Source organism: Haliotis rufescens, unplaced genomic scaffold (assembly GCF_023055435.1).
Source record: "Haliotis rufescens isolate VD_foot unplaced genomic scaffold, xgHalRufe1.0.p SCAF_1, whole genome shotgun sequence".
NCBI classification, from domain to species: Eukaryota; Metazoa; Mollusca; class Gastropoda; order Lepetellida; family Haliotidae; genus Haliotis; species Haliotis rufescens.
Window position 1 is genome coordinate 16208020 of NW_025963779.1, and position 288358 is coordinate 16496377.

At 40.6% G+C, this 288358-nt stretch overlaps 22 protein-coding genes and 1 pseudogene across 29 annotated transcripts; 11 read left to right on the forward strand and 12 right to left on the reverse strand.

The window, feature by feature from the left end:
- Nucleotides 1-11762: 11762 nt before the first annotated feature.
- On the reverse strand, nt 11763-16499 carry LOC124146923 (failed axon connections homolog). The gene is made up of 5 exons (XM_046517492.2): nt 16327-16499; nt 15851-15986; nt 14200-14347; nt 12934-13050; nt 11763-12538 (listed from the first exon to the last, which is right to left on the reverse strand). The coding sequence occupies exons 1-5, from the start codon at nt 16443-16445 to the stop codon at nt 12432-12434; spliced, it is 627 nt and encodes a 208-aa protein (XP_046373448.1). The 5' UTR covers nt 16446-16499; the 3' UTR covers nt 11763-12431.
- Nucleotides 16500-16664: 165 nt separating this feature from the next.
- LOC124149510 lies at nt 16665-25212 on the forward strand. The gene is made up of 4 exons (XM_048391998.1): nt 16665-16755; nt 19463-19607; nt 20793-20936; nt 21618-25212. The coding sequence occupies exons 2-4, from the start codon at nt 19580-19582 to the stop codon at nt 22070-22072; spliced, it is 627 nt and encodes a 208-aa protein (XP_048247955.1). The 5' UTR covers nt 16665-16755; nt 19463-19579; the 3' UTR covers nt 22073-25212.
- LOC124146966 (toll-like receptor 4) lies at nt 25096-26881 on the reverse strand. The gene has a single exon (XM_048391995.1). It carries the CDS (start codon nt 26829-26831, stop codon nt 25803-25805), a length of 1029 nt encoding a protein of 342 aa, XP_048247952.1. The 5' UTR covers nt 26832-26881; the 3' UTR covers nt 25096-25802.
- Nucleotides 26882-38540: 11659 nt separating this feature from the next.
- On the reverse strand, nt 38541-39451 carry LOC125372519 (annotated as a pseudogene).
- A 6788-nt stretch (nt 39452-46239) lies between these two features.
- Nucleotides 46240-51952, reverse strand: LOC125377908 (toll-like receptor 4). The gene is made up of 2 exons (XM_048391994.1): nt 51912-51952; nt 46240-49803 (listed from the first exon to the last, which is right to left on the reverse strand). The coding sequence occupies exons 1-2, from the start codon at nt 51924-51926 to the stop codon at nt 46540-46542; spliced, it is 3279 nt and encodes a 1092-aa protein (XP_048247951.1). The 5' UTR covers nt 51927-51952; the 3' UTR covers nt 46240-46539.
- Nucleotides 51953-54906: 2954 nt separating this feature from the next.
- On the reverse strand, nt 54907-61552 carry LOC124146983 (failed axon connections homolog). The gene is made up of 7 exons (XM_048383575.1): nt 61425-61552; nt 60481-60643; nt 59572-59696; nt 58831-59036; nt 56996-57112; nt 55885-56043; nt 54907-55029 (listed from the first exon to the last, which is right to left on the reverse strand). Exons 1-7 carry the CDS (start codon nt 61550-61552, stop codon nt 54923-54925), a joined length of 1005 nt encoding a protein of 334 aa, XP_048239532.1. The 3' UTR covers nt 54907-54922.
- A 2222-nt stretch (nt 61553-63774) lies between these two features.
- LOC124149491 (failed axon connections homolog) lies at nt 63775-69057 on the reverse strand. Its single transcript, XM_046521119.2, has 6 exons — nt 68878-69057; nt 68402-68537; nt 67306-67502; nt 66343-66542; nt 65052-65168; nt 63775-64653 (listed from the first exon to the last, which is right to left on the reverse strand). Exons 1-6 carry the CDS (start codon nt 68994-68996, stop codon nt 64547-64549), a joined length of 876 nt encoding a protein of 291 aa, XP_046377075.1. The 5' UTR covers nt 68997-69057; the 3' UTR covers nt 63775-64546.
- An 8740-nt stretch (nt 69058-77797) lies between these two features.
- Nucleotides 77798-114003, reverse strand: LOC124149525 (toll-like receptor 4). Its single transcript, XM_046521179.2, has 2 exons — nt 113922-114003; nt 77798-82190 (listed from the first exon to the last, which is right to left on the reverse strand). Exon 2 carries the CDS (start codon nt 80780-80782, stop codon nt 79019-79021), a length of 1764 nt encoding a protein of 587 aa, XP_046377135.2. The 5' UTR covers nt 80783-82190; nt 113922-114003; the 3' UTR covers nt 77798-79018.
- Nucleotides 80832-116146, reverse strand: LOC125371695 (serine-aspartate repeat-containing protein I-like). The gene is made up of 3 exons (XM_048384024.1): nt 116018-116146; nt 81587-82190; nt 80832-80863 (listed from the first exon to the last, which is right to left on the reverse strand). The coding sequence occupies exons 1-3, from the start codon at nt 116144-116146 to the stop codon at nt 80832-80834; spliced, it is 765 nt and encodes a 254-aa protein (XP_048239981.1).
- A 2935-nt stretch (nt 116147-119081) lies between these two features.
- On the reverse strand, nt 119082-132830 carry LOC124149533 (failed axon connections homolog). 2 transcript variants are annotated; one of them, XM_048392018.1, is made up of 6 exons: nt 131335-132585; nt 130885-131017; nt 129888-130084; nt 129253-129452; nt 119529-119629; nt 119082-119222 (listed from the first exon to the last, which is right to left on the reverse strand). In XM_048392018.1, exons 1-6 carry the CDS (start codon nt 131451-131453, stop codon nt 119097-119099), a joined length of 876 nt encoding a protein of 291 aa, XP_048247975.1. In that variant the 5' UTR covers nt 131454-132585; the 3' UTR covers nt 119082-119096. The 2 variants fall into 2 exon arrangements, with proteins under 2 accessions (XP_048247975.1, XP_046377155.2); XM_046521199.2 differs by lacking the exons at nt 119082-119222; nt 119529-119629; nt 131335-132585 and adding exons at nt 126224-126704; nt 127102-127218; nt 132616-132830.
- Nucleotides 132831-140965: 8135 nt separating this feature from the next.
- Nucleotides 140966-147870, forward strand: LOC124149563 (failed axon connections homolog). The gene is made up of 6 exons (XM_046521241.2): nt 140966-141143; nt 141933-142065; nt 142214-142410; nt 142899-143098; nt 146126-146242; nt 147571-147870. Exons 1-6 carry the CDS (start codon nt 141025-141027, stop codon nt 147675-147677), a joined length of 873 nt encoding a protein of 290 aa, XP_046377197.2. The 5' UTR covers nt 140966-141024; the 3' UTR covers nt 147678-147870.
- A 4141-nt stretch (nt 147871-152011) lies between these two features.
- Nucleotides 152012-176521, forward strand: LOC124149540 (failed axon connections homolog). Of its 2 annotated transcripts, none has more exons than XM_048392020.1 (6): nt 152012-152377; nt 153780-153918; nt 154221-154417; nt 155547-155746; nt 157658-157774; nt 176400-176521. In XM_048392020.1, the coding sequence occupies exons 1-6, from the start codon at nt 152259-152261 to the stop codon at nt 176504-176506; spliced, it is 879 nt and encodes a 292-aa protein (XP_048247977.1). In that variant the 5' UTR covers nt 152012-152258; the 3' UTR covers nt 176507-176521. The 2 variants fall into 2 exon arrangements, with proteins under 2 accessions (XP_048247977.1, XP_046377173.1); XM_046521217.2 differs by lacking the exon at nt 176400-176521 and adding an exon at nt 158873-159179 and having other exon boundaries at nt 152015-152377.
- Nucleotides 164255-170998, forward strand: LOC124146995 (failed axon connections homolog). The gene is made up of 6 exons (XM_046517585.2): nt 164255-164435; nt 165107-165245; nt 167249-167445; nt 168146-168345; nt 169007-169123; nt 169805-170998. The coding sequence occupies exons 1-6, from the start codon at nt 164320-164322 to the stop codon at nt 169909-169911; spliced, it is 876 nt and encodes a 291-aa protein (XP_046373541.2). The 5' UTR covers nt 164255-164319; the 3' UTR covers nt 169912-170998.
- Nucleotides 176522-179473: 2952 nt separating the features above from the next.
- LOC124149548 (failed axon connections homolog) lies at nt 179474-186899 on the forward strand. 2 transcript variants are annotated; one of them, XM_046521236.2, is made up of 7 exons: nt 179474-179610; nt 180058-180234; nt 180949-181087; nt 181628-181824; nt 182634-182833; nt 185558-185674; nt 186286-186899. In XM_046521236.2, the coding sequence occupies exons 2-7, from the start codon at nt 180119-180121 to the stop codon at nt 186390-186392; spliced, it is 876 nt and encodes a 291-aa protein (XP_046377192.2). In that variant the 5' UTR covers nt 179474-179610; nt 180058-180118; the 3' UTR covers nt 186393-186899. The 2 variants fall into 2 exon arrangements, with proteins under 2 accessions (XP_046377192.2, XP_046377186.2); XM_046521230.2 differs by having other exon boundaries at nt 179542-179678.
- Nucleotides 186900-193538: 6639 nt separating this feature from the next.
- On the reverse strand, nt 193539-199359 carry LOC124149571. Of its 2 annotated transcripts, none has more exons than XM_048392059.1 (5): nt 199221-199359; nt 196169-196264; nt 195650-195771; nt 195248-195452; nt 193539-194524 (listed from the first exon to the last, which is right to left on the reverse strand). In XM_048392059.1, exons 2-5 carry the CDS (start codon nt 196221-196223, stop codon nt 193938-193940), a joined length of 969 nt encoding a protein of 322 aa, XP_048248016.1. In that variant the 5' UTR covers nt 196224-196264; nt 199221-199359; the 3' UTR covers nt 193539-193937. The 2 variants fall into 2 exon arrangements, with proteins under 2 accessions (XP_048248016.1, XP_046377202.2); XM_046521246.2 differs by lacking the exon at nt 199221-199359 and adding an exon at nt 197578-198106.
- On the forward strand, nt 198416-203586 carry LOC124149577. The gene is made up of 5 exons (XM_046521258.2): nt 198416-198897; nt 199241-199336; nt 199660-199775; nt 200009-200144; nt 201063-203586. Exons 1-5 carry the CDS (start codon nt 198726-198728, stop codon nt 202988-202990), a joined length of 2448 nt encoding a protein of 815 aa, XP_046377214.2. The 5' UTR covers nt 198416-198725; the 3' UTR covers nt 202991-203586.
- Nucleotides 203587-205484: 1898 nt separating this feature from the next.
- LOC124149585 (failed axon connections homolog) lies at nt 205485-216232 on the reverse strand. Of its 2 annotated transcripts, XM_046521271.2 has the most exons (7): nt 216023-216232; nt 214098-214227; nt 212759-212955; nt 209443-209630; nt 208016-208132; nt 206775-206883; nt 205485-206296 (listed from the first exon to the last, which is right to left on the reverse strand). In XM_046521271.2, the coding sequence occupies exons 1-6, from the start codon at nt 216130-216132 to the stop codon at nt 206777-206779; spliced, it is 849 nt and encodes a 282-aa protein (XP_046377227.2). In that variant the 5' UTR covers nt 216133-216232; the 3' UTR covers nt 205485-206296; nt 206775-206776. The 2 variants fall into 2 exon arrangements, with proteins under 2 accessions (XP_046377227.2, XP_048248020.1); XM_048392063.1 differs by having other exon boundaries at nt 205485-206883.
- An 8894-nt stretch (nt 216233-225126) lies between these two features.
- LOC124149611 (failed axon connections homolog) lies at nt 225127-234168 on the forward strand. The gene is made up of 7 exons (XM_046521327.2): nt 225127-225315; nt 226324-226453; nt 227003-227199; nt 229991-230190; nt 231484-231600; nt 232758-232866; nt 233352-234168. The coding sequence occupies exons 1-6, from the start codon at nt 225206-225208 to the stop codon at nt 232862-232864; spliced, it is 861 nt and encodes a 286-aa protein (XP_046377283.2). The 5' UTR covers nt 225127-225205; the 3' UTR covers nt 232865-232866; nt 233352-234168.
- Nucleotides 234169-235441: 1273 nt separating this feature from the next.
- On the reverse strand, nt 235442-240179 carry LOC124149595. The gene is made up of 5 exons (XM_046521282.2): nt 239844-240179; nt 239412-239507; nt 238968-239083; nt 238608-238743; nt 235442-237897 (listed from the first exon to the last, which is right to left on the reverse strand). The coding sequence occupies exons 1-5, from the start codon at nt 240013-240015 to the stop codon at nt 235871-235873; spliced, it is 2547 nt and encodes an 848-aa protein (XP_046377238.2). The 5' UTR covers nt 240016-240179; the 3' UTR covers nt 235442-235870.
- Nucleotides 238632-245129, forward strand: LOC124149601. 3 transcript variants are annotated; one of them, XM_046521304.2, is made up of 5 exons: nt 238632-238766; nt 242402-242497; nt 242919-243028; nt 243200-243404; nt 244113-245129. In XM_046521304.2, the coding sequence occupies exons 2-5, from the start codon at nt 242443-242445 to the stop codon at nt 244697-244699; spliced, it is 957 nt and encodes a 318-aa protein (XP_046377260.2). In that variant the 5' UTR covers nt 238632-238766; nt 242402-242442; the 3' UTR covers nt 244700-245129. The 3 variants fall into 3 exon arrangements, with proteins under 3 accessions (XP_046377260.2, XP_046377252.2, XP_048248035.1); XM_046521296.2 differs by lacking the exon at nt 238632-238766 and adding an exon at nt 240805-241170; XM_048392078.1 differs by lacking the exon at nt 238632-238766 and adding an exon at nt 241217-242314.
- A 7853-nt stretch (nt 245130-252982) lies between these two features.
- Nucleotides 252983-256006, forward strand: LOC124150428 (sporozoite surface protein 2-like). Its single transcript, XM_046522452.2, has 3 exons — nt 252983-253105; nt 254321-255591; nt 255784-256006. The coding sequence occupies exon 2, from the start codon at nt 254330-254332 to the stop codon at nt 255557-255559; it is 1230 nt and encodes a 409-aa protein (XP_046378408.1). The 5' UTR covers nt 252983-253105; nt 254321-254329; the 3' UTR covers nt 255560-255591; nt 255784-256006.
- A 3492-nt stretch (nt 256007-259498) lies between these two features.
- LOC124150432 (sporozoite surface protein 2-like) lies at nt 259499-270666 on the forward strand. Its single transcript, XM_046522466.2, has 3 exons — nt 259499-259657; nt 269194-270268; nt 270490-270666. Exons 1-2 carry the CDS (start codon nt 259556-259558, stop codon nt 270226-270228), a joined length of 1137 nt encoding a protein of 378 aa, XP_046378422.2. The 5' UTR covers nt 259499-259555; the 3' UTR covers nt 270229-270268; nt 270490-270666.
- Nucleotides 270667-274691: 4025 nt separating this feature from the next.
- LOC124150440 (sporozoite surface protein 2-like) lies at nt 274692-277110 on the forward strand. The gene is made up of 2 exons (XM_046522478.2): nt 274692-276614; nt 276913-277110. Exon 1 carries the CDS (start codon nt 274842-274844, stop codon nt 276603-276605), a length of 1764 nt encoding a protein of 587 aa, XP_046378434.2. The 5' UTR covers nt 274692-274841; the 3' UTR covers nt 276606-276614; nt 276913-277110.
- The last annotated feature ends 11248 nt before the right edge of the window (nt 277111-288358 follow it).

A 288358-nucleotide genomic window follows, 5' to 3' on the forward strand; every position in this document is an offset into this window, starting at 1 on the left:
TTAATTAATTACTTCATTATGTCTTCCGGGATAAGCCCTTGTTTGATGAGTATATCCTTCATTGCCATAGATAATCCAATATCCAGAACCATCATTCCGATATCATATCCATTAAAATCTAGCTTGGGAGGTGTGGCTTTAGTAATCATTTAAGCTATACGGGCATAGCCAATGGCCAAGTCGGTGACCACCGCTGAATGATACGTTGCGTTTACCAACATTTTACCGTCTGTAACTGGAGAAGTCATGCTTCTTATAGCATTATATGGGGGCTAACCTCTAATTGAACTTGTTGTTGTATTTGGGGGGACGTTTTCTCTTCTCCAGACTTATAAAAGAACCATACAGCCGCTATACCAGCAACTCCTACTAGTGCTCATGTTTTAATCAGATTAATATTTGAATTATTTATTAATTTCCCTTTCCTCGCAAGTCCTCCCTTTCTTCCTGCGGCTATTTTCAAAGGATTCTTTGTCACTCTAGCTTTTAGTATTTTCTCATTCACATGTTGTGTTTTCTCATTCACATGTGGTGGTTCCTCATTCACTCGTTGTTCCGCAATCTGTTGTTCCTCGTTCACTTGTTGTTGCGTTTTCACAATCTGTTGTGCTGTCACCTGAGTCTCCATTATTATTAAGTGGGCACGTATGTTTAAATTGACAATACCTAGCCGTTATTAAAGCTGTGGTGAACGGAGCTAAGAACATTCCGTATCTATGATAAAACTCACAGCTCACTGCGCTTATAGCGTGTTCGATGAATGGGTCTTTCTCTAGAGATTCGCATAAATACATGCGATGTTCTGCCGGGATAGGGAGAAACGTACTAGCTACGACTGTGTTTAGTTGTAACACAGCTGACCCTATCGTTTTAGTCATGGTAGCTCCCAGTCTAGACTCGTAACGTGAGTACAGTTTTTTAATTTCTTCGTCGGTCATGTTATCAATTTTTTCGATGGTATAATTTTCCCCAAAATATTGGGAACATTTTCCACCGGCTACCAACGCCGCGAGTCTTTCTCTATGTTTATCTAAAGATTTATCTGTAACTTGTTGATCTGCATCAGATTCTTTGAGCATTTGTTCGATGAGTTCGTCGCATTCCATAATGTAATACCTAAGGAGATATTTAAGTCTAACATAATATAATATGGCATATCCAATACATCCCGTAATAATGAACTGTTGTGAAAGAATGATGATTTCGAACCACATTTTATGTCATATTAACCGCTAATGTTCAATTTATCGTAATTTTGCTACATATTGCTATATTTTGCTACAATTTTGCTATAATTTTGTTATATTTGCTATAATTTTGCTACATTTTGCTACATTTTGTTAAGCAATTGCATAAGCAGCTGGTTGATCGGTTTTTAATACGAGTTTACAGTGCTTCGTTGCCGATAACAGTTTTCTGACTTTATCTCGTTCGAGCTTGGTATAAATAACATCATTTTCGCGTAAACATTCCTCGAATGAATCTCGGTCTTTGCAATGAAACAGTGCTACCCATTTGGTTTGCTCTCTGAGATCTTTCAGGACAGAGTTGTATTTTTGAGTATGCCGTCCAGAGAATGCTAAATACGAAAGCATATCTTTCTTTTTTGTGAGTTCTTTACTCGCGCTGCAGTCGTCTATTATGAAAAGGGTTGATTCTCCTTTGTATTTTTCGTGACATACTCGTAAACAGTCTTGTAAACGATCGCCCGGATCGACTCTGTGTACCCCGTCGTCATTCATTACCCAATCTCTCGATAGGTATGTTTTATTAACGCTTATAGTCAGGCACAGAATAATAATATGATCGAAAACTTCCCTATAATGACTTTGTCAAATATCTAGAATAAAAGCTGTTTTTCCACAGCCCGTTTGCCCGCATATGATAGCGCAGTGCAGATGTTTAGGTAAAAGATTATTAATAGATTGCTTGCACGAATCTCCCATTCTGTATATTAAGTTGCGCATCCATAATCACGTACAAATATATGTTTAATTTACCAGCCGTTTCCTGGAGCTTCGTTATCTGTATAGTGACACCCTCGCTAGCATTTTCTATTCTCCTCCCACTGCTGTGTAGTTGTTCATCGTCCGTTGTTCGCATGTCGAGCCATAGCGCGTACTTCGAGGTGAGGTATTCACCCATCAATACACTCCCGAGAGACAGATCTTTCAAGACCGCGATAACTTCCCGGGCTTCGTTTTATAGAAGGAAGTTTTTAAATCTCATCCCACTGGTGATACGCTAGCATTCCTTGGCTATATAGTTGATTAGGAACGCCCTCGATAGTCAATTCTACTTTTGTAATCTTGGGATTGTAGAACTCGGTATTTCTTTTAAATGCATCGGAGGGGTCCTCGAACAACATTAAAATACCCTTCAACGACCTCGTGGGGACGTTTAGATTGATATTCCACATCATATCTTTTTTGTCCCTCATGATCTTTCGGTGTCGCAGCACGCGATCGTACAAAATGGCTAAACTTCCTGTATATTCGGGATCCGTTATCATATCGTACTCCAGCGAGATATTGTCAATGGAATAGCTAGCATCTTCACCACCGGTTCTGATTACTCTACCGTAGTCATTAAAAGTGAGTTCGTATTCTAACCTATCGCCTAGGGATGCTTGATAAAAGGGCATGTGGGAATCTAGTAATTCAAAGTCTAGGGGAATATAGAATCGGTTTCCTAATGCGTCGGCAACGGCCTTATCTTTTACGACGGTACCATCGCCATTTTCAGCACCTACGCGCAGTCTCAATGTGTTCCGATTACAAATACTTTGGTACTGTAAGTTTTCCCGCTCTTTATCCGTTCTCCAGAGATCCATGTAACAATAGTATACATCGCTATCGTCGATACTCAAAACCTCATTACCGCTAATTTTAATGGCGATTTTCTTAAAGATAGCACGACCTATGTTCTGAACGGTCTCCCTGTTAACGTCGTAAATGCTAGTCGGACAGTTCCCGGAACTAACACATCGTGTGCGCCGAGATTAGGAAAGCGAACCAGAAGCGTTTGATTCTGATCGATTGTACTCAGGTTATTAGTTATAGTTACAGACTGACGAATTGCTTTGACCCCTAATGGATCTCGAAGTCTACGTTGTTGGTTTAACTTGCGTCCCTATTGCGAAGACATTGTTATATTGAAATTATATAACCATATGTATAATATAAAAATGACTGATTTTGATCTAGATTATTTCGATAACCCGAATCCAATCGAAGAGGGTACTGATGAAACCAGCTTTAGTGGCACGAATCTTATGGATGAACTTTCACAAGCAGCCGGTGGTGAAAAACCTTTACAATCAACCGTTGATGATTATTACGATACCTTTAAAGATGATGGTCATATTGGTCCTGAGTATTCAAAGTTTACGATAGATAGTAAAGGAATATTGCGACTGCGTGGCTCTCCGGGTATTGACCTTATGCATTCTCGTACTCGTAAGCCCCTAGCCTTAACTACGATAGCTACTAAACACGGTATCAGCACTGTTCGTGATAAATTAGGTTTTGTAGACTGCTCACGACTTTCCGCGAAGACTACTAAGGCTCTTCAATCTACGCGTGATAAACTCGTTAACAACACAGATAATTTGGAAGCTTCCTCGAAGGTGGCCTCGGACAGACTCGAAGAAATCTTGGGTACCTACTACGATAATTCCACGGTCAGTGTATCACCATATTCGGAGTTCAGTATTAGGGAATTACGAGGTCTTGACAAGGCAATGCGAACAATGCGGGGAGAACTCACTAATAATATGGCCCAGATATCCGAAATCGACAAGCATATAGTTTACGAAAAAACAAAACTTGAACAGGCGGGCGATGAGTTCAGTAGACGCCGCGTCGCGGAAAGATTGCGTAACTTAGAAGACGAAAGATGGGCCTGCCTCGAAGCTGCTTCCACTAATAGAGAGGCACTTCGTTCGCAAATCAGTCAAATTCGAGAAACTATCGATCGAGTCCTCAACGATGACACTACACTGGCCGATAAAATTAAAACATTGTTCAGAGAACAGGGAATAACAGTTGCCAGTATTTAAACCGCGTTGGGATTTATTATATCGACTTTGACTCTCGCGTTAACCGGTGGCACAGGTGGTACAGGTGGTGGCGGATCACCGCCTACGTCGGATGGTATAAAAGAGTGGATAAAAAAGCATTTAAAAGCATTAGGTTCAGCACTGCTCGCTGAGAAAGCCGCGGCCGCACTTCCCGGTATAATAGGGAGTGTTATTTCCTGGCTCTTGAATTTATTAGCTAAGACCACCACTTGGCTTAGTCAAAACTTGTGGGCACTGATCGTAGCAATTGCAGGGCTGTTGTACGTATCCGCTAAGAACTATTTAACCAAATCCTGAGTAAACCAAATCATGTGTAAACCAGCCGCGACTCCACCTACTATAAGCGCTGTTTTTTCATCGATATGTTGTTGATTTTTAGCCGCAATATGTGGTGGCACTTGTGGTTGTGTGTCAGTAGATGTTTGTGAAACATGTGGTGTTTGCGGCTTGACTTTTCCCTTTTCGCCTGTGACTGTTTGCGTTATTAATTCGACGTTAATATCTGAATTAATACCTGGTTTTTGTTGATCGGTAGCGATAACAATTTTATTATTATAACCTATCACTTCACCGATCTTAAGTTCCATATCACTCGGAGACATGTATAGTCCCGGCGCATAAACGTAGTCCACTTTGGATTGAGCATACTGTAATACATCTTGAAAACGTTTTATAGACGATGGTATGTCAACTGGTGAATTAATGGCGTCCTCCACGTTTGCAACAAACTGTTTTTCCGCATCAAACGCCGTCCCAATACCGATAATGGACGTTCGTGTTTGCGATTGTGCACCGAGATTTGCCAATACATAAGTTCTTATCGATTCATTAACTCTTACAAATCCTGGGTTGGTAAAATTATTTTCCGTTTTATCATTAAGAAATTCATTCCAAGCGTTTGCGGTATCGTTCATTTGTATAAATTTTGTAACAATATAAATTAACCCACTCTTAAAACTCATAATATCCCCTCTCCAATCGTTACTCGAAAGTTCCCAGCCTTTATACCAATGACTGTTTTTTTTTAAATAATCAAACATTCTTGAGTAAAGTTTGCTGGTACGCATCAACTTAAACATATTAAATGAACCTTTTTTATTAACTTCTTTATTAACTTCTTTAAGTAAATTATTGCTTTCTTCTTTGACGGTTATTTTTTCCTCTGTGTAAGGAACACCTAGACCATGGTTTGCTCCTTTAATACGCCAATCTTTACTCGTAGAAACATTAAATTCCTGACAAATACGTTCATACGCAGACTTATCGTATGGATTATTTGCGGGATTCCACGCTGGATCCAGCGGTAATGGAGCACTAATTTCTTTAAGTATACGTCTAATCTGATAGTACACGTGAAATAATAAAACAGACTTATATAGTTTTAATCCTGGGGCATTAACAGATACGACACATCCCGTTGTGGCACACCATACAGCAAAGTTTAACTGATTCTGCCAAAATTGCATCGGACGGTTAAACCAATCGGCCACCATTGTATCGTTAGTTGCCGTGAAACTGTATTTTTCAAAGATATCGTGGAATTTAACGGTAAACTCAGCACCAGAGGCAGTTACTATAATCTATTGATTAGTAATGTAAGTTGATTTCATATTTAAGTTATGATATAGTATCATTGTATATTTAATATGTATGTTACACTCCCGGGAATAACAAATGGTCAGTCTATTGAACTGCTTCATACTATCGATAACTCGGATGGTCAGCTCGAAGTCGCTCTCTGTGACGTAACGTATTACCCACGGTGGACCAATATAAATACTGTGAAAAGAAATAATGTGATGTTTATACCATGTGAAAACAGTGGTATTAAAAAATACATTACTATACCTGATGTGTATTACAGCGTATGCTCACTCAATGATGAAATTTTTAAGCCTAATGGAATAAGTATCACACAAAATAAGTCGAATGGGACAGTGAAAATATACACTGGCGAAACAGGTATATTTATTGGCGAGAAGAGATGTGCATCCATCTTGATCAAATCAGCACGACGGATAATATTCAACTAGAAAGTCCTTCAACTCTGCTCAGATCTATTACAGTCAAAGATGAAAAATATAATAGCGGTAGAACGGAATCTTTCTCAACATTACAATATAAAAAATTAAAGCGGGGTATTATTTCAGATCTCAAAATTTCTGTATTAGATGTAAAACACCAACCTGTACATATAGGATACTGAAGTGGCTACCTGATGGGTATTACAGCGTATGCTCACTCAATGATGAAATTTTTAAGCCTATTGGAATTAGTCTCACACAAGATGAGTCGAATGGGACAGTGAAAATCAACACTGGAGAAAAAGGTGTACAGATTTTAGGGAACTTATCAGCTACACTTGGATTTGTACGCGGAATTTTAGCAATATACAAGTCAACATTTGATGGAGAGACATTGCCCGATTTAGTTCCCTATAAAGAGTTGTGAATCCATCTTGTTCAAATAAGCACGACCAGAAAGTCCTTCAACTCTGCTCAGATCTATTCCAGTGAAAAATGAAAAATATAATAGCGGTAGAACAGAATCTTTCTCATCATTACAATATAAAAAATTAAAGCGGGGTATTATTTCAGACCTCAAAATTTCTGTATTAGATGTAAAACACCAACCTGTACATATAGGATACTTAAGTGTAACACTCCATATTATAAATAATGGTTGATGCATCAGGCCCTGGAACGCTCAGACAATGTAATACAATTGCGCTTTCCGATCTCGGAGACACAGAAGGATTCGGTAAACCCGGTACCGATGGTAAGTTATACGCTTTACACTTACAGGATAATGTATACAAGCGGAAAGAAGTTACATTCACTGGTAATCTAGAAGATTTAAGCGATGTCGACGTTGTTAGTAAACTCCTTAAGAAAAACACTTCGTACAATCTTACTCGCAATGACGATAAAAAATGGACTATGGTCGAAGCAAACATCGAGTGGCTATTGAATATTGTCATTACCCCACCGTATGTGATGATGGGTAAGGCACATAATTTAACTAAGATAATAAATAGTGGCATCGTACTCGCGGCTTATATCCCATCAAAACGAAAAAGTGTGTTAGTCTCTCCCCTGCCAGAAAACCCAGGTCATATGTTATATAGTCGTCCGGCAATCCAAAACGTTAGTTTAAATTTGGTTACTGAATTCAATGAAATTAAAGTTAACTTCAGTGCAATACCTAATCTTTCTACGTCTTGTTCGGAGATACAGCGGTAGATGCCTTCAAAATATTACCAGGTCTATCGATTAAATGGCTCAAGAAACACGAGCGTCAACGTTGCAGTATCATTCATATCGGAGCATCGCCCGTTGCAACTCTCGAGGGGGTCCAAATTATTAAAATTGGTAGTATTTCTCTTACTAAGATATTCATGCCGTATAATATTCATTTGATAAGGTTGATGTATACTCTCAAAACATTTAAGCAAGACCAATTAAAGACTATTATATGATCGTAATATACACTATGAGTTTATATCCGGCGCTCGATGAGGCATTTGAAAAGATGGATACTGTTGATGGATTTCGATTACATCAAATAAGCGACATAAAACATAGAATAGAGAAGGATAGGGAGTTGAGACTTGGATTGTATAAAAAGTATCACAGAGCCGTGAATGCTCTGGACGGAGTTGACACCGCGCTTGTAGCAGCTGGCATGGGACTCGACGTAGCAGGTATTGGTTTACTATCAACTTTAATTGCCGCGCCTATCGTGCTCGGCATGAAAATAGCCGCTGGAGTCTCGGGACTGGCAGGAATTAATTTCTCATAGGTTACAAAAGAAAGCATTAAAACACGATAGTATTCGGATACTCGCCGAAGCAAAGTTGAACAGCATTGACGATCATATTTCGACAGCAATGGTCGATTGTAAGATATCCGAGGATGAGTTTCGTTTAGTGTTGTCAGAACTCACCAAATACAACGCAATGAAGCAGGATATTCGATCAAAATCTCGTAAGACCAATGGTATTAGCGAAGACGAGAAAAAACAGTTCATAGAACAGGGGAGGCAACAAGCGCGTCAATTATTCTGTGCCAAAACCAAAGATCTGGTTGGAGATTAAAAATAGATTGCTTACTATCGTTAGATCACATTTAGACAAAAGCATACATAAATATATATATAATAATGGAGACAACAATCGAAAAAGCTATTAAATGGAGTGAATTACCACAAGGTTTTTATTATATCAGTGATGTCAAACCAACCAAATACGGTTATCAATTGTTTCTTATCAATTTACAAGAAGAGTGTAATTATATAGTCTGGTCTCCTAGTAAAATGAACGAAGAACTTAATAAAAATGTTGAATATCGCTTTATTGATAAAAATAATAAAGAATATTTTTATTACCATTTAGGCTCATCTAAAGCAATGATTGGCCCCAGGTATTGGTGAGCTAGAGCCAATTTAACTTAATCTCATGACTATCATTGAATCACATAATCATTTTGGCATAAAAAATTCCATCTGTAGTAGCAGTATAGGTATATGAATCCAGCTCCAGTGGAGTAACAACAAGTAACATCTGTTAACGTCTATTGGTATGATACGGCCCCCGGGGGGACGCTCTACCACCAGACCATGGAGGCGGTCGCCGTCTCATGAGGATCGGTGGTTACAATCAAGCTGAAAGTGTCATCGAACAAAGGCGATATGGATGATTTTCATGGAGTCATCCCTTTGCTTTCTTGGATCAGATTCAAATATTTACAGCCACCATGACATTGCTTTAATACTGTAATAAGACCGCGACGTGAAGCAACACACACTCATCTACCTGGTAGGGTATCCTGGCCATCCGGAGGTAGGTCTCCAGCTTCACAGCAAATGGCGTCATTGTGTGGGCATAGGGAGCTCTACCGACCTGATGGAGGATCACTGTGTCTCGGGGATAGTCCTTCCTTGTCTTTCTATTAAATAGATCAATGCATAGCTAGGGGTTGTCTGATACATTGTCAGATCTCATTTTAAGTTGACATCAACTTTAAAACATGCACATTGAACACATCTGTGGTTACTGTTTCAGAGGCCGGTGTGCTTAACACTGTGCTGCCCACAACTTAGCACGATTCGAACATTCATTATACTGATACCAACTGAAATGTTCACTGTATATGCCTGTGTCATGATGTTGTAATCAGAAATGCAGATCACAATGGTAAGAAATGAAAAGCTGTCCGAACTATTACTTGTCAGAGGAGAATATCATAAATATCAGCATCTGAACCTGAAGCTATTGACACACCGAATGCAAACTGGTATCCTTAATCATACAATAAATATAGTCTCTAACAGACTCCAGCATGTGTTTTATGAAACAATCCAATTTCCACCCCCCTTCAGCTCCTCAAGGATTCCCCCTCCCCCAAAATAGAAATGAATATGAAAATGTTCGCTGGACCGCAAAACAAGAGATTGTTCAGCTCAGTCTTCCACAGACATCTTCCCGAGGCAAGAGAGTTAACTGACTATAAAGGTCCAGTTTCCACCCTTGCCGAACTAGGCTGGTATTATGGAGTTACATTTTGGCTGGACTAACAAGTCTATGCATAGTCCAATCCAAATCGCGCAACGAAATCGAAATCCGGTTCGTGAACTGTCGTGCAGATTTCGGTCGAGCGCAGGATTTGCAAAGCATGTGCACCGCCAAATCGTTGTCAGCAGATATTTTCCACATCTTTTCATGTTTTTAATTAAGGTTGTCACGTTATTTGATGCATTTCGCGATGTAAGACCCGTTTTATCACAATATAGATCTTGATTATCGAGCAGATTGCCCTGACTGGGCGCCACCATTTTGTCTGAAGCAAACGCAAGTGATACCAGAGGTAGTATCTGATAGGTCCATAGAAGTTAAGAAGGGAAATAACTGGTAATAGCCACGATCGAACCCAGTAATTCCAGCCTAGTTCGGCAAGGGTGGAAACTTGACTTTTAAAGTCCGTTAACTCTTTTGCCTCGGGAAGATGTCCACAGAGAAATAATATGTATTATGAAGCAGTGGTACCGAATACATATCCTGTCCCTTACGCGTCCTTAACATATCGAAAGGTACTGCATCACTTAAATGAAGATTAATTCCGTTTCTAGTCTTAGGAATAATTAATCATTGATAACCTTTATCAGGCACATCTGATTCATATACTTTGTGTAGAGTTATAATTGAATAGGTATTATGCCAACACAACTACAGCTATAAAAACACCCTGGAACTGAGGTTAATCTGTAATTACTACCTTGTTCCACCGTGTGTGATACACCAGTCCCAGTCGGGCCAAAATGTTTCATTCATACGTTCAAAGTAGGTGCCAGTTTGGGATGTTTGTCTGAGAGAGGAAAGCGAAAAGAAAGAGCATGATCAGTTACTTTTACGAAACAAACAATTTAATTAATTTGTATGTAAATTAGTGCAGAATATTTGTAAACTTCATACATGTAACAATGAACCGTCAACCGATTGAGGGTGAGGTTAAATCATGGCTAGATGCTGAGGTTTCTGAGTCGACTTTCGTTTTACTCATCCTTCTACTTGACACACACGCTGATTCTGTTTCCCATGCTCTAAGGCTCTAGAATAGTCCTCTACGTTATTACAAAGAGGGGCGGTCGGGTAGCCTAGTGGTTAAAGCGTTCGCTCGTCACGCAAAAGCCCCGGGTTCGATTCCCGACATGGGTACAATGTGTGAAGCCCGTTACTGGTGTCCCCCAAACGTGATATTGCTGGAATATCGCTAAAAGCGGCGTAAAACCATACTCACTCACCCACCACAAAGAGCATGCCTGGGGTATGACGTCATCGGTTTTAATTGCATTAAATAAAATCAGAAAAGAAAATGTGTACAAAAACAAATAATTGTTTTAAAGACTCTCGACCATTACCTACACCTGAACACAGTGTGTTAGTGACATAGTATTTCAGTGAGTGGTTTAACGCAGCTTTGAACACTATTGTCAACTGAGACTTTTACGACTTTGGTGAAACCCACCAGCACGGTGCTGACATACCTGGAACCATAATCAGGACGAACCAGGATTCAAACCCACGATCACAGGTTCCTGGCACGCATAAGGGACGTAACTCTGTTCAGCGAATTCCGGCGCCTTAGAATGCACGGCAACCCGTGTTCTGCGTGACCCAACCTTAACCCGGTCTAGTTTGTATGATACTTATTGATGGCGAACAGATTTCATAATCTTCTCATGAATTTCTCACACGCCTGAGGGCGGCAATTCTGCACAGTGTATCGGGTGCCTTAAACAAATGACTGAGCTGTCAATGATCAATGCCCCCGAACGTGCGTGTTAGAGACCCGGGTTCGGTTCCCCAAATGGATGATTAAAATGGCTAAACACCATAGCTGGAAAAATGCTTAAAACGCCTAACTTCCAAATAAGTTATATCTAAACAAATTGTAAATAAAATAGTTTTGTATTTGAAGCTGAAGTTGAGAATATATATATATATACCCCAATTTCAACAAAAAACATGATATATATATATATATATATATATATATATCTATAACACAACAAACTCCACATAATTCATATCATATTTTTTTCATTTATTATTATACCAAACTATAACAATATGAATATTAAAATACATCACATCAGAGGATGAAAGGATTAAAACCCCTAATGATTTCCAATATACATGATATTTAGCATTCGCTACCATTTTCCTCTAATAATAAACTGTTATCATTGGTATCCCCAAGCACCAATACTCAACATGCTCACTGCCATTGTCCATGTGGTCATACACGGTGATTGTTAAAATCACACATCCTATCTACACTCAGACAACATGACAGTATATTTTATTACAATGCCCCCGTTACCTGTTAAGATTCCGGGATAGGATAGGTCTTCAGCAACCCAAACCTTCCGTAAAAGGCCACCATGCTTGTCGTAAAATGCGACTTACGGGATCGAGTGGTCAGGCTCCCTGACTTGGTTGATACAAGTCATCGATCCCAATTGCCAGGATCGATGCTCAGGCTCGATTATTTTACAGACCGCCGTCGTATAGCTGGAATATTGCTGAGTGTGGCGTTAAAACAACAAACAAACAAACAATACCCCCGTATAATTAGTAGTAAAGAGTGAAAAGGGTCCACCACCAAACTTCCTCTTATTGATTCTTACAAAAACAAGAAAAGTTGGGGTATGGGGAAATGTCTCACTTTGAGTGGGGACTTGTGTAAGTAAATGTTAATATATAGCCGTCCTTTAGTAACTCAATATTATGGATCACATCACATGGTTTCATTATTAGGAAACGAACGATCAGTCACTGTGTTATCTCACTTTACTTGGTTGCCTCCCTTGTTCCGCCGTGTGTGATGCACTGGTCCCAGTCAGGCCAGAATGCGTCCTTCATACGTTCACAGTAGCTGGCCAAGTTGGGATATCTATCTAGGGGATAATAAGAGGTTATCAATAACTTTGTTCCACAAAGACCATCACACGTATGTTTTGATGTGAACTTCGAACAGACAATACCAACCAGAGTTTTAAAGCAAAATATATAATAATATCAAAAGGTAAACATTCACTGAACATCGTCTAAGGAGTCCCAAGTTGCTGAATTTCATTCCTCAGTTGTGCCATGATCCCATAACCTGGGTCCGGAGCCTGTTTCGCAGCACCTTACCTTCAGGCTTTCCTCTCACATTAAGCTGACATGTCGTGTTATAACTGGAATGATGTTTACAGCGGCGTAAAACACAACTCACTCACCCTTTCCTAAGGGATACATTCGATCACATACTTATATTAATACCATTGTATACCTGTTGTCTGTGTGTTACCTTTTATGAGATTCTCGTATCCAGATCCATAAAACTGCCAGTATGTCTGCGACAGCATACCGAACACCGAGCAGTCTGCTTCACTGGGCTCATCCCCCATCAGGAACCTCTTCCTCCCTGGTGAACAGAATGTTGCTCCAATAAATAATTGTCCTGGTACCTTCAGCTACGCGATATTGTAAGGGCTGAACATGTATAAGTTATGTAATAAAGGAAAAAATAAAAATGTTAACCTTGTGGGGATTCCCTTCATGACTTCAACGCAACATCGATGACAAAAGGTCCTCAATATTTGTGGCCACTGTGGCTTACAGATTTTTGTCGCAAACTGTTGATGGATTGACCATTTTCACAAACGTGGTCGACGTAGAGTAAAAGTTTGAATATATATTTTTAAGGGATTTCTAAATCAATTTTCCATCCGGTTAGGGGTGATTGGCAAGTTCATGGTATAAACAAAACATTCCTTTGTTTGTTTGTTTGTTGTTTAACGCCGCCCTCTGCAATATTCCAGCTTTCTAACTACGATCAGTAAATATCGAGTCTGGACCAGACAATCCAGTTATTGACACCAGGAGCATCGATCTACGCAAATGTGATACGATGACATGCATCAACCAAGTAAGTGAGCGTGTCGCGTTAGTCGCCTCTTACAACAAGCAATGTTGTCTTTTACGGAAAGCATGGGTTGCTGCAGACCTATTCTAACCCGGGTCAAAAACATCCTAAGCATGACAATATCTCACCCATGAGAATCCCTACCATTCTGGGCCCATGAGCGATTAACTCGCCGAAGGCGAAGCAATTTCCTGCCAGAATTACGTCACCTAGGAGTGCTCGGAGGCTTTGATCGTGGGTTCGAATCCAAGATTTGCTCAGATAATGTTGCTTGGTTTCTCTGCACTATACCCGTGCTCATGGGTGTTACCAAAGTGTATCAATTAAGGCTTTGCCCTCAAAGGAACGCAAGCTGACATAGAGTTGTTTTTTTCTATTTTAAGGCTTAACTCGGCAAAGTTCCACCTATAGACGGCGGTCTATGAATAATCGAATCTGGACCAGACAATCTAGTGGTTGATAGTGCGAGGAATGATCCACGCCGTCAGAGTACGGTGACATACTATCAACCAAGTCACCGAACTTACCACCAGATTCATTTGGACGCCTCTTACGACCTGCATAGGAGACCTATATTGGCAGGAATCTATCCACGACAATATACGCGGTTACTGAAATATTGTTCAAAGAGACGCTTCAACGACGTACCTACAAAGTCGGAGAGAGACTGGATATCCTTGTTCATCATCTCGACTATCTCCTCCTCCGTGTGGCGACCATGTCCCTGATTCCATGTTTGTTTTTTATTATGTCGTCGAATCGTCCACAAAAAGATGTTGAAAGATGCACCCTGCGAAGATCCGGGTTAGAATGAGTTTTCAGCAACCAATGTTTGTCGTGAGGGGCGAATAATGGCAACGGGGGACCAGGCTAGCTGACTTGGTTGATGCATTTCATCGTAATTTATAGGTAAACGGTGCGATGGCCCTTCAAATCAACCAACTCGTCATCCTCAAGAGGCTTCCCGCCTTCAACCCATTAGTGGCCACAGTACTTCACCAGTGATCACTCATAAAGGGGATAAGTGCAGGGAGTCGACACTGTGTTCTGTAAACATCATAGATGTCCCAAAGGAAGCAAATGATATCCGAAGACTGGATGATCTGAAGTGATACGTGACCTTAATGCATGGAATGGAATTCACTATCTGCACATGACACCAGTTTTATAAGGATTGATGTGTTTAGAAATCATCCGTGATGCCAACAGAAAGCACTCCTTCGACATTAAGCTGAGACGCCGTGATATAACTGGCATACTGTTCAAAGTGGCGTTGTTCATTCGCCGAATGCGTACAATGCGTACAATGTGTCCCTAGCAGTCATATGGATGGAATTTGGTTCGTGAATTGTAAAGCCCTCCTCATTTATTCACTCATTAACTAAAACGCGTTGACGTACCAGTTCAGATGTTCCTACATCATGACCTGCATCGCCTGCGCTACCCCTTTGTCAGCGGGACTCAGATGCTTGTTCAGGTCTACCCCAAGCTTCTGGTTGAGGAATTGGATACACAGGTGAAGGTCTCATCCCATGGACGTTCTGTGGAAATGTGACCAGAAATGAAGAACTGTGTGGAGATCACACTAGGAATTATTAATTACAGAACATAATGCAGGATACTGTAAGTAATAGTATATTTCGTCATTCAATCGGGAGAGCGGAAGGTCGTTGTGCGCGTCATTCCAAAAGAAAGTGAACCTGCTTGGCGCTTGGCATTGAGGGGCTAAAAAGAGGACTGATCGGCTCGAAGTCATTAGACTGTGTATGAGTGTGGTATCCATGTTAAACTGCGACAAGGTATCCCAGAGGACTAGCACTATACAACCAGCATTAGTCACACAGACACATACATATTATATATGTACATATAAATATTATAAAAGTGCAATAATCTTGAACGTGAATCCGATTCATTCGACAAAGTGCTTATCTCAAGATTTCCAGAAGAAAAATCCGAAATATGGCTACTCTACAATGTTCTTTACTGACCTGAGGCCCGTTTCACAAAGCGATCGTTCCTCCAGAACTTACTTAAGTATGTGATCGCTTTGTGAAACGGGGCACTGGGCAGTGAGTGAATGTTTGATTTACTCCACATTTGGCTAAAAATACAAATGGATCACGGTGGTAATTAATCTGTCAGGCCAAGTGGTTGATAGTATGAGCAACGACCCAACCACAAGGATACACGCAATCAGCCAGGTCACAATGAAGATTTTAATAAGTTGACAACATTGCATGAGTTACTGTATAGCTACGAGTGTTATGTCAATCGCCCCCAACGTTTGTTCACTGACCTGGTAGGGTATCCTGGCCATCCGGAGGTAGGTCTCCAGCTTCACAGCAAATGGCGTCATGCTGGGGGCAAAGGGACCTCTACCGATCTGATGAAGGATCACTTTATCCCGGGGGTAATCCTTACGCTTCTCCTCTCTACACAGCGAAACAACATCATTACTGCAAATAACCACCCCCATACACCCAATCCCGTCATTTCCTGAACGCACATTACAAATTCAATTTTACTCGCAGGAATTATATCTTCCGTTTTGCTTGTGACATTCTCCCAACGAGAAAAAGACAATGATAACTTAAATTACAGCGTATTATATTTTCAGCACACTTTAGCGGACAGCCACGCCATTCGTCTCCACGATTGGTTAAAACCTCATCAATACCCAGTCAATTGTCATGGGTATCAAATTTATCTCTTCACCGGTTGACTGCGAGTGTATCAACTGCATTAGGTATACTATGAGGGACGAGAACATACTTTAGCGTGAGTATCCTTATGGCCACGAGCGACACGGCGGTTACTGCAGCACCTCCAAAAACATACAGAATTTTCTGTGATGTGTCGAGGTTTCTGAACGTCTCAAGAAAACTCTCCATTCTTGATGAGCCCGCGATACGTCTTCCCTCTCTTCGCGTCAGAGCTCAATGACAATGTGCATGCAAGGGAGGCAACTCCTTAGGGGCGCACGCTTGACTAGGTGCGGAATGTGATGCAAGTTCCTGTGTGTATTTAACACATATATAAGGAAAGGCAATATTATTTGTTATCATATTATTAATTTACTGATTATAAAATTAATTATAATTACAGATTCTAGACGCAGTTTCTCTGTCACGGCGAGAACACCATCAGTTGTGACCCCCTCCCAAACCACACACAGAACAGCAGTACAGGAAACGCTTACACGTGTATGTATTCCGTGTGCGACACACACATAACTTGGAAAGCGCACGTAAAATCCCAAACTCATCATCATCACTGCACTTTTATTGGGACGCGCACGACATAAGCAAACATGCTTACGGTACCAGAAAATTTTTCATGAAACATATCTAGTTTTTAGGATCCTCTTCGGTGGCGAACAGATTTCATAATCTCCCCATGAATCGTTTAGGTTTAGATTTCGAACACGCCTAAGGGAGGCCATTCTGCACAGTGTATTGCGGTACCTTAAACAAATGACTGAGCTATAAATGTTGCCCCCGAGCGTGCACGTGAGAGACCCGGGTTCGATTCCCCACACGGGTGCTTAAAATGGGACAACACGATGGCTGGAATAATGTTTAAAACGCATAAGTTCCCAATCACTTATATCTAATAAAAATGTAAACAGTGAGTGAGATTGAGATTCACTACCAATTTCCTCTTATAATAAACTGTTACCATTGGTATCCCCAAGCACCAATACTCAACATGCTCACTGGGCCATTGTCCATGTGGTCATACGCGGTGATTGTTAACATCACACATCCTATGTACAATCAGACAACATGACGGTATAGTTTATTGCAATACCCCCGTTACCCGTGAAGATTCAGAATTTCAGGATAATGAATTTGAATCCCAGCGTCGCCCTGATCACGACTCCCCTATTGTCAGCACCTTGTCCATGCCTTGTGGCCACAGTAATAAACGTAACTGAAATATTGTCCAAAGCGGCGTAAAAACCAACTCACTCGCTCACCTGGAGGTACATTCTTTTGCTGGGTAGTGTTGTATTTCGTGGATTTTATCATTAACCCCGCCCCACCACATCTAGAGTCAAGTATTAGGTCTTTTGTTGTAATATCTCATTCCGAGGCAAGGCATATCGAAGATTTTCTAAGGCAGAATGGCGTCTTCAGCATTCAAAATGTTTCGTAAGAGCCGGGTAATGATCATCGACTGGCCAACATTTGTTTCCTGACTGACTATAGTCGTTACTCATGCTGTCAACGACGGAACTGCTTTGTTCAGACTATTTACAACCTATTTATAAGCCGTTTTGGAATATTGCCGACAGCGATGTAAAACAACGTTCCGTCACTATCTCTCGCCACACTGGATAGATTCACTCAATGTGTCTATATTGACCCGTGTTCATAATGCGTATGATATTGTTGACTGATGTAAATGATGCGTGCAGCATTGTTGACTGCTGTAAATTAAGCGTTCACTGTTATTGACCACTATATAATGATGCGTGTACTATTGTAGACCACTGTTCATAATGTGTGCACTATTGCTGACCAGTTTCGATAATACGTGTGCTAATGTAGACCCCTTTTCATGATGCATGTGCTATTGCAGACCACTTTTCATTATGCGTGTGCTATTTTGGACCACAGCTCATGATGCGTGTGCTAATGTTGACTGCTGTAAATGATGCGTGTACTATTGCCGACCACTTTTCATATTGCGTGAACTATTGTAGACCACTGTTCATACTGCGTGAACCATTGTAGACCACTGTTCTTGATGCGTGCACTATTGTAGACCACTATTCATAATGCGTGAACTATTGTAGACCACTGTTCTTGATGCGTGCACTATTGTAGACCACTGTTCATAATGCGTGAACTCTTGTAGACCACTGTTCATACTGCGTGAACCATTGTAGACCACTGTTCTTGATGCGTGCACTATTGTAGACCACTGTTCATACAGCGTGAACCACTGTAGACCACTGTTCTTCATGCGTGCACTATTGTAGACCACTTTTCATATTGCGTGAACTATTGTAGACCACTGTTCATACTGCGTGAACCATTGTAGACCACTGTTCTTGATGCGTGCACTATTGTAGACCACTATTCATAATGCGTGAACTATTGTAGACCACTGTTCTTGATGCGTGCACTATTGTAGACCACTGTTCATAATGCGTGAACTCTTGTAGACCACTGTTCATACTGCGTGAACCATTGTAGACCACTGTTCTTGATGCGTGCACTATTGTAGACCACTGTTCATACAGCGTGAACCATTGTAGACCACTGTTCTTAATGCGTGAACTATTGTAGACCACTGTTCATAATGCGTGAACTATTGTAGACCACTGTTCATACTGCGTGAACTATTGTAGACCACTGTTCATACTGCGTGAACCATTGTAGACCACTGTTCTTGATGCGTGAACCATTGTAGACCACTGTTCTTAATGCGTGCACTATTGTAGACCACTGTTCAAAATGCGAGTACTATTGTAGACCACTGTTCATCCTGCGTGAACCATTGTAGACCACTGTTCTTGATGCGTGCACTATTGTAGACTACAGTTCATAATGCGTGAACTATTGTAGACCACTCTTCATCCTGCGTGAACTATTGTAGACCACTGTTAATACTGCGTGAACCATTGTAGACCACTGTTCTTGATGCGTGATCCATGGTAGACCACTGTTCTTAATGCGTGCACTATTGTCGACCACTGTTCAAAATGCGAGTACTATTGTAGACCACTCTTCATCCTGCGTGAACCATTGTAGACCACTGTTCTTGATGCGTGCACTATTGTAGACCACTGTTCATACTGCGAGTACTATTGTAGACCACTGTTCATAATGCGTGTACTATTGCCGACCCCTGTTCATGATGCGAGTGCTATTGCTGACCAATGTCCCCAATGTTACAGCGACAGCACGGAGACGTGGCTGCTGACCACCTCGGGTCAGGACAGCTCCAGGGGGCACCTGGGTGGTCAACATCAACGTGGAATACTTCCAGATGGAAGACCACAGCTCCTGCGCGTATGGCTGACTACCTTGACGTAATTGACGGTGAGCGTCCGCTTTTGTGATCTGTGTTAAGAATCACAAGTTCATGTATTCACTTGTATGAAAAGGAATAACTATTCACAAGGGAAATCGTAACAAGGAGCATATGATTGATTTGATAACTGATAATCGATTATATATGACGTGAAGATCTTTACTATTGTATGTGGCTATGTGCATGGCAAACCAATTGTCGAGATAGAGATAGATGTCAGCAGGGTCAACGGGAAAGACAAACCTGAACTATTATGTCTCTTTCAAACTGCTATATGTCTCTCCTAGGCAATGGGGGCAGTCGGGTAGCCTAGTGGTTGAAGCGTTCGCTCGTCACGACGAAGACCCAGGTTCGATTCCCGACACGGGTACAATGTGTGAAGTCCATTTGTGGTGTTCCCCGACGTGATATTGGTGGAATATTGCTAAAAGCGGCGTAAAACCTCACTCACTCACTAACTCCAAGGCAATGGCTCCCGTGGGGATTCGGAGCGGAGTTGGCCCCTGTAAACGGTGCTGGTCGTAAGATGCGGGTTAATGGATTTCATGGTCATACTGACTTGGTTGATTGCGTTGTTTCGTACCCCGACGACGTGGCTCGTTGCTTATATTTTTTTCCGGTCCAGATTCGATTATCTGGAGGCCGCAGTCATATCGCTAGATATCGTTAAGCAACAAACCAACATTAATAAGTCAAGAACACAAAAATGTTGCATAATTTAAATTTAATTTATTTAGATTTATTCTTACTTCATTAAGCGTATTATAATGTGTATATGGGCTATATTCAGTCAAATTAAACATTACTTCATGTTCATCTGAGGTCAATCCAATAAGTTATCTTGGCCAGCAATGGAATGATTCCAAACTGAAACATTCGTTCAAGTGGCTATCATATGCAACAACACACTCTTCCGTTGGTCCTGAGTCTGTTTGCAAGTTTATCCTTTGCTAGTTTCTTACATATAAAAACGAAAGGTGTTAGCATCATTATTGAGTTCTTTTTAACAGCGTCCTCTCTATGTTCACTATATAGTGAAATTGCGCAACATAAACATCGTCCTCTCTATGCCAACTATACTGTTGAGTTACGCAACATCCGTAAATGAGAGTTTCACGCAATAATTTGTGAGTAGCGAAATAACCCGAGAGGACCCGAGTGGATCCGAGTGACATTGTATGTTTGTTTTGCAGCTAACACAAGTTCTCTGATTGATCGATTATGTGGTGACTTGTCAGCTCCGGATATATCCTTCTCGTCCACAGGACCTGACCTCAAGCTGTACTTCAACAGTGACTACAGTGTCACGTACAAGGGATTTGTCATTAAATACTGGGGTATGTAGAGTGTGCGACACGCGGTGGGGAACCTGTATGTTCCTGTAGCGTCCAGTGGCACTGGGGGTACGGATGACAAAGTCGTTTGGGGCGCCGCAATACGCGTTGTGATGCTGCGACCTCAGAGCGAGCCAGAAACCTTTGCTTGCGTGTTCTGGTAACGTTTCTAGGTTGATCAGCAACCTACCCGTGTTCCCACATTAAACTGTCAAGTCGTGATATGACTGTAACATTGTTCATAGCCTCTGGTTTCAAATGTTTTTAATTTCGTGTTTCTGTTTAATTGTTGTGATTTTTACCATATCGGAAAGAGAACCCTTTCTTCAATTACGTGCAAACGACATTGATATAAAATTCGGATTGGTTACAAGACAAAATAAAAATATATTTACTGCTATGATAAAGGAAATTTACACAATGTAAACTACGTTTATAACAAACACGCTTATAACGAACTGACGGACAAAACGAACTGTTTTGGTCCCGTCCATTTTGCTTTATATACGCTGTATATACGTTGTTTATATGCGCAAAACGAACTTCGGTTATAACGAACTAAAATAAGTGGTCCCTTTACGTTCGTTACCACCGTGGTTTACTGTATGTTGAAATGAGACTCGCGATGATCAGAACGATTTGAAAATAACTTTTGCTGCTAATATAATGTTTTTCGTCCTTCAGCATCTTACAGCAGCTTTGCCGTAGTTACCCAGGCGCCCAAATCTGACCGTAAAGAAACCAACAACAACGTGATTGGTTGGGTACTAGGGGCCTTAGGGGTGATGATAATCATGGGCTTGGTTGTCTATATCGTGTGTCGCCAGAAGTACCAGAAGAAGTCCACATCGAAAAGAATCAACAAGAAAGTATTCATTACAAAGCCCGACGGATCACTGGGACAGGTCTTTAAGACCTCCATAAAAATCAGACCAAGTACTAACCTCAGAGGTAAAGCTGCATCGATGAACCTTCAGTTCCCCAGTGCATCCTCCATATCAGGAGCTGAACCCAAACCTGGTGTCTCCAGGAAGCGCCCCCCTATCGACTCAGCGTCTGTGGGGGGAGATCAAATACCGGCGGCGTTCAGATACGTCGACCAAACGTACCCACCTGGATACGGATCAACTCCGTATTGAGCACCAATGTTAGACATGCCTACACAACGTACCCACCTGAATACGGATCAACTCCGTATTGAGCACCATTGTTAGACATGCCGACCCAACGTACCCACCTTGATGTGGATCAACTCCGTATTGAGCACCAATGTTAGACATGCCGACCCAACGTACCCACCTGGATACGGATCAACTCCGAATTGAGCACCAATGTTAGACACGCCGACCCAACGTACCCACCTGGATGTGGATCAACTCCGTATTGAGCACCAATGTTAGACATGCCGACCCAACGTACCCACCTGGATACGGATCAACTCCGAATTGAGCAGCAATGTTAGACACGCCGACCCAACGTACCCACCCGGATGTGGATCAACTCCGTATTGAACACCAATGTTAGACATGCCGACCCAACGTACCCACCTTGATGTGGATCAACTCCGTATTGAACACCAATGTTAGACATGCCTACCCAACGTACCCACCTGGATACGGATCAACTCCGTATTGAGCACCAATGTTAGACATGGCGACCCAACGTACCCACCTGGATGCAGACCACTTCCCTATTGAGCACCACAGTTTTTGTCACATGTTTTAAGCTATATATCCTTAGAGACGCTCTTAGTTTCGACGTCATGTGCTACTCTTGACACTGAAATGACTAGTATGTAACTGGTCATGAAATATAACGTTTTCATTTTGTATGTATTTTACACATTTGCCTGTATGTGTTGGATTATGAGTAACAATGATTTATACATCATTACAGACATTTCATATTCCTAGTAGATTAAGCAAATAACTTTCAGCGTCAGAATTTATTCCATCCATCTGGGGTAAACACCAGATCTTTATTCCAAACACATATGTCATTCAAATATTTACAAATAGTTGGGGAAATGCGTATATAGTGGCAAATGCTCAAGCGCTGTGCAGTATTATTCCCTTTGGCTGTTAATTTGTATTGATAAACCTGTAAACCACATAAAGAACGCAGATCTTCCATTGAGGTGGATCAAACAGCAGGAATGCCGACATTCAACAATCATTTTGCATTTTACCATGGCGGATCTTAAACCTGACCTTCAAACTTGACAGTAATTGCCTTAACTTATGGAGGTTAATCGGAGGGTCGTTTCCGACACCATGCTTGTGGCGTCCAGTTCGATGTAATTCTTGTTTGTTTTACTTTGATGTTTGGATTTATGTGAAGCACAAGTGATAATACAACAAACTGTTCATGTTATTTATATACCTTCGTGTGTTTATACTTAATTTTTCTCAAAGCAAGGCTTACTGTGATTATCCTGTTTTGGCGTTCCTTATATTCATTTATTGAAAACTACATTGAACCTTTCTGCTACCTTGTATTTGGGTGCTTACATTTCAGTTTATTGTGGCATCTTTTAGGTTACAACTTCCATTGATAAATAAGTTATCAAGAACGTAATTCGTGTCGCCTAACGTTTGTACAGGACCCAAACCCTGAACGCAGTAAGAAGTGCATGCAATGATTTGCGTACGATTCCAGATATGAACTTACTTTGGGTGTATATTTTCTATACACCTACACATATGAAACATTGGATCATCATACGTTATTGTCGTTATTGCAATATAAGCTATGACCGGATGTGCTGAAATTTTCAGAGGTTAATACCTAAGTAAACATTTACTTTTCTAATTTCGATTTTTATTCTCATGGCTTCGAACATTTGGACTATTTTTTTAATGTGCACGGGTTTGAAATATGGGCATTCCCTGTGCTAGGAAACACTTCTGTTTCTAAATTTTCAAATGTTTTAGTGCCTGTGGTGTTTCGCATGTATTTGACTAGTTTTCATATTACCGAATCTAAAACAAGATGATCATATATTTTTACACCATCTCACAAATTCGGGCTCACATTGTCTTAATTTTACACATGCTGATTCAGTTGGCATCAATGCTCCAACAATCTCAATAACCTGAAAGCGCTAAGGGCCTGACTAAGCAAAACACTGTTATGCAAGCTGACACGTTTCCATCTGGTCAATAGCACAAACACTTCCCTTTATCCGGTTGCACGTTCATCAGACACCTCGGCCAAATGATGCATAATTTTCAAGCGTTTGTCAAATGGACCTCGGATTACACCTTCATTTCCAAGCGTGAACACTTGTGGGAAAAATACTGTCCTTTCGTGTGGTGAATAAGCGTTCCATGTCCCCAGTCAGTGCGTTGCGAGAATTGTATTTGGTGTACTGACTTCCAAGAAGATTACTTGGAAGCTGCCAAGAAATAACGAACGTGAAAAGTGGTATGCTTTCCTTTTTATTATGACTGGTAGAAGGCGTTTATCGGTTTTGCAGCATTCATTATCAGGCTGTTGTATTGCCCTTAAAATGATCCACGAGTACAGAATAAGGATCACATTCAGGTGTTTGGAATGGTTGAAAATTAATAAGATACATGACACTATGCAATGCAATGATTGAATCAGTATCTCAGGACGGATTTGTCACATACTGTATTGGCCTTGCATAGAACAGATATGGTTGAAACTGCTCAGTGTCACATATTGATATCACCTTGTTAACATATACTTCATAGCCAAGCTGGACCTAGGTGCCACATGTCATTTTTACCATTGATTTTCTTGTCCAGACTCGAGTATCTACTGTCCCTTATGGTACAAGTATGCATGTAGTTGGGATATTGGTCACTGCAGGGTTGAGCATCACTCACTCACTCTTGTGAAAAGAATTTCTTTATTACAGATGAAAGCAAACGTATTTATTTATCATTCTTAAACAAACGTAAAAATTACAATCATGTTCATAGGTTAAGGCGATAAAAGTAAGCAAGAATCATGTGAAAAATAATAATATATTATTGCTTGCACACATCATTTGAGATGAGATGGTACATCAGACTGGTCTTGTGGCTCAGTTTCTAGCTTTGAAGGCAATGGGTGTTCAGTGAGAATTGCCTAACACATTGATGTACATGTTTATCTCTTTGTACATTTTAGTTTCATGTAAGAATGAAATTAAACCCCTGACAACATGGATATATAATTAAATTTGTTTTTGTTTTTTAATTTTGGATTGAAAAGCCATCTGTAAGTTTCAACCTTTATCTCACTAGAAAAAATAATATAAACGAAATTTGGGTAATTTCAAAAACGTGTGCTAAACACTCCTCTCTCCTACATGTGATATGCCTTACTTAATTCTACAGGAAAAATAACATGGTAACACGCAATAGAAAACACACTATTAGACCTGTGACTCAAATGATATCCGAAAGCTTCAAATGTCTGAAACTCCATATCCTTGACACACCTGTCCTGCAGTCATGAAGATGTACGGTTTAACTGATTCCAGTATAGCAACCGAAGACTATGTACATGTAAGTCGAAACCTCTGTCACAACCTCTTGTGGGCTCAGCATAATGTCACAGAGGAGAAACAAAACGGTAACAATATTAAAACATAGACCTACCATAACACATGCATCGTAAACTTTCGATATATCAGGTTATTATGGAGAAGACAATACGAAGGGGAAGATCAATCCAAGCACAACACACTACAACCTCAACAATAAACCACAACAAAACATTTAAGGAAATGAATGATAAAATGTATCTCCAGGTTTCATTGAAGTAAAATGTAAGAAAGTAGAAAATTTAAAAGGTCAGATCAATTGTGAAACATCTACAATCCCATAGATCATGCTCCTACATCTAAACAACCAACTACACAATACGTACAGCACGTTCAAGATTTTGCCAAAACACCTCCTGACCTTCCCGATCATCTGTGTACTCTACGTAGGAGTCTTGACGCATCAGCTCCACAATATCAGGGGGCAGGTCCCTCACAGGGATATTCTCCAGGACTACCACCAGCAGTGTGTTTCGTCCAGTGTAAATACTCTCCATTTTGGCCATCTCCACTTCGTACTTACACCAGTAGCTCCTCAAGAAATTCCTTGACAGGACGATCACCGTCCTCCTGCTTGATTTCACAGCGTTTAGAATGTTGGCAGCAATAGCTTCCCCCACGAGAAAGTCTCGATGATGGATACATAGCCGAATTCCATGCTGTCCCTCCAATATCTGCCTCATGTCCTCAACAACAAACCCACGGTCCTCGTCAGCATAGGAAATGAAGGCATCAAACTCAAACTGTGTCCCACCCTCTTCTTCCTCCCCAGCAGCAAGGTAACCCCTGTGTTTCATCTGTATGAGATAGTAAAGATACCTCAGTTTCCATCTGAACCTGTACACGATACCTGTTATGCACAAACAGAGAACTAGCATCACAAGACAGAGAACCCCGATAGAAATACCTAGGTAGGAGGAACACTTTTTGTCAAGCTCGAAGATGATTTGATGGATGTCTTTCAAGAATAGTCGTCTGTTGCTGTCATCAAGGCAGCTGATGTCATCAAGATTATGTAATTTCGAAGCATGATCTCTCATCCATTTTAATGAAGTCAAAGTTAAGCAATTGCACTTGAGAGGGTTGTCCTTAAAGTACAGCTGAAAATCCCTACTTACCATGCAACTGACTTGATAACGCAACAGAAGTGGAACTTCGTCAAAGGTGTTTCTTGATAAATTTATAACTGTCATACGAAAATTGTTTATTTCTGTATTCCATGACATCAAATAATTGGAATCAATTCTTATGGTTTTAAGCAGATTTGTGTTCTTGAAGATTAGCTTTGGAAGTGAACTTATCTTATTATTTGATAAGTCGAGATATTCTAGCAAAGGCATTTCACCAAATGTGTCATTCGTCAGGGTATAGCCAAGGAAATTGGAACTGAGGTCAAAATGTTTTAAAGATGGAAAGTATGTAAACACTCCCTCTGCTAGGTATTCACAGAAATTATTAGAAGCATCCAATTTTTCCAGGTGTGTTAGTCCTATGATAGGACCCGTCCACCTGGTAAAATAATTAAATGATATATCTACTTCACGAAGTTTGTTTTCGCCGATTTCGAAACGTACAACTTCATAGGCCATTTTGGAATGACTAACATCAACAAATGTAACATTTGGAGGCACATAAATTGTAACATTGTGTCTGGAAGGTTTGTTATATCCATACAGCTGCAGAAGGTTACGTGAATGAAGGTTTGCGGTATCAAAGAAGGAAACATACGATGCCCCTTGATAGGAAGCATCCAGCCACTCCAAATATGTCAGCATGGACAATTCCATCATGTAAAGACCAAACGAAAGGTGATTATCTCTGATAGATATTCTTCTGAGAGATGTTGGAAGGTTAATCATTATACTTCTATCAATTATTTCTATTCTGTTTCCTTCAATGTACAATTCCTCTAATTTCATATTCTTCAGATATTGAGTATCTTTAGCTGACAACATAGTACTAAGCCCCATTATTCGGCATATTCTGTTCACGTTTAGCACTCTCAGAGACGAGTTCTGCAATCCATACATAGCTTGTCCCATTTTTCGAATTCCTAGGTATCTGTTATGTGACATTTGGAGGTGAATAAGATTCTTTAACACTTCAAAAGATGCTAGTTCAATGTCAACCAACAGACAGTAAGACACATCCAGATTCTGTAAGTGAGGCACATTCTCAAATGTGTCATTCCTCAAGTAACGCGTGTAACATGTCCTAAATTTTCCCCCAAGTGACAGTGACCAGAGCTGCTTAAGACTCTTGCATTTCCTGCCAAAATATAGTTCTTTCGGCCCATCAATGTGTAGTTCTTGTAAAGATACTAAGTCTTCGAATGCACAACCCGGATAAGTATCAGATCCAAATATATTCCCAGTGTGAATGTCTTTCAGCATATAACTGGAATTTGATCTATCTTTGAATACATCTTTTAGATGTTGACGTTCTAATGTTAGGTCTAAACTAGCATCGTAAGGGCGAGATTTATAATTGTTGGTAATAAAGAGCTTTTTAAGTTTTGCCTGATTTGTTAACAGGCCGTCACGATAGATCTCTGGAAATAAATAATTATACTTAAGGTACAAAATCTCAAGGTTTCTTAGTTGTTGAAAGGCATCAAGTTCAATAACTCTCAGACCATTGGAAGATACATCCAATCTGGTAAGATTTGGATAACTGAGAGACCCATTTTCCAAATGATCGATGTTGTTTCCTGAAAGATTTAGCACAGTTATGTTGGGTAACAGATGTAATGGGACCTTGTCTAGTTTCTGATATGAACAATCAGCTATTATTTTTTCTTCAGAAAAAGAACAGCGACACGGCTTACACGGATCTTGACTCGCATCATTACGTGCAGTATGACTTGCATCTTGACTTGAGTCTTGATTTGCCTCCGGACTTGCACCTTGACTTGCCCCATGACTTGCACCTTGACTTGGCTCATGACTTGCACCTTGACTTGGCTCATGACTTGCACCTTGACTTGGCTCATGACTTGCATCCTGACTTGGCTCATGACTTGCACCTTGACTTGCATCGTAACTTGCATCTCGACTGTCAGTTTGGAATGATGCCATAGCAGTCCCTAAGACTGGGTGTACCAGTAGCAGGAGCAGCACAAGAAGGTTCTGGGAATAGCATGTACGTAATTTAATTGTTTGCAAACATTATTCATACACATAAACGTGAAATGTGTAATTGAGGAAACAGGATGTAAAATTATTTGACCAATTTTTGGATGGTTTGACAATGTGTCGAAGTGAGTAAAACAAAAGATTACCCCTTACGTTTTTAGTTTGTATTAACTATACCATGAAACTATTGTGAGTATGTGACACTCGAAGTTTTTGCAGTTCTTTCCTGATGGGCAAACTTTCCAGATTTAGAGCATATGTTTGGAAGCGCTACCTGAACAAAGATTTTATCATGTTACAGGCCGCGTTCGAATCCCTTCATGGGTACAAAATGTGATACCAATATCTGGTGTCCCTAGCCATGATACTCCTGGAATGTCTAAAAGCGGTGTCTCACTCACTCACTCACTCACTCACTCACTCAAAAGAGCCGTATAAAATCAAATCTTACCAAGAATGCATGAGATCCATTTTCATTAACATATTTTGCATAGCGTGAAAAATAGCGTGACTCCCATCAATCTTTTTGCTATATATTGTCCAGTGTACAATACCTCTGAACGGGTCCCAGATTTGTTTCTAGCTTTTTCCGAATTATGCCAAAGTGTGAAACGTCTTAGACTTGTTTCAGTTTCTTCCCACTTAAAGCTGACACATCGGCCGTGATATAACTGAAATATTGTTCAAAGTGACGTTAAACTCACTCACTCACCTGAACGGGCCCCATCGCCAGATCTTGACCTGCTCTATTCAACGTTCTGCATCGTTATGAAATATAAGGAAAACTGACTATCTAACTATTGGGTAATTTGTGACAGTTCACACGACTCTTTCCAAATTGTAGATTAGATTGCAGTTGACACTTTCCTGGCCCATCTCATACACAGTCATAAATCATTAAGAGGAAACTAGTTGTGTGTAGGATAGTGTAAGGAACATTCTCGCAACCTCGATCTTTCGAATCAAGCTTAAAATGCCAAAAGTTCTAGATCCCTTACAGCATTCCATAGTTATGTACACATTACGTACGCTATAAATATATAACACATCAACATAACTATAATTAAGGGAAATATTGACATAAGTAAGTGAGTTAACACCAATGTGAACATTGTTTCAGCTGAATGATGGCGTGTCAGCTTGCTGTGGGTGGTAAGTCATGTGATGCAGTGATGCTGGTTTTAACCGTTTACCACTTTTGGTTAAACCCAAGAGTACAAGGATCTCGCTGACAAGCCAAGAACAATAATCAGGGCGAACCTTGGATTCGATCCCACGGACGACGGTCTATGTGTAGTCCGAACGCACAAGTTAAAGACGATAAATGATTGTGTTTAAATAAGAAGATAATTATCAAATGACCTTTATGGCATGAAGAAAATCAATTCAAATCTCTACCAAAAAGAAAGATTACCGTTCTTTCCCATATTGGCATCTACATGTATGTGCTATAAAATAGGCAATGAACGTACACTGCAGGAAACGACCATCCACAGTATATTTTAAAATATGGCTGTGCTAATTCACGATGTTCCCTATAAGGTTTAGAGCTCATCATCTAGGTTGATCAGGTAAAGTCATGAGTCATTTGTAATATACACTATGTCTTTAGACTCGCCGGCCCTGTTTAGAATCATTTTAATGGTTAATAGTTAATGTCATTTTTTAAAACTACGATCAGTTTGAATGAACATCATCTTGTTCTCGTCGCTATATGGCTGAAATAATGCCGATGCGACGTTAAATTTTGATTTACTGTACACACGATAAATTAGTTGCGCAAGAGGAGTTGTTGCAGTTCTAGGTTGTTTCCTGCGTTGTACTTTAACTGCCCCAACTTATCGCGAGATTGAGAACTTCTCCTACTTAAAACAAAGTGCGGCTAAAATTGTTTCCTTAAGAAATGGACCACCTCGTGGTCTAGTGGTAGAGCGTTCGCCCGGAGAGCGGAAGGTGCGGGGTTCGATCCCCGGAGGCGTCATACCAAAAGACGTTAAAAGATGGTATTTGTTGTTACCCTGTCTGGCGCTCGGCATTAAGGGGCTAAAACAAGGACGGGTCGGCTCGGAGTCAGTATACTGTGTCTGAGTGGGGTATTCATGTTAAAATGCGGCATGGTATCTAGCACTATAACTCGGCATCAGTCCGGACTAGTACAAGCAGCCATACAAACACTAACGTACATGCACGTCGCTATATAAGTGCAATAATCTTGGACGCGACGTTAAACCCCATTTCACCTCACCTCACCTTAAGAAATGTTCTTGTGAAGGGATCATGCAAAACAAATGAAGGATCTGTTCTCATGTTAAACTGATGAAGGCGTTTGATCACATGTACATGTATCTGTTGATTGTGTTGGTTCTGTGTTTGGTATAAATGAAATACTTATGAAAGAAAAGGTAACAAGTGATTTAGCTTTTTGTGATAAGTTCAAATAAATGGCAAATTACTGAAGCAGCATTGGGACAAAGACATGCCAATGTATGCATATCTTACAGAGCAGAAAATTCGTGGCCAGCTCCGGCGACTAGAGTTGTACATGCGCCGTCAACCGGCCGCGGGTAAGCCAACTGCCAACACTCGTCAGGCACCTTTGCATGCAGCCTCAGTTCCAACAGTAGCATACCCGAAATTGTAATTGAACGTTCGCATTATTATCCCTAAATAACCTGATGTAGCTGCCACTGATGACCATAACATGGACATACAAAATGAAATCCCTGATGTCGGCCTCGAAGATTTTGAGTTCTCTCACGATTCCGTCCCCTCTTCTGTCGATGAGTGAGTGAGTGAGTGAGTTTGGTTTAACGCTGCTTTTAACAGTATTCCAGTTATATCACGGCGTTTCAGCTTAATGTAGGAGGAAAGCCCGAAGTGATGCAGGTCTCAGACGTTTACCACTTCGGTGAAACCCACGAGCACGGATATGGTGCTGACAAACCTAGAAACATAATCGGGGCGAACCAGGATTCGAACCCACAATAATAGGTTTCAGGCGTGCCAAAGAGACGCAACTCTGCACAGCGAATCGCAGCGACAACTGGGCCACCCGTGCCCCCGTATTTGTAATGAGTTGTGTTATGACTTAAACAACAATCAGAAAAGTAAGGGAGTTCTTACTTTACTTAGAGATCAATGAGAGCAGGGGTCACCAAGAACAGCACCAATCTGATGATCTGAGTAGTAGACTTGAGTCTGGAATCCGACAGCACTGGCATGATCAGTAAACAACAAGTCCAGTGTAGCAACAAGACAGTGAGTTTGAGAGTGAATTAGTTGAGTGATTTTCCGCACATCAAACAAATCTTCAAGTTTCAGTTTTTCACTCAGATCACAGTTGAAATCCCCAGTAACTAGGACATGTTCACATTCATGCTGCTTGGAGAGGTCCTGAAGTTAGCAAGTGTATGCGACAACCGTGTCTATGACACTTTTGGAGGAACATACACACAAGCAATGCAGAACTTGCCAACAAGAAAGGAAATGTATTCAAAACTGCGAGATGACATTATGTGCCAAGTTTGGTGAAGAAATATTGTACGGTTTTCAAGATCCGCTCCGGAAACGAGGACTACCGCCATTTTCAGTCTCAAAGTCGTTGCCTTGGAAACCCGAAAAATAATATTTTAAATATCCTAAACTATCAAAAAGCACCAGTTCACCAGTAGACCTATCTATGTGCCAAGTTTGGTTAAGATATCTCTCATAGTGTTTTTGTTCTGCTCAGGAAACGAAATGTGATGGACGGACGGACGGACGGACGGACGGACGGCACATATTCCTATATACCCCTCCCAAATCGTCGCGGGGGATAATAATGAGAAAACACCCACCATGGATTCCAGTAAAAGGTGTTGGAAACAGTTGCGGTCTATATCTGGCAACTGTAACCTCAAGGAACCATGGGTAGGGGATTACAATGATACTGTACACAACAAAATAAGGTCACCATTAGTGTGTTTCATTACACCTGATTGACTGAAAAATAATAATAATGTCCAAATCTAATACGGTGATGGTATACGAAACCGGTATTGGAAACTGTTCCCTTGTGTTCAAACACCAATACTTCACTGTTTTCATTCTCTTGTGGATAAAGGGGGTGTTCCGCCCTGGTTGTGCAAAGGTCGAACAATACATCTCCCAAAGAAAGGTGATTTGACGGATCCCCAAAACTATTACTTGTCTGAACACACAATTCAACATATTTACTGGATTTCTTACAGATCTTGCGCCATCGTACTGCGCTTCCAATGCTATTATTTTCATGGAGCAGAAATGAGCTAGAAAGGGATGTTGGGGGTGCAAGCATCAACTGTTGGTTAATAGCATGATCCTTGAAGAGGCTAAAACTTACCACCGTAACATCTCAATGTGCTGGATAGACTACAGAAAAGCTTTATATGATTCTGTACTTCATGAATGGAATCTGAAGAAGTCACTGGAATGCATTGACCTCCCCGAGTGACTACTTGTTTTTGTCAAGTCTTTGATGAATTGCTGGTCAGCTCAACTTGAGATGTTTTCGCAGGGGCAGGTGGTGACTTCGGAACCAATTTCTATTAAAAGAGGAATATTCAGGGATATTCTTTTCGTCCTTTGCTTTTCTGTTTGTCACTTAATCCTTTTTTAAGCATTTTGCAAAGAGGAAGGTCATCATCCTGGACCCCCAAAGCACTGATGCCCAACAACACTTACTCACCTCCTTCACATGGATGGCCTTGAACTTATTGCCAATGAAGAATCCACACTGAAAAAAACAGATTATCCTTGTCGAGTTTCTAATGATATTGGCATGTCCTTTGGGCACGACAAATGCACCATTCTTCATCTGAAACGTGGCTGGGAAGAAGAGAGAGGATTGGTCAGTTTACTTGGGGGAGGAGCTATTGAACCTGAGTAATATATTTAACGTTTGTCACTACATGTGACCCTTTTACGGAATGTTCTAACAGAGCTGGTCTACACCGTTCTTAAAGCACAGTTGTCTCTTAAAGCGCCAACCTATTGCAATCGGTTACAAACTTAAGTAAAATACGGTGTGTCTAATTTACAGTTAAGACAACCTCAACTTTCAAAACATCGTCGGTATATCTTCTGAGAATCTCAAATTTCTTCATAAGCCGTTTTCGTTTGGATTGATGGATCATACCACCGCAGCATGCATATTTCCCTCATGCATGCAGGTGTGTGTGTGGCCGCTTGTACTACTCCGGACTGTTAGTTTAATTGTGCTAGCCTGCTGAAATACCAACCCGCAGGTTAACATGGATACCCCAACCAGACTCATTACACTGACCCATTGCCGACCAGTCCTTGTTTTATCCCATTCATGCCCAGCGCCTGGCAGGGAAGCTTCAAATACCATCTTTAAATATATTTTGGTTTGATGTGTCCAGGGGGTGTAGAGTCATATCAGTCGAATCAAGGTTCGAAAATTAAATGTTGCATGTAGATTCTTACTACTTTAGCTACACCCACCAACATGGATTCTACGATTATGAACAGTAATGTCAACAAGTACGGTCTCTTCATATGTATCTATTCATCAGAGTTGCAATTAAATGTGTGTATGCGGTCCTGGGCATAGCAAAATGTGAAGTTCAGCAGCGGTGGCGGCGGCAGAGAGATGAGTGACATAGAGGACCCTCAGCTTGACTCCCGAGAAGTTTTATGGCTTTGGTCCTGCCGGACGCTGAAACAAAGTTTATAGAACGTATGGCGTCTCCTTGGGCAGGTTACTTGATAAGCCTATATTAACCCTGTAGTGAATTGGTACCCGTTTGGATGAGGTGGGGATGTGAAGTTTAAGACCTTCTGGTCCCTAAAGGCAGCTTGATTAATGCTCCCGTGGGAGCTTTCGCAATCCATGCAATCGGGGCATCCATCTTTTGTAGTCCTTTTTAAAACATATAGGTTCCTGGGGATCGTTTCTACCTCTAATGTCCACGCAATGTAGCTTTAAAAAGAAATGATTATGACCTTATTCCTTTGTTGAAACCACAGAGAGCCTATAACATCTATTTTCTTTCGTGAAATCATATTCATCAATTTATCCTTCCTCAGAACGATTAAATTTAGATTAATTTAAATAATTTCCCCATGGTCTCTTGTAAACTTCCTCATGATTTACTATCCAAATACAACAACGTAAGGGTTTTCCTTATTGTTAAGATGGGCAACACACTTTAAAGGCGGATAACAATGTGTACATTTGAGGGCAAGGGAAATACTACGCTCATGAAAATTGTGTACACAAAAGGATGTAGGGAATAATATTTGTTATTGCTTGGAATACAAACTGTTGGGGAAAAAGAAAGTATACACCCATGTTTGATGGCGGCTAAACATGAAACAAACAAGAAATGGTTACGAAGGTGATATTGGTTTCCTAATTTGGGTATCATGTTTGGGTCCTAATGTCTACAGTGTAAGCGCCTGCTTTAAAAGCCCAGCTAAAGTAACGTTTTGAAAACGTTTGTAATTGTTTTGTCAAATCCAATTTTCAAGTGTATACTTTCTTTTGCAGGGCGCTTTTTGATAAAGATACCTTTAAGTTTGCGTCAGAGGCGAATCCAGGAGGAACGCCTCCGCGGTCTAGTAGACGGAGAGTCTGTCCGGAGTGTGAAAGGTCCGGGGTTAAAAGATGGTACTTGTGCTCATCATTGTGGGGCTAACACAAGGACTGGTCGGCTCTACTCTGTCTTACTGGGGTATTCATGTTAAACTGCGGAAACGTTTCCTAGTGTGCCAGCACAATAAAGTTCAGACTATTACAAGCAACAACAACTTAATACCAGAAATACTCATCTGCATCAATATGTCAATATGATTTGAAATTATTCGGTTCCAGGTTGCTCGCCCTCATTCCCTGGATCTATTGCAAAGGCGCATCGTTTATTTTGGAAAGTTCTTTGTGGAAGATTCGTTGAAATATTAAAAACCTGAAATCAGGGACTGGGTTTCCATACGGAGGAAAAGATAGTCGAGATGATGAACAAGGATATCCAGTCGTTCGCGGACTTTATAGTCTGAAACATATACCTTTATCTAGAGTAGTTAAACGTGACATGCAGGACGTATTTCTACTTCGCTCAATATAAACATATTTTTAGGATGAGAATTCCATGAAAGAGTAAAGAGGAGCAGTTGAATTTTATTTAATTTATTTTATTTATTGATTTGTTTGCAGTATCCATGATGAATGCCTTGAGTGCCATTAATATTTCCAACAGTTCTCTGTAGTTTGATGACTCTCTGGAAATGCTTGAATTCCAGTTGCCCGAGGCCTGGAGACTTCCCCAAATTCCTCTCCAACCGATGTGGGAGGCATATGTGATCATCTGGGAATCGAATGACATTCAACAACTATTCGAATTCAACCTTTTCGTCATCATTATTAAAGGTATTGAAAGTATTGAATCCCAGAATTCTCTCAACCCCAAAGGCGATACGCTAAACGCAGGAAAAAGCTTAGCAGGCGAAACAGTCCCTCCTCCGATTGTTTGTTTGTTGTTGTTGTTTGTCGCCGCACTCAGCAATATTCCAGTGATATGACGGCGGTCTGTAAATAATCGAATCTAGACCAGACAATCCAGTGATTGACATGAGCATCGATCCACGCAATTGGGATAAGTTGACTTACATCAACCAAGTCAGCTAGCCTGACCACCCGTTAGTCGCCTCTTACGGCAAGCATGGGTTGCTGAAGACCTATTCTACCCCGGGTCTTCACGGGTCCCATGCTACTGAGACCCAGTGATCACATACGCTGGCCAAGACACGTTCAGAGACGACTGGTTTGGCATTTGACTGCACACTTGATTCAGTATTTACAAACAGATGTGGTTTGAAAGATTGCATAGGGTAACCCGATGAATAGTTATTGGAACGCGCAGTTTTCTCGTGAAGTGTGTTGCTTAATTTCCTTTTCCGATCTACCGATGTCTTGTTACAGTAACTCAAAATGCTTTTTTTCCATTTCTGTGCACTGTCACTGACCTCACCTCGTGTTCCTATCACTCAAATTGGCCTTTATGGAGAGCACCTTCCTCATTTTGTTGAGAGCGTTTTCCTAAAGAGGTTTTTGCCATACCATGGACTCTCGACTGCCACCTTTCTTAGTGGAAACTGAAAAAATACTGAAATGTCGGACAAGTCGATTTTACGAACGACACCGATTTCTGGGGCAAAAACGGCATCTCATTTGGCGAAAATGACTACTATTTGTCGGGCGAAAACAGCACCTCTACTTTAAATAATTATTTTGTCTTCCACAGTTATTTACGTTTGAATAATGTCAATTTCAATGCTTCATCACATCCTTGTTCACTGGACTGATCCATGAACAACAGAGCATTGTGTCAGCAACTGAGTCAGGGGGAGGTCTCCACCTTTATATACTAGCCACATAAAGAAACTGTCCATAGATATAAGGGCACACCGTCCACATATGAAATATAGGTTTGAACACAGCAATTATTGGAGACATTCAAACTCTCATGCACGTGCCATGCGATATGACGTCATTGATGGGGACCTAAGGACGTGCAATGTGTTACTGCACGTGCATCCTGTGCAGCTGTACACAGCATGTGCAACTCAAAATTCGCTGTCACTTTGGAAAGCATGATCTGTGGTCATTCAAAAATTCAAAACTTCTCAGGCGCAGACACAAGCATATCACAAGCAAATCATGCCAAGATTGACAGCTGCACAGCGTCATGAAGCCATTGGAATGATCCGAGCGGGAATGAGGCATCAAAAGGTGGCAACACATTTCCAATGCCATCGTAACACGATATCGGCATTGGTGAGGCGTTATCAGAACACAAATGACGTTGCCGACCACCCACGTTCAGGACGTCCCCGAGTAACGACGCCAAGACAGGACAGATGGATTCGAGTTACAAATCTCCGACACAGGTTCCAAACGGCAGTAACGACGTCCCAGACAATTCCTGGACTGCGCCGTATCCATCCCAACACTGTCAGGAATCGTTTACGTCATTACGGGATTCGACCACGAAGCCCTGCCATACGTCCCATCCTGACACACCGTCATCGAGTCAACCGTCTAAGATGGTGTCGAAATCATGTTCGCCAACCTCGAATATGGTGGGGAAATGTTGTCTTTACAGATGAATCGAGGTTCAACATTTCCCACAGTGACGGGCGCCAACGTGTCTACCGGCGTTTGGGAGAACGTTATGCACGCAACTGTATTGTGGAGAGGAATCGTTTTTGAGGTGGGATAACAGCACGGCACCGAACCCCTTTGGTGGTTGTTCAGGGCAATCTCACCGGTGTTGGCTACAGAGATCAGATTCTGAGGCTTGTGGTCATTCCTTTCCTTCAACGTCATGGCCCGGGATTGACATTTCAACAGGACAACGCTCATCCTCACACGGCTAGGGTCAAATGGATTTCCTTCACCATAACAATGTCATGTTACTGCCATGGCCTGCAAATTCTCCAGATCTCTCCCCAATAGAGCATGTGTGGGATGAAATGGAGCGCCATCTGCGTCGTCTTCCACATCCTCCAGATAACGTCCGTGACTTGGCACAGGATTTGAGGAGGATATGGCAGGCCATTCCCCAGGCCTTCCATGCCCATTTGGTGGACTCCATGCGTCGCCGATGCACTGCTGTGATTCACGCACAGGGTGGTCATACCCGTTATTGACTTTGTGACTTTGTCGTTTGACCCCCTACTCCATTTTGATCTTCTGACGTCATCGTAACAGATGTTGTTCAGGTCCCGTTGACATTTTCCTATGGTCCGATCATTCAGCTGCTACAGCGTCTGCATCATTTTGTTCTTGCTGTGTTGTATTTCAATCCAGTATATATATTCTCCGTGCACAGTTTCTTTATGTGGCTAGTATATTTCTGCCACAGGTCGAATATCTCATCCTGACGAGATGTGGAGGACTTTCTCACATAGGCCCGGAGTCGGCCCTCCTGAATCAGCCGTGTCTGTAGTGGTAGGAGATTGGTCTCTTGGAAAAGCTCTGGGATGTGTCTGTAGACACTGGGTCTTATCACCCACCTTGTTGTTTATACGCCCGTGGCAACCTGTAACGATTTTATGTATAATAAATAAATAAGCATAATAAATACATAAACATTACATTAGTTTATTTTTATTGTGTGCATTTGTATTTGTTATATTTGATTTAATATTACCTTTAAGAAAGTTGTTGGTCCTGACAGCAATATTGAACAGACCAGGATGGGGGAGAGAAGGTGGAATGAGCGATCCATTGGGTTTGGAAATAATTCGTCAGTTCCCGAAGTTTTCCCTGGGCGGGGACACGGTCCTTTATCTGCGGGAACATTCTGGTGTTGTTGGCTGCCGGCAGGAAGGGGAGTGCCATGATGTTTCTTACAAGTTTGTGGGATTGCATCGTTCTCCATGTAGGCTACCTATAAGTAAACAAGTACTTCTTTTTATTATATTTATGTAAGATATATATAAAATATCTATAAAATTGCTATTTATTTCCTACTTACTAAAATAAAGATCAAATATATAGTTTATGAATTTCTTGACATTTCCGCCAGACTGCCTGAGTGAGGTGGGACAGACATCCATGGATGCGGGCATCTGGAAGGGTTTTACTCAATGCCTCCCATGCTGCTTGTTCAAAAGCCAAGATGCTGGTCTTGACTTGTGGATGGTTGGGGAGAAACTCTACCTCTTGACATTATCACAAACACAACAGGAATCAACTTGATGTTACTGCTGGCACGCACAAAAGTATGAATTGGCAGTAGTTGATGAAACGAACGTTTAAGAATTTTAAACGTTTCGTCCATAAACCACTGACTACTCCCACTGAAGTGCCGGTCAGTTGCAAGCATGAAATTCGCCTTTGTGAATGATGTCACCATGGACGAAGACTTCAGACAAGAAATCCTTGGCAATCTCTCGTTCAGTAACAATTCTCGTTAAAACATTTAATTATATATATTATCTTACAACATTGCGGTTATACTGAGAAGTTATACAACATAATGTAGTTTATTCTGTTTGTAGTAGTAGCAGCAGCAGTACCTCGAAGTCCAATGTCCTCGGCTCTTTTGGGCGCAGCAGTTCGTGCGGTTCGCCATGCGAACAAGGGTTGAGTGGTTTTGGCGTCCGCCAGGCTGATCAGCTTCTTCAACTACACTGGCGTCTGTCTTGTGGCAGTGGCGGTGTTTCCCTTCCTTAAAGGTGTCGTCCAACAGTATGACCGATGCTGGACAGGTGTTGTCGTCTTGTTCCTGACGCTGCAGGTCCATAAAGGTCGGGAATCTGAAGTTTTATACAAAGACGGAATGACAAAATGAAATATGAATACTTACAAGATATAAATATTTTTTTATATATGTATACAATAAAAACCAGTATAAATATATATACCCGAACGACGAACGTGAATCTATAAGAATCCACAACCTTTTTGCCTTGGGGAACAACTTACTAGACACTTTCCTCTAAAAAATACATTCGTCCAATATATGACGTCATCAAGTTGCGAGCCTATATTCGAATCTCCAGAAATCACGTCATGATAGGACAATGGTTTCTCGTGAAATAAACCACGCTTCGATCTTCATTGTTCTTTGCGATTTATCGCGTATCTATCATATATTTGTCAAGAAATGCAGCCTTCTTGTCAGTAAAAGGAAGATTTGTAAATTCAAAATGTTGAGGTACACTGTCAACAGGTATTCTTATGCCATCAGTTATCCAAGTTGAAGTTACAACCACTGGGGAACGCCCATCTCCGTCAATGCTTCCGGATGCAAACAAACCATTGTCAAGGGAAGTAACTCTGTAACAACTATTCACCATGTTTGTCGGTTGTGCTCTCGTCTGCACATTATGGGTTGATCTGTTGTAGAGATTGCTAAATAAGTTACCTTTTCACCCCCGTATTGTCTGCCTCGGTAACTACTGTATCTTGTGGTGGCGGTGTTGTGTGCAGATGAAAAGGCTGAGATGGCCGCATTCCGTGACTGTTCTGGAGCCAAAGGGGAATGCACTTGTGTTGGCGTGCAAAGCGCTGATGAACCGTAACGCCTTTTGGTCAAACTGATCATGTACTGCAACTGATGCATGTTCGTCTTGGATGAACTTGACATATGCCTTCTTTACATTAAATGTTTTTTCCATCTCACCAGCCACCAGGCTGTCACTACCATATATGCCGATTAGTTTCAATGTCTTTTCCACATAACGGGCTGACTTTTTGACATTGAGATAGGTCGATCTGTTGCTTTGATTCCCCTCGATACTTATGGAGTTTTAAGTCCGATTGTAATTTTTGTATCACTATATGGTGTATTTAATCGTCTGCAATTCATCCTGCAAGTCTAAGTTTCCATCGGGAACACGGGTGGCCCAGTCGTCTAAGGCGCCGCGATTCGCTGTGCAGATTTGTTTCCCTTGAGCACGCAAAAAAACTTTGAATGTAAGTTCGAATCCCAGTTCGCCTGATTATGTTTCTAGGTTTGTCATACCCGTGCTTGTGAGTTTCACCGAAGTGGTAAACGTCTGAGACCTGCATGACCTCGGACTTTCCTCCCACATTAAGCTGACACGCCGCGATATAACTGGAAGAGTGTTAAAAGCGTCGTAATAATTAAACTCAACTCACTCACTATTTTTCTATCCGAAGCATCCCACACGATGGATAGGTCGGGGACGCCATCTTGTGCTACTACTTTCAACGTCACCCATGGCCATTGCCGCGTCTGTTAGCGAGTATACACAGAGACAAACTGCTATGTGAAGTCATATCTAGACATCACAGTTGCATCGTGTAATTTTGTCGCATGGCTACGGATTCAGCAAGAACCTGAGGACATTTGATAATGTGGTAACTGTGTCTCGTTTCAAATGCCTCACTTTCTTGTCTTTTTGTAGTGTAATCATGACAAGCAGGTGAATATCCCTGGACTGGACGAGGTCTTAGCACCTCCTGTTTAATAGGTTGAAAAGCCTACAACTGAGGATTGGGTGGCTACCGTGTGGGATCTGCATTATCAGCGTATCTCGATTGGAAGGTTCGCTGTTCATGGCGTCGAAAGCTATTTGTCTGGCCCAATCTCGTATAGGCCGCTGTAATACAGCTGGAATATTGCTGCATGTTTTGTAGTAATGGGCTATCTATATGAAATTATATTATATTAAACATCACATTTGTACCTGATCACATGACCACCTATCAAGCGTATAGAGATACATACAGACTTGCATGTAAAACTAAACCATTTATGTGTCCATACCAAGTACAGTTTTCTATTTTGATTCAAATGAACTCCATTTTTTTTTATAAACTCATTTGTTGCAACCCGTGGGGAATTCTTATTAGAATACAATTAGAATCACAGAAACATGTGTTTGTCTTTGAGGCTGATAAATCAAACAGGTTGATTATTGGTTGATTATGCCTAATCGAACCCCAACGGCGTTGATCATTGCTTACAATATATCACTGGTTTCATCCTGTCGACTCGATTATTCACAGGAATAGTGAGTTGCCCCGCGAGGGTAAAATAATGAGTAATTCATCTTCAGTTGTTTGTTATGAAGCTATGGGCCACTACACAAACAGCGAAAACAATGTAGCCATTGGCGTAAACTAGCCAATCAGCATAAAGCAAATTAATAGTGCTCTGAAAGAATAACAACATGGGAGAACGGATATAGGTCATTCTCACTAAGCATTTACAGAACGTACAGTTATGCGGTAGAAATTCATTCCGATTGACGAGTTAAAAGAGAAATTTACAGTTTATAACGAAACATTTACAAGAGAATAACAAACGGCATGAAGCGATATTAACTTCATACATGACCATTTGTCATCATTTTGTCTTGTCAACGTGGAACTAACGTGAAAAGGACGTCAACAGTTTGTCTGAGGGCTAGACACATACGATAAAGGGAGACAATTTCAGGGAAAGTAACTCTTGTATGGCAATAGTTCCGTCAAAGTGTTACGTTCACTTTGCGTCACAATGAGCGATATGACGCCAAGATGGTGACGTGCCGCGCAGAACGAAAGCCTTGCAAAGCTTGCTTAGTTTTCTTTAGGGGGCCCAACGTCATGTTAGCTTACCAAGATGCCGTGCTTACATGCTGTCAATGCCTGTCATATGTTCGAGTGAAGTATTACAGTGCAAACACACTGCTTGAGCAGAAACAAGGCCATATTTTGTTTACAGTCTGTTGTCGGTGAATCCGTAATTCAGATCGACAACCCACTCAAAACACTCAAAACCCATGCCGTGTCACTCAATATATCAACTAACAAAAAAAAAATCAAAATTCAATTTAACGTGGGTAATTCTACAGGAAACCTAGCTCTACATTGAAAACACAGCATGTTTATCTCCTAATTAATATATGTCAATTTGCAGGTTTGTTTTTCAAGAGAATGAAAAGAACATGGAAGGTTTTTTTTACGCTTAGAAATGCATAGGTCAAAAGGGCTCTAATTAAGTGTCACATAATCATATTATCTTGTTGGGATATGACTTGACTCCCCTATCCCATGGCTATCTTACCACTAAATTGCCTGGTCCAGATTCGATTTATTACAGACCATTATGTTACAAGTATGCATGTAGTTGGCGACCGCAGCGTGAAGCATCACTCAATCACTCTTGTGAAAAAATAAGTTCTTTACTGCAAATGGAAGCAAACATGTTTATTTACAATTCTTAAATACAGTAACAATTAAACTCATGCTCATATGTACATGTAAAGTGGATACATGCAAAAATGGAAAGCCATATATGCGAGAAAATGTGCATATATTAATGCTTGAACATATCGATTAAGATGAGGTGGTACATCAGACTGTTAAAGGTCCCAGCTCTAACCGCAATGTTTTGTACGAGTCTAGTGATATATACATGATTGAACTTTGTTCATTTTAGTTCCATGTAAAGGGGTCGTCACACCATGACGTTCTGGTCAACGTTCTCTGAACATTTCAATCGTTCAATTTTTGAGCGTTCTAGAATGAGGATGACACATCTGGCGTGTGATTTACGTGTGCCTAACGCATGACTAGCGTGTGTCTAAGCGTGTGTTAGTAAAACGTTCCACGAACGTTCTTAAACGTTCTTCAGCGTTTAAAACTAAACGTTGAAGAACGCTGGTCTCAGTGAGAACTTTTGTGCATGTTCAAAACTTTTTTTCCGGACCAGCGTTCTCCGCCGATTCCCGGCGATCACCGACGTTCCCTAGCGTTCACACAACGCTCTTCTGGCGCTATCCCAGCGACCATGGGAGACTACCAACGTTTCCTCAAACGTCATAGAACGCTGACCAGAACGTCATGGTGTGACGGCCCCATAAGACAGCAACTAAATCCCCGACAGCACGGACACATACTTTACATTCTATTGCTATTGAAGAGAGTGATTGGAATGCTATCCATAAGTTCTAGCCATATCTCAGGTGGAAAACTAGTACATGTATAAACGGAGTTTTAGTACTGTCAGAACTTCTGCAAAACACACCTCTCTCCTACGGTGATCAAGGTTAGCTTTGACCGTTTGGTCATACTTCATTAGAACAACAATGTAAAGTCAAAACTTCTGCCACACCCTCATCTGAATTGCCGAGCATAATTCTACATAGGAAATAACACGGTATCACGCAATGGAAAACATACTAAAGAACCTTCTGTGACTGAAATGAAATCCTAAGTGTCTTAAACTCCATCTGCGGGGGCACGGGTGGCCCAGTCGTCTAAGGCGCCGCGATTCGTTGTGCTGAGTTGCGTCCCTTGGACACGCCAGAAACCTATGATTGTGGGTTCGAATCCCGGTTCGCCCCGATTATGTTTCTAGGTTTGTCAGCACCATACCCGTGCTCGTTGGTTTCACCGAAGTGGTAAACGTCTGAGACCTGCATCACTTCGGGCTTTCCTCCCACATTAAGCTGACACGCCGCGATATAACTGGAATACTGTTAAAAGCGGCGTTAAACCAAACTCACTCACTCATTAAACTCCATCTTCGAGACACTGATACCGTCATGATGGTGGACGTTAGGCGAGTATTGGAACTGAGAGACTAAAATGTTTCAACTTTTAAACGACTGAAACTCCATACGCGAGACACACCTGTCCTAGAATCATCAAGATGTACGGTTTAACTGCATTCCAGTACATCAACCGAAAGCTATGTAAGTCATGATCAATACCTCTGTGACAACTTCTTGTTGTGTGCCCAGCATAGTGTTACAGAGGAGAAACAAAGTGGTAACATACGGAAAAATAAACCTATCATTAGACATGCAGATATATCAGGTTATTGTGAAGAAGGGATGATCAATCCAAGCACAACAAACAGCAACCTCAACAAAAATACACAAGGAAATGAATGATAACACCAATATTTTAGTGTATTTTTCAAACAAGTAACTTTTATGCAAGCCCCATGCATGTCACTACCCAAGAATGGGTATAAAAACATGTGCGTTAACGGGATTCAATATGCATTGTTTAGCATCGTGCTGACAACAACCGCTCAGAAAAACAAAAAAAATACGCTATTATTAACGATTACGTAATGCCACGCCTGTCCGAAAATGAGCGTCTGTGAGCCATTGTCATGCTTGAAGCAGGGTCGAGTCAACGTGATGCTGCAAGACAACTTAACGTCCACAGAAACACCATTTGGTGTTTATTGCAACGTTGGCAACAGACGAATGCAGTCAGAGACCATCCCCAGAATGGCAGGCCACGCGTAACCAATAATCGACAAGACAACTGGATTCGAACAACACACCTACGAAATCGATTCCAGCCAACAACAGTGACTGCAAGAAGCATCCCTGGCCTTCGACGATTATCTTCACAAACCGTACGTCGTCGCCTCTGATGTGCAGGGATTGTCGCCAGAAGACCCGCCAGACGTCCCATTTTGACAGGAAACCACCGTCAAGCATGCGCACGTCTACAGTGGTGCAGACAGCGTCTACGCTGAAAGGCCATGCAGTGGGGACAAGTTCTATTCACTGACGAGTCTCGTTTTCACCTCAGCCATAGCGATGGACGGATTCGAGTGTACCGACGTCGAGGTGAACGTTACATCAATCATTGTGTCATGGAAGAAGATCGGTTCGAGGGCGGCAGCGTTATGGTATGGGGTGGGATTACAGGAAGACAGAGGACCCGTTTGATAGTGGTAGAGGGAAATCTCAATGGACAGCGCTACCGCGACGAGATCATCGGCCCTGTTATTCTACCGTGTTTGCGTCGTCATGGCCCAGGCATTACCTTTCAACATGACAACGCCCGGCCTCATATTGCTCGACTTGTTCAGGATTCCCTTCAACAAAACAACGTGAATGTCATCCCTTGGCCTGGCTCCCCTGATCTCTCAGTAATCGAGCACATATGGGATGAGATGGATCGGCGCCTTCTACGTCAACCACGTGTTGCACAGACACTCCATGAACTTCGAAACATGCTCCAGCAGATATGGACAGATATCCCACAGGACTTGCGACGCCTGGTCCATTCCATGAGACGACGATGTGTTGCTTGCATCGCAACCAGAGGTGGACACACGCGCTATTGATTAGTAAATTGACATTTTTGCTTGTTCATGTTTTTTTATGAAATCATGGATTTTCTGAAGTAAGTATGGCAAACTACACCATCTGAAAACTTACAGGAGTCATGTATCTGCTGCAAACCGAAATTGTTTCAGATTTGGTATAAAATATAACTTTGCATTAAATCTTATTCCATGTTACAGGAACTTTTGTTGTTTAGTATATATCTCTGGGTTTCATTGAAGTAAAATGTAAGAAATTAGAAATGTTAAAAAGCCAGATCAATTATGAAACATCTACACTCACATAGATCATGCTCCTACATCTAAACAAGCAACTACACAATACGTACAGCACGTTCAAGATTTTGCCAAAACACCTCCTGACCTTCCCGATCATCCGTGTACTCTACGTAGGAGTCTTGACGCATCAGCTCCACAATATCAGGGGTCAGGTCCTTCACAGGGATGTTCTCTAGGACTACCACCAGCAGTGTGTTTCGTCCAGTGTAGATGCTCTCCATCTTGGCCATCTCCACTTCGTACTTACACCAGTAGCTCCTCAAGAAATTCCTCGACAGGACGATCACCGTCCTCCTGCTGGATTTGACAGCGTTTAGAATGTTGGCAGCAATAGCTTCCCCCACGAGAAAGTCTCGATGATGGATACAGAGCCGAAGGCCATGCTGTCCCTCCAATATCTGCCTCATGTCCTCAACAACAAACCCACGGTCCTCGTCAGCATAGGAAATGAAGGCATCAAACTCAAACTGTGGCCCACCCTCTTCTTCCTCCCGAGCAGCAAGGTAACCCCTGTGTTTCATCCGTATGAGATAGTAAAGATACCTCAGTTTCCATCTGAACCTGTACACGATACCTGTTATGCACAAACAGAGAACTAGCATCACAAGACAGAGAACCCCGATAGAAATACCTAGGTAGGAGGAACACTTTTTGTCAAGCTTGAAGATGATTTGATGGATGTCTTTCAAGAATAGTCGTCTGTTGCTGTCATCACGGCAGCTGAAGTCATCAAGATTATGTAATTTCGAAGCATGATCTCTCATCCATTTCAATGAAGTCAAAGTTAAGCAATTGCACTTGAGAGGGTTGTCATTAAAGTACAGCTGAAAATCCCTACTTACCATACAACTGACTTGATGGCGCAGAAGAGATGGAACTTCGTCAAAGGTGTTTCTTGATAAATTTATAACTGTCATATGAAAATTGTTTATTTCTATATTCCACGACATCAAATAATTGGAACTTAGATTTAGGATTTTAAGCAGATTTGTGTTCTTGAAGATTAGCTTTGGAAGTGAACTTATCTTATTATTTGATAAGTCGAGATATTCTAGAAAAGGTATTTCACCAAATGTGTCATTCGTAAGGGTATAGCCAAGGTAATTGGAACCAATGTCAAGATGTTTTAAAGATGGAAAGTATGTTAACACTCCATCTGCTAGGTATTCACAGAAATTGTTAGAAGCATATAATTTTTCCAGGTGTGTTAGCCCTATGATGGGACCCGTCCAACTGGTAAAATAATTAAATGAAAAATCTGCTTCAATAAGTTTGTTTGGGCCGATTTCGAAACGAATAACTTCAAAAGCCATTTTAGAATGACTTACATCGAGAAATGTAACATTTGGAGGAACATAAAGTGTAATATTGCCACTGAAAGGTATGTGTCTTTTCAGTTGCAGAAGGTTACGTGAATGAAGGCTTGCGGTATCAAAGAAGGAAACATACGATGTACTTTGATGGGAGGCATCCAGCCACTGCAAATTTGTCAGCGTGGACAATACCATCATGTAAAGACCAAACGAAAGGTGATTACCTTTGATAGATATTCCTCTGAGAGATGTTGGAAGGTTAATCATTACATTTCTATCAATTATTTCTATTCTGTTTCCTTGAATGTACAATACCTCTAATTTCGTATTCTTTAGATACTGGATATCTTTAGCTCTCAACTTTGTACTAAGCCCCATTATACGTCCTAATCCGTTTACGATTAGCACTCTCAGAGACGAGTTCTGCAATCCATACATAGCTTGTCCCATTTTTGGAATTCCCAGATATCTGTTATGTGACATTTCGAGGTTACTTAGATTCTTTAGCACTTCAAAAGATGATAGTTCAATGTCAACCAACAGACAGTAAGACAGATCCAGATTCTGTAAGTGAGGCACATTCTCAAATGTGTCATTCCTCAAGCAACGCGTGTAACATGTCCTAAACGGCCCCCCTAGTGATAGTGACCGGAGGTGCTTCAGATTCTTGAATTCCTTGCCAAAATGTAGTGTTTCCGTTCCATCAATGTATAATTCGTGTAATGATACTAAATCTTTGAAAGCACAACCTTGGTAAGAATTGTGTCCAAATGTATTCCCATTGTGATGAATGTCTTTCAGTATGGAACTCGAATTTGTTCTATATTCGAATACACTTTTTTGGTGTCTACATTCTAATGTTGGGTTTACGCTAGCATCGTAAGGGCGAGATTTAACATTTTGGTTAATATAGAGCTTCTTAAGTTTTGTCTGATGTTTAAACAGTCTGTGACGAAAGACCTCTGTTATAGATAAATCATTATTATCAAGGTGTAAAATCTCAAGGTTTTTCAGTTGATGAAACACACCAAGTTCAATATCTTTCAGACCATTGGAAGATATGTTACATATGGTAAGATTTGGATAACTGAGAGATCCATTTTCCAAACGATGGATGTTGTTTCCTAAAAGATTGAGCTCAGTTATGTTGGGTAACAGATTGGATGGGACCTTGTCTAGTTTCCGATACGAACAATCAGCTTTAACCTTCTCTCCACAAAAAGAACAGCGACACGGTTCACACTGATCTTGACTCGCATCTTGACATGTATCTAGCCTTGCATCACTACTTGCATCTCGACTGGCATCTCGACTTGCATCTCGACTTTCATCTCGACTTGCATCATGACTTCCATCTCGACTTGCATTTCGACTTGCATCTCGACTGGGATCTCGACTGGCATCTCGACTTGCATCTCGACTGGCATCACTATTTGCATCTCGACTTGTATCTCGACTTGCATCTTGACTTGCATCTCGACTTGCATCTTGACTTGCATCTTGACTTGCATCAATACTTGCATTTCGACTGGCATTAATACTTGCATCATGACTTCCATCTCGACTTCCATCTCGACTTCCATCTCGACTTGCATCTCGACTTGCATCATGACTTGCAACGTGACTTCCATCTCGACTGGCATCTCGACTGGGATCTCGACTTGCATCTCGACTGGCATCACTATTTGCATCTCGACTTGCATCGTTGCTTGCATCTTGACTTGCATCTCGACTGGCATCTCGACTTGCATCACTACTTCCATCTCGACTGGCATCTCGACTGGCATCACTGCTTGCGTCTCGACTGGCATCACTACTTACGTCTCGACTTGCATCTCGACTCTCATTTCGACTTGCATCTCGACTTGCATCTCGACTTGCATTCCCACCTGCATTTCGACTTGCATCTCGACTTGCAGCTCGGGAGGATGCCATAGCAGGCTCTAAAACAGGGTGTACCAGCAGTAGGAACAGCACCAGATGTTTCTGGAAAAAGCATGTAGGTAATTGTTAGGTTTGCAAACAGTTTCATTCACATAAACGCCATAGGGTTAGGACTAGATTGCCTTGAATAAAAATAGACTGTTCCCGAAAAAACATGATTTGTACTCAGATTTGCGGAAAATGTTGTGGCGTTTTTCACCATGAAAATACATAACAATAGTATCAAATGCGTCTGGAAAGTTTGCAATATCCTATTGATGAGATTACCAAAGATCAAAGCTTCTTTTGCACGTGTTATTTTGTATGAGTAGGAAGCGGCGTGATGAAACGATAACCAAGTGTCAGTCAGTGTCTTTTAAACTCTAGATGCATGGCTGTGTTGTAGTTGACAAGGGAGGATGGAGATGTGAGTTTATGTTGCAGTGTGTATATCAAACTGGCTTAATTATGTCTGGACTAATAAGTAACTTGACGTGATGTGGCAGGTAATGGACCTTCTTGATTGGACACTGTATGGAATTGTGTAATTAAGGATACAGGATGCGAGAGACGCACGCACGCACGCACGCACGCACGCACGCACGCACGCACGCACGCACGCACCCAGTTGCAGTTACCACTTTCCTGTCCCGTGTATACACAGTCCTGAATCATTAAGACGAAAAAGGATATGTATGGCATAATGTAACGGGCCTCTCGACCTCGATCTTTTGAAACAAGCTTAACATGCTAACATGCGAGAATGCGTGAAAGTCCCTGTCAGCATTCCACAGTTATGTACACAGTACGTACCCACTAATCACTCTCACTCACTCCACATTACATGAGCCGTATAAAAGCAATTATCATACAATGGGTAGGTTTCTCGGCAGGAAAAAGCCAAGGATAAAAACGATATCCGTTGGGGTCATATGCGGATTGAGATGGTCAAATGGGGACTACTTTCACTGTTTATAAACAAACATGGCGTCGCCCTCGTCATTCGGCGATTGAGTCAAAATTAATCATCGGTAATCTGGATAAACTACAGGGAAAATCGCGATCATTATCAAAAGAGCAGTCTAATATACTGAAAATCAGTGTCTAATTGTGACGTAGCTAAGGCATTTTATAAGTTTTGGCAACTTTGGAGATGTAAATTGCGAAGCAGTTTTGCGAGGGCACTAGGCCTAGCCAAGCGGGATCAATACCTAGATCTGTGCTTGTAGATCTCTGCGGCTTGAAACCTTCAATTACCACAAATTAAAAAAGCTGGATTTGGCGGAAATATGTTTGAATTGTTACCTTGTTTCATTTTGTCACAGTGTGTACATCTGACTACACTTCTTAACGTTATGACAGGACAGACCGACTGTCAACAACGTCTGAACGTGTCCGTAACGTCTCATAGACCAGGGTAGTTACTCTGGCGGACAGCCCGATGGATTGCCGCGAAAGGCAATTAAAAACAATTGTTGTTTTGCGTATACATGTATGTTGCTTCACCACTGTATAAGAAACAGATTTCAGTTGGAACTATATTGACTACTGTCACTGTCCGACTGACGCATCACTTCCCTGTGACGTAATAAATATTTGTGCGCGCATTCCTGGAAAACTTGCAATGTTTCGGTAATGTTTGTGAGAGAGGGAAAGCGATTTTGAAGCACAGAATTAAAGAATGACATTATATGATAAAGAGGTTATCAGGCTTGTGTGTTTGGGGATGGTAAATATCCTGCAGTAGAAATGAACACTATGTATTTAGCTCGCCAAGGCTTGCTAAATACAATGTTTATTCCTAATGCAAGATATTTACCATCCCCAAACACACTCGCGTGATAACCTCTATATCTTACCAACAAAACATTTCATACGGTAACATAGTTTGCATTGATATTTTGCAATGAAAAAATATAATATAGATTCTATCAATACTTTTGCTATACGTTTTTCGTAATGTGCAGACATGATGATCCCTGTGAACGAGTCCAGATTTGCCCTGATTATCTTTCTAGCTTTTTCAAAACCATGCCCGAGCTGAAAGGTTTTTAACCAAAGTTCTACACATCTACGACCTGCTTTACTTTCCTTTACTTTTCAGTTAAAGCTGACATGCCGTAATGTAACTGAAGTAGTGTTCAAAGTGACGTTCAACTAATCTCACATACCCGAACGTGCTCCATAGCTAAATCGTGACCTGCTCTATTCAACGTTGTGCATCGTTATGAAATATAATGTGAGGAAACTGCATATCTAACCATTGGGAATATGGTAATTTCCTAATTGTAGATTAGATTGCAGTTAACACTTTCCTGTCACGTGTTTTACACAGTTCTGAATCATTAAGAGGATATAGCCGACAACATAGAATATTGATAACATGATTCCTTTGTTGAAATCACAGAGAGTCAAATATCTTCCATAATACAGTCAATCACATTCAACAGCTTATTATTCCGTGGCGGGTTGAAATGTAAATGCTGTAATTAATTTCCTCTTGGTCTGTTGTGAACTTCCTCGTGATTTACTGTCCAAATCAAGCATGGCAACTTCAACAAAAGAGTTTCAGGACAAGGGAAATGTTTCGGTTCCATGCTGCTCTTAATAACCACTCCCTTCATTTACATTAGGGGGCCAGGATAATACGCTCATGCAGTTTGATAAGGGCATTGTATACACACAAGGGCAAGAAGCTATACCCCCATGTTTGATGGTGGCTATTAATGAAAAGACAATTTGAATCCCTAGCTATGGTTTTGTTTGTTTGCTTGTTGTTTAACGCCGCACTCAGCAATATTCCAGCTATATGACGGCGGTCTGTAAATAATCGAGTCTGGACCAGACAATCCAGTGATTTACATCATGAACATCGATCAACGCAACTGGGATCGATGACATGCATCAACCAAGTCAGTGAGCCTGACCACCCGATCCCGTTAGTCGCCTTTTACGACAAGCATAGTCGCCTTTTACGGCAAGCATGGGTTGCTGAAGACCTATTCTATCCCGGATCTTCACGGGTTCCTAGCTATGGTAACGTTTTGATAACGTTTGTAATTGTTTGATGAAATCCAACTTTCAAGTGTGTACTTTCTTTTGTCAAGCAGTTAAGTTTGATGAAGACAGTAAGACAGTCTTGAAGTAAAACAAGTTTGTGTCAGAGTTGAATCGAGGATGTTTGGAAATAGTGTGTAGATAGTGGTGAGAGGGTCTTCTGTTTGTTTGTTTATGTCTGCAACAACCCATGCTTGTCGTAAGAGGTGACTATGCTTGTCGTAAGAGGCGACAAACGGGATCGGGTGGTCAGACTCGCTGACTTGACCATGTATTGCTTACTAATCATTAATAATGTGACCCTACACAGAAAGGTTTCCGCCATGTCTGTGGATTATCAAGGCGATGATGATATTTCAAACAATACAAAAACAAAGAACACGCTGGATGCCGAGTTAAAAGTTTACACCTCAAAGAAATTACCACATATGAACAACAATGTTTACTTCCGTATGACATGCTTTGTTTACATTTCAGCAAGTAAAGTTTTCCGAGCACAGTGTTCGTTTCCACACCTCATTTATTTCGCATGATTTCATCTAGATAATTTGCATTGGTGACAGATTGTCATTTGTATCTTAAATATATGAGGTATTCAGGGATGCATGTATAGCATCTGAGTTTGAAATACACCTGATCGAATAGGCGTCTCATAACCGCCATTTTGTAAACACAATCCAATATGGCGGAACGTACACTTCGGCGTTCGTGTATGCGTATTTTCCAAAACATAAGCGACGTTTCAGAATTATCATACCACTGGTCCCTAATATGCTTTTTTCTGTTTTAATTATTCGAGGTTAATATCCAATATTTTGATTTCTAAACACACAGTAAATAACGCTGTGAATTGTGATTTGGCTAGATTTACAATCTACCTGAATTTCAGAAGTCACTTTCAGTAATTTTGCTTTGCCTAAAATGACAGCAAATGATAACCAGAAGAGGGATTTCAAAACTGTGAAGTGTATTAGTTTGCGTGATGTATTTTGAATTTTATTCGACTTCGAAGTGAGGGTTGAAGAGGATGGACATATGTGTCGCCGTGGCATCCAGGGGGTTTACACTCTAAAAAATGATAACGTTGACATAACAACAGACAATGTAACTGATAATAATAACGAACAAACTCGCAGAGGAGGACGACTTTGTTTCTATGTTATTACCCATATTATGACATGGTCCTGTAGGTTTTGGTTTGGTTTGGGTTGGTTTGTTGTTTTACGCCGCACTCAGCAATATTCCAGCCATATGACGGCGGTCTGTAAATAATCGAGTCTGGACCAGACAGTCCAGTGATTTACATCATGAACATCGATCCACGCAACTGGGATCGATGACATGCATCAACCAAGTCAGCGAGCCTGACCACCCGATCCTGTTAGTCGCCTTTTACGACAAGCATAGTCGCCTTTTACGGCAAGCATGGGTTGCTGAAGACCTATTCTAGCCCGGTGTCTTCACGGGCCTCCTGTAGGTCAACACAGGCGTAGGTGAACATTCGACTGAAGCATGAGCAACTTACAGTCAAAAACGTAGTCCGTCATCATCTGACCTCAGGTCATCACTATGGAGTAGCCAATTACAGGCCTGCATATGTTTTGTACAATGTTTGAAGTCCATTTCTGGTGTCCCCCGCTGTGATATTGCTGGAATATTGCTAAAAGCAGCGTAAAACCATACTCACTCACTCACATATGTTTGATACCAGTTATCTTGAATGGGTTTCTCACCCACAGGTGTGTAAGAAACAATAATCTCATAAACTGTAATACACCGACAACAGGTACACAATGGTATTCATTATATTATATCCCCTAAAGAGTCACTCCGGAAACATATACCTTTATCTGGTTAAGATAAATGTGACTTGCAACACATTCAGCCAGTAGGTTGTGTTTTACAACAAGATATTATTCTAGTTTAACAGAATGGTGAATTACATGAAACACAGGACATTTCTCGTATTTCATTTTGAAAGAAAGTATGAATTTATATCGCTGACAGAAACATTAAGGTGAGAAAAAAATGTTCGGCCCCCTTCGTTTCAGAGACTACATTTGTATGTTATATATTATGCCAACACTTCGTAATACCTTTTGCGACATTAGGGAATCTGCAGTTACTACTTGGTTGCCTCCCTTGTCCCTCCGTGTGTGATGCACTGGTGCCAGTCGGGCCAGAATGAGTCCTTCATACGTTCACAGTAGGCTGCCAGGTTAGAGTATTTGTCTAGGAGGGGAAAACAAAGAGAAAGAGCATGTCCATCAACAGTAAACAATAAACAATGACAGCATCATATCAGATGCAAATTATTTCTGTTCTTCTCCTTTGAACTTCACAAACGCAGGAAAATAATTTGAGAACCGAAATTGAAAATAAAGTTCAATATTTTATAAATATAATTTCAAATGAACGAAATACTTCTCGTCTGGAAAGGAATAAATATACTCAGCAACAAAAGTTAGTGTGACACTACTGTTTTACTGCACATTGCATTAACACTATATGAATTGGGTTCAAATCATTTGTGGTTTGATGGATTAACCTTTCTGCTATACACATACACGGTGGTCGGACATGATATTATTATTAGCAGTATGCGCGCGTCTTGTATTAAAATTGTTGAAGTTGGGAGTGTTAAAGCCAACATTTTATAGCAACGGCAAGCCTTGTGCATAATAATGCTATTCAAATATATTGCATGCCAGAAAAAAACTATAATTCTATTTGAGAGATTTAATAAAACATTAAGATGCCACGCTTTTCGAAAAATTACCTGCGGGGAGGCTGGAACAGACGCCTTTGACGTCGTGTTTTTACTGCCACGCAGCGATCTCTCTGATATTTTTAAACACCTACGTGACAGGCGTTCACATGTTCACCGATGTCGCGATGAATTTCGACATGCGCACGTTACCCAGAAAAAATTATCTATGGATTTGTCATGACGTTTCAACATAACACCAGACCCAGTCTCACAAGAGGCGTTCATCGCCATTGAAAATAAATAACCCGTCCGGTCACTAGACATTTTCCCTGTAGAAATTGAATGACGTCTTCATTGTATTGAACGTTTGCTCGTACCACTGCTCACGCAGGTATTTGGACTGCATTTGTAAAAATCTTCCTCTGAATGTGTTGCCATGGCCCGCCCCGTCAGCAGATCTTTCCTCAATATGGCGGAGGTGGAGGTGGATTTCATGAGGCCCTTGCCTGGCCCTGGACTGACATTCTGCACTTTGACTGCATAGAAGCACACGGAGGCAAACACGATACTGACTTGTGACGTGTCATTTTGGGCTTTCACATCATGCTTTGAGAGGCGAGGTAACACCCTGAATGATGATTTGCCATGTTTTTCTCTTGTGTGCGATTAATCTATTTTTCAAAAATATTTATCGGTCATGTGACTTTGTTTGACCCAAATACAAGGTGAAATTGGGTTTAACGTCGCGTCCAAGATTATTGCACTTATATAGCGACGTGCATGCACGTGTGTGTGTGTGTGTGTGTGTGTGTGTGTGTGTGTGTGTGTGTGTGTGTGTGTGTGTGTGTGTGTGTGTGTGTGTGTGTGTGTGTGTGTGTGTGTGTGTGTGTGTGTGTGTGTGTGTGTGTGTGTGTGTGCTTGCTTGTACTAGTCCGGACTGATGCCGATTTATAGTGCTAGTTCACTGAGATACCATGCCGCAAATATCTAACATGACACTCAGACATACATTGTTTCAGCCCCTTAATGCCGAGCGCTAGACAGGGTAACAACAAGTAACATCTTTATACGTCTTTTGGTATGACGCGGCCGGGTATCGAACCCCGAACCTCCCGCTCTCCGGGCGGACGCTACCACTACCACTAGACCACGGAAGCGGTCTGACGCAAATACAAATTAAAACATCGAGGTACCGTAGCATGTTTCGACAATAGGCCAGTGTACCGAGTAAGGACATTATATGCGCAAATTTTCCATTTCCATTGTTACTTTACCCTTTGTTTATCATAATATAGGCATTGCCACACCATACGTATGTGTTCATGTTTGTACCAAACACCTGGTAGACACGTTTTAGAGTCACGCACATGATGGAGCTAAGAACTACGTGTAAATTCAACAGTTATTTCGGCTGTGTCACGTCATGTCAGCTCGATGAAGGTCAGTTACGGTGCTGAAAAAGATTCATAATCCCATAATCGACGTTACCTTTAATGATGTCCTCATGCCCAGTGCCCAGGAACTGCCAGTAGAACTGTGACAGCTGACCGAACACAGCGCAGTCAGCCTCACAGGGCTCGTCTCCCATCAGGAACTTCTTCGTCCCTGGAACAACCGCATGTGTGGACTGATGAATATGAACACATCAAACAACAGAGAGCGTACAAGATAGGACATTAGCATAAAATCCTTGCAGTATGAGTGACAAAAACGAACGAATAAGTATTTTGATGCATGCAGTAGTACGTCCTGAATGAAAGAATGGAAACTGACGAAAGCAGACTCGTTTGAAAGTAGAATAGTATCATTGTTTTCATTTCAGCTTGAATGCTAATGAAGCTTAAAAGCTGAGAGTCAGAAAACATTAAACTTACGATTATTCCAGCAACTTGACAAAGACTGCCTCTATAATATGCTGTATCACATTTAGCATTACATGGACATGGGTCGTCCACAGTTTAACATTACATGTCAGTTTTGCTGTACACATATATTAATTTCTGCGACAGAGAGAAATTTAAATTATCCTGAAATGTCCATACCGTATGTCTCGCAATGTACACCAAGCTAGTGTGCATGTTAATATATATTTATATGATTTCCTTTGTAAATTGAGACGAGACCTCGTGACAAGCCCGACCCTCCATTCAGTCCACTCCAATATATAATTTTTTAACTCAAGTTTCACTTTTGCGGAAGAAATAATAATTATTAAGAGGCCGAGCTATGACAGCAGTATTTCCGTTATATTATGTCAGCGTAAATGGAAAGAACGCTCGTGGAAGCCATGACTATAATTCATACATTGTGGGACTTTTAGGAATCCATGTGTCAGTCGCCAGTTTGGATTTGCCTCGTAGATATGGTTCTATCCTTTTATACGGAGCGTATAAGTTAGAAACACAGGACCATTTCATTTAGTGATAAACGTCAAAGCGTCCTCGTGCTTAACTATAATAATAATAATAACCGCCGTCATATAGCTGGAATATTGCTGAGTGCGGCGTCAAACAACAAACCAACCAACTTTAACTATAATAGCCACACAATACTCTTTCACACAAAAAATGGGGGTAGAGCGTTTTTTAAAAGGGTTAAAAATGAACCTGTCATATGTAGTGACCTTATAACTTGAAAATCCTCGAACAGGGACAACTGACGCGCCTTTCCTCCTGATTGGCTCTACCCTCACAATGAGAGACAAAGTACGTTTTGAACATGATAAAACACTACTACTGCACATACATAGTGGTTTAAATATGTTTGGGAAAACCCCGCGGTATGAGTGATGGTTGACACCATCTTGCCAGATTTCTTCCCAGGTAATAACATTCAACAAGTGAAAAGACCTTATTTCACCGATCAATAACTGATAAATAATAATCTTGCTTCGAAGTTATGAAAGAACGATGTTAACAAGGATACGTTAGCTTACGGGGGAGGTAATTTGAACAGCGTTGTGACGTCAGCACATTATGACGTAACTCAAAAAGTGTACTTTATTGCAGGATAAAGTACACTCGGCGTTTGATCTGTAAGCGAAGCATCTAAGACGTACCAATACACGCAGATAAAGCCTGGATATCTCAGAATCAGAAGGAGGTAACAGAGTCTGTTCACGAAGGCAGTTACCTCCCCCTGACTGTGGCGGCCTACTCCCTTCCTACAGGGGTCGCTGTGCACATCTCGCCCTATCATCCAGGTTATTAATTTTCACGCCTTGATTGGCAACGCTTTGTCATACACCCACTGGAACACACGAATGCGCACATTTCATCTATATCTATAAATGAATACAATGTATGGGCACAGCTTATGCATACCCATGAAGTCAGACATGGATTGTAGATCCTTCTTAAACATCTCAGTTATCTCCCCTTCTGTGTGTCGCCCCAAGCCTTGAGTCCATGTTTGCTTGTTAAGATGTTGTCGATACATCCACATGGTACATTTGCCGAACTTGAAATTAAATGCACTTGATAAAAATGATTTGTCGTTGTCAAATCTCCATCGGAAGAGGACAAGAAACCTGAAACGAAAGTGTTAATTCAATCAAAGATTTGAGTGAACTTGGCTCCTGTCTTCCTGAACCAATAGGCCTGAACGAAACATGGCGTTTATTAATGCATGACGCATCTTTATGGATATCAACTAATGTATTCATGTTCTTCCAACTTCTTGAATACATGATGGCATGTATGACTTTATGGCATTCACTGGTCCTCGGTATCTGAAGATATCTTAACGCCGCTTTCAACATTATTACACGTACAAAGCAACATGCATGCTCGTGTGTGTGGTTGCTTGTACTTGTATGCTTGTAATGCCGATTTAATAGTGTTAGCCCACTGAGATACCATGTCGCAATCTAACATGAATATCTAACTAAGTCACAGTATACTGACTCCCAGCCGACCAGTCAATGCAACGTTTTCGCGGAAAAAAGATCATACTTCGAAAACGTCAAAGTTTATATAGACAGCGGCAAGGACCGACAAAGCATTCCGACTAGGTTATTTGAACTGTCAGTGCTGCTGAAATATTAACATTCGGACTTTTCTCACCAATACAGATGTTCCTCCGCCATGACCTTCATCGCCTGAGCTACCCCTCTGTCAGCAGGACTCAGATCCCTGTTGAGGTCCACCCCAAGCTTCTGGTTGAGGAAGTTGATACAGTGTTGTGTCCGCTACCTCCTGCCCATTGTACTCCATCCAGGGGAATTTGCCCTTTGATGAAGGCTCCATCCCATGAGCGTTCTGTGAAGGACGTCATAGAGTGAAATGATATAGCACTGAGTACAGTTATCAGCTATTTGCATTTACAGCGGAGAAACAACTCGGTGTATTTCCAGCCGGAACCTGCCATGCTCATCGTATGGCATGGCTTACTGTGTGTCGTTATAATAGTGCACGTCGCTCACTCATTCTCAACACAGCAGTATGAGTGACAAGTACATGGTGTATGTCGATAGAGTAGCTTTGAGACCTACAAAGAGGTGAGGTGGGGTGAAATAGGGTTTAACGTCGCGTCCAAGATTATTGCACTTATTTTGCGACGTGCATGCACGTGTGTGTGGCTGCTTGTACTAGCCTAGACTAATGCCGATTTATAGTGCTTGCTCACTGAGATACTATACCGCAGTTTAACATGAGTACCCCACTCAGACACAGTATACTGACTCCGAGCCGACCAGACTTTGTTTTAGCCCCTTTATGCCGAGCGCCAGACAGAGTAACAATAAGTACCATCTTTTAACGTCTTTTGGTATGACACGGCCTACGGGTGGACGCTCTACCACCAGACCACGGAGGCGGTCGCCGTCTCATAAGGATCGGTGGTTACAATCAAGCTGAAAGTGTCATCGAGCAAAGGCGACATGGAGGATTTTCATGGAGTCAACCCTTTGCTTTCTTGAATCAGATTTAAATATTTACAGCAACCATGACATTGCTTTAATACTGTAAAAAGACCGCGGCGTGAAGCAACACACACTCATCTACCTGGTAGGGTATCCTGGCCATCCGGAGGTAGGTCTCCAGCTTCACAGCAAATGGCGTCATGCTTGGGGCATAGGGAGCTCTACCGACCTGATGAAGGATCACCGTGTCTCGGGGATAGTCCTTCCTTGTCTTTCTATAAAATAGATCAATGAATAGCTAGGGGTTGTCTGATACAGTGTCAGGTCTCATTTTAAGTTGACATCAACTTATATACATGCACACTGAACGCATCCGTGGTTACTGTTTCAGGGACCGGTGTGCTTAACACTGTGCTGCCCACAACTTAGCACGATTCGAACATTCATTATACTGATACCCACTGAAATGTTTACTGTATATGCCTCTGTCATGATGTTGTAATCAGAAATACAGATCATAATGGTAAGAAATGAAAAGCTGTCCAAGCTATTACTTGTCAGAGGAGCATATCATAAATATCAGCATCTGAACCTGGAGGTATTGATTGACACACCCAATGCAAACTGGTATCCTTAATCATACAATAAATATAGTCTCTAACAGACTCCAGCATGTGTTTTATGAAACCATCCCATTTCCACAACCACCCCCACCCACCGCGATGTTAGATCCGTCTTATCACAATATAGATCTTGATTATCGATCAGATCGTCCTGACTGGGCGCCACCAGTTTGTTTGAAGCAATCGCAAGTGATACCAGAGGTAGTATCTGATTGGTCTATAGGAGAAGCTTAGAAGGGACATAATTGGCAATAGCCACTGGTGTCACTACGATCGAACCCAGAATATGCAACGGAACAATTTTCACAAGGCAGATTTATCTTTATGGATATTCTCTGAGGACACCAAAATTAAAAACAACAACATTTAAGCTTGCTGTTTCTGCTAACCTCGTTTGAATTATAAATACTAGTATTCACTGGGAACGACTTACTTGAAAAGCAGTGTCCTCGTGATAGCAACGACCGACACGACAGCTACGACACCACCTCCGACAGCATACAATACTTTAAATTTCTGTGATGCGTCCATGTCGTTTAATGCATCCACGATGGTTTCCATTGCTAGTGATCTGTTTGCTTGCTGTCAAAGTAACTGTGACCTGCGCTGTTGACATGTCGACCTGAATAACTCCCAGCAAGCTACCCGACACTCCTACGATACGTTGAAAAGGGGGCAAGTTATGCTTGACTGGGTTGCCCGTGCAAAAGTTGTTCCTAGGAAATAATGCCCAACCACCAGCGGCTGGGGCTATTCAAGCGCGGATTTTCATTGTGTCCTTATACACATGAACTGAATTGATGGCTTGGCGATGTATTTAGTCAGATGTTATTGTTATTAGACAAAAAGCAGTAGAAGATCACACAATTTCGCAGTTGAACACCCCATGAAACCACGTTTGTTTGTTGTCTAACGCCGCACCAAGCAATATTCCAGCTATATGACCAGTGATTGACATCATGAGCATCGATCCACGCATATGGGATCCGATGATATGCGTCAACAAAGTCAGCGAGCCTGACCACCCCGGTCCTGTTGGTCGCCTCTTAGGACAAACATAGTCACCATTTACACCCCGGATCTTTACGGGTCCTTAACATATCGAACGGTACTGCATCACTAAAAAGAAGATTAATTCCGTTTCTAGTCTTAGGAATAATTGGGCGGTCGGGTAGCCTAGTGGTTAAAGCGTTCGCTCGTCACGCCGAAGCCCGGGGTCGATTCCCGACATGAGTACAATGTGTGAGGCCCATTTCTGGTGTCCCCCGCCGTGATATTGCTGGAATATTGCTAAAAGTAGCGTAAAATCCAACTCACTCACTCACTCACTTAGGAATAATTATTCATTGATAACCTTTATCAGGCACATCTGATTCATATACTTTGTGTAGAGCTATAATTGAATAGGTATTATGCCAACACAACCACAGCTATAAACCCCCCTGGAACTGAGGTGAATCTGTAATTACTACTTGGTTGCCTCCCTTGTTCCACCGGGTGTGATGCACCGGTCCCAGTCGGGCCAAAATGTTTCATTCATACGTTCAAAGTAGGTGCAAGTTTGGGATGTTTGTCTGAGAGAGGAAAGCGAAAAGACAGAGCATGACCAGTTACTTTTACGAAACAAACAATTTAATTAATTTGTATGTGAATTAGTGCAGAATATTTGTAAACTTCATACATGTAACTATGAACCGTCAACTGAATGAGGGTGAGGTTAAATCATGGCTAGATGCTGAGGTTTCTGAGTCGACTTCCGTTTTACTCATCCTTCTACTTGACACGCACACTGATTCTGTTTCCCATGCTCTAATGCTCTAGAATAGTCTTCTACGTTATTACAAAGAGGGGCGGTCGGGTAGTCTAGTTCGCTCGTCACGCCAAAGTCTCGGGTTCGATTACCGACATGGGTACAATGTGTGAAGCCCGTTTCTGGTGTCCCCCAACCGTGATATTGCTGGAATATTGCTAAAAGCGGCGTAAAACCATACTCACTCACCCACCACAAAGAGCATGCCTGGGGTATGACGTCATCGGCTTTAATTGATTTAAATAAAATCAGAAATGAAAATTTATACAAAAACAAATAATTGTTTTAAAGACTTTCGACCATTGCCTACACCTGAACACCGTGTGTTAGTGACATAGTAGTTGAGTGAGTGGTTTAACGCAGCTTTGAACACTATTGTCAACTGAGACGTTTACGACTTCGGTGAAACCAACCAGCACGGTGCTGACAAACCTGGAAACATAATCAGGACGAAGCAGGATTCGAACCCACGATCACAGGTTCCTGGCACGCAAAAGGGACGTAACTATGCTCAGCGAATTCCGGCGCCTTAGAAAGCACGTGTTCTCCAGCCTTAACCCGGCAAACCGTTAATATCGCACGCATAATCGGCGAAACGATACCAAACCGTAAATATCGCACGCATAATCGGCGAAACGATACCAAACAATTTTGCATGAAAGATATCTAGTTTGTATGATACTTATTGGTGGCGAAGAGATTCAATAATCTCGAGACATGGGTTCGATTCCCCCATGGATGATTAAAATGGCTGGAATAATGCTTGAAACGCATAACTTCCAAATCACGTATATCTAAACAAAATGTAAATAAAATAATTTTGTATTTGAAGCTGAAGACGAGAATATACATATATATATATATATATATATATATATATATATATATATATATATATATACACCCCACTTTAAACAAAAACACATATAAAATATAACAACAAACACCACATAATTTATATCATATTGTTTTCATTATTTTATTACACCAAACTATAACAATATGATTATTAAAATACATCACATCAGAGACTGAAAGGATTAAAACCCCTGCAGATTTCAAATATACATGATATTGAGATTCACTTCTCTTTCCTCTAATAGTAAACTGTTACCATTGGTATCCCCAAGCACCAATACTCAACATGCTCACTGGGCCATTGTCCACGTGGTCACACACGGTGATTGTTAACATCACACATCCTATCTACAATCAGACAACATGACAGTATATTATATTACAATATCCCCGTTACCCGTGAAGATTCCGGGATAGAATAGGTTTTCAACAACCCAAACCTTCCGCAAAAGGCCAATATGCTTGTCGTAAATTGCGACTTACGGGATCGAATGGTCAGGCTTCCTGACTTGGTTGATACAAGTCATCGATCCCAATTGCGTGGAACGATGCTCATGATGTCAATCACTGGATTGTCTGGTTCAAACTCGATTATTTTACAGAACGCCGTCGTATAGCTGGAATATTGCTGAGTGCGGCGTTAAAACAACAAACAAACAAACAATACCCTCGTATAATGAGTGGTAAAGAGTGAAATGGGTCCACCACCAAACGTCCTCTTATTGATTCTTACAAAAACAAGAAAAGTTGGGGTGTGGGAAAATTGTCTCACTATGAGTGTAAGTAAATGTAAATACATGGCCGTACTTCAGTAACTCCATATTATGGATCACACAACATGGTTTCATTTTTAGGAAACGAACGATCAGTCACTGTGTTATCTCCCTTTATTTGGTTGCCTCCCTTGTTCCGCCGTGTGTGATGCACTGGTCCCAGTCCGGCCAGAATGCGTCCTTCATACGTTCACAGTAGGCTGCCAAGTTGGGATAATTATCTAGTAGATAACAAGAGGTTATCAAAACTTTGTTCCAAAAAGACCATCACACGTTTCTTTTGATGTGAACTTCGAACAGACAATACCAACCAAAGTTTTAAAGCAAAATTTAAATCAATATCAAAAGGTAAACATTCTCTGAACATCGTCTAAGGAGCCGAAAATCGCTGAATTGCATTCCTGAATTTTGCCATGATCCCATCACCTGGTTCCGGAGCCTGTTTCTCACCACCTTACCCTCAGGCTTTCCTCTCACGTTAAGCGGACAGGCAGGCCGTGATATAACTGGAATGATGTTTACAGCGGCGTAAAACACAACTCACTCACCCTTTCCTAAGGGATACATTCGATCACATACTTATATTAATACCAATGTATACCTGTTCTCTGTGTGTTACCTTTTATGAGATTCTCGTATCCAGATCCATTAAACTGCCAGTATGTCTGCGACAGCATCCCGAACACCGAGCAGTCTGCTTCACCGGGCTCATCCCCCATCAGGAACCTCTTCCTCCCTAGTGCACAGAATGTTGCATCAATGAATAATTGTCCTGGTACCTTCAGCTACGTGATATTGTAAGGCCAGAACATGTATAAACCGCGGCAAATTATGTAATAAAGGGACAAATGTTAACCTGGTGGGGATTCTCTTTATGACTTCCACGCACCATCGATGATAAAAGGTCCTCAATGTTTCTGGCCGCTGTTGTTTAGAGATTTTTGTCCCAAACTGTTGATGGACTGACCATTTTCACAAAGGTGGTCGACGTAGAGTAAAAATTTGAATAAATATTTTTAAGGGATTTCTAAATCAATTGTCCATCCGGTTAGGGGTAATTGGCAAGATCATTGCATAAACAAAACATTCCTTTGTTTGTTTGTTCTTTAACGCCGCCCTCTGCAATATTCGAGCTTGATAACTACAATATGTAAATAATCGATTCTGGACCAGACAAACCAGTGATTGACACCAGGAGCATATTCGCAAATGTGATACGATGACATGCATCAACCAAGTCAGTGAGCGTGACCATCCGATCCCGTTAGTCGCCTCTTACAACAAGCACAGTTGCCTTTTACGGAAAGCATGGGTTCTGCAGACCTATTCTAACCCGGGTAAAAAACATCCTAAACATGAAAATATCTCACCCAAGAGAATCCCTACCATTCTGGAGGCATGCGGAATTAACTCGTCGAAGGCGAAGCAATTTGCTGCAAGAATTTCGTCACCTAGGAGTGCCAGGAGGCTATGATCGTGGGTTCGAATCCAAGATTTGCTCAGATAATTTTGCTTGGTTTCTCTGCACCATACCCGTGCTCATGGGTGTTACCAAAGTGTATCACTTAAGGTTTTCAAAGGAACGCAAGCTGACATAGAGTTTGTTTTGTTTCTATTTTAAGGCTTAACTCGGCAAAGTTCCACCTATAGACGGCGGTCTATGAATAATCCAATCTGGACCAGACAATCTAGTGATTGATAGTGTGAGCATGATCCACGCCGTCGGGTTACGGTGACATACTATCAACCAAGTCACCGAACTTACCACCAGATTCATTTGAACGCCTCTTACGACAAGCATAGGGGACCTATTCTAGCCAGGAATCTATCCACGACAAAGTACGCGGTTACTTTTTCAAAGAGACGCTTCAAGATTGACAAGTAACTATTTATTGGAAGACACGACGTACCTATAAAGTCGGAGAGAGACTGGATATCCTTGTTCATCATCTCGACTATCTCCTCCTCCGTGTGGCGACCCAGTCCCTGATTCCACGTTTGTTTTTTAACATTTCGTCGAATCATCCACAAAATAAACTTCGTGAATTTAAACGTTTCCAAAATAAACGATGCGTCTCTGCTATAGATCCAGCGAATGAGAGCAAGCAACCTGGAATGGAATCATTTCAAATCATATTGACATTATTATATCTGGAACTACTTTGCAATACACACATTCAAAACGTAGTCAGGTGTGGGTGAGTAGGGATGTAACGACGCATCGGCATTATTTCAGTCGACCGGCGTTTTTTGAAAGATGCATCCCGTGAAGATCCGGGTTAGAATGAGTCTTCAGCAACCAATGTTTGTCGTGAGAGGCGAATTACGGGAATGGGGGGCCAGGCTCGCTGACTTGGTTGATGCATGTCATCTTAATTTATAGGTAAACGGTGCGATGACCCTTCAGATCAACCAACTCGTCATCCTCCAGAGGCTTCCCACCTTCAACCCATTAGTGACCACAGTACTTCACCAGTGATCACTCATAAAGGGGATAAGTACAGGGAGTCGACACTGTGTTCTGTAAACATCATAGATGTCCTAAAGGAAGCAAACGTTATCCGAAGACTGGAAGATCTGAAGTAATACGTGACCGAAATACATGGAATGGCAGTCACTTTCTGCACATGACACCAGTTTTATAAGGATTGAGGTGTTTAGAAATCATGCGTGATGCCAAAAGAAAGCACTCCCTCGACATTAAGTTGAGACGCCGTGAAATAACTGGCGTACTGTTCAAAGTGGTGTTACACTCACTTTCACTCCCCACATGCTTACAATGTGTCCCTAGCAGTGATAGGGATGGAATTTGGTTCGTGAGTTGTAAATCTCTCCACATTCATTCACCCATTTACTAAAACGCGTTGACGTACCAGTACAGATGTTCCTCCGTCATGACCTGCATCGCCTGCGCTACCCCTTTGTCAGCGGGACTCAGATGCTTGTTCAGGTCTACCCCAAGCTTCTGGTTGAGGAATTGGATACACAGCGTAGAGTCCCCCATCGGTTGTCCATTGTATTCAATCCAGGGGACCTTGCCCTTAGGTGACGGTCTCATCCCATGGACGTTCTGTGAAAATGTGACCAGAAATGAGGAACTGTGTGGAGATCAAACGGGGACAAGTGAGTGAGTGAGTTTGGTTTTAACGCCGCTTTAAACAGTATTCCAGTTATATCGCGGCGTGTCAGCTTACTGTGGGAGGAAAGCCCGAAGTGATGTAGGTCCCAGACGTTTACCACGTCGGTGAAACCCACGAGCACGGGTATGGTGCTGACAAACCTAGAAACATAATCGGGGCGAACCGGGATTCGAACCCACAATCATAGGTTTCTGGCGTGCCCAAGGGACGCAACTCTGCACAGCGAATCGCGGCGCCTTAGACGACTGGGCCACCCGTGCCCGCCAAACGGGGACTAATTATTATATGTGTGAATTACAGAACATGATACAGGATACTCTAAGTAATGAGTATGTTTCGCCATTCAATCGGGAGAGCGGAAGGTCGTTGTGCACGTCCCTCCAAAAGAAGTTAAAAGATGGCACCTGTTGTTCGACATTAAGGGGCTAAAACAAGGACTGATCGGCTCGAAGTCATTAGACTGTGTATGAGTGTGGTATCCATGTTAAACTGTGACAAGGAATCCCGGAGGGCTAGCACTATACAGCCAGCATTAGTCATACAGACACATACATATTATATATGTACATATTATAGAAGTGCAATAATCTTGAACGTGAATCCGATTCATTCGACAAGGTGATTATCTCAAGATTTCCAAAAGAGAAATCCGAAATATGGTTTCTCTTCAATGTTCTTTACTGACCGATAGTATGAGCAACGACCCAACCACAAGGATACACGCAATCAGCCAGGTCACAATGACGATTATCATTAGTTGAGAACATTGCATGAGTTACTGTATAACTACGAGTGTTATGTCAATCGCACCCAACGTGGGTTCGCCTACCTGGTAGGGTATCCTGGCCATCCGGAGGTAGGTCTCAAGCTTCACAGCAAATGGCGTCATGCTTGGGGCATAGGGACCTCTGCCGATCTGATGAAGGATCACTGTATCTCGGGGGTAGTCCTTACGCTTCTCCTCTCTATACAGCGAAACAACATCATTACTGCAAATAACCACCCCTATTCACCCAATCCCGTCATTTCCTGAAGATACATCACAAAATCAATTTTACTTGCGGGAAATCTTCCGTTTGCGACATAGTTGAGGTTTCCCAAAGAGAAAAAGACACAATGATAACTTAAATTACAGAGTATTATATTTTCAGCACTCTTTAACGGACAGCCACGCCATTCGTCTCCACGAATGGTTAAAACCTCATCAATACCCAGTCAATTGTCATGGGTATCAAATTTATCTCTTCACCGGTTGACTGCGAGTGTATCAACTGCATTAGGTATCTGTGAGGGACGAGAACATACTTTAGCGTGAGTTTCCTTATGGCGACGAGCGACACGGCGGTTACTGCAGCACCTCCAAAAACATACAGAATTTTCTGTGATGTGTCGAGGTTTCTGAACGTCTCAAGAAAACTCTCCATTCTTGACGAGCCGGCGATACGTCTACCCTCTCTTCTCGTCAGAGCTCAATGACAATGTGCATGCAAGGGAGGCGACTCCTGAGAGGCAACAAGCTTGACTGGGTGCGGAATGTGATGCAAGTTCCTGTGTGTATTTCACACACACACACACACACACATATACATATATATATATATATATATATATATATATATATATATATAAGGAAAGGCAATATTATTTGTTATCATATTATTAATTTATTGATTATAAAATTAATTATAATTACAGATTCTAGACGCAGTTTCTCAGTCAGGGCGAGAACACCATCAGTTGTGACCTCCTCCCAAACCACACACACAACAGGAAACGTTTACACGTGTATGTATTCCGTGTGCGACACACGCATAACTTGGAAAGCGCACGTAAAATCCCCAACTCATCATCACCATTGCACGTATAATGGGACGCACACGACATAAGGAAACGAACTTACGGTACCAAACAATTTTTCATGAAATATAACTAGTTTTTAGGATGCTCTTCGGTGGCGAATAGATTTCATAATCTCCCCATGAATCGTTTAGGTTTAGATTTCGAACACGCCTAAGGGAGGGAATTCTGCACAGTGTATTGCGGTACTTTAAACAAATGACTGAGCTATAAATGTTGCCCCCGAGCGTGCGTGTGAGAGACCCGGGTTCGATTCACCACACGGGTGCTTTAAATGGGTAAACACCATGGCTGGAATAATGCTTAAAACGCATAAGTTCCCAATCACTTATATCTAATAAAAATGTAAATAGTGAGTGAGTTAAGATTTTTGTCACATCGCCAATATTTCAGCCATATCGTGACTAAATCAAGTTGTACATTAATAATACATAACTATAGACATTAAAATCTGTCGACAAAGGACAGTAAAACCTCTAGACTATCACAGATGTAGATTTAAAACTAGCATATCATCATAAAATTTTAACAATTCATAACAGTACAAGGTAAAAATGGGCTATTGATCACCAAAAACCAAAGGTAGGTCACATACTAGGTACCATGGGGACTTACGATACTTCTGCTACCTACATGGTAAACCAGCAGTTTTTACACCATCGCTCTGGCAAAAATGTAAATAAAATGATTTTGTATTCGAAGCTGAAGCTATAACCAAGGTGCCAGTTCCCCTCAAGGACATACCCCACTTTAAACCCCCCCCAAAATGATATATAATAACAAACACCATAAAATCAATATCATGGGTTTTATTTATTATTATATTATACCAAACTATAAAAATATGAATATTATAAACACATCACATCAGAGAATGAAAGGATTATAACCCCTAAAGATTTCCAAAATACATGATATTGAGATTCACTACCAATTTCCTCTTATAATAAACTGTTACCATTGGTATCCCCAAGCACCAATACATAACATGCTCCCTTGGCCATTGTCCACGTGGTCATACACGGTGATTGTTCAAATCACACATTTGATCTACAATCAGACAACATGACGGTAACATGTCCCATTTTAATTCTGGAAACCCAAAAGTCCAGAAACTCTACGGTCTTTTCCCAGTCTCGGTCAAAGGTATTTACTAAAATAAGCATGCTGTTTTCATGGGAACATACTAAGGAAGAAAAGGCGTGCCCATGGCCGAAGATTGGCCCATGGGCGAGAATATTTTCCTTTACTTAAAACTCATGTTTTTGGTTCGCAAATACTTAACTTGTATTCCATCAAGTATCATGACACAAAATCTAACTCATTTTCACGATTTCAACGATTTTATAGCGATACTGAAATAGTTCGCCCATGGGTGAGAAAAAGGTTTGGCCCATGGGCGAGAATATTTTCCATTACACAAAACTTAGGTGTTTGTTTCGCAAATATATTTTAATGCATTCCTTTACGTATCATGATACAAAATTTTGGCTTGGCCCATGGGCGAGCATATTTTCCTTTGCTCAACAGTTTTAGTTTCGCAAGTACATTAAGGGATTATAAGCATGACACATGATTCAACTCATTTTAACTTAATTCAACTAATTTTTGGCGTTATTAAAATATTTCGCCCATCATGTGAAACACACTTTGTATTATATCATTACATTACTACTTTAAAAAGGGCCTTTGATTGGGCCAAGACATATTTAATTCGGTTTTATGGTCCATGCGGTCTTACAGTTGATTTTATTAGTCTATAAATCTTATGTCTAGTACATATTTTCACACACAGGACTGTTACCTGATATAAGGAGAACTATTGTAGACCACTGTTCTTGATGCGTGTACTATTATAGACCACAGTTCACAATGCAATGTCCCCACTGTTACAGCGACAGCACGGAGACGTGGCTGCTGACCACCTCGGGTCAGGCGGCTCCAGGGGCACCTGGCCTGGGTGGTCAACATTAACGTGGAATACTTCCAGATGGAAGACCACAGCTCCTGTGCGTATGACTACCTCGACGTCATTGACGGTGAGCGTCCGCTTCTGTGTTCTGTGTTAAGAATCACAAGTTCATGTATTCACTCGTATGAAAACGAATAACTATTCACAAGGGAAATCGTAACTAGGAGCATATAATTGATTTGATAACTGATAATCGATAATCAATTATATATGATGTGAAGATCTTTACTATTGTATATGGAGATAGATGTCCGCTGGGTCAACGGGAAAGACAAACCTGACCTATTATTTCTCTTTCAAACTGCTATATGCCTTGGTTGATTGCGTGGTATCGTACCCCGACGACGTGGCTCGTTGCTAAAACAATTTCCGGTCCAGATTCGATTATCTGAAGGCCTCAGTCATATCGCTGGATATCGTTTAACAACAAACAAACATTACTAAGTAAAGAACATAAAAATGTTGCATAATTTAAACTTAATTTATTTAAATATATTCTCATTTCATTAAGCGTGCTATAAAGTCTATAGGGGCTATATTCAGTCAAATTAAACGTCACTTCATGTTCACCTGAGGTCAATCCAATAAGTTATTTTGGCCAGCAATGGAATGATTCCACACTGAAACCTTCGTTCACGTTGCTATCATATGCAACAACACACTCTTCCGTTGGTCCTGAACCTGTTTGAAAGTTTATCCTTTGCTAGTTTCTTACATATAAAAACGAAATGTATTAGCATCATTATTAAGTTCTTTTTAACAACGTCCTCTCTAAGTTAACTATGCAGTTATATTACGCAACATAAACATCTCCTCATCTATACGAACTATGCAGTTATATTACGCATCATACACATTGTCCTTTCTATGTTAAGTATATAGTTATATTACGCATCATAAACATCGTCCTCTCTATGCTAAGTATACAGTTATATTACGCATCATAAACATCGTCCTCTCTATGCTAGGTATACAGTTATATTACGCATCATTAACATCGTCCTCTCTATGCTAAGTATACAGTTATATTACGCATTATAAACATCGTCCTCTCTATGCTAAGTATACAGTTATATTACGCATCATAAACATCGTCCTCTCTATGCTAATAACGCATCATAATCATCGTCCTCTCAATGTTAAGTATACAGTTATATTACGCATCATAAACATCGTCCCCTCGATGCTAATTACGCATCATAAACATCGTCCTCTCTATGTTAAGTATACAGTTATATTATGCATCATAAACATCGTCCTCTCTATGCTAATTACGCATCATAAACAGCGTCCTCTCAATGTTAAGTATACAGTTATATTACGCATCATAAACATCGTCCCCTCGATGCTAATTACGCATCATAAACATCGTCCTCTCTATGTTAAGTATACAGTTATATTATGCATCATAAACATCGTCCCCTCTATTCTAATTACGCATCATAAACATCGTCCTCTCTATGCTAAGTATACAGTTATATTACGCAACATATACAACGTCCTTTCTATGCTAAGTATACAGTTATATTACGAATCATAAACATCGTCCTCTCTATGTTAACTATACAGTGAAGTTACGCATCATAAACATCGCCCTCTCTATGTTAAGTAAACAGTTATATCACGCATCATAAACATCGTCCCATCCATACGTACTATACTGTGAAGTTACACAACATCTGTAAATGGGAGTTTCATGCAATACTTTGTAAATAGCGAAATAACCCAAGAGGCCCCGAGTGGATCCGAGTGACATTGTATGTTTGTTTTGCAGCTAACACAAGTTCTCTCGTTGATCGATTATGTGGTGACTTGTCAGCTCCGGACATATCCTTCTCGTCCACAGGACCTGACCTCAAGTTATACTTCAACAGTGACTACAGCGTCACGTACAAGGGATTTGTCATTAAATACTGGGGTATGTAGAGTGTACGACACGCTGTGGGGAACCTGTATGTTCCTGTAGCGCCCAGTGGCACTGGGGGTACGGATGACCCAGTCGTTTGGGGCGCCGCAATACGCATTGTGATGCTGCGAGCCAGAAACCTTTGCTTGCGTGTTCTGGTAACGTTTCTGGGTTGGTCAGCAACCTACCCGTCCCGTGTTCCCACATTAATTTGTCAAGTCGTGATATGACTGTAACATTGTTCATAGCCTCTGGTTTCGAATTTATTAATTTCTCGTCTCGGTTTAATTGTGATTTTTATCATACCGGAAAGAGAACCCTTTCCTCAATAACGTGCAAACTTGACATTGATATAAAATTCGGATTGGTTACAAGACAAAATGAAAATATATTTACTGCTATGATAAAGGAAATTAACATACTGTAAACTACGTTTATAACAAACACGCTTATAACGAACTGACGGATATTACGAACTGTTTTTGGTCCCGTCCATTTTATTTTATATACACTGTATATATGTTGTTTATATGCGCATAACGAACTTCGGTTATAACGAACTAAATTTAGTGGTCGCTCTACGTTCGTTACAACAGTAGTTTACTGTATGTTGAAATGAGACTCGCGATGATCAGAACGATTTGAAAATATTTTGTTGTTGCTAATATAATGTTTTTCGTCCTTCAGCATCTTACAGCAGCTTTGCCGTAGTTACCCAGGCGCCCAAATCTGACCGTAAAGAAACCAACAACAACGTGATTGGTTGGGTACTAGGGGCCTTAGGGGTGATGATAATCATCGGCTTGGTTGTCTATATCGTGTGTGGCCGGAAGTACCAGAAGAAGTCCACAGCGAAAAGAATCACCAAGAAAGTATTCATTACAAAGCCCGACGGATCACTGGGACCGGTCTTCAAGACCTCAATAAAAATCAGACCAAGTACTGACCTCAGAGGTAAAGCTGCATCGATGAACATTCAGTTCCCCAGTGCATCCTCCATATCAGGAGCTGAACCCAAACCTGGTGTCTCCAGGAAGCGCCCCCCTATCGACTCAGCGTCTGTGGGGGGAGTTAATATACCGACGGCGTTCAGATACGTCGACCCAACGTACCCACCTGGATACGGATCAACTCCGTATTGAGCACCAATGTTAGACATGCCGACCCAACGTACCCACCTGGATACGGATCAACTCCGTATTGAGCACCAATGTTAGACATGCCGACCCAACGTACCAACCTTGATGTGGATCAACTCCGTATTGAGCACCAATGTTAGACATGCCGACCCAACGTACCCACCTTGATGTGGATCAACTCCGTATTGAGCACCAATGTAAGACATGCCGACCCAACGTACACACCTGAATACGGATCAACTCCGTATTGAGCACCAATTTTAGACATGCCGACCCAACGTACCCACCCGGATACGGATCAACTCCGTATTGAGCACCAATGTTAGACATGCCGACCCAACGTACCCACCTGGATGTGGATCAACTCCGTATTGAGCACCAATGTTAGACACGCCGACCCAACGTACCCACCTGGATGCACTTCACTATTGAGCACCACAGTTTTTGTCACATGTTTTAAGCTATATATCCTTGGAGACGCTCTTAGTATCGACGTCATGTGCTACTCCTGACACTGAAATGACTAGTGTGTAACTGGTTATGAAATATAACGTTTTAATTTTGTATGTATTTTACCCATTTGCCTGTATGTGTTGGATTATGAGTAACAATGATTTATACATCATTACAGACATTTCATATTCTTAGTAGATTAAGCAAATACCTTTCAGCGTCAGAATTTATTCCATCCATCTGGGGTAAACCCCAGATCTTTATTCCAAACACATATGTCATTCAAATATTTACAAATATTTGAGGCAATGCTTATATAGTGGCAAATGCTCAAGCGCTGTGCAGTATTATTCCCTTTGGCTGTTACTTGGTCTTGATAAACCTGTAAACCACATATAGAACGCAGATCTTCCATTCAGGTGGATCACACAGAAGGAATGCCGACATTCAACAATCATTTTGCATTTTACCATGACGCATCTTAAACCTGACCTTCAAACTTGACAGCAGTTGCCTTAACTTATGGAGGTTAACCGGAGGGTCTTTCCGACACCATACTTGTGGCGTCCAATTCGATGTAATTCTTGTTTGTTTTACTTTGATGTTTGGATTTATGTGAAACACAAGGGACAATACAACAAACTGTTCATGTTATTTAAATAACCTTCGTGGGTTTAACTTAATTATTCTCAAAGCAAGGCTTACTGTGATTATCCTGTTTTGGCGTTCCTTATATTTATTTATTGAAAACTACATTGAACCTTTCTGCTACCTTGTATTTGGGTGCTTACATTTCAGTTTATTGTGGCATTATTTGAGTTACAACTTCCATTGATAAATTAGTTATCAAGAACGTAATTCGTGTCGCCTAACGTTTGTACAGGACCCAAACCATGAACACAGTAAGAAGTGCATGCAATGATCTGCGTATGATTGCAGATGTGAACTTACTTTGGGTGTATATTTTCTATACACCTACACATATGAAACATTTGATCATCATCCGTCATTGTCGTTATTGCCATATAAGCTATGACCGGATGTGCTGAACTTTTCAGAGGTTAATACCTAAGTAAACATTTACTTTTCCATTTTACATTTTTTATTCTCATGGCTTCGAACATTTGGACTATTTTTTTAATGTGCAAGGGTTTGAAAAATGGGCATTCTCTGTGCTAGGAAACACTTCTCTTTGTAAATTTTCAAATGTTTTAGTGCCTGTGGTTTTTCGTATGTATTTGAATAGTTTTCATATTACCGAATCTAAAACAAGGTGATCATATATTTTTCCACCATCTGACAAATTCGGGCTCACATATTGTCTTAATTTTACACATGTTGATTCAGTTGGCATCAATGCTCCAACAATCTCAATAACCTAAAAGCGCCAAGGGCCTGACTAAGTAAAACACTGTTATGCAAGCTGACATTTTTCCATCTGGTCAATGGCATATACACTTCCCTTTATCCGGTCGCACGTTCATCAGACACCTCGGCCAAACGATGCATATTTTTCACGCGTTTGTCAAATAGACCTCGGATTACACCTTCATTTACAAGCGTGAATACTTATGGGAAATACTGTCCTTTCGTGTGGTGAATAAGCGTTCCATGTCCCCAGTCAATGCGTTGCGAGAATTGCATTTGGTGTACTGACTTCCAAGAAGATTACTTGGAAGCTGCCAAGAAATCATGAAAGTGAAAACTGGTACGCTTTCCTTTTTATTATGACTGGTAGAAGGCGTTTATCGGTTTTGCAGCATTCATTATCAGGCTGTTGTATTGCCCTTAAATGATCCACGAGTACAGAATAAGGATCACATTCAGGTGTTTGGAATGGATGAACATTCATAAGATACATGACACTTTGCAATGCAATGATTAAATCAGTATCTCAGGACGGATTTGTCACATACTGTATTGGCCATGCATAGAACAAATATGGTTGAAACTGCTCAGTGTCAAATATTGATAACTCCTTGTTAACATATACTTCATAGCCAAGCTGGACCTAGGTGCCACATGTCATTTTTACCATTGAATTTCTTGTCCAGACTCGAGTATCTACTGTCCCTTATGGTACAAGTATGCATGTTGTTGGGATATTGGTCACTGCAGTGTTGAGTATCACTCACTCACTCTTGTGGAAAGAATTTCTTTACTTCAGTTGAAAGCAAACATATTTATTTATCATTCTTTAACAAACGTAAAAATTACAATCATGTTCATAGATACAGTCGATAAAACTAAGCAAGAATCATGTGAACAATAGGAATATATTTAAGGATTGACTGTGTAATTGTTTCCGTTCATTGAGATATGAATCGAAAAACCAATGTGCAAACCCTATGAATCCGCGTAGCGGATTCTTACAAAAGTTTGCACATTGGTTTTTCGAATCATACCTCAATGAAACGAAAAAAATACACAGTCAATGCTTATAATTAAATACGACAGCATAAAACATGTTTTATCTACAATAGTTAAACCAAAAACAGTTGTATATATCAAAACAGAAAAAATTGACGAGATTGATAAACATTCCAGTTGTAGGAATACATACTGTGGGGTGACATGAATCAGGTGATTGTTTAATTTATGCACATAAATTGACACGCCTACACTGTCAGTAGCCAATCAACGGAGAGCAGGATCAAAACAATGTTCATTGGACCTGTCACTTAAGACAAGACAGTCAGACTGTAACGAACTTGAAGAGACATGTCCGGGAGAAGGCGGCTGTTTCAAATTACATGGCCAGTTACCGCCAGATTCAAACATTACTTCCCTGATTATGGTAAAACACAGTTGGAAAAATGCTAGTTAGAAAGGAAACCCGAAGACATAAAAGTTGAACCGAGGCGAGCAGAAAAAAACCAGGCGAGCGAGCCTGCATGTTTGCTTTTTCATTCATTCTCGGCCTTCGGTTTCAAAGGTTTGTTTGGACAATGAATATGCATGAAAGTCGCTAAATGTCCTGTGCCTGACGATACACGTGAGCAGAAAGGGAATTCCCTCGGCTGTAATATAGGGATTCCCCGAACTTTCGATGTAATAAAAGTAGTGCGCCTCGATGGGCGTGGCTTAATTTTTTACATTCATTGGGAATGAATGCAATAACACGTGACCAATTCAGCTAATCAGAATACAGGAATTTCAATGAACACAACGAAAATTTAATTATTATTGCTTGAACATATCATTTGAGATGAAATGGTACATCAGACTGGTCTTGTGGCTTTGAAGGCAATGGGTGTTCAGTGAGAATTGCCTAACACATTGATGTACATGTTTATCTCTTTGTACATTAAAGCTTCATGTAAGAATGTAATTAAACCCCTGACAACATGGATATATAATTAAATTGGTTTTGTTATTTAATTTTGGATTGAAAAGCCATCTGTAAGTTTCAACCTTTATCTCACTGGACAAAAATAATATAAACGAAACTTGGGTAATTTCAAAAACTTGTGCTTAACACTCCTCTCTCCTACAGATCAAAGTTACAGTTGAGTGCATGCCAAAACATCAGTAGAACGATAATGTAAAGTCAAACATCTCTGCCACACCCTCATGTGATATGCCCTACATAATTCTACAGGAAAAATAATAAGGTAACACGCAATAGAAAACACACTATTAGACCTTCTGTGACTCACATGAGATCTGAAAGCTTCAAACGTCTGAAACTCCATATCCTTGACACACCTGTCCCGCAGTCATGAAGATGTACAGTTTAACTGCATTCCAGTATAGCAACCGAAGAATATGTAAGTCGAAACCTCTGTCACAACCTCTTGTGTGCTCAGCATAATGTTACAGAGGAGAAACAAAACGGTAACAATATGAAAACTTAGACCTACCATAACACATGCATGGTAAACTTTCGATATATCAGGTTATTATTGAGAAGACAATATGAAGGGGAAGATCAATCCAAGCACAACAAACTGCAACCTCAACAATAAACCACAACAACACATTTAAGGAAATGAATGATAAAATGTATCTCCAGGTATCATTGAAGTAAAATGTAAGAAAGTAGAAAATTTAAAAGGTCAGATCAATTGTGAAACATCTACAATCCCACAGATCATGCTCCTACATCTAAACAGCCAACTACACAATATGTAGAGCACGTTCAAGATTTTGCCAAAATACCTCCTGACCTTCCCGATCATCTGTGTACTCTACGTAGGAGTCTTGACGCATCAGCTCCACAATAGCAGGGGTCAGGTCCTTCACAGGGATATTCTCCAGGACTACCACCAGCAGTGTGTTTCGTCCAGTGTAAATACTCTCCATTTTCGCCATCTCCACTTCATACTTACACCAGTAGCTCCTCAAGAAGTTCGTTGACAGGACGATCACGGTCTTCCTGCTGGATTTCACAGCGTTTAGGATGTTGGCAGCAATAGCTTCCCCCACGAGAAAGTCTCGATGATGGATACAGAGCCGAAGGCCATGCTGTCCCTCCAATATCTGCCTCATGTTCTCAACAACAAACCCACGGTCTTCGTCAGCGTATGAAATGAAGGCATCAAACTCAAACTGTGGCCCGCCCTCTTCTTCCTCCCCAGCGGCAAGATAACCCCTGTGTTTCATCCGTATGAGATAGTAAAGATACCTCAGTTTCCATCTGAACCTGTACACGATACCTGTTATGCACAAACAGAGAACTAGCATCACAAGACAGAGAACCCCGATAGAAATACCTAGGTAGGAGGTACACTTTTTGTCAAGCTCGAAGATGATTTGATGGATGTCTTTCAAGAATAGTCGTCTGTTTCTGTCATCAAGGCAGCTGATGCCATCAAGATTATGTAATTTCGAAGCATGATCTCTCATCCATTTCAATGAAGTCAAAGTTAAGCAATTGCACTTGAGAGGGTTGTCATTAAAGTACAGCTGAAAATCCCTACTTACCATGCAACTGACCTGATAACGCAACAGAAGTGGAACTTCGTCAAAGGTGTTTCTTGATAAATTTATTACTGTCATATGAAAATTGTTTATTTCTGTATTCCATGACAACAAATAATTTGAATCAATTCTTATGGTTTTAAGCTGACTTGTGTTCTTGAAGATTAGCTTTGGAAGTGAACTTATCTTATTATTTGATAAGTCGAGATATTCTAACAAAGGCATTGCACCAAATGTGTCATTCGTCAGGGTATAGCCAAGGTAATTGGAACTGATATCAAGATTTTTTAAAGATGGAAAGTATGTAAACACTCCTTCTGCTAGGTATTCACAGAAATTATTAGAAGCATCTAATTTTTCCAGGTGTGTTAGCCCTATGATAGGACCCATCCACCTGGTAAAATAATTAAATGATAAATCTGCTTCACGAAGTTTGTTTGGGCCGATTTCGAAACGTATAACTTCATAGGCCATTTTGGAATGACTTACATCGATAAATGTAACATTTGGAGGCACATAAATTGTAACATTGTGACTGGAAGGTTTGTAATATCCATACAGCTGCAGAAGGTGACGTGAATGAAGGCTTGCGGTATCAAAGAAGGAAACATACGATGTCCCTTGATAGGCAGTATCCAGCCACTCCAAATTTGTCAGCATGGACAATTCCATCATGTAAAGACCAAACGAAAGGTGATTATCTCTGATAGATATTCTTCTGAGAGATGTTGGAAGGTTAATCATTATATTTCTATCAATTATTTCTATTCTGTTTCCTTCAATGTACAATTCCTCTAATTTCATATTCTTCAGATATTGAGTATCTTTAGCTGTCAACATAGTACTAAGCCCCATTATTCGGCATATTTTGTTTACGTTTAGCACTCTCAGAGAGGAGTTCTGCAATCCATACATAGCTTGTCCCATTTTTGGAATTCCTAGGTATCTGTTATGTAACATTTGGAGGTTACTAAGATTCTTTAACACTTCAAAAGATGCTAGTTCAATGTCAACCAACAGGCAGAAAGACACATCCAGATTCTGCAAGTGAGGCACATTCTCAAATGAGTCATTCCTCAAGCAACGCGTGTAACATGTCCTAAACTCGCCCCCCAAGTGATAGTGACCGTAGGTGCTTCAGATTCTTGAATTCCTTGCCAAAATATAGTTCTTCCGGTCCATCAATGTATAATTCTTCTAATGATACTAAATCTTTGAAAGCACAACCTTGGTAAGAATTGTGTCCAAATGTATTCCCAATATGATGAATGTCTTTCAGAATGAAACTGGAATTTGTTCTATATTCGAATACACTTTTTGGGTGTCTACATTCTAATGTTAGGTTTACGCTAGCATCGTAAGGGCGAGATTTAACATTTTGGTTAATATAGAGCTTCTTAAGTTTTGTCTGATGTTTAAACAGTCTGTGACGAAAGACCTCTGTTATTATCAAATCATTATTATCAAGGTGCAAAATCTCAAGGTTTCTTAGTTGTTGAAAGGCATCAAGTTCAATATGTTTCAGTCTATTTGAAGATATACTACATATGGTAAGATTTGGATAACTGAGAGATCTATTTTCCAAACGATGGATGTTGTTTCCTAAAAGATTGAGCTCAGTTATGTTGGGTAACAGATGTGATGGGACCTTGTCTAGTTTCCGATACGAACAATCAGCTTTAACCTTCTCTCCACAAAAAGAACAGCGACACGGTTCACACCTATCTTGACTCGCATCTTGACATGTATCTCGTCTTGCATCACTTTTGGCATCTCGACTTGCATCTCGACTGACATCTCGGCTCGCATCATGACTTCCATCTCGACTGGCATCTCGACTTGCATCACTAATGGCATCTCGACTTGCATCTCGACTGGTATCTCGACTTGCATCTCGAATTGCCTCTCGACTTGCATCACTAATGGCATTTCGACTGGCATCTCGACTGGCATCTCGACTTGCATCGTTAATGGCATCTCGACTTGCATCTCGACTTGCATCTCGACTTGCATCACTACTGGCATCACGACTTGCATCCTGACTGGCATCTCGACTTGCATCTCGACTTGCATCACTAATGGCATCTCGACTTGCATCTCGACTTGCATCTCGACTTCCATCTCGACTGGCATCTCGACTTGCATCACTACTTGCATCTTGACTTGCATCTCGACTTCCACCTCGACTTCCATCTCGACTTGCATCACTAATGGCATCTCGACTTGCATCACTACTGGCATGTCGACTTGCAACTTGACTTGCATTTCGACTCGCATCATTACTTGCATCTCGTCGCGCAGCTTGGGAGGATGCCATAGCAGGCTCTAAAACAGGGTGTACCAGCAGTAGGAACAGCACCAGATGTTTCTGGAAAAAGCATGTACGTAATTGTAAGGTTTGCAAACAGTTTTCATACACATAAACTTCATGGGGTTAGGACTAGATTGCCTTGAATAAAAATAGACTGTTCCCGAAAAAACATGATTTGTACTCAGATTTGCTGAAAATGTTGTGGCGTTTTTTCACAATGAAAATGCATAACAATAGTATCAACTGCGTCTTCAAAGTTGTGCGATATCGTATTAATGAAATTAACAAAGATCAAAGCTACTTTTGCACGTCTTATTTTGTATGAGTAGGAAGCGGCGTGATGAAACGATAACCAAGTGTCAGTCAGTGTCCTTTAAACTCTAGATGCATGGCTGTGTTGTAGTTGACAAGGGAGGATGGAGATGTGAGTTTATCTTGCAGTGTGTATATCAAACTGGCTTAATTATGTCTGGACTAATAAGAACACGTCCCATTTTAATTCTGGAAACCCAAAAGACCAGAAACTCTACGGTCTTTGCCCAGTCTAGGTCAAAGGTATTTACAAAATTAAACATGCTGTTTTCATGGGAACATAACAAGGAAAAAAAATGAAAAAAGAATTGTTCAAAAACTCAATATTTACACTATGTCGCCCATGACACAAAATTTAACTCTTTTGAACTTAATTCAACGATTTTATAGCGATATTGCAATATTTCGCCCATGGGCGAGAATATGTTCCTTTACTTAAAACTCATGTTTTTGTTTCGCAAATACATAAATTTATCTATTTCAAGTATCATGACACAAAATTTTACTCATTTAAACTTAATTCAACTATTTTATTTTATTCTGTACTAATTACCTAGTGACGCACGTAACAACGACTGTCAATCTGTCTGCTACAGCTACCATACCATCATCCTTGTCACAACTGGCATATCAACGGCTTATTCAAAATATTAATTGTAGAAACGTCGTTGAGAGACTAACGTATGTCGTATACAGTCCTCATATTTGATTTTTTTTAAAGTAAATACGTCAACGGGGAATTCAACTGGATGTTACCTTCCTTATATCAGCTAACGGTCCTGTTTGTGAAAATATGTACTAGACATAACATTTAAAGACTAGTTAAATCAATTGTAAATATGTCTTGATATCAACTCTTGTGTATTAGATGATGGTAATGACCTGACATGGTTTAACGTTAGATTAGGAGAGAGAAACATTAAAGTGTTTTATAATACTTGGGGACATGAGCAATAAGTTGTAGCAACATAAACATGCATGGAATGGAATAGGGAAAATGGTGAAAACAAATTGAAATAGCTTTTAATAAAACATTATTGTAATAAATAACTTGCAAAAGCGGTGCCCAAAATTGTTTGACCGTGTTATGTGTGTTGCAGACTGACGACTAGCAAGTACTAGCTGTACGCATGGTTCGATATACAAATTCAGATATACAACCGGTATAAAACTGAGAACTGAGATGCCAAGTATAACCTGCATTCACACACGGAAGCAATATACTTGGGTGTATGCCCTCTCCTCTGAAAAATGTATCACTAAAGTATTTGCATTGTAATAAATATAGTAATAATAAAACAGATATGATTTTCAGTTATTTTACACCTTTGATTGATACGGATTACGTACATGTAGTCTAGTCACTGTCTCTAATGTATCTGCTTGTTAGAAATTTCAATGTCCTGTTAGAGCACTGTTCCTAAAATAAGGCAGTTTCTTTTGTGGGGTATAAATAGTTGATTCGTCTTGTCACGCCTTCATTTTTTTGATCGAATGATTTCCACGAAGAATTCCGGCAGAGAGTTCTGTATTTTATTTTATACATGTATTGTTAATTGTAGAAGATGCTTACATCACTGTATCTCAGAACGCAAAACTGATAACATTCAAACATGTAATTAGTACACAGTTAATTGTTACATATAATTTCCTGCATATTCCTTTTTGAACAAAAAGCCTACATGTAGCCTATCAACGCAGTCCAGAACAAGGCTATGCGATTTTTCATAGGATTGAGAAAGTTTGCTCCGAATAATGCTGTATCTGGAGACATGGGGTGGATTCCCCCAATAGTAAGACAATGGGAAACTATCTCAAAGTTCTACAAACGTTGCAGCTCCATTCTACAACATAGATTTACAAGAAAAGTATTTGTGTGGGCCAATAAACACGCACTAAACAACAAGAGGAACTGGAACTTCCGAGTACACACGAAGTATAAACAATTAGGTCTATCTGTTTTTACCTCCACAAATAACACGTATCACTATCGTCAAATTGGAGGTAAAGTGAGAGATACTGTATTTCAACGCTTCAAGGAGGAATGGAAAATTTCAGTGAGTCAAGTGAACAGTCGAAGCGGTAACGGAGGCAACAAGCTACGACTATATAATCAGCTGAAGAACGAATATAATGTTGCTTATTTTAATCAGATTCCTATGTCAAAGCCTAACAGACGCTCTCTAGCTGTATTCAGATGTGGTGTAGCCCCAATACGAGTGGAGACTGGGCGATATACAAACCTACTTTTCAACGAGAGAGTGTGCTTTTATTGTGATACGTGTGTGGAAGACGAAGTCCATGTTCTATTACACTGCCCAACTTATAATGACGTTCGACAGGTTTTATTAGATAAATGTAATGAAGTGTGGTGTGGTTTTAAAGATGAATGTGATATTGTGAAAGTTTGTTTTATCCTGGCCAGTCCCAGTGTTGTAACGCTTAGTGCCAAAACCTGCAAGGCAATTTTACAGCTGCGTAGTTATATTTTATATAAAGCCTAATATATTTTTTAATTTGCATATATGTTGTACAGAATTTTATCTTCGATAATGTTTTTAAACTATGCTTATACTACTTCTAGTAGTTTGTCTCTCATAACTCCAATAGGAGTGGCTCATTTTATTTTATTTAATGTTATTTTTATAGCATTTTATATGAAAATTGAGGCGAGACATAAAATAAACTATCTGTCTGTCTGTATACTGAAATCGGTGTCCCCTGTTAAAAGGGTATTAGTGCAGTCAGCCATGGTAAATGGAGAGACAATAATAAGACGAGTAATTAGTGTCTGTTGCAGAATATGCGGTAAAAGTGTAGTCATTTATACATATACACATTACACATATACAGATGAAAAACACGATCTGATACAGTGCAAGAACAAACTAAGATACGGTTTCTATTAAAAATAATTATAATATTATGGGTTTAATTAGGAGATAAACATACTGTGTTTTCAATGTGGAGCTAGGTTACCTGTAGATTTAACCCCGCTAAATTAATTTTGGAACCGAACGCGCAGCGTCAGGTTTCAAATGTTAAATTTAGTGCGGTTAAATCTACAGGTAACCTAGCTCTACATTGAAAACACAGTATGTTTATCTCCATTCTACCATGACTAAATAAAACGCGAACTCTTTGGTGTTAGCAAATATACTGAGTGAAGCGGCATGGGTTGAGTTCAGTGTTTTGAGTGGGTTATCGATCTGAATTATGGAATCACCGAACAAAATATGGTGCTGTATAAACTCAAGCAGTTCGTGTACACCGTAACACTACACTCGAACATATGACAGGCATTGAAAGCATATAAGCACGGCAACTTGGTAAGCTAACATGAGGTGGGCATCCCTAAAGTAAACAAAGCAAGCTTTGCAAGGCTTTCGCTCTATCTCGCGCGTCACCATTATGACGTCATATCACTCATTGTGACGCAAAAGATATGACGTCACAGTCATATATAGAAAAGCGCCAAAATTTCAAGCTCTCTGTTGTCTCCAAAACGTAAATACATTCCCTTTGTTGATTTCTGTCGTGTTTTTCTGCACGAAATGTATTGCCACACATCCTTTGAATATTGTAGTAACCGCATCTGTGCATTTTGTAACCTGTAATTGTCGATATAGTTATTTAAATATGCCTACCGACAATGACTGAAAATAGTACTATTCTATGAATATTAGCTTCCGCGGTGATGCGGCCCTCAAACCAGCTGTTTCAATCAGAGGGGGTTTATTGTGATTTAATAGCCTCCAATCAGAATCGAGTAAATTCCAAATTTATGGTAGAATTAGCATTTTTAATTTTTCAGGTCAACACGGTTGAGATACAGCATCGGCATACTCAACAGGAGTTGTTTTCTGACGGTCGTAAATTCATTGTTTGACTGAGCACACTTGTGTCGAGGTTGGGATATTTTCTTCTCTTTGTTGGCAGCTTGCCATCGCCCTGAATTTTGAGAAAGGTCTCAGCATGGGACTGTTAATTTCTTCTTAATGATGTCAACAAGCTTACAAACTTGTAGATGTTGGGGCGGTTAGGACCAAACTTTTTTCAGCTCAGAGTGCCACTCTTCCCAGTGTTAGTGGTCCTGGAACCAATAGTGTGAAACAGGTTCTGCACAATACGTCCATCAGATTCTACTGTTCAGCAACATTGTCACTGAATTTCAGAACTCTGTCATGATCAAGGATTTCGAAGGTGAACGAGGGAAAAGGCAGACGCACGTGGATTTACTCTCAGGTTATTATTGTCAGGAGTTCACATTTTGGGGCATTTTATATACTAATTGAACACAGTTCACCTGCACATGTCCACTTTAGTGAGACAGACTGTAACCAAAAATGCAATGAGCTGTAGCTCCCAATCCCTTAAAACAACGACAACAACAACCAGGGTGAGGGCACAGTAAGGTTAAACCGTGTCCACAAGACAATCTCAGGTTGCTAACGCCATATCTCCCATCAAGTCAGCTCTATTTTCCAGCGCATAATTATTTTTTAACATTTTGAATAAAAGGAATTAAAAAAATCATATTCAACAAACCTACACATTACCAAATACAAAACTTTATAACCCTTTCTAGACTTCGTTCCAATTAACCTGGATCATTCAACTCGCTCGCGAAGGTCGTATACGACTTTAAAGTAAATACATCTACAGTGTACAAGTAACTTTTAACTGTATCATATATACTCATGATAAGCAATTATTTTCGTTCCTAATTCGAATGAGCACATTCTGGGGCTAAATCTGCAAAAGGACACAAAATATTTCTTTGTACAATGCAAACGATACAAACGTAGCGGCTGATAATAGATAATAGACTTAACAATCTGCAATATATCATTTGTTCTCGTTCAATCTGTTGTACATATTGAAGTGATTGTAATGTTTCAAGGAGTACTAAAATGTTGTGGTATTATGAATGAATTTAGAATATCAATAGCGAAAAACAGTCACCATATGGGATGTACATGTATAACTTGTCTTCCAGCACCACGGTTGTGCCGAGGCCCATGGTCCTAAAACTAATCGGTCCCATAAAAGGAGCAACAATCCCGCTGTACTTGCTATGGTTCACTCCCAATTGTCAGACGACCTAATCATCGGGCGGACCAGTCAAGTGTGACCAGTGTACCTGCCTGGTCTTACCTCCTAATTACTTACTTACTTACTTACTTACTTACTTACTTTGGAGATTTAACGTGCGCTTTCCGACTGATGCGTATTTCGCACACGGGCCCGGCCAGGCCATTTAATGTGTTTCCGAAAGGGGCGAAGGTGGTTTGTGCAACCCTAAGAGGGGGCTTTAGGGGTTGCTTATATATAATTTGGGAATTTGTAGATTTGGAATAGATGCCGATGGGGTTGGGGAGGAGAACTAAGGGAGCTGGGTATGGTGGATGTTTGTTTGTTTATGTGATTTTGATTTGGTAGGTTATTATGTTTTTAGATGCGTTTTATTAGTTCCGTTTTTATTTTAGAATACGCCTAAGGCCTTGAAGTTTTCTAGTTTATTTTGTGGGTTTAGTATTGCTTCTAGAGTGAGAGCCTTGTTTAGATTGAGGGTGGTTTGTAATGCGGTTCGATGTGTGAGGTAGTGTGTGCAGTGGATGAGTGCGTGTTCTGGGGTTTCTAGTTGTTTGCAGTGTGGGCAGTTACCTGTAGTGTGTTTTTTTTATTTTTTTTAGGTGGTTATTTAGGTTGGTGTGTCCTGTTTGGAGTTTAGTGATTACTCTGTCGATTTTTTTTTGATGGATGGAGAATTTTTGGTTTGGTTAGTGGTTTGCTGAGCACTTTTTTGATTTGGCTATTTGAGTTTAGATTTAGGTTATGCCATTTTTGTGATTTTCTGCTTGTTTACACTTTTAATTTCTGATTTTGAGATGGGTAAGTTTAAGCTTATTTCTGGGATTTTGAGGGATAGTTTAGCTGCTTTATCGGCGTTTTCATTACCGTATATTCCTACGTGGGCGGGTATCCACAAGAAGGTTATTTGTTTGCCTGCCTTAGTTAGGTCGTTGGAGGGCTTGCAGTCCACTTAGGGAGTCGGTAAGAAAAAGGATTTTTTTTAGGTTTTTGGATGCTTGATTATGGAGGGCTGAGGCCATGCCCATTAGTTCTGCCGTTAATATTGATTGGTTGTTTGGGAGTCGGAAGGATTGTGTGGTTTTAGTTGGTTGTGTGGTATGGACTCCGAAACCCGTGTGTTTGGAGGTCGGGTCTGAGGATCCGTCCGTGTAAATGTGACACCAATTTGGCCAATTTTCGTGTATGTATGCTAGTGTGGTAGTTTTAGCTATGTTTGGGTCGGTTTGTTTATTTATTTGGCTAGCTAGTGTTGTGTCTATTTTGGGTATTTTAAGTTTAGGGGTGAAGATATTTGCTTGTTTGCAGTTTTGTTTAAGATTTTTAATTTGGTGTTCATTTAGGTACTTTGTTATTCTTTGGGATATTGGGGTAAGTAAGGGGTGTTTACGAGCTAGAGCTTGGTTTTTAGGGCTAGTATCTTTGGAGGCTCCCCAGTTAGAGCCAGTTAGGCATCTTAGGGTGTTTAGGTCTTTACCGCATTTAGTTGTTAGGTTTTGGATGTGAGCATCCCAGGTGAGATGTTCATCGAAAATAAGTCCTAAGAATTTGGTTTGTTTTTGAAATTTGATTGTTTGATTGTTTAGCTGGAGGATTGGGGAGGCGGGTTTCATGTTTTTATATTTGAATACTATTCCGGTTGTTTTTTCTGAGTTAAGGGAGAAGCCCCATTTGTCAGCCCATTGTTGTATTTTATTAAGAGATTTTTGGAGTAAATTTTTGGCCATTTTCATGCTTTTAGTGCGGATCCAGATGGCTCCATCATCCGCGAATTTTGATGTGTTTACTTTAGGGGATAGGCCCTCGAATAGATCGTTTATCATTATATTGAAGAGGGTGGGGCTGAGGATACTGCCCTGTGGAGTGCCATTTTCTAGGGGACATTGGTCCGATAGAGTTTGGTCTATACCCACGGTTATTTTACGATTGTTTAGGAAGTCCTGGATGTAGTTTATTATCTGACCTTTGAGTCCTATTTTTAGGTTTTTGTATTAGCCCATCGTGCCATACCATGTCGAAAGCTTTAGAGAAGTCTAAGAAGATGCCTGTGGTATATTGTTTATTTAGTTGTCCTGTCTTAATATCTTGTTCTAGTCGGGCGAGGTTATCTAGGGTTGAGCGGCCAGGAGTGAAACCGCTTTGATCTGGGTTTATGATGTTATTTTGGGTAAAGTAATGTTGTAATCTATTTTTAGCCATTGATTCCATTACTTTACATAAGTTTGAAGTTAGGGATATTGGTCTATATGAGTTAGCTTGATTAGCTGGTTTATTAGGTTTTAGGGATTGGTATGACAAGGGCCTGTTTCCAGGGATTAGGAACCTGTCCGTTTAGGTAGATGAGATTGAATAGTTTGAGTAGTGCCTGGAGTAGTTTTAGGGGGAGTTTTTTAATTATTTGGTAAGAGGTTAGGTCTAATCCTGGAGCTGTGCCCTTTTTCCTGTTTTGGATTACGTAGAGGAGCTCCTCCATTGTGTAGGGTTGATTTATTTCTAGATTGTTATTGTTTGATTCTCTTGTGGGTTTGTTTTCTGTTTTAAGTTTATCTTGGAATTTTTGGCTGAAGTTGGTGTTACTGCTAACGGCCGAAAAGTGGTTGGCGAGATTATTTGCTTTTTGGGCGGGGTTGGTTGAGTTGTTAATGTTAGGGTTTTTTTATGTCGTTTTAAGCCTCTAATGGCGTGGATTTTGCGCCAGACCGTTCTGGCATCTGTACGGTTATTTATACGTTCGCATAATTTTTTCCAGTCTCTACTTTTGGCTATTTGGACTAGTTTTTGAACCTGGTGGTTTAGTTCGTTGGCTATGTTTAAATATTTGTAGTCGCGTTTTGCTTTATTGAAGGCTGATTTACGTTTTCGTCTAGTCTGTTCTATTTCCTCATTCCACCATGGTACCGTCGGTTTGCCTGTTTTAGATGTTTTGAAGGGGATGGAGGTTTTGGCTGCGTTTATTATATAGTCTGTTAGGTTTTTACAATAGGTTTCTGGATCCTTATTTTCTATTTCGTTTAAGTTAGCTTCGTTACAGATATCTTGGAATTGGTCCCAGTTAGCTTTATTGTAATGGAATTTTGGTTCTTGGTTTTCTGTTTGGATTGGTACGTTTGTATTTCCTATGTTTATGTTGATGGGGAAGTGGTCACTACCTAGCGGGACGTCGTGCACTTCCCATTGAGTGCTTTGGGCTAGATCTGCGGTGCATATGGTTAGGTCGATAGCTGACATTTTTTGGTTTATCTTATCGTACCTCGTGGGTTGGTTGCTATTAAGGAGTACTAGGTCGTTTGTTTCTATCCATTCGGAGATTAATTTGCCATGATTATCTATTTTATCATCTATGCTCCATGTAGGATGGTGAGCGTTAAAGTCTCCTAGGAAGATAGTAGATTTATTGCTTATTTGGAGTAGTTTGTTTAGATCCTCAGGTTGGACTTTTTGTTCCGCCCAGTGGTAAATATTTATGATGTTTATGTTTCGGTTATTTAATGTGATTTTAATGCCGTTGGCTTCTAGGTTTGGCGTGTCTATTTTTATTTCTTCGTAATTTATATCTTCCCTGATAAATATGATTAGTCCTCCTGCGGCTCTTCTTGTTTTCGGTTTAGCTCTGTCAGTTCTAACTGAGTTGTAGTAAGGTAGTGTGAATTTGGATTTTTTGAGAATTTGGTTTCCTGTATACAAGCAATGTGAGGGCCTTTATTTAGTTTAAATTCAGTTTTTAGTTCATGGCCGTGGGAGGTGAGTCCGTTGGCGTTCCACTGAAAAATATTTAGTCCTTCCATTATTGGTTTCGGGTGATTGGTGATTTATTTATTTATTTATTTTTTATTCGGTGAGTTCTTTTAGATGGAGGTTAAAGAGGAGGAAGGGAAGTTCGGTTAATTTTAGATTGAAAGCTACTTTGTGGAAGGATTTCATACTAGCTTTTGGTGAGTTTTGACTATGCATGTATGCTAGGAGTAAGGTGAGGTTATTTAGGTTTGGGATATTGGCTGGTTGGGGAGTTTGATTTGTTTTAGTTGGAGTAGTGTATATTGTTTCGTCAGTAGTGGAGAAATCTTCGTCATCGGTTGGATTAGGTTTAGCTGATTCAGTTTCCAATTTCTAATTACTGAGCTGTCCAATACTGTCATACTGTGGGCAGAGTAAGCTACTCAAACTCGTTGAGTAATAGAGACTATGATTGTGTTTGTAAGTTGCGTTTGATCTGTGTCGGGTTGCAGTTGTTTTTTAGTCAAGACCAGGGGTAGTTTTTTCAATGAAACCTTTTAACCGTTGAGTTTGTTCTGCATTCATTTCATTAAATACATTGTTAGGTAGAATAATAACACGTTATATAGATTAAACGTCTCCCTAACCTGAGTACAATCTCACATGTACTCTAAGTACCGTACTATATTACTTTGAGGAGACGTTGAGTAGGCATTATATGCTGTCGGAATGATTTTACGCAAATCCCTGCGTCAATGGACCCGTGAACGTCCGGGACAGAACAGATCTTCAACAACCCATTCTTAGCGTAAAAGGGCGACAGTGCTTGTCGTAAGAGGCGACTACCGGGATCGGGTGGTCAGGTTCGCTGACCTGGTTGATGCATGTCACCGTATCCCAATTGCGTGGATCGATGCACATGATGTCAATCACTGGATTGTCTGGTCCAGACTCGATTATTTACAGACCGCCGTCATATAGCTGAAATGTTGCTAAGTGCGTCGTTAAACAGCTAACCAAGCAAACACAACTTTGAGGAATTCACAACAATCACTATGACGAGGTATGCATATCTTGCAATCAACCTGAATCCAGTTACTGGAATGTCAAACCCGGGCTTGGTTAAAACAACAATTGCAGTTAGAAACACAACATGTTGTAGATCTCCTGTAGTCAAGAGATGCAATAGCGAGGCAGCAATGTCAATTTATGGGGGACAGACAACTACTCGAACATATATAAACAGAGCAGCCAAAGATAAAAATGAAATCATATCATGTATGAAAATAGAAATCATATCAACACAAAAAGAGAAAGTGTATGAGTACTAAAACTTGCAATAGATATGTGTACCCTGCGTACACACATGAGTCCCATTCGACAGTCTACAACAAATTTGGGTACCCCTTGTGTTCAGGCAATTTATTTAATTCAATAATTTTGTATTAAAATCCTTTTCAATTTGTTTCCACCATTTTCCCTATTCCATTCCATGCATGTTTATGTTGCTACATCTTATTGCTCATGTTCCCAAGTATTATAAAACACTTTCTATATGTCTCCTTCCTAATCTAACGTTAAAACATTTCAGGTCATTACCATCATCTAATACACAAAAGATGATACCAAGACATATTTAATTCGGTTTTATGGTCTATGCGGTCTTACAATTGATTTTATTAGTCTTTAAATCTTATGTCTAGTACATATTTTTACAAACAGGGCTGTTAGCTGATATTAGGAAGGTAACATCCAGTTGAATATCCCGTTGACGTATTTACTTTTTTTTATCAAATATGAGGACTGTATACGACATACGTTAGTCACTTAACGACGTGCGTCACTAGGTAATTAGTACAGAATTGACCTTGTTGATTGTTACTATACTTTGAGGATTTCTGTGGCCAGCAGGGGCGGACGTAATTCAAACTCCTTCCACACTGACACCGCGTCAAATATATTTGTGTACCGATTACATAACTCTTACGGACAGGGTGGGATGGTAGTTCACCGGACGACAATGTGTATATTGGGCGGCTCCTTTGATATCTCCTCCAAACATACTTTTATTGAATGACCCACGATGATACACATCTCGTTGAATATGTCATGGTACTAATTCATCTTTCATAAACCCTTTTTGTCTTTGTGCTTAATATATCCACATATCAACGAAAATATGTAATACATGTATCCACAAAAAAATATACATATACAGGCTAGGTATTTGCCCACAGCAACACCTGCATGACTGTTTATTCACGCGTGGTGTGGTAGATCGTAATAGACCGAGAGCAGGTATTGTAGAATCACCTGTAAATAATGCCAGTTAATTAATAATTGGTTAACCGTGGTCTATAAAGATTTCGACAAAGGGCGCATGTTAATTAATTTCTTCAGCCTAAACAAACAGACAAAAAGAACGGCAGAGCTCATCGGATATCGTCATTTGGAAATACCCCAGATGGTTATAGTTTAATGATAAAAAAGAATATCCACGCAGTGAAAGCATATTCGGATTTCGGATTGCGTCGATAATACGATTACTACTCAATTGTTGTCATCCACGTTTTCTGGTATAACCCTACACTTGTGTATTTGTCGTCATTCACTTGATGCTCAGTTAATGAATTTATTCCAGGTACAATTAGTGGTAGCACCACGTAGATTACCTGACAAAGGTTCCCATTTGGCATTTATTGTGTTTATTCAATCTAAATCCAGGTTTGAAGTGAGGTGAAATGTGTATTATGTAATATGCACGTGGCAGCCCAGCAAGAGGTCACTAGTAAATCAACGGATCGTTCCTAGACATCAAAGGATTAACAGAAAATACGTTGATTGATTAATCACTGTTATCTTGCACAGTGGATATGTCAAAAGGGAGTGTTTACATGTCTAGGTTTACTAAAACAAAGGGAATACACTCACATCATGGCGTGAAGTGTCGATGTAAAAACAACATACTTTGTTCAAAGGGTTAACTAGTAATACGTTGATTGATTGCTCATTGTTATCTTTCACTCAATGGATTTTTTAGGAACCGTCACTGCAAACACGAAAACGTCGTTTTTTTCCGTATATGGTCATTGGACGGAAAAACGACTAAAAATTCATTAAAATTGATTAATTGGTGAGCGTCTAGAAAGTGTGCAGAAAAGGGTCAATTTTTAAAGCGTAAAATGGACGGAAAAACGATGCTTTTTTGCTCCGCCTTGTACACCTGTTAATGGCCAATCAGCTGGCGCTGGTCCCCCGACGCACGTGATTCCTAAGGCTTCCTTTCGAAAGCTTTAGGTTTCGTATTTCTGGCATGCCTTGCTCCAGTATCTGTCGCAAGCAGTGCAGCGAGATTTGCTGATAAGCCAGTTTTAGGATATGTAACATGTTAATGGAATTCAGGTACGCGCCAAGAAGTCAAACCAAACAATGTTACCAAGTTTATTGTGGTAACATATCCCTCGGCTAGGAACAGTTACCCCTATCGAATAATGGGTTGTGTTTCATTTGGTTATAATAATAACTATTTTTTTAATGTGAACTTTACAAGATATACGGCTAGGACGAGAGGTCGGTCACATGACGTTCTTCACGTGACTGTATTCTTGAAATGGCGTAAACACTGACTACTTCCACATTCCTGGGGAACACCCTTGGCATTCCCTGGTACGAATTCATACAGAAGCGTGGTTGCATGCCCGTTTAAGGATACCCTCGCTACAACCTATCCCAGAGAAAAAACAAACGAAAAAAACATCCAAACTATCGTAGTGACAATCCACAGGAATCTATGAATTTACCTTAGTATCTATTTGACACATCTTTACAATCACCTTTCAACGATCGGCCAATTGATCAGTGATGACAAAGGCTTGAAATAGCCACAGGTTAATTAACAACTTCGGAAATATCTCCCGTCACGTTTATCGTGTCGGCCATTTTGACGTATTGTACTTGATGTAAATGTATTACGACGCTCTGTCATTGTAATTGACTTACTGAGGTAATTCTCATCTAATGAGGATATTGTTTGGAATATATTTCTTGTAAAAATACTTAAACATGGGGGGGGGGGGGGGGACTATTTTATTCCGGGATGGCCTATTAAAGTAAGCAGTAAGTCAAGGCACCATGCGTGTATATGATCTGTTATAATATGTGTTTAAATTACGGTTTATGGCGTTAATAAAATACACTGACGCACTATTCAAATCAATTTGATAATTGAATATGCTTTCTTTTACATATTACATAACAGCACTGCACAACATTTGAACAGTTACAGTAACACACTACGGTAATCGCATTAAACACCATTTTCAACTGTACAGTATTTCAGTTATATCACGGTGTACAGACTGATGTAGGATTAAAATCCGAATTGGTTCAGGCCATCCAACGGGTGTTCGGGAAAAGGTGAGCGTAACCTGCCACACAAGTGGCACCCGTCACAAACACATGCAAGGACAAGTCTGTTGTTCACCTGAACAAAGCACGGAAACACACAGTGATGCCCGTCCTCACTTTTACCGAGCATGTAAATTATATTGTCCGTCAAAAACATGGACGAGTATAAACAATATGTTCATTCACGTAATACATGTCATACATTTTGACAAAATGTATTGACTCGGAGCATTATTGTTAATCACAGCGTATAGACTCGACATGCAGTTGAACTCATCACCCATCCCATTATTGATAATCCTTCTTGAAAATCTATGAAATCAGAAGCTGCAACACTTTATCTTTTAATTGGCATGTCAGACTTCTATTTCATAACTCAGTTTTATTTGCACGGATCACGGAAGGGACATTGTCGCGTTGTTGCATTGACGCCCTTACAAAAACAAGCAAAACGTGTCAAAAATAACAAAAGCGCGACAACTGGCCATTTGTCGTATTGTCGCTCTTTGAATAATCCTTTTCTTTATTTTACAAAAGGGCGACGATGCCGTAACGAGACATTTTCAAGGTCAAAATATGTCTCGTTGTCGCATTGTCGCCCAATCACAAATGTGTATAAAAGGTGTAAAGTTTAGTTAATGTTACAGTTAGGAAGCGGTAACCAAGTTATATCTGTCGTAGAAGTTCAACCTGATACATGTAAGTCTTGAAATGAAAACACAAGTCCGTCCGCGAGTCCATAACGTTTTATTGTGAGCTCTTCTCTAAAAGTGCTTAGTGTTCGACTCCCAGTTCCAAACACGTAGTACCTCATCAACAATCCACATGCTTCTAGTGCAGTGGTCTTCCGGAAGATCTTACTCTTGACCGTATTAGACAACTGACGAGTGCACGCCTGACCTGTGACCTTGTTGCAACCCTCATGAGGTGTTTGCCGAAGGGAGAGGGGTAGGAAATGTGTGCTCCAGTCCAGGGCAGAGCTCGCGACACACTGTATACTGAAAGTTGTATACAGTATATTGCAGTTGATATACTGTATACTGCATGTGATACTTATTAGGGGAAATGTTACAACTTTCAAGATTCAAGATTCAATTTGCATTTATTTCATATACAACAGACCGCCGTCATATATCACTGGAATACTGCTGAGAGAGGCGTTAAAACAATTTGTTTTCATAATGGAGCGCTGCAGTCATTTAAAATAGAACCGTAAACATATGTAGTACCAACCAACTCACTCTGTTTCGAATAATCAGCAGAAAATATATTATTAACCAGGTCTTTGGGAAGAGATATCAGATTTTTATAAGCAGTCACACAGGGATGATAAAGGACCCCTCGCTGATTAGGTTCTTGTCTACTTAAGAGCAGAGTTGGCCATGTTAGATGATATAACCAAAATCCAGGAGCTCCGGCGGGGGGCAATCTGGTCTTGTTAGTGTATGGTATGAGCTGTGGCGTTGACCCAAGAGAATAATGTAAAAAATGAGACCAACTCAAATCTATAACGATTGGGAAAGTCTAGATTTCAGCCCTAGCCTGAAATTAAGAATTGGTCTCGTCTCCATTTTAATTGTATTATGTTCATTTTGTAGACATGGATGGACCAACCAGGAGAGAAATTGATGGAATATTAATATCACATGTTACCACTGATCCAGTTAAATTCATCACACAATAATATATTAGTATTGACATTACGGCATTTGATTACAAGGGCATGATCATGTACATGTTCACTGTAGTAATGTACACACTAGTCAACTTGATTATAATAAAGTTTATTTTGTGTGGATAGGTTATGGGTGAGGTGGATTATGTTGTTAATGAGATCGGGCCGGGTTTTGGAGTGTTTGTTTTTAATTTGGGTGAGTGCGCTAAGGGAGTCCGAGATAATTAGAAAGTTGTTTTTATTTATTGTTTTGGTGGAGTGGACGGCTGTGAGAATGGCTAGCAGTTCAGCTGTGTTGTTATTGGAGTGGTTAAGGTAGTGGAAGTTAGTGGAGATTGGTGGGATGTGGTCTATATGTATGCCTATGCCTGAGACATGGTCCAAATAGCCAAAAGTAGAGACTGGAAAAAATTCTGCGAAGGGATAACTAACCGTACAGATGCCAGAATGGTCTGGCGCAAAATCCACGCCTTCAGAGGCTTAAAACGACATTAAAAAAACCTAAAATTGACAACTCAACCAACCCCACCCAAAAAGCAAATAATCTCGCCAACCACTTTTTGGCCGTTAGCAGTAACACCAACTTCAGTAAAAAATTCCAAGATAAACTTAAAACAGAAAACAAACCCACAAAAGAACCAGACAATAACAATCTAGAAATAAATCAACCCTACACAATGGAGGAGCTCCTCTACGTAATCCAAAACAGGAAAAAGGGCACAGCCCCAGGATTAGACCTAACTTCTTACCAAATAATTAAAAAACTCCCCCTAAAACTACTCCAGGCACTACTCAAACTATACAATCTCATCTACCTAAACGGACAGGTTCCTAATCCCTGGAAACAGGCCCTAGTCATACCAATCCCTAAACCTAATAAACCAGCTAATCAAGCTAACTCATATAGACCAATATCCCTAACTTCAAACTTATGTAAAGTAATGGAATCAATGGCTAAAAATAGATTACAACATTACTTAACCCAAAATAACATCATAAACCCAGATCAAAGCGGTTTTACTCCTGGCCGCTCAACCCTAGATAACCTCGCCCGACTAGAACAAGATATTAAGACAGGACAACTACATAAACAATATACCACAGACATCTTCTTAGACTTCTCTAAAGCTTTCGACATGGTATGGCACGATGGGCTAATACAAAAACTTAAAAAAATAGGACTCAAAGGTCAGATAATAAACTACATCCAGGACTTCCTAAACAATCGTAAAATAACCGTGCGTATAGACCAAACTCTATCGGACCAATGTCCCCTAGAAAATGGTACTCCACAGGGCAGTATCCTAAGCCCCACCCTCTTCAATATAATTATAAACGATCTATTCGAGGGCCTATCCCCTAAAGTAAACACATCAAAATTCGCGGATGATGGAGCCATCTGGATCCGCACTAAAAGCATGAAAATGGCCAAAAATTTACTCCAAAAATCTCTTAATAAAATACAACAATGGGCTGACAAATGGGGCTTCTCCCTTAACTCAGAAAAAACAACCGGAATAGTATTCAAACATAAAAACATGAAACCCGCCTCCCCAATCCTCCAGCTAAACAATCAAACAATCAAATTTCAAAAACAAACCAAATTCTTAGGACTTATTTTCGATGAACATCTCACCTGGGATGCTCACATCCAAAACCTAACAACTAAATGCAGTAAAGACCTAAACACACTAAGATGCCTAACTGGCTCTAACTGGGGAGCATCCAAAGATACCCTCCTCTCTCTCTACATATCACTAATTAGATCAAAACTAGACTACGGCTGCGCCATATACAACACCCTAAACAACTCTCTATCTAAAAAACTTGACTCAATACAATATCAGGCTCTCAAACTAATTACACGCACCCAACATGGCACCTCCTACACCTCACTTCAGGCCTTAACAGGAGAAATGCCACTAAGTCTACGCAGGGAAGAGCTAAGCTTAAATTTCTGGGCCGCGTCCCAATCAAACCCTCTCATCCAAAACTTAATAAACCAAAACATCAGCCCCAAAAACCAAGCTCTAGCTCGTAAACACCTCTTACTTACCCCAATATCTCAAAGAATAACAAACTACCTAAATGAACACCAAATTAAAAATCTTAAACAAAACTGCAAACAATCAAATATCTTCACCCCTAAACTTAAAATACCCAAAATAGACACAACACTAGCTAGCCAAATAAATAAACAAACCGACCCAAACATAGCTAAAACTACCACACTAGCATACATACACGAAAATTGGCCAAATTGGTGTCACATTTACACGGACGGATCCTCAGATCCGACCTCCAAACACAGGTTCGGAGTCCATACCACACAACCAACTAAAACCACACGATCCTTCCGACTCCCAAACAACCAATCAATATTCACGGCAGAACTAATGGGCATGGCCTCAGCCCTCCATAACCCAAGAATCCAAAAAACACAAAAATATCCTAATACTTACCGACTCCCTAAGTGGACTGCAAGCCCTCCAAAAAAAAAATACCAAAAACCGACCTAAATTAATAAATCAAATACTTAAAAGCTCCAACGACCTAACTAAGGCAGGCAAACAAATAACCTTCTTGTGGATACCGGCCCACGTAGGAATATACGGTAACGAAAACGCCGATAAAGCAGCTAAACTATCCCTCAAAATCCCAGAAATAAGTTTAAAATTACCCATCTCAAAATCAGAAATTAGAAGTGTAAACAAGCAAAAACTCACAAAAAAATGGCATAACCTAAAGTTAAACTCAAATAGCCAAATCAAAAAAGTGCTCAGCAAACCACTAACCAAACCAAAAATTCTCCATCCATCCAAAAAAATCGACAGAGTAATCACTAAACTCCAAACAGGACACACCAACCTAAATAACCACCTAAAATTTTTTTACAAAACACACTACAGGTAACTGCCCACACTGCAAACAACCAGAAACCCCAGAACACGCACTCATCCACTGCACACACTACCTCACACATCGAACCGCATTACAAACCACCCTCAATCTAAACAAGGCTCTAACTCTAGAAGCAATACTAAACCCACAAAATAAACTAGAAAACTTCAAGGCCTTAGGCGTATTCTTAATAAAAACGGAACTAATAAAACGCATCTTAAAACACAATAACCTACCAAATCAAAATCACATAAACAAACAAACATCCACCATACCTAGCTCCCTTAGTTTTCCTCCCCAATCCCATCGGCATCTATTCCAAATCTCAAAATTCCCAAATTCTATATAAGCAACCCCTATAACCCCCCTCTTGGGTTGCACAGACCACCTTCGCCCCTTTCGGAAACACATTAAATGGCCTGGCTGGGCCCGTGTGCGAAATACGCATCAGTCGGAAAGCGCACGTTAAATCTCCCAAGTAAGTAAGTAAGACATGGTTATTGTTTTGTGAGGCGTCTGTGTAGATGTGTGTATGTGTGGGCCAGCCCGATTTGATATGTGTAAGTGCAAGTTTTGTTTGTTCTAGTTTTGTGAGTTTGGCTTGGGAATGGAAGAGTGTGTGTATGGATGTGTCTACTTCGGGTGTGGGGAGGTCTAGGATAAAGTGGGTAGGGGGAGGGGTGTGGGTAATCGTGTTGAGTTTGTGAGTTTGGATAAGATGGTTCAGGTGGTGCACATATGGTACTAAGTTGGGGTGTTGTTTGAATTTGTGTGCTGTGTATCTGTTAATGTTGGCGTATTTATTTTTGATTGTGTTGAAGATAGGGTTGTGTTGGGCCCCAGCCCAGTAGTTGAGAATGGTTTGGTTAATCATGTGGGTGATGGAGAGAATGTTGGTCATTAGTAGAAGTGTAATGTGGGGGGTACCAGTCCTGGTGCCAGTGGCAAATTTTAGGGCTTTGTATTGAGTAGATTTAAGTTCATTGTAGTTATGGGTTGAGATGCCGCTAAGGACCTGAGCGGCATAGTCTATTTTTGGTTGAATTAAGGTTTTGTATATACTAAGAAGGGTTTGTTTGTCAGATCCCCAGTTGTTGCCTTTGATTGATCTCATTAAGTTTAAATCTTTTTCGCACGAGGCCAAGACCTTTTACGCCAAGAATGGGTTGTTGAAGATCTTCACGGGTCCATTGAATGCAGGGATTTGTGTCATTCAGACAGCATACAATGCCAACTCAAAAATTATACTCAGTGTCTCCGCAAAGTAATATAGTACGGTACTTAGAGTACATGTGAGATTATACTCAGATTAGGGAGATGTTTAATCCATGTAACGTGTTATTATTCTACCTAACAATGTATTTAATGAAATGAATGCAAAACAAACTCAACGGCTAAAAGGTTTCATTGAAAAAACTACCTCTAGTCTTGACTAATAAAACAACTGCAACCCGACACAGATTAAACGCAACTTACAAACACAATCATAATCTGGTTAGTCTGTATCACTCAACGAGGCCGCTTACTCTGCCCACAGTATGACAGTATTGGGCACCTCAGTAATTAGGAGGTAAAACCAGGCAGGTACGCTGGTCACACTTGACTGGTCTGACTGATGGATAGGCCGTCTGACAATTGGGAGTGAACCATAGCAAGTGGTATCTACGAAACTATTTGCTTCTTTTATGGGACCGATTAGTTTTATGACCATGGGCCTCGGCACAAGCGTGGTGTTGGAAGACAAGTTATACATGTACATCCGATATGTTGACTGTTTTTCGCTATTCATATTCTAAATACATTCATAATACCACAACATTTTAGTACTCCTTGAAACTTTACAATCACTTCAATATGTACAATAGATTGAACGAGAACACTTCATATATTGCAGATTATTAAATTATTGTCTCTATTATCAGCCGCTACATTTGTATCGTTTGCATTGTACACAGAAATATTTTATCTGTCCTTTTGCAGATTTAGCCCCAGAATGTGCTCATTCGAATTAGGAACGAAAATAATTGCTTATCATGAGTATATATGATACAGTTAAAAGTTACTTGTACACTGTAGACGTATTCACTTTGAAGTCGCATACGACCTTCGCGAGCGAGTTGAATGATCCAGGTTAATTGGAACGAAGTCTAGATAGGGTTATAAAGTTTTGTATTTGGTAACGTGTAGGTTTGTTAAATATGATTTTTTGTAAATTCGTTTTATTTCAATATGTAAAAACATAACTATGCGCTTAAAAACAGAGCTGACTTGATGGGAGATAGCCACCTCAGATTGTCTGTTGGACACGGTTTAACCTTACCGTGTCCTCACCCTGGTTGTTGTATAAAGCTGTTTTATGTATGTACAGGAGTGAGACGTTAATAAACTATTGTCTGTCTGTCTGTTACCGTTGTTATAAGGGATTAAGAGCATTTTGGGTTACAGTCTGTATCATTAAAGTGGACATGTGCAGGTGAACTCTGTTCAATTAGTATATGAAATGCCCCAAAATGTGAACTCCAGACAATAATAACCTGAGGGTAAATCCACGTGCGTCTGCCTTTCCCCTCGTTCACCTTCGAAATCCTTGATTATTATATCATGCCAGAGTTCTGAAATTCAATGACAATGTTGCTGAACAGTAGAATCTGATAGACGTATTGTGCAGAACCTGTTTGACACTATGGGTTCCAGGACCACTAACACTCTGAGCTGAAAAAGTTTGGTCCTAACCGCACCCAACATCTACAAGTTTGTAAGCTTGTAGACATCATTAAGAAGTAATTAATAGTCCCATGCTGAGACCTTTCTCAAAATTCAGGCCGGTGGCATGCTGCCAACAAAAAGAAGAAAATATCGCAACCCCGACACGAGTGTGCTCAGTCAAACAATGAACTTACGACCGGCAGAAAACAACTCCAGTTGAGTATGCCGATGCTGTATCTCAGCCGTGTTGGCCTGAAAATTTAAACATGCTAATTAAATCCAAAATCGTATGATTATTTTTAATAGAAACCGTATCTTAATTTGTTCTTGCGCTGCATCATATCGTGTATTTCATCTGTATATGTGTAATGTGTATATGTATCAATGACTACACTTATACCGCATATTCTGCAAGAGACTATAATTAATCACCTTATTATTGTCTCTCCATTTACCATGGCTGACTGCACTAATACCCTTTTAACAGTGGACACCGATATCAGTATACATGTAGGCTTTTTGTTCAAAAAGGAATATGCCGGAAATTATATGTAACAATTAACTGTGTACTAATTACATGTTTGAATGTTATCAGTTTTACGTTCTGAGATACAATGATGTAAGCATCTTTTACAATTAACAATACATGTATATAATAAAATACAAAACTCTCTGCCATAATTTTTTGTGGAAATCATTCGATCAAGTAAAAATGACTGCGTGACAAGACAAATCAACTATTTATACCCCATAAAAGAAACTGCCGTATTTTAGGAACAGTGCTATAACAAGACTTTTGAAATTTCTAACAAGCAGATACATTAGAGACAGTGACTAGACTACAGGTACGTAATCCGTATCAATCAAAGGTGTAAAAAGACTGAAAATCATATCTGTCGGAGACCTACCAAATTACCAAGTTTTATCATTACTATATTTATTACAATGCAAATACTTTAGTGAAACATTTTTTAGAGGAGAGGGCATACACACAAGTATATTGCTTCCGTGTGTGAATGCAGGTTGTACTTGGTATCTCAGTTCTCAGTTTCATACCGGTTGTATAACTGAATTTCTATATGGAACCATGCGTACAGCATGCCAATTACTTGCTATTCGTCAGTTTACAACAAACATAACACGGTCAAACAATTTTAGGCACCGCTTTTGCAAGTTATTTATTACAATAATGTTTTATTAAAATTTATTTCAATTTGTTTTCACCATTTTCCCTATTGACAGTCGTTATTACATGCGTCACTAGGTAATTAGTACGGATTGACCTTGTTTATTGTTACTATACTTTGAGGATTTCTGTGGCCAGTGGCGGACGTATTTCAAACTCCTTCCACACTGACACCGCATCAAATATATTTGTGTACCGATTACATTACTCTTACGGACAGGGTGGGATGGTAGTTCACCGGACGACACTGTGTATATTGGGCGGCTCCTTTGATATCTCCCCCAAACATACTTTTATTGAATGACCCATTAAACGATGATACACATCTCGTTGAATATGTCAAGGTACTAATTCATCTTTCATAAACCTTTTTTTGTCTTTGTGCTTAATATATCCACATATCAACGAAAATATGTAATACATGTATCCACAAAAAATATACATATACAGGCTAGGTATTTGCCCACAGCAACACCTGCATAACTGTTTATTCACGCATGGTGTGGTAGATTGTAATTGACCGACAGCAAGAATTGTAGAATCACCTGTAAATAAGGCCGACACTGTAATTAGATACAACGTACTGTCAACGTGCATGTTGACGGGGAATTAGCTCTTGGGGGAATAAAGGACAAAATCGACATCACTGTCCCGGAACGCTTTATGCACAACATGTAAACAATAAACAATAATTGCACAATGAGCGGAATACCTGCTCTGACAACACAAACACAGCAATGAGCAGACTTTCCAGCTCAGGCGTACAAGAGGTGAGCGGAGCTCCAGCTCACCTCAGGGCGTTTCCTACGAGCAGCATATCCTGCTCGAGGTCGTCCCTATGCCAGCACTCGGAATACCAAGCCTGACTAACACCGTAGTAACTGTGTAATGGTAGCACATATATAGTAATGAACAACAATGGACAGACAAAGAGACAACGACGTTGCTTTGGACATATGGGCGTGATTAACAAACACAGTTCATGGGATGATCACTTAGGGCAATAAATGCCATACTATAAAAAGCAGTAGTTAAAGGGAAGTGATATGGTAGTCCAAGCTGACTGACAGTCAAAATACAATGAAATGTTGGTGAGGATTAACAACGGGGATTAGCGCCTAAAACGTAATGACAATTAAGTTATGGAGACATGGCTACAGGGTAAATTGCCCTTGAAGTCAAATGAACTGCAGACAATGGTAGTCATAAATCAGTCGCTATGACAACTTCCCTGTCAACGCGTATGTTGACGGGGAAATTAGCTCAGATTGAAGACGAAGAATACGTTGAGTCCAAACTTCTTTAGTCGGCAATAATACAAACAAATACAATTACTAATAGAAATATGTCGAGCGGAGATTCCAACTCAACAACTACAAGTGAAGTCCAGCAAACAGGCGTATCCTACTCGCGGCTGTACATACAGGTGCTGTCGGAATACCAGACTAACTAACAGTAAAGATGTAAACATATATATACACTATAGGACAACAATAGACAGACAAAGAGACAATGGCGTTGCCCTGGCCATAGGGCTTATGGATGTGAATACAGACACGGCCGGGGGAAAATGGATTGAGGCTATAAATGTCATAATGTGAAATGCTGTGTTTGACAATGGTTCAACTGACCGCTGTTACGCATGGATTACATCATGTTGAATAGTCCAGATTTCCTAAACGATATGTTCTCAGTACTGTACATAAGGGATGTTGTTCAGAAGCTACAATTCTTTAACTTTGCGTTGTCCAGAGTGCAGTTAAGTCACTCTGTGACAGTACTAATGAGAATTATCATAAGAAGGCTGTTGTTTTTTTCTGAACTGTTACCATTTTCATACCAAAAGTGACAATGCAGTTAAAAGTTGCTTTAGTGTCACAATATTCACTCACGTTTCCCTCAATCGCATTGAAACATAATTCCCACTGGTCAGTTCGAAACCGCATGTAATTAAATAATTATTTCGAGATTTCGTTAGAATACCTAGTGTCACGTTATTGCCCAGTGTGATGTATCAACGGGACATAAAATGGGAAATGAAATAGAAACTAACTAAAATTTAATGTTGTGGAAAATAACTCCAATGAATTGGAGTACACGCACATGAATTCGTATGATAAACTGTCAAAACGTTTTGAGAGGTAAGGCCGGGTTCATTAAAGATCGCTACAGTATGTAAAACAGGTGAAATTTGTAGAACTTCTTTAAAGGAAACATCCAACCAAATGCCCTTTTTAAATAGTAATGTAATGATATAATATAAAGTATATTTCACATGATACAATATACTTTGCAAACAGTTAGTTGATGCTTTAAAGGGACTGACGAAAACATGGGCGAAATGTTTTAATAACGCCGTAAAATAGTTGAATTAAGTAAAAATGAGTTAAATTTTGTATCATGATACTTCAATGAATACATTTAATGTATTTGCGAAACAAAATCATGAGTTATAAGTAAAGGAACATATTCTCGCCCATGGGCCTGCCCATGGGCCAAACCTTTTTCTCGCCCATGGGCGAAATATTTCAATATCGCTATAAAATAGTTGAATTAACTTAAAATGAGTTAAATCTTGTGTCATGATACTTGAATAAATACATTTTCCCCCATTTTCTTCCTTGGTATGTTCCCATGAAAACAGCATGTTTAATTTTGTAAATACCTATAACCGAGACTAGGCAAAGACCGTAGAGTTTCTGGACTTTTGGGTTTCCAGAATTAAAATGGGACGTGTTAATTTTTATTATAGTGTAGCGCGGCATCAACGATTACTTTATGATATCCTCACTTGTCATCGATGTATTGACATCGAACAATGGACGACAATTCGAAATTCTTATAAATAGCTTCAATAGGGACAGCGCCGGTGTCAGTACAATTTTCCTAGTTAAAATATGTCTCTACAAAATATAATCTGAAGCAGACAAGAACAATATTTTTTTATTAATGCTTACTTTCATGGATAGAATTGAGGCAATCTAGGCTTGCCAAATCGTTCTAGACTTGAGCTCGATTCCTTTTAAATTTATTCTCTATGGTCTGGGAGACGAACGGGCGTCAGTATCGCATGGAGAACTGGGACAGCCTTAATCAATGTAATCGGATATATTGTGGAGTTTCGGTTTGGGGCTGTTTGCTGAATAGAACAAGGGCTCACGAACAAGGGCACAATGTAGAGATTAAATCATTACCACCTCTCTTTATATCAGATATGTTATTGTGATTTAAAATCTCTTTTGGATAATTGCGAGTTATGTATACTCTGTATTCTTTCGTCATGGTAGCATATATATTTTCTATGTTGCTTTTTGAATTATCCACAAATAATGATAACTACAATGTAAACCTCTCTTTGGAGATATACAATAATACTACTGAAGGGCATATCTGAAAAATGGGACTTATCGACAAAAATTTCTTTCTTAAATACTACCCGTTACAGGCATTCAAATCATTATATTATACTTTGTACAGTTTAATAAATAATGGCAAATTGTGTATCTTTCTACATTTTGAATGAATTATAATTTCTGCAATAAAACCTTAGCATCAGATAGTGATATAAACGAATATGATCTATACTGTGATAAATGAATTATCAATTTCGTATTATGAATTAGATAAACAGAAATATGATAGTAAAACAAATTATTTTAATCTGTTCGTGTGAGTAGGTAACGAGAGATCTAGGCAACTCATTAACGTATCCATTTGTGAAAAATGAAATATTAAAAGTTTAGGGGGTTGAACATGTACATTGAATGACAGGGAAGAAAGCAACACAAGAATTAAATTATGAATCAAATTATGTTATAAATATAACAGAATATATAGAAATATAAGTTTAATTTCTCATTGTTGGAAGGTGTTTAATAATAGTTTTGTTTGTTTGTTGTTTAACGCCGCACTCAGCAATATACCAGCTATATGACGGCGGTTTGTAAATAATCCAGTCTGGGCCAGACAATCCATTTATTGACATCAAGAGCACCGATCTACGCAATTGGGATACGATGACATGCATCAACCAAGTCAGCGAGCCTGACCACCCGATTACGCTAGTCGCCTTAGTACAAGCATGGGTTGTTGAAGGCCTATTCTAACCCGGATCTTCACGGGTATTTTTTCAATAATAAGGTACAATGAAATTCTGTATATGTCCATAATAAGTGTGTATAAGTAAATGGATAATATATCCATACACGCCAATTAAATGGCTGCATATGGTTCTTTGATTAACTCTTTTACAAGTCTATATTTCAAGACATGTATTTGATATTCATAATAACTCCACAATAGCAACACAATGGCGACAAAACGGTACCAGCATCACAGATATCTATATAATTACCTTTAAGTTAAATCATGTATCTAAATAGTAAATTAGAAGGATTAAAAATATACACTTCCGACATGTTTCTGGGTTTTTTTCGTTTGGAGAGAGGAGTAGTGACAGTAGTGACTGGTATCTGATGGGTGCAAACGGGTGTCGAGTGGCTGTCTCAGATAGCTCTAATTTCATAGCTCTAAAGATCATGACGGCGATACAGACCGTGATGCAGTTTGTCTCACAGTCCCTGAACCAAATTATTTTCCCTTCCGCCCAGGCCTTACTGCAATGCTATAGCCCCAAATGAATCAAGCCTAGACGTTCAACGGGTTCAGGCTGAAATTTCCATCTCACTTGGGATCCTTTTAAGTTTAAATACATACTAGCCACATAAAGAAACTGTGCACGGAGAAAATATATTCTGGATTGAAATACAACACAGCAAGAACAAAATGATGCAGACGCTGTAGCAGCTGAATGATCGGACCATAAGAAAATGTCAACGGGACCTGAACAACATCTGTTACGATGACGTCAGAAGATCAAAATGGAGTAGGGGGTCAAACGACAAAGTCACAAAGTCAATAACGGGTATGACCACCCTGTGCGTGAATCACAGCAGTGCATCGGCGACGCATGGAGTCCACTAAATGGGCATGGAGGCCTGGGGAATGGCCTGCCATATCCTCTTCAAATCCTGTGCCAAGTCACGGACGTTATCTGGAGGATATGGAAGACGACGCAGACGGCGCTCCATTTCATCCCACACATGCTCTATTGGGGAGAGATCTGGAGAAATTTCAGGCCATGGCAGTAACATGACATTGTTATGGTGAAGGAAATCCATTGCGACCCTCGCCGTGTGAGGACGAGCGTTGTCCTGTTGAAATGTCAATCCCGGGCCATGACGTTGAAGGAAAGGAATGACCACAAGCCTCAGAATCTGATCTCTGTAGCCAACACCGGTGAGATTGCCCTGAACAACCACCAAAGGGGTTCGGTGCCGTGCTGTTATCCCACCCCAAATCATCACAGAGCCACCTCCAAAACGATTCCTCTCCACAATACAGTTGCGTGCATAACGTTCTTCCAAACGCCGGTAGACACGTTGGCGCCCGTCACTGTGGGACATGTTGAACCTCGATTCATCTGTAAAGACAACATTTCTCCACCATATTCGAGGTTGGCGAACATGATTTCGACACCATCTTAGACGGTCGACTCGATGACGGTGTGTCAGGATGGGACGTATGGCAGGGCGTCGTGGTCGAATCCCGTAATGACGTAAACGATTCCTCACAGTGTTTGGATGGATACGGCGCAGTCCAGGAATTGTCTTGGCGTCGTTACTCGGGGACGTCCTGAACGTGGGTGGTCGGCAACGTCATTTGTGTTCTGATAACGCCTCACCAATGCCAATATCGTGTTACGATGGCATTGGAAATGTGTTGCCACCTGTTGTTGCCTCATTCCCGCTCGGATCATTCCAATGGCTTCATGACGCTGTGCAGCTGTCAATCTTGGCATGATTTGCTTGTGATATGCTTGTGTCTGCGCCTGAGAAGTTTTGAATTTTTGAATGACCACAGATCATGCTTTCCAAAGTGACAGCGAATTTTGAGTTGCACATGCTGTGTACAGCTGCACAGGATGCACGTGCAGTAACACATTGCACGTCCATAGGCCCCCATCAATGACGTCATATCGCATGACACGTGCTTGAACGTTTGAATGTCTCCAATAATTGCTGTGTTCAAACCTATATTTCATATATGGACGGTGTGCCCTTATATCTATATTTTCTCCGTGCACAGTTTCTTTATGTGGCTAGTATAGTTTCTCGTTTTAACCAAAATAATGACATTGTATTTTCGGAGACTAAGCGTTTGTCTAACCGTGAAGTACAACTATCCAAAAGATCCCATGCATGTCTATATTTCTTCAGACAACCTCTCCATGTTCCTATCTATATGTATCAAAAGACAAATGAATTAAATATTACAGCACTGGGCCCCGTTCCACAAAGCGATCTTAGCGCTAAGTCGGTCGTAACTCCCATTCTTTAACACTGACTTACGACAGTCGTAGCGCTAAGATCGCTTTGTGGAACGGGTCCCTGGTGAATAGGTTATATGCGCATGTAAGCGTTGATCTACAATATCCTTTGCGCAAAATACATTATGGGATATATTCCATATGTAGCTAGCTTGTACCCTGCCCTACGAGGGTGTTCTGTACAATAAAACATTCTTGATTCTTGATTCTATATACTGATGAATTAACGTAGTAATACTACGCAAATATATGCCCAGATGTATACATAAGTTTCATCTCGTGATCTTTATTCGTGCTTTTAGCTCTTTTTCTACATTAGATTATGGGTTGTTACATCACACCAGAAAGCCAGGTCCAAATTCAAGTCATAATTTCATGGTCCGTCTTGTATGTTGGAAACCAATATCGCAACATGGCTGAATATTGCTAAACGTGGTATTTACCCGATTACTCACATAATTATTCCATTTTCTTCGTGCACGTTCGACAATCATCTACGATCACTATCTATAAGGAGGTATATCTATATTCATCCAAATGTACATACATATATGTCCACATACATATGTATTAAGCAAGTCCCACATTCTTCCTTAAAAGATAAATGCTAAGCATTTCTTCTGTATGTATTTTTATGTAAAAATCGTTTTTATGACTACAGTGATTTTTGCAAGGCTACTTTCATAAATGTCATGACACATTTGAGGCCAGGGTTCTTCTATACTCGCATTAATGTGCTGACTTATTATTGCGTTAATTTCATGATTTACAGTATTCATGAAGAACATTTCACGTGGGACCAACAGAAATATGACTATCGACTATTTTTTTTATATTTAGCTAGCTCAAACGATCTATTGGTTTGATTTATTGTTATGGTATCCACAAAATAAGTAGGATCCGTTTTTTTCGTTTTTGTTGTTCTTTGTGTAACGCTGCACGTAGCAATATTCCAGTTATATGACGGTTGTCTGTAAATAATCGAGTCTGGACCAGGCAATCCAGTGATTGATATCAGAGACACGTGACATCGAATAAGTTTCTTTGTACAGCTGCAGACGAGTGGGATATTGTTCCTTTGTGTGGATGTTCACGGATACATTCCTCGAACAAGGAAGCTGCCTAAAATTTTTTACACATAAATTTGGTAGGTTGTAATTATGGTATTTGCATTTTGTTTTCCTTCATTCGCTGTAGCATTGAACCGATTCGATCTTGTTCCTCTACGTCTTGGTTGGGAAATTCTTCAGATTGACTAAAATTGATTAAGACGATCAAAAGGGCCTAAAAACATCACAACAGATTATTATGTAGGATTAGAAGCCAAACAACATAGAAATGTACTTTTCAACGTAACATTTTCAGTCTCTTGGTGATAACATTAAACATCAAAATGTTTGGAATTCGTTATCATAATAATACAGATGGAAATGTTTTTCAGTCACTTTGTAACATAACTGAATATTTAGGCGGTTAATAAATTTGAAAATGTTACACATTTTGACAGTAAAAAAATATACACACTATAAAAAAGCAATGCTCAGGTGAAATATTTACTTTGTGTTGCAAGTCAAAATAGTGTAAACGAAAATTACCAAGCAAGTGACTTATCAAAATTTCGTCACCATTACCGATGCTACCCGCAAAGATACCTACATTTCCTTATTATCTCGAAAACTGTATTTTATTTTGTTGATCAATGTGACCATACGCCCTTATTACTACCCATAAAAGTGACTAATGCGCTTACGAATGGCGCAGCAGAGGTCGCGAAATAGTCTACATTTCTGCTATACATCCGGGTACTCACTGGGAAAAAAACAATAACAAAGGCAACAACCAGTCCCGGGGAATTGCGTTAGATCAGTGCCCCTTTGAGTTAAAATGAGTTAAATTTTGTGTCATGATACTTGAAAGAAATACACTTATGTATTTGCGAAAACAAAAACATGGGTTTTGAGTAAAGGAAAATATTCTCGCCCATGGGCGAAATATTTCAATATCGCTATAAAATCGTAGAATTAAGTTAAAATGAGTTACGTTTATGTCATGATACTTGAAAGATATACATATATGTATTTGCGAAACAAAAGAACATGGGTTTTGAGTAAAGGAAAATATTCTCGCCCATGGGCCAAACCCTTTTTTCGCCTATGGGCGAAATATTTCAATATCGCTATAAAATCGTTGAATTAAGTTAGAATGAGTTAAATTTTGTGTCATGATACTTGAAATAAATACACTTATGTATTTGCGAAACAAAAACATGGGTTTTGAGTAAAGGAAAATATTCTCGCCCATGGGCCAAACCTTTTTCTCGCCCATTGGCCATAATATTTCAATATCGCTATAAAATCGTTGAATTAAGTTAAAATGAGTTAAATTTTGTGTCATGGGCGACATAGTGTAAATATTGAGTTTTTGAACAATTGTTTTTTCATTTTTTCTTCCTTGGTATGTTCCCATGAAAACAGCATGTTTAATTTTGTAAATACCTTTGACTGAGACTGGGCAAAAACCGTAGAGTTTCTGGACTTTTGGGTTTCCAGAATTAAAATGGGACGTGTTTAAGTAACTTGACGAGATGTGGCAGGTAATGGACCCTCTTGATTGGGCACATTATGAAATTGTGTAATTAAGGATACAGGATGCGAGAGTCGCACGCACGCACTCAGTTTCAGTTAACACTTTCCTGTCCCGTGTTATACACAGTCCAAAAACAATTGTTGTTTTGCGTATACATGTATGTTGCTTCACCACTGTATAAGAAACAGATTTCAGTTGGAACTATATTGACTACTGTCACTGTCCGACTGACACATCACTTCCCTGTGACGTAATAAATATTTATGCGCGCATTCCTGGAAAACTTGCAATGTTTCGGTAATGTTTGTGAGAGAGGGAAAGCACAGAGATTTTGAAGCACAGAATTAAAGAATGACATTATATGATAAAAAGGTTATCACGCTTGTGTGTTTGGGGATGGTAAATATCCTGCATTAGGAATAAACACTATGTAATTAGCTCGCCAAGGCTCGCTAAATACAATGTTTATTCCTAATGCAAGATATTTACCATCCCCAAATACACTCGCGTGATAACCTCTATATCTTACCAACAAAACATTTCATACGGTAACATAGTTTGCATTGATATTTTGCAATGAAAAATATAATATGGATTCCATCAATACTTTTGCTATACGTTTTCGTAATGTGCAGACATGATGATCCCTGTGAACGAGTCCAGATTTGCCCTCATTATCTTTCTATCTATTTCAAAACCATGCCCGAGCTGAAAGGTTTTTAACCACATCTACGACCTGCTTCACTTGTCAGTTAAAGCTGACATGCCGTAATGTAACTTAAACATTGTTCAAAGTGACGTGCAACTTAACTCACTTACCCGAACGTGCTCCATAGCCAAATCGTGACCTGCTCTATTGAACGGTGTGCATCGTTATGAAATTTAAGATGAGGAAACTGCATATCTAACCATCACAGAGAGTCAAATATCCTCAATAATACAGTCAATCACATTCAACAGCTTATCTTTCCGAGGCGGGTTGAACTGTGAATGCTGTAATTAATTTCCTCTTGGTCTGTTGTAAACTTCCTCGTGATTTACTGTCCAAATCCAAATCCAACTTCAACAAAAGAGTTTCAGGACAAGGGCACTGTTTCGGTTCCATGCTGCTCTTAATAACCACTCCCTTCATTTACATTTGGGGGCCAGGATAATACGCTCATGCAATTTGATAAGGGCATTGTATACACACAAGGACACTATGTGTCATACTGTTGGCAACATAAACTGTCGGGCAAAAGAAGCTATACCCCGATGTTTGATGGTGGCTATTAATGAAAAGACAATTTGTATCCCTAGCTGTGGTTTTGTTTGTTTGTTTGTTGTTTAACGCCGCACCCAGCAATATTCCAGCTATATGACGGCGGTCTGTAAATAATCGAGTCTGGACCAGACAATCCAGTGATTTACATCATGAACATCGATCCACGCAATTGGGATCGATGACATGCATTAACCAAGTCAGCGAGCCTGACCACCCGATCCCGTTAGTCGCCTTTTACCACAAGCATAGTCGCCTTTTACGGCATTTGTGTATTGAAAAGTATTACCAGCGATAATCATCCGTATAGTTTGTCAATAAACTTTCAACTGATTCCAGGTTGCTTGCACTCATTCGCTAGATCTATAGTTCAGACGAATCTTATATTTTGAAAACGTTCAAATTGACGAAGTATATTTTGAGGATTATTCGACGAACATTGAAAAGCAAACAATCCTGGAATCAGGCACTGGTTCTCCAAACGGAGGAGGAGATAGTCTCTAACTTCATAAATAACTAGAGAATCTACTTTTGAACATTATTGAACATACATTCAGTTACCGCGTGCGTTGTCCTTGGAGAATCCTGGCTGGAATAGGTCCCCTATGCTGACCGTAACAGGCGACCAAATTGATCGGGCGGTCAGGTTCGGTGACTTGTTTGATTGTGTGTCATCGTACCCCGACGGGGTTACTCACACTATCAGTCACTGGATTGTCTAGTGCAAACTCGATTATTTACACACCGCCGTCTTACAGCTGGAATGCGGTGTGCGATGTTAAACATCAAACAAAAAAAACACAGTGTCAGCTTTCTTCATATAGGAAGAAAACACGAAGTCTTGTGATCGTTTTACACTTTCGTGATACTAATGAGCAGGGGCATGGTGCAGAGAAACCAAGCAGCATAATTAGAGCAAATATAGGATTCGAACCCATCATCATAGACTTCTGGCATGCTAAGCAAGACGCAATTCTGCACAGCACATTATACTGCGCCTTAGGCGACTGGATCCCTATGGCCTCAGAGTGGTATAGTAGTAGTCATATTGTCATATTTCGGAGTATTTCGTACTTAAAGATAAGCAGGTAAACAAAGTAAGCGCATTAACCTTTCAACTTGCCAATCACCCCAAACCGGATGGACAATTGATTTAGAAATCCCTTAAAAATACAAATTAAAACTTTCTATCAATATCTATCACCCTTTTGAAAAGTGTGAGTGGCCCTACAGTTTGGGAAAATAATCTGTACGCCATCAAAGAGTATTTGTTGTCAGTTATATTCTCTTTATCGTCGGCGGTAGAAAGAAATCGTAATGAGAATCCTCGAGCTCATTAAGCGAACGTTTCTATTATACAAATCTGTCGACAAAGGACAGTAAAAACACAAGACTATCACAGATGTAGATTTAAAACTAGCATATCAGTAGTTGTGTGCAGCGGTTTGGGACCGCTCCTGGCTTCTGATTGGTCGAGAGGGTCACGTGACCTCTGTGACGTCACTTCCGGTCACGTGACATGCGCATGCGCGCGCATCCAAGATAGCGGCACATCCGTTTCCGGTGACGTGCGCCTCGAAGGTGACGTCACATTCGTTTCCGGTGGCGCGCGTCTCCAAGATGGCTGCACATCCGTTTCCGGTGGCGCGCGCACCTCCAAGATGGCGTCGCCTCCGTTTCCGGTGGTGCGTGCACCTCCAAGAGGGCGTCGCATCCGTTTCTGGGGAAGAGGGGTGGGGAAAATCCCAGAGGAACGGTCGTACAAGGTGAACAAGGTCGACATGGTTGTTGTTCTTTTGTTGTTCTAAAAATAGAAATAGAAAAGGCGTTGGTGGTGAAGGGAGGGAGGAGGAGGAGGAGGAGGAGGGAGGAGAAGGGATTCATTCTTTGTTTTGTTTTGTTTTGGTGGGTGTGTGGCGATGGCATGTGGAGATGATAGCTCACTGAGACGAGCTTATCATACACAGTCGACGACTCTGCCACTTTGTTGCTAGGTTGTCGTCATATCGGCGAAGGATCTTGCAACAACATTCCACAAATCATGTCATCGGGTATGGTGATGTGATTGTAAACTTTGAGGTGTAAGGTTTCGTTCCACAAGGCGATCGTGTATTGTAGCCCACTATGGCAGTCGTTCGTCTAAGTTAAAAGTCGGTGAGTGGCGATCACCTTAGCGCTACGATCATGGTGTGGAATTCTAAAGGTGTTGGCTGAATTCTAAAGGTGAATCGACAGACACAGACATGAACGTGATGTAGATATCTAGGTATATGCCTACGTACTGTCATTCGTGTCTCCATGCAAACATGGTGCCACGCGTGACTACAAACACACGTTTATCCATAGGATGATGACGTTGTCACTCGTTCATTTATACCGAGGTGCTGACACTCGTGTATGTTGACATGCGTACTGTCACGCGTGATGTACTTCATGTCTTCAAACACACATGCTGTACTACGTCTCTCCATGTAAACGTGATGTACTTCATGTCTTCATGCAAAACGTAGTGTCATGTGTGTGTCTTCAAAAAGACATTGATCCATAGGATGATGACGTTGTCACTCGTTTATTTATACCGAGGTGCTGGCACTCGTGTATGTTTACATGCGTACTGTCACGTGTGTCTCCATGCAAACGTCATGTACTTCGTGTTGCCATGCAAACGTGGTGTCACGCGTGACTACAAACACATGTTTATCCATAGGATGATGACGTTGTCATTCGTTCATCCACGCCGAGGAGTTGGCACTCGATATGTCTACATGTCTGTTACCATTTGTGTTTCCATGCAAACGTCATGTACTACGTGTTTCCATGCAAACGTGGTGCCATGCGTGACTACAAACAGACGTTTATCCATAGGATTATTATTTATACTGAGGAGTTGGCACTCGTGTATGTTTGCATGTGTACTGTCACACGTGTCTTCAAACAGACGTGGTGTACTTCATGTCTTCAAACACACATGCTGTACTACGTGTCTTCATGTAAACGTGATGTACTTCATGTCTTCATGCAAAACGTAGTGTCATGTGTGTGTCTTCAAAAAGACATTGATCCGTAGGATGATGACGTTGTCACTCGTTCATTTGTACCGAGGTGCTGGCACTCGTGTATGTTGACATGTGTACTGTCACGCGTGTCTTCATGTACACGTACTGTCATTCGTGTCTCCATGCAAACATGGTGCCACGCGTGACGACAAACACACGTTTATCCAAACAGACGTGGTGTATTTCATGTCTTCAAACACACATGCTGTACTACGTGTCTCCATGCAAACGTGATGTACCAAGTCTCTCCATGTAAACGTGGTGCCACGCGTGTCTTCAAACATTTATCCATAGCTAGGATGATGACGTTGTCACTCACTCATCCCTGCTGAGGAGTTGGTACTCGTGTATGTCTACATGTGTACTGTCATGCGTGTCTTCATTAAACGTGATGTACTTCGTGTCTCCATGCAAACGTGGTGTCATGCGTGTCTCCATGCAAAACGTTGTGCCACGCGTGACTACAAACACACGTTACTATAGAAGTATAGATCGATACACATGCGTGACGTTTGCTAACGTGATGTACTTCGTGTCGTGATGCGAACGTGTCTCCATCCAAACGTGGTGTCATGCGTGTCTTCAAACAGTTGTGTTTACGTTGTGGTAACGTTGGGGATGTTACGTCCATATAACGTTATTCTGTGGACTCCCATTTACGTTGTCACAACGTCATGGCCTAACGTTGTGTTACGTCATATTCACGTCGTACCAACGTTGTGATGACGTTGTATTTTACGTTGTGGGAACGTTGTCTTTTAAAGTTGAGGGAACGTTGTATTTGACGTTGTGGTAATGTTGTATTTTACGTTGTGGCAATGTTATAATAATGCGTCCCTGCAACGTTATTCTGTGTACTACCATGGACGTTGTAACAACGACGTGAAATAACTTTGTGTTACAAGGATGAAATACGTTGTGACCATTCCCCAATAAAATGTTGTAAAAACAACCCAAAAACATGTTCCGGAAATGTTTTAGAATATGCTTTAGTCACGTGAATGTGTATGATTCGAGATACCTTTTACCAATGTTTTAAAACCAGGGAGTCGAATAGCCAAGTTAACAGTTAGATCGTGTTTTGCTGACAATGTTCAAAATGTAAAACTGGTAACTAGATACATATGACTATAACAAAGTCAGACACCATTACCCTTCAGGCTTGTACTGCAGGAAACAAAATAAGAAAGGCAGACATTGTAAGGGGTTCACAATATGATATTTTCTGGGGAGGGTCGGGTCCTGGAATTTTATCGAAAATTCTTGACAAAAATAATTACGGTTCAGACTGGTGAAAAAAATGACATAGATCTAGTTGCAAGGTGCTTATCTTCAGGCTCATAGAGTTAAATAAAATCATATATCTGCTTTTGTAGCTGTGAGCGAAAACATATGTAATCTCCATAGAAAAGTTCCAGGTCCCCACCTCCTTGAATATTAAATGGTCGGTCTCTAATCAAGTCCATATAGTATACTACAACTTTCAGTCATGCGATGTCACCATTCAACAGGCCAGGCTCGCTGACTCGGTTGATACATGTCATCGATCCCAATTGCTTGGATCGATGCTCATGATGTCAATCACTGGATTGTCTGGTCCAGACTCGATTATTTTACAGGCCGCCGTCATATAGCTTGAATATTGCGACGTTAAACAACAAACAAACAAAACACCATTCAACAAAGAACTCCAAGACTTATTTGTGTTGACATTTTAATATTTTTAGATAATTGAAAATGTATACACTTTTCGAAATTATTAAACGCCAGAATCTTCTTTCTTTGGTGTTCACTTACACTTCCCTGAAATACAAACATTTTAATAAATCTCGAGCAGGTATTTGAAAGATACTATATGACGAGAAACATTCATTTAGAGATAAGGCTTTATCAATATTCAAACAATAATGTATAATGCAAGTGTCTGATGGAAACAAATTTTAACATTCATTCAGAGACATCAAGAATCAGGTTGAATGCGAAACGTGGTAGAGAATACATTTATATAAATAGATCTACATTTTTAGCATTCATTTAAAGCAAAAAAACAAACAAACCAATTAACACGGATATAGACAATGGAATGTAACTGTTAACAACTGTACTTACGTTAACATAATTCACAGCCCAGGGTTTATTTGGTGTGTTCCTAAATGATTCAACATTCTTGATTTTATCTCCTGGAATGGTCGTGTAACATTTCCCCCTTGCTGCAACGAAAATATAAAAAAAAGTCAAAACTAGAACTATATTTAATAAGCATACATTTAGATCTATAGTCTATCCAAAAAGATAACATACATTGTTTAATTGCCTAAAGTTTAGGAAAAACTGTAAATCTAAATTCCCCATGTATAACGTCCGATCGAAAATATCTCAGGCTACAGCTATAGATCTAAGTAACAAAATTATGAGTACCATCATAAAAAAAACCTGATGTAGTTTGGTTTCCATATACACCGTTCTGATAAACCGGTCGGGCAAACCAGTGATTGTTATAGTGAGCCACGTCTCACAATCTCTGTCAGAGAACAATGAGTCGGAGGAGTCGACACACAATCATGTTAGTACAAACATGGTTTGTTGGGGACCTTTTCTTAACCGGAATCCAAACGAGAACAGATATATCAGACTGGCACTGTAGTTTATTACGACTCACATCTTCATCGCAGCGCTGTTTATATAGATCTAGCTACAGTACGATTTTGTAGCCTTTATTGACCTTTTTCACACTTCGCTACTTCAGGTTTGAAAGCGAGACTTGGAGAGCAGAAGGTGAAGGCTGGATAGCACATGAAACACATGGAGATGTCAACAAGGCACGCAATCCGGACAAACTGTGACAATTTAACCATCCCGGTACATTTATCGTAAGTATTGAAGATTATTCTTATTGACAAACTATTCTAATGTTATCTGGTCTCCTTACCGATAAAAGTTTGAATCTGGCCGTTCTGTTGTGATTTCAATTTAAAATATTCATGACCACCTGGTAACTCCCAGTGCAGTTTGTGGTAGCTGAACAGACTTAATACAAATGCTACTGAAATCTTGTAAAGAATAATTCATTGTTTACACACCATTAAGCCAAACTATTTATTGTGAGTTTAAATAACTTTGCTTTATGTATTTGAAGTCGAAATATAGACCTTTTGACCATATCTAGATATATGTCAGAAACTAACTAAATTGATATGTTGATATAATGTATCAAATTGTAACCTACTTAGAATTTACAATCGTAACAAATCAAAAGTTTGCATCAGTTGCGTATTTGATGTAAATTGTAATGGACTCAAATGCATTCAATAAAATATTAGACCTCTCGATCTACTTGTGCTGTTGTGATTGTGAACAGTTGTTATTTTGATTGTCAATGTTGACAGATTAGATAGCATGAGGTGTAATATTTCAACTGAATTATTACATAAAGGGTGTGTAAATATTTAAAGAAAAGTACAGTTTGATCTGCAATTTTGGTAACAATTAATATTTCTACCAAAATGATATTTACTTTACTGTACTAATTTAATCATGTCATGAAATGAACAAAAACCCAACTAATAATGTCCAGTAAATGTTCAATCTACATGTGATCTTTATATAATTTACAGAAACAGATAACTCTTTAACAGTTTGTATTCAAATATTTCAAATGCATAAATTGATATTGACATTACTAAAAACCTAAAGTATAAAAAGAATTATTATTAATTCCCATGCGTATTGCAATCATAACTCATTAATTCCCTTTGTTTAATTGTGAAACCCATCTGGTTTTATGTCAACAAACATGTTTTGAAACTTTTAAAACAAAAAGATTTCTTTTGTGCAAGCAATTGCCATGTATTATTGATTATTAATCATATCAATTTATATATAAGAATATAGTTGTGCTTACTGTGTCATTTTGCAATAATTATATTGTTATGATGTAATATTTTACTATTGTTCACAATCTTTAGAACTTTAGTTTATTTCAATCAAGTCAAGTGGTGTGATCATTTTGATATTTTTTTATAATTCAATCAAAACGAGAAAAATAAAAAAATATAAATACATAAATACAGAGAAGAAATTTGTTTTCCTTGTCAAATAACGATGGTAGCATGAATTTATCTCATGCTCCTTGTATGCATGCTCCTTGTGAAAATTCATCCCATTTCTTCTTCGAATGTACCTTATATGATGATTTTAGGGAGACATTACTGACAGCTATCGATAATCATGGAGGACAAGAAACTCTACATAGTATTCTTTTTGGTGATCCAAACTTAGATGTTTTCCTGAATACAAAAATATTCTTGTCTGTACACAAATTTATAGAAACGACTAACAGATTCAGTAGCTAGCATATTATTGTTTCCAAACTGTTATTCATTAATATTGTTAAATCTATATTCAACACTAAAATGTATAATATTAGGATATGTATGAGATGCACACTGTCTTCACTTTCCAGCACATTGTACATATCCTTCATATGAGCACTGTATATATATTGCGCACTATGTTTCCACAATGGGAAGCTTCAACTGTAAATTGTTCATTTTCATTATGCAATATTATGTATAACTGTATATAGGGAGAAGGCGGTAATAAGTGCTGCCCTTTGTCTTTTTGGACAATAAAATATGTTTAATAATATTTCATCTTGTGATCTGACAAAGTTAATATTTTCAAGTCAAGATATGAACTTTAGTAAACCACATGAAGGAATAAAACATTGCATTTGACAAAATAAATTCAAGTCTTATATTTTCTTTGTGATCTTCACGACCTTACTCAGAAAACCATAGTGTCAATGAGGCAGACTGACTGTAGGTGTGACAAAACGTGATATTTCACCTGATTTTCACTCTAGCGAAAGTATGTTTTCAACATGGTTAGACTTAACAAAGTATTTCATGATTAAATACATACCGGTAATGCAAATATCAAAACGTGTTTCATTAAAACAAGAGTGAATTTCTGTGTGACATTGATATAAAGAGCTTTAGTACACTGTCATTAAATTGATGCATCTGTTGAGTTTACTGTTTACAAAGAATATTCTGTTTGAGTTTTCGACATATCAGATGAATTGATGCCTTCAAGATTGTTCTTCAGTAGCATGTAATGTTAAACACTGTGATTAAATTTCCTTAAACTTCTCTATTTCAGAAGAATGTTGTTTTCTAAATAAGCAATATTTTGAGAGAAGGTGAATATGCATTGTTTATAAAAAAATGTTATTGAAGTTGGAATATTATTACAATATTATAGAATTATTCATTTCAGGCCAGCGAGTCAACACAATGAAGTACTAGTATCCGGTGACGGATGTCTGGAGGAGCTTTCTGCTGACAGTAACACAATGGTTACAATGTGCGTCCTGTCAAAGGACAAGGAAGTTAAAAGCCATAATCATTTAATCAACAAATGTGCTTCCTGTCATATTTCACTTAAATAGGACGAGGAAGTGAAAAGCCTTATTCACTCACAAATCAACATGGCCAATATTTATCGGACACTGAAAAAGCACATTGTACCATTTGTTTACAAGCAAGAACATTATTTTCTCCTGGAATTTAATTAGGTGCTTTTGACTGACAAAGACACCCAGTCCATGTTAGGTTTTGAAAACTTATATTGTGAGAAATAAAGATATGAAAATTTTGGTTTGTTTTTCTTTGTTAAATATGGGAAATCCAGATTGTTCCATCCACATCATTTGTACCGATACATATATTTCATCTTGGGTCAACTGCAGCATATTATATTAGATACAGAGGATACCATTTTTTGTTTGTTTAAAATGTCCATCAGTGAAATGCACAACATGCTGTCTGTTCCCTATGAGCTGATGAGACTCTCACTGCATGGAGCTATGCTCTCCAAGCCTCGTTTTCGATCCAATATGGCGAAAAAGGTGTGAAAAAGGTCAATAGACAGCACCAACAACCAGATGATCCACATTTAGGCTACTTCAGTCAGTGCTAATTAGGCCTTTTCGGAAACAACAAATATGTTTCTGTCTCTTCCCGAAAATACAATTTTTCATAACATCATTGAGCGCTTTAGACTAGGGCTATACATTATAACTAGCAGCCTACAGAGAGTCGATCTGAAAATACTTCCATTGTTTTGATTCCCTCTCTTCGCTGTATAATAGAAGTCTAATCAACCTTTCCCATGGCCTGAATGAGCCACATTGTTTCACAAAAATCAAAGTCCGAAGATTAGTACATTTTAACTTTAAAAAGAAATGATTTCAGAAATAACAAGGAAGAAATGGCGATAACTGTCAGTGGTCAGTAGGCGATGCATAAGTTAGGCCTATTTACAGACCTATACGCTTACGATCAAAACCCGAACACATTATGACGGCCACAAAACGCAAAAAATACGCGCCAATTGTTTTTAACTGTAATATTGCTTGTGACAACATTTAGTAGAGATGGTAGATCTACAAGTGGTTTCCTAAACATCATTTACAAAAAGTGTTGTAATGTCCAAAGCACAACGTTATCACAACTTTAATTTGCAACGTTGTTGTTACGTTGTGGAATAACATTACAATGTAACGTAATACTAACGTTGTCATAGAGATACGCAATTACGTTCTGGAAATTTTAGTATTAAGAGATGAAAATTCAAATGCCAAATATAAAGAAAGGTAATGCATTACTGCATTGGTATTCTGACAAGTTCATGTTGATTTTGATACAGCAGTTCTATTCCTTTATGACTATCGAGAAGCAAACTCTATAACGTTTCACCGACGTTTCAGAAACGTAGTTACAAAACGTTATGTGATGTCCGATGCACAACGTTTTAACAACGTGAATGTGCAACGTTGTTATAACGTTGTGAAATAACGTTGCACGTTGACGTTATAATAATGTTGTGACAACGTTATATCACGACGTTACCAATCCACAACCTTTCCACAACGTTGTGACAACGTCGTGTGTTAGCTGGGTACTGATCGATAGACATACATGGTGTTTGATTCCTGTCTCCAGGCACACGTGATGCCACTCGTGTACACCACCATACATACAAACATATTTTGAAACATGGTGTCACGCATAGGCTTGTACCTCCATGAGGACTGGGGAGGGTGTGGGTTCTTTGTTTGGGTTTGAGGGTCGTCAAAGCAAAGGATGAAAAGAGTTCTTTCGGGAGAGATTGGTGACCCTGAAAAGGGCCGTTGGAAAACAAACTGGAAACAAGCTGGACAAGGGTTGTCTCCTTGATTACATTACTTTCCTTGATCTCGATACTAGATAATAATACGGACTACCCCAACAGTCGGGTATGTCAATTCCGCGTTGAATAGTTTATTGTAATGATGCCATAGCCTCAGACTTGTTCTTAAACCAGTGTGGGCTCTGCGATAGGATCGTCTCTGATTCACCCTGTGGGTAGCCCACTATTGTCCACGAATAGACTTTCCTCCTCCGCCGGCATTGTTGACTGTTGGTCTGGCACGTCAGACAGCTGCATCGAGACGACATTGTTCAGTGCTCGGACTGTGACGGTGTGCGCGGCTTCGCTCTTGTTTTGTAGGAGAGGCACTGAAACCCTGCTTCCTGATTGGTCGAAAACGCAGCACGCTGATTGGTTCGTTCCGGCGCCTGGTCTGAGTTTCGGGTCTTATTTTTTCCAAACCGGAAAGACCCTTGTGATGGATGTACAGTCAGTCTGTCTTACAGTGGTGTACACCCTTCCCGCCTTCCTCCCTCCCTGAATCCCTCCTCCTCCCTCCTCCCTCTTCCCTCCCTTCACCACCACCGCCTTTTCTATTTCTATTTTTAGAACAACCATGTCGATCTTGTTCACCTTGTACGACCGTTTCTCTGGGTTTTTCCCCCATCCCTCCTCCCCAGAAAAGGATGCGACGCCCTCTTGGAGGTGCACGCACCACCGGAAACGGATGTGACGTCATCTTGGAGGCGTACGCCACCGGAAACGGATGTGTCGCCATCTTGGTCCCATCGTGCCCTGCGCGCATGCGCAGGTCACGTCACTGGAAGTGACGTCACAGACGTCACGTGACCCTCTCGACCAATCAGAAGCCAAGAGTTGTCCCAAACCGCTGCACACTACTCATATCATCATACAATTTTAACAATTCAGTACACAATAAAACTGGGCTATTGATCACCAGTAACCAAAGGTAGGTCACGTTACTAGGTACCATGGGGACTTACGATACTTCTGCCACCAACATGGTAACCCAGCAGGTTTTACACCATCGCTCTGGCAGAAATGTAAATAAAATTTTGTATTCGAAGCTGAAGTGGAAAGCATAACCAAAGGTGCTAGTTCCTCTCTAGGACATACCCCACTTTAAACCATAAAAATGATATATAACAACAAACACCATATAATCTATATCATGGGTTTTATTTATTATTATAGTTTACCAAACTATAACAATATGAATATTAAAATACATCACATCAGAGAATGAAAGGATTAAAACCCTAAAGATTTCCAATTTACATGATATTGAGATTCACTTCAACTTTCCTCTAATAATAAACTGTTACTATTGGTATCCCCAAGCACCAATACTCAACATGCTCACTGGGCCATTGTCCATGTGGTCATACACGGTGAATGTTAAAATCACACATCCTATCTACAATCAGACAGCAAGACGGTATAGTTAATTACAATACCCCCGTTATTATAATATTCCGAGGTAGAATAGGTCTTCAGCAACCCAAATTTGCCATAACAGGCCACTATGCTTGTCGTGAAAGCGACTTACGGGATCGGGTGGTCAGGCTCCCTGACTTGGTTGATACATGTCATCGATCCCAATTGCGTGTATCGATGCTCATGATGTCATGATCACTGGATTGTCTGGTCCAGACTCGATTATTTTACAGACCGCCGTCGTAAAGTTGGAATATTGCTGAGTGCGGCGTTAAAACAACAAACAAACAAACAATACCCCGTATAATTACTAGTAAAGAGTGAAAAGGGTCCACCACCAAACTTCCTCTTATTAATTCTTACAAAAACAAGAAAAGTTGGGGTGTGGGGAAATGTCTCACTTTGAGTGGGGACTTGTGTAATTAAATGTAAATATATCGCCGTACTTCAGTAACTCCATATTATGGATCACATCACATGGTTTTATTTTTAGGAAACGAACGATCAGTCACTATGTTATCTCCCTTTACTTGGTTGCCTCCCTTGTTCCGCCGTGTGTGATGCACTGGTCCCATTTAGGCCAGAATGCGTCCTTCATACGTTCACAGTAGGTGGCCAAGTTGGGATATTTTTCTGGGGGATAACAAGAGGTTATTAAAACTTTGTTCAACAAAGACCATCACACGTTTGTTTTGATGTGAACTTCGAACAGACAATACCAACCAGAGTTTTAAAGCAAAATTTAAAAAATATCAAAAGGTAAACATTCACTAAACATCGTCTAAGGAGCCGCAAATCGCTGAATTACATTCCTCAGTTGTGCCATGATCGCATAACCTGGTCCCGGAGCCTGTTTCTCACCACCTTACCCTCAGGCTTTCCTCTCACGTTAAGCGGACAGGCAGGCCGTGATATAACTGGAATGATGTTTACAGCGGCGAAAAACACAACTCACTCACCCTTTCCTAAGGGATACATTCGATCACATACTTATATTAATACCATTGTATACCTGTTGTCTGTGTTTTACCTTTTATGAGATTCTCGTATCCAGATCCATTAAACTGCCAGTATGTCTGCGACAGCACACCGAACACCGAGCAGTCTGCTTCACTGGGCTCATCCCCCATCAGAAACCTCTTCCTCCCTGGTGAACAGAATGTTGCCTCAATGAATAATTGACCTGGTACGTTTAGCTACGTGAGATTGTACACCAACACAAATACGTATAAACCATGGCTAATTATGTTATAATGTGAAGGGAAATACATATAATTGAAACGTTAGCCTAATAAGGATTACGATTATGATCTCTGATGCGTGAAATTGTGTGGGCAGAACATGTATAAACCGTGGCAAGGTATATAAAAAGGAAAACAATATAAATGTCAACGTCGTGGGGATTACCTTTATAACTTCCAAGCATCATCGTTGGTTTACATATTCTTGTCCCAAACTGTTGATAGACTGACCATTTTCACAAACGTGGTTGACATACAATGTAAAGTAAAAGTTAAAATATGTATTTCCAAGGGATTAAAAAAGACATTGTCCATCCGGTTTGAGGTGATTGGCAAGTTCAAGGCATTAACTTAACTCCTTATTATGTTTATTTATTTTGAGTACAAAAGATTCTTTTCTTTGTTTGTTTGTTGTTTAACGCAGCACTCTGTTTTATTCTAGCTATATGACGGCGGTCTGTAAATAATCGAGTCTGGACCAGACAATCCAGTGACTGACATCATGAGAATCGATCCACGCAATTGGGATCGATGACATGCATCAACCAAGTCAGCGAGCCTGACCACCTGATCCCGTTAGTCGCCTTTTACGACAAGCATAGTCGCCTTTTACGGCAAGTATGGGTTGCTGAAGACCTATTCTAACTAGGAGCATCGATCTTCACAATTGGGATACTATGACATGCATCAACCAAGGGAGCCTGACCACGATCCCATTAGTGGCTTCTTACAACAAACAATGTTGCCTTTTACGAAAAGCATGGGTTGCTGGAGATCTATTCTAACCCAGATTTTAAAGGGGAAAAACAATCCTAAACATGACAATATTTCTTCCAAGAGAATCTTTCAATTCCATTCTGGGGCCATGAGAGATCCAGTCGTCCAAGGCGAAACAATTTCCTGTCTAGAATTACGTCCCTTACGAGTGCCAGGAGGCTGTGATCGTGGGTTCGATTCTATGATTTGCTCAGATAATGTTGTGTGGTTTCATTGCACACCCATGCTCATGGGTGTCACCAAAGTGGTTAACGTGTATCAAAGGAAAGTATAGCTTTCAAAGCAAGCTGACACTGGGTTTGTTTTGCTTCTGTTTTAAGCCTAACTCGGCAGAATTCCTGCTATAGACGGTGGTCTGCGAACAATCGAATCTGGACCAGACAATCTAGTTATTGATAGTGTAAGCAATGATCCACGCCGTCGGGGTACTACTATCAACCAAGTCACCGAACCTGACCACCAGATTCATTTGGCCGCCTCTTACGACCAGCATAGGGGACCTATTCTAGCCAGGAATCTACCCACGACAATGTACGCTGTTACTAGAATATTGTTCAAAAAGACGCTTCTAGATTATCTTCCCGAGGCAAGAGAGTTCACTGACTTTGAAAGTCCAGTTTCCACCCTTGTCGAACAAGGCTGGAATTCCTGGGCTCGATCGTAGCGCAACCAGTGGCTATTACCAGTTATGTCCCTTCTAAGCCTCTCCCATGGACCAATCAGATTCCACCTCTCGTTTCACTTTCATTTGCTTCAAACAAAAAAGGCAGCGCCAAGTCAGGACGATCTGATCGATAATCAAGATCTATATTGTGATAAAACGGGTCCTACATCGCGAAATGCATCAAATCACGTGAGCGCCTTGATTAAAAACATGAAAAGATTTGGAAAATATCTGTTGACAACGAGTTTGCGGTGCACATGCTTTGCAAATCCTGCACTCGACCGAAATCTGCATGACAGTTTACGAACCGGATTTCGATTTCGTTGCGCGATTTTGATTAGACTATGCATAGACTCGTTAGTCCAGCCAAATTGTAACTCCATAATACCAGCCTAGTTCGGAAAGGATGGAAACTGGACTTTTATAGTCAATTTACTCACTTGCCTCAGGAAGACGTTCTAGATTGACAAGTAACTATTTATTGGAAGACACGACGTACCTATAAAGTCGGAGAGAGACTGGATATCCTTGTTCATCATCTCGACTATCTCCTCTTCCGTGTGGCGACCCAGTCCCTGATTCCACGCTTGTTTTTTAACATTTCGTCGAACCATCCACACAATAAACTTCCTTAATTTAAACTTTTCCAAAATAAACTCTGCGTTTCTGCTATACACCCAGCGAATGAGAGCAAGGAACCTGGAATGGAATAATTTCAAATCATATTGACGGATGGTTATTTCTGGAATGACTTTGCAATACACATATTCAAAACTGAGTCAGATGTTAGTGAGACAGAATGTAACGATACATCGCCATTATTTCAGCCAGGTGTTGTTTGAAAGATGCACCCCGTGAAGATCCGGGTTAAAAATTCTTCAGTAACCAATGTATGCCGTGAGAGTCGGGTGGTCAGGCTCGCTGACTTGGTTGATGCAGATCATCGTAATTTGTAGGTAAACGGTGCGATGACCCTTCACGCCAACGAGCTGGTCATCCTTTAGAGGCTACCCACCTTCAACAGTACTTCACCAGTGACCACTCACAAAAGGGATAAGTACGTGGCTGGAATAGAGCAGCATGAGGTGTTGAGCGCTCACTCATTCACTGATTTACTAAAAGGTGTTGACGTACCAGCACAGATGTTCCTCCGTCATGACCTGCATCGCCTGCGCTATTCCTTTGTCAGCGGGACTCAGATGCTTGTTCAGGTCTACCCCAAGCTTCTGGTTGAGGAATTGGATACACAGTGTAGAGTCCCCTATCGGTTGTCCATTGTACTCAATCCAGGGGAATTTGCCCTTAGGTGAATGCTTCATCCCAAAGACGTTCTGTGGAAATGTGACCAGAAATGAGGAACTGTGTGGAGATCAAACTGGGACTAATTATAATATATGTGAATTACGGAACATGATACAGGGCACTCTAAGTAACAGTATGTTTCTTCATTCAATCGGGAGAGCGGAAGATCGTTGTGCACGTCCCTCCAAAAGAAGTTAAAAGAAGTTAAAAGACGGTACCTGTTGTTACCCTGTCTTGCGCTCGGCATTAAGGGGCTAAAACAAGGACTGGTCGGCTCGAAGTCATTTGACTGTGTATGAGTGTGGTATCCGTGTTAAACTGTGACAAGGTATCCCAGGGGGCTAAGCACTATACAACCAGAATCAGTCATACAGACACATACATATTATATATGTACATATTATAGAAGTGCAATAATCTTGAACGTAAACCCGATTCATTCGACAAGGTGCTTATCTCAAGACTTCCTGAAAAAAATCCGGAATATAGTTTCTCTACAATATTCTTTACTGACCTGAGGCCCGTTTCACAAAGCGATCGTTCCTTCAGAACTAACTTAAGTCTGTGATCGCTTTGTGCAACGGGGCACTGGGCAGTGGGCGAATGCATGATTTACTCCACATTTGGCAAAAATACACATGGATCATGGCAGTAATTAATCTGTCAGGCCAGGTGGTTGATAGCATGAGCAACGACCCAACCATCAGGACACACGCACAAACAACCAGGTCACAAGTACAATGAAGATTCTAATTAGTTGACAACATTGCATGAGTTACTGTATAATTACGACTGCTATGCCAATCGCCCCCTACGTGAGTTCGCTGACCTGGTAGGGTATCCTGGCCATCCGGAGGTAGGTCTCCAGCTTCACAACAAATGGGCTCACGCTGGGGGCATAGGGACCTCTACTAGGCTGATGAAGGATCACTGTATCTCGGGGATAGTCCTCACGCTTCTCTCTATACAGCGAAACAACAACATTACTGCAAATGTCCACCCCTTTACAAAATCAATTTTACTTGCGGGAAATATATCTTCCGTCTTGCATGTGACATAGTTAAGGACTCACAACGTGAAAAAGACACAATGGGAACTTAAATTACAGCGTATTATATTTTCAGCACACTTTAACGGACAACCACGCCATTCGTCTCCACGAATGGTTAAAACCTCATCAATACCCAGTCAATTATCATGGGTATCAAATTTATCTCTTCACCGGTTGATTGCGAGTTTATCAACTGCACCAGGTGTCCTATGAGGGACGAGAACATACTTTAGCGTGAGTTTCCTTATGGCGACGAGCGACACGACAGTAACTGCTGCACCGCCGACACCATACAGAATTGTCTGTGATGTGTCGAGGTTTCTAAACGTCTCAAGAAAACTCTCCATTCTTGACGAGCCGGCGATACGTCTTCCTTGTCTATGCGTCACAGGTCAATGACAATGTGCATGAAGGGAGGCAACTCCTGACTGGCATCAAGCTTGACTGGGTGCGGAATGTTTTCAAGTTACTATGTGTATTGCAAACATATTACCTCACCCCGTCACAAGGAAAGTCAATATTTTTTGTGATCATATTAGTAATTTATTGATTATAAAATGAAATATAATTATAGATTCTAGATTCTTCTGTCTTGCTGAGGACAACAACAACATTATCCCCTCCAAACCACCTTTTTAAAGTTTGAACAAAGGTTTCAGCTCCTCTTTACTACCTTCTATCAGGCGCAAAATATGACGAATTACTGACCACATCCATATCACAAAAATATTAAAGATTCAAAATGTACATTGTATATGACGTATCACTTTCACATACAATTCAGGATAACGCAAACACGTGTTATGAGACGCGCACATCATAAGCAAGCATGTAAACAATATATGATGACAGTAGGAGGTACATAAAGGATGTCCTTTGTATGAATGGATGGTACTATTGTTGCAGTCATCAATAGAACTACACGTGTTGACACTTAGTCCGGACACTCAGTTATCCAACTTGTACTGTTTAAACGCACACACTTCACACATACTAATATAAGTATTCAACGAATATGAGACGAATAATCTTGTGACAATATGTATGGTTTTTATTGTGCAAAACGAAGGAGCTACAACCTATGCAGTATTAATGCATTCGTACATGTACATGTAATCTGCAAAACGACCCTTACCAGGAATATATAGGAGTCGGTTAATTCACGAATCTAAAATATGTCGATATATAAGTCGGTTGTTTCACGACCTCGAATTCTGTCTCAGCCCTCGGTCCTACTTATTGACCTATGACCTATCGTGAACCGTTACTGCAAGTCATCATGTCCTTTTATACCATAAAAAACCCGATCTATTTCATATAAAAAAAGCCTTGGGCAAGCAGCCCTAACAATTCGTCACAATAACCATGGAGGGGAGGGTCCCCCTGGGAGAGGATCAGCCCTTGATAACTATGACTATATGCGACAGTTTTTCTAGGGGTATCAAATTCCTCGTTCACCGGTTATAAGTGCAGGTGTTCTGAATGCTATTTTTAAAGGTTATCACATACTTGAACAGCAGCTTCCTCATGACGATTGCCGTTACGACAGCTGCTACTACACCTCCGACTGTATATACAATTTTCTGTGTTCCGTCCAAATCCCCAAACGTCTCAACAAGTCTCTCCATCGTTGCTGAATCGGCGATGGGTCTGTTCATGCAACCAACATAAACACACCGGCCTGAATAACTCCGAGCATGCTCTTTCTGATCAGCCAGTGTCGACGCTCGTCGCGCCGAGAAGGGAAGTAAATCTTCTCTCAGAGAGAAAACAGTATTCAAGTTGGTTGGTTGTTTTGTTGTTTAACGCCGCACTCAGTATTATTCCAGCTATACGACGGCGGTCTGTAAATAATCGAGTCCATAAATAAATAAACCAGACAATCCAGTGATTAATATCATGAACATCGATCCCCGCAATTGGGAAAGTATTCAAGTATCGTCATAAGTGAGGTGAAATGGGTTTAACGTCGCGTCCAAGATTATTGCACTTATATAGGGAAGTGTATGCACGTGTGTGCGTGGCTGCTTGTACTAGTACGGACTGATGCCGATTTATAGTGCTAGCTCACTAAGATACCATGCCGCAGTTTAATCGAATATCCCACTCAGACACAGAATACTGACTCCGAGCCGACCGGTACTTGTTTTAGCCCCTTAATGCCGAGCGACAGACAGGGTAACAACAAGTACCATTTTTAACGTTTTTTGGTATGACGCGGCCGGGGATCGAACGGGCAGACGCTCTACCACTAGACCACGGAGGCGGTCAGTATTGTCATATGTCAGTTCTATGTAATTCATATCATGAGACGGCCCCTCTAACGCTCTGTCCTTTCCCCTACCATAGAACGTGCAGTGCATGCGTGCTTGCGCTGTGCCTTCCACGGTTTGTCCCCCCCTACGTGTCATGTACACATTTCTATACAAAATTACATGATAGTTTCTTAAAGAACTTTATCCGTCATGGGTCCTAAAATAAACAAAATTGCGATTGTGTTGGGTACAGGGTATTCATGGTCAAGTACCGTATTGATGTTTCATACACTTTTCTGGATTTCGAGTTATTTTGCAATTCATCGTTCTCATTTGGAGTCAAACGGACTGTAGGGGAAATGACAGAGCGTTAGAGGGGCCGTCTCATGATAATTTGAGTCGCAATCTGACTCGCTCATGCCATAGATCTCGTCGTCGGAACTGCTGGTGCCTGAACCGACTGACACTATTATAGGTTGGACTGTTGCTGGCCGCAGTCCTTCTCGTGACCAATAACGTGGCTCTATCTTGTCAACGACTGTGGCCACACAACGCCTCCATGTTTCTACTGTTACCCGACAAAGGGATTCCTTTACGAGTTGTTCAACGTCTCGTAATTTGAACGTTGTGTTCGATCGTCCAACGTCACTCTTGACGATGCCCCAAACCAACTCGATTGGATTCAGGTCGCAGTGATAATGTGGCAGTCTTAAGACAGCGTGACCCTGACCCTTGATGTAACTGTCAACTTTATACACGGGGTCAGGTTTCATAGTTTTGATGATTTCATAGAGCTGTGGTTTCGTCGCTCGAGAAGGAAAGGTAATGTTCCTCCGTTGCAGCCAAGTAACCATGTCTCCTTTACGGTTATTAGAGGTTGGAGTCTTGCTTTCTGGATCCTGCACACTATGATACGGTGCACTGTCCATGACAATGAGAGACTTGGTAGGCAAAGCAGGGACTAATTTATCTTTCACCCACTCCAGAAATATATTGCCGTTCATTTTTGTGTGGTAGTCCCTGTTCGTCTTTGGCCTTGGCTCTAAAGACGAGGTCACAGTCTGGGAGAAAACCCTGACTAGCAGAACCAACATGGAGAACTATGAGTCTTTCACCCTTTCCCATTGGTAACTTTCTACCAGACTCATTACAGTCACCACTGGGTACCCACTGACTGCTGGCTGTGTGTGACGCATTTACCAATGTCTCCTCTAAGAAGACGGGCTCATATCCTTCTTCACATTTCTGCTTGATGGTACGAAGGTAATGATTTCGGAGACGAACAATGTCAGACCGTTCACACAACACAGCTCTATTTTCTCCAGTTATCTTTTTGTATTTGTAACAAAATATATGCAACAGCTGCCATAGTTTGTAATCTGCAAATGGTTGAAAGACCCACGTCACTCTATGAATGGTTGATAGGACCACCTTACCCGTTGATGTTTCAGAGGTCCAAGGCCCCCCTCACTCTATGAATGGTTGATAGGGCCACCTAACTCGTTGATGTTTCACAGGCCCACCTTACTCATGGAAAGGTTGATAGGCCCCCCTCACTCTATGAATGGTTGATAGGGCCACCTTACTCGTTGATGTTTCAGAGGTCCACCTTACTCGTGGAAAGGTTGATAGGCCCACCTCACTCTATGAATGGTTGATAGGCCCACCTCACTTGCCGAGTGGTTTATAGGCCCATCTCACTCCATGAATGGTTCATAGGCCCACCTCACTCTATGAATGGTTGATAGGCCCACCTTACTCGTTGTAGGCGCATCTCACTCTACTAATACAAGTGGCTCTAGAAATATAATATTATGGTTGATGATAACATAAAATGGATAGTCTACTTCTTTGTTACAATTACAACGTCTTTTGGTTTTTAACACCGTCATCAAGAAAGTGATTAATATTTGTAGCGACGCTTGGTGTAGATTCTAACAGCGTGTACAATCGGTAGCTTGTACTTTCATTGCAAAAGAATATTCCTGACTGGATTGTTCACTTACTCACTCAGCTTCTGGGCTAATGGCGACACGCTGGGAGCATAGGAACCTCTACCGATCTGATAAAGGATTACTGTATCCTCGGAGAGGATCGGCGAAAGGTAAAAGGTCATTTTGTATGACGTGCCGTTATCATTTCATTCTTCTCCAATTTCAGCTTCTCCCAATTCCTGTACGGACCCCGTTGCCGTCCCCTTCGCCCTCTCCATGCCTGGGTTGGTTTTGTATCTGGGCAGGGGGCAAGGGCGGCCCAGTCGTCTAAGGTGCCGCGATATGCTGTGCAGAGTTACGTCCCTTGGGCACGCCAGAAACCTATGATTGTGGGTTCGAATCCCGGGTCGCCCCGATTATGTTTCTAGGTTTGTCAGCACCATACCCGTGCTCGTGGGTTTCACCGAAGTGCTAAACGTCTGAGACCTGCATCACTTCGGGCTTTCCTCCAACATTAAGCTGACACGCCGTGATATAACTGGAATACTGTTAAAAGCGTTAGTGAGTGAGTGAGTGTTGTTTTACGCCACTTTTAGCAATATTCCAGCAATATCAAGGCGGGGGACACCAGAAATAGGCTTCACACATTGTACTCATGTCGGGAATCGAACCCGGGTCTCCGGCGTGACGAGCGAACGCTTTAATCACTAGGCTACCCGACCGCCCCTTTGACTCATTAGGATAGACAATGCGATCGAGTTCATGTCTGTGCACAAAGCTGTTATCATTTGAATCAGTACAGTTAAATATATACTATTTCAAAAAAGAAACGCATAGGTGTTTCTGAATTTAAGAATATCCTCTGATCAAAGAATATGTCAACTGAATCGATCAAATATGTTATATATCTGTTAACAAGGAGACTTCTATGCAAATCTGTATTTTAAAAAAACACCAAAACGCAAAACGTTGTGTTTGATAAGACGTTTTAATATTTCTGAAAACACATCACCAAAACGAAACCAAACTCATTTTGCACGTGCAAATTGGGCCATGAGTTGCATGCTGTGTCTGTCTATAAAATGCCATGTCGCATTCGAAATGTGAAATCAGTTTTGAAGAGTTTCACGACGGAATCATTATGCCACGTCTAGATGCTGCGACTCGCAATATCGCCCTTTGAAGACTAGGGGCTGGTGAGTCGCAATCTTCAGTTGCAAGACGTCTAAATGTAAGCCAGAGTACGATTTCTCGACTCACAACACGCTACAACCTTACGGGTACCACAAACGACCGTCCACGCACCGGAAGACCTCGAGTCACCACAGCAGCTCAGGATCGCTACATCCGGGTCCTCCAATTACGCGATCGTACTGTTACAGCTGAGTGCACAGCGGCCAGGGTGCCTGGACTTCGAAGGATATCGGGGCAAACAGTAAGGAACAGACTGAGAGAGGTTGGACTGAGTGCCCGCAGACCCTACTTCGGGAACGTGTTACGACGTCAGCATCGCGTCCAACGTCTCCGCTGGTGCAATAACATGTCGGCCTGGAATTTACGAAACTGGAGGCGCATATGGTTCAGCGATGAATCTAGGTTTCTTCTACAGAGACGGGATGGACGAAACAGAGTTAACAGACGGGTCCATGAACGTTATGCTCCTAACTGTGTACGTCAAGTGGACAGATTCGGTGGAGGAAGTGTCTTGATGTGGGCGGCGATATCCTACAACAACCATACTAATCTTATCCATGTCCAAGGAAACCTGAAGGCTGTGCGCCATAGGGACAATATTCTTCAGCAACACCTTCTCCCAGTCATTGACGTCCGACGGGAGTTATTCCAGCAAGACAACGCCAGGTCACATTCAGCACGTGTCACCATGGAGTATCTGGCAAATAACAACATTCCTGTGCTCCCCTGGCCATCTCGTTCCCCGGATCTCAAACCAATAGGACATCTTTGGGATGAACTTGATCGGCGTCTACCTCAGCCTGTACGTCAACCTCAAACTCTTCAAGTGTTAGCTACGTTTCTTCAGCAGGAGTGGAGGAGAATCCCTCAACCAGTTATACAGCGTCTGATCCAGTCCATGACGAGGCGGGTCCGAACTGTTATACTCCACGTGGTGGACATAACAGGTACTGACACTTCTGTTGACGCTGAACAAAATCATGACTGTTTAGTCTGTGGAGATCATTATGATCGTATACCCACTTGGTTCTGCCATGTGCACGTCAAATTTCATGCTCCTGGGTATGTTTGTTGAATAGTTATACACGTTTGAATTAAAACTTTCTCTCTTCAGATTTCTGTCTTATGCGTTTCTTTTTTTGGAATAGTATAGATACCGCTACACGTACATGGGCTATCGAGTCAGAATTTATCAGTGATCTTGACATTGGATATTTTAGACACAATTTTATGGATAACAACTTCTTTAATACTGTAAAATTTCAGCCGTCAACTTCCAAGTAATGCCTATCAAACAATGTATTGGCTATTTTGTATTAAAATAACCATTTCTTTTGTAACGTTATTATTTTTAAAATAACTAAAATTAAAAAAAAGCTATTACATGAACATGTGTGCGCAGTCTGGCCTTAAAGCAGCAATAAAAGCAAAAAAAACTGACAAACTCAGCCAGCTCCTTTTCCGAGTATAGGAAGCTAAATACACAGACCCAAGTTCCGCATCAAATGTCTATTGCTTGAAAATATATGCGGTCACATTCAGCATAAGTCATCATGTTAAAAAAACTCAGCAATGAATATAGAAAAAAACAAGGTCAATTTCAATTATTGGATGGATGTACATTTAAAAAACCTAAAGATCTTACACAAAATCATCCAATCACAGCTGCCAGATGATTCAATCTGCTCTGAAGGCTCTAAAAAACTACGACTGATTCTGATTTGGTGTAGCAGTTATGTCACCGTCTAAAATACAGGTTCAGTTGGAATCTTCTCATTTAATATATTAATCGCACATTTCATGATAAATTACAACGTTTAGAAACCATTTGTCACGATAGGATTTAAGAATAACATTAAATGACAAAGGGCCATATCAGGAGAACATGCCTGCCTGGGTATACAGTGTTTTTTTGTGTGTGTTTTTTGCGTTGTACAAGAAGTTCTGCATGAGCCTTGCCGTATGCGGCCACGCCTTCTATTACACAACAATTGTGAAACCTTATTCCTGCTTTTGGTCACCGAATACCTTTAGTTGTATTCATGCGACTTTTTTAAGATTGATTTTTTATTGATTTTGTTTTCAAAATAGTGGAAAACATTTGTTGGTGTGCTTTCTTTTCGACATTATTTTAATGGTAACAAATAGCAATACCTTAGAGGTAAGTATTAAATGTTGAAGTGAAAGTACGGAAATCACACGTTCCAAAATCGGCTTTCAAACACTGTGTCATATCAAACACTGTATGGGGCCATGTGAATGCACAGATAACGATTTGCGATACAACACCGCACAATGGATACGTTTTTACATCTCAAACTTACAAAATTCACAGTCCTACTAAAAGCTAAACAGCATTGTGATAATCGTTTACTGGTTTCTGGTTGGCAAGACGTTGTCTCTTCTACCTATCAGTGGCATGGTTTTAGGTTTCGAAACTTCTTCTTGGTTGGAATCAAACTACCTGGATTGTGATCGCAGTATTACTCTGCTCAACCTGCAGGGTCTCAATGAATGTGTACAGATTTGGAAGCCACCCCTCGAGATGATGTGTTGGCGTCGACCCACTGCTCAATGACAAAGTTGTCTTTGGTGTTAATGGGGGTTGGGCATCCTCTTTTGGGAACATTTCCAATGAATGGAAATTTGACGTGCTGTCTTAATCCTGATCCTGTATCCGGCCAGAATAAAGTGCCGATCCCTCTTAGAATTGGGATAAACTGTAAACCAACCTGCGCATTTGCCACAGTGTCTGTAATCCTATTTATAGCCCAAATCGTTTTAAATGATTAATTTGTTCACTCACTCATTGATATATAGTAGAACATTGATATAAGAACTACAAGGGACCAGAGAAATCAGTTCGTTATATCCGTTGTTCGTTATATACGTTTTAGGTCAGAAACGTGCGCCATCTTGGATAAAACAAAACACAATAAGACGTAATTGCAGCATTGACTTGTATTAGCAGTGATCACTTTATAGTATTCAAATGATCACATTTCATAACATTCATTTGATAACATTAAATTCATAATATTTTTAGAACATTGTTTATCAAGTACATGTAAGCATACTTAACGTTTTACGATTTACTCTACGGGGAGATGTGTAGTCCGTGATTTTGTGTTTGCCTCGTTTTGCTGATTTGCTTCGTGAAACTGCATCGTTGAGATCATTCGTCACCTCTCGCCCATTTCCGTAACCTGCAAGAAGACGTTGTTGTTGTTGCATTAGGTGTTTAAGAGGTCGCCTTCTGCCTAGGCAATTTCGGCTGACCTGTCCCTCTTTGGGACTCCTGTGTGTTAGAAGGGTTCACATATCTATGGTGAGTTCGGTGTTCACATAATTTCTGTTTTTGATTTGATATGATTTCTATTTTCTTATATTGATAGGATTTCATTTTTATCCTTGGCTGCTCTGTTTATATACGTTCGAGCAGCTGTCCATCTCTCAGAAATAGAGTTAGTTTGGCCTTCGCTATTGCATCTCTTGGCTTCAGGAGATCCATGACAGATAGCGGATCTAACGGCAATTCTTGTTTTTACCTAGCCCGGGCTCGGGCATGGTCTTGACATTCTAGTAACACGTGGTCAATATTTGAAAAATGAGTAATTGCTATAAAAACACCGGATTACCGTAGTTTAGATTAGCGCCCGTGCTGTTTAAACAGAGGAGAGGAGAGGAGATTTACTAGAGAGTCGTTTTGTAAAAATAAAATACAGTTGGATGTTTAAACACAGGAGAAGAGATGATCAGTTTCTTAATTGAACAAACAATTAGTTTCTTAGTTGATATGGGTTATGATACCGATGGGTTTAGAGGAGAGTCGTTTCTTAAGAATACATACAGTATGTATTTGAGGGTATATATAAAGAGTGCAACTTATTTATCTATGTGGTGTCACATATACACGGACGGATCTTCAGATCCGACCTCCAAACACACAGGTTTCGGAGTCCATACCACAAAACCAACTAAAACCACACAATCCTCCCGACTCCCAAACAACCAATCAATATTCACGGCAGAACTAAATGGCATGTAAGTTTGAATAAATTACTACTGTAATTACGGTATACGCATTTCTGTGTTTTTCTTGTAATTTGAGAGTCCCGGTACAGCAATACCCCGTGTTTACTGTAGCGTGACCAGTCTTACTGTAGCTTCACGAAAGCGAAGGGGATTTTAGAGTTCATTATGGCTAGGTTTCGCTCTCCCGGACCAGAACCTTTGTGATTAACTATGCCCTTAAATATTCAAATCAAAGTTGCTATGTTGACATTACCTGCCCTTTAAAACTAAAAGAAATTTGACGATAGCTGACCTCATAAAACCAAATTGGCGAGAGCGACTGACAACACGTCTGACCTCGCCGACAGTCGCAAGCGGTCTCAAATCCAAGCCTCACTACGCTCAACACTTATTCCCCTTTTTAACTTGAATTGTTCATAATATTGCTGGGTGTTATTCAGGCCGCCCTAGCACAGATCAGTTCACCGTAACACACACAGGAGGCAAACAGGTCACCAGCAATGGAAACTCTCAAGGATGCCTTCACCGACATGGACACATCACAGAAAGTATTGTATGCTGTCGGAGGCGTTGTCGTAGCCGTCGTATCGGTCGTCGCCCTGAGGAAACTATTTTTCAAGTAAGTTATCACGAATGAACAGTCAGTCTGGAACGCTGAGTTGATAGTAAAAAAAACAGCCATTTTGGTATCCTTAAACAAAATATTCAGTAGGCTAAAGCTGCATTTATGTTTAATGTTAAGGAGCTCTATATGTAACCGTGCATGCTTAATTATCAATGCATATTTGGTTTGAAAACAATCTAGGAGCTAATATCTTCTTTAACGTTTGGGATCAAGAATTTGATTTTCTTTTATCCTCGGTTTTTTCTCCAAACAAACGGGGTCACGGGTGGCCCAGAGGCCCATTTAAGGTGTGGCAATTCGCTGTGCAGACTCGTGCTCGTGGAGTCAAATCCCGGTTCGCCCCGATTATGTTTCTTGGTTTGTCAGCACCAAACCGGCGCACGTGGGTTTCACCAAAGTACTAAACGTCTTAGACTTGCATCACTTAGAGCTTTCCTCAAACATTGAGCTGACAGCCGTGATATAACTGGAATACTTTTCAAAGCGGCGTTAAACCAAGACTATCACTCACTCACTCACCGAAACAAAAAGAAATGCTGGTGAGGCCATGCAAATTAAATGGATGAGTATAGGATTGCATTTTTAATAAAATACCATAGCGCCTAGCATATGTACAATTAGAGAAACTAGACTGCATTCTTTTTGTGGACCAATAGCTTCACGTTCTTAAACTATAGTGTTGCTGTTCAAATATCTGGTAGATATCGACAAAGACGTGTAAATGTAAATGTTTTGAACATTCAAACAACCAGCTGTACATTGATCTATTATGATATTGTACAGAGAGGTAAAGAAGGACTATCCCCGAGACACGGTGATCCTCCGTCAGATCGGTAGAGCTCCCTATGCCCCCAGCTTGACGCCATTTGCTGTGAAGCTGGAGACCTACCTCCGGATGGCCAGGATACCCTACCAGGTAGGCGAATGAGTGTTGTTTCACGCCGCAGTTAGCAATATTCGAGTAATGTCACTGCAGCCTGTACATACTCTAATCTGGTCCATGAAAGCAAGTGGTTGACATCATGACATCAGCAACATCTTCTGCTTTGTTACCTTTCACACAGAACGTCCATGGGATGGAGCCTTCATCAAAGGGCAAATTCCCCTGGATGGAGTACAATGGACAGGAGGTAGCGGACACGACACTGTGTATCAACTTCCTCAACCAGAAGCTGGGGGTGGACCTCAACAGGAATCTGAGTCCTGCTGACAGAGGTGTAGCTCAGGCGATGCAGGTCATGGTGGAGGAACATCTGTACTGGTAAGTGCTATTCATTTCTAATCTGTCCTTCCATCGTACACGAAGGCCCATGAAGCAAAGACTTTGCAAGCCTTTTGCGTATTTTCATACCTTTGCCGATCCCAGCAGTGGTAACGACGCTAAAACCAATGGTGCAAAACAGAGGATCATATAATCAGGGTAAATCTGAGACTCGAACCCATATTAGGCAGATCCTACTGCACATCGGATTATTGCGCCTCTGTCCACAAAGTCTGTACATGTACCTCTTTATCAAAATGTACCCTTCTCTTAAGAACCACACACACGCGCGCGCGCGCGCACGCACGCACACAGACGCACACACGCACACGAACACAAACACGCAAACACACGCACACACGTACATATACGTCACTACATGGGTGAAATAGTCCCATTACCGTCTCTAAGATTAGCTACCTTCAATTATTATAAATCTTTTACTTGCATCTATCTGTACCCGTGAATGAATAACACTATCGTTTCAGGTTCCTTGTCCTCTTCCGATGGCAATATGACAACGACAAATCTTTCATTATGGATGCATTTAAAATAGGGAAGTTTATCTTCTGGATGTTTCGACGACAACTTAAAAAGCAGACATGGAGTCAAGGCTTGGGGCGACACACAGAAGAGGAAATAACGGAGATGTTTAAGAAGGATCTACAATCTCTGTCCGACTTCATAGGTATACAGGTGCCTTAAGTTCACCTGCAATGTATACACTTTATAGATATCAGTTAAATTTTTTTAGGTGTTTTTGTATGTTCCGATGGGTGTATGCTAATAATAAATCGTTGCCAATCAAGGTTTGAAGATAATTGATTCGCGCAGCGTTGATTGGAGGCAGGGGATAGATCCCCAGTGTCAGAGAAGGTAACTGCCTTCATGAACTGAGATATCTGGGCAAAATCGGAGTTTATTGATAGTAAACTGATAAAAGGTTGAAACAATAAAATTAACAATTGCAGATCGGGACTCATCCTCGGCTTCTTTCGTATAACGTTCCTGTATATCCACTGCATGTATACTTCATTGTGTTCCTGCATATCCACTGCATGTTTACTTCATGTGTTCCTGGATATCCACTCCATGTTTACTTCATTGTGTTCCTGCATATCCACTCCATGTTTACTTCATGTGTTTCTGGATATCCACTCCATGTTTACTTCATTGTGTTCCTGGATATCCACTCCATGATTACTTCATTGTGTTCCTGGATATCCATTGCATGCTTGCTTCATTGTGTTCCTGGATATCCATTGCATGCTTGCTTCATTGTGTTCCTGGATATCCACTGCATGTTTACTTCATTGTGTTTCTGGATATCCACTGCATGTTTACTTCATTGTGTTCCTGGATATCCGTTCCATGTTTGCTTCATGTGTTCCTGGATATCCACTGCATGTTTACTTCATTGTGTTTCTGGATATCCACTGCATGTTTACTTCATTGTGTTCCTGGATATCCATTGCATGTTTGCTTCATTGTGTTCCTGGATATCCACTGCATGATTCCTTCATTGTGTTTCTGGATATCCACTGCATGTTTACTTCATTGTGTTCCTGGATATCCTATGCATGCTTGGTTCATTGTGTTCCTGGATATCCATTGCATGTTTACTTCATTGTGTTCCTGGATATCCATTGCATGCTTGGTTCATTGTGTTCCTGGATATCCACTGCATGTTTGCTTCATGTTTACTTCATTGTGTTCCTGGATAATCATCGCATGTTTACTTCATTGTGTTCCTGGATCCACTTCATGTTTACTTCATTGTGTTCCTGGATATCCATTGCATGCTTCCTTCATTGTGTTCCTGGATATCCATTGCATGCTTGGTTCATTGTATTCCTGGATATCCACTGCATGTTTGCTTCATGTTTACTTCATTGTGTTCCTGGATAATCATCGCATGTTTACTTCATTGTGTTCCTGGATATCCATTGCATGCTTCCTTCATTGTGTTCCTGGATATCCATTGCATGCTTGGTTCATTGTATTCCTGGATATCCATTGCATGCTTGGTTCATTGTATTCCTGGATATCCATTGCATGCTTGCTTCATTGTGTTCCTGGATATCCATTGCATGTTTGCTTCATGTTTACTTCATTGTGTTTCTGGATATCCATTGCATGTTTACTTCATTGTGTTCCTGGATATCCATTGCATGTTTACTTCATTGTGTTCCTGGATATCCACTCCATGTTTACTTCATGTTTACTTCATTGTGTTCCTGGATAATCATCGCATGTTTACTTCATTGTGTTCCTGGATATCCACTTCATGTTTACTTCATTGTGTTCCTGGATGTCCATTGCATGTTTGCTTCATGTTTACTTCATTGTGTTTCTGGATATCCATTGCATGTTTACTTCATTATGTTCCTGGATATCCATTGCATGTTTACTTCATTGTGTTCCTGGGTATCCATTGCATGTTTACTTCATTGTGTTTCTGGATATCTACTGCATGTTACCTTGCGTGTTCCACTTTAGCTCATTTTTGTGCACTGGCACACGATCGATGCCATCTTCTCTTGCCTGAATTCTGACATCACCAATCTTTGTCCATTGAGTGGTATATGATTAGGGTCGGTTGGGTAGTTTAGTGGTTAGGCCTTGCTCTCCACGCCTGAAGCCCTTGTTCGATTTCCTTCTTCGATTCAATGAAGGGCGTTGGGGTAGCCTAGTGGTTAAAGCGTTCGCTTGTCGCGCCGAAAACCTGGGTTCGATTCCCCACATGGATACATATGGCTGAAAACCATTTCTCGTGTCCCCTGCCGTGATATTGCTGGAATATTGCTAAAAGCGGCGTCAAATCAGACTCACTCACTCATTCGATGCAATGCGTGAAGCACATGCTGTCCCCGTTGAGATATACTTTGATGTGATCCGATTACCCAAACTACCTCATAAAGATATGTCCCGCCTTATGAGAGCTAGGCAAATTGTTATATTGTCTACTTAATCAATTGCAAGAGTTTCAGGAAATATTTAGGTTTTGGTTTTTACCAGAATCTTAACAATGAGGTTTTCACGGGGATGTGTCTTGCAATTGTCGTCGTTTAACACACCGAAAGAAGTACCAGTAGTTGTAACATGAAACAACTTCAGATAAATAACTTCACCTTTATGTGATAATTGTCTGAATAACAAATATATATACATGGATAATAACAATCTAAACACAGTAGTGATAGTTGCGGGATAAACGTGCATGGACATTTAGAAAAGAGATTAAGTTCCTTTCTGTAAGAGAATCAGTTTAAGACGTCCCCTCTTAACTTCACTTTTTTACATTATATTTAATGACTATACAAAGTGTGACTGGTGTCCTTGCTAGTATGAACTGATCAAATCCATCACTTGTTTAAATACCAGAAATAAGATACCATTTTACTTACATGTTAGATTAATATTGTGGTTTATGTTTTTGAATACATATATAATCAATATGAAAAGAAAACAATGGTACGTTTATGCTTTTATACTGAATTAAAGCGAAAAAAATATTATTTGACCATTCCTCCATTAGAAGCCGAGCTGAATCGGCACCACTTCATTTATCCAAATAATTATTCATTAGTTTTCTGATATTATTTATGTTCCAATGACCACCACGACACGCGAGAGTTCATACGTTTGCTCTATTTCGTACCGGTACCTGTCCTGTGTTTTGCTTTGTTTCAATGCACTCATGCGGTTGTTTCAGGGACGAAGAAGTTCCTGATGGGGAACGAGCCCTGTGAGGCTGACTGCGCGGTGTTCGGTCAGCTGTCACAGGCCTACTGGCAGTTCATAGGAACTGGGCACGATACCATCATTAAGGGCAAGTACCTTCAGATGCATCATCAATACTTCACGGGTTTGAAAACGTAAAGTTCCTCCTTCACCCGTGAATATATACGGCCGATTTGCGATGTGGTGGTAACGTGTGTCTCTGTAATTGAGAACTCACGAGAACAAGTTGATTCCGAGTGTTGATTCTCTATAAGTTTGATAAATTACCTTGTCAAGTGCATGAACTTACATGACAGACAGCCGATTTGCGATGTAGTGGTAACGTGTATCTCAGTTGTTGAGAAATCATGAGAATAGATTGATTCCGCGAGTTGTATCTCTATAAGTTTGATAAATTACCTTGTCAAGTGCATGAACTTACATGACATACAGCCGATTTGCGATGTAGTGGTAACGTGTATCTCAGTTGTTGAGAAATCATGAGAACAGATTGATTCCGCGAGTTGTATCTCTATAAATTTGATAAATTACCTTGTCAAGTGCATGAACCTACATGACATACAGCCGATTTGCGATGTAGTGGTAACGTGTATCTCAGTTGTTGAGAAATCATGAGAATAGATTGATTCCGGGAGTTGGGTCTACTTCCGGAATCAACATAGTGGTTTCTCTGATTCAAACCGTGTTATAGCTGAAACACAGTTTTTCTTTTAGTTTGCATATTTAACTTATCAAGTGCATAAACTCTGTGAGAATCCTACAATTGCCTGACGTGGAAGCAATACGTGGAGAAGATGGGCTGCAACGCCATTGTACATGTTGCCAGAGAAATGCTGCTGTTTTGGGGATCTGGTTGCTCTTTGGTCCGAGCACCCGCTAATTAAGGTATCGCTTGATTCGTTGGTTAAAATTAGCCCCCACGCTGAAAATCGGCGGTATGTATTTGTGGGTGATGGAGAAACGTATAGTTAAAAGGGACCTATGCAGTTTGCCGATGCTTTAGATGTAGACAAGTTTATGTCACAACCACCTTACAGATACAGGTAGCATTCTGTCAATGCATGCACTATACTGTTCTGCCGAAACAATGCTGTACCAATCTCTACATATTGCAGAATACTGATTACAAAATCTAATTTATTGTAGCGATCCGAGAAGATCCAGGTTGGAATAGGTCTTCAGTTCTTTATGCCCTTACTAGGCATTCACCTGACGAAGGAGCAAGAAGTAGCTCTGGAACGTCTTTAAGAAAAATATAAAAAGTTGTTATCTATAAAAAAGAGTAATGTATTCAATTTCCTGAATGCCCTTATCCGCATAGGTAAGTTCGAATTATCCAATTTACACATGGATTAATGTTATCATTTGTTGTTTTATAGTGGTTGATTGTGAACTTTCCCTATTTTGTCCCCGTAGACAAATACCCCAACCTTGCCGCCTACTGTGAACGTATGAAGGACACATTCTGGCCCGACTGGGACCAGTGCATCACACACGGTGGAACAAGGGAGGCAACCAAGTAGTAACTGTTCCACAGAGCTTTAATGGTTGTGTTGGCATAATATGTATTACGTATTAGCTGTACACAAGGTATATAATTGTATGTCTGTTTGTTTGTTTGTTGTTTAACGCCACACTCAGCAATATTCCAACTGTATGACAGCGGTCTGTAAATAATGGAGTCTGGACCAGACAATCCAGTGATTGACAACATGAGCATCGATCCACGTAATTGGGATCGATGATATGCATCAACCAAGTCAGCGAGCCTGACCAACCTATCCTGTTAGTCGCCTCTTACGACAAGCATAGTCGCCTTTTACGGCAACCATGGGTTGCTGAAGACCTTTTCTACCACGGATCTTCACGGGCCTCAAGGTATATATGAATCAGACTTGACTGACAATAATGGTTGTCCACTCGTTTATCATTTGAACTTGCATTTGCAATGTCTATGAACTCCATATTGCTTCGTTTCAAATAAAATTTGTTCTTTGTCATGTTATTCGTGTTTGCTGAAAACCACAGTGAGCTATGGTTTTGTCGTGTCATTGACTATTATCCTGTTCAGTACCGCACGCTGCAATACCTCAGCGGCTGGTTAATGAATCGAATAAGGACCAGATATATACCAGTGAATGATATTATGAGTAACGTACTGTGCCATCAGAGTAAGTTAACAACAAGAATCATAGTTCACCCGATCCATTAATCGACTCGTACAACAAACACAGACCGCTGGGGACCTTAAATCTCTACAGGAGCATAGGGTTTTGAATGTCCAGTTATCTGACCTGGCAAAGTTATTTGTTTGTTGTGAATATACGTTTGGTATATCTATATTTTGGTATTCTGAATTTCGGCATTGAACCATTGTTACATTATCTTAGGCTACCCCTTTACCTTTACGCCATCTATTGTCCATGGTGGCCCAGTCATCTAAGACGCCGCCATTCGATTTGCTGAGTTACGTCCCTTGGACACGCCATGGATAACCCTTTCATTATCTAAGGTCTATTACGTTCACTCTATTAGTATTGTCCGTGGTGGGAACAGTTCGCCCAGGCATCTAAGGCGACGCAATTCGATATACAAAGGTGCGTCGCTTGGGCACTCCATAAACCTATGATCATGGTGTTTAATTCCGGTTCGCCCCGATTATGTTTCTTTGTTTATCAGCATCATACCCGTGCTCGTGGGCCCAACTCTATCTACGATGCTGCCTGCTGCTAATGGTTGACTGAACCACTTTATGAATGGTTGATATAGGCTCACCATAAGCTTGCTCGCTCAATTGTTGATTCGCTGATTGTGGAGGATTTCGTCGAATTAATGGGTGATGAAACATTGGTCTACCACTATGCTTACGAGTCAAAACGTCAATCCATGGAATGGTACCATTCCACTTCTCCGGCACCAAAGAAATTCAAGTCTCTCAAGAGCAGTAAAGAAGTTATGGCCACTGTATTATGATGATTTGCTTCATTGCCTGAGAGATTCTATCAAAGAAAAGCGGCGATGAATACGGACTGCTGGAGTTCTACATGACGATGCCTCTTCTCACAGCTCTCGACTTGCAAAGGCTGCTGACAATGGGGGCTCGAAGAACTTCCTCACGCTCCATACTCGACAGACCTGGCTCCAAGAGATTTTCTACCTGCTTCCTAAACTGAAAGAACACCTTCTTGAAAAGTTCTTTGACGACAACGAAAGACCTCAAAGATACCGTGAATGGGTTTTCATGGTGGCTTCAAAAAACGTCACTATCAACATGAGAGGTGTATTGAAGAGCAAGGAGATCATGTTGAAAATTAAAATTAAAAAAAACTGTTGGTTTTGTTTGTTAGGCTTAGAACTTTTTTACCAGCCCTCGTATTTATTTGATAGTAAGATTGTGTGGTAAATAATGTATTAAAAGCATTTTCTTGGAATGATTATGTAGTCAAACGCCATCCAATTTCAACACGTACCCTATGAAACATCACAGAAAAAGAGAGGAGTTTTCAAGTAAGTGGCTCTAAAATAATGAGATGGTAAATATGATTATGTTACGTGTCGACTCTCAAATTGAAACCATATGTTAATCAAGAAATGTGTACGTAAAATAACTTAATGTGGAACCAACAAGTGCTATACAATCAACAAATGTATAACAAAATTCACTGAGTTTACTAATCAATATGAATTACAGTACGGCATATACAATGACAGTAAATAAAGGAGTGGTTGTATTAAATTGAATGGCAAAAATTATTTTGATGGCAGTGGTCAGTATCAAATAGCAAAATACGGTGGTGATAGCAAATATCGGTAATAATAATATATATTCACCCAGTGGTGTCAGCGGTCAAGCTTCAAAGATGGGCTGGGCAGGGAATCAGGGATGATGAGTGATCCTGACATGAAAGCTGATTCCAAAGCGATGATTAAATGCGTGAGAGATACGTCAACACGCTATTGTCCCTGCATATACAACCTAACAAGCTACAGAAAATTTCTATATCATGCCCTCACCACATAGAACATTTCAGAAATTTCGTAACATACTATCAGCGTCCGCGGAATGCCTGACCGGAAGTTTACAAACCACACCAGCATCTAGATATAGTAACTTCCTGACGACTGATCACTGTTAAAAACACAATGCAATGAGCGTCTACCGAATCCCAACAGAAACAATGCAACACAGTGACAATTTTTGTTAAACAATAATACAGTGCCATATAACAATGAATGAATAGTCAACTTCATTATTACAATTGTAACGACGGTTAGTTTCTTACACCGTCATTAAGAAAGTGATGTCATAAGTGTAGCGACGCTTACTGTAGATTCTAACAGCGTCATCAAGTAAGTAATGCAATAATTGAAGCGACGTTTGGTGTAGAAACAAACAGACTCACAAGTGACGTTCTAATTGTTGCAGAATTTTGCGTAGATTCTAACAGTGTCTACAATCCTGCTTTGATGGCTTGTTCTTTGATTGCCAAAGATTTTCCTAGTTCTATTACTCACTCACTCACTCACTGTATTGCGGGGATAGTCATTCGCTTTCTCCATCTGGAATATTGCCATAGGGTCCTCAATAAAGCAACCATTATTTAAGCATTACTATGAATTTTGACCAGATCAAACCTAATTAGGTTCAGTTATTAAGCACCTACATTTTCACAAACGAAACTTTCATTATTTGAGCTTAAGTTAGATGTACAAAAAAATGATTTTACATGTCGATGATATTAATGATATCAATTATGCGGTAGTTTCCTCAACAACGTACACAGCCATGACGAAAAGGGAGAGATTTAATCGTTAATACCAGTGAGTGATTTTGACTTAATGCTGTTTTGAACAGCATTTCAGTGATACCATGACGGGGTTTGGAAAGGCCAAAGTGATGCAGGTCTTAGATGTTTACCACTTTGGTGATACCCAAGGTATAGTGCTGACAACCCTAGAAACATGATCTAGGTGAATGTGGGATTTGACTCTTCGATCAAAGGTTTCTGGCACGTATAATTAAGAGACACAACTCTGCACAGCGAAGTGCAACGCCTTGGACAACAGTCACCCGTGCTCTCTGGTCAATATTATTACCTAGAATTTCATATGAAAATGCGATAACCTATGAGAAAGCCTTTTATATACATTGTAATTGGGACGGAATCCTTGTGTTGAAAGCGGCGTAGACTGACTTTATTCCTCATAATACACATACCTTGTTCATCTGGTTATACATTTATAACAAATGTTATATTTGGGATAACACTTTCTTAGTAAAGTACAGATTCTAGTACTTTTATGGGTTGAGTCCCGTCCGGGATTCGAACCCACACTTGCCAGAGTGAGGCACCTAATCGCCAGCACACAAAGTCAGCGATCTAACCCACTCAGCCACCCAGGCTTCCACAGAAATGAAAGTTCGACAACTGGTAGTCTAGATAACGTACTTTGAGCACCCCTCAGACAAGCGTAAATTGGCACGGCTCCCATGGCCGTGTAACATTTGTTACATTTGACCACTTTCTAAATGGAATTGTGTATTCATGGTTATACATTGATGTCAAAGCGAATGATTTCCCTGGTAACGGAACGGGGTTTCACATTAAGTCCAGTTATTTTTCACATTTCAAATTATAAGTAAATAAGTAAATTTCTTGGTGATATAATATAATCCTGTTAAACTAAAACGAACGAAATTTGACGATATCTGACCCCTCACAATAAATAGGTGAGAGCGACTCACTGTCAACACGTCTGACCTCGCCGACAAGCTGAAACCCGTGTTTTACTTCGCTCAACACTTACTCCCCTTTTCAACGTGATTCATGCTGTGATCGGGTTGCTTGTTGGTAGTTATTTAGGTCGCCCTTTGAACACAGCTCGGTTCACAGTGAGATTCACAGTCAGCACACAGATCCCCGTCAATGGAAACTCTCGAGCATTCCTTCAACGGCTGTGAACGATATCACGTGATCAAACCAGGTCAAGCATTACTATCCCCTTTTTCACCGTGACGTAAAAGTACCCGGTAGCTGTGTGGTAGTTATTTAGGCCAACCTGCTGAGGTAGAGCTGTGGACAGTCAATTACAGATCACCAGCAATGGAGACCATCGTAGATGCCTTTAACGACCTGGACACATCACAGAAAGTGTTGTATGCTGTCGGAGGTGTTGTCGTAGCTGTCGTGTCCGTCGTCGCTTTCAGGAAACTGTTTTTCAAGTAAGTTATCATGTGCGAAAACCCAGTCAAGAGAGAAGAGTTTTGTTGTCAGTAAAACCGGTGAAACAGTTATTTTGGTCTCCGTAGAAAATATCCAGTAGGATAAAGCTGCCTTTGTGTTTAATGTTAAGGAGTTCTATATATAACAGTGTATGTTGAATTATCAATGTTTTTTAGCTGATATCTTGTTTAACTTTTGGGATCGAGCGCTTGATTTTCTGGGGCGCTTGGTCGGTGGAGGAGGTTAGAGTACCTGGGATTTTGTTTAGAACAATTCGTTCCCAAAACAAACTTGGGATTGAATCATTTCCCCCCAAAACAAAAGGGAATGACGTGCAAGTCACAGGAACTCGATGATAGCGTGTATAACATAATATATTCGTATAGAAAAGAATCACACCCCTCTATATACATAGAGTCTCTATATATATAGATGGGTGTGATTGTTTTTCAATATACGAATATATTGTTATACACGCTATCATCGAGTTCCTGTGACCATGATATAGCTGGAATACTGTTCACAGCGGCGTAAAACCCAACCCAATCACTAACCGAAACAAAATGAAATGCTGAAGAAGCCATGAAAATGAAGTATGAGAGTGAGTGAGCGAGTTGGGTTTAACGCCGCTTTTAACAGTATTTCCAGTTATATCGCGGCGTGTCAGCTTAATGTGGGAGGAAAGCCCGAAATGATGCAGGTCTCAGACGTTTACCACTTCGGTGAAACCCACGAGCACGGGTATGATGCTGACAAACCTAGAAACATAATCGGGGCGACCCGGGATTCGAACCCACAATCATAGGTTTCTGGCGTGCCCAAGGTACGCAACTCTGCACAGCGAATTGCGGCGCCTTAGACATTGGGCCACCCGTGCCCCTTATATGCGAGTGAGATTGCCTTTTCAATAAAATACTCTGGCGTCTGAAAGAGACTCCATTCGTTCAATCAAAAACTATCAGACTACAATCCATGTGTGACAGATAACTTGACGCTCATACACTATAGTGCTACTTTAAAATGTTCCAGGACGTACAGACAAAGAGGCGTAAATGTAACTGTTTTTGTCCCTGACAAGGAATAGTTTATGCGGCTGCTATTTTCATTATTTTTCATTGTGCTCATGAAACTGTTTGTTTTGTTCCGTCATGTTGGTTGGTTGGTTTGTTGTTTTACGCCGCACTCAGCAATATTCCAGCAATATGACGGCGGTCTGTAAATAATCGAGTCTGAACCAGACAACCCAGTGATTGACATCATGAACATCGATCCACGCAATTGGGATCGATGACATGTATCAGCCAAGTCAGCGAGCCTGACCACCCGATCCCGTCACTGATATCTGACTACTTTGAAAACACAGCCACCAGTTTTACGTTGATCTGTTATGATGTTGTACAGAAAGACAAAGGCAAAGAAGGAGTATCCCCGAGATACAGTCATCCTTTATCAGATCGGTAGAGGTCATTTTGCCCCCAGCATGACGCCATTTGCTGTGAAGCTAGAGACCTACCTCCGGATGGCCAGGATACCCTACCAGGTAGGTGAGTGAGTGAGTGAGTGAGTGTTGTTTCCTGCGACATTTTGTTTTTAATTTGGCATCCCTTTGGGACATATATCGAACAGTTTCCCATACAGTGAGCCTTCATCAAACGGCAAATTCCCCTGGATTAAGTACAATGGGCAGGGGGTAGCGAAGTCAAGCAATATCTCCGAGTTGGTTGCCTAGATCTGATGAACAAATATATTCTGCAGTAAAAATAGCAAGGTATTTCAGTTTGTCAACAAATAGCTACAAACTTCTAATAGCGTTAGTGTTTCATTCAATGTCAATCTACACAGAACGTCCATGGGATGCAGCGTTCATCAAAGGGCAAATTTCCCTGGATTGAGTACAATGGACAGGAGGTAGCTGACTCGACACTGTGTATCAACTTCCTCAACCAGAAGCTGGGGGTGGACCTCAACAGGGATCTGAGTCCTGCTGACAGAGGGGTAGCTCAGGCGATGCAGGTCATGGTGGAGGAACATCTGTACTGGTGAGAAACAGTCATTTATAGCTGTTCGGTTCACCGTAAACGAAGCAAGTCCAATGAAGCAAAAACTTTGCAAGCCTTTGGATAATCCTATCTACTGTGTTTGCAAGAGCACAGTCATCACAGTGGCCTTTAGTTATTTTCACGTTTCATTATAAACTTTGATATTAGGAATAACATTACATGGGCCTTTTTGTATTTTCATACCAATGGTGACTCTTAAACCAATGGTGCAAAACCGAGGGTCATAATCAGGGCGAATCTGGGATTCGAACCCACAATAGGCGGATCTTACTGCACACTGAATTACGGCGCCTCACTCCACAGTAAATACCTTTATTTAAATGCAGACTTGGCCGCCTCCGCGGCCGTAGTCCAGTAGTAGAGCGTCCGCCAGGAGTGCAGAAGGTCGGAGGTTCGATCCCCGGCGGAGTCAGCAAACTGTGTCTGAGTGGGGTATTCATATTTATCTGCGACATGGTATCTAAATGGGATAGCACTAAAAAATGGCATTAGTCCGGACTAGAGCACGCACGCACGCACGCACACGCACACACACACACACACACACACACACACACACACACACACACACACACGCTACATAAGTGCAATCATCTTGGACGCGACGGTAAACCTCATTTCACTTCACCTCACCAACATGCACCCTTCTCTGAGAACCGCATATGTTGTGTAGTCGCACAGGCGAGATTTCTTATTAATATGAAAAGGGATTTCTTGGTTTTCTTGATATACGGATAGCGGAAGGTAGGTGGATCGATCCCCTTACCGCGTCTGCCAAAATACGTAAATGTATATATGGTCCTTGTTGTTACCATGCCTGGTGTTCGGCTTCAGGTGAATAAGACAAAGACATGTCAGCTTGGAGTTAAACTGAGGCATGGCATATCAGTGGTCAAACTGTATAAAACCGTCACAGTTCCTGACGAGTACAAGCAGCCAAACACACACGCGTGCATATACGTCGCTAGATTATGAGTGAAATAGTCTTGAAGGCGACGTGAAACACGCGTTTACTTACATCAACTTTCTAGGAATACCTACATGAAATGTCTGTATTAGTTTACTTACATCTACCTGTATCCATGCACGAAAAACACTATCGTTTCAGGTTCCTTGTCCTCTTCCGATGGATATATGACAACGACAAATCTTTGTTATTAAATACATTTAAAATTGGGAAGTTTGTCTTCTGGATGATTCGACGACAAGTTAAAAAGCAGACATGGAGTCAAGGTTTAGGCCGACACACAGAAGGGGAGATAACTGAGATGTTTAAGAAGGATCTACAATGTCTGTCCGACTTCATAGGTATGCAGAAATTACACTATATACATTTTATAGATTTCAGTTAAATAGTTTAAGGTGTCTTTGTATGTTCCGATGGGTTTATTATAATGATAAATTGTTGCTGATCAAAGGTGTGCTTAGCGCCGCCTGGAGGCAGGTAACAGGTCGACACAATCAGGAGGAGGTAACTGCCTTCATGAACAGACAGAGCCAGGCTATATGGGGGTTCATTGGTATGTAAACTGATACAAAGTAGAAACAATGAATGGGACAATTCTCAGGACCGCGACCGTGGTCTGGAAGAAGAGCGTGCTCCCGTAGCGCGTAACAGCGGGGGTGTTCGATCGACAATCTCATTAGAATCAGATCTTAGTTCTCGCTGCCGCTAAACAAAGATCTGAGGACAACTCATAACGGGTCACGTCAGACCGAACTTTCGCTAACTCTGACCGACCAATGGAATTACTGACAAGAAGTCGACATTAGCCAATCAGAAGGCAGCCTTCTCGTGCTTTACGGCACTGATTTCAAACGCTTCGAAACATATTTTGACAAATTTTCGCTTAAAAAATTGAAACCTGAACAAAAGAACATTCTCGATTGGCTAATATATGGTCTAGATTGTATAGATTCAGTCGTTAAGCCCGTAACTATATTGGGGTTGCATGATTAGAAATAACATTCCGACTGTCACTTTCATGATCTGGTAAGCGACGCTCTGATTGGTCGGATGAAAGGTCATTCTGACGTGACCCCTAATGAGGTGTCCTCAGATCTTTGTTTAGCGGTAGCGAGAACTAAGATCTGATTTTAATGAGATTGTTCGATCGGCCGCGTCATACCAAAAGACGTTAAAAGATGGTTTTTGTTGTTACGCTGCCTGGCGCTCGGCATTAAGGGGCAAAAACAAGGACTGCTTGGAAGTTGGTTCGTAGTCAGTTTCCTATGTCTGAGTGGGGTATTCATGTTAAACTGCGGTGTGGAATCTCAGTGTGATAGCACTATAAAAACGGCATCAGTCTAGAGTAGTACAAGCAGCCACACATACACACACACGTGCATGCACGTCGCGATTTAAGTGCAATAATCTTAAACGCGACTTTTAACCCCATTTCGCCTCAACATCCGATTGGCTACTGAGTCATTTTCGATTTCTCTCGTCAATTGTTCCTGGATTTTCACTGCATACTGTATGCTCACCAGTAAATTGGTTTTGTGTACAGGCAAATGTTAAATGCCTTCTTCTCTTATCCGGAGCGTGTACATTAAACCTCATATAATGAGGGGCGGTAGGGTAGTTTAGTGGTTAAGCCATCATCCTCGTGATCAAACCTAAGGCCCTGGTTCGGTTCATTTCCTCAATACAATACGTAAAACCCATGCAACCCATGCAACCCATGCCCCCTATTATACTGAAGTAAAGCGAATCAAATGATTTGACACTTCCTACATTTTGACACCGAGCTCGCTATAGGCACCACTTCATTTCTCCATATAATTAGTTTTCTGACGGGGGCACGGGTGGCCCAGTCGTCTTAGGCGCCGCGATTCGCTGTGCAGAGTTGCGTCCCTTGGGCACGCCAGAAACCTATGATTGTGGGTTCGAATCCCGGTTCGCCCCGATTATGTTTCTAGGTTTGTCAGCACCATACCCGTGCTCGTGGGTTTCACCGAAGTGGTAAACGTCTGATCATGAGACCTGCATGCGGCTTTCCTCCCATACCCGACCCGACTTATAAACGTCAGTTTCGCGGCCATATGACCGGCCTCTCATCCGGTGGAAAAGCCGTATATGGTGTAAACTTCACATTAAACAAAATATGTTGCAATGACCGTCACGACACGCAAGACTTGTACTTTTTTCCTACTGTGTACCTGTAATGTGTTTTGCTTTGTTTTAATTTACTCAATGTACACATGCGGTTGTTTCAGGGAAGAAAAGGTTCCTGATGGGGGACGAGCCCTGTGAGACTGACTGCGCTGTGTTCGGTCAGCTGTCACAGGTCTACTGGCAGTTCCCGGGAACTGGGCACGAGGATATCATTAAGGGCAAGTACCTTTATCCTTTTTACCTGCATCAACGATACTTCACGAGTTCCTTCGTACCCCATGACGACATAAGGACGATTTGCGTTGTAGTGGCGTGTGTCTATATAATGGAGAAATCATGAGAATAGATTGATTCCGGGAGTTGGTTCCACTTATACCATGATATAGGTTAAACATATAGTTTCTCTATAAGTTTGTATGATTACCTAGTCAAATGAGCCCTGCTCCGTGCATGCACTTTGCGCGAACCCTACCATTGCCTGATGTGGCATCAATAGTAGAGAAGATGGACGGCAAAGGCACTGTACATGTTACCCGAAAAATATTACTGTTTTTGTGATGTAGTCTTAGCGCTCATTGCACTGAGCTAATTTCCTCGCCTCTAAACCAAGTCCTGTCTTGATTTGTTGGTTAAAATACTACTCTGAAAATCGACAGTATGTATTTATTGGTGATGGAGGAACGTATAGTGAAAACAGAACCTATGCAGTTCGTCAACGCTTTAGATGCAGATAAGTTTCCCTTATCATCTTGTTATAGATAGCATTATGTCAGTGCGTGCACTATAGTGTTCTGCTGCAATTAAGTTGCACAAGTCTCACACCATTGCAGGGTACTGATAACATAGTATGCATAACGTACTCCTACCTTTTTGTCATCACATCTGCATTTACATACGTGTTGTCGTCAGAGTTGTTTAGATTATATCTTTTATATTGTAGCGTATCTAACATCTAATGAGTGCATAAAAGTGAAGTCCCTCAGAGTGTGGCAGCGATTCTCATATATTGTCTGCTGTTAAAATATCCATACATGTATAACAGACAAGATATATTTCTCTCCAGTACATTAATAATTTCATGTTGATTCAATTATATGAAAACACGGACTATATAAGTACATGCAAAATACGTCCTTGTCTCCCGTCAATACAACTGTAACATGTGATACTATTATCAGTTCTCAATTGAATTCCTTGAACACTTTTATTTGCAAAAATTAGTTCGAAATATAAATAATCCTATTTACATATGAATTCATGTTATCATATCTTGCTTAAAAGTTGTAAATTGTGAACTTTCCCCTTTTCTTCCGCAGACAAACACCCCAATTTGGCCGCCTACTGTGAACGTATGAAGGACGCATTCTGGCCCGACTGGGACCAGTGCATCACACACGGCGGAACAAGGAAGGCAACCAAGTAGTAACTGTTCCAGAGAGCTTTAATGGTTGTGTTGGCATAATATGTATTGCGTCATTAAATTATTCACACAAAGTATATGAATCAGACTTGACGGCCAATAACGGTTGTCATCTCATGTATCATTCCGAAACTGGATTTGAACTTGCATTTGCAATGTCTATGAAATCCATGTTGCTTCGTTAAATAAAGTGTGTTCTTATTCATGTTATTCGTGTTTGTTAAAAGCCACAGTGAGCTGTGGTGTTGTCGGACCTTTGACTATTTTTCTGTTCAACGCTTCACGCTGCAATTCTCCAGTTGTATGACGGCGACTGGTTAATGAATCGAGTAAGGATATACCAGTGAATAATATTATGAGTAACGTCCTGTGCCATAGGCGTACGTTAACAAGCATCCATTAGTCGACTCGTATGACAAACATGGGCTGCTTGGGAGGTTTTATTAGCCTGAATCCCTGCGATTGTATTGCGTTTTGAATGTCATGTTATCTGACCTGGCAAAGTGATACATTTGGTACGTTGAATTTCTGTTACATTATCTCAGGCAACCCCATTACTTTTACTGCATCTATTGTCTGTGGTGGGCCAGGGTGGCCCAGTCATCTAAGACGCCGTCATGTGCTGAGTTACCTCCCTTGGACACGCCATGCATAACCCTATGATCGGGGGTTTGAATCCCGGTTTGTCCCGGTTATGTTTCCAGGTTTGCCAGCACTATACGCGTGCTCGTGGGCCCAAGTCGATCTATGGTGGGGTCTCGTGCTAATGTTTGACTGGACCAACAAACTCTGTGTATGCCACGCTCAGCAATATTCCAGCTATATGACGGCGATCTGTAAATAATCCAGTCTTTGCTTTTGTCACAACCACCTTACAGATACAGGTAGCATTCTGTCAATTGCATGCACTATACTGTTCTGCTGAAAAAATGCTGTACTACTCTCTCCATATTGCAGATTACTAATAATTTCATGCGCTCAATGTACTCCTACCTGTTGGCATCACATCTGTATTTACATACGTATTGACGTTGGGATTGTGTATCTTATATCAAATTTTAAATTTTGGCATTCTGTCATCTTATGCATGATAAAAATTAACTTCATCAGGGTTGAGTCTGGCAAACAATTCTCATTTATTGCCGCCTGTTGTTAACATATCCATACATGTAAAGACTAGATGTATTACTCTCAAGTAGATTGAAAAGTTTTCAGGTTCATGTGGAGTCAATGATTATGTGTGTCTGTGACACAAAAATATGTTAACTAACCTACATTATTGACATTAAGATTACAATGTCCCCATATCTGTTGACATAAGTTCAAGCTTCAATTATCTAATTTACATATGAATTAATGTCATCATTTGTTCTTTAATATTGGTTGATTGTGAACTGTCCCTCTTTCCTGTCGACAAATACCCCAACCTGGCCGCCAACCGTGAACGTGTGAAGGACACATTGTGGCCCGACTGGGACCAGTGCATCACACACGGTTGAACAATGGAGGCAACCAAGTAGTAACTATTCCAGAGAGCTTTAATAGTTGTATTGGCATAATATGTATAATGTCATGAAATAAAGTTCTACATAAAGTATTGGGATCAGACATGATTTACAATAATGGTTGTCAACTCGTTGTATGGACATGTATGTGCAGTAGCTATGATCTACTACGGTTGTGAAGTGAATTCAATATTTTCTAATTGGTACCAAAAAGCGGATTGTGTCTTATTGTGTCGGGGTTGAGGGAGGAGTGCCAGAGGGTAGCAACTTAGACTGGGAGAATACTTATTTTCGCTTTACTTTATGACATCCAAGTTCAGTCTCTGAAACGTAGAATTTTATTCTATCTTACAACACATGTTGTCATGCCACCAAGCATGTCCTGCGAAGTTAAACATGACATGTTAAGGAGGAGATGCGTATTGGTAGTAACACGAAGTCCGGGGCCATACTGAACAATTTCATCCTGTAAATCATGTGAGGTAGGCGGGTAGTAACACGAAGTCCAAGGCCATACTGAACAATTTCATCCTGTAAATCATGTCAGGTAGGTGGGTAGTAACACGAAGTCCAAGTCCATACTGAACAATAACATCCTGTAAATCATGTGAGGTAGTAATGCGAAGTATGTCCAAGGCCATACTGAACAATAACATCCTGTTAATCATGTGAGGTAGGTGGGTAGTAACGCGAAGTATGTCCAAGGTCATACTGAACAATAACATCCTGTAAATCATGTGAGGTAGTAATGCGAAGTATGTCCAAGGTCATACTGAACAATAACATCCTGTTAATCATGTGAGGTAGGTGGGTAGTATCGCGAAGTATGTCCAAGGTCATACTGAACAATAACATCCTGTAAATCATGTGAGGTAGTAATGCGAAGTATGTCCAAGATCATACTGAACAATAACATCCTGTAAATCATGCGAGGAAGGCGGGTAGTAACACGAAGTCCAAGTCCATACTGAACAATAACATCCTGTAAATCATGTGAGGAAGGCGGGTAGTAACACGAAGTCCAAGGCCATACTGAACAATAACATCCTGTAAATCATGTGAGGTAGGCGGGTAGTAACGCGAAGTATGCCCAAGGCCATACTGAACAATAACATCCTGTAAATCATGTGAGGTAGGCGGGTAGTAACACGAAGTCCAAGTCCATACTGAACAATAACATCCTGTAAATCATGTGAGGTAGTAATGCGAAGTATGTCCAAGGCCATACTGAACAATAACATCCTGTTAATCATGTGAGGTAGGTGGGTAGTAACGCGAAGTATGTCCAAGGTCATACTGAACAATAACATCCTGTAAATCATGTGAGGTAGTAATGCGAAGTATGTCCAAGGCCATACTGAACAATAACATCCTGTTAATCATGTGAGGTAGGTGGGTAGTAACGCGAAGTATGTCCAAGGCCATACTGAACAATAACATCCTGTAAATCATGTGAGGTAGTAATGCGAAGTATGTCCAAGGTCATACTGAACAATAACATCCTGTAAATCATGCGAGGAAGGCGGGTAGTAACACGAAGTCCAAGACCATACTGAACAATTTCATCCTGTAAATCATGTGAGGTAGGTGGGTAGTAACACGAAGTCCAAGGCCATACTGAACAATTTCATCCTGTAAATCATGTCAGGTAGGCGGGTAGTAACACGAAGTCCAAGTCCATACTGAACAATAACATCCTGTAAATCATGTGAGGTAGGTGGGTAGTAACGCGAAGTATGTCCAAGGCCATACTGAACAATAACATCCTGTAAATCATGTGAGGTAGGCGGGTAGTAACGCGAAGTATGTCCAAGGCCATACTGAACAATAACATCCTGTAAATCATGTGAAGTAGGCGGGTAGTAACACGAAGTCCAAGTCCATACTGAACAATAACATCCTGTAAATCATGTGAGGTAGTAATGCGAAGTATATCCAAGGCCATACTGAACAATAACATCCTGTTAATCATGTGAGGTAGGTGGGTAGTAACGCGAAGTATGTCCAAGGTCATACTGAACAATAACATCCTGTAAATCATGTGAGGTAGTAATGCGAAGTATGTCCAAGGTCATACTGAACAATAACATCCTGTAAATCATGCGAGGAAGGCGGGTAGTAACACGAAGTCCAAGTCCATACTGAACAATAACATCCTGTAAATCATGTGAGGTAGGCGAGTAGTAACGCGAAGTATGTCCAAGGCCATACTGAACAATAACATCCTGTAAATCATGTGAGGTAGGCGGGTAGTAACGCGAAGTATGTCCAAGGCCATACTGAACAATAACATCCTGTTAATCATGTGAGGTAGGTGGGTAGTAACGCGAAGTATGTCCAAGGTCATACTGAACAATAACATCCTGTCAATCATGCGAGGTAGGTGGGTAGTAACGCTGCGACTCGTCACGCCGCTGACCAAGGTTCGATTCTACACATTGATACCATGTGTGGAGCCCATTCTTGTGTCCCCTGCTGTCAATATTGAATACTGCTTAAAGCGGCTTTAAACATACTCATTCATTAGCTGGATGTTCATGTCAATAATGTACATTGTTTGTGGCTCAGAAAAGGGACAAAGAAAGGCCATTACTCGTAATAGCCACTGGTGGCGCTTCGATCGTGCCTGGAAAGTCCAGCCTAGTTCGGCCAGGGTTGAAACTGGACTTTTCTGGATAGGGCTTGACGTTACGTTTTGCTCTTCAGTACTGCTTTTGTGACTGAACATCATACTATTTCCTTATATTTAAAACAAATGCGAATAAAATATGTTACCAATAACACTATATCAAATTGTAAAGATTTACTATTTCTCTATCTTGTGCGATAAACACTGAGAATATAACGGGTGGCCCAGTCGTCTAAGGCGCCGCGATTCGCTGTGGAGAGTTGCGTCACTTGGACACGCCAGAAACCTATGATTATGGGTTCGAATCCCGGTTCGCCCCGATTATGTGTCTAGGTTTGTCAGCACCATACCCGTACTCGTGGGTTTCACCGAAGTAGTAAACGTCTGAAACCTGCATCACTTCGGGCTTTCCTCCCACATTAAGCTGACACGCCGCGATATAACTGGAATACTGTTAAAAGCGGCGTTAAACCCAACTCACTCACTCACTGTATAAGTCAGTTATGGCACCAGATGTTCACGTAAAGGGTAGAAATCGCTGCTCTCGCAGTTGGCACCAAACCATTTTCACCTCCTCATAGACCTACCTTTAAGCATAGAACATGCCGTGAGGCGGGTGTCATAGTGAAAAATTGCATCCAGCGATGCCTTCTAATAATAATAAAGTACGGCAAATATCGCCCAGACTTCAAGTCCCCGATACAGTGTATGCTGTTTGAGGACATAATGTCCGCCAAGGACGCACAATTATCTTGAATTTCCAGGGTAGAACATTGCAATCCAGGAACCGCTGTCTTACTTTACTTCGAACAATTATCGTATGCATATCCTGGTTTTAACACTGCATTAAATCGCAAATTGTGCCTAACGACCAGCTGGATTTCGGAGTACAGCAAGCTAAAGACATCAACCATAGTTCTGCAACTAATCTTGAAAGTATTTGTGGTCTCATTTAGCATAAATAACATAAATCTTACAAACTATCACCTAGTCACAGCTGCCAGCTTTCTCACTGCATACACTGTACATCAACTGATCCTGATTTGGTGTAGTGTGACCAACACGCCCAGTATTACATCGCTCAACACTCAGATCCCTGTTCAACAAGACCTAGACCTGTCGGTAACCTTGATGGTTGTTATCTGGGTCTATGCTTATTGACAGCGCACTGCACAGTGACTTGCACATTAGGCTAACAGATCACCAGCAATGGAGACTCTCATGGATGCCTTTAACGACCTGGACACATCACAGAAAGTATATGCTGTCGGAGGCGTTGTGGTAGCTGTCGTGTCGGTCGTCGCTCTCAGGAAACTGTTTTTCAAGTAAGTTGTCACGTATGAAAAGTTGGTCAACAGAACTTACTTGATAATGTCACCAGTGACACGGCGATGCTGGTATTCTTAGCCAATATGCAGTAGGATAGACCTGCGTTTGTGTTTAATGTTAAGGAGCTCGATATTTAATTGTGCATGCTCAATTATCAATGCTTGTTTAGTTTGAAAACTTCGTTGAGCGGGGGAAAACAACAAAAAGATAATTATGCTTGAGAGGGCATACGCGTGAGACGGGAAAGAAGGGGGATGGATGATTAATTTAACAAATTGCTCTGTCATCTGTAAGAGACTTCATTTGTATGAATAACAATATCAGATTACTTTCCACGTGTCAACAATGAGCGTCACGTTCATACACTGTAGTGCTGCCATCAAGTGTTCAATGTTAATGTTTTTGAACGATCGGAAACATCGTAATTAGAATCAACATTGTGGCTGCTTTTCGAATCAGTTTAATGGAATGCATGATCATTTTAGGTGTCGAATTATGCTAAGAACAGTTAGCACAACGGCCTTAAAATGTTCAACAATGAACATAAATTTATAAACTGTATGTCGTATACTGACCACATCGATATACTTAAAGCTTGTTTTAAAGTTTATGTCTACGACATCTGACAGCTACCACCTGTACATTGATCTATTATTACATTGCTTAGTGAGACAAAAGCAAAGAAGGAGTATCCCCGAGATACAGTGATCCTTCATCAGATCGGTAGAGGTCCCTATGCCCCGAGCATGACGCCTTTTGCTGTGAAGCTGGAGACCTACCTCCGGATGGCCAGGATACCCTACCAGGTTGGTGAGTGAGTGAGTGAGTGAGTGAGTGTTGTTTCATACCGCAGTGAGCAATATTCAAGTATTGACACCGCGGACTGTACATGATCTAATATGTTCCAGGAAAGCAAGTGGTTGACTTCATGAGCAGCGATTCGTGTCCTCGCTGCATAATGACCGATTTGGTTTCATTACCCACGTGGTGAAGATAGAGGTAGTAAGATACTAAATCTGTACGTCACACGTGTGTCGTACAAGGCTGATCTAGTTTTATTTGTTTTGATTGGATAACCAACCTCGACCTCTGTCACAGGGAACTACTGTTTTCATTTGTTTTAAATCACGATACGTCATTCACTTTCACAAAACTTTACGAGACAGAACTGAAGGAATTTCATGAAAACGAAACATTTACACTTTATTAAGCCAAATAAGATAGTCTATCTAAATTCTATAGTCATTCTATATTAGTTATGCATAGAGGTACTTCAGACATTGTATAATCGAGCTCTATCCATTTGCAATGTACTGCTACCGATCGATAGATTTAGGGTTCCTGTGAGAGTGACACACAACCACTTTCGCGACTTTCAATTTGATTTACCGTGACTAGCGCGGTGACATGAAGTCAATTTAAACTATCTGGACAGCTATCTACTGGATGCTCCGGTTGTGCCATCAGTATCCCCTACGAAGCGTATTTTGTGGTGCTGTTCGGGAGGGTTGTTCATGAATGAACGTACAGACTGCTCGATCAGATCACTAAAAGTGAACATTTCAGATACACATCATTCGAAAACTCCGTGGATGTGTGCTTGGCTTGGCCCCAAACATCCCAAATGGGATTAATAACAAACCCTCTCTCTATAGCCTAAAACCCCTGTGAGTAGATCACGGTCGTCTTTTCGTATTCCGATGGTGACCTTGCCCTTCGTTCGAAGCTGTCACTGACATGCAAGCTGACTTGAGCTTGTTGATTTTAGCGTCATCAGCATAGTGTCCCACAGTCAACATGAATGTCTTTAGAGTACACTCTGATTTCCCTCTTCCAACATTGACCTGAAAGAACATACATTCACCTGATAGATCAAGGAAACCGAACCATTTTGATTGAAAAGCCGGGACCCCAGCGGTGCGATTGACCGATTGTTGGTCCGATATTCAAAGCGCTGCGCTAATTTGACTTTTTAAATTTTCTCATATATGTCCTGAGCACAATAAACAATGCGCTTGAATTACCATAAGTTGACGACGTTCTTAAAGAAGGATCTTGAGCGTCGGTGTTGTTAATGCTTATACAAAGAATTGGCAACGATTGCCATACTAATATTTGGGCATATATCAATTATTTTATGCGCAACCAGTTTCAATTTGGTCTGATAACGAACGATAGTTATTTTGTATTTTCACTTAAATAGTAATAAATACATATCTAACGTGGGTAATAAATACAATACCACAACCATTCCCGTCAGATACCATTTTTACGAAACTCGTGAACTTTCTATGGTCAGATACCATAGAAAGTCAACTCGTTTCGTAAAACTGATGTCTAACGAGAATGAGTGTAGTATTCCCTATAGATCACACATTCTAGCCATACCCATATATCGGCTTTTACGATAATCATGAGGCACTGTGAGCCTTACTCATCAAAACATGCACGGTTTCTATCTTGGCATTCCTATGGTATTTCACATTTGATCTGTAATCTTCCACACAGAACGTCCATGGGTTTACTGTGGCATCTAAAGGCAATGTGCCCTGGATGGAGTGGACAGGAGGTGGCAGACTCGTTGTCAGATCAAAATGCATAAAATTCAAATGTTGAGTTATCTCAGTAGAGATTAAACATGACAGTCCGTACACAGATCAGTTACCGGTAAGTTAAGCTTCTATTACGTTTATATTATATATTTTCAAGGAGTGAAAACGAGCCCGACGGAAAGGTTGTTTATTTGCAATCCGAGATCCTTTAATTCATATTTAAACATCTCAATCCTACATTGAGTCATCCTTCACAGAACGTCCATGGCAGGCAGCGTTCATCCAAGGGCAAATTCCCCTGGATGGAGTACAATGGGCAGGGGGTAGCAGACTCGGACCTGTGCGTCAAATTCCTCAACCAGAAGCTGGGGATGGACCTCAACAGGGATCTGAATCCTGCTGACAGAGGTGTAGCTCAGGCAATGCAGGTCATGGCGGAGGAACACCTGTACTGGTGAGAAACAGGCAGTCATTTAGTCCTATTCAGCTCTGATCTGTCTGTCCATCGTAAACGAAATCACAAACCCTTGAAGCAAACACACAGCAAGCCTTTGAATAACCCCATCTACAGTGTCTCCAAGAGACTCATCACTGTTCATCACTGCAGCCTTTAGTTATGTTCATGCAATTTGATATTGGGAATAACATTTCATGTTTTCCCGTATTTTCTACTTTTGCTGAGTCCAGCAATGGTAACGCTAAAAACAATGGTGCAAAACCAAGGATCCTAATCAGGTCGAATCTGGGATTCGAACCCACAAAAAGCGGATCTCCTGAACATCGAATTATGGCGCCTTACTCAACAGTATACCGCTATTCACATGTACCACCCGGAGAGCGGAATGTCGATGGTTCGATCCCCTGACCGCGTCATACAGAAATACGTTAATAGATATTAAGACTGGAGTTGGCATGTCGGTCGTCAAACAGTAAACAACCGCTACCAGCCCTGACTAGTACAAGGAGCTACACACGCGGACAGACACACGAATATATACGTCCATATATAACGTAAATAGTCTTGAATGCGACGTTAAACACGAGGTCACCTCACATCACCATCTCTGAGATTAGCTACGTGCAATTTCAAAATTACTTTACCAGCATCTACGATATACCTGTATCTATATGAATGAAAAACACTATCGTTTCAGGATCCTTCGCCTCTTCCGATGGCAATATGACAACGATAAATCTCTGTTAGTGAATGCATTTAAATTTGGGAAATTTATCATTTGGATGGTTCGACGAAAGGCTAAAAAGGACATATGGAGTCAAGGCTTGGGTCGACACTCAGAAGGGGAGGTAACTGAGATGTTTAAGAAGGATCTACAATCTCTGTCCGACTTCATAGGTATGCAGAAGCTCCTACAATGTATACAGTATATAGATTTCAGTTCCACATTTTTCAGGTGCCTTTGTATTATAAGGTGGGTGTATTAAAATGATATTCATTTATAATCCAAGGTTTGAAATTTGACAAAACTAATAGGTTAATTGGCGAGCAGAGCTGCATGGAGGCAGAGAATAGGTCGCCACAGTCCATCTTCCCGCGGCAAAGGTGTTGACTGACTTTCTTATAAAGTCACAGACACAGAAGATGCCACAGTCAGGAACAAGATATCCTCGCTATATGGGAGTATGTAAACTGATGCAGGGTAGAAACAAAACGGGACAATTCCTGATAGGCGCCTGACTAAGTGTGCCTTACATAATGATATGACTTCCTTCTTCGATACAATGTGTAAAAGTCCATGGTATTCCGCGCTGATGTATGGCTTGACAGGGCTTGATTAACCCAACATAGCTAAATATATGTTATGCCTTCTGGGAGCTAGGCTTATTGGGGTTTTTTGTATACTCAATCAATTGCGAGAGTTTAAGATAGTATTTAGATTTCGTGTTGACAGTGAGGTCCCAACGGGGATATGTCTTGCAATTATTCTTTTTGGTACCTGTCCTGTGGTTTGCTTTGTTTCAATACATTCATCAGTCCACACATGCGGTTGTTCCAGGGACGAAGAAGTTCCTGATGGGGGACGAGCCCTGTGAAACTGACTGTGCGGTGTTCGGTCAGCTGTCACAGTTCTACTGGCAGTTCATAGGAACTGGGCACGATACCATCATTAAGGGCAAGTACCTTTAGATACATCACCAATACTTCACGTGAAGATCCGGGATAGAATAGGTCTTCAGCAACCCATACTTGCCGTAAAAGGCGACTATGCTTGTCGTAAGAGGCGACTAACGGGATCGGGTGGTCAGGCTCGCTGATTTGGTTGGTTCACGTCATCATGTCCCAATTACGTGGATCGATGCTCATAATATCAATCACTGGATTGTCTGGTCCAGACTCGATAATTGCAGCCTGTTGTAAACATATCCATACATGTATAACAGACGGGATGTGTTTCTCTTCAGTGCATTGAAGTTTAATTTAATTAATTTCATGTTGATTCAATGATAATAAAAACTGTGACAACAAAATAAATCCAACAACCTGCATATTATAGCATTTAGATTTTGAACGTCCTGGTGTCCCGTTATTCCAAATTTAACATGCGATATTATGTATTCTATTTCAGGTCTAAACTTCATCTCCTGAATGCTCTTATCTATTGGAATAGATTCGATTGGTTGATTGGTTGATTATGAACTTTCCTCTTTCCCCCGTAGACATATAAGATGTGATATTTGGTATTCAACTTACCTGAATGCTTTTGAATGAAAATTATCTAATTTACATATGAATTATTGTTATCATTTGTTGTTGAATATTGATATATTTTTAAACGTTCCTTTTTTTCTCCTAGACAAATACCCCAACCTGGCCGCCTACTGTGAACGTATGAAAGACTCATTCTGGTCCGACTGGGACCAGTGCATCACACACGGTGGGACAAGGGAGGCTACCAAGTAGTAACCGGAGATCCCCTCTCTTATGGGGGAGTGATGGAGGGTGGCAGCTTTGACTGAGAGAATACTTTTTCGCTTTTTGGGACACTGCTTTATGACGTATAAAACACCTAATACATATTTTTGTATTGCAAAACATTTTGTAAGCCAGCAAGCATGTCCAGCGAAGTTCAACATAGGATGTGAAGGATGAGATGCGTATTGGTTTTAACACTAAGTATGTACAGGGACTTCCATTACGATGAGATCACATGAGGTAGACGGGTTGTAAGGCTGTGACTCCAGTGGTCGCTGACCAAGGTCCGATTACATACATTGATACAAATTATTGTGTTCCCCGCTGTCAATATTGAATATTGTTCAAAGCGGCCTTAAACATATACACTCATTCATCCGCTCGATTTTCGTGGCATGTCAATAATGTACATTGTGTGTGTCTCTGATATAAGTATTGCTTCGTTTAAAATATAATGTGTTCTTTGTCATCGGATTCCTGTTTGTTGAAACCCACAGTGAGTTAGAGTGTTGTAGGGTCATTTGCGTTGCTGTTGTTGAATGCATGTGATTGCTTCCGTCAATCTAACTTGAGAATCCAACTTACGGCTGTCGATACGACCGCGAGGCAATACTCTTGTCGGGTCGCGCGCTCGACATTGTTTGAATAACAGATCTGACTTATTTACTTGTACTTGAGGCAGGAACAAGTATCTATAGCCCACGCTTGTTAGAACACCAACAACTATATTGAGAGACAGAGAGACAGAGAGAGAGAGACAGAGGTCTATATGTACCCTTCTCTGAGAACCGCATCCGTTGTGTATTGGATAGAGCATATACCCGGAGAGCGGAAGGTCCAAAATAACGTTAAGAAATGGTACTTAGTGTTACCCTGATTAGCACTCGGCATTAAGAGGATAAAAGAAAGACTGGTCTGCTCGGAATGACTCTGACTGTATCACAAGTATCAAATCAGGACTGATACCAGCAGCCACAAATACACATGCATGCACGCGGGCTTGTGATCGAAATATGTCGAACGCGTCATTAAGGTGAGGTGAAATGGGGTTAACGTCACATCCAAGATTATTTCTCTTATATAGCGATGTGCATGCACGTGTGTGTGTGTGTGTGTGTGGGTGGGGGGGGGGGGGGGGGGGGGGGGGGGGTGTTTGTACTAGTCCGGACTGATTTATAGTGCTAACCCACTGAGATGCCATACCGCAGTTTAACATGAATACCCAACTCAGACACAGTATACTGACTCCGAGTTGACCAGTCCTTGTTTAAGCCCCTTAATGCCGAGCGCCAGACAAGGTAACATCAAGTACCATCTTTTAACGTCTTCAGGTATGACGCGGCCGGGGATCGAACCCCGGACCTTCCACTCTCCGGGCGGACGCTAGACCACGGAGGCGGTCGAACGCGACATTAATCCCCATTTCACCTTACACCACCATCTGCAAGATTAGCTGCGTATATCTACACTACAATTTCTTTCATCTTTTACTGGGAACTTCATGTATTCGTAAATAAATAACACTGTCATTTCAGGATTGTCGTCATCAACCGATGGCAATTTGACAACGACAAATCTTTTATAATTAATTCACTTAAAATAGGAAGATTTACCACTTCGATGTTTAAACGAAAGTATAAAAACCAACCATGGAATCAGGGTTTGGGCCGACACACAGAAGGGGAGATAACTATGATGTTTAAGAAGGATCTACAATCCCTCTCCGACTTTATAGGTATGCAGATGTTTTAAGTATACGTGCAATTAATACGTTTTATAGATTCATTTAAGTTTATTTCAGTTACACTGGTATGCTCCAATAGGCGTATATGATAATGATAAATCATTGCCAGTCAAAGGTTTGAAAATTAAAAAATTGTTTAGATTTGAAACTTTATGTTTCTTTTATATTTAGCCTTGACAGGTTATTGATAGAAGATTCTGGTTCAAAGGGAGATACTGTCACTGCAGTGTAATGAGATAGTAAGGTAGGATTTGTAATTGTATCATGACAGTTCTGGGTGTAAATATCTGTTAATCGTAGACTATATATAACTATATAACTTAATGTATATCATGGTTTATCATCACTGACTTCCAATGCAATACAGACAAGTGGAAATCCGTAAGAGAAATGAAAATAGCGTATTTCTGATGTTCAGTTTGTTATCCACTTTCATCCAATTTCCGAAGCATTAATATAACAGTGATGGGGATGTCTAGATCTGTACTCATTCATTGTTAATAATCAAATCCAATATTAACCAACTCTCATCTGAGTAGATGCAGACAATGACCTCCTGCGTCACCAAGGATAGATTTGTCAGCGGCAAATTCGCAGAAATCGCATGATGTAAACTGACGTCCAAAAGAAACTTTACCAGTGTTTGAAATCACTCTTGCTCAAAAACAACAAAACATACATGCATGAAGTAAAGTGTATTGAGAAGATCAATATATCAACATAATCAACACTGAAAATGACAATCATACCGCGACCGAGAATGACGTTCAGAGCCCCCCAAAGTTGGGTGTGGTACAAAACTCGAGCTTTCAGAATCATGGACAATAGGTAGAGTACATATTAAACAATCGCTCACTATCAATAACAAGTCATTAGTAGCGTGTGTGATCACCAAATGCCTCAATACACGCAAAAACTCTTCGATGATCAGAAAAAGTCAGTCGTCTGATGAGGTCATGTGGGATTTGACGCCATTCTTCTTGGAGGGTCAAGATCAGTTCTTGCCGGTTTGCTGGAAAGTGTGGTCGTTGTCGAACACGACGATCCATCAAGTCCCAGAGGTGTTCTATGGGGGACATGTCGGGTGAGCGTGCAGGCCACGGCAGGGCGTTGACGTTGTTGGCTGCGAGGAAGTTTGTGACAATTCTGGCTGTATGGGCTCTAGCATTGTCATGCTGATAAATGACACCACGTGGCTGCTGTTGGAGTAATGGTAGGACAACTGGACGAAGAATGTTATCCATGTAACGCTGAGCTGTCGAGTTTCCGTCAACGATGGCCAGCGGTGTCCTTTCCTGCCCACAGATCCCTCCCCACACCATGACACTCCCTCCAACATATGGTACGACCTCCTGCACGCAACACGCCGCCGTTCGTTCACCCCTTCGGCGTTAAACACGTTGTCTTCCATCAGCCCGAAACATACAGAATCGACTTTCGTCAGTGAAGACAACCCCCTGCCAGTCACGTCGTTGCCTATGTCGTACAGTCCGGGCCCATCTCAATCGCAGACGACTATGTTGCGCTGTCAATAGCTGTCCTCTGTATGGTCTAAAAGCCCTGATTCCATGAGCCCTGAGTCTCCTGGCCACTGTCTGTCGACTAACCCTGTGACCTAAGGCATTTGTCGCCGATGACGTCACTGTCAGGAAGCGATTTCGGAGGTGCAAGGTACGCAAGTACCGGTCATCATGGGGCGTGGTCACCCTGGGTCTGCCTGTTCTTGACCTGTCGGCGGTCCGCCCTGTCTGTCTGTAACGTTGCATCAAGTTGGTAACGGCAACACGGGAGCAACCGAAGGTTCGTGCAATATGGGCGTGGGTGGCTCCTATCTCTACCATACCCAAGGCTCGTTCACGTTGTTCGACTGTGAGTCGTGGCATTTCTTTTGTGTTTTTTTTTATCACTGTGGATGTCTGCCTTGCCGTTGCAATCGTTTTATACCCTTACCCGCACGTGCATTTGCAGTTGTCCGTGGTGCACATGTTTTTCACTTTTTCGCGTGTTATCTCGCCAACATGTAACAGACGATTAACATTTTCTTCATACACTATTGTTGTATTTAGGTTATGTGTTTTAGATAGACTGTATCGAAAAAAGATTTATACTTTGTCTGAAATTTATATTTTCAGTTGGTAAAGTTTCTTTTGGACGTCAGTTTACATGTCGGCTGTATGGACTTTTTCAATACTTTCTTGACATGTCATTCCCAATATTTTAGATGTATGTTATAATATAGGTGAAATTTAAGAGACAAATAGTTGGCACGCACAAAAAACGGGTATGTGGAGTAGGTTGTAGTTTTCACCGATTTACCAAGAATATAGTTCATGTTTCATGAAAATAAATAAATATTTCGAGCGATGATACCACCATTCCGAAAAACAATACATTGGCTTGTTACTTCAAGGAACTTCAGACAAGGATATACAAGTAACACAATCAAGTTGTCGCTGTAGGAAAATCACAATTTTTGAAAATGTCATAACATCATCTGCCAATAAAAGGATCATCAAATCTTGAATACTTTGCGTCCTTTGCTTTATGAATTGATCAAATCCATCATTTGTTGCCGTTAAATCAAACTTAAGATCACACGTTGCTTACATGTTAACAATACTAGTATATGCAATTAACATGTACAAATATTATTGAGTGAGTGAGTGAGTTTGGTTTTACGCCGCTTTTAGCAATATTCCAGCAATATCACGGCGGGGGACACCAGAAATGGGCTTCACACATTGTACCCATGTCGGGATTCGAACCCGGGTCTTCGGCGTGACGAGCGAACGCTTTAACCACTAGGCTACCCGACCGCCCCTAAATATTATTGAGGTTCTTATAGGTAATGTTAAAGATAAGCTTGTGGCAGGTGACAGTGGCAATTGAAATACGTCATCTTTGTTTCGTTGATTTTCGGAACATAATCAAAATGAAAAGAATATGATAAGTTTATGCTTTTATAGTGAAGTGAAAACTTTAATCAATTTAACCATTCCTCCACTGCACACGGTACCACTTCATTTGTCGAAATACATAATTAGTTTTCAGACTGTACGTATATTGCAATGTCCACCACAACAAGCAAAACATAATACTTTTTCTTTATCTTGAGTTCCTGTGTTTCCATTTGTTTCAATATACATGTACTCATCAGTATACACATGCGGTTGTTTCATGGACGAAACGTTTCCTGATGGGGGACGAGCCCTGTGAGGCTGACTGCGCAGTGTTCGGTCTTCTGTCATATTTCTACTGGCATTTCATGGGCACCAGGCATGAGAACAGTTTTAAGGGCAAGTACCTTTAGATGCATCGTCAGTACTTCAAGAAATTGAAAATATTACGTTCCTCTGTCACCCGTGAAAACACACTGCCGATTTACGATGAAGCAGTGACGTATAGTTTTAGTTCACTACCAATGTCAGATGAGCTCTACTCCGCTCATGAACCTCAGTGAACCCTACCAATTTCGAAGCAATGTTTAGAGCAGGTGAGCGGTAAAAGCATGGTACATGTTGCGTGAGACATATTGCTGTTTTTGCAATGTCATCTTAGCGCTCGTTGGTCTGTGCACTCAACTTTCTTCTCGCTTGAACCAGGCTGTGTCATGATTCGTATGTTTAAATTAGCGACTACCACGTCAATCGACAGTCTGTTTTAACGGGTGACGGGGAAACCTATAGTGTATACAATGCCTGTGCAGTATTGACGATGCTTTAGCTATGAGTTCTTATGTAACTTTCTTTTTAAAGGTAGCAATATATCACATTTTGTGCACACAGGTGCGTCTTGTATCAACATCGATTAAGGACCGACCACTTGATATTTCCTGACCGGGTGTGTGGCGAGAGGTTTGAGGGGTTGCCGATATTTTGAAAAAAGATTTTAAATGGTGTGTCCCTCAGTTTACAGTACACAGTAAGATGGTTTCTTCCTTCGTTTATGTCATACCAATCTTATTATAGACAGCACCCTGTCAATGCATGTGTAGTCATGCAATGTGCAGCACCAATCTCATGGCATTTCAGGATACTAGCAACATAATATTCACAATGTACTGCTACCCTCTTGTCACCACATCTGCATTAACATAAGCGTTGTGCATGCACGTGTGTGTGTGTATGTGTGACTGCTTGTACTAGTCCGGATGTCCGTTGTGCATGCACGTGTGTGTGTGTATGTGTGACTGCTTGTACTAGTCCGGACTGATGCCTATTTATAGTGCTAGCTCACTGAGATATCATGCCGCAGTTTAACATGAATACCCCACTCAGACACAGTATACTGACTCCGAGCCGACCATTCCTTGTTTTAGCCCCCTAATGCCGAGCGCCAGACAGGGTCACAACAAGTACCATCTTTTAACGTCTTTTGGTATGACGCGTTCGGGGATCGAACCCCGGACCTTCCGCTCTCCGGGCGGACGCTCTACCACTAGGTCCGGAGGCGGTTTAAATATTTTAGATTGTGATATAACTGTCATCGTATGCACGCAGCTGTGTGATCGTCATTAGTGACTTCTCATTAATTGTAGCTTGTTTTCAACACATCATAAACGTTGATAACAGTATTAATTCACCTTCCAATCTCAAGATATTTCAACTATTAGATGTGATATTTGGTATTCTATTTCAGTTCTCAATTTAATGTTCTGAATGTTCTACACATAGTTTGCGTATGTTATAGTTTGTTGTTAATTATTGGTTGATTATAACCTTTTCCCCCGTAGACAAATACCCCAACCTGGCCGCCTACTGTGAACATATGAAGGAAACATTCTGGCCCGACTGGGACCAGTGCATCACACACGGGGGAACAAGGGAGGCAACCAAGTAGTGACTACAGATTCCGTCCTTTTCCAAGCGGGTTTAGCTTCATATGATGTGTTGCTATGATACCTATTCAAACAAAGCCAAATAGAACGTATATGGATCATACGTGACTGATAATGATTATCAACTTGTTTAATGACCCCTTCGAGTCGAACTCAACTTCACAGGCATTATTGCACAAAGCCCTGTTGCACAAAACGATCGCTACACTGAGACTATTGTAACTACTGTACTTTATCATAGACACAATGATTGTAGCGCTAAGCACACTGAGTGCAATGAGGTCCCGAGTAAAACTGAAAGTATAAATTATATAACATATTTTCCTCCAAACAATCGCGCGTACAGATAAGATTTCATGAGTTTAGTTTAATTAAACTGAACTATCTGTCGGGGTTGGATGTAGTATGTACCCAACAAATATGTTTACCAGCAGGAGCTTTAAACACGTGTATTCTATGCATTTGCCACATGCATTTCAACTTTCCATGCCTCTCCTCACAAGTGGGTCGGTCGGGTAGCCTAGTGGTTAAAGCGTTCGCTCGTCACGCCGAAGACCCGGGTTCGATTTCCGACATGGGTACAATGTGTGAAGCCCATTTCTGGTGTCCCCCGCCGTGATATTGCTGGAATATTGCTAAAAGCAGCGTAAAACCATACTCACTCACTCTCCTCACAAGTTGTTTCGCTTTTGGATTTCACAATCCTAGTAAGTAATATTCGTTAACTCGCATAGCGATGATGTATTATGATAATACACTGTTCCTTGTGCATATGTGTGAATGAATGAGTATTGTGTAACAGTATTTCAGTTATATCACTTTACGTCAGCTTAATGTGGGAGGAAAGTCCGAAGTGGTTCAGGTCTAGAAAATTAAACCTTGTATGAAATTATGAATGGGGTCATGGTGCTGGTAAAATATATAACCTGGAACCATATCAGGGCGAACATGGGATTCGAACCAACGATCACATTGATGCTTTATTTGTGTTCCCCTTCTGATATAGGATTGCGGTAAAAGCTTTGATGATAATCCATACTCGCCTATCCAGAAATATGGTCGATTTATGTCTGTAACATGCATCGTGTGTGTTCATGACATATATAAATTTATTTAAAATATAATGATTTGGTTTTCAACATACGTCAAAGGGGGCATTGAGACAATAGAGTGTGATCTTTTAAGTAACTATCGCTGAGTTTAGTATAAACATATTTGTTTGAAATATTTCTTAGATGTCCAAAATTCCACCCCCACCCTCACCTTACGTACGTTTACATGTACATAAGCAATTCCTAATTATTAGAATACTATGTATTTGATGTTTTCCATAGGTTTCCAAGTAAAGGTTGTATAATTAAATATTTTTTAGAATACTATGTATTTAAGCGTTTCCTTGTGTTTCCAAGTAAAATTACCGCGAAAGATGTCCCAGTATATATATGCTTTGCTATGCTCTTGTAGCATCCTGGAATATACTGAGATTTCATGAATATGTCAAGCTTCAAACAGTTTAGAGTAAACAAAACTAAACATACTGACGAAGTTCACCTTTTCACTCTATGCACTACTGCCTTATCATCAGAATTAGAGGCGATGGGAAGCCATGTGGTTAAAGCATTCGCTCGTCACGCCGACGACACGGGTTCGATTCCCCACATGGGTCTAATGTGTGAAGCTCTTTTCTGGTGTCCAGCGGTGTTATATTGCTGGAATATTGCTAAAAGCGGCATAAAACCATGCTCACTCACTTGAAAGCTTATATGGGAGTAGGGCAAAAGGGGACTCTACTTGCATATGCAATGTAGAGTGAGCTGCTGACATTTATTGAAAAGGGTTTAGATTGCATTTATTACTTGTATTCATGTCATGTTTTCATACTTGTGTTTATATCGTCTCCAGAAATAGAGACTTGAAACAGAGCTGCAACTTGTTTCCTGGCAAATGTGTAAATTTAGCCCAGTTGAAAAAGGGCATGTAAAAGATTTCTTCAAGTTGCACCTATAAAGGCAGTCGTCACAGGTATATGTGACACCAGTGTTGCAGATATTATGTTGAAAGAAATTGTATCAATTGTTCGAATTTGTTGACGTGACAAACATTTTAAAAACAATCATCCGTTTTAATGCATTTTTCTGGAGTTATTAATCTTGTATACACAAGTAAATAGGTTGATTACAAACATGCCAATTAGGAAAGCGTGCGTCATGTGTTCGATACGAATAAAAGCACACACGTAAAACTGCAGTAATGATTTGTCAAACCACGCCTTGTTATCATTAAACTGTGACTCAAATGACCTAAGTTCAATCTTCAAGTATTTATTCCATTTTGCAAATGGCGACAGAGCCTCCTGTTCGACTAAATCATGCGGAGATTGCATGGGATGATGGAAAATATCGCTTTCTCGCTTTCTTACATTCTCGCTTTTTCACTTTCATGTTTTCTCGCTCTATCGCTTTCCCGACCTATCGCTATCTTGCTCTATCGCTTTTCTGCTATATCGCTTTATCTGTATCGCAGTCTTATATTATCGCTTTCTCGCTCTATCACATTCTCGCTTTCTCGTATTGCTTTCTCGCTCTATTGCTTTCTCGCTCTGTCGCTTTCTTGCTATATCACTTTCTCACTCTATCGCTTTGTCGTCTCATTTCATCGCTTTCTCGCTCTATCACATTCTCGCTTTTGTCGTATTGCTGTATCGCTTTCTCGCTTTCTTACTTCCTCGCTCTATCGCTTTCTCGCTCTATCACTTTCATGCTTTCTTGCTCTATCGTTTTCTCGCTCTATTGCTCTTTGTCTCGTGTTATCATTTTCCTGTCTCGTTATCGCTTTATCGTTTTCTCACGGCCGTAATTAACAGCGAGAAAGCGATGTCCCCTCTCGGCCACCACAGGAAATATGGTATATATAGTCATGTAATAAAAGAATGGACTCTGTGCCCCCCTTAGTTACAGGTAGAGCAGAAAACGTTATCGGTTTGTTGTGCAAGACAGGTCTACTTCCATAGACCGGGTGACAAATATCACGTATAGCCTCACTTCACACGCAGTCCCGGGTCACGGTGCCCTAACAGGAGAGGACTCTTTCAACGCCGTCCTGCGAGGTAAATGTGCTTGTCTGACCGGTGTTCGCCGAAATTATACCCTATGCTATACAGCCCATATGCTGCAGGTAATGATTCTATAATATTGGAGCTAAATTGGGATTCCAAGTTAGTGTAGATTACCAGTAATCTAAGCTTGTCATGAGAGGAGACTAAGTTGATCGGACGGTCAAGCTCAGTGACTGGGTTGATATAATTTTCAAGCGTGGATCGATGTTTATGATAATAATCACTGGATTGTCTTGTCCAGACTCGATTATTTGCAGACCGCCGTCATATAGCTGTACCATTGCTGAGTGCGGCGTTAAACAGCCAACAAACAAAACACATGTCTTTCTGCACACTCTCTACAACTGATTTTGATTTGGTGTTCTAGAAACTACAAACCAAGTATTACTTCTGCTTAACAGTTATTACCCTTTTCAACATGGTCTGGGTGTTACTCAGGTCAACCCGATAACAGCGCACTGCACAGTGACTTGCACATTAGGCTAGCAGATCACCAGCAATGGAGACTCTCGTGGATGCCTTCAACGACCTGGACACATCACAGAAAGTATATGCTGTCGGAGGCGTTGTGGTAGCTGTAGGGTCGGTCGTCGCTCTCAGGAAACTGTTTTTCAAGTAAGTTGTGTCGTATGAAATGTCTTCATTTGCACGATCAAAGATATTCGTGTGCCAACTAACAGCTTCACGTTCCTAAGCTTGAGTGATGATTTTTATGTGTTCCAGGAAGGACAGACGAAGAGGTGTGAATGTAAATAATTTAGCATCTGCAAACAGAAGTTTTGGCTGTTAATTGCATTATGCACAGAGAAATATACACTATACAGCGCAATCACCATAAACATAGTGACCGCCTCCGTGGTCTAGTGGTAGAGCGTCCGCCCGGAGAGCGGAAGGTCCGGGGTTCGATCCCCGAACGCGTCATACCAAAAGACGTTAAAAGATGGTACTTGTTGTTACCCTGTCTGGCGCTCGGCATTAAGGGGCTAAAACAAGGACTGGTCGGCTGGGAGTCAGTATACTGTGTCTGAGTGGGGTATTCATGTTAAACTGCGGCATGATATCTCAGTGAGCTCGCACTATAAATCGGCATCAGTCCGGACTAGTACAAGCAGCCACACAAACACACATACGTACATGCCGTCGCTATATAAGTGCAATAATCTTGGACGCGACGTTAAACCCCATTTCACCTCACCTCACCATAAACATAGTAACTGATTGTCTAATTGACCTTACCAACATGCTGTTTTAAGGTTTATGTCAACGACATCTGACAATTTCGAAAATACAATCACCAGCTATATATTGATCCGTTATGATATTGTACAGAGAGGCAAAAGCAAAGAAGAACTATCCCCGAGATACAGTGATCTTTCATCAGATCGGTAGAGGTCTCTATGCCCCAAGCTTGTCGCCATTTGTTATGAAGCTTGAGACCTATCTCCGGATGGCCAAAATACCCTACCAGGTAGGAGAGTGTGTGAGTGAATGAGCGTTGTTTCAATCCGCAGTCTGCATTAATCCATGTATGTCCTGGAAGTTAAACTATTGACTACAGGTGCAAGAATTCACGTCCCCGTTGCACAATAACATAGTTTAAGCTAACTGACAAATTATAGCAATAACCACGAATTGCATTTTACAAAAATCACGAGGAACTTTGAGTCTAACCCCTCGACAAAATGCCCATTTCCCTTCCTTGATCTCTTACAATCCATGCCAGGTACCACTAAAAGATAATTAAGAGCTATACAGTAATGCAAATTATTTTGTACTGGTTCTACATTTGATCTGTGATCTTCCACACCGAACGTCAATGAGATGCATATGTCATCTAGACGCATGGTCCCCTCTCTAGTAACATTTGCATTGGTTCGTTCGTTGCAAATGTCTTCACAATCCTAGCCTGACGATACCAAAATTTCAATAAACTGCATCGAATCCAGTATATCATACACGTTATGTCATACATGATGATTTTTAATTTGCTTTGTGGTCTTTCACTCAGAACGTCCATGGGTTGGTGCCATCATCAAAGGGCAAATTCCCCTGGATGGAGTACAATGGGCAGGAGGTAGCGGACACAACACTGTGTATCAACTTCCTCAACGAGAAGCTGGGGGTGGACCTCAACAGGAATCTGAGTCCTGCTGACAGAGGTGTAGCTCAGGCAATGCAGGTCATGGCGGAAGAACATCTGTTCTGGTGAAAAGACATTTAGTGCTCTTCCGTAAACGAAACCACAAGGCCCATGAGGCAAACACTTTGCAAGCCTTTGAATAATCCTATCTGCAGTATCTCCAAAAGGTTTATACAATTCTGTTCGAATTCTGATAATGCTCATCCCAGCAGCTTTAGTTAAGTCGAAGATGCCAGTGTCTACATACATGGATCACTATAAAATTTAATATGAGGAAAATAAGTTCATATTTTTTGCGTATGTTAATAGTTTTGACCAGTCTAGCAACGGTGACGCTGAAATCAAATGATGGAAAAATCCAAGGATCATAATCAGGGCAAATCGGGGATTCGAAACCACAATGGGTGGATCCTACTGCTATAAGATGGCACTTATAGGTGGATCCTACTGCTATAAGATGGCACTTATGGGTGGATCCTACTGCTATAAGATGGCACTTATAGGTGGATCCTACTGCTACAAGATGGCACTTATAGGTGGATCCTACTGCTATAAGGTGGTACTTGTTACCCTGCTTGACGCTCGGCATAAAGGGTATAAAACAAAGACTGGTCTGTTAAGAGTTCATATACTGTGTGTGGGTGTTCATGTTAAAATGTGGCATGATATACCAAGTTTCATATAAGGACTCGTACTAGCACACACGTGTGCCTGCACATTCCTATGTGATCTAAATATCTTGAACGCGACGTTAAACCCCAGTTCACCGCACATGACCTTCTCTAAGATTATCTACGTGTATCTACATATACAATTTCTATTTTATTTTACTGAAAATTTAAGCATACGTGTTTGGATAACACTATCGTTTCAGGTTTATCGTTCTCTTCCGATGGCAATTTGACAACGACAAATCTTTGATATTAAAGACATTTAAGTTCGGGAGATTTGCGACGTGGATGGTTGGACGAAATCTCAAAAACCAACTATGGAATCAGGGTTTGGGCCGACACACAGAAGCGGAGATAACTTGGATGTTTAAGAAGGATCTACAATCCCTCTCCGACTTCATAGGTATGCAGATGCTTGACGTATATGTGCAATTAATACGTTTTATAGGTTCATTTAAGTCTATTTCAGTTAAATTGGTATGCTCCAATAGGCGTATATGGTAATGATAAATCATTGCCAGTCAGAGGTTTGAAAATTAAAAAATTGTTTAGATTTAGTACTTTATATTTCTTCTTGTATTTAATCTTGACAGTGGGGAGCGCAAGGCGATGTGCCTTGCAACTGTCGTTTGACTTACCTGGTATATTTAGATCTCTAAACTACCACACCATTTGTAACAAACAGTAGGTACCAGTAGTTTGTTTAAAAAATAACTTCATATATTAACAGTCTGAATCGCATGCATATACACGCCGTTTAAAATAATTTAAATAAAATAAATGATTCAAATTGCGATGTATACTAGCAGTGTATTTAGTAGTATGGCCACTACCTCCCGATTCTCCACTGTGTAATAACCAAACTTTTGGATTCGAAACCACAATGGGTGGATCCTACTGCTACAAGATGGCACTTATAGGTGGATCCTACTGCTATAAGGTGGTACTTGTTACCCTGCTTGACGCTTGGCATAAAGGGTATAAAACAAAGACTGGTCTGTTAAGAGTTCATATACTGTGTGTGGGTGTTCATGTTAAAATGTGGCATGATATACCAAGTTTCATATAAGGACTCGTACTAGCACACACGTGTGCCTGCACATTCCTATGTGATCTAAATATCTTGAACGCGACGTGTAATAACCAAACTTTTGGAAAGTATGAATCTTCAGATATTACCATTCCAGAATGATTTTATCCTCAAAGATAATTTTAGAACAGAAATGACTCCTCTTTCCTGAAAGATATTTTTTTGTCAAGAAAGAGTCAATAAGGATGCAAAAGTTAATTCTAATCGCAGATCGTTTTCAATTTATGTTCGAATTTTGTGTACTATGTACATTTAGCAAATGGGGAGCGTGAACTATAGGTCTGTCAGGGTGATTAATAAGGTAGAAAGAGTGACTGTGTAGTGGAGACTGTACGTGACATAACATATATGATGTTGATTCTGCGGAATCAGTGAAGAAGCCAGTAGATGCTCACAAACATAAACAATCCAAACGGTTTGACAAGGATAGTGTTCTAACTTCATAGATTTTCGAAAGGCATTCGGACAGTGAGACGAGGGGCTTTTTCATGGGAAATAGTCAATTCTATTTGAATAAGAGGTAAACTTTATAGAAATGTCGGAATTATCAGGTCTTGATGTGAACAGAATAAACCTGGAGTGGATGTATTAAGGAGGTATGTAGACTAACCAACAAGGAAAAATGGTCCCATAAATCTCAATTGCTCGATATCGTACAACATATTCAAATTATTATCAAATAGAAAATGGACATATATCAGCATTTAAGCCTTATTTACAAGTCATTTATTTACTCGGACCTAATTATGCAATTTTGAGTGAATATTGGCGATAGCCACTGCATATTAGTACCCCAAAGAAGGTTATACATATTGGCTTAAACTTGCTTTGTTGTCAGGCCAAAGATATGTAAAGCTAAGCAATAATATGTTGCACTACTATGATGAGTGCGGTAAGCTTAATTGGGTTTCACATGTAAAACAACTTTTTTGTACACATGGTTTTATGATAGTGTGGCCCAGTCAAGATGAGGAAAACAGAAGCCAATTTATTTATAAATAAATTTACTTAAAGATTGAGCGTTAAATTTATAGCAGAATGGTATGCTAGAATCAACAACAGCCCCAAAACGTCGAAGTCACAGACAATTCAAAACTATTATTTAAACTGAATTATACTTAACTACTTTAGACTTGCAGAAATATAAGTCTATATGTCATATACATTAGATGTGGTTTATTACCCCTAGAAATTGAAAAGGGCAGAACTGAAATTATACCGGTTGAAGAAAGAGTCTGTAAACTAATTCATTCAAACCAAGTGGAATGAGAAAAAAGTTAGAATGTGTAATTGCGAAGAATTTGTCAATACTTTCTTAATATTTCATTCCCCATATTTCAAATGCAAATTATTATGTAGGTGAAATTTTAAGAGTCAAACATTTTGGGCGTAGAAAACGGGTAAATGTTTATACTGTTGAAATTGATTACAAATTTGAATAGGGGCCTTTTCCAGCTTGAGTGGAACGATATGTCCACGTCTTTGTCCACTTCAACGTCTATGAAAAAGTAACATTTGTAGTAGGTTGTAGTTTTTACCGGTTCACCAAGAATAGTCCATGCTTCATGTCGAGCGATGATACATACCACCTTTCCGAAAAATAATTACATTTATTTTCCAAATTTACTTCAAGTCTACACTTCTTACAAAGGATGTAACACAATCTCGTTGTCGCTGTTGGCCTATCACAGAATATTAAAATGTCACAATATCGTCTGTCAATTAAAGGAGCATCAAATCTTAATACTTTGTGTCCTTTGCTATTACGAATTGATCAAATCCATCCTTTTCCGTCGTTTTATTAGAAACATGATCACATGTTACATACATGTAACCAATATAAGTATATGCAATTAAAACATGTTGTGGGAGGTGGCAGTGGCAATTTAATTAAGTCATCTTTGTGTTGTTGTTTTCGGGAATATAATCAATATCAAAAGAAAACAAGAGAGAATTGTGTACTTTTGCTTTATTTTGTACTTTTCCTGTGTTTCCATTTGTTTCAATATATCAAGTCCACATGTTGGATTGTTCCAGGGACGAAGAAGTTCCTGATGGGGGACGAGCCCTGTGAGACGGACTGCACAGTGTTCGGTCAGCTGTCATATATCTACTGGCAGTTCATGGGCACCAGGCATGAGAACATCATTAAGGGCAAGTACCTTCAGATGCATCCTCAGTACTAACGGGGTTTGAAAACATAACGGTCTTCCTTCACTTGATATTTACAATGGAGGGGTGTTTGGGGCATTGCTTAGAGTTTGAACAAGATATTAAATGGTATGTCCTTTAGTGTACAGTGCACATTAAAAAGTTTTCGTCCTTTGTTTATGTCACAACAATCTCATTATAGATAGCATTATGTCAATGCAGGCGTTACTGTGTACTGCTGCAAATGTGCTGTACAAATCTCATGACATTGCAAGATACTGATAACATGCACAATGTACAGCTACGTTTTTGTTGGGCATACAGTTCTCATTAATTGTAACCTGCTGTTAACACATATACGTATATAACAGACGAGATGTTAACCCTTATATCAGGCCCAAGTTTTCAAATTCATGTTGATTTCAATGATGATAAAGAAAACGTCTTAGTCTCACGACATTTTAACCACAAGATAAAATATTTTGTATTCAATTTCAGTTTTCAAGTCATTTACCTGAATGTTCTTTACCCGTTTTAAGTTACTTAATTCGCAAATAAATTCATGTTATAATTTGTTGTTAAATATTGGTTGATTATAACCTTTTCCAATGCAGACAAATACCCCAACCTTGCCGCCTACTGTGAACGTATGAAGGACGCATTCTGGCCCGACTGGGACCAGTGCATCACACACGGTGGAACAAGGGAGGCAACAAAGTAATAACTGCAAATACCGTTTTCTTCCAAGGAGCTTTAGCTTTTAATTATTATTATGTTCGGGTTTAGCTTCATATGTTTTTTGCTATGATATCTATTCAAACATAGCTCAATACAAAGTACATGAATCAGACGTGACTGTAATGGTTATCAACTCGATTAATTCATCCTTTCGACTAGAACTGAACTTCGCTGGCATATTTTGTGCCTCGACCCTGGTGCACAGAACGACCTTAACACTTAGACTACTCTAACTTCACTTACTTAATCCCAGACTCATGATGATTGTAGCGATAAGTACACTTAGTGCAATGAGGTCCTGACTAAAAATGAACTGTATAAATAATATAAAACATTTCCCCAAACATTATCGTTCGTACAGATAGGGAGGGGGGCACGGGTGGCCCAGTCGTCTAAGGCGCCGCGATTCGCTGTGCAGAGTTGCGTCCCTTTGGCACGCCAGAAACCTATGATTGTGGGTTCGAATCCTGGTTCGCCCCAATTATGTTTCTAGGTTTGTCAGAACCATACCCGTGCTCGTGGGTTTCACCGAAGTGGTAAACGTCTGAGACCTGCATCACTTCGGGCTTTCCTCCCACATTAAGCTGACACGCCGTGATATAACTGGAATAATGTTAAAAGCGGCGTTAAACCCAACTCACTCATTCACTTGTACAGATATAGTTTCATGTGAAGTTAAAGTTATGTTTAATTAAACTGAACCATGCGTCAGGGTAGGAGGTATTATGTACCAAGCATATATATCTACCAGAAGGGGCATGAATTCCGTCACTTCATGCATTCCATCTTTTCGTACTTCTCCTTACAAGTTGTTTCACTTTTAGATTTCATATTCCTAGTAAGTTATATCCATTAACTGAAGCGATGATTTATTATGATAATAGACTGCTCCGTTTGGATATGTGTGCGTGAATGAGTATGGTGTAAAGATGCTTAGAACAATATTTTAACTACATCACTGTGCGTCAGTTAATGTGGGAGAAAAGACCGAAGAGATGCAGCCGAGGGAACTCTACAACTATAATGAAATTAATCTTAATAATCTGAGATTCGAACCCACGATCACAGCGATGCGTTATTTGGGTTCCCCGCTGCTATATGGGATAGTGTTAAAAAGTTTGATCTATACTCACTCACCTTCTCATGTGGCCGAATAATGTCACATTGTGTCCATGAAGTATATATGTTGTTTGTTTAAAATATACTGCTTTGATTTTCAACTTATGTGTTCTTTGTTACGTTACTCCTGTTTGTGAGCTATAGGGGACTTTCAGACAATAGAGTGCGATCTTTCAATAACTGGCGAAATCAGTATGAACAAATGTCTTGGGTATCCAAAAATCTACCAAACAGATGTCACCACAGTACGTTTTGCAGTACGGTTACTATAGCTATCAACTCTGCCGTGATATGTATATGTACGTTGAAGCAATACACAATTATTAGAATACTATGCATTTGGTGTTTCCATATGTTTTCAAGTAAAGTTTGTATTACCGCAAAAGATGTCCTTACAGTGTTATATTGTCATCCGATTCACTGGCATAACTGCTTGCATACGACGCTACTTCCAGATAATAACACAAGCAAGACAAAAGAAAATGACACGCGTCACAAATGGAATTAATTCCAGGGCCCACTTGCACAAAGCGATCTTAGCGCTAAGATGATCGTAACTCCCATACGTTAACATAGGCTTACAATAGTCGTAGCGCTAAGATCGCTTTGTGCAAGTGGGCCCAGGTCACTAACAGAAGTGAGAAAAACAACTCAAACTTTTAAAAATTAATCAATACAAAAAGGCCACAAGACACACATGAACAGAAGGTACGGATACAGCTGCAGATACAAAACGGATACACAACATAGTGATATATAGATAAAGAACCAAACGTTATAAACATATAACTAATACATATTAACTAGATATATCCAACGTTCGAATTCCGGACCGATTCCTGGTGTCTCAGTACCATACCAGTGTTCGTGTGTTTTACTACAGTGCGTCAAAACGAGCCTTTTTCTCACATTTATCTTATATGCAATGTTATAAATAAATCAATGTTTAAATTGGGTTCACCCTACTTCACTTACGCCTTGACACAAGACCTAAATACCAAGAACCAAAGTGGTGTCAACGGAATTCCAGGATGTTTATAACCGCAAGAAAGACACTTCCGATTTGGAATTAAGTCTTGGTCAGGCAGAGAATGATGACTATTGTCCTCCGTTTTCAGTGTGTAATGGAACAAACAACTAAATTGTAACAGATATCTTGAAACAACTTTCAAGTGACCATCTTCCTTAAAGTTGGTCAGCATTTCAGTTATATAACAGCGTGTCAGCTTGTAGAACTCCAAGTCAAGCAGGGCTTGGAGGTTTACTGCTTTTGAGAAGACGGACGAGTAGGGGTATAGTGCTGCCAGTACCTGTGCCCTAAATTAGACTTCATGTCTGGTGGCTATAAACATGGGTGGGGTCCTGCAGAACGTTGGTTGTGATCATTGGATTCCATTGGCACAACACAATTTGTTGGTTAGTTTACGTGTGAATGAAATTGTACAAAATATAGCATGAAGCAAAATACGGACGCAGCTTTATCACCAGCACTATTACACAGTACACTGATGTGCAGTTTGTGGAGCTAGGTACACATCGTGACACAATAGAAAAACTACAATACCATGACCAGATGGGCCGGAAAAATACACATCATGGCCACATGGGCCGGAAGATCCCATGTTGTAACATACACCGCCATCCTCTGTGGTTTGGTACACTACATGAGGCGCAGTTAGTACGTCGAGGTTCAATTTACATCCAGTTTATGAATGTTTATAAGAAACTTGTCATGCCTTCACCACTTCATGCCACTTCGCTCTCCCATGTCAAGCTGAGTTTATACTTCTGTAGACCAAGATTCAACTCCACTGACCTTGCAACTGCTCTCCAGTGAGCCCAGTAGATCAGACCGGAGTCGAATAGCCATATCTTTGTCAAAATGAGCTGTTACAATACATTATTCGAAGATACTTTGCATGTGCAACAAAATTCCATCTGACCCATGTACAAAGTAGCGCATGTGGTATTCCCTGTTTTACGACATACATACATGTACTGGCTCCCATCTTGAATGAGTGTGTTGCAGCTTTTATGTGGATGTTTAGGAAATGTAAGGTTTTCCTGAGTACTGCAGAGAACTGATATTTGGTGACAGGTTTACCATTTAAATGGATGAATAACTGGCCTGGTTGGGCGGAGCCTAAAGACAGATTGTGGACAGCTGGGATTGTCAGTGTTGTGCCGTTGCTATGTTGATCATTCCTCGAAAAACGAATTTTGACGAACATTGGTTGTGCAATGATACCAACATCTGACAATTCCAAAGTCCTGTTCTTATTCATCTTTGACACTGGCGCTATCTCACCAATCTGTAAGAATAAAAAATATGCCAAGTTAAACATGGCGACAAGTGAACAGCTTTGTAACCGATGCACACAGTCTGGAGGGCACTAGGCAGTCTCTTAAACATGTCAGTTGGGTTTCTATTGTCGGTTTTCTATTGTATTTCTGTATCCATGTATGAATTTGTCAGTAGGACCAGACCAGCTAATAATTTTGTGATGATAATTGACGCAGAAGCGAGAAAGACTTACTGTGCGTTCATAGACCTAATGGCTGGCTTTGTTTCTGTGTATCGGAATGGCTTTTATTCAAGCTGTGGACTGGAGGTGTTAATGGTAGAACCTATAAGTTAATCAGATATATGTTTGAATCTGTGAAATCATGTCTGTCTTTGGAAAATGGGTATACTGAGTTGTTCTTATCGGGTGTTCGACAGGGTTATCAAATGTCGCCATTTTTGTTTTCATATTGTTCCAGAGTGGTTTTCCGCCGAAGATCCATGGTATCACGTTAAATGCTCTTGAGATTTTCATATTTGCTGACGACATTATTATGTCACAGTTGTAGGTGCACAAAGGTGTCTTGCTAAGTTTTATTCTTATTGCAATAAATGGAAGTTAAAAATCAATATTAATAAAAGTAAGGTTATTATGTTCAGAAATAGTGGCCACTTGAGGAAATATCGAAAGGTTACGATTGGAGATTCTGTTCGCAAGGTCGTAACTAGTTATTAATATCTGGGAGTACAACTGTCTTGCTCTGGCTCTATTAATTTAACTCAGCAAACGTTAGCTCAGCAGTCATCTGAGTTATTCGAATACTTCAGTCTTCTTTGAAACTCTCCACTCTAGCCCCAGATGTCTGTTTTCATACATTTCAAAGGTTTTGCTGTACTGTCCCAGGCAGCTGAAGTATGGGGGTTTCATCCCTCTCCTCATATATATCAATTGGGGTCGACGACATGCATCAACCACGTCAGCGAGTCTGACCACACGATCCCGTCAGTCGCCTCTTACGACAAGCATAGTCGCCTTTTACGGCAAGCATTGGTTGCTGAAGACCTATTCTACCCCGGATCTTAGCGGGTCAGGTCGAAAAGTAGCACGTCTCGCCTATCGACCCTACGTCTTACTTTCTGACCCACCTTCCCTCTTGTCACTGCTATCACCGAAACACGATCGATTTCATGGCTACACAAAGCTGTTATCATTTGAAATGGTACAGTTAAATATAGATACCGCTTTACATACACATATCCTCAGCAAAGCAGTCATTACAATTCGATAACGGTATATTATTTTTCACTAGACTAGACTATTTTGACTAGATAGTTTTCTAAGGGTATCAAATTCCTCCTTTACCGGTTATACGTGTTGTTGCCTTGATAGCCTGGGCTTACCACATACTTGAATAGGAGTTTCTCGGTGCACAATGCCGGTTGTCGTGTGTAAACACACCGACCTGAATATCGCCAAACATGCACACTCAGATAACATATGTGTCATCCAACAACAAAAGAAGCATGTGAATCTATTTGTGACGATATTCGTGTACATGCAGATCATGATATACATGTTCGAGCAGATCAGCCTGCATGAGCCCTCGCCAACAGACGCTTTCAGTGACAGTGACGGTTCTCATTTTAAACTGATTTACTCAAATGTTTGTGTTTTGAAATAAAGATTACTTATTCCTGAATTTTCTACTACATATTCTACTATATGAAACCCAATATGCATAAAATGAATTAAATTTTACTTTTCAATAATTCACGATTAGGAACATTGAGAAAACTGTCCAAATTCTGTAAAATCATCGTTCAGTTCAGATAAGGCTATGTCGACGTGTCGCTCTTACACTGTGAGCACAATGCAAGTTTTAACATGTGTCGGGTTTATTTAAGTGACTGTCTGTGTTCGTTATTTAACGCCGCACATTGCACTATTCCAGCTCTGTGACGGCGGGCTATTCATAATAAGAGTCTGGACAAGCGAAGCCAGTGATAAGGTATTATCATCAACGACCCACGCCGTTGGGGTGCGTTGACACGCTACCAACCAATTACCCGAGCCTGACCAACCGATCCATTGAGGAGTCATCTCTTGTGACCTATTGAAGTTCCTGGAGACCAAATCTTTGGTCCCGTTGGTCGATGCTTAATACAAGCATAGTCGCCATTTACGGCAAGCATGGGCTGATGAAAACCTATTCTACCCCGGATCTTCACGGGTCCCTTATAGAACCTCGAAACAGAACCGTGTCGACTGAATACCAGGACGTTTAGCCCTAACAAGACTGTTTTCCATCTGGAATTAAGACTGGGTCAGACAGAGAATGTTACTATTGCCCCATGTTGTTGGTGTTTAATGATGACAAAAATATCCTTTTTAAAACTTTCCAGTGCCAATCCTCCCAAACGTAAGCGCGTTGGTTTTACGCCGTTTGGGTGAGTATTGGAGTTATATCACGGCAGGGCAGAATAATGGGGGTGAAGCCCGAAACCACATACGTCCTAACGTTCACCACTCCTGTGAAAACCTACGAGCTGTAGTACAGTGCCGATAGTGTCTTACAGTGTCTGGGTTATTTTCAAACAAGTTTAGCATTTGCAGGTAATTTTACAGCCTCAGAAATGAAGTTCAATTTCTACATCTTTGCGCAATTGTACAGACGAATGTTTACCCCGTACCGGACACAATTCTCGCACCATGGTCATTTTTGAGAACCCATTAGGGAACCCTGATAGAGGATAGAACTGTGATGTTCTTTGGAATTACAGATTTTCTATAAATAACTCGGCATTTTATTGGTCGCCGGTACAACTTTTAATCTGTTCGTCCTTTCGTTCTTTCAGTCAAGCATGCACGTGCAGTTATAGAATGAAAACGAGAGTAGAGGTGATTTGCATATTGAAAAATGGCAACGAAAAACATTAATTGTAGACAATTTTTAGATTAAATAATGTCGTTCTGTGTAGATATGTGTGAGTGAGTGTGTAACGCCGTTTCGGTCAGCATTTCAGTTATCTCTGTGTATCAGTCTCGTGTGGGAGGAAACCCCGAAGTGATGCAGGTCCTATAAATTTTACCACTTTGGTGAAACAAAACAGCACGTGTAAGGTGCTTACAAACCCAAGAAACATAATCAGGGTCAGCTTAATGTGTGAGGAAAGCCCGAAGTGATGCAGGTCTTAGACGTTTACCACTTCGGTGAAACCCACGAGCACGCGTATGGTGCTGACAAACCTAGAAACATAATCGGGGCGAACCGGGATTCGAAACAACAATCATAGGTTTCTGGCGTGCCCAAGGGACGCAACTCTGCTGGAATTGGGACCCACGATCACACAGATGCTTTAATAAACTATACGCGCTCACTCACCCACATGTTCCAATTGCATGTATGATATGCCCTGTTTAAAATATAATGACGCCGTGATATAACTGGAATACTGTTAAAAGCGGCGTTAAACCCAACTCACCCACTTAAAATATAATGCTTTGGATTTCAATATATTTGTTTATTTTTATGTGATTCCTGTATATGAGCTTTAGGGGACATTAAGAATATGACCTGTTGCGTACCTCTCGCGGAATTTACTGTGATCATAAGTTTGATGTGTTTCTAAGACGTCAGACAATCCACCACCATCAATCCATGTCCACGTGGACTGTTACACAAAGCATGAACCCTCCACGTGTGTGGAGAAAAAGTACAAAGTAACTTGGTTTACAATAAATACATTTATTTCAGCTCTTGGAAAACAAAATTCAAGTAATTCAAATAACAAACAACATAACAGTATCAGCAAAAGCATATATATATGACACAATACTTAATGAAATCATGAATGTTGTATTTACAAAAAGTATATTCCACTACTGTTATCATAGCGACAACATCTTAGTCATGTGTACATGTACGTTCAAGCATCACATAATTATTAGGACACTATGTCATGCGCCACTGCTCAATCAATAAGAATCAATATTTAAATATAGGCAATGTCCGACAAAAAATATATTGAACTATGGACATTTTATAGTCCGTGAATTATATTACGCATTCAAATTGCAATCAAATAGTATGCTGCACATGTCCGTCTCTTTCAAATATCAGCTGTCTACATCTTGGGCGCCTCGTCCTCATCATCAAGCGTGATGACGTCGTCAGTGGCCTTGACGTTGCGCATTTCTTCTACGCAGGCTTCCATTGGCTCATCAGCCTCATTGTGACGGCGGCAGCGTCTGCGAGGGCACTGTGCCTGACCATGACCTTCACCTCGAGGGTGACCCCTGAATCGACCTCTGCCGCCCTCTCTAGGGTCACCTCGTCCATCTTCCCATCCGGCAAAACCCATGTCGTTCCATGGTTCCATTTCACTGAAGTGTTCCCCTCGCCTCTTGCAACCTCCACGACCACAACGACCACCACGTCTCCCCCATCCTCTTCGTTTCCAACAACCTTCACCCCAGGCATAAGGATGCGTTCCCATCATGCCCCAGAACTGCATTGGGCCACCTGCAAACATACCAGGGTGGCCGAGAAATGGCGGGGGCATGTCCTCATCCGAGGATCCGAAGATTCCATCCTCTTCGGTCTGGGAGTCTTCAACATGGTGTCGATCGTGATTATGACATTTTCGGCTTCCCTTCTTTCCTCTGCCACACTTTCTCGCTCCTCTTTGGCCATCTGTCTTCATTTCTGTATCTGTCAAATACAAAAACAAGAATAGGGTCAAACCATACAGACCAAGGTAGAAGACACAACCATCATGTATATGGGTTTACGCAATATCGCGGAGGGTGACACCAGAAATGGGCTTTGGACATTTGACCCATGTTGGGAACTGAATCAGGGACTTTGGTTTGACGAGCGAATGCTGTACCTGAACCGACAAGCCTACTCCGCCGCTACCCATTGGGAGTAACACAAAACCTTTAGTCAGTACTAGTTACGATTATTCTGAAGACATGGCTCACTGGACCACTGCCACGTAGCACTGATGAACTAATTTGTCTGACCGTCAAGATTGCATTGTTCTTACATTGCACGGACGTCGAACAATGGTACTTTGGCCCATGCAGGGTACACATACACGATCATCTCGCCAACCTCGGTTATATCAAAACAGGGAAGAGGCGGTGGGATAGCCTACTGGTTAAAGCGACGGCTCGCCGTGTCAAAGAACTGGGTACCAAATGGGCAAAATGATTAACGCCCATGTTGGTGTCTCTTGCTATGGTGTAGCGACATAACTGTCTTTACCAAAGTGGCAACCCATACTCAATCACTTCACACTCGGTCTACCTTGTCCCTCCAACTGTAGGAGACGGAAACTCAATCCACAGATAACATGGATCAACTTGTTTGTGTAAAGTGGACATTAGTGATTGTATGTTGTTGTAAGTGAGAGTGAGATAGGATACCTACCATTACCATCAGCAGTGCCCTCTCTGACCTCAGGTGCATCTTCCGTAGTTTTCGCTTGGGCGTCATTATCTGCTGTGTTGTCGGACTCTTCACCGGGAGTGGCCTCCCCTTCAGTCCTTGACTCATGGCACTGATTCTTCTTCTTCCAGCGTTTCATGCGCTTCATCCATCGGTGAAAGTGAGGAGGGGCCATTCCTTCCATTGGCTGCAAAATTGTGTGTAAATTGATCACATCCCGTGAGAAGGGTGCATGTTGAATAAATACAGGTACACGAGAAGATGGCACGGTGACTTCGGTCAAAATGATACTTCGCGGGTGTTTATTCGAGAGGTATTCAATTTATGTTTAGGATTAGTCATGATTAATAACTAAAGGATTAGTCATGATTAATAGCAACTCACCATTCTGCCTGCACCTCGCATGCCACCCATTCTGCCCCACCCTCGGCCCCACCCTCGGCCCCACCCCTGCATCCTCGGGTCAAAGTCCCATTCATCCTCCTCGGATACGGCAGGAGAGACATCTGGCAAAAAAAGATCATTCATCAAAAGATTAGTTTGATATGGCAGTACTTTGACTCATTCTTCAAAGTATTACTATTGCCTATCATCATTATTATCATCATCAACAACAACAAAAACAATACCAAAATCACCACAGTCATCAACAGTATCAAAGTAAAAAGAAATATCTGATCAACGTTTAAGCTGGGGCACGTACTGAATACAGAGACACTGAAGCCCCCATACAATCTCTACATACACATACGTTATTTAGTTGTACGCGAGTCTGTTGATTGTATTGATCATAAATATCAATACACAAGATCAGTTGCAGATGTCCCAGGCCGCCATTACCATCAGCAGTAAATCACGACTGTGTATTATATTTATATTGAACAGAAAAATGTTCGTTTGTACCTCGGATGTAGATTCTGAGGACGGAATCCTTGACGGAAGAGAGGGCCTCATCCATCTCCTGTTCCGTGGAGCACGTCACAAAGTCGCCTTCACCATCTGAAACAATAGCTCGCTTTCGTTAGCTTACGTGTTAATAATGAACGTGAACTTTGAGTACGAATAAGGAACAGAAACTGCACACACATGCTGCGACAACTGTCGCGAACTCGAAAGACAAGTGAGATGGTTAAAAATAGAATAAAAATAAAACGGTCGACTGACTACCCAGAAATGATATTAACTGAGACATTGTCTGACGCTTTATACAGTGAAACCCCGTTAGTCTGGAAAACAAGCATTCCGGAGGATTTGGGATTAGAATGTGTACACATATTCAAAGGAGATAACTCATGGACTTGTTAATCCTACAATGGCGAAAACACGAGGAATGGAACCATTCGGATGAACGGGGCTTTGTCGACGTATACATCACACATGCATATCTATGTTATTGAAAACATAATCATGGGGAGAATAATTTACGCATATATTTTCAAACCCATTTTCGTTACGCTAATTATTTCTGAAATATCAATTTAATGGTTTGTAAAGCATGTTTGTGATAGTAAGAGGACTAACTAACTCCTTCGTCGGGCAGTTAATGGAAGACCTCGGGCTTCTGCAAATGATAATGCCCTGAAAAATAGCGTTACCCTTATAGTATCAATACAGGAATTAAAATGTCTTTAAAAAAGTACAGAGAGTGAGTGAGTAATGTTTAACGAAACGGTATAAACAATATTCCCGATACATGAAACGGTCGGTAAATAATCGGGTCTGGACCAGACTAACAAGTTGTTGATATTATGAACACCCAACTCAGTAGGGGTAGATGACTTGAAAGAACCAAGTTGACCATTTAAAGGTATCATTAGGATACCGGAATAACAATCGCTTTGAACATTATACTGAATATGTGAGTGAATGTTGTTTCCCAACGCAATGAGTCGTCCCAAAGCATTATGGTTCAGTGTAGACTCAATGAAATACAGTAAAACCAACCCTGATATACTTCATAAATACATTCATGTCCAGTGACTGTTTTTTGTTTGTTAGTTGTTTAACGCCGCACTCAGCAATACTCCATCTATGGCGGCGGCCTGTACATAATCGAGTTTGGACCAGACAACCAGTGATCAATATTGTGAACAAAGCGCCACGCAATCGGGGTATGATAACAATCAATCAGTAAAGTTATCGATCCTGACCACCCGATTCATTCAGTTGCCTCTTACGACCAGCATACGCTGCCTAGGGTTATATTCTAACCCTGAATCCATCAGCAACTCTATACTGTTCATTATAATCATAGATGTTGTTATTATGAACACGATTAACACAAATACTTTCAAATAAACAGAAAAACTCACCTTTCCAGTACATGTTGAATGTCCCCGCCTCTAGTTGTTTGAACACCTGGGTCACCTTGTCGTGGACGAAGGTGTGTGTAGGGGCGGCGTCCTTAGGACCAGGGAAACGCCGGACCTCGGGTCTTCCTCTCCCCTCATGCTCATAAAACACTTTGACAACCACAGACTGCATCGTGTTGTTCGGGCTGATTCTCAGTGACGATAAGTTTCAACAGGTGTTTGAATGTGAAATATCTTTTCAGCAGACGATAGAACTTCGATAGGCTTCTTTTTGTCTTGATTTCACGTCAGCAGGTAGCGGTAGAGTCGCTTGATTCTGTCAGCAAACCCAAACCCGGGCTTTTATACCCCATGTATGTTGTAATTTCTGGAAATAGAATCGAACGTTCGAAAACGTTCCGAGAATGAGCTGGCACGTTTCAGACCGGTTGCATCAGGATCACGAGCGTCGATGAGTCATGGTAACGTGGATAGGACTTTCCGCGACACCTACGCATCGAAAACGACAGTGACGTCACAATTTTGGCTGAGTGCCAAGTAAATCAACTGGTCGTGGTATCCAACTGCCTTGTTATAAAAAGCAATTAAAACATTATCCGAGACAGATAAATGTGTGTTAATCAATCTGTTGACGCACCAGCATTATTTCAAACGTTTGCATTTAATGAACGTACATGTGTGTTGCTTTAAATGTGCATATATCTTCATGTAGATTTAAGTTGAGTGTTGGCTCAGAGCCAAGGAATGTGAACTGGTCCGGCCCAAGAACCATTCGGAACGGAGCTCGCACGTCACGTGACTTTGTCAATCGACCCGGGTCCCGTGATTCTCACGCAACCGGTCCGAAATAGTTTGAGACGGCCCGAAACCGGTCCGGAGAACGTTTCAGAACGGTTTGATTCTATTAATAGTAATTGACATCACACATTTTCTGGTATATAAACCCCTAGTTTTACTGACAGAATCACTCCTCCGGCACGCTCTATACAGCTATACTGAAGTTACTACGCCAGCTGCTGAACAAAGACTCAATTGTCGTCTGCTAAAGAAATAAGACCGGTCTGAATAGCGAATACAGATTGCTACACTTGAGAATCCTTCAGTTCTCCCACTGCTGTACGACATTTCCTGTCCAGAGAAATCCCAAGATGCAATCCTTGGTGATAAAGATGATTTATGAGCGGCAGGGCAACGCGACTCCTGAGATCCGACGTTTCCCTGTCCCCGATAACGCCGCCCTCAGTTACACCTTCATCAACGAGAAGGTGATGCAAGTGTTTCCACACCTTGATGCGGACACATTCACACTGGGCTGGACAGGTATACCTTTTCCTCTTTATTACATAAATATACAACGTGGTCGTTGGACTAAGTTCGAAAAATAACGACTACTTTAAGGATTAATTCGTAAAATATATACCTTTTTAACGTATGTCCAATTGGTCATTGGTTGGATGTATTTCGTCGTGTCATTACTGACATATGTTAATATATATTGGAGTATTTTCTACTTAATGTTTAAATAAAACGCTTTGTAATCATCGCCATGAAAAACATGCAAATATTGTTTTCTTATATGTCCAATTTAGTTTTGTTATTGTGTGATGATTTTAAGAGACAGTAGAACATTCTTAAAAACATACTGGTCGTATTTTCTTAACAGATGAAGATGGAGATTCAATAACTTTCTCCTCAGAGGAAGAGCTCAAAGAAGCTCTTAGCAGTGCCAATGATTCCGTTATGAAAATCGTCGTCAGAGGTGAGATGATTTCCTATTAACATAAAGAGCACAAAATCGATTTATATATTGCCTAGTGTGTTCAATTAATAGCTTCTAAGGAATCTTCGTTTTACTGTTTAATGTAAACTGTTCTTTAAAAAAAACTTGATATGTTCAAGTAACAATGAAATGATGTCGGTGTGCGACTTCGTCTCTGAGCCTTCACGTTGAATAAGATAAATGCATAGATTATGTGAGCGGCAAAACGAACTAGCCCGTCTGCGCAGGGCCACATACCGAGAGTGTACACAGTGTGACCTGAATAGTGTCCCTGTATTGAGACTTGTTTCTGTGCCTGACAGAGCACGACGTGACAAATAGAGCTGAAGGAGTTACCTCCCTTGACGCTAATACTTGGCGCAGATCTCGTGTGTTTGGGAAAGGAGCAGATGCTGGAGGATACAGAATGATGGAGACGGTAAGTTCAGATATTTCTTTTGTAGTTAATAACCATATACTATTTTAGAAAAATGTTTTCTTGGCTTAATAAGCTCAACTATAAATCCTTTGCCATAAACAGGTCTGAACATAAATTTTATAGATCTTTCTCGTTCTGTTCATATACTTCGTATAATGTCAGTACTAAATTAACCCTAAATGTCATATAGAGTTTTTATTCAAAATTAATCCATGACGTCGTTCTTCTTGTAGAAGGACGTTCAACCCCGTCACTCCAGACGTCTGATGAGAATGGCCAGGAAGATTCCACAACAGGGACGGGAAGATGCTGGCCAAGTCGATGCCAATCCAACCCTTGTTGATGGACAAGTCACGAGAAACTACAGCAGTAAGTCATCTCCCAAGTTATGAATATTATTATAAAATTAGTTGTTTGATAGGCAATTATTGTAAAATGAATTGTTTCATAGGCAATTATTGTAAAATAATATTGTTTGATAGGCAATTATTGTAAAATGAACTGTTTGATAGGCTATTATTGTAAAATGAATTGTTTGACAGGCAATTATTGTAAAATAATATTGTATGATAGGCAATTATTGTAAAATGAATTGTTTGACAGGCAATTATTGTAAAATGAATTGTTTGATAGGCAATTATTGTAAAATGAATTGTTTGATAGCCAATTATTGTAAAATGAATTGTTTGATAGGCAATTATTGTAAAATAATATTGTATAATAGGCAATTATTGTAAAATTAATTGTTTGACAGGCAATTATTGTAAAATGAATTGTTTGATAGGCAATTATTGTCAAATGAATTGTTTGATAGGCAATTATTGTAAAATGAATTGTTTGATAGGCAATTATTGAAAAATAAATTCTTTGATAGACAATTTTTGTAAAATGAATTGTTAGATAGGCAATTATTATAAAAATGAATTGTTTGATAGGCAATTATTGTAAAATGAATTATGAGATAGGCAATTATTGTAAAATGACGAAAGAAGTTGTAAACGCGTTCTGTTGTCGGTGTCATTGATATCAATTTAGGATTGGTCATGTGGCGTTTCATATTTACGTGTATTTTCAAAATAGAAATGTATGATGGCTGAACTACGTCATTTTCGATGGCATTTAATATTACTGATGATAAAACAGTGGTCAACTTACCAGGCAGAAAAACATGATGTCTGACGTCTGAAATTAGATAATACATGTTTTCCAGATTGTCCTGTTAAAGTAAGCTGCCATCTTGTTCCCCTGACTTCAGATGTACAGTCAGTCACATGTTATTTATTTCAGATGCAGGCGGATCCAGACGAGAGTTCTGTAGAAATGGTCGCCGATGGCAGTTGCAAGCATCCTGTGGGCACAATGGTGCTGGAGCTGGCCCTGTGACTGGCTGGCGTCATCGTCGACGTCAGCACATGTCAAACCCTACAGCCGATGAAGATACAGCTACGGAGCAGGGGACCCCAACGAGAGTCTGTGGGAGGCGACGCCAGAGAGAACTGGGCGGGCTCTGTCAGCGTGATGGGGCTGAAAGCGATGGTACATCTCCAAGGCCACGTTGGTGGAGGCGGGTGATGCAAGAAGAACGTCCCTGCCCGCAGAAGGAGAATGTCATTGATGGTACGTCTCCTTCGAATTCCTGTGGGCAACGTTGGAGAAGGCGGGTGATACAAAAAGATGGTCGCCTCCAGCGTGACGAGACTACCGGGAAATGTGGAAGACCTTGGAGAAGGCGGATGATGACAGGACTCGAGTATCAGCGTGGTGATTCAACAGGAGACGATCTCTGTTTGAACCCACATTGGAGATCAATGCAAGCAGGCCGGGCTTCAAGATACGCCATGGGTACTGAAGGTGTCACTATGCCTCTCTGGTATTATGGATGTCATGGAGCCAGGAAATCCTTCCCTGTTGGCTGCAGAGGATTTCAAGAATCCTGTAGTGATCGCGCTGGTCAAGACGGACCAGGTAGACGCACCATGGGCCACCATGAGGTCAGTGGGAAAAGGTGGCGTCGTACAAATGAGCCTCGTTTTGGAAGATGGTCCAGGCGAGATAGTAAGACTGAAGATGAACATTACATCAATAGCCACTGCACTGATAGCAGCTTTGCCAGCTGTCAGCGTCGTCGTGTTCGTTGCACGGGTGTCTCGGGAAACACGCCTGGATGTAAGTGTTCGAATGAGGAAAGCTGTCTGAACAAACGAGACGTAAAGAATCTCCATAGATTTGAGAGTTGTCCTAAACGTCGCGTGAGATTAAGCGATGATGTGTCAGAGTCACACGATAAGAACACCAATGGCAGAGTGGAAACAACCCGTGGAAACAAATGGCAGAGAGCATTCGGACCTCACATCAGACGATGCATCCGTCGCCAGGGGAGGACGATGGAGGGAAGAGCCAACAGGGAAATCTCAGAAGATGTGATGCGTGGTCAAATGAATGACGTGATGCCAACATGCAATGAAGCGGGCTGTGACATGCAGAGAGGCAAAATGTGCAGGAGCCACAGAAGAGGACCAACGTTCAGAACTCGTCGTCTTCGTATTGTAAGACGCATGCGTCGCTTGCGATACCTTCAAGGCCTTAAGGGATTTTATAAACACCCATATCCAAGAATGCACGGACACAGAAGAAGACCGGTCTTGAAGACCTGCCGTCGTGGTCTTTGTCTTCATCTGAGTGGAACTGGAGCTAAAGTTGGAAGAGTATATGGATTTGGAGGTAAACGAGGTGGCTGCCACATTGGAATAGGCCAGCATCTGGCAGAGACAATCAACCGTCAAGTTACTTCATGTTATGCGTCAAACTCTCACAAATTTAAAATGGGTGACAATGGAACAAACTGCAGAAATCATGAGAGGAAGAGTATTCATCACGTCATGGGCAGATCCTGGGGTCGTCAAAAGGCTTATCCTGGAGGGTCTGGAAAGGATGAAGGGGGATTGGCCTGTCAGATGAAGCACGCCTGTGACGGCCCTGAAGATGTTGGGACACAAACCCCTTTTAAGCTCACTTTCCATGAAATGAAGAGACTGTGCCTGATGAGAAGAATCCTTCAAAAGGAAAGAAAAAGGCAGTTCCGTATAAGACAGCTATTTGCCAGCCGCTGTGGACAAGGACAGTTGTCAAAGAGACCTGTGATGAAGGCGTGGGGAGGCAAGGCAAGCACCTGTACCCACGGTGGCGATAGGGTGTTGAGAATGGCCTATTTGTAAGACACTAAAAAGCTTGCTACTATCCGTTGCAGAATGTAGTTACATACTGATGAAATCCTTGTCGATGACAGATGATTTTAGATGCTGAGGAATCTATGGGAAGTATATGTTGTCCATTATATACGGTTTTGGTTACATTAAATACATAATTTATGTTGTCCATTATTTACGGGTTCGGTTACTATTTTATATGTTGTCCATTACATACGGTTTTGGTTACATTAAATATATAATTTATGTTGTCCATTATATACGGGGTTGGCTAAGTTGTTTTCTTTCTGTACAGTGTGTGTGAAAAATGTGAACTTGGTGCTATCATGTAATATACAAATGATCATTTTGAATAAGAGTTATTTCGTCCCATTTGTTTCCGCTAGTTTTACATATTAATGAAATTATCTAACGTCTTGTCATTTTGTGTTTCATATAAGTTAGTGATTATGATAATACAGATGCATATGGGTCAAGATATTATGTTTTTGACAGGTTTTTTATCATCTGTGTTCAGAATTAATACATACAGGTTAGGTTGGTTGAAACATAATTTTTGTAATAGGAACGTATTTGTGTTCATGTTATTAAAATGTTGGACGTTTCATATAGTATAATTTTACTTATTTCTGAGCTGAGCATATTTCTGGAGTCTCAGCTGCACTCAGCAATGATGGCCTATATATACTACTCAAAATATGTTAAAGAATATCCGATGTTTTCATATGACTATAGTTAGTCTGTCATGGCTGGCGGGTACTCCAACACACAGCCTTCCATTTGTGGGTGTTCTTTAACTTAGTTTGAGTCGTTTAAATGAAGCACTAATGAAATAGGGGAGCCAAGGTTCATTTTGATATTCGGCAAAAGTGTCAACAAAGACATTTTACTTAGTTGTACGCGTTGTTGCTTTCGTCACAGTCAAACTAGTGGTTGAAAGCATGAGCCAAGAGCCACGCCGTAAGGCCATGGTGGCACACCACCGGCCAGATGAAACATTTTGCAATCACCTGATCCTCATTTTCGACTATTGTGATTAGCATGGTGAGCTGAGGATCTATTCTGACCCATAATCCAAGTAAGGGACCTGCCGCATTGACACACATGAACGAGTTTTACAAATGCATGCGATCAACTATACAGTTATATCACTACAGCCTTTACATACATGAGTCTAGAGTTAGTGAGTGAGCTGGGGTAAACGCCATTGTGAACAATGTTTCAGGGTTTTTTAGAGTGTCGCCACTGTTGAACTAATGTTGGAAGAGGACCAATAAGATGCAGACCCTAGATGTACTTTGGGGAAACCCAAGTGTACGGGTGTGGAAAGTCTGGAATCAAACCCACGATCATCGGATCATAGCATGTTTTAGGAAAGCACAGCCCTGCTCGGTCACCAGAAGAACTGCTGAGCCAACCATCCTCTCTGTCGGATTGCAGTGGCACACAATCAGTGAGGTTACAAGTTGTAACAAAGACTTCCGGAACATAAGAATGATTATGTCCTTGGCTTGTACAATGAAAGACGGTGGGTTAGTCTGGTGGTTCAAGCGTTCTCTCGTCACACCGAAGGCCCGGTTTCGATTCCTCACAAGGGTACATTGTGTGAAGCCCATTTCTGCTGACGTCCTCCACTGTGCTATTGCTGGAATAGTGTTGACAACGGCGTAAAACCACACTCACTTACACTCACTCACTCACTTACTCACAAGATGTCGTACACAAGTCACGAAGGTAGAGATCAGGTTAAATGTAGCAGGTATTTGCGGTACGTTTGTGGGGATGTGTGCGTCGGGATGGGCGTTTGAGGGGAGCCAATGTTCATTGTACTCAGGAGATTATCTAAATAAACGTATTAATTTAAAATTAATACATACAGGTTAGGTTGGTTGAAACATTATTATTGTAACAGCAGCGTATTTTTGTTCATGTTATTAAAATGTTGTGAAGTGTCATAACGTATAATTTTACTTATTTCTGAGCTGAACATTTTTTTTCTGGAGTCTCACCTGCACTCAGCAATGATACCTTATGTATACTACTCAAAATATGTTAAAGAATATCCGATGTTTACATATGACTATAGTTAATCTGTCATGGCTGGCGTGTACTCCAACACACAGCCTTCCATTTGTGGGTGTTCTTTAACTTAGTTTGAGTCGTATAAATGGAACGTGGACGTGGGTCGGGGTGGGTGTTCGAGGTGAGCAAAGGGGATGTACGCGTCGGGATGGGTGTTTGAGGGGAGCCAATGTTCATTGTACTCAGGAGATTACCTGACTGACTGAGTATGGTTTTACGCCGATTTTAGCAATATTCCAGCAATATCACGGCGGGGGACACCAGAAATGGGCCTCACACATTGTACCCATGTCGGGAATCGAACCCGGGTCTTCGGCGTGACGAGCGAACGCTTTAACCACTAGGCTACCCGACCGCCCCAGGAGATTACCTAAATAAACGTATTCGTGTATGTACATCGAGATTTACACCAACCAATCAGTATCATGAAATTACTTTAATCAACATGCACATGACAAAGTATACAAGCAGGTACATATAAGCATCTAGCTACATCGCATTCTGTGGTAAAATCAGAACTTCACATATTAAAAATACAGCATAAACACTACATTATTATGAACTTTTCTATTGATGAAGAAATAACAACGTCAAAAGCGTTATCAAAAATGATTTTGAAACCAATTATATGCCTCTAGTTAATCACACGCGTTAAAAGCGTTATCGAAAAAGATGTTTCAATGATTTTGAAAACAATTATATGCCTCAAAAAGTCCTAAGTCACTTATTAGGAACAAAAGTAGAACACTTGTTTTTTAATGTGACAACAACAATAAATCATCAAACAAAAATATCTACTACGCATGTTCAGATTCAAAACCTATTATACCTCATTTATTTCAGATTCTAGAGCAGAATCGATGCTCATGATGTTAATCATTGGATTGTTTGTTTGTTTGTTACGACAAGCATTGTCTCTTTTTACGGCAAGCATGGGCTGTTGAAAAACTAACCCATTCTAACCCGAATCTTCAGGGTAAATATATTGCCGAGTGCTGCGTTAAACAACAAACAAACAAACAAAAGGAGAAACATTATTGCATGCGTTTTCATAATCATTTGGCAATAGCGCTACACCTTATCACAAAATGTATCGTCGATATGAGCAGTGTTTCGGTTACAATAACGACCTTGCGTGTCAGCTTGATGTGGGAGGAAAACCCGAAGTGATGCAGGTTTTGGACGTTTACCACTTTGGAGGGACCGAGGATCACGGGTGTGGTGCTGACAAACCTAGAAACAGAATCAGGGTCAACCTAAGAATCAAACCCATGATCACAGATTTCAGGCACGGCATAGATGACGAGACCACCCATGCCTCCTGTCACAAAATTTACATATAGTATTAGGTCAGTAATACTATTTGTCAGGGCAGATGATTTTTAATTCAATTCAATTATGGGTATTGAATTCAAGGCCAATGGCCAACATACAGTTTTAACACACAAAAACTGAAAAGGCAAAGGAAGTACAGCTGTAAATTGGCAATTTGTCTCTTTTTTTATAAAAATAATAATACTTTTTACAGAATTTCATTAATTTCATACAACAGTTGTTCGCTTTTCACACATCAGATTCGAAAATGATTCGAAAGTACCGTTATCCAATATTTCTTTTGGGTTTCTTTCATAGCTCTTTATACAATGGACAAATGTTCATGAAACCTGATCTATTAGGTTCGGGCCAGAAGTACATGTTTTCCTTGCTGTACCGTTATTTCGTGGCTTTGGCAGTGAATCCTCTTGTCGTACAGTCGTCCCAGTCCGGCCAATACACCGCCTTCATCCTTTCACAGTAGGCGGCCAGGGATGGAAACTTGTCTGAAATTGAAACGTGTGTCAGTTGGATAAAAAGGAAGCCATCGATCGACACCCAAAGGTTGTAACGCTTAGGTACACGTGGCCTACATACACGCATGTATGTCATAACGGAATTCCGTTTCTGCAAGATATACCATCTTAAAACTACCAAAATATCATCTTGACTGAAAGCATTTCGCAAATCAAGGACTTCCGGGTGGGAGAATCTATGACCCAAACAATATCAAAGAATGCCTCGTTGTGGGAATTTGGCAACACTTAGCATGAGCTACCTTTAACACGCTTTGATCAGTCAGCTTCGTGAGAAAAGAATGCTCAAAGTGATGATCTCTTTGTGACCTTACGGATCAACAGAAGATCACGTCGAAATGAAATATACCATCGACCATCTGAAATTCGGCACCGGATTAGTTGAATATAGTTATTTCAGTTATATGACGGTGTCTCAACTTAATATTGGAGGAGGGCCAAAGAGGTCTTAGACGTTTGATTGAGATGCGTTGGCCTTGAAAATGCTAAGTCTCTTTTTATATAATAAAACGTAACTTTTTCGTAAGGACTATTGTCTTTATGTCTTTTTTAATATCCTTCACGTCATCGTGACACGCAACCAACCAAGTGACAGAGCTTGACCATCTACACACTCTAAGTCAGTTCTTCCGACCAGCATTGACTGCTTGGGACCAATAACCAATTTAGTCTCCTAGTACGACAAGCATACAAGAAGGTTACAAGGGACCTACTGTTTTCCGGAATCCCTAAGGAAGTAACATTGCTAATTATTTTCAAATTATATTATTTTATACCGAGAAAAAAATGAAAGAAACAGATTTGTGGATTGTTTCTCTGAACAATAAGTCAAAAAATTACTTTCGTTCCTATGTTTTGTTTGTTTGCTTGTTGTTTAACGCCGCACTCGTTTTAATCGAGTCTGGGCCAGACAATCCAGTGATTGACATCATGAGCATCGATCCAAGCGATTGGGATACGATGACACGCATCAACCACATCAGCGAGCCTGACCACTCGATCCCGGATCTTCCTATGCTAATCTACATATTCATTCTTGTAGCTAAATTGAAAATCTTTACCAAACGGGTTTGGGTCGTTGAGTGGTAATCAAAAGTACAACCTTTGAGTATGGTCTCCAGTTCGTTTCCCACCGCATGCCAGTGTAACTGACTAAGCTGACCAAACACAGCACAATCTGCCTCACATGGTTTGTCGCCCATCAAGAATTTCTTCTGTCCTGAAACATGAAAGTCGATACACAGTGAAAGGTTCACATACAGTGAAACCGCGACAATCCGGACGGTTCAGTTCCGAAGGAAATCGTCTGGATTAATACTTTTTCGGATTAACGAGTGGGAGCGGAGTAGTGTCGTTATGGTTACTCATGGACGTGCATATATTAGATTGTCCGGAATGCGAGGTTTTCGGAAAAACGCAGTCCGGATTAATGAGGTTTCCATATATATCTCATCTCTGGCAATTACTCCTAAAGGGGCAAACGGCTCTGACCAATTGGCATCCTCAGCTGTTGCTTCAAGGCCTTAAAGAGCTTCTGTGTTTGTCTCTTACTTGATGTATTTTAATTTAGCACTACATGCGGGCAATATCTGATCACACAAGGAATTAATTACACTGGTCAGACGGGGGCCGACATTGAGAAACATATGGCAATGATGGATGGGGTGCGGCGGGGTACCACGCCCTCTTCCCCTCCCTTTGACTTGGACATAGTGTGCCTCCACCCTTTTCCAAACCACTGAACCCGCCACTGAGTTCATCTTTAACTAAACCAGACTCCCTTTCGGAAATAGAATCGCATAAGAATGGAAACATCACATGGGAATTCAAGTTCATCTAATTGTGATCGCACGGACAAATGTTCATTCGGTGAGTGAAAGTGGTGGTTATACCATGTTAATGTGTTGATGTTACAGTGTTCATCAGGTTGTGTTGATTTGTTGCGTTTAGGAGCAAGAGAATTGGGGTCAAAGTTTACTTCTAGCATCACTTTAGCGAGTAGTAGGCCACCATACAGTTGTACTCCGTTCCAACCCTTAATCCGGACAATTTACTGTCGGGGACATCAAGACACAAACATAATCAAGGGGACATCACTCGTACCCAAATACGAGTGCTAAAATACTTTTTTTTTGGCCTCTCATCCAGGAATTTGCCCATCCTTTTATAGATGTCAAGCATAACAGTTTAAAACATTACCATAGCGGCCTTGTTTAAAAATGGATGTGAAGTTGGTGAGCGGTTTTAGAGACACCATTGCTTGAATCACACAAACCACCTTCAGCTTCATAAACCCAGACAGTTCTGAGAAACGCTAGAAATACCGAATCACACAATTGAAGGCGAAAACTATGTGTACTGTATGTCAATGTCATAATGAAATTCCTCCAATGAGAGCCCAAATTAAATATTTTGCCAACGACACATATTTAGCAAACAACTTATGTTATCATATACCTGTTCTGAGATCGGAAACAAACACAATGTAAACAAAGTAGGGGAAATAAAGAGACAAAGATCATTACGAACCTAAGATATCTGATACAGCCTGAAGATCACGCTCCAGAAAGAGAGCAACCTCCTCTTTGGTGTGCCGCCCTATCCCTACAGTGTGCAAGGTAGCACGAACTTTTCTCTTGAAGATCCACAACAACAGTTTACTAGCTCTAATTACTGCAACCTCGGGATCATACACGTAACGAAACATGGCGTGACACCTGAAAATGTAGACATTGAGACAAACAAAATATCAACCTTGACTGTTCAATATATAGTTCCATTCTATGGAGATTAATACACACTGGACACATTCGCCGTCCCGGAAGAGACATCAACAGCTCCATCTCTCTTGTCCCTAACCAAGCCCAGAAATTCTCTCGTTCATGGGCTTGTTATCAACAACCAATGCCTCTCCTGAACGCGAGTTCGTCATAGGTCATCATTCAGAATCGCAGCCGTAAGAGCTAGATGTACTTTACTCGAATCTAAAGGCCTTTACATACTTGAGCTATTAGCTTGAAAAAAACATTCCTGAGTTTTAAGAGGGGTGCTTCTTTGCTCGAAGACGTTCCTGGTTGTATTTGTGACTGCAAACAACGAGGCGAGTCGAGTGAGGGTGATATCACAGCTGGTTCCAAGCACGACAGAACGGTGTAATTTGACTGGACGGCTATATTTAGCATGATTCAAAACGAAGTCATGGTGGCGAATGGGCCCAGGTTATATATATTATTAATTTATAATAATTTCATATTTTGAAGTTTACACTGTTTCTTTCATGCTGATTGGCTGAATGGGTAGTCACGTGATCTGATGTTTGGAGTTCACACACCTGTGAACGGACAGAAAACGTTCGCACGATGTGAACAATTTTTTGTGAAATTGATCGTGTGAACTTTTGCCGGAACTACTTTCCGGGGTTTCCCCGAATTCTCGATCGGTGTTTACGATCAACGTAATGTTCTATGTTCTTTTTAATCTCTGCATTTATTAGCTATATAATTAATTTAATATGTTTGCTTGGTCTTGTAACATTTCATCTGACTTATAAATAAATAAATGCTTTTGTTCTGGTGTTTAATGTCGTCTAGCTGCTAGATGAAACAAAATGGATTGTCCCTACGGTGATGTGGATATGGAATGGCGATCTTTCAATACCAATAACGCACGTGAAGAAAATGAATTCTGTAAAATTGATTAGGTGAACGAAATTGATTTATTGAGTGATATTGACTTTGGTGCCTTGTTTTTGGAAATGACAGGAATCTAGCACCAATGAAAACAATGTTGTACCCTGCTCAGGTGTGGCTGCTGACAAAGATCAAAGCGACTGCTCCTGATCAATCCCATACCAAAACCCGATTCACTATCGTATCGGGAAACAAAATCTAAGATTTTGAGAAACCATAAAACATAAAAAAGGTAAGTAAAGAAACTTAAATTTGATATTAAAAAAATTGCCTACCTGTTTTACCGATTGGTCATCGAAGTCGAGAAAATATCCGTAGACGGAATTAGAAACCTACTATTCCGGTTTCTGAGTTGGCCGACCTTCTCCGTGCATTCTAGGCCGAGAAACGGTGGCACAAATGAGGAGAGATGGGGCACAGTAATGAAGCTGGCATCAGGTCATACAGTCGGTCCATCTCAGGTGACAAGAAACACCAGCTAAGCAACGTATTACAGCACACACGACAAATCCAAAGCTCCAAATATAACACAGTCCGTTCAATCCCCACCAGTCCATTCCACATCGTCCGAGTTGGTTTGCGATTATCCAAACACAAGCAACACATTCATAAATCGTTGATATTCCCAATTTGCTAGTGCCATAAGAGGGTTCACGCGTCGGGGTGTTTTTCATAACTGCTCCCTAAACTTCATTTTCAACAGCAGTAAGTATAAATTCCACCCTCATGCTCCCGTTCGGCTCGAAATGCCCCTCTTAACAAACTTATGTGACGTCATATATAAACCCGCGCTTGAAGGTTGACATCGCCTCGGTGCATCGAGGTCACGTTTATATTTTTGTTCGCCATCAAATAACCTATTTTTAAGATTTGATTTATCACAAATATTGTTTGTTAATTTGTTCAGAGAATGAAAATATGTTGACATATTCCTAGATTATATTGTATATATTCAAAGAACTATTTTTCTTTGCGTAAGTGAGTATGAGACAAAATAACAATGTTGCAATGTTCTTCGGCGAAACCAGAGGACTTCAAATTTCAGCAAACATTGATACGATATTATACGGCGAGACCAGTAAACTACAAAGTATGAAATTATAAGAATTGAACGTCAGTTTGGATGGGTTCATTTGATGAACGATTTAAAAGCGCTGGTTTTAACTGTGTGAAACTCCGAGCTTGCGAGTTCAAACTGACGTTCAATTCTTTAATAAAATGGAGACATAACACACAGGATACGAGTGAGTGAGTGAGTACGGTTTTACGCCGCTTTTAGCAATATTCCAGCAATATCACGGCGGGGGACACCAGAAATGGGCTTCACACGTTGTACGTATGTCGGGAATCGAACCCAGGTCTTCGGCGTGACGAGCGTAGGCTTTAACCACTAGGCTACCCGACCGCCCCACATTGGATATGAGGTTGTGATGATGAATGTAATACGCGCAGCATCTCCGTTGAATCAATGGTGGCCCATTCGTTCATCGAGTTTTGTCTCTCTTTGTTTGGTTGGTTGTTGTCAAACGCCGCAAACAATATTCCAACTGTATGACGGCGGTCTGTAATTAATCGAGTCTGGACAATGCAATCCAGTGATTGACATCATATGCATCGATCCACGAAATTGGGATAGGATGACGTGCATCAACCAAGTCAGCAAGCCTGACCACCCGATTCCGTTAGCATAGTCGCCTCTTACGGCAAGCATGGGTTGCTGAAGACCTATTCTATCCCGGATCTTCACGGGTCTTGAAAGGTACCAGCGTCCATATAATCATGGGGTTGAATCCCCGATTCGCCCTGATTATGATTCTTGGTTTGTCAACACCCTACCCGTGACAGTGGATTTCACAAAAGTGATAAACCTGCATTACTTTGTGATTCCCACCAACATTGAGCTGACACGCCATCATATGACTTAAACACTGTCGCATCCGTGCCTTCATCACTGTAAGGGGTTGTCGGGTAGCCTAGTGGTTAAAGCGTTCGCTCGTCACGCCGACGATCAGGGTTCGAATCCCGACAAGGGTACAATATGTGAAGCCCATTTCTGGTGTCCCCCGCCGTGATATTGCTTGAATATTGCTAAAAGCGGCGTAAAACCAAACTCACTCACTCACTAATTCATCACTGGATCTCCCTGGTCCACTTACAAGAGGGCATGTTCATCCATCGTGACCCTCACGGTCAAGGCCACGGCTCTCTCAAATGGCGTTAGATGATTGTTCAAATTTATGCTGAACTTCTTGTTCAGGAAGTCAATGCATATGTCGGAGTCGGCTACAACTTCTCCGTTGTATTCGATCCAAGGCAATTTACCTTTTGGAGATGGAGTCCATCCATGACTAACCTAGAATACAAGATATTGTAGTGACTGGCTGATTAAACTACAATGTTAGGTAGATCTTAGAGACTTGTGTGGTATCACATTTGAACAGATTTCACCCTCACAATGACAGTTATCAAACCTGTTTACTTAATACATACATACGTACCTACATACATACCTGCATACATACCTACATACCTACCTGCATACCTACCTACCTACCTACCTACATACATACATACATACACACACACACACACACACACACACACACACACACACACACACACACACACACACACACACACACACACACACACACATACATACATACTTACATACATACATGATACATACATACATACATACATACATGCATGCATACCTACCTTCCTACATACCTGCATATATACCTACATACATACCTGCATACCTACCTACCTACCCACCTGCATGCATGCATGCATACATACATACATACATACATACATAAATACATACATACATACATACATACATACATACATACATACATACATACATACATACATACATACATACAGGTCTAAAGGGTCTTATTTATCGACCATATACTTTTTTAATACTGAATATCTGGGTGTCGTTTGTAATTGATATGTACAAAGGTAAAAAAAATGTTCCTCGGGTATTTCTTTTATGAAAAGAAATTATTTGTTCCCAAAACTGATCGAATAAAATAATTTGTCTTCAGGTTTTACAAAAATTAAAAAGTGGTTCACTGCACATGTTTTGAAAATTAATGTGTGGTGGGAAAACAATCAGATGGCTCCTCCTTTCAGAGAAAGAGTTGAGTGAAAATATGTCTCAAACAAACATTCCTTTAACTGTTAATGATTTTTGTCATCTTTAAAACTCTCCGTAAGTTTCGTCAGTGTTTCGTCACAACACCGATCGCGATATAATAAGTTTCACTGTCAAGCACTGGGCTCATGTCCAGATAAACGAGCACCTAGACGCTAAAAGCGCTATAAAAGCGCTAAACTTGCTTCGAGAACCAACAGTGGAACTAGTTTACTCTTTTCATATACTCACTCATGCATGCGCAATCATAATTCGTCTCACATGTAAGCATCTTATGATATTCATTTAAGCTAGCCCTGCAGTGCGCCTTTGGAATTGCTCACCTGATAAGGTATTTTGGCCATCCTGAGGTAGGTCTCAAGTTTGACGATAAACGGAGATAAGCTTGGGGCGTAGGGTCCCCTCCCTATCTGGTGGAGAATGACAGTGTCACGGGGGTAGGTCGTCTTTTTTCTGAAACAGCAATAAACATCGTACGATATCATGTACAATCAATATTTGGTCTTTAAATCAATAAATAAATTTCGAATATTCAATACAATGTGTGTGTGCGTGCGTGCGTTTGTTTGGGTGTGTGCGTAATATTTATGTCTACATTCAAGTACATGGAATTATGTAAAATAATAGATTTGTGTCTGACTCACCCTTTATGGTCAAAACAAAATGGACTTTTGAACACACTCAGTACCTCTGACGTTTATTTAACATACTACATAACTTATCCCTGTGTTAATTTGTCATGCTCAATGACATCTAAATGTAGGTACTTCAAGATTACGTTTTACAGCAATACGTCATTAATTTATGTGACACTGACACCAGACCGGCCTGGGTTCAACTTTGCTACACTTATCGGACCAGGGTGCAACTTAGTTTTGTTAGGCGCAACTTGCTTTTCGTGTCAACATGCAACTGGTCCAAGTGAAATCAAATTCCTTAACTCTAGCCCTGGCTTGTAAGAGGTGACTAAATGGACCGATCGGTCAGGCTCCCTGATGCATGTCATCGCAACCCAAATGCGATGCTCATGATGTCAATCACTAGATTGTCTGGCCCAGACCCGATGGACTATTGCTGACTGTGGTGTTAAACAAGGTATGCATCGAACTCCGCGTTATTTATTTTAAACAGTTTCTGGCATCCGTTAATATTTCATTCGTTTCAATATATATATATATATATATATATATATATATATATATATATATATATACGGTAACCTAAATATTCATCCAACTTCGAGATACTCATAAGGAGCTTTCAGACCTTGATAATTATAACTCCGCTTTGAAAAGCACATATCTTCCAATCAATATTATTCAAATACCGGCGTCACATAGCTATGATATTGCTGAAAGTAGTGTTAGACAACAAATAAAACACACAAACAGGTGTGTGGTGCTTACAACTCAAGGGTAATTTTCAGTTAACTTAGCATTTGAAAACACGGCCAGCGAATACTGGTAGCTCTGGGACACAGCTCTGCACAACCTACTGTGCCACCATGAACGTGCGCCTTCTCCTCACGAACAGGTCGTCATTTGACGTGCGATTTATGTGGAATGGCGAGCATGATCTCGATGTGACCTCGCTGTTGATTCGTTAAATTACTGGCAGAAGTATCGACACGTGTGGATCTTAAAATTATATTTAGTAAATATATGTTTGAACACAGCAATATGTATTCATTGTTCTCTATGCTGCTGTTTTTAACATATTTCATGGAATTCGTGTCTGACCAAACTGCACCGCCCACCGCCACTTAGTTGTTCCTTGCAATGTAGAAATATGTTTATTATTTTTTTAACTCTCCCCTACGGGCTGACATATTTTTAGTGACTTTCCCCTGATTCCCCTGACCACACACTAATATATGACAAGTACAAGACTCTCAGCATAGTACACCAGGGCAGAGAGCATACAATATGGTCTCTGACCAGGGTCCTCGGATGATGTGCTGCAGTCGTACAAAGTATTTTATGGGCGTTTCGTCAGTTCAACGATAACCATAGCGTTGTTGTACTTCAGAGGCAAACAACCTCGCTTCGCACTGCGTATTATTAACCGTTTCAACAGGGTAGAGGTCGAGATGACAGAGCTAAGCAGCCACATCCCTACTGATGACCCACCCGCCCCGCATGTTCACCAAGCATGACTGAGCTCACTATAATGAATAGTGATATTAATGTCAACAGTGAATAGACACTATATATAGCTGCTCATCATAAAGCTGTACAAAAAGTCATACCTAGGCCATAGTTTCTTGACGATGACAACTGATACAGCAACAGCTGTGACGCCACCTGCGACACAAAACAGTCGTTGATGCAAATCAAAGCCGCTCAGTAATCCGTTCATGATGCACTGTTTTAACTCGGAGTGTGCAAGTCACTCTCTCATTCATCGGCGCCTCAAGCTAAGGGAGAAAAGTGGTCAGGCTGGTTACCTGGGTATGCTGCGCTGGCGCAACACTGACAACCAAGCTCCTCACAGCGATTGTCCGTTCGCAGAGCTCGCTATACTATCGCGATGTTACCGAGAGTGTAACGAAGATGTCACGCGCTGGGAAGGAGTTTGCACTGATCCCATTCGTGACCAACACGCGTTATTCCGGAACAAGCGAATAGCGAGGTTACGGAAAGAGGCGAGTTGTGACGAATGCACTGACCCATGGAATGACTGCACAATGGCCTCCTCCATTGGACAAAAAAACATGGCGGACACGACATGTATTTACTATATTTCGAAAGTGGTCGTCACATCTGTGAAATCAAAAGAATGACACACACCCCATTTTCAACAGTGATATGGGGATTAATATTTCTTGTCAGCTCACTGTTGTCACGAAATCGTACACAAAATATATGGAATTAAACGACCACGTCAATGAAATACCGTTAGCATCTTTATTTTAGCAAATGTGATAAAGCAAATGTCGCCGATTATGCCCCGTTTTTCTCCCATTGAAAAATGATGGATTTAGAGGAATTATTGTACGTCCAGTATAAATTACTATAAAATACAAACACTTATTTAATGATAGGGTCTGTCATTGGTTCTGATATTTGGCCTTGGATTTTATTCATATGAAAAGCTTTTTATTTCGCATTTGTTTTCTTATTACACAATGAAATTAATCTTAAATAGATCTAATTATTTTGGAAAAAATAATTGATTACTTCCAGTCTAGTGATTTATTAACTCTGTGTGTGCTTGCAAAAATGTCGGGTCTAAATAGCAAAATGATAAAGAATATATTCATGATTTTTAATTAATTTGGTACAGTGGCATACACATTCATGTGTATTTTATATGATGCTGCTACGGGTAAAACATTCCGATTTAAGTATATCAAAACTGTTTCAACCCAATTTTACCCTGCGATCCTTTGCTCTAACTACCTTAAGGGCTCACACAACGTTTTGTTCTCCTTTCCTGCACGATCGGCTCTGCCACATGCCCCTGGAGATGAACGAAAGTCAATCTTTCGTGAAGAGGGGCGGTTGGGTAGCCTAGTGGTTAAAGCGTTCGCTCGTCACGCCGAAGACCCGGGTTCGATTCCCGACATGGGTACAATGTGTGAAGCCCATTTCTGGTGTCCCCCGCCGTGATATTGCTGGAATATTGCTAAAAGCGGCGTAAAACAATACTCACTCACTCACTTTCGTGAAGAACGTAATGGCGGAGATTCAAAATGTGACCCGCCCAGAAAACACAAGTCGTCTCCCTTAGCACGATGTGATCTAGTGATGGACACTCAAGAGTGAGTGAGTGAGTATGGTTTTACGCCGCTTTTAGCAATATTCCAGCAATATCACGGCGGGGGACACCAGAAATGGGCTTCACACATTGTACCCATGTCGGGAATCGAACCCAGGTCTTCGGCGTGACGACCAAACGCTTTAACTACTAGGCTACCCGACCGCCCCTGGACACTCAAGAAAGAGACCTCTCACAGAACAAGTTCTCAATGATTCACATAAAAAGGTGAAAGAGATGACGAACTTCTCGATTTTATGCCTCGTATGTTTGACACTGTGAAATCCGAGATCTCGAATTTGAATCAGTCTTTCGTCCATCGGATGGACAGCTTAGAAAGGCGATTAGAAATACTGTCAGAGAAGATTGCTTCCTTAATCAGTAGCACGGTTAAGGTTGAAATGGACAATATTAGATCAGAATTTAAATCAAACTTAATACAGTTTGAAGACAGATTGGCAAAAATTGAAACAAGCTACGTTAGTGTTGTAGTGGTACCTTTTAGATCACGAAAATAGTAATTTTCGTAAAAATACAACAAAATACAGCTATGTACTAGTATATGTGAAACTTTCTTGCGTGGAAATAATGTACTTCATTTAGATAACTAGTGGGTTGGTAACATCAGAAAAAGTATTAACAAATTAGCTAAGCGCGGCTCTGGCGGGGTTGGCGTGTTTTTGCATGATCGATTGCTCAATATGTACAATGTGTCAATCATAGATGAAATGTATGACGATACGTTGTGTTTGAAACTGACATGCAAATCAGAGAGCACATTAGCCGCATGCAGCACGCTCTGTTTGTGTGTAACTTACCTGTCTCCAGAGAAATCGAAAAGGTCACATGACCAAGAAGCTTATTTCACTCGTCTTTTATCATAGGTCTATGAATATCAAAATTCCACACAGCTGCTTTTAGACACCATAGAAAAAAACAGAGTGAAATCTGTTTGATGAAAGGGATGCTAATGGTGCTTATCAGTCGTTTCTTGACCAAATAAAGTTAAATTTGAATAATATTGTTTGAAAGAAATATACTTTTCAAAGCGGAGTTATAATTATCAAGGTCTGCAAGCTCCTTATGATTATTACGAAGTCGGATGAAATAAATATGTATATAATATGTACATAAATAAATAAATATGTGTACATATATATAGTTGAAATGAATTAAATAATAATATTTAACGGATGTCAGAAACCGTTTAAAATAAATAACGCGTACTTTTCAAAGCTTTCTTATAATTATCAAGGTCTGAAAGCTCCTTAAGATTATCACGAAGTCAGATGAATACATATATATATATATATATATATATATATATATATATATATATATATATATATATATATATATATATATATTTATATAGGTGAGATATATATCAGTTTAAACGAATGAAATATTTAGTATTTAACGGATGTCAGAAACTTTTTAAAATACATAACGTGGAGTTCGGTGCCTGTTTGTTTAATACCATAGTCAGCAATAGTCCAGCTATATGACGGCGGTCTTTCAGTAATCGGGCCTGGGCTAGACAATCTAGTGATTGACATCATGAGCATCGCATTTGGGTTGCGATGACATGCATCAGGGAGCCTGACCGATTGGTCCATTTAGTCACCTCTTACAAGCCAGGGCTCGAGTTAAGGAATTTTATTTCACTTGGACCAGTTGCATGTTGACACGAAAAGCAAGTTGCGCCAAACAAAACATAGTTGCACCCTGGTCCCATAAGTGTAGCAAAGTTGAACCCAGGCCGGTCTGGTGTCAGTGTCACATAAATTAATGACGTATTGCTGTAAAACGTAATCTTGAAGCACCTACAGTTAGATGTCATTGAGCATGACAAATTAACACAGGGATCGATGGGGTTGGTTGTCGGACTGTATCATAGTTCTGCTTGTGTTTGTTTGTTTGTTGTTTAAAGCAGCACTCAGCAATGTTGTACCCCTGAAGTCCCAGGTTAGAATAGTTTTTCAACAACCCATGCTTGCCGTAAAATGAGACAATGCTTGTAACAAAAAAACAAGTGATCTAGATCTAGATCTTTCAAAATCATTTTCGATAATGCTTTTGTCGTTGTTATTTCTTTATCAATAGAAACGTTCATAATATTGTAGTGTTTATGCTAGTTTTTTAATATGTGAAATTCTGATTTTACCGCAGAATGCGATGTAGCCAGATGCTTATATGTACCTGCTTGTATACTTTGTCATGTGCATGTTGATTAAAGTAATTTCATGATACTGATTGGTTGGTGTAAATCTCGATGTACATACACGAATCCGTCTATTTAGGTAATCTGCTGAGTACAATGAACATTGGCTCCCCTCAAACACCCATCCCGACGCACACATCCCCACAAACGTACCGCAAATACCTACTGCATTTAACCTGATCTCTACCTCCGTGACTTGTGTACGACATCTTGTGAGTAAGTGAGTGAGTGAGTGTGAGTGAGTGTGGTTTTACGCCGTTGTTAACACTATTCCAGCAATAGCACGGTGGAGGACGTCAGCAGAAATGGGCTTCACACAATGTACCCTTGTGAGGAATCGAAACCGGGCCTTCGGTGTGACGAGAGAACGCTTGAATCACCAGACTAACCCACCGTCCTTCATTGTACAAGCCAAGGACATAATTATTCTTATGTTACCACCTCTGGGATTCCGGAAGTCTTTGTTACAACTTGTAACCTCACTGATTGTGTGTGCCACTGTAATCCGACAGAGAGGATGGTTGGCTCAGCAGTTCTTCTGGTGGCCGGGCAGGGCTGTGCTTTCCTAAAACATGCTATGATCCGATGATCGTGGGTTTGAATTCCAGACTTTCCACACCCGTACACTTGGGTTTCCCCAAAGTACATCTAGGGTCTGAATCTCATTGGTCCTCTTCCAACATTAGGTCAACAGTGGCGACACTCTAAAAAACCCTGAAACATTGTTCACAGTGGCGTTAACCCCAGCTCACTCACTAACTCCAGACTCATGTATGTTAAGGCTGTAGTGATATAACTGTATAGTTGATCGCATGCATTTGTAAAACTCGTTCATGTGTGTCAATGCGGCAGGTCCCTTACTGGGATTATGGGTCAGAATAGATCATCAGCTCCCCATGCTAATCACAATAGTCGAAAATGAGGATCAGGTGATTACACATCCCCTTTGCTCACCTCAAACAAACACCCTACGGCGTGGCTCTTGGCTCATGCTATCAACCACTAGTTTGACTGTGACGTAAGCAACAACGCGTACAACTAAGTAAAATTCCTTTGTTGACACTAATTTGACACTAAAAATAAAACTTGGCGCCCCCATTTCATTAAGGCTCCATTTATACGACTCAAACTAAGTTAAAGAACACCAACATATGAAAGGCTGTGTGTTGAAGTACCCGCCAGCCATGACAGATTAACTATAGTCATATGAAAACATCGGATATTCTTTAACATATTTTGAGTAGTATACATAAGCTATCATTGCTGAGTGCAGCTGAGACTCCAGAAAAATGTTCAGCTCAGAAATAAGTAAAATTATACGTTATGACGCTTCACTACATTTTAATAGTGAGTGAGTGAGTTGGGTTTAACGCCGCTTTTAACACTCAGTATTCCAGTTATATCGCGGCGTGTCAGCTTAATGTGGGAGGAAAGCCCGATGTGATGCAGGTCTCAGACGTTTATCACTTCGGTGAAACCCACGAGCACGGGTATGGTGCTGACAAACCTAGAAACAAAATCGGGGCGAACCGGGATTCGAACCCACAATCATAGGTTTCTGGCGTGTCCAAGGGACGCAACTCTGCACAGCGAATCGCGGCGCCTTAGACGACTGGGCCACCCGTGCCCCCTACAACATTTTAATAACATGAACAAAAATACGCTGCTATTACAATAATAATGTTTCAACCAACCTAACCTGTATGTATTAATTTTAAACACAGATGATTAAAAACCTGTCAAAAACATAATATCTTGACACATATGCATCTGTATTATGACAATCTCTAACTTATATGAAACACATGTAAAAAGACGTTAGATAATTTCGTTATGTCAAACAAGCGGAAACAAATTCGACGATCCTTGAAAATAACATGATAGCACCTAGTTCACATTTTTCACACATACTGTACAGAAAGACAATAACTTAATCAACCCAGATATAAAGGAAAGTGAGCCTCAAAGGCGTTTGTGCCCCAATATCTTCAGGGCCGTCACAGGCGTGCTTCATCTGACAGGTCAATCTCCCTTCATCCTTTCCAGAGAAGGTGTTCACCCTTCTGCCAAACCCTCTAGGACAAGCCATTTGACGACCCAAGGATCTGCTAATGACACGACGAATACCCTCCCTATTATAGTTTGTGCTATTGTCTCCCATGATGAATTTGTCAGGGTTTGAAGCATAACATGATGTGACTTGATTGTTGATTGCCTCTACCACAGGCTTGCTCATTCCAAAGTGGTTGTCACCTCGGTGACCTCCAAATCCATATATTCTTCCGACTTTGGTTCCAGTTTCACGCAGATGAAGACGAAGACCACGGCGACAGGTCTTCAAGACAGGTCTTCTCCTGTGTCCGTGCATTCTTGGACATGGGTGTTTGTGAAATCTGTTAAGGCCTTGGAGGTATCGCAAGCGACGCACGCGTCTTATAGTACGTCGACGATGAATTCTAAACGTAGGTCCTCTTCTGTGGCTTCTGCACATTTTGCCTCTCTGCATGTCACAGCCCGCTTCATTGCATTTTGGCATCACTTCATTAATTTGACCACGCACTCAATACTTTTGGTTATTTCCGAGGTACATAGAAAGGGACTTCCTGGGAAACCTGTCGAATTCAAAATTTGAAGCTTCATCTTCCGAGGTTTCCCTGTTGTCTCTTCCCTCCATCGTCCTCGACTGGCGACGTCGAATGTGGGGTCCGAATACTCTCTGCCATTTGTTTCCATGCGTGGCTCTGTCATTGCTGTTCTTATCGTGTGACTCTGACACATCATCGCTTAATCTCACGCGACGGTTAGGACAACTCTAATATCTATGGAGATTCTTTACATCACGTTTGTTAAGACATCATCCCTCATTCGAACGCTAACATCCAGGCATGTTTCCCGAGACATTCGTGCAACGTACACGACGACGCTGACAGCTGGCAAAGCTGTTATCAGCGCAGTGGCTCTTGGTGTAATGTTCATCTTCAGTCTTATTATCTCGCCTGGACCATCCTCCAAAACAAGGCTCATTTGTACGACGCCACCTTTTCCCACTGACCGCATGGTGGCCCATGGTGCGTCTACCTGGTCCCTCTTGACCAGCTCGATCACTACAGGATGCTTGAAATCCTCTGCAGCCAGCAAGGAAGGATTTCCTGGCTCCATGACATCCATAATACCAGAGAGGCATAGTGACACCTTCAGTACCCCTGGCGTATCTTGAAGCCCGGCCTGCTTGAATTGATCACAAATGTGGGTTCAAACAGAGATCGTCTTGTGAGGAATTACTACACTGATGCTCGAGACCTGTCATCATCCGCCTTCTCCAAGGTCTTCCACATTTCCTGGTAGTCTCATCACGCTTGAAGCGACCATCTTTTTGTATCACCCGTCTTCTCCAACGTTGCCCACAGGAATTCGAAGGAGACGTACCATCACTGACATTCTCCTTCTGCAGGCAGTGACGTTCAACTTGCATCACTCGCCTTCCCCTACGTCCCCTACAATCGCTACCTGGAGACGTACAATCGCTTTCAGCCCCATCACGCTGACAGAGCCCGCCCAGTTCTCTCAGGCGTCGCGTCCCACAGACTCTCGTTGGGGTCACATGCTCCGTAGCTGTATCTTCATCAGCTGTAGGGTTTGACCTGTGCCGACGACGACGATGACGCCAGCCGGGCATGATGATTGACACATTGTACAAAAACACGCCAACCCCGCCAGAGCCGCGCTTAGCTAATTTGTTAATACTTTTTCTGATGTTACCAAACCACTTGTAGTTATCTAAATGAAGTACATTATTCCCACGCAAGAAAGTTTCACATATACTAGTATATAGCTGTATTTTGTTATATTTTTACGAAAATTACTATTTTCGTGATCTAAAAGGTACCACTACAACACTAACGTAGCTTGTTTCAATTTTTGCCAATCTGTCTTCAAACTGTATTAAGTTTGATTTAAATTCTGATCTAATATTGTCCATTTCAACCTCAACCGTGCTACTGATTAAGGAAGCAGTCTTCTCTGACAATGATATTTCTAATCGCCTCTCTAAGCTGTCCATCCGATGGACGAAAGACTGATTCAAACTCGCGATCTCGGATTTCACAGTGTCAAACATGCGACGCATTAAATCGAGAAGTTCGTCATCTCTTCTCACCTTTTATGTGAATCATTGAAACCTTGTTCTGTGAGAGGTCTCTTTCTTGAGTGTCCATCACAGGATCACATCGTGCTAAGGGAGACGACTTGTGTTGTCTGGGCGGGTCACATTTTGAATCTCCGCCATTACGTTCTTCACGAAAGATTGACTTTCGTTCATCTCCAGGGCCACGTGGCAGAGCCGATCGTGCAGGAAAGGAGAACAAAACGTTGTGTGAGCCTTAAGAGCAAAGTATCGCAGGGTAAAATTGGGTTAAAACATTTTTGATATACTTAAATCGGAATGTTTTACCCGTAGCAGCATCATATAAAATGCACATGAATGTGTATGCCACTGTACCAAATAAATTAAAAATCAAGAACATATTCTTTATCATTATGCTATTTAGACCCGATATTTTTACAAGCACACACATAGTTAATAAATCACTAGACTGGAAGTAATCAATTATCTTTTCCAAAATTATTAGATCTATTTATGATTAATTTCATTGTGTAATAAGAAAACAAATGCCAAATAAATAGCTTTTCATATGAATAAAATCCAAGGCCAAATATCAGAACCAATGACAGATCCTATTATTAGATACCATTATTACGGAACAAAAGTGTGTTTTTTTATAGTTATTTATACTGGACATACAATAATTCCTCTAAATCCATCATTTTACAATGGGAGAAAACGGGACATAATCGGCGACATTTGCGTTATCAGATTTGCTAAAATAAACATGCTAACGGTATTTCATTGACGTGGTCGTTTAATTCCATATATCATGTGTACGATTTCGTGACAATAGTGAGCTGACACGAAATATTAATCCCCCCACACTGTTGAAAATCGGATGTGTGTCATTGTTTACATTTCACAGATGTGACGGCCACTATGGAGTCTCGAAACAGCTTAAATAATGTTTTCCTTCACCAAAAGTAGCAATGGACGTTATTCTCATTGCAACAGCATTGATGAAAATGCTAAGAAATTTTTTGACCTCCCGTTCTAGCGTATTTCTATAGTAAATACATGTTGTGTCCGCCATGTTTGTTTGTCTAGTGGAGGCGGCCATTGTGCAGTCATTGCATGGGTCAGTGCATTCGTCACAACTCGCCTCTTTCCGTAATCTCGCTATTCGGCTTGTTCCGGAATAACATGGGTTGGTCACGAATGGGGGGTCAGTGTTGCGCCAGCGCAGCATACCCGGGTAACCAGGCTGACGACTTATCTCCCTTTGCTTGAGGCGCCGATGAATCAGAGAGTGACTTGCACACTCCGAGTTAAAACAGTGCACCATGAACGGATTCCTGAGCGGCTTCGATTTGCATAAACGACTGTTTTGTGTCGCAGGTGGCGTCACAGCTGTTGCTGTATCAGTTGTCATCGTCAAGAAACTATGGCCTAGGTATGACTTTTTGTACAGCTTTATGATGAGCAGCTATATATAGAGTCTTTTCGCTGTTGACATTAATATCACTATTCATTATAGTGTGCTCAGTCATGCTTGTTGAACATGGCGGTTGGGTGGGCAGGAGGGATGTGGCTGCTTAGCTCTGTGATCTCGACCCCCACCCTGTTGTAACGGTTATATAATACGTAGCATGGGCGTATACAGCTGCTTTTTTTAAGGGGGGGGGGGGGGGGGGGGGGTCGAACTGACGAAACGCCCATAAAATACTTTGTACGACTTAAGCACATCACCCGAGCATCCTGGTCGAGACCATATGATATTGTCTCTGCCCTAGTGTACTATGCTGAGAGGTGTCTTAGACTTGACATATATTAGTGTGTGGTCAGGGAATAAGGGGAAAGTCACTAGAAATAAACTACGGGACACAATTTGCGACTGGTGATGTATTATAGGGGCGGAAGGGCCGTTTGGGTTGGGGTCTGTATCATGTTTCGCAGACACCACCCCCATTTTATGTAATATGTTTACACCCCCCTGAAAAAACAATAACATGTTAACATGCCCCCGTTCCCAAACTAAAACGCACGCACGCACGCACGCACGCACGCACACACGCACGCACACACACGCACACAGACATTGTATTGAATATTCGAAATTTATTTACGGGGCACGGGTGCCGCGATTCGCTGTGCAGAGTTGCGTCCCTTGGGCACGCTAGAAACCTATGATTGTGGGTTCGAATCCCGGTTCACCCCGATTATTTTCTAGGTTTGTCAGCACCATACTCATGCTCGTCGGTTTCACCGAACTGGTAAACGTCTGAGACCTGCATCTCTTCGGGCTTTCCTCCCACACGAAGCTGACACGCCGTGATATAACTGGAACACTGTTAAAAGCGGCGTTAAACCCAACTCACTCACTCACTCGAAATTTATTTATTGATTTAAAGACCAAATATCCATTGTACATGATATCATACGATGTTTATTGCTGTTTCAGAAAGAAGACGACCTACCCCCGTGACACTGTCATTCTCCACCAGATAGGGAGGGGACCCTACGCCCCAAGTTTATCTCCGTATATCGTCAAACTTGAGACATACCTCAGGATGGCAAAAATACCTTATCAGGTGAGCAATTCCAAAGGCACACTGCAGGGCTAGCTTAAATGAATATCATAAGATGCTTACATGTGAGACAAATGATGATTGCGCATGCGTGAGTGAAGATTTGAAAAGAGTAAACTAGTTCCACTGTTGGTTCTCCAAGCAAGTTTAGCGCATTTAGCTTTTAGCGTTTAGGTGCTCGTTTATCTGGACATGAGCCCAGTGCTTGACGGTGAAACTTATTATATCGGTGTTGTATCGGAGCTTTACTGACGAAACTAACGGAGAGTTTTAAAGATGAAAAGAATCATTAACAGTTGAAGGGGTGTTTGTTTGAGACATATATTGTTTTCCCTACACACCATAATTTTCAAAACATCAACGATGTGCAGTGAACCACTTTTTTATGTATGTATGTATGTATGTATGTATGTATGTATGTATGTATGTATGTATGTATGTATGTGTGTAGGTAGGTGTGAAATCTGTTCAAATGTGGTACCACACAAGTCTCTAAGATCTACCAAACATTGTAGTTTAATCAGCCAGTCACTACAATATCTTGTATTCTAGGTTAGTCATGGAATGACTCCATCTCCGAAAGGAAAATGGCCTTGGATCGAATACAACGGGGAAGTTGTGGCCGACTCTGAACTATGCATTGACTTCCTGAACAAGAAGTTCAGCATAAATTTGAACAATCATCTAACGCCATTTGAGAGAGCCGTGGCCTTGACCGCGAGGATCACGATGGAGGAACATGCCATCTTGTAAGTGGACCAGGGAGATCCAGTGATGAATGAGTGAGTGAGTGAGTTTGGTTTTACGTCGCTTTTAGCAATATTCCAGCAATATCACGCGTTAACCACTAGGCTACCCGACCACCCCTTACAGTGATGAAGGCACGGATGCGACAGTGTTTAAGTCATATGACGGCGTGTCAGCTCAATGTTGGTGGAAATCACAAAGTAATGCAGGTTTATCACTTTTGTGAAATCCATTGTCACAAACCAAGAATCATCAGGGCGAATCTGGGATTTGACCCCATGATTATATGGAAGCTGGTACCTTTCAAGACCCGTGGAGATCCGGGGTAGAATAGGTCTTCAGAAACCCATGCTTGCGCGTAAGAGGCGACTATGCTTTCCGAATCGGGTGGTCAGGCTCGCTGACTTGGTTGATGCATGTTATTTCATCCCAATTGCGTGGATCGATGCATATGATGTCAATCACTGGATTGTATTGTCCAGACTCGATTAATTACAGACCGCCGTCATACAGTTGGAATACTGTTGAATGCGGCTTTAGAAAACAACCAAACAAACAAATAGAGAGAAAACTCGATGAACGAATGGACCACCCTTGCTTCAACTAAGATGCAGTTTAGAACACCTACAAGTATTACATTCATCATCACAACCTCGTATCCAATGTGGGGCGGTCGGGTAGCCTAGTGGTTAAAGCCTACGCTCGTCACGCCGAAGACCTGGGTTCGATTCCCGACATGGGTACAACGTGTGAAGCCCATTTCTGGTATCCCCCGCCGTGATATTGCTGGAATATTGCTAAAAGCGGCGTAAAACCTCACTCACTCACTCACTCGTATCCAGTGTGTTATGTCTCCATTTTATTTAAGAATTGAACGTCAGTTTGAACTCGCAAGCTCGGAGTTTCACACAGTTTAACCAGCGCTTTTAAATCGTTCATCAAATGAACCCATCCAAACTGACGTTCAATTCTTATAATTTCATATTTTGTAGTTTACTGGTCTCGCCGAATAATATCGTATCAATGTTTGCTTTTATTTGAAGTCCTCTGGTTTCGCCGAAGAACATTGCAACAATGTTATTTTGTCGGTATTTGCCGGCTCTCGGTCACATACGTTTCCCCACGCATACTCAGTTACGCAAAGAAAAATAGTTCTTTGAATATATACAATATAACCTAAAAATATGTCAACATAATTTCATTCTCTGAACAAATTAACAAACAATATTTGTGATAAATCAAATCTTAAAAATAGGTTACATGAAAGTGAACAAAAATATAAACATGACCTCGATGCACCGAGGCGATGTCAACCTTCAAGCGCGGGTTTATATATGACGTCACATAAGTTTGTAAAGAGGTGCATTTCGAGTCAAACGGGAGCATGAGGATGAATTTATACTTACTGCTGTTGAAAATGAAGTTTAGGGAGCAGTTATGGAAAACACCCCGACGCGTGAACCCTCTTATGGCACTAGCAAATTTGGAATATCACCGATTTATGAATGTGTTGCTTGTGTTTGGATAATCGCAAACCAACTCGGACGATGTGGAATGGACTGGTGGGGATTGAACGGAGTGCTCTGAAACTGGTGTGTTTTGTGTTAATTTTAAACAGGGTTAATCAGGGTGTGTTATATTTGGAGTTTTGGATTTGTCGTGTGTGCTGTAATACTTTGCTTAGCTGGTGTTTCTTGTCACCTGAGATGGACCGACTGTATGACCTGATGCCAGCTTCATTACTGTGCCCCGTCACTCCTCATTTGTGCCACCGCTTCTCGGCCTAGAATGCACGGAGAAGGTCGGCCAACTCAGAAACCGGAATAGTAGGTTTCTAATTCCGTCTACGGATATTTTCTCGACTCCGATGACCAATCGGTAAAACAGGTAGGCAAGTTGTTTTTTTTGTTTTTTTAATTTAAGTTTCTTTACTTACCTTTTTATGTTTTATGGTTTCTCAAAATCTTAGACTTTCTTTCCCGATACGTTAGTGAATCGGGTTTGGGTTTTGGATTGATCAGGAGCAGTCGCTTTGATCTTTGTCAGCGGCCACACCTGAGCAGGGTACAACATTGTTTTCATTGGTGCTAGATTCCTGTCATTTCCGAAAACAAGACACCAAAGTCAATATCGCTCAATAAATCAATTTCGTTCACCTAATCAATTTTACAGAATTCATTTTCTTCACGTGCGTTATTGGTATTGCAAGATCGCCATTCCATATCCACATCACCGTAGGGACAATCCATTTGGAACCAAAGCATTTATTTATTTATAAGTCAGATGAAATGTTACAAGACCAGGCAAACATACTAAATTAATTATATTGCTAATAAATGCAGGGATTAAAAAGAACATAGGAAATTACGTTGATCGTAAACACCGATCGAGAATTCGGGGAAACCCCGGAAAGTAGTTCACAGTCACAAATACAACCAGGAACGTCTTCGAGCAAAGAAGCACCCCTCTTAAAACTCAGGAATGTTTTTTTCAAGCTAATAGCTCAAGTATGTAAAGGCCTTTAGATTCGAGTAAAGTACATCTAGCTCTTACGGCTGCGATTCTGAATGATGACCTATGAAGAGCTCGCGTTCAGGAGAGGCATTGGTTGTTGATAACAAGTCCATGAACGCGAGAATTTCTAGGACAAGAGAGATGGAGCTGTTGATGTCACTTCCGGGACGGCGAATGTGTCCAGAGTGTATAAATATCAATAGAATGGAACTATATATATATATATATACTATACAGTCAAGGTTGATATTTTGTTTGCCTCAATGTCTACATTTTCAGGTGTCACGCCATGTTTCGTTACGTGTATGATCCCGAGGTTGCAGTCATTAGAAAGGCCTTCAATATCGGTAAACTGTTGTTGTGGATCTACAAGAGAAAAGCTCGTGCTGCCTTGTACACTGCAGGGATAGGGCGGCACACCAAAGAGGAGGTTGCTCTCTTTCTGGAGCGTGATCTTCAGGCTGTATCAGATATCTTAGGTTCGTAATGATCTTTGTCTCTTTATTTCCCCTACTTTGTTTACCTTGTGTTTGTTTCCGATCTCAGAACAGGTATATGATAACATAAGTTGTTTGCTAAATATGTGTCGTTGGCAAAATATTTAATTTTGGAGGAATTTCATTATGACATTCGACATACAGTACACATAGTTTTCGCCTTCAATTGTGTGATTCGGTATTTCTAGCGTTTCTCAGAACTGTCTGGGTTTATGAAGCTGAAGGTGGTTTGTGTGATTCAAGCAATGGTGTCTCTAAAACCGCTCACCAACTTCACATCCATTTTTAAACAAGGCCGCTATGGTAATGTTTTTAACTGGTATGCTTGTCATTTATAAAAGGATGGGCAAATTATTGGATGAGAGGCCAAAAAAAGTATTTTAGCACTCGTATTTGAGCAGGAGTGATGTCCCCTTGATTATATTTATGTATTGATGTCCCCGACAGTAAATCGTCCGGATTAAGGGTTGGTACGGAGTACAACTGTATGGTGGCCTCACTACTCGCTAAAGTCATGCTTGAAGTAAACTTTGACCCCAATTCTCTTGTTCCTAAACGCAACAAATCAACACAACCTGATGAACACTGTAACATCAACACATTAACATGGTATAACCACCTCTTTCACTCACCGAATGAACATTTGTCCTTGTGATCAAAACTTGAATTCTCATGTGATGTTTCCATTCTTATGCGATTCTATTTCCGAAAGGGAGTCTGGTTTAGTTAAAGATAAACTCAGAGGCGGGTTCAGTGGTTTGGGAAAGGGTGGAGGCACACTATGTCCAAGTCAAAGGGAGGGGAAGAGGGCGTGGTACCCCGCCGCACCCCATCCATCATTGCCACATGTTTCTCAATGTCGGCTCCCGTCTGACCAGTGTAATTAATTCCTTGTGTGATCAGATATTGCCCACATGTAGTGCTAGATTAAAATACATCAAGTAAGAGACAAACACAGAAGCTCTTTAATGCCTTGAATCATAATGCCTGAGGATGCCAAATGGTCAGAGCCGTTTGCCCCTTAAGGAGTTATTTCCAGAGATGAGATATATATGGAACCCTTATTAATCCGGACTGCGTTTTTCCGAAAACCCCGCAATCCGGACAACCTTTTTTATGAACGTCTATGAGTAATCATAATGACACTACTCCGCTCCCACTCGTTAATCCGAAAAAGTATTAATCCAGACGATTTCCTTCGGAACTGAACCGTCCGGATTGTCGCGGTTTCACTGTATGTGAACCTTTCACTGTGTATCGACTTTCATGTTTCAGGACAGAAGAAATTCTTGATGGGCGACAAACCATGTGAGGCAGATTGTGCTGTGTTTGGTCAGCTTAGTCAGTTACACTGGCATGCCGTTGGAAACGAACTGGAGACCATACTCAAAGGTTGTACTTTTGATTACCACTCAACGACCCAAACCCGTTTGGTAAAGATTTTCAATTTAGCTACAAGAATGCCAGCAGATATGTAGATTAGCATAGGAAGATCCGGGATCGGGTGGTCAGGCTCGCTGACCTGATTAGTGCGTGTCATCGTATCCCAATCGCTTGGATCGATGCTCATGATGTCAATCACTGGATTGTCTGGCCCAGACTCGATTAAAACGAGTGCGGCGTTAAACAACAAGCAAACAAACAAAACATAGGAACGAAATTATTTTTTTCACTTATTGTTCAGAGAAACCATCCACAAATCTGTTTCTTTCATTTTTTCTCTCTGGCTATTCTTGAAAGAGATAACATTTGAAAATAATTAGCAATGTTACTTCCTTAGGGATTCCGGAAAACATTAGGTCCCTTGTAACCTTCTTGTATGCTTGTCGTACTAGGAGACTAAACGGGTTATTGGTCCGAAGCAGTCAATGCTGGTCGGAAGAACTGACTTAGTGTGTAGATGGTCAAGCTCTGTGACTTGGTTGGTTGCGTGTCACGATGACGTGAAGGATATTTAAAAAGACATAAAGACAATAGTCCTAATTAAAATTACGTTAAAAGCTGTCTTACGAAAAAGTTACGTTTTATTATAAAAAAGAGACTTAGCATTTTCAAGGCCAACGCATCTCAAGCAAACGTCTAAGACCTCTTTGGTCCTCCTCCAATATTAAGTTGAGACACCGTCATATAACTGAAATAACTATATTCAACTAATCCGCTGCCGAATTTCAGATGGTCGATGGTATATTTCATTTCGACGTGATCTTCTGTTGATCCGTAAGGTCACAAAAAGATCATCACTTTGAGCATTCTTTTCTCTCGAAGCTGACTGATCAAAGCGTGTTAAAGTTGGCTCATGCCAAATTCCCACAACAAGGCATTCTTTGATATTGTTTGGGTCATAGATTCTTCCACCCGGAAGTCCTTGATTTGCGAAATGCTTTCAATCAAGATGATATTTTGGTAGTTTTAAGATGGTATATCTTGCAGAAACGGAATTCCGTAATGACACATGCGTGTATGTAGGCCACGTGTACCAAAGCGTTACAACCTTTGGGTGTCGATCAATGGCTTCCTATATATCCAACTGACACACGTTTCAATTTCAGACAAGTTTCCATCCCTGGCCGCCTACTGTGAAAGGGTGAAGGCGGCGTATTGGCCGGACTGGGACGACTGTACGACAAGAGGATTCACTGCCAAAGCCACGAAATAACGGTACAGCAAGGAAAACATGTACTTCTGGCCCGAACCTAATAGATCAGGTTTCATAAACATTTGTCCATTGTATAAAGAGCTATGAAAGAAACCCAAAAGAAATATTGGATAACGGTACTTTCGAATCATTTTCGAATCCGATGTGTGAAAAGCGAACAACTGTTGTAGAAAACTTAATGAAATTCTGTAAAAAAAGTATTATTATTTTTATAAAATTAGAGACAAATTGCTCATTTACAGCTGTACTTCCTTTGCCTTTTCATGTTTTTTTGTGTGTTAAAACTGTATGTTGGTCAGTGGCCTTGAATACAATACTCATAATTGAATTAAATTAAAAATCATCTGCTCCGACAAATAGTATTACTGACCTAATACTCTAATGAAGATTTTGTGACAGGAGGCATGAGTGGTCTCGTCATCTATGGTGTGCCTGACATCTGTGATCATGGGTTTGATTCTTAGGTTTACCCTGATTCTGTTTCTAGATTTGTCAGCACCACACCCGTGATCCTCGGTCCCTCCAAAGTGGTAAACGTCTAAGACCTGCACCACTTCGGATTTTCCTCCCACATCAAGCTGACACGCAAGGTGGTTATTGTAACCGAAACACTGCCCATATCGGCGATACATTTTGTGATAAAGTGTTGCGCTATTGCCAAATGATTATGAAAAGGCATGCAATTGTTTCTCCTCTTGTTTGTTTGTTTGTTTGTTGTTTAACGCAGCACTCGGCAATATATTTACCCTGAAGATTCGGGTTGGAATGGGTTAGTTTTTCAACAGCCCATGCTTGCCGTAAAAAGAGACAATGCTTGTCGTAACAAACAAACAAACAATCCAATGATTAACATCATGAGCATCGATTCTGCTCTAGAATCTGAAATAAATGATGTATAATAGGCTTTATATCTGAACATGCGCAGTAGATATTTTTGTTTGATGATTTATTGTTGTTGTCACATAAAAAACCAAGTGTTCTACTTTTGTTCCTAATAAGTGATTTAGGACTTTTTGAGGCATATAATTGTTTTCAAAATCATTGAAACATCTTTTTCGATAACGCTTTCAACGCCTGTGATTAACTAGAGGCATATAATTGGTTTCAAAATCATTTTCGATAACGCTTTTGACGTTGTTATTTCTTCATCAATAGAAAAATTCATAATAATGTAGTGTTTATGCTATGTTTTTAATATGTGAAGTTCTGATTTTACGGCAGAATGGGATGTAGCCAGATGCTTATATGTACCTGCTTGTATCCTTTGTCATGTGCATGTTGATTAAAGTAATTTCACGCAAATACCTACTACGTTTACCCGATGTCTACCTTCGTGACTTGTGTACGACATCTTGTGAGTAAGTGAGTGAGTGAGTGTGAGTGAGTGTGGTTTAACGCCGTTGTCAACACTATTCCAGCAATAGCACGGTGGAGGACGTCAGCAGAAATGGGCTTCACACAATGTACCCTTGTGAGGAATCGAAACCGGGCCTTCGGTGTGACGAGAGAACGCTTGAACCACCAGACTAACCCACCGTCCTTCATTGTACAAGCCAAGGACATAATTATTCTAATGTTACAACCTCTGGGATTCCAACTTGTAACCTCACTGATTGTGTGTGTCACTGCAATCCGACAGAGAGGATGGTTGGCTCAGCAGTTCTTCTGGTGACCGGGCAGGGCTGTGCTTTCCTTAAACATGCTATGATCCGATGATCGTGGGTTTGAATTCCAGACTTTCCACACCCGTACACTTGGGTTTCCCCAAAGTACATCTAGGGTCTGCATCTCATTGGTCCTCTTCCAACATTAGGTCAACAGTGGCGACACTCTAAAAAACCCTGAAACATTGTTCACAGTGGCGTTAACCCCAGCTCACTCACTAACTCCAGACTCATGTATGTAATGGCTGTCGTGAAATAACTGTATAGTTGATCGCATGCATTTGTAAAACTCGCTCATGTGTGTCAATGCGGTAGGTCCCTTACTTTGATTATGGGTCAGAATAGATCATCAGCTCCCAATGGTAATCACAATAGTCGAAAATGGGGATTAGGTGATTACAAAATGTTTCACCTGGCCGGTTAAGTGTCATCATGACCCTCCGGCGTGGCTTCCAGCTCATACTATCAACCACTAGTTTGACTGTGACGTAAACAACAACGGGAACAACTAAGTAAAATTTCTATGTTGACACTCATTTGCTGAATATCAAAATGAAACTTGGCTCCCCTATTTCATTAGTGCTTCATTTATACGACTCAAACTAAGGTAAAGAACACCCACAAAGGGAAGGCTGTGTGTTGGAGTACACGCCAGCCATGACAGATTAACGATAGTCATATGAAAACATCGGATATTCTTTAACATATTTTGAGTAGTATATATAGGCCATCATTGCTGAGTGCTGCTGAGACTCCAGAAAAATGCTCAGCTCAGAAAGAAATAAAGTTATACGTTATGACACTTCACAAAATTTTAATAACATGAACAAAAATACTTTCCTATTACAAAAATTACGTTTCGACCAACCTAACCTGTATGTATAAATTCTAAACACAGATGATAAAAGGCCTGTCAAAAACATAATATCTTGACACATATGCATCTGTATTATCATAATCACTAACTTATATGAAACACATAATGACAAGACGTTAGATAATTTCATTAATATGTAAAACTAGCGGAAACAAATGGGACGAAATAACTCTTATTCAAAATGTTCCTTGGTATATTACATGGTAGCACCAAGTTCACATTTTTCACACATACTGTACAGAAAGAAAACAACTTAACCAATCCCGTATATAATGGACAACATAAATTATATATTTAATGTAACCAAAACCGTATGCAGTGGATAACATATAAAATAGTAACCAAACCCGTAAATAATGGACAACATAAACTTTCCATAGATTCCTCAGCATCTGAAATCATCTGTCATCGACAAGGATTTCATAGTATGTAACTACATTCTGCAACGGATAGTTAGCAAGTGCCTTACAAATAGGCCATTCTCAACACCCTATCGCCACCGTGGGTACAGGTGCTTGCCTTGCCTCCCCACGCCTTCATCACAGGTCTTTTTGACCACTGTCCTTGTCCACAGCGGCTGGCAAATAGCTGTCTTATGCGGAACTGCCTTTTTCTTTCCTTCTGAAGGATTCTTCTCATCAGACACAGTCTCTTCATTTCATGGAAAGTGAGCTTAAAAGGGGTGTGTGTCCCAACATCTTCAGGGCCGTCACAGGCGTGCTTCATCTGACAGGTCAATCCCTCTTCATCCTTTCCAGAGAAGATGTGCACCCGTCTGCCAAACCCTCCAGGACAAGCCATTTGACGACCCCAGGATCTGCCCATGACGCAACGAATACTCTTCCTCTCATTATTTCTGCAGCTTGTTCTATTCTCACCCATGTTAAATTTGTCAGGGTTTGAAGCATAACATGATGTAACTTGACGGTTGATTGTCTCTCTCAGATGCTGGCCCATTCCAATGTGGTAGGCACCTCTTTTACCTCCAAATCCATATATTCTTCCAACTTTAGGTCCAGTTCCACGCAGATGAAGACGAAGACCACGGCGGCAGGTCTTCAAGACAGGTCTTCTTCTGTGTCCGTGCATTCTTGGACATGGGTGTTTATGAAATCTGTTAAGGCCTTGAAGGTATCGCAAGCGACGCATGCGTCTTACAGTACGAAGACGATGAATTCTGAACGTAGGTCCTCTTCTATGGCTCCTGCACATTTTGCCTCTCTGCATGTCACAGCCCGCTTCATTGCAATTTGGTATCACTTCATTAATTTGACGACGCATCCCATGCCTTCGGTTATTTCCGAGGTATATTGAAAGGGTCTTCCTGGGAAACCTGTTGAACTCCCAGTTTGAAGCTTCATCTTCCGTGGTTTCCCTGTTGGCTCTTCCCTCCATCGTCCTCCACTGGCGACGTATGCATCGTCTGATGTGGGGTCCGAATGCTCTCTGCCATTTGTTTCTATGCGTTGTTTCCACTCTGTCATTGGTGTTCTTATCGAGTGACTCTGACACATCATTGCTAAACCTCACGCGACGTTTAGGACAACTCTCAATTCTATGGAGATTCTTTACGTCACGTTTGTTCAGACATCTTCCCTCATTCGAACGCTTACATCCAGGCATGTTTCCCGAGACACTCGTGCAACGAACACGACGACGCTGACAGCTGGCAAAGCTGTTATCAGCGCAGTGGCTATTGGTGTAATGTTCATCTTCAGTTTTATCATCTCGCCTGGACCATCTTCCAAAACAAGGCTCATTTGTACGACGCCACCTTTTCCCACTGACCTCATGGTGGCCCATGGTGCGTCTACCTGGTCCGTCTTGACCAGCGCGATCACTACAGGATGCTTGAAATCCTCTGCAGCCAACAGGGAAGGATTTCCTGGCTCCATGACATCCATAATACCAGAGAGGCATAGTGACACTTTCAGTACCCCTGGCGTATCTTGAAGCCCGGCCTGCTTGCATTGATCTCCAATGTGGGTTCAAACAGAGATCGTCTTCTTTGGTATCACTACACTGATGCTCGAGTCCTGTCGTCATCCGCCTTATCCAAGGTCTTCCACATTTCCTGGTAGTCTCATCACGCTGGAGGCGACCATCTTTTTGTATCACCCGCCTTCTCCAACGTTGCCCACAGGAATTCGAAGGAGACGTACCATCATTAACATTCTCCTTCTGCGGGCAGGGACGTTCTTCTTGCATCACCCGCCTTCTCCATCGTGCCCCCGGAGACGTACTATCACTTTCAGCCCCATCACGCTGACAGAGCCCGCCCAGTTCTCTCTGGCGTCGCGTCCCCCAGACTTTCGTTGGGGTCACCTGCTCCGTAGCTGTATCTTCATCGGCTGTAGGGTTTGACATGTGCTGACGTCGACGATGACGCCAGCCGGTCACAGTGCAAGCTTCAGCACCGTTGTGCCCACAAGATGCTTGCAACTGCCATCGGCGACCATTTCTACAGAACTCTCGTCTGGATCCGCCTGCATCTGAAATACATAACATGTGACTGACTGTACAACTGAAGTCAGGAAAACAAGATGGCAGCTTACTTGAACAGGTCAATCTGGAAAACATGTATTATCCAATTTCAGACTTCAGAAATCATGTTTTTCTGCCTGGTAAGTTGACCACCGTTTTATCATCAGTAATATTAAATGCCATCGAAAATGACGTAGTTCAGCCATCATACATTTCTATTTTGAAAATACACGTCAATATAAAACGCCACATGACCAATCCGACAACAGAACTCGTTTACAACTCCTTTCGTCAATTTACAATGATTGCTTATCTAACAATTCTTTTACAATAATTGCCTATCAAACAATTCATTTTACAATAATTGCCTATCTAACAATTCATTTTACAATAATTGCCTGTCTAACAATTCTTTTACAATAGTTGCCTATCAAACAATTCATTTGACAATAATTACCTATCTAACAATTTATTTTACAATAATTGCCTATCAAACAGTTCGTTTTACAATAATTGCCTATCAAACAATTAATTTTACAATAATTGCCTATCAAACAATTCATTTTACAATAATTGCCTATCAAGCAATTCATTTTACAATAATTGCCTATTAAACAATTCATTTTACAATAATTGCCTATCAAACAATTTTTTTTACAATAATTGCCTATCAAACAATTCATTTTACAATAATGTATAAACTTGGGAGATGACTTACTGCTGTAGTTTCCCCTGACTTGTCCATCAGCAAGGGATGTCATGGCATCGACGTCGCCATCATCTTCCCGTCCCTGTTGTGGGATCTTCCTGGCCATTCTCATCAGACGTCTGAAGTGACGGGGTTGAACGTCCTTCTACAAGAAGAACGACGTCTAGGGTTAATTTTAATAATAACTCTGTATGACATTTAGGGTTAATTTAGTACTGACATACAAGTATATGAACAGAACGAGAAAGATCTATAAAATGTTCAGACCTGTTGATGTCAAAGGATTAATAGTTGAGCTTATTCAGCCAAGAAAACGTTTTTCTAAAATGGTATATGGTCATTAACTACAAAAGAAATATCTGAACTTACCGTCTCCATCATTCTGTGTCCTCCAGCGTCTGCTCCTTTATCAAAAACACGAGATCTGCGCCAAGTATTAGCGTCAAGGGAAGTAACTCCTTCGGCTCTGTTTGTCACGTCGTGCTCTGTCAGGCACAGAAACAAAGTCTCAATACAGGGACACTATTCAGGTCACACTGTGTACACACGTTTTCGGTATGTGGCCCTGTGCAGACGGGCTAGTTCGTTTTGCCGCTCGCATAATCTACGCATTTATCTTATTCACCGTAAAAGCTCAGAGGCCATATCGCACCCCGACATCATTTCATAGTTACTTGAACATATCAAATTCTTTTTAAAGAACAATTTACATTGAACAGTAAAACGGATATTCCTCAGAAGCTAGTAATTGAACACACTAGGCAATATATAAATCTATTTTGTACTCTTTATGTTAATTGGAAATTATCTCACCTCTGACGGCGATTTTCATAACGGAATCATTGGCACTGCTAAGAGCTTCTTTGAGCTCTTCCTCTGAGGAGAAAGTTATTGAATCTCCATCTTCATCTGTTAAGAAAAAACAACCAGTATGTTTTAAAGCATGTACTACTGTCTGTCTGTCTGTTTTATTTTTCAATTCATGTGTAAGAAAATATTTGCATGTTTTCATGGCGATGATAACAAAGCGGTTCACAACGTTTTTTTTAAACATTAAGTAGAAAATAAGCCAATATATATTAACATATGTCAGTAATGACACGACGAAATACATCCAACCAATGACCAATTGGACATACGTTAAAAAGGTATATATTTTACGAATTATTCCTTAAAGTAGTTATTTTTCGCACTTAGTCCAACGACCTCGTTGTATATTCATGTAGTAATAAGGGAAAAGTATACCTGTCCAGCACAGTTTGAATGTGTCCGCATCAAGGTGTGGAAACACTTGCATCACCTTCTCGTTGATGAAGGTGTAACTAAGGGCGGCGTTATCGGGAACAGGGAAACGTCGGACCTCAGGAGTCGCGTTGCCCTGTGGCTCATAAATCATCTTTATCACCAAGGATTGCATCTTGGGATTTCTCTGGACAGGAAATGTCGTACAGCAGTGGGAGAACTGAAGGATTCTCACGTGTAGCAATCTGTATTCGCTATTTAGACCGGTCTTATTTCTTTAGCAGACGACAATTGAGTCTTTGTTCAGCAGCTGCCGTAGTAACTTCAGTATAGCTGTATAGAGCGTGCCGGCGGAGTGATTTTGTCAGTAAAACTAGGGGTTTATATACCAGAAAATGAGTGATGTCAATTACTATTAATAGAATCAAACCGTTCTGAAACGTTCTCGTGACCGGTTTAGGGCCGTCTCAAACTATTTCGGACCGGTTGCGTGAGAATCACGGGACCCGGGTCGATTGACAAAGTCACGTGACGTGTGAGCTCCGTTCCGAATGGTTCTTGGGCCGGACCAGTTCACATTCCTTGGCTCGGAGCCAACACTCAACTTAAATCTACATGAAGTTATATACACAGCTAAAGCAACATACATGAACGTTCATTAAATGCAAACGTTTGAAATAATGCTTGTGCGTCAACAGATTGATTAACACGCCTTTAACTGTCTCGGGTTAGGTTTTAATTGATATTTATAACAAGGCAGTTGTACATCACAACCGGTTGATTTACTTGACACTCAGCCAAGATTGTGACGTCACGTGCACTGTCGTTTTTGATGCGTAGGTGTCGCGGAAAGTACTATCCACGTGACCATGACTCATCGACGCTCGTGATCCTGATGCAACCGGTCTGAAACGTGCCAGCTCCGTTCTCGGAACGTTTTCGAACGTTCGATTCTATTTCCAGAAATTACAACATACATCGGGTATAAAAGCCCGGGTTTGGGTTTGCTGACAGAATCAAGCGACTCTACCGCTACCTGCTGACGTGAAATCAAGACAAAAAGAAGCCTATAGAAGTTCTATCGTCTGCTGAAAAGATATTCCACATTCAAACAACTGTTGAAACTTATCGTCACTGAGAATCAGCCCGAACAACACGATGCAGTCTGTGGTTGTCAAAGTGTTTTATGAGCGCGAGGGGAGAGGAAGACCCGAGGTCCGGCGTTTCCCTGGTCCCAAGGACGCCGCCCCTACACACACCTTCGTCCACGACAAGGTGACCCAGGTGTTCAAACAACTAGAGGCGGGGACATTCAACATGTACTGGAAAGGTGAGTTTTTCTTTTTATTTGAAAGTATTTGTGTTAATCGTGTTCATAATAACAACATCTATGATTATAATGAACAGTATAGAGTTACTGATGGATTCAGGGTTAGAATATAACCTTAGGCAGCGTATGCTGGTCGTAAGAGGCAACTGAATGAATCGGGTGGTCGGGATCGGCGACTTCACTGATTGATTGTTATCATACCCCGACGGCGTAGAGCATTGCTCACAATAGTGATCACTGGTTGTCTGGTCCAAACTCGATGATGTACAGGCCGCCGCCATAGCTGGAGTATTGCTGAGTGCGGCGTTAGATATCAAACAGTCACTGAACATGAATGTATTTATGAAGTATATCAGGGTTGGTTTCACTGTATTTCATTGAGTCTACACTGAACCATAATGCTTTGGGACGACTCATTGCGTTGTGAAACAACATTCACTCACATATTCAGTATAATGTTCAAAGCGATTGTTATTCCTGTATCCTAATGATACCTTTAAAAGGTCAACTTGGATCTTTGCGTGTCATGTACCCCTACGGAGTGGGGTGTTCATGATATCAATCACTTGTTAGTCTTGTCCAGACCCGATTTTTCACCGAAACCTTCATGTATCGGCAATATTCAATTTGTTTCTACTGCGCCGTTAAACATTACTCACGCACCCTCTGTACCTTTCAAATAGACTTAAAGTCATGTATTGATACTAAATAGTTCAAACATTCTCTTTTCATAGTGTATATAATTTTAAAAACATTTAATCGATATTTCATCAATAATTAGCGTAATGAAAATGGGTTTGAAAATATTGGCGTAAATTATTCTGCCCAGGACTATCTATTAAATGACGTAGATATACATGTTGGACGTATATGACAAAGCCCCGTTCATCCGCACGGTTCCATTCCTTGTAGTATCACAATTGTCGGATTAACATGTCATTGAAGTTACATCCTTTGAATATGTGTACACGTAATCCCCGATCTTCCGGAATACGGTTTTCCAGACTAACGGGGTTTCACTGTATAAAGCGTCAGACAATGTCAAAGTTAATATCATTTCTGGATAGTCAGTCAGCCGTCAGATTTTAATTCTATTTTTAACCATCTCACTTGTCTTTCGAGTTCGCGACAGTTGTCGCAGCATGTGTGTGTAGTTTCTGTTGCTTATTCGTACTCAAAGTTCACGTTCATTATAAACACGTAAGCTAACATAAGCGAGCTATTGTTTCAGATGGTGAAGGCGACTTTGTGACGTGCTCCACGGAACAGGAGATGGACGAGGCCCTCTCTTCCGTCAAGGATTCCGTCCTCAGAATCTACATCCGAGGTACAAACGAACATTTTCTGTTCAATATAAATATAATACACAGTCGTGATTTACTGCTGATGGCAATCGCAGCCTGGGATACATTCAAATTATCTTGATATATTGATATTTATGATCAATACAATCAACAGACTCGCTTGGATAGAGCGTACAAATGAATAACGTTGTGTATGTAGAGATTGTATCGGGGCTTCAGTAGCTCTTTATTCAGTTCTACGTGCCCCAGCTTAAACGTTGACCAGATATTTCTTTTTACTTTGATACTGTTGACGACTGTGGTGATTGTGTGATTGTTGTTGTTGATGATGATAATGATCATGATGGGCATTAGTAGTCCTTTGCAGAATGAGTCAGATGTATATTTTAAGATTCAAGTACTGCCATATCAAACTAATCTTTTGATGAATGATCTTTTTGCCAGATGTCTCTCCTGCCGTATCCGAGGAGGATGAATGGGACTTTGACCGGAGGATGCAGGGGTGGGGCCGAGGGTGGGGCAGGATTGGTGGCAAGCGAGGTGCAGGCAGAATGGTGAGTTGCTAGTAATCATGACTAATTAAAAAGATAGCTCGAATACCTCTCGAAAAAAACCCTCGAAGTATCATTTTGACCGAAGTCACCGTACCATCTTCTCGTGTACCTTTATTTATTCAATATGCGCTCTTCTCATGGTATTTGATCAATTTACACATTATTTTGTAGCCAATGGAAGGAATGGCCCCTCCTCACTTTCTCCGATGGATGAAGCGCATGAAACGCTGGAAGAAGAAGAATCAGTGCCATGAGTTAAGGACTGAAGGGGAGGCCACTCCCGGTGAAGAGTCCGACAAAACAGCAGATGGTGGCGCCCAAGCGGAAACTACGAACGATGCACCTGAGGTCACAGAGGGCACATCTGATAGTAATGGTAGGTATCCTATCACACTCTCTTACAACAACATACAATCACTAATGTCCACTTTACACAAACAAGTTGATCCATGTGTGTCTGTGGTCCGTCTCCTACAGTTGGAGGGACAAGGTAGACCGAGTGTGAAGTGATTGAGTGTGGGTTTTTTGCCACTTTGGTAAAGACAGTTATGTCACTACACCATAGCAAGAGACACCAACATGGGTGTTGGTCATTTTGCCCATTTAGTACCCTGTTCTTTGACATGGCGAGCAGTTGCTTTAACCAGTAGGCTATCCCACTGCCTATTCCCTGTTTGGATATAACCGAGGTTGGCGAGATGATCGTGCACGTGTCCCCTGCATGGGTCTTAGTACCATTGTCCGACGTCCGTTCACAGTAATGTTGACGGTCAGGCAAATTAGTTCATCAGTGCTACATGGTCGTGGTCCAGTGAGCCATGTCTTCAAAAAAATCGTTTCATTTAGTACTGACTAAAGGTTTTGTGTTACTCCCAATGGGTAGCGGCGGAGTAGGCTTGTGGGTTCAGGTACAGCATTCGCCCGTCAAGCCAAGTCCCAGATTCAGTTCCCAACATGGGTCAAATGTCCAAAGCCCATTTCTGGTGTCACCCTCGTGATATTGCGTAAATCCATATACATGATGGTTGTGTCTTCTACCTTGGCCAGTATTGTTTGACCGTGTTCTTGTACTTGTATTTGACAGATACAGAAATGAAGGCAGATGGCCAAAGAGGAGCGAGAAAGTGTGGCAAAGGAAAGAAGGGAAGCCGAAAATGTCATAATCACGATCAACACCATGTTGAAGACCCCCAGACCAAAGAGGATGGAATCTTCGGATCCTCGGATGAGGACATGCCTCCGCCATTTCTCGGCCACCCTGGTATGTTTGCAGGTGGCCCAATGCAGTTCTGGGGCATGATGGGAACGCATCCTTATGCCTGGGGTGAAGGTTGTTGGAAACGAAGAGGATGGGGGAGACGTGGTGGTCGTGGTGGTCGTGGAGGCTGCAAGAGGAGGGGGGAACACTTCAGTGAGACGGAACCTTGGAACGACATGGGTTTTGCCGGATGGGAAGATGGACGAGGTGACCCAAGAGAGGGCGACAGAGGTCGATTCAGGGGTCACCCTCGAGGTGAAGGTCATGGTCAGGCACAGTGTCCTCGCAGACGCTGCCGCCGTCACAATGAGGCTGATGAGCCAATGGAAGCCTGCATAGAAGAAATGCGCAACGTCAAGGCCACTGACGACGTCATCACGCTTGATGTTGGGGACGAGGCGCCCAAGATGTAGACAGCTGAAGCTTGAAAGAGACGGACATGTGCAGCATATCATTTGGTTGCAATTTGAATATCTAAGACCCTGTCATGAAGAACTATGTTTATAATTCCTTCAATCAGACACGGACTACGAAAAGTCCATAGTTCAATATATTTTGTACAGGACATAGCTTATATTAAAATATTGATTCTGATGAATTTATCAGTGGTGCATAACAAAGTATTCTCATTATGTGTTGCTTGAACGTAAATGTACATATGACCATGACTTTGATGTTGTCGCTATGGCAACTGTACTGCAATATACTTTTTGTAAATACAACATTCATGGTTTCATTCAGTATTGTGTCATATATGTGCTTTTACTGATACTGTTATTTTGTTTGTTATTTGAATTAATTTTTTTCCAAGAGATGAATAAAATGTGTATATTGTAAAACATATACATTATTTTGTACTTGTTCACCACACACATGGAGAGTTCATGCTGTAACAGTCCACGTAGAAATGGACTGATGGTGGTGGATTGTCTGACGTCTTAGAAACATATCAAACTTATGTTCTCAGTAAATGCAGAGTTACGCTACAGATCACATTCTAATGTCCCCTAAAGCTCATACAAAGGAATCACATAAAACATATATATATATTAAACAGGGCATTATATTTTAAACAGGGCATACCATACATACCTCATGGACGCACACAGTCCACATTAATGACATGACATGCAAGTCGAGCATATGAGTGGGTGAGTGACTACGTATGGTTTATCAAAGCTTAAACAATATCACATCACATCATTTATTTCTCAAAAAAGAACCACCCACGGTGGTACAGGAGAAAAAAGTTAAACATGATAATAATTCATATTAAACAAGATGTTGGTTATACTGTACAAATATTTGGAGATAAACGTTTTGCTTGAACATTTGTACGAACATTTAAACAGAAACCCTAACATAAGCAAACACATATACACAGTTACACTCAAAGGTACCTCTATGCTGTCTGTAAAAGGAACGTATCTACAACTAACACATGTACATCATCAATGCTGCAAGGTGTCGTGTACACTGTACGGTTCTCTATCACCTGTGAATACAGGCTGTTGATTTGCGGTGTAGTCACTCATTTTAACCACGTATAAGGGCACAGCCTGGTTCAAGCGAGAAGGAAACTTAGTGAGGGAACGGTAAACCACAATTCAGAGTTTCGAGTTGGTTATTATCTTTCTTAACTTTCATATAATATGTTGATTTGCGGTGTAGTCATTCATTTTAACCAAGTATCAAGGCACAGCCTGGTTCAAGCGAGAAGGAAATTTAGTGAGGGAAAGATAAGCCACAATTCCGAGTTCTTACCTTTAATCAAATATTCTGTACACGTCTTTAGATCTCACCTCAAACCACCCACATTTCTAGCGGCTGTGACCTCAAAGTGTATCTCTAATCAACAGTAAACAAGCGACCTTTTCACGACACATCGGACTGCGTAACATAAATCGTCATTGCCATTCAAACTTAGTATATTGTGTGACTTACAATTCTTCAAAAACAACATGCAAAACGTAATAAACGTGTTGTTGCATTTAATTAATCAAATTTATCAAAATTAACAATTGTGTCAGTCAACAAAGGCGAGTGCGAGAATGTCATTTGAAGTGGGTCACACGTGTTGACGTACGGCGGCTCAGTAAGTTTTCAAACATTAGCATTGACATTGCCAGACATGCACACCTTCACTGAGTGGATATATATTTGATCAAGTTGCAGTTAATTATTCGGAACCAGTTTCCAGAATTATGCGACTTCTCTTCGCAAGTTTAACTTTGGTTGTCAGCGGAAGTGGCGTTGTTGATGGGAATGTGGATTGTACTACCGTACACTGGACCAGCAAAACATTGTCTGCATCGGAGTTGACATCATCAGAGTGCGAGAATGGGGAGGAAGTGACAGACATGTCAGCTGACTTGAGGATTTTGTTACATGAATTTGTTTTTGACGGTATGATCTTACAAGTCACATCAGTGCTTGACAAAATATTTCTTGCTGGAAAGTTTACGTCCAGATAAAATTGCGCTAGCGCTACACTGACCCAGGCAATGACTGCACAATGGCGGCTCGCGACCTGTATTTACTATAGCAAAACGCTAGAACGGTTGTTTTAATTTTGTTTTCTTCGCATTTTCATTACTGCTGTTGCAATGTATTCGTCACGGGAATATCGTCCATTGTGACTTTAAGTGAAGGGAAACATTATTTAAGCTGTTTCGAGACTCCAAAGTGGTCGTCACATCGGTGACATGTAAACAATGACACACACACCATTTTCAACAGTGATATGGGGGTTAATAGTTCGTGTCAGCTCACTGTTGTCACGAAATCGTACACATAATGCATGGAATTAAACGACCATGTCAATGACATACCGTTAGCATCTTTATTTTAGCAAATTTGATTACGCAAATGTCGCCGATTATGCCCCCTTTTCTCCCATTGTAAAATGGTGGTTTAGCGGAGTTATTGAACGCCCAGTATAAATAACTATAAAACAAACATTTTTGATGCGTAATAATGATATTTAATTATAGGGTCTGTCATTGGTTCCGATATTTGGCCTCTGGATTTTATTTACATGAAAAGCCGTTTATTTGGCATTTGTTTTCTTATTACACAATCAAATAAATCATAAATACTCGTAGATCTTATAATAAAATAATTGATTAATTTCAATCTAGTGTTTCTTAACCATGTGTGTGCTTGTAAAATGTCAGGACTAAATGGCATAATAATAATAAAGAATATGTTCCTAATTTTTAAATAATTTGCTACAGTGGCATACACATCCATGTGTATTCTATATGATACAATATAACCACTGGGGGATCCATTTACAGAACAAGATAAAGAAGTGTGCATACCATTGTTATTGAAAAATAGTTATGATTATAATCATCATGTAAGATGAAATATCGGTGTACGAAATTATCTGCAAATAGATTACTCAATAAAAAAGTTACATTAGTGTTCAGGCATAGGGAAAAAAATAATATGATCATGATGGTTATATATAACATTAAAAGTGCACAGAAAGTGTAATATTTCGGGATGAAAGCTTGAGACACATGTGTACTTTCAACTATTTATTTGTGAACTGTTGAATTAAGGGTGGTGATTACCAACAGAACATGTCTTGATTATGCGTACTACATTTTTTGTGGCTTAAAGGCTGTATCAAAGCATATACTGAAATCATTTAGAGCATGATAATATGTAATATATGATGTCATCATATATTCAGCCAGTGGGTAAAATAATGCATTTGAATCTGTTTGCTTCACACTCTTATGCTTTAACAGTTCTGCTCCCAACACACAATCAGTGATTTTCCTTTGAATTCAGGAAAATTTGTACTGAACCCATTGACCAATTTTGCATCGTAATTTACGTACTAACAAGTTCCAAAACTGATTATATTAATTTTTGTTATTGCTTTTATTCAGGACATTATGTTCATCAGCTATGCATGTTTTTAGATTGTTCAATTTGTAGTGAAAAACACTACATGGAATTTTCTCAGATGTCTGATTGTTGAAACCCCTTTGGAGTTAATGTAGATGAGTCAATAGATACATTTTAAATTACAATTATCTTTAATTTGCTTGAAGGTTATGGTTATTTGTTTCTTACATGTGTGGTCCTTAGAATGCATTATTTGAATTTTGATAATAAATAATATGCATCATAATAACTTGGTGACCACCCCACCTCCCCCACCCGAAATATACCCACCCTCTTTCTTTTCATGTTAAGAGTGATCTTCATTTGTCATGCTGAGTTGATGGAAAAAACATGTACGGCGCCGTTAAATATTGTTTGAAAATAAATAGTCAGAAAGCCCTATCACTTGGGGCTGGAGTTCGTCAAGGATGCATCTTCAGTCTGCTATTATTTATTGTTATAAATGCATTGGTAACATAATTGTATACATCTTGTAGTCATGTCATATAATAACCTTTTTTATCATATATCATAAAATGTATCCGTTCATAAAACATCAATAAATTCAGTGTTTATGCGTGCAACAGTTGCGAGTATCACAAGTTGCCGACCGAAACCAATAGCTTCATCTTGCCGTCCATTTTCGTGACGTGTTCTTGTTTTCATTTTGTACACAAAACCTTCCGTGTCCGTTTCGCCTTTACACCTGTCCCCAGTTAACATCTAGCTCCATAATTCAAATTGCATAATGCATTTTTACCTTGTTTGGAAGAAATTGTCAAGGGAAAGCTTGCCTAGCAGACGAGCAGATGACGTACTAAGGGACGTAACTCCAATTTCTTATCACCCGGACTGATATCAATCGCCCATTCAAAATGCATCGACAAACCATATCAGCCGTCAGGGGGTGTAACACGGGTCTGGTTCTTACACCACCTGTAATATAACTGTCTCTATGTCGGCTCTATCGCACATGCAAAATGGCTAATATCATTGTTAGGTATTTGATTAAATACACTAAATGAACAAAATGATCGTCTGCATTTTCATCCTATTGGGGGAGTAAGGTCATGTAATGATGCCTATTGCTCGTGAGATGTCCTGTAACATTTGGAGCAGCCACTTCACCGCCATTTCCCTCAAAGCTCCCAGTCTGACAACATTACTCCGGTGAACAACTGACTTGCCTTGGCATGTGTTTGTGACTTGTTCCACTGGTGGGGCGGGACACTCCCACCTTTTCGCGAACACCTGGTATCATCAGTATTTGATTGAGATTCATAAACACATGGAATAGTCGAATCGTACAATCGACTCTGCTTTCAGCACAGATGTATTATGAATATGGTTTTGTCGCTTTTATTTCCATACCTTGACCTTAATCAAGACAACTTCCCATTCAACATACATTCAAGTTTCAGCATTGTACAAACAAAAAGTGCAACAGGTGCAGCTGACAATGAATGATGCAAGCAGGTTTCACAATAACGTCAAGGGGCGGTCGGGTAGCCTAGTGGTTAAAGCGTTAGCTCGTCACGCCGAAGACCCGGGTTCGATTCCCGACATGGGTACAATGTGTGAAGCCCATTTCTAGTTTTCCCTGCCGTGATATTGCTGGAATATTGCTAAAAGCGGCGTAAAACCTAACTCACTCACTCACTCACTCACTCACAATAACGTCAAAGTAGTATTTGTTTAGAAAAATGTAAATATATAGTTACATGCTTGTAGAAAAATTCATGCATATGGAGCAATGACAAAACCAACGATTTCAAAAACCTGAAAGATGACATTGAACTTTCACTAATCTTATCCCAAACCTTTTTAAACAAGGGTCCCGCCCTAGAGAAAGTATATACGAAGTTTCATGGCATACACACATGTAAGATTATACAGGTATGACATCCATGAATAATAATCATCATTTGCACTACATCATTTCAGGTATTGGGATCTCGAAATATGTGTTGTATTCTAATTGAAGCCGTGAATAGAGAGTCGATGTATGCTTCGGGCCAAACCGTAGATTAAACAACTGCCGTCAGTGATATATACGTCTGGCGGTCATTGCTGTGCAGTGTCATCTCATTCTTTGTTAGAGAATTAGTGACCCGAGTATTTCATTCTCTTGTGATTCAATGGCACACTTTTAATGTTTTGACTTGAATGTCATCTCATTTATGTTTGCTGTCTCATTCATTGTTGAAAATAGTTCGGTGACTATGATTGTCAAACATTAGAGGGATTATCGATTATCGATTATTGGGGGTGGGGAGGCAGGGGGATTTTTTATAGGAAACATTATTCCTTGTGAAAGTTAACTTGAATAAGAATGAATAATCTTATTTACCCCGACCCCCACCCCCCACCCCTATAAAAAAGGTTAACTACGGCCTTGATTGTACCTAAAGTCTACACCGTCCGCACCCTCATATACCTCGTATGATATATGTGTAACCCACGTATGCCGTGGTTCACTGCCAGAGTGTAAATATAGTTCTGTCTTGTTCTGTTATGTTCCGTTCTGAGAATAGCAGAACCAGTAAACAAAAACCGTGGGTGCAAGATGCCAGACTGAGATTCTTTGATTTGTAAGGACCGCTCCCGTGCTCGTGGCTATCACCTGCATCACTTCGGACTTTTCTCCAGTATCAAACTGGCTCGTCGTAATATAGACTGTTCAAATCGGTGGGCGAATCCACAGACATTGGCTTTAATGTCATTTGTTTGTTTTGATTTATTTAGAAACATACATGTAAACAACAATATGTCAAAAATAGACACATAGAGGAAGATGACACACGAAAACACATCGGAAAAAACCCGTTCGTTGCGCCCAATCTCGACGAAGACGAGTTTTATGACATGCACCCATGATGGATTGGTGACTACATAATGCCCGAGGCTGCGGCTAGGCTACAACACCCTTACCTGTTCGAGAAATGCTTGTGACAAAATAATTAATGCGTAGAATGAACTACTTTCAGTACAGAGTGCCAATGATCTCGCTCGGAAACATATTGTTGAATTGTATATAAATATCCTCGGCGACTAAAACAGGAAAGATATATGAGCCGTCGGATGTTATTATCTAATGTCCACAGGAAATATACAACGTCTCTATCATGGTATTGCAAACATTAAACCGATTGTACATTTTCAGTGTGAGACATTCGTATGTATGTTTTTAATTCGTAAAAGTGTTTTACAAGGTGATCGACTACTTGACCCCGAAGACATGACGTACACTGATAGGAGCGCTAAAAGATGAAAAGGCATATTTTTATTTAATCGTTTTTTTAATGTCAACTGTCTTCATTGACCGATCTGAGTACGAGTTCACAGCAATAACAGATTAACGTCACAATGCTTGCATGCTTCTACACATGTATCGAAATATTTTCACAAAATGGTTCAATAACTCAAATGGCTGAGGTTCGTATGTATATTGTTCAAGCAAATTGTGTATGTTTTGTAAACACGATGTTATGGTCAATTTTATTCTAATTTGACATCCAGTATCTAGATAAAGCAAATGTAAATCGTTGGAGATCAGATCTGATAGTATATGTACTTGAATGAACAATTTTGACAATGAAGAGTGTGGTCCAATCGAAATTGATGTCAAATATCGAAAATAACTCGCAAGATACTTTTCTGATTAGCAAGATACTTTAAGCCTCAAAGGATGCATCCATGCCGCATAAGATACGTTAAAGACCTGTACGTTCAAGCTTCATGAGATACGTTCAATCTCTGAAACTCTAGGTACAATATGTTCAAGCTGTATAAGATACCACTAAGCTTATAGAATGCACTCGAACTTCATGCAATTCGTTCAAGCTTCATAACATACGTACAAGCCTCATGAGATATGTCTAAATTTCAAAATATGCATCCAAGCTGCACACAGATACATTCAAGCTTCACTAGGAGCAAGGTACATATATAAATGCGCAATATATGCAGCTTTGCATTTTGTTTGTTTGTTGTTTAGTGCCGCACTCAGCAATATTCCAGCTTTATGTCGGCGGTCTGTAAATAATCGAGTCTGGATCAGATCATTCAGTGATTGACATCATGATCATCGATCCACGTAATGGATACCGATGACATGCATCAACCAAGTCAGCGAGTCTGACCACCCGATCCCGTTAGTCGCCTTTTACGACAAGCATAGTCGCCTCTTACGACAAGCATGGGTTGCTGAAGACCTATTCTTCCCCCATTCCCTCGCGGAGTATCGGATACTCTAAGTTGCACATCCGGGTGCTTCATGTATGATCCACGTACCAAATAATAACAGGACTGTAGCCCAATTCAGTTGGACAGTTTCTATTAGCTTTTTCACAGTCTTCACAATATTCTCGGCCAAATAATGAATGAGTCATACATTAGGATATTTTCAGTTCCTTAATGGCATGCCACGAAAAATAAGTCACGGGATCACGTCAATTATGGAAGTAGCTTTAAAAACTTAATGGGTGTGTGCATAATCTTTCATGGGTCCGTTATTCTTGACACAATGACTTTGTGTGTTAAACTTTAACATGAAGTACCTGCATAAGAACAATGTAAAATATAATATAAATCTAAATTGGGAGAATGATGCTTTAAAACGCTATGCTTTACGATCTATATAAATACAATACATGCCATCTGCTTTCTCTAAGTATATTTTTTTTAAATATTTAAAAAACAGCAATTCATAATTGTTGTCACTTCATCGCGTCCATTCATTAAAAATGAATCGATCACTTCTGTTAAAAACATCAGCAGTAAAGTTGTGTGATTCATGAAGATTAGTGACTGTTTAAAGTCGAAACTTATCTTAGTGTTGTTCATTGAGGCCAGCGACAACCCCGGCTACGAGAAGTCATCGCAGGATAGTCATAAGACCCCACAGAGCCATTTTCGTGAGTATTTGGAATCTATTACACTGGACTTGAAGAAATGTGGACCGTTACTTACTTGTACATGCCAAACTGATTGTTGTATATGGCATTTACAAGCCTAAACGTGTATTTACACATATTTATGTAGATATACATTATATATATTTTGTTCAAAATGAACAACCTTGTTAATTTAAAAGGTAATACTAGGATATCTAGAGAATTGTGTGACGATAAAAGAAAAGTGAGTTATACACATGCTGCTGCATAGCATCATTATATTTTCACGTGACTGTTTTTAATATAAAATATTTTGAATATGCTATGTCTGATATCGTGACATTATGACAATATGCACAGTTTTAAATGTACACCGTACAATGCATGGCTTATTGTACCATTTTGACAACACTGGTAGTATTTGATGATAAAACATATTGTTATCAGACGGATGATTATGCTTAACAATATTCTTGAAATTTAGAGTGTACAATAAGGAGTTACAGTGTTACAATAATGTTACGGTGTTGTAATTGTCGTGGATGGGAGTCCTTCAAATCCAATGCGAAAATGAACACGTTCAGTGGGAAGTGAAGGTGAACTGCCTCACAAACACAATCGGCATCCTATTTGCCCAGACCAGTACAGGAAACTGAGCTCAGGAGGTTGTGATACTGATTGGAAGGTTCTGGTTGATTTAATAGAATAGTTTCCAAAATAAAGATGGATTATAATCAGTTATGCTTCTGTAAATATAAGCGACAAACCTCATTTCGTCATCATAAGAAATCTCTAGAGTCCATTCTACGACTATAAATGTATAAATCAGCATGTGTTTATCAACCACTGCCTAACAGTGATGATACCAGGTGTTCGCGAAAAGGGCAGCCTATCTTGGTGGTACATTTGCTGGACCACGCAATATACCTCTCATTATACCTCCTCTTGAAAAGAATCCATAAATCCCTGATAATTGAACATATGTTTTCTTATCTTGGAAGTTCAAATAATCCAAAAAGAAATTACAATGTATAAAGTGCTTGGTGAAATAGCCTATTACCTTTCTATAGGGATGTCCAAGCAAGAGAAGCATTCTAGTTATCACAACAAGTGTCTAGATAAGTGGGTTTCGACTGTACATACTAAAAGTAGTTTTGCACTGATCAACACAAACCATTAGTCTAAACATTTTCACATTACGTACGGCAGCAAAACATTCCTTGTTTGTAATTTCAGACTGTGAAAATGGGATTGATGGGTTTTCGGTTCTTGTTGGCAATGCTAACAACAGCTGCAGTTGCTGACGCATATCAACCAAAAGGGAAGGGTTATAGCATTCCACGGGTTCACCCAAAGGGATCACATCCAGTTCACCCGAAAGGAAATTTCGTCGCACCCGATACTCCCAACGTGAAAGAGCCTTTACTTCCTCAACTTCCACTGTATTTAAACCCAAAGGGTTCATTTCTCCATGACCACAGACGTTTAAGACCTGTAAATCCTAAAGGAGCTATTTTACCTTCAAGACCCTACTTTCCACGTTACAACCTGCGAGGATCCTACCTTCCTGCCCGCCCTAAAGGTCAGCTGGAACCACACACTTCAATAGGATTACATCGACCCTTAAATCCTAAAGGTTCACTAGCTCAGCCGACACAACCCTTGCATCCAAAAGGTACCCTAGACATGCCGAAATGGAAACAAACTTCATCGACACAGACGAAAAAGTCCTCCTCTGCAGAATACAAAGAAGAAACTTGGACCAAAAAGAAAGACACAAATACTGTTTACCCCAATTATCCCTCTGACCCATCGGCCAACAAGCCAACCGTTTCTCCTGCGGACAAGAAGAAGCAAACGCACCCTTCCAACCAACACAATCCATGGGTCAATAGCAAAACTAACCCCACTAAATCCAATCAACAAACAAATGAACCTGCTGGACAAGTGAAGGATCTTAATAGCCAAGATCAACGTCAAAACCCATCTGTAGACCCGACTAACCATGGTCAACAAGGAAACAGTATTGATACAATTGGACAAAACTCAAACAACCAAGACCAAGGTCTGCCGCCAAGTCAACCTGGAAGTTGGCAACATACAAACCCATCCACCAATGACCACATCCCTCGTGACACGTGGCAAGTGGTAGACCCATCAACTCAAGGCCAAAATCCATCTGACCCTTGGCAGACTCAAGGTCAGCCTCAAAATCCATCTGACCCTTGGCAGACACAAGTTCAGCCTCAAAATCCATCTGACCCTTGGCAGACACAAAACCAACCTGACACGTGGCAAGTGGTAGACCCAACAACCCATGGCCATAATCCATCTGACCCTTGGCAGACACAAAGCCAACCTGACACATGGCAAGGGGTAGACCCATCAACCCATGGTCAACCTCAAAATCCATCTGACCCTTGGTCACCAAGTGGTCGCCAACAGACCGAAATACACAATGCAATAGCTGGTTAACAAACATCGTGACGGTGCTTCCAATGAAATAAGTAAGTATATAAGTAAATCCACACAAACAGTAAAAGCTTCAAATGGCGTAGACGTTTGTTCATGTGTGTATATGGTAATGCCTGAAATATGATGTTTCGTATTTACGTTTATTATCGGAACTGTCTTTGTACCAATTAATATTTATATGATTAAGAGTTTATGTATTAACCCATTTTACCATGTTATGACAGGTACAAAGATCCTCCTTTTCCCGTGCTATTGGTCACAAACTCAGAACAATCGCAGGGACGTACAACACGAAACTGGTCGATTCAAAGTCTATTCACTTGTGAGAGTTCCGCTAACAATACACAACATAAGCCGCCCAATTCAACTATATCACTATCTCATCTATGTGTTTCTACAATGAATATAGTTCCGCCGAGATCGAGATGAATAAATGAAAGAAGTTGTCGTCTTTGTATATGTTTTTTGTATGCTTCGGTTGTTCCCTTTCGTGACCCTTACAATTCCAGTGCCAAAGTGATATACGCTTTCATTTTCGTCCTATATTATAACGAATATATGTTAACACAGCTGACAACTGATTTATAGTATTTTAGTAATATCACGGGAGACAGATTGACGAAGGAGTGAGTGAGTACGGTTTTACGCCGCTTTTAGCAATATTCCAGCAATATCACGGCGGGGGACACCAGAAATGGGCTTCACACATTGTACCCATGTCGGGAATCGAACCCGGGTCTTCGGCGTGACGAGCGAACGCTTTAAACACTGGGATACCCGACCGCCCTTGACGAAGGAGGAAAGCCCGAAGTCTTAGACGTTAATACTTTTGTGAGGTGAGGTGAAATGGGGTTTAACGTGGCGTCCAAGATTATTGCACTTATATAGCGACGTTCATGCATGTGTGTGTGTGTGTGTGTGTGTGTGTGTGTGTGTGTGTGTGTGTGTGTGTGTGTGTGTGTGTGTGTGTGTGTGTGTGTGTGCTTGTACTAGTCCGGACTGATGCCGAGTTATAGTGCTAGCCGCAGTTTAACGTGATTACCTCACTCAGACACAGTATACTAGCTCCGGACCAAACATTCCTTGTTTTAGCCCCTTAATACCGAGTGCAAAACAGGGTAACAACGAGTACTATCTTTTAACGTCTTTTGGTATGACGCGGCCGGGGATCAAACCCCGGACCTTCCGCTCTCCGGGCGGACGCTCTACCACAAGACCACGGAGGCGGTCTACACGGATATGGGACTGAGAAACCTAGAAACACAATCAGGGCAAACCAAGATTCCAACCAGCGACCATAGATTTCGGACGCCAAAAAGGGACGCAACATTGTACAGTGAAGTGCGGTACCTTTGACGACTGGACAACCTGTGCCCCTTTGAAACATTAAATCCAGAACTCACAGGTAGACAGTGACGTAACTCAACTTGTTTTGATATAAAAAAAAATAATAGACACCATTGTGTTTGAATGCTCACACACGCTTCATATTCTTACGGAATGTTTCCACTGCACATGTCTGGTTGTGTGAGTGAGTTGGGTTTAACAACGCCAGTTATATCACGGCGTGTCAGTTTAATGTAGGAGGGAAGCCCGTAGTGATGCAGGTCTCAGACGTTTACCTTTCGGTGAAACCTACGAGCACGGGTATGGTGCTGACAAACCTAGAAACATATACGACTGGCCCACCCGTGCCCCCATGTCTGGTTGACGTTGACGTTGAATGTTAAGGTCAATCCTCATCACCCACAGACAAACGTTTTATTCAGTAGTGAAGGCCCACAGTACAGATGAAGTGACAGAATAATGTGTCACATAAAAATAGTTGCAACAACAATCAAACTATATTTTGTATAAAAGTAACACATGCTTTAGAAACAAAGCTAAAGAGTGGATATGGTTAACATGTTTTGAATTTAGTATATTGATAATTGTCTGTTGACATTTGCACATCTGGAATAGACATTGATTGGTGCAAGCTTTAAATATAAATATTTTTTATCTCTTTGCCCATATATACACAGAAACAGCAAGACAGCAAGACGTACATGAGCAAGGAGCACATTGTCTCTATGTCTCACATCACTTATAGTTAATAAAAACATTCTCGCATTCAGCAGACATGTATAAACGGTTCAACACCGTCTTTAGAAACCCATGTTTGTTGTAAGAGGCGACTAACAGGATCGGATGGTCAGGCTCGCTGACTTGGTTGATGCAATTCATCGTATCCCGATTGCGTAGTTCGGTGCTCATGATGTCAATCCCTGGATTGTCTGGTTCAGGAACGTTGTTTCACGATGTTTCAGCAACATTATACTCATGAAGTCATCCTAGAATTTAATATTTGATATGCACCACTTCAGAAACTCTGGAAAACAAAAACAAAAGATAAGTGACATTGTTAAAACGTTACATCGAGTAGAGAGGGAGTTTTACGAAATACAACAACCAACTTCAGCATGTCACAATTAACAGGTTCTTGGCTGAAGTACTTTAAGTTCTAAATGCCGCTTCTCGGATGTTATCAAGCAAATCCTGTTCTGGCTGACATTCTTGCGTGTACGCCCACCCAATTCCGTAATTTTATTCCATGACAGATGGAGCTTTCTTACTTGCCTGAACAAGTGATATAAGATACAAAGCAACTTGAAACGGATGAGCAGGCAAACATGTAATCTCCTTAAATTTTGAACACCATTGTTTCCACCTATTAAAAGACCTGTCATACTAAGACTAAAGCTGAGGCCTTAGACTTGAGAACTAAATCTGGCATATGTCCTTGGTTATTGCCAACTAGGCACTACTAATGATAGTAATGCTAGCTTTATGTTGTAGAGTGTATCTAATAACCTTTGTCGTCACCAAATGCATATGGGGGACAACCCAGTTGTTTGAACATTTACTGGTTCTGTGCCAGGGCACCAAGATCTGGAATTGAATCTGCCCAACTTAGCATTAGGCTAGCAAATCTATCAACAGTGTGTGGACCCCACAACATAAGTAACAATCCATTCAGAATCTCCAAATTTACTTGACGCATCTGCTCTGAACGTAGAATCCAGTTAAAATTTATCCTTGTGTTAGATATCCTAGCTATGGTGAACACTGACATAGCAAGATACTGTAAAGATGAGCGATACTAAGAGGAGCGATTTTACAGCAAGCCTTGCTATCTGAGAACCACTTTTACAGTGTGAATATACAAAACCTCTCTGAAAACGATACAGTTGTGTAGCATGATACACTGGATAGGACTGCTGATGAGCCTAACCAGCCTCCACCTTGTCATACAGTATTCTGGAGAGTATTTTGTCACTCTGAATCTTTATGCATATACCTAAATATTTAACAGATGAGGCGGTTTTACTGGTCACTTTTATTTCAGTGCAGTTGGGTTCAGTGGAAGGGAATATGCTATCTGACCACTGAACGATATCGTAATTCAGTTTCATCCAAGGAGTAGTTCAACAGTACTTGAAGATGGAATCCTCGACATAAATTTATCACTGAATAACTGAAGTACAGAACAGAGAACCCGAAACTTGCAGAACAGTGCAACAACTTTGGATGGCATGGTTTACAAAATAAATTGTTCGCTTATTTCTTTCTTAATTTGGTTCTTGTTTTCGAAAGAATGGAGCGCGTATACTAGCAAATACAACGGAATTCGAAATCTTTTGATACAGATTGCTTCAGGCGGTTATGGCAAGGTAACTGCCATTGGCTAAAGAACAACAAACTTCAGTTGGCTTTTTCGATTGAATCACATATAATGTAAGAAATCCTTATCCACCCAATAGGGTTTTGGAAATAGACTCAAAGCAGTGTTGACACTACTCACTACAGTCTCACGGGACTGTAAGACAAAGGAATCAATAAGTACTCATTACAAAACCCACCGCCATATAAATAGCCACAACCGACACTTCGTGGAGGACGGTTGTGGAAATTACTACACCTCGTCTATCAAAATATGTCAGGTGTCGACCATGTATGACATATGTTTTCCGTGTCCAGATTAACTTTGACAAGCCAACGTCCAACTATCATTACATTCTTCATGTGGATATCAGTCGGATCACCAGATGTACACAGGTAAGTAATTACTGAAACTAACTTGAAATAATGCTGAACAACATGTCTACATGACTGATTTCTGTTGACATTAACAGAGATAACGTCAATTAATTACCTGTGGAAAGTGGAAATTTGTTTAAAGGTTTAGAAGGTATTTTATTGCGTAATATTTCCTTTCATTGGTTATCTGATGGGGTGCATATATGAACTTAGGAGCTGTAAATGATGTCTAAAGAATTGGACTGCTGCAGGTCAGCAGCTTGTTCTTGAAGCTGATTTACATGTGAATATGTGTTTCACATTTCAAAATGTTAAAAGCTTGCTTAATAAGATACATACAATGAATAAAAGGACCATTTTAAAATTCACAATTTTCTGAAAAACATAATAAACAGAACGTCAATATCCATAAAAGTTAAGAAGTTGAAGATACCGCCTGATGGATAAAGGGTAGGGGAATACAGGTTTGTAAATAATGCATTTGCATCATGACATGTTGGGTGACACTAAAGTACAATGTGGGATTGAAAACGCAATATTTACTTGATGTAATCACATTGGTATTATATTATGTCATTATTAAAATTTAGATATATCTTTCTGCACTTAGGTCTCGCTTCGTGACAGTTTAGTATCAATGCCAGTATGTCTAATGATTGGTAAACTGCTGGAATAAAATAATTTTTCTTCAGGTTTTACAAAAATTCAAATGTCGTTCATTACATATGGATGATGCTCTGACAGTTGATATGTTGTGGGAACAGGCATCGTGGTTTGAAAAATATCTCAAACAAACATCCCACTTACTGTCAGTGCTTAATTATTTCCATCTTTTAAACTCTCCGTAGGTTTCGATAGAAACCTCAAAACACCGATAAAATAACAGTTTTACTATCAAGCACTGGTCTCATGTCTAGATAAACGAAGAGGGCGAGAGAGGGCATGTTAAATTGTTACATGTATTTTTTTTAAATGAGGTTAGAGGGTGTCAGTGAAATGTGATACAGTTCAAAGGCCAATGCCACCGGCCCTAATCCCCTATAATAAAATACAAGTCAATTTCAAATCGAGATTCGCAAATTGCTTCCCGTAGTCGCGACAGGATCCGCTGATCGGGGATTCTAATCGCAGATTTGTACAGATGTTGATCCTTTGTTTGTCAGCACAAAACTCGAAGCTGGCTCACACGCCGTGATGTAAAAACAACTTGGTATCTGTGTAAGACTTGGTGTCTGTGTATCGGCTTAAACTATAATCCCCAGGAACCTTGCTTGCAGAGATCGATATAGCCTTATGAAACATTAAAAAAGGCAATCTAATATTTATGTCTACATGCACCAAGTACATGTAAACAATAGATTTGTGTCTGACTATCCCTTTAGGTTCTTAACAAAATGGAACTTTGAACACCCTCAATACCTCTAAAGTTTATTTATCATATTACATCACTTATCCATGAGTTAATCTGTTATGCTTCATGTGGGTACTTCAAGATAATGTTCACATGTTCCAATCAGGTTTTACAAAATTGCGTCATTAATTTATGTGACACTGGCAGCAGACCAGCAAATGTTCCACTTTGCTAAATTTTTGGGACCACGGTGCAACCTGGTTTGTTTTTTGTTGTTGTTGTTGTTGTTTTGTGTTGTTTTTTGGTGTTTTTTTGTTTTGTTTTGGGGGTTTGTTTGTTTGTTGTTGTTTTTTTTTGGGGGGGGCATCCTGCTTTTCATATCAACATGCAACTGGTGCTTTAACTAGGGTGTGGGCAAATCGCTCTCTGGACAGGAAATATCGATATCAATTTTCTGCAGTGCGATCGACAAACTTCGCCCCTTTCCTTAGTGGTCGGTCGTGTTCAGAGTGGTTTTCATTGGTCATGCTGTGTATTTATTCACCCAAATCGCAAGATCATTATTTTAACACGGATGGCAAGGAAGAATCTAGCTAGTCCATGAATTAGTTGTCCATAATTTTACTTGACATCTTGGCCACGCAAGACAACCGTCAACTTCCCTCGGGGTCCTTTCATTTCACAATTTACACATACCATTTCACAGATAGACATGTCATCAAAGCACCTTTCCTGAAAGGCTAAAGATTATTTTGAAGTTTATTTTCGACCTCCTTTTGTTATATCACCTGTAAGTGGCAACAGGAAGGTAATCGAAAATTTATATTGTTGCAATTGCAACTCGCCCTGACTAAGGTTCCAGGTTTGTCAGTACCAGTGGGTTTTCACAAAAGTGGAAAGCTTCTAAGACCTGCATCACCTCGGGCTTTCACCCCGCATCAAGCAGACACGACGTGATATCCAGTATAAACAAATACTGTTCAAATCAGATATTGTCAAACTCAAGCATAGGTAGAGTGTAATGACAGTACCAAATGTTGAGAAACTGTGAAGTATTTATGTTCCAACTTACCAAGCATTCTTCTGCTGTGGTTCCGTGTTTGTTTTATAACTTTTTCAAGACTCTATTAAATCAAGAATCAACAGATGAATTATTAGATTTTGAAGGGAATGACTTTGTTAATTACCACAATTGTGATGCAGGTGATTATTGCTAAATACAGATGTGGTGTTATCGAAGATAACTGATGCAGAGATTACCAAATTGAAAATATGAAGAATGGGAAAGCACCGAGGGCAGATGGCATTCCTGCAGAATTCCTTAAGATGATTCCTAGAATTCGACATTTCTTTTTTGCTCTATATCTAAAACTCCTATTTAAAAAACACTCTGGATCAAGGAGTTTTGCCCGTAGCAAGGGATATTTGCATGATGTTACCTTTGTTTAAATTAGGTAGTAAAGCTGATCCTAATATTTACCGTGGAAAATCCCTATTAATCCCTGGAAATTTGTTCAATGCTTTTATTGAAAGGAGACTAAGAACATGGATTGAATCAAATGACCTATTATCAGTGAGTGAGTGAGTGAGTGAGTTTGGTTTTACGCCGCTTTTAGCAATATTCCAGCAATATTCCAGCAATATCACGGCGGGGGACACCAGAAATGGACTTCACACATTCTACCCATGTCGGGAATCGAACCCGGGTCTTCGGAGTGACGAGCGAAGGCTTTATAACCACTAGGCTACCCGACCGCCCCCCTATTATCAGAGTCACAAGCTGGTTTCCGAGAACAGTATTCCACACAACAGACAACGTATTCACTTTACACGCATTATGCAGTAAATATATGTGCTGACAAATAGAACGTTTCATTTGTGCTTTTATAGATTTTAAAAAAGTATTTGGCCTTGTATCAAGAAAGAGTCTTTTATAGCTATTGTTACAGAAAGGATTTCATGGAGGGTTTCACAGTATTCTTAAAAACATGTACGGCCACGTTAAATATTGTTTGAAAATCTACAGTGAAATAACCCCATAACTACATGCATACATTTATATTTCACAAAGTATTGAGGATTTGGTGCTCCTTTTGTTTTCTGACGTTGTTGTGATATTTTCATATATTGACATTCGCCTACAGAGACAACTTGATTTTGATACTTTATTTTGTAAGTAGTGGGGGGAAAACAGTGTAATTGTTTTTTCGGAATGGTGGTTGCATCGCTGGAAATAAAGCATGATAAACCCGTGAAACCTACGACCAACTATCCAAATCTTGGAGGTATATTTTCATTGACATTGATGTAAGGGTGATATATCAAGAAAGCAATGAAGGAAATCCAAATAGCTTACTTCAAGAATCCTCGGGGGCACGGGTGGCTCAGTCGTCTAAGGCGACGTGATTCGCCTTGCAGAGTTGCGTCCCTTGGGCTCACCAAAAACCTATGATTGTGGGTTCGAATCCCGGTTCGCCCCGATTATGTTTCTCGGTTTATCAGCACCATACCCGTGCTCGTGGGTTTCACCGAAGTGGTAAACGTCCGAGACCTGCATCCACTCGGGCTTTCCTCTCACATTAAGCTGATACGCAGTGATATAACTGGAATACTGTTAAACGCGGTGTTAAACCCAACTCACTCAGTCACTCACATTCTCTGGGAAATTCAAAGCTACCCTTGCAATTGGTGAGACAGGACGTCATCGTCTACATATATCTACACAGATGAGTTGTAGTGCTGGTGTTGGGAAATAAGGAGTTTGATTGCCATCCCCTTGACGACCTTGTCACTGGTAAGTGTCTCACCTTGGCGTGGTGGCAGCGGTAATACCCACAACTCCTTACGGACCACTATATCTTCGACATGTGTTGACTTTTCACTTAAATATTTGACTGGTTAGGCATTCAAATATTGGGTAATGTGGCAAGTGTCATAACCATCGTGCCCCTTAGCAATTGTGAACACTTTCGATAACTGGAGACAGAAATTGATATATACCCTCTCGCTCTACCCGAACTGTGCACCATTTCTAGTGGACGGCGTCACGTGGTTGAAACGTTGTAGAAACGAGCCAATGACGGGGAGAACGTTCCCCCGGGAGCAGCCGGTCTGTGCCCAACAGAAAGTAAACATGCTTGAATAACCATTGGGTCAAATCACAAATTGTTGCACTGTAATTTCTAGAAAAACCGTAGTTAAAAACAGCATTTTTATTCTTAACGTTTGGCAGGTAATCCGACTTCACTTCGGATTTCTATCCACAGGGGTATTCTCTTGACTTGTGTGATTTTGCCTCCAGTCCGATGAGCATCCAGAAGATCTGTATCAGCAATTGTCAGCAGTCACAGATGACAATCTTCTCCGCCAAAATGGCGGAATATCTCATCATGGCGTAGACACTGGAGAGGAAATTGATCATTATCACGGACGTAACAAAAGCCTATTACCACATCCCTCTTGACGGGAGGTCTATGAAGTACTGCCGAGTCGTCTCTCCGTTCAAGGTAGTTAGAGCATTCGCAAGATGTGCTATGGGAATGCCCGGATGGGAATCTTCCTTTGAAGAGTTAATGTGTCGTGTTTTTGGGCGATCAGTTGCAGGGTGACAACGTAGCTAAGCTAGCTGATGATCTTCATAATTTCGGGAATGACTTGGACAATCTCCATTCAAACTTCACCGATGTGTTTGCCGCTTCGTCTTTCACCCTCCAAAACAATACTTGGTCCTGAGTTGGAAATGGAGGCAAGGGAGTATTCAGGTAGATCCTCACAGAGGGTTGTCAACAATCGGAGAGTTCAGGCTTAAGACGCACTCATGCTCACCTTTCAAAAGGCACGGCCTTCAAAGAAGCATAGATACTAGTATAAATAATATCAAACGGCATTTTAACGATGCTAAGACCTCAACTTATGGCTTGTTGGTTGTTCCTCAGTGTGATCCATTGTCAAAGTCTAGAGAATGTATGATTGTACAAAGAAACTTTCCAGAAACTTTCAATTGGATCATCCCTCCCGTTATCAAGACATTTCTATGCCCTGGTTATGGACAAGGCTCAAGATCGTCATGCAAAATGCCTCATCTCATTGATAGGTACATTATTAAAAAGTACCATATGAACAAAATGATTGTCTGCTTTTTTATATTGGAGGTGTAAGGTCATTTGATACTTTTTGCTCGTGAGATGTCTTGAGACAGAAGGGGATGTGTAGTGACTAGAGATGTGTTGGCAAGTATAAATTAAATTTGGAGCCGCCACTTTACCACCATTTCATCAAAATTGAAATTTCAGATTACTCAGGTGAACAATTGGCTTGCCTTGAGTTTGCATGTGTTTGTGGTGGGTGCCACCGGTGAGGCAGGATACTCTCGCCACTATCGTCACTATTTGATAGTGATTCATAAACACATACTCATGACATATTGGAATCGTAAATCAACTCTGTTCTCGGCAGAGATTTATTATGAATGTAAAACGAGTTTTGTTTTCGAATTAATCAAGACAACTTTCCACTCAAAACCATTCAAGTTTCATCATTGTACAAGCCATATGTGCAACAATTGTAGCTGACAATGAATGATGCAAGCAGGTTCACAATAACGTCAAAGTAATATATGTTTAGAAAAATGTAAACATAAAGTTTGATCTCTGTAGAAGTAAGCATGCATTGGAAACAATGATTAGAACCATCATTTTCAAAAACCTGAAAGATGACAATCACATTGATTTTTCACTAATCTTATCCCAAACCTTTTTAAACAAGGGTCCCGCCCTAGAGAAAGTATATACGAATTTTCATGGCATACACACATGTAAGAATATACAGGTATGACATCCATGAATAATAATCATCATTTGCACTACATCAATGCAGGTATTGGGATCTCGAAATATGTGTTGTATACTAATTACTGAAGCCGTCAAAAGAGAGTCGATGTTTGTTTCTGGCCCAACTGTAGATTAAATAGCTTCCGTTAGTAATATATATTATTACTCACTCAGTCTGTGATAATAGTGATAACAAATACTACTTTAGTTCAGTATGTGCAACACTAAATATATAAAATCATATAAAATTAATACATAACTGTTATGAATTGTTATCCTAGTATTTCTATTGCTTAGTCTTCAAATTCCTCTATCATATTCAAAGTAGACTTACGTATTCTAAAGGGTGATCTCAAGTACTAAGTGCTTTTGGTCTGCTGCATTAGGATTATGCTGCAGCCTTGATAGCTATATATCTTCTTGAAATAAAACAAAATAAATATATATAAGAGACCATTGCTAGAACATTATTTGTAAGTTGGAATTAGGGACATATGGATGTAGATTCCAATAACATTTTATGCTAAATACATTAAACTCATTATAGAGAAATGCAAAACTTATGATTATGTGTCAGATCGTCTCTTGGACTCAAAACACTTGTGGCACAATCAGAATCATCGGTTGTGTTTGTTTGTTTGTGTATTGTTTACACTGCATTCAGCAATGTTCAAAGACAGCGACCTCTAAAAATCTAACGTTTACGTTTCTTTGTTTTGTCGGGACCGCACTGTGCTCGTGGCTTTCGCCTGCATCACTTCGGGCTTTCCTCCCATATCAAACTGTCTCGCCGTGATATAACTGAATGTAGACTTTCAAAGCGGCGCTAGACCAAACGCACTCACTCACTCATGACTAAGGCTGCGGCTCAGATACAATACCCATACCTGTTCGGGAAACGCTCGTGACAAAATAATTATGCGTAGAATGGACCACTTTCAATGCAGAGCGCCAACAGATCTCGCTCGGAAAAATATTGTGGAATTGTATACAAATATGCTTGGCGTCTAAAGCAGGAAAGATATATGGACCGTCGCATGCTATTTTCTAATTTCCACAAGAAATATACGACGACTTTATCATTGTATTGCAAACATCAAACCGATAGTACATTTTCAGTATTAGACACACCTATGTATGTGTTATAATTGGATTTCGTATAAGTGCATTTCAAGGTGATCGACTACTTGACCCCAAAGACATGACGAGGACAGATAGGAGCGCTGAAAGATAAAAGGAAATTATTATTATTAATCGTTTCAGTTATGTCAAATGTCTTGATCGACCGATCTGAGAAAGTATCCACGTCAATACCAGAGTAACGTCACAATGCTTGCATGCTTCTACACATGTGTCGTAATTATTTTTATAACACGGTTCTATAACCCAGATGGCTAAGGTTCCATTTTCAATTGTATTGCTCAAGCAAATTGTGTATGTTTTGTAAATCCCAGGCACACACCATATGTCAATACAATGTTATGGTACAAATTGATTCAAATTTGACATCTAGTATAACGCTAAAGCAAATGTACTCGTATATATGTATATGCATCGTCGGAGATCTGATCTGATAGTATATGTACTTGAATGAACATTTTGACAATGAAGAGTATGGTCCAATCGAAATTCATGTCAAACTTCGAAAATAAGTTTCAAACTTGTCATTTTTACGACATTCCATGGGTGTGTGCATATTCTTTCATGGGTCCGTTATTCTTGATAGAATGACTTCGTGTTTTAAACTGTAACATTAACTTACTCGTACCTGCATAAAAACAATGTATAATATAATAAAAATCAGAATTGGGAGAATGCTACTTTTAAAACGCTATGCTTTACGATATATATGAAATGAAATTTACATCTGCGTTCTCTAACTATATTTGAAATATATTTAAAACCCAGCAATTCATAATTGTTGTCACTTCATCGTGCCGTTCAGGAAGACTCCATGTATCCAACGGCATGTGTTTATAAATCACTCTCAAACATGTACAATGATACCAGGTGCTGGCGAAGAGGGCAGCCTTTCCTGTCCCAAAGGCATATGCAAGTTCATTTCAACGAACGCGGGGACATATTGCGCAAATCAAATAAAGCGACAAAACCCTTTCCATATCCAACAGAAATCTCTACAAGAGCAGAGTCGATTGTACGATTCCGTATTTATCATGAGCATGTGTTTATGACTCACTATCAAATAGTAATGATACCAGGTGTTCGCAAAAAGGTGAGAGTATCCTGTCCCACCGGTGGCAACCGTCACAAACACACGCAAAGGCAAGTCAATACTTCACCTGAAAAATAACACGGGAACATATGGGACATAAGTCGAAATACAGAATTGCATCAGACATAAATTTTGTCACAAATGCGTTTTGTCCACTTGCGCATGATCATAAGAAATGTCTGCTAAAAGAGGATCCAAACACTATCGTAAGCATGTTTTCATTAATCACCATCAAATATCTGTACCAGAAAAAGGTGATAAAAATGTCTTCCTTTTGAAATGTTGAATGTTGTAAGCCTGATCAAACTACATTGTGAAATGTAGACACCAAAGGCTGTAGCTGCTAGAATATTGATCGACATAAAAAGTCATCCCTCTTGTCTTGTCTTGTTGGGAGATTTTAGTTTGTTGCCACTCTGAGTCTCATCGATCTAAATATGAAATAGATGAGGCCTTTTTACTGGCCTAATTTATTTCTAGTCGAGGTGGGTAAATCAGAGAAAGGGAATTGGCTATATGACCAATATAGGACAATATTCAGTTCATTGATATACCTAAAGCTTATAATAATAGTTAAACGTCTTGGCGAAATTCCCTTGTTTTCATTTTGCCTTTACAGAAATTCCGATTTTTATGCATAAGAAAAGGTCCTGAACTGTTTTGACATAATTGAAAATGGTTCTTTTCTGTGATTGCAGATTCAAGCAGATCCTTTGATGTTCTTAGAATCCACATGGTATTGCTTGCACTTGTCTCAAACATTTTCTCTGAATATATAAAAAAAACTTCCTTTTTGTATTCGTCACTTACTGTTGACTCCTTGAGACAGGTACATTTCCTGGACCAAACAATATCCCTCTCATTATACCTTGAAAATAATCCATAAATCCATGATAATTTAACATATGTTGGATTTTGACATAATCCAAAAAGAAATTTCAATTTATTAACTGCTTGGCTAAAGAGACTACTACTTCTGTCCTAGCAAGTGTAGTATTCTAGTTAGCATATTAATTGTCCGGATAAGCGAGGTTCGACTGTAGATACTAAAAGTAGTTTTACTCTGATCAACCACAAGCCATTAGTCTATAAATTTTAACATTACGTACGGCAGCAAACCATTCTTTGTTTGTAATTTCAGTTCGTGAAAATGGGATTGATGGGTTTTCGATTATTGTTGGCAATGCTAACAACAGCTGCAGTTGCTGACGCATATCAACCAAAAGGAAAGGGTTATAGCATTCTACGGGTTCACCCAAAGGGATCACTTCCAGTTCACCCAAAGGGAGATATCGTCGCAATTAACAATACTCGTCACTTGGAGAAGCCCTTACTTCCTCAGCTTCCACTGCATTTAAACCCAAAGGGTTCATTTCTCCATGGTCACAGACGTTTAACACCTGTCAACCCAACAGGAGCTATATTACCTTCAAGACCTTACTCACCACGTTACAATCTGCGAGGGTCCTACCCGCCTGTGCGTCCTAAAGGTCAGCTAGAACCAAACACCCCACTAGGATTACATCAACCTTTGTACCCTAATGGTCCCCGAGCTCTGCCAACTCAACATTTGCATCCTAAAAGTACCCCAGCCCAGCCGCTTCAAGATACCCGAGACATGTCGATATTGAAACAAACCTCATCGACACAGATGAAAACTGCCTACTCTACAGAAAACAAAAACAAAACTTGGAATAAAAAGAAAGAAACAAATATTGTTTACCCCAATTATCCTTCTGACCCATCGGCAAACAAATCAACCGTTTCTCCTTGGGACCAGAAGAAGCAAACGCACCCGTCCAACCAACACAATCCATTGGTCAATAGCCAAAATATCCCCACAGCGCCAAATCAACAAACAAATCCGTCTGAACCTGCTGGACAAGTGAAGGATCTTAATAGCCAAGATCAACGTCAAAGCCGTTATGTACAACGTGTTAATCTGAATAACCATGGCCAACAAGGAAACCGTATTGTTCCCCGGCTTGCGGTTGGACAAAACCCAAACTATCAAGACCAAGGTGTGCCTCCAAGTCGACCTGGAGGTTGGCAATTGACAAACCCTTCCACCTATGACCAGTTCCCTTCTGACACGTGGCAAGTGGTGGAGCCATCACCTCAAGGCCAAAATCCATCTGACCCTTGGTTATCAAGCCCAAAACACGCAATCCAATAGCTGGTTAACAAACACCATGACAGTGCATCCAATGATATCAGTAAGTATGTGAGTAAATCTACACAAACAGTAAAAGCCTCAAGTGTTTTTTTTCATATATATTTATATATATATTAAATATTAAATGTCTGAAATATGATTCTTTATCTTTACCTTTCTTATCGACATTGTCTTTGCAAAATATAATATTTAAATGATTACGATTTATTATATGGTCCGATTCTCTCATTTTATGACTCCAGATACTTGATTCCTCAACAGGTACAAAGATCCTCCAACCCCGTGCTATTGGTAAAAAATTCAGAACAATCGCAGGGACGTACAACACGAAACTATCAATACACAACATGAGCCCAGTTCAACTATATTACTATCTTATATTTGTGTTTCTACAATGAATATAGTTCCGCCAAGATAAATAAATGAAAGAAATTGTCATCATTGTGTATGTTTTTGTGCGTTTTGGATTAAACCTTAGTGACCCTTACACTACCAGTGCCACCGTGGTATAAGCTTTCATTTTCGTCACATATTGTACCGCTGTAAATAATCCCCTCTCCGTATGGTTTTGTCTCGATACATGGGAATGCAGGGGCAGATCGGATGGTTATTGCTGAAGTCGATCATGTGTAACCTTAGTTGACAGATTGCACAATGATTGACTCAGGTTTTCAAGAGAGGCTATCTGAACGACCACTGCATCGAGTCTATGTGCAGTCTGATGAGAACATCAGCAACCTTGTGGAGTCCTTCGCCTGGATGAAGTCGGCTGGCCTGAACAGTGAAATAAAAGGCTTTCTGTTTGCTGCTCGGGACCAGTCACTTCCCACTCGAAACTGTCAATGTGTTGTTTTGCATCAAAATGTAAAGATGTAGATAATGCAATGAATGCAATGACACTGTCCAACACATTGTCAGTGGATGCCCGACTTTGGAACAAACTCAATATCTTAAGCGACATGATTGAGTGATTCGATCCTTTTATTACCGTCTCCGCCATGCTTGACTCAGAGGCCCATCCATGGTAGGACCCACAATATGTAGAGGGCGTCATGGAAAATGATCAATACAAAATTCTTTGGAATAGGCCCGTATGCAGTCTCAGACCTATCCAGGCCAACAAACCTGATCATGTCCTTTTTGATAATTCCAATGAAATCATTTATGTCATTGGATTTTCTGTCCCTTTTGACACACATGTGATTGACAAGATTCAGGGAAAACATGGCAAATATGCGGACCTCACTTTCGAAATGTCACGCTTGCTTCCCAAGTACTAAGTTGTCCGACTCCCCACTGTAGGCCAACCAGCCTGACTGTCTTATAAGTCGTGAGTGAGTTTCAGTTACGATCATATCTGCAGTTCAGTTATCTCCCATTAACCAAGAAGTTATTCAGCAGCAGGAGTACGCCATTAACAAGAGACCGCCTCCGTGGTCTAGTGGTAGAGCATCCGCCCGGAGAGAGGAAGGTCCGGGGTTCATAGCAAAAGTCGTTAAAAGATGGTACTTGTTGTTACCCTGTCTGGCGCTCGGCATTAGGGGGCTAAAACAAGGACTGGTCGGCTCGGAGTCAGTATAATGTGTCTGAGTGGGGGATTCATGTTAAACTGCAGCATGGTATCTCAGTGAGCTAGCACTATAAATCGGCATCAGTCCGGACTAGTACAAGCAGCCACACACACGTACATACACGTCGCTATATAAGTACAATAATCTTGGACGCGACGTTAAAGCCCATTTCACCTCACCATTTTCAAAAAGTGATACCTTTGCAGCCCTTGGAATCAACCTGTATTAAAAAGGGATAATTTGGCAGCCCTTGAAGTAATTCACTTTTAAAGTTGGAGCTGCTGTATTATTGCTCGACAAAAGGGAAAGTATTTTGTCACTCTGTATCTTTATAATTATATCTAAATATGAAACATATTAGGTAACTGGTAACTTTTATTTCAAGTTCAGATGGATTCCATGGAATGGAATTGGCTATCTGAACATTGAACGATATCGTAATTCAGTTTTAACCAAAGAGTTGTTCAACAGTCCTTGAAGATGGAATCTTCGACATAAATTGTTCACTGAATTACTGAAGTACAGAACAGAGAATCCTAAACAGTCAATACACTTTTATGGATGACCACTTTTTTTAAACAAATGGTTCGCTCATTTCTTTCTTAACTTGGTTCTAGCTTTGTTGAAAGAATGAAGCGCATATGACCAGCAAATACAGCTGAATGTGAAACAATTTGCAAGAAATGCCTTTGGTTGGTTATGGCAAGGTAACTGTCATGGGCTACATAACAGCAAACTTCAGCTGTCTTTTTCGATTAAATCACATACAATGTAAGAATACGATTCAAATCAATAGGGTTTGGGAAATAGAAGCAAAAGAATTTAGATACTACTCACAACACAGGATTGTAAGACAAAGGAATCAATAACTATACAAAACCAAGTATGCATGTTCTCCCCGCCATATAAATCACCACTTCGTGGAGGACGGTTGTGGAACTCACTACATCTCATCTATCAAGATATGTCAGGTGTCGACCATGTATGACATATGTTTTACGTGTCCAGATTGACTTGGACAAATCAACGTCCAAATACCATTACCTTCTTCAGGTGGATATCAGTTGGATCACCAGATGTACAAAGGTAAGTAATTAGTAAAACTAACTTGAAATAATGCCGAAAAACATGTCTACGTAACTGTTTTCCTTTGACATTGACAGCGACATCAATGAATTACCTGTAGAAAGTGTGGAAATTTGTCAAAAGGGTTTATTAACTTATATTTCTTTTCAATTGTTATCTGATACATTTATGAGCTTACGAGCTGTAAATTGATGACTAAAGAATTCGACAGGTTAATGGCTTGTTCTGAAAGCTGATTGAAATGTGTATTTCACATTTCAAAGTTTTAAAGACTTGCCTCAATAAGATTCATACGATGAATAAAGTTACCATGAATTATTAAACATTTCCAAATTTACAATTTTCTGAAAAACATAACAGTAAGACAATTTTCATTTTAATACTTGAAGATAACGCCTGATTGATATAGGGTAGGGGAATACAGGTTTGTAAGTATATATTTACATCATGACATTGAAGTACAATGTAGGTTTGAAAACAAGAAATATACTTGATGTAATCGTATTATTTGTGTATGTCATTATTTATATTCAAAATATATCTTACTGCACTTAGGTCTCGTTTCTTGACAGTATTGTATATTAAATGATTGGTTAGATATGCTTCAGAACTATTTGAAAGTATGGATGAAATTACATATTATAGTCCTCTCCATTTGACAAAGAACACGAAATAACGCGATTATTGAACAAGTCATTCCGGCTCTCAGGAAGACTTACTTACAGAAATGACAAATCTTGGACAGTGCGCTTTTCAAGTTATATCCATTTTGCTGGTAATAAACATCATCATACAATTTTGATCACGTGGGTACAATCCGAGTACGGTCACGTTTTTCCTATAATTCGTGCTAGTACGTACAACGCGAATGTATGTGTGTGCGTGCGTATTTTTGCCTTTGCTTATGTTGTATTTGCGTAAGATGTAAATTATGTAGTAAACGTGTTATCACATTTCAGAAATGCTGATGCACCTTCTCAACATTTAAAACTGCCTAATTTATATCCAACGAAGTATAGAGTCCATCCCAGTTTAGAGGATGTTGGGGTGACTGGATAGGGTTGTTTCAGAAGACTGTGTTGCATTATCTTTCTTCGTTTTTTAAATTAATTGTTCACACCATTCCAAAACAACCGATATTGGTGCCAAATTCAGATGTATTTAAAATAGCTTTCCAAATTTATATCGAATTTGTACATTTCTTTAATTTCAGCCGAGATGAGCAGAATGGTAAACCGTTTCCTCGTTCTTGCAGTACTGGTTTCGAGTGCCTGTGCAACACGAATCGTTAGTCTGCCTAAAGGAGTCTTATTTCGGACTGGGACAACTGGAAATGGTAGAATGATGGCATTACCCACCGTAGGACCAATACATCAAGACCACCTAGCTCCAATTCAAAGAGCTGGAGACACTGTTCCTTCTACTCCGACTGGATCAATGATGGTATCACCAAGCAGAGAATCACGTGTGGTGAGGACAGGAGGTCCAGGGGCAGTTTCTTCCATTCCCTCCCAGTCTCCTTTACCAACATATTCTACTGGCGCCATTCAACCAATGACCGCAGTACCTTCCACAATGAGTTTCTCTCAGTTATTTGCTTCTCAACATACTGCCACCAGACCGTCTTTCTTTCATCAAGCTGCAAGTGGTTCATTTCAACCAAGACTATTTCAGCCTCCTGTAACAGGTCCGTATCAACCACCTGCCTTCCCACCACCTGTAACCGCTTCGTTTCATCCAACATTCTTTCAACCATCAGTATCTGGTTCGATTCAACCAGCGGCCTTCAAACAACCTGCGTCCGGTTCTTTTCAACCAGATTTTTTTCCATTTGTATTTGGTTCCTTTCAACCAACCATCTACCAACCAGCAGTACCTGGCTTATTGCAACTAGCTACTCAACCAACTGGGACTGGCTTGTTTCAACCATTTACTGAACCAAATACAACCCCAAACATGTTTCAGCCTGTGACTCCGGCACTAACCTTAAGTGGATCGTTACCTCAAACCAGTATTTGGCCCTGGAATCCTGCACCAAATCTACCTCTATCACCTGTCACTGGAATCGAGTTTCCGAAACAAACGCTTCTGACGAGCCTTAATCCACGCACTGGACGACTAGATATGACCCAACAACTCGGCCTATTCCCGCAACCGATCAAGATGGATCAGTTTCAACTGCAACATCCATATGTCCTGCTGCAACCAATGAACTCAGTACAAAATATTCAGACCAAGTTAACAAATCCTACCAAACAGCTAATCCTACCTGAACCTAGTTTTCCCCTAACCACAGCTGATCTATTTGAACCGAAAACCCCATCTGATTCAACACTGACAGTAGTCAATGCAACAGCACTTACCCCTTCTAACCCTGTACACCCTTCTTTAACTAACCCATTTCAACCTGACACTGTATTAATCAATTCGTTGCAAACACAGACCCAACTTGGTCAAGTGCAACCAATTAACCCAAACGACAAAGGTCATACAAGACTAGCATCTGACCCCAGGCCGACAATGAACACACCAAATCCTAGTAAACCGCAGGCCCCACTTGACAGTGTAATGCCCTCCCCGACAGAAAGTCAGTTTCAGCCAGCAAACCCGCCTTACCAAGGCTTTACGACGGTCAAAGAAGGCAAATTGCAATCCCAAACTACAAATGGCCAAAGAGGAACTGTTCAACCAAAAACTACACTTGACGCTAATGTGCAATGGACGCCATTCGACCCAGTGTACGCACAAACCAAATCAGATTCTTTGCCACCAATAAGTCAGGATCATATCTCATCTGATCCATTATTGTCACACAACGCTATAGACCTTAGTCATCCACCAAGCCCATCTCTCAAGGGGAAACCTATAATGCAAGAAAACAAAATTCCGTTGCCACACTATAAGGAAAGTATGACTACCGTGGACAGTTTGATACATCAGATCACGTTAAATCAAATTGAGCCATTACATCCTCAATTACATTCTGACCCATTATTACATCTAACTAAGGCTGCCCCAAGTCAAATACAAGAGGCATCAGGGCGGCCGCAGCCTAGTTCTTCAAAAGAAGGTCAGTCGCAAATCATTTCTGACTCCAGACAGATGTTGACTACAAATCAGCTGCAACCACAAAACCCTTTTGATAGTTTGTCTGGCATGTCCATAGCGGACCCAAGTCTACCACAAAGTCCATCTGATTCAATCATGTCCATACCCCCATTAAATCAACTTCAACGGCTAGACCCATCTGACCCCTGGTTGACTATCACATATGAAGCACAAAACCCAGCAAAACGCAAGCAACAGCTCAATTATTTGGACCCTACGCTCCCTGTGACCAATTTAGAACCACTAAAGCCTATTATCACATCTGACCCTGGACCACTAGCAACCATGGCAGGATCACACCAGCCATCAAACACGTCTGACACGTCTTCATCTATGAACTCAATCAACCAAGCTCTTACGCAAATCGCATCTGAACCTGGACCAAATATGACTACGTCGAACACACAAGATCCCCTTTCACCTGTGCCAGACTTGACCATAACATATCCGAGCCAAGTACAAAACCCGTCAGCACCTACGAACTCGAACAATCCACAAATCCCCGGTGACTGGCTAACTGCACTTAATAGACGAACACCACAATATTGGATCAATCAAATACCAACTACACACTCTAATGCTCCACAAGGAATCCAGAGCGGCCCTGTATAGTCAAACTCTGTAAGTTTCAGTTGTCTCACAATCTTAAAAATATATCAGATCAAAACTTAAAAACAAGAATAATTCGACCCATGAAAGGGTATCTTTACATAATCAATCCCAGGAACTGGGCGTACTGGATGTTTAAAAAAATAATGTGTTTTGGGTCAGAAAGAAATTGTTTGACCCTTGGTATGCCTTGGTGCGCTGACTAAACAAATATACTGTCTCAAACAAACAAACAAACAAAATCCAAGCCAGAATATGAAATGTCTTGTTCCTCATTCATTGTTCTTAAATTTTATTTTTTTCTCTGCAGATTACATTGATGGGAAACAAGTGGAAGAACCTTTGCATAATCCCACAACCGTTCATTACCATAAGTATGTACTGTTCAATAGTGTATTGTGGATTATCGTCAATCTGGGCAGTAATAAATACGTGTAATAAATGTGTAATGTATTGGCATATCCCTATTTGTAAAACAAATCTAATTTTCAGTGTAATAAAACTTGTTTGTCTTAATACATTATATTTGTATTATTTGTTTATTTTTTCTACAAACACTATCTTTGAGTGGCATTGATAAGCTACACTGGTATCAAATTGAATGATGAAAGGGTCGATTTTAGATGTCCATTGTTTTCTTCTCGGCTCTATAGGCTTCTGTTGTCTGTGTCAGGTCATGCATTTCATAAGATAAACAAGACTCGAAAGCTGTCATATCATACCACATAGAGCAACAGCTGTGTCACAAGTTCCAGTGGACCAGTCCTACCATCTTCATCTAAACCTGGACCGCCTCCGTGGTCTAGTGGTAGAGCGTCCGCCATGAGAGAGGAAGGTCCGGGGTTCGATCCCCGACCACGTCAAACCAAAAGACGTTAAAAGATGGTACTTGTTGTTACCCTGTCCGGCGCTCGGCATTAAGGGGCTCAAACAAGGACTGGTCGGCTCGGAGTCAGTATACTGTGTCTGAGTGGGGTATTCATGTTAAACTGCGGTATGGTATCTCAGTGAGCTAGCACTATAAATCGGCATCAGTCCGGACTAGTACAAGCAGACACACAAACACACACACGTACATGCACGTCGATATAAGAGTGCAATAACCTTGGACGCGACGTTAAACCCAATTGCACCTCACCTCATCTTAAACCTCACACTGCGAGTAGACTAACAAAACCTGTTCACATCAAATTAGCAATGACATGCATCATCGAGACCAGGTACTTCACCCACCGGCCTACGATCAGTGGAGACGATAGTTCGACGCATCGGTGACATAAATTATGGCTTACACAATTTCTTATTTTGGCTTGCACCATATGTTCCCGTTTCTTGTGTTTCAGACGAACAATTGACTTGCCTTTACGTGTGTTTGGACGGGTGCCACTTGTGGGGCAGATACGCTTACTGGTATCAGCACGTTTCGATAGTGATTCATGAACAAATTTGTATGATACAGTCGGAATCCTACAATGGACTTTGTTTAATCTTTTGATCGTAGAAGGTCTTCTGTCGCTTTTATTTAAAGCATATTTCCGGGCCCTAACAATGTCCATGCGGGCCCCGTCCATTCGGTTGATTGAGAAGACTGATTGCCCTGATTTTCAGAATATTCTTTGATTCTCTGTCAAACTTCGTTGTCGATCATCAGCTTGCTTATTCTCGCTTGGGATCGTTTTACTTTTATTTATGATGATTATCCGAATGCCGTTGGCCACACCACTGACTCATGTCCGCAAGATGTAGTTTCTTTACCAACGGTTGATGTATTATGGCTCGTTATCAAGGGTTCAATCACATCGTGATAGTGAATGGTTATTTACAGAAATCACGAATGTAGTACTTGTTTGGTTTGTTGAAATTAATCGTTTGGTTGTTGAGAATTAAGTATTAATTTGCTCTGACGGACATAACCCTTAACAGTTCGGTATTGTAGCAGATAACAGAGCAAAATGCAATTGATATCTATATCTAATTTTTATGTATTAAATATGAAGGTGATAGGAATAATTATGAAGTTAATTTGAATCTGTTCGGGTTCTAAGTTCTGTTCATGTAGAACGCAGTAACAGAGTACTGATACATGGAACATGCACCTTTCATATATATTATCAACTTAAAATATACAAACAATTGAAAAGGGATTGTATATGATAGAATCTTTTCCATTTTCAACAAGGAAGCCTTGACGAGTTACTCTTGTCAGAGGGGTACACAAAGTACGTGACTCTAGTCTACAAGTCGGACTTTTTGTTGATCGATGCTCATGATGTCAATCACTGAATTATCTGGTTCATACTCGATTATTCACAGACTGCCGTCATATAGCTGGAATATTGCTGAGTGATGTGTTAAAAAACAAACAAACAATCATAACTCATTGAACGATTCCGATTATATCCCCGTTGTTTATTATCATGAATCAATATCAAAAAGTGATTAAACCATGTGTTTACGAAAAGGTGAGCTGTCCCATCAGTGGCACCCATCGCACACACATTAAAAGATATGTCAATTGTACATCTGAATAAAACACGGAGACATAGCGTCGAATTCATCGGACATCATTTTAGTCACTGATGCATCAAGTTGTAAACATCCTCCACGTGTCTATCATAACACTTTTTAATAGCTTTTTTATTATATTACTGAGACTTTGAAACCCTAATCAAACATCTTTTGAGCAAGAGTGGTACCACGCTCTTGAAATTTTAGTAGAAAGAACATGCTCGAGTTTACCTTAAAACGTTGTGAAATGCAGATACCAAAGGCTGTAGCTGCTGGATTATTACAGCAGGGGAAAGTTGACTATTGGAAAGCTAGGGTCATCCCTCTTGTTACACAGACAGGTAGATAGTTTGTTGTCACTCTATGCACAGATCTTCATATGAAACAGATGAGGCGGTCTCATTTTTCTCTTGTATTTCTAGTTCACGTTGGTAAATCAGTGCATGGGAATGAGCTATATGACCATTGCCGACACCAATATATCCTAATTCTTATCTGAACGTCCTATCCCCAAATTTAACTTAGATGTTATCTATGATTCGGTTGGTTGGTTTGTTGTTTTACGCCGCACTCAGCAATGTTCCAGCTATATTACGGCGGTCGCCTTTTACAGCATTGGTTGCTGAAGACCTATTCTTCCCCGGATCTTTACGGCGAATTCAAGTTTGAAAAAACTGTTTTAGTGTGAAAAAACTATTTTAGGGTCTCAATGAAAGGGTTTGTATATGACTGAACAGGTTTAGTGTTTATTTATGTTATCTCATTGTGAGGTAAGGCGTGCATATGCATCACATAATACAACGCATCAGTATCAAAATACAAGCAAATTAGGAAAGAAGCTTAAGCAGGATACATTTGTCCAAAACTAAAAAAGAGTTCCCCTACTTTTGATGTTGTGTCATGCCTTGAGGGTCATACCAGGACCCTATTTACTGTATGTATCTATTGTATTGTAGAAATGACAGGTATATTGAACACTTTGTCTTAAAGTAGGCTATCGTTTATCGCCATATAATGAAAGGTTATTGCTTACTATGTCGCTTCCACATGATGTGACACTACCTTTTCAATCATGCCTTGAGCTACAAAGTGCTCACACAATAAGTTTATGTTATATTTAATCATCATGAATCATGTAAGCACATAACAACTGTCACGCACACATATTTTTCCATTATGTTTCAAATGGAAGACTGACGTAAGGTAAGGTTTACTGCTGAGTGTACTTCATGAAGTATTCTTTATGTTGCTATTTAGAACAGTACTGGAGAAACCATTCTCATTTGCTTCTCCCACTCTTTTGAACTCACTACCTCTCTTCATCATATAGTCAACTAACTCTGACACCTTCCGTTCTTTAAAGATTTGCAATAGACTCCTCACAGCGCCGCTGTGCTGCTTTTTAAGTTGAAAGTCAATTTAATTAAATTATGTATTTATTCACTGCATACAGATTAATAAATGCAGCAAAGAGGGTTTGAGTGATCCGGCCACAATCGGGCTGGTTTTGCTCATCATCAGCTCAGGGTCATTGGCCCCTCTACACGCAGCCCAGACGGCGAAGTGGACATCTCACAGGACGCGCTGCCTTGTCGAACACATCCAGAACTTTCCGGAGAATGTGTGAAGAGACACAAACACTTCAGCCTTCTGCATTACCGTGATTGTCAGAAGGGCTCTATTCCTGGCAGCAAACCCGGGTACTTTCCCAATGTCAATCAACAGTTCGTACCAATCCAAAGGAACCGAAAAGAATGGGGAATCGGACAACTTGGTACTTGGGATCAAGCGTGACATTTCGAAAGTGAGGTCCGCATGTTTGCCATGTTTATCCTGAATCTTGTCAATCACAATTAATGTCAACAAGGACAGACAATTCAATGATATAATTGATTTCGTTGGATTCACCAAAAAGGACAAGATCAGGTTTGTTGGCCTGTTTTATCTGAGGCTGCATCCAAAGAATTTTATTTTTATCATTTTTCATGACGCCCTCCACATATTCTTGGTCGTACCACGGATGGACCTCTGTGTCAAAACCACAAGTATGGCGAAGACGGTAATAAAAGGATCGAGCCACTCCACGCTTAAGATACTGTGTTTGTGCCAAAGCTGGGCATCCACTGACAATGTGTTAGGCAGTCTCATTCAATTCATTGCATAATCTACATTTAATATTTACATTCTGATGCAAAATCACACACTGACAGTTTCGAGCGGGAAGTGACCGGTCCTGCGCAACAAACAGAAAGCCTTCTGTTTCACTTTTAGGCCAACCGATTTCATCCAAGCGACTCTGCGGAGTTGCTGATCCTCTCAACACACTGCACATATATGCGATGCAGTGGTCGTTCAGATAGCCTCTGCTTGAAAAACGGAGTCTGGCCATATTTCAACATAATCCCCTCCGAGGTCAACACGCTTTTGCCAACGATGTCAAAGTGGATCCCATTGGTGTAAAAAGAAGGCTTCCAGCCCAGCCTCCGAAACTCCTGACTGTTCACTTCACTATGTATACTGGTTAATTTTTTAAACGTACCGCATTCACATGACATCCCAGGCAGACTTGGTTGAAATCGGGTTGCAAATGAAAGACAATCCTTACGCATAGATACGTAAAATTGCGCAATAACATTTTGGCACTGGACCTTCTGTTATGCAAGTAAATGATAAATAGAATCAGGAAATCTGCATCTGTGGACAGGAACATTCATAGCTGTCGTTGATCAGAAATTATTCATATGTCGCTTTGTCACAATCCCGATGTTTGGATTCAAGGACTTTTTTCTCTTGTTGTAAAGTGCAATAATAAGTAGTATATAATTTAAACAAGGTTATTTACAGTCCATTTGGCTCCTAATGAGAACGATGAATTTCAAACTAATTAAAAATCGGGAATAGTCTATTAAATGTCAACGTACATGGCAATGAATACCCTGTACCCAACAATATCTGCTTCTTGTTATTTTTATTGTTTCAGAAACTATCATGTTGTTATGTGAACAAGTTGAACGGAGGGGGACACATTAGTGGGAGGAACAGCACAAACACACACGTGCTAAACAACGGTACAGGGAGTGACAACATTAAAGGGGTCCGTTCATGATAATTTTAATCGCGATCTGACTCGCTCATGTCACGGCCCTTGTCGGAATTACTTGTGTCACTGCTAATGGTCACAACTATAGGTGGGACTGTTGCTTGCTGAAGTCCATCACGTGACCAGTATCTTGACTCTATCTCATTGACGACTTTGGTAACACAACGGGTTATAGAGAAAACGGCCGCTGGTCAATTTGAGAGAACGACCGCTGCGTTAGAGAAAACTTCTGGCTTCAATTAAATTGCCTTGATCTTTATTCAGAAATATTTTAATCCTTCATTAATTGAGATCTCATCTTGATTATCTCCTTTCATAAAACAACAAGTATTTATACATTGATTGGAAACCATTTTGTAGTGAGTCTTTTCTATAAAGATCCTGTTTTATTCAGTCTCTCAAAACAACATTGAAACAACATTAAAACAACATCAAAGCCCAGTGTACAAATCATTAAGTGTCATATCATTCACTTAATGTTACTTCATCATATTTCAGCAAAAATCTACAAGAAATAAAGACAAGAGAATGTTTTCTCTAAATATATAGGACGTTTTCTCTAATTGACCAGCGGGCGTTTTCACGGGCGGACGTTTTCTACAGTTCCCAACGCAACGTTGCCATGTCTGCCATGTTACCCGGCCAAAGGATTCATTTATTAGCTTTTCAACACCCCGCAATTTAAACGTTGTGTTCAATCGTCCAACGTCACCTTTGGCGATACCCCACATCAACTCTTTTGGGTTCAGATCGCAGTGGAAATGGGGAAGTCGTAAGACGGCGTTACCTTGACCTTTGATGTGATTGTCAACCATATATACGGGCTCAGATTTGATGATTTCATAGAGTTGTTGTTTTGTAGCCTTGGAAGGAAAGGTCATATTAATCCGTTGCAGCCACGTCACCAAATCTCCTTTAAGGCTATTAGACATTGGGGCATTGCTGTCTGGATCCTGCATACTGTGATACGGTTCATTGTCCATGATACTAAGGGACTTGGCAGGAAAATCAGGGACCAATTTATTTTTCACCCACTCCAGAAACACCTTGCCGTTCATTTCTGTGTGGTAGTCCCTGTTGTCCTTGGCCTTGTCTCGAAAGACGAGGTCACAACCTGGGAGGAAAGCCTGACTAGCACAGCCAGCATGGAGAACGATAAGTTTTTCACCTTTTGCCATTGGTAACTTTCTCCCAGACTAATTACAGTCCCCACTGGGTACCCACCGACTGCTGGCTGTGTGAGAGGCATTGACCCACGTCTAATCTAGGAAAACGGACTCCTGTCATTCTTAACGTCTCCGCTTGATGGTTCGAGGATCTTTTGGTATCTACATTCAAATGTATGTGAAAGTCGCCATAGCTTGTATTTTGAAACAATTCATATTCATGTTCATATTCAAGGTATTTCTTGAAATCATACAATCGACTCTGCTGTTAGCTGATTTTTCCTGTGAATATGGAAAGGGTTTTGTCGCTTTTATTTTATTCAAGAGTCTTAGAGGCATATACATATATCATTTTCTGAATGCAGTTTACCAATTGCACGTCTGACGTGATTTTTGTTTCTCAAAAACTGTCTAAGTTATCCCCTCTACATGGTTTTGATATGTTCCCGTCGATGGACAACAGTTTCTGCCACGTTGTAACTTAATGGTCCAGTGATTTTAGTGTTTACAGTCGCTTTCGTAATTAACCTATCACTGAAATCAATTTATCGATGTCAGAACTTTTATCAAGTTGAACCAGATCTTAACCATTAACCTTTTTCCGTTTAGGACAAACATTTCACAATGGGTCCTGTCCTCTTTACTCTATGGCTCTTTCTGATGACGTTGTTGCCATGCCCCATGACCATGTTTCATGCAACTGATCAACAAAGAAACTGCACATTTTGCGCTCCCCTTCCACCTCAGGAATGGTTAGGTATTGAGGATAACAGAGGACTGATGAGAAGCAACATATTACCAAGACAAACTCAATGGGTTCAATATGTAAACAGAGCCAACCAGAAACCCCGACGTGTGCACCGTCAAACTGGATTTATAAGAGGAACAGAAATACCGAAAGTCCAGAAGAGACCCTTTGTTACCAATGGGAAATTTGTTTCCAGACTGGTCAACCCTTCGCGTTCTGTATCCAGTGGTATCGTAAATAGTATCACAAATCCAAGGAATCGTTTTAGTTTTAGAAACCAAGCCCGATCTAAAACTCAAAAGAAGGCAGTGCCAAAAAATATTCTGAACCGAATTTCAGATCTTATCAATCCCCGCAGAAGACAGTCAATACATTCTCAGCCATCAAACCGTCGAGGTATTCAACGCAAGACCAAATCCCAAAACATCCGTACCTCAATTTCAGACCTTATCAATCCCCGCAGAAGACAGTCAAGACCTTCTCAGCCACCAAACCTTCGAGGTATTCAACGCAAGACCAAATCCCAAAACATCCTAAACTCAATTTCAGACCTTATCAATCCCCGCAGAAGACTGCTAAGACCTTCTCAGCCACCAAACCTTCGTGGTATTCAACGCAAGACCGAATCTAAACACAATCGAAAATCAATTTCAAATCGTGCTAATCAATACAGAGGGCAGTCGATGCCTTCTCTGCCAGGATACGTTCGTGGTATTCAACGCAAAACCGGGTCCAATAACATCCGACAACCAATTCCAAATCGTGCTAATCCACGCAGAAGACAGTCAAGACCTTCTCAACCAGCATACCTCCGTAGTATTCAACGCAAGACTAAGTCCAAAAACATCCGGAAGCCAATATCAGATCGTGATTATCCACACAGAGGAGAGTCGATGCCTTCTCTGCAAGGATACGTTCGTGCTATACAAAGTATATCCGTATCCCCAAACAACCGAAACTCAATTCAGACCTGTACAATCCACGCCTGGGACATATAAGACCCCAAACAGGACATCCTCATACAAGTCAGCCCAGAGCTGCTTTACCTTGGTGAGCATGTTAAATATTACATCTTATGTTGACTCCATTAGATAGAGCTATCACAACATGTTGTTGGCGTAAGTATTTACAGAATAGCCGTTCCACAAAGCGACTGTAGCGCTAGAATGATCGTAACTCCCATTTTTTTTACGATAGACGTGGCGTCACGATCGCTCTGCGGAACTAGGCCCAGGAGTAACTTCCGAGTCCCAAGACATCTTCCAAGTCAATCTATCGTTAAGGCGACATCACATAAAATTTGCCGTCATGTACAATGGATGACGTCAACGTCAACTATTTGCGAAACTGATTTCATATGACATCACGTTTGGGCTTCTTCGCACACAATGAAAACAATATAACATTATTTACGAACTAGGCAAATTTACTCCATGGACATGAGAAATGGCAATGTTGTTGTCTCTTTTAGAACGTTCCGTGTTAAACTTCTGTATTTTATTTCTAGTGCAGTGTGGAGATGACCAACTGACCCCGAGAGTCACCCTTGGCGTTATAGCACTTTCACGGCATAATAACCAGAGTGTAAGTTGGTCAGTTCTATTGTTCACATATCAAATGAGCGGCCTTCATGCTGAGCATTACTGGAAAATTTCATTAAGATCTTCACCGTGCCTTACTTCTAGTGGATTGATCAAGCGAAAATTTTAACCTTCTTATCAACTAACATTTGTATCAGCGAGATCCTGCCTGTACAGACACGAGGGAAAAAGACAACTCAGCCAAGTCAAGTGATGATCGGAGATAAACGTGTTATTTGACTACAAAAGCCAAGTGATTTTAACAATTGAAAGACATATGTACCTGACGCAAATCGTACCAAAAATGCTTGTATTCATAACCAAATCAATAAATGAAACAGATTAACTTTAATGAAGACGTCACATTGAGGGCACTTAACCAGTGTACCACACCCTGTGGATTCAGTATAGACGGGCAACTGTTGCCTACCGAAGTAGGAAATAATTCAGACAATGTACTTACAGCTAATTTAACCTAAGATGAGTTGGGCCATACCTTCGTTAACGCGGAGTCATCAGTCTTTCAAGATCGAATGCAAGCAGTGTTCGAAATAAGTGCGTGTCCGAAGGCCCATAATGGTATGGATCTTCATGGCCTGCAGTAAATTTACGTATCAACTTATTTGTCACAGTTAGTTGCCGGGTTTTTCATGAGGGCCAGAAAAGTTTATTGGTGGGTCCTGGTACCTGTCTGCCAAATATGTTATGTTTTATTTCAAACACTGAATGCAAGCATTGTTTCTGTAACTTTGAATATATGAAGATTTATCCGTATTGATAATATTTATTGTGAAGTTACTTTTCTTTCTTCACAACAAACAGACAAAACCAGTTTTGTTAATTATAATCAGTTTTTAACCGCTTTCACTTCATTCAGACATAAACAAACATACACAAACTGATGTATATGTATACGGACTGAATGTCGACAATGTTCGGGGACAGTTTTATATATATTCTCGTCGCTATATGACTGGGTTGCCCATGCGACGTTACACATTAACTTACCCCTCAATGTTCGGGGAAGGCGAATGTCCATGTGGCAAAACACATGACGTCATCGATTCAATGACCATAACAATTTATCAGAAACTATTTACTAGTCGCGTTACCGTGTTGCTTGACCAGATGTTGCCTTGTAGTGAGTGAGTATTGTTTTACGCCGCTTTTAGCAATATTCCAGCAATATCACGGCGGGGGACAACAGAAATGGGCTTCCCACATTGTACCCATGTCGGGAATCGAACTCGGGTCTTCGGCGTGACTAACGAACGCTTTAACCACTAGGCTACCCGACCGCCCCTGTTGCCTTGTATGTATGTACATGCATGAACAGAAGTATGCAATGAGCGGATTTATACAGTACTCAATCATCATTTTAAACATAAAGAGATGGTGGATGTATTTTTTAGCAAAAAGCCTATTTTGTAACTTTTGTCCTCAGGTTATCTGACAATGAGTACAATTTACTCATCAATCATGCATCATGTAGCGATCGAAAATAGACCTAGATATGCTTGAACTTACTAGGATTTTGGAAATATCGCTATCTCAGACAGACTCCTACATGAACCGGATTATTATTGTGGATTTACTAGATGTATTGATTTATGCGATTATGTGCGAGAGAACAGTAAAGAAATGCAATATTGCAGTAATGATTAAGTGTTTTAGTATTTCAGTTTAATTAGGGAACGGGGGCACGGGTGGCCCAGTCGTCTAAGGCGCCGCGATTCGCTGTGCAGAGTTGCGTCCCTTGGGCACGCCAGAAACCTATGATTGTGGGTTCGAATCCCGGTTCGCCCCGATTATGTTTCTAGGTTTGTCAGCACCATACCCGTGCTCGTGGGTTTCACCGAAGTGGTAAACGTCTTAGACCTGCATCACTTCGGGCTTTCCTCCCACATTAAACTGACACGCCGTGATATAACTGGAATAATGTTAAAAGCGGCGTTAAACCCAACTCACTCACTCACTTAATTAGGGAACCCATGGGCACGGTTGGATAAAATATAAACCATGGATCACAGTTTGTGCAAATCTGGGATTCGGACCCTTTATCATCGGATCCAGGTACGCCCACAGTTTGCACAACGAAGACTGACCTCCCGTGGCACCTTTGTACGGACATAAAAGATAATTTTGTTATTATACCAGTTTATCTCTATAATTTTGATACTAATCGCATTCACCGTTCCGACATCTTGTACTATAGTAATAAGTAACGTGCATAGGATGAATGTCGTGCTACTTTGATCAATATAGAAATGAATTATAGAAACCACTGATGAATCTTTTTATTTCTTTATTTATTTCGGTATTATTTTCTTAAGAGCCCACTGTCCATGGTCATCTAAAGATTTTAAAAAATAGATATTGGAAAACATGGATACACTCACCATTTGGACACCCGGTATCATCACTGTTTGATAGTGGTTTATAAATATGTGCCTATGATATATATAGTTGAAATGGTTCTGTTGTAGCAGATATTTCTCATGATTATGGAAATGGTTTTGCCGCTTTTATTTAGTGAGTGCGTTTGACATAAATGAATAAAAAGAAATGCATGATGTGCACCATTGTTCTTCCAAATTTACCGTATTTACGATAAAGAAACACACTCAGCTTATAATTTCTATTCCTTTTATGAT

Excerpts from the sequence above, each read along its gene's own strand:
- LOC124149510 (XM_048391998.1), top strand. The coding sequence starts at position 19,580 with ATGGCTGACTACCTTGACGTAATTGACG. Across the intron at positions 19,608-20,792 it reads CTACCTTGACGTAATTGACG|CTAACACAAGTTCTCTGATT; the intron begins GTGAGCGTCCGC and ends TTTGTTTTGCAG. Across the intron at positions 20,937-21,617 it reads ATTTGTCATTAAATACTGGG|CATCTTACAGCAGCTTTGCC; the intron begins GTATGTAGAGTG and ends TTCGTCCTTCAG.
- LOC124149533 (XM_046521199.2), bottom strand. The coding sequence starts at position 132,764 with ATGAACAGACCCATCGCCGATTCAGCAACGATGGAGAGACTTGTTGAG. Across the intron at positions 130,085-130,884 it reads TGGCCAGGATACCCTACCAG|AACGTCTTTGGGATGAAGCA; the intron begins GTCAGCGAACTC and ends ACATTTCCACAG. Across the intron at positions 127,219-129,252 it reads GTCTCTCTCCGACTTTATAG|GGAGGAAGAGGTTTCTGATG; the intron begins GTACGTCGTGTC and ends TCTGTTCACCAG.
- LOC125371695 (XM_048384024.1), bottom strand. The coding sequence starts at position 116,146 with ATGTCGACCTTGTTCACCTTGTACGACCGTTCCTCTGGGATTTTCCCC. Across the intron at positions 82,191-116,017 it reads GAGGCGACGCCATCTTGGAG|AAACATCTGGTGCTGTTCCT; the intron begins GTGCGCGCGCCA and ends TGCTTTTTCCAG. Across the intron at positions 80,864-81,586 it reads TGCAAGTCGAGATGCCAAAA|AATCTGGATGTGTCTTTCTG; the intron begins GTGATGCAAGAC and ends CCTCACTTGCAG.
- LOC124149571 (XM_046521246.2), bottom strand. The coding sequence starts at position 197,749 with ATGCAGTCTGTGGTTGTCAAAGTGTTTTATGAGCATGAGGGGAGAGGA. Across the intron at positions 196,265-197,577 it reads ATTCAACATGTACTGGAAAG|ATGGTGAAGGCGACTTTGTG; the intron begins GTGAGTTTTTCT and ends CTATTGTTTCAG. Across the intron at positions 195,453-195,649 it reads TGCGAGGTGCAGGCAGAATG|CCAATGGAAGGAATGGCCCC; the intron begins GTGAGTTGCTAT and ends ACAATTTTGCAG.
- LOC124146983 (XM_048383575.1), bottom strand. The coding sequence starts at position 61,552 with ATGGAAACCATCGTGGATGCATTAAACGACATGGACGCATCACAGAAA. Across the intron at positions 57,113-58,830 it reads ATCCATGTCTGACTTCATGG|GGACGAAGAAGTTCCTGATG; the intron begins GTATGCATAAGC and ends CGGTTGTTCCAG. Across the intron at positions 55,030-55,884 it reads AAATACCTGCGTGAGCAGTG|ACAAATACTCTAACCTGGCA; the intron begins GTACGAGCAAAC and ends TTCCCCTCCTAG.
- LOC124149491 (XM_046521119.2), bottom strand. The coding sequence starts at position 68,996 with ATGGAGAGTTTTCTTGAGACGTTCAGAAACCTCGACACATCACAGAAA. Across the intron at positions 68,538-68,877 it reads ATAAGGAAACTCACGCTAAA|AGAGGAGAAGCGTAAGGACT; the intron begins GTATGTTCTCGT and ends TTCGCTGTATAG. Across the intron at positions 64,654-65,051 it reads ATACGAGAATCTCATAAAAG|ATAATTATCCCAACTTGGCA; the intron begins GTAACACACAGA and ends GTTATCTACTAG.
- LOC124149611 (XM_046521327.2), top strand. The coding sequence starts at position 225,206 with ATGAACGGATTCCTGAGCGGCTTCGATTTGCATAAACGACTGTTTTGT. Across the intron at positions 225,316-226,323 it reads GTCAAGAAACTATGGCCTAG|AAAGAAGACGACCTACCCCC; the intron begins GTATGACTTTTT and ends TTGCTGTTTCAG. Across the intron at positions 231,601-232,757 it reads ACTGGAGACCATACTCAAAG|ACAAGTTTCCATCCCTGGCC; the intron begins GTTGTACTTTTG and ends TTTCAATTTCAG.
- LOC124149540 (XM_048392020.1), top strand. The coding sequence starts at position 152,259 with ATGGAGACCATCGTAGATGCCTTTAACGACCTGGACACATCACAGAAA. Across the intron at positions 152,378-153,779 it reads TTCAGGAAACTGTTTTTCAA|AAAGACAAAGGCAAAGAAGG; the intron begins GTAAGTTATCAT and ends GATGTTGTACAG. Across the intron at positions 153,919-154,220 it reads TGGCCAGGATACCCTACCAG|AACGTCCATGGGATGCAGCG; the intron begins GTAGGTGAGTGA and ends CAATCTACACAG.
- LOC124150440 (XM_046522478.2), top strand. The coding sequence starts at position 274,842 with ATGTTTCAGCCTGTGACTCCGGCACTAACCTTAAGTGGATCGTTACCT.
- LOC124149577 (XM_046521258.2), top strand. The coding sequence starts at position 198,726 with ATGCAATCCTTGGTGATAAAGATGATTTATGAGCGGCAGGGCAACGCG. Across the intron at positions 199,337-199,659 it reads TATGAAAATCGTCGTCAGAG|AGCACGACGTGACAAATAGA; the intron begins GTGAGATGATTT and ends TGTGCCTGACAG. Across the intron at positions 200,145-201,062 it reads AGTCACGAGAAACTACAGCA|ATGCAGGCGGATCCAGACGA; the intron begins GTAAGTCATCTC and ends TATTTATTTCAG.
- LOC124150428 (XM_046522452.2), top strand. The coding sequence starts at position 254,330 with ATGGGATTGATGGGTTTTCGGTTCTTGTTGGCAATGCTAACAACAGCT.
- LOC124150432 (XM_046522466.2), top strand. The coding sequence starts at position 259,556 with ATGACATATGTTTTCCGTGTCCAGATTAACTTTGACAAGCCAACGTCC. Across the intron at positions 259,658-269,193 it reads GGATCACCAGATGTACACAG|TTCGTGAAAATGGGATTGAT; the intron begins GTAAGTAATTAC and ends TTGTAATTTCAG.
- LOC124149525 (XM_046521179.2), bottom strand. The coding sequence starts at position 80,782 with ATGTTACATAACAGATACCTAGGAATTCCAAAAATGGGACAAGCTATG.
- LOC124146923 (XM_046517492.2), bottom strand. The coding sequence starts at position 16,445 with ATGGAGAGTTTTCTTGAGACGTTCAGAAACCTCGACACATCACAGAAA. Across the intron at positions 15,987-16,326 it reads ATAAGGATACTCACGCTAAA|AGAGGAGAAGCGTAAGGATT; the intron begins GTATGTTCTCGT and ends TTCGCTGTGTAG. Across the intron at positions 14,348-15,850 it reads TGGCCAGGATACCCTACCAG|TCGCAGGGTGCATCTTTCAA; the intron begins GTCAGTGAACAA and ends TAACCCGGATCT.
- LOC124149601 (XM_046521296.2), top strand. The coding sequence starts at position 240,999 with ATGCAGTCTGTGGTTGTCAAAGTGTTTTATGAGCGCGAGGGGAGAGGA. Across the intron at positions 241,171-242,401 it reads ATTCAACATGTACTGGAAAG|ATGGTGAAGGCGACTTTGTG; the intron begins GTGAGTTTTTCT and ends CTATTGTTTCAG. Across the intron at positions 243,029-243,199 it reads AGCGAGGTGCAGGCAGAATG|CCAATGGAAGGAATGGCCCC; the intron begins GTGAGTTGCTAG and ends ATTATTTTGTAG.
- LOC124149595 (XM_046521282.2), bottom strand. The coding sequence starts at position 240,015 with ATGCAATCCTTGGTGATAAAGATGATTTATGAGCCACAGGGCAACGCG. Across the intron at positions 238,744-238,967 it reads GACACAGAATGATGGAGACG|AAGGACGTTCAACCCCGTCA; the intron begins GTAAGTTCAGAT and ends TTCTTCTTGTAG. Across the intron at positions 237,898-238,607 it reads AGTCAGGGGAAACTACAGCA|ATGCAGGCGGATCCAGACGA; the intron begins GTAAGTCATCTC and ends TATGTATTTCAG.
- LOC124146995 (XM_046517585.2), top strand. The coding sequence starts at position 164,320 with ATGGAGACTCTCATGGATGCCTTTAACGACCTGGACACATCACAGAAA. Across the intron at positions 164,436-165,106 it reads CTCAGGAAACTGTTTTTCAA|TGAGACAAAAGCAAAGAAGG; the intron begins GTAAGTTGTCAC and ends TACATTGCTTAG. Across the intron at positions 168,346-169,006 it reads ATCTCTGTCCGACTTCATAG|GGACGAAGAAGTTCCTGATG; the intron begins GTATGCAGAAGC and ends CGGTTGTTCCAG.
- LOC124149548 (XM_046521236.2), top strand. The coding sequence starts at position 180,119 with ATGGAGACTCTCGTGGATGCCTTCAACGACCTGGACACATCACAGAAA. Across the intron at positions 180,235-180,948 it reads CTCAGGAAACTGTTTTTCAA|AGAGGCAAAAGCAAAGAAGA; the intron begins GTAAGTTGTGTC and ends GATATTGTACAG. Across the intron at positions 181,825-182,633 it reads GCGGAAGAACATCTGTTCTG|GTTTATCGTTCTCTTCCGAT; the intron begins GTGAAAAGACAT and ends CTATCGTTTCAG.
- LOC124149563 (XM_046521241.2), top strand. The coding sequence starts at position 141,025 with ATGGAAACTCTCAAGGATGCCTTCACCGACATGGACACATCACAGAAA. Across the intron at positions 141,144-141,932 it reads CTGAGGAAACTATTTTTCAA|AGAGGTAAAGAAGGACTATC; the intron begins GTAAGTTATCAC and ends GATATTGTACAG. Across the intron at positions 142,066-142,213 it reads TGGCCAGGATACCCTACCAG|AACGTCCATGGGATGGAGCC; the intron begins GTAGGCGAATGA and ends CCTTTCACACAG.
- LOC124146966 (XM_048391995.1), bottom strand. The coding sequence starts at position 26,831 with ATGCCTTTGCTAGAATATCTCGACTTATCAAATAATAAGATAAGTTCA.
- LOC124149585 (XM_046521271.2), bottom strand. The coding sequence starts at position 216,132 with ATGAACGGATTACTGAGCGGCTTTGATTTGCATCAACGACTGTTTTGT. Across the intron at positions 212,956-214,097 it reads TGGCCAAAATACCTTATCAG|GTTAGTCATGGATGGACTCC; the intron begins GTGAGCAATTCC and ends CTTGTATTCTAG. Across the intron at positions 209,631-212,758 it reads ATGGATGAACATGCCCTCTT|GTGTCACGCCATGTTTCGTT; the intron begins GTAAGTGGACCA and ends CTACATTTTCAG.